Source organism: Folsomia candida, unplaced genomic scaffold (genome assembly GCF_002217175.1).
Source record: "Folsomia candida strain VU population unplaced genomic scaffold, ASM221717v1 Fcan01_Sc017, whole genome shotgun sequence".
Classification (NCBI taxonomy): Eukaryota; Metazoa; Arthropoda; class Collembola; order Entomobryomorpha; family Isotomidae; genus Folsomia; species Folsomia candida.
In genome coordinates, this window is record NW_019091209.1 from 2,128,680 (window position 1) to 2,378,904 (window position 250,225).

Genomic DNA, 250,225 nt, shown 5'->3' on the forward strand with positions numbered 1-250,225 from the left:
GTGTGCAGTTGTTAAATAAAAGTAATAATAATAAGACCGACCTTCTTGCAGACAGGGCATAATAATAATGTGAAGTTGAAGAAAGAGACGGAGTTTTAGACCGAGCTGAATCTCAGCAGTGTGTGCGTTTAATTGTTTAAAAATCAGTTTAGTCTGCCACGGGAGCATATTGAAGAAAGGGTTGTAGATATGTAGACAGTGGCCGCGGAAGTCGGGGAACATGGGGGGACGTTAACTTTGTAGGATGGGGTTTGTATAAGATGCGGACATCGAATAACCGTGGTGACATTGGCATTTCCGCGGCCACTGTACGTAGGGGACTACAATTGCCACTGCTGAATAATGTTGGTTGGTTGGCTGGTTGGCTGGCTGGTTAGTTGGTAGATTGGATGTTTAATAACCCTGCAATAAAATAAAACACTTCCTCGCCCCTGGGATATTATCTATCACTTCTTGTTCTCTCTCGGCATTATGGTTGGTCGTTGGTTGGTTGGTTGGTCCAACTTTTATATTTATTCGACGAGCCTCTACTACTTCGTCTTGGTTTAAGGATGCAATTTGAACGAGATGAGATAGCAGAAGAAGAACCATCTCTTCGAAGTGATTCCGGAGGAGTTGTGATCTGATTTTTTGATGTGTGGGTGGAGTGGAGACGCGATGTAGAGGTGCGCAGCAGGTCGAGATCTTTTCCTCGTGCATGTAATATCTGGAGAATCATGAAATGATGATGAGAGTGTTTTTCGGTATATATAAGGGCTCCAAAAATATTGTCATTGTGTCCTCCTCAGTCAGAGACCCTTCAAAATTGGATGGATGAATATGACTCACATCCACATCGTGGTTCGTTCAGAGAGAGGAAACCTCAGCAGGATATGGTTTTGGAGGGACTGTGAGACAGCAGGGATGCAGGATGATCCTTTCCTCCTTTAAGGACACAGTTTAAGCCTTAACTCAGATGGGAATAGGACCCTCGAACAACAACCTTTCTTCCAGAGAGAAACCTTCTTCTTCTTCTTAATGGGAAAGGAAGCGGGTGCATGATGACGATGACGACGGGATTTCTGGTGATTTTCCTTATTTTGAGCATTAGTGAGAAGACACAAAGGATATCATTAAAGAAAAAGAGAGGCAAGGCGAGCAAAACCTCAGCGGACGGAGACGATGACGACGACGGAGACCCGATTCATTGTTCTGTTCGGCTGCTGTCCTTCAAGAACTCTCTCAGACATTGATTTCCATATGCTCTCATTTCCGGTCTCTCTCTCTCTCTCTACACTTTGGTTGAGTGGAGTTCAATTGATTGTCTGTTATTCACTTGATCCCTTCATTCATAGTTTCATACCCAGCACGGCTAAAACTTGTAGTAATGCAAACATCACTACTCAAGCAAGCCCAGTTGGTGTGGAGAGAGAAGAATAATGATAATTTTAAAGGCTGGTGAAGGATGAATGCGTTATTATTATGGAGGATTAAATGGTACATTTTGGAGCTATGTATGTATGTCACTCAGAGAAAAAGGAGCAGACCAAATTTCATTCTTCACATCCTGCCGGACCAGCCAGATCTCGAAAAAGTATGCTTCGTTCGTTATTTAACAAATATGTACTGCAACACTTGCTAAAACTCTCGTTTCGTCTCGTATCAAGTGTCAGGAGGACAAGCGAGCAGTATTATCATCAGATAAGATAAGATTAGGTCGTCACTCTTCTCGGGCACACATGGCATGGCAATCCTTTAGACAAGTATATATAAATATACACTTCGTTATTATTGCAATGTTTGTTTATTGATGCTTATTTTCTTTCTACCAACATTGTACTTACATTTATTCAGACACGCAGCGTGTTGTACAATACATAGTATTATTTTTTTATATAAAAATTATACGGAGATAATTATAAATAAACATTTGTATTTAAATGCGTGCAAATAAATTTCTCACTGCATATTTACTACTGAGATAACTTGTATGTCGTGGTGACAGCGTCGTACATGTCTTTGACGTGTTCTTGGTCACTTTTGATAGTATTGACGAGATGCTTTACGCTGTTTTGTTGAACTGCCATGAAGTCTTTGACGGAGATGAGGGATCCAGAGTCAACATTGTAGCGGGGACTGGCTCTACTCTCGGCAGATTTATGGAGACGGATTTGAGACAGTAATTCATTTAGTCGACCTTTGTATTTTGTGGGAGAGTTGAGCTCGATGTCCATTTCTTCAAGGGTTCTTCTTAAAGTGTCTTCTTCCTGGCTAAGGCTAGTTCCCTGCTTTCTCATTAGTTCTTGGCGACAAATAACCTATGTAGAAATGAGATTATGCACAAAAAGGCTGAAAAATCAGAATAAATAGATTCTTCTGTGTACTATGCTTACGGAAATTAAGCGATGAGACAGTAGAATGTGCTTCCGTTTCATTTGCAGTAATTCGGCAGACAAATTGGCATGTCGATTCAAAAGGCTACCAACTTCTTCTCCAATAAAGTTCAGTCGGACGTGGTGTTGCAGGGTTTCTTTCTATGGGTGGTTTTAATAATATTTAAATTTTGTAGTAATCAAATTGCTGAAAAACGATAAAATTAGTTCTTTCGTTAATTTCTTGTTTACCTCTTGCCATTCAATCCTACTCTTTAACGCGTCCACTCCTACCAGAGGAATTGGAATCATTAAATTTGAATCTGGATTATCTTCCTGCGCTCTGCTCCAAACACGTGGATCAATTCCTTAAGAAAGATTTCAATATTATTATTATTTCGACTGATAGCAATTCAACTATGTATCTAAATCTTTGTATTAATACCATCCGGAGGATTTTCCAAGTATCGCTTCAACTGTTCCGGACTGGGTTTGACTTTCGGACTGACATTAGTAACTCCCAAATTTTCGAGCTGCGTTTTCAAGTGAGGTTGACACAGCGCGGCCGACATGTCGGTTGCAGGAACACGTCGCAGAGTATTTCTATCCTCCGCAAAAACAATCGCTACCGTGGCCTCTTCACTGACCGCTTTCGTCCCAGAGAATCGGATCAAAATATTGGGACGATTTAACAACTGCTGAATCGAGGTGATTATACTACTCTCCTCCGTCGTGACCTTATCTTGAGGTTTTTTAAAGTTGATAACCACCATCCCATCTTCATTACTGTCCGTATACATGAAAGCATACCCGACCGCTTTGTATCGATAGTACGGATTTTGCTGGGTGTACGGGACGGGGGGCTGTGTTTGCGAGTAGTACCCTTTCCCCGCCCCCATACATGCCTGCAAGTAGTTTAACGATGCTAACGTACAGTCCCTCTCATCCCCGAATTTATGACACTTAAAAACTGAGTCTTGAAAAGCTTGTGCTTCATCAATTTGCTGCTGTTGTTGTTGCTGCTGCTGCTGCAGTTGGACTGTTTGGGCTTGTCCTAACTGAAAAGTTGGGGGTGTTTGACCTAACGTAAAAGATGCCAGTTGTGGCTGCTGCTGTTGCGGGGGTTGTCCAAAAATCGAAGTGGTCGCCGGCTGACCTAAATTTTATTCAGAAAAAACAAACAAATTAAATAAGAATCGCGGTGCTACCAGCATAAATATTCGAATAATTCACACACTTGGCGTACTGAACGATGGGAATGTAAACGACGACGCGGCAGGTTTCGGTGTCGACCCGAAAACCGTATTTTGTAACGTCGGCAGTCCAAAAGTCGGCTGCGTGGTCGCCGCCGGGGTGGTGGTGCCAAACGTAAAGGCGGAAGGTTGTACGGGGGGAGTGCCAAAGATGGAGGGTGCCGGTGCCGCCATGATTTCAACAAGTCACACTTAATTACAAGTCTAATTAATTATCAATTAGTCAATTAATTAGTGTCAAAAATTAAATATTAAGGATAAAGAAAAACCACTATTTTAATCGTGAGTGAGCGAGTTTGAGAAATTCCCACTGCCGGATTTTGCGGGAAGATTTTCCATGCTGCTCGCTCTCTTCGTCTCGGCCAGCCAACTGGGATCTGTGTTTTTTCGTCGTCGTCACCACTTTTTAATTGTTTTCAAAATAATTAACTAGTTTTACTTAATTAATTATTTAATTAATTAAGTATTCTGTAGTCGTGGTGGTGGTGGTGGTGATGGGCCCAGTTGGACACGACTAATTTGTAATGTAATTTGTCGAGACAATAATAAATAAAGTATGTCCGTTTTAAGCCATTTGACACGACATATTGCTCGTTCGAGTAGTAGCAAAATACCATTTTTTGGAACGGGGAACAATGTCTTTGTCGTCCCTTCGAGAAGTCTGTTGTCCTTTGGTCAACCAACGTTGGAATCGCATGCAGAGTTTTTCGGGGGGCCGATGGAGGTTTGTGGAATTGATTTGTTTTGATTAGTTTGTGGTACAGTTGGTTGATTGATTTTTTACGTTTTGCAGATTATGCCTGGTTTGTATAGAGAAGAATTGAAGAATCGTAGGAATTCTTTGTGCAATATGATTCTGGATTGGTCGTCTAAAACGGAATCACGGTCTTCCGACTTGAGCCATCTGATTTTCATTCCAGCCTCGAGGAAGAAATATATGACTGAAAATATTCCCTATCCGTTTCGGCAGAATTCAAATTTCCTCTATCTGAGTGGAAGTTTTGATCCGGAAGCACTGATAATCCTTTGTGCCAATCGAACAGAGCAGATACACATGCTTTTCTTGGCGGATCCTGATCCAATGGTGAGAAATACGGCGAGATTGGAAAAATTATGAGGAGAGGTAATAATGATTTGGATGTTTTGTACAGGCGGAACTTTGGGACGGCCCGAAAACATCGGTGAAAGCAGCAGTTGACCATTATGGATTCGATAGGTAAGATAATAGGACAAGAAATTCATAAATATCGAGTAAACGAAAGTTTATTTCTGTAATTTGACCTCTTCAAGCAGTGAAATAATATATGCCACGTATTTTTATATTTTTATAATTTATTTTATCAAATACTTTGAACAGAGCCTTCCAAATGTCGGAATTTGATGGATTTGTTCGGGAATTTTCAAGGCTGACCAACAAAGTTAAAGTTTGGTGTGAAGAGAAAGAAATTGTGGAGAAATTACTTCATCCCACGTATGGATTTGAATTAAAAAACACGGAATCTCCAAAGGTGTGTGGATTTTTTTTGTCAATTTCTTATTCTAATTTCCTTATTTTGTAATGTAATCATAAACTAGTATTAGTTTTTAATTAATAATCACATTGTATTATCATTAACAGGCCATCTTGGACGCCATGCGTGTAATAAAATCACCCTCTGAAATCAGCCTGTTGCGTCAATCTTGCAAAATAGCATCTGAAGCATTTCAACAAACGATCAAATACTGTGCAGAAAAATGCTCACAAGGCGAGCCTCTTAGTGAACATCAAATCTGGGCAAAAATCGATTACGAAAGTCGAATTCATGGTGCAGATCGGCTCGCCTATCCTCCCGTTGTGGCCTCAGGCTCACGTGCAAATGTGATCCACTACGTTTTCAACAGCAACAAGTGCGACCCCAAGGAACTCGTATTAGTCGACGCCGGTTGCGAATTTTTCGGATACTGCAGTGACATTACTCGTACTTGGCCAGTCTCTGGAAAATTTGTTGACGACCGACACAAAAGTCTGTACGAAATGTTGCTCCAAGTGCAAATCGATCTGATCAAACAAGTCCGACCAGGAATTTCACTTGATCACCTCTTCCGAATAATGAGCAGTCACTTGGTCAAGGGTCTAGAAGAGTTGGGCATCATCAAGCCGGGTTTAGGAAGCAGGAGCAAGTCGGACATCGCCCTCCGTTTCTGCCCCCACCACGTCAGCCATCACCTCGGGATGGATGTACACGACACGCCATCAATCGAACGAAATGATCCCCTCCAACCCGGCATGATTGTTACCATCGAGCCAGGAATCTACATCCGGAATGTCCCCTCTCAACGCGAAATATTAACCCCGGCTGGAAAGGAATTTATCGGAATTGCTATGCGGATCGAAGATGACGTATTAGTCACGAATGACGGCCAAAACGTGTTGTCGGGAAGTTGTCCAAAACACATAGAAGATATCGAACGCTGGGGACACATCAACTTGGCCAAGAGTGCTAGCCGATTCTAGTAGTTTGTGTAGTCCACTTTTGTTGTTGTTATGTTTCTCCTACTTACACGCATAAAAAAGTATTTTAAAATGGTATGAAAAACCGAAAGTAAAAACAACTCGAACAAAAAAAAATTGGTTAAAATTACACCTGGATTTATTTAGCGAAAACAACATTCTTTCTCCGTCTTCTTTGAGTATACATATCGTAAGTTATCATTATTGTGATGATGCATGTTTATCGCTATCACTAAAAAATTACTTTGTATTCTTCCACGATGTGTGCAATAATGATAATACATACAAGACCATTAGCACATTAATATACATTTACGAGCAGGCCAAGGACAAAGTACGCGACACAATTAATTAGGTAAAACTACTTATTACAAGATTTCATATCTACTCTAACAATAATAATAACAAGATTCATGATGATCTGTCCTACTTAAAAGAATAATAGCTCTCTCGGCAAGAAAGGAGGAGGAGGACTTAAATTCCATAGTCAAGGAGAAGTGAGTATGATTACTAAATATTTTGCTATTAATTAATTGCTAATTCGGCGTGATCCAGTTTCAATTCGCGTCATCATCCTCCATCCAGACCAAGAATAACTAATCCTAAACTCAACAAACATGTTAAACAAATGATGTGCTGCTGGCTGGTGTGTTAAGAAGTTGAGAAAAGAAGCTGCTCTCTGAGCTCTGCCTGCCTGCTTACTCGTCTTATCAAGAGAGAGGATGGATAAGTTGGGTCATATACGTAGAGCTTCTTCTTGTCCTCAAGGTCTTTTACATGTCGTGCTGCTGGCATTACAATTATCTAAACTACTACTACGACAAGCACCAACCAACCAACTAAACTATGTACCCCGCAAAAGAGCAGTCACATTTCTTCATGTAAATATGGACTGTCAATATAAAATAGGCTGATTAAATAGTATTAACATTTGGATTGAAGTACAGTTTAGCTTCTTTTTACAGCTCCAATCTGATGACTCTTGGTGGTGGTGATGACCACTGGAATATAAATTACCACTCCAATTTCTCTGGGTATTGTCCAGACAAGCAGGCGACACAGTGGCCAATCTTTTTGGGGTCTTTCTCTCTGATGTTGTAGGTCACAGCACTTTTTAAACCCTCGATCGAGAGGTACACCAAGCTGTCGGCTCCTTTAATTCACGGACATAAAAAGCAAAATTAGTACAAGTCATTCAGTCATCACGTGCTGCATCGCATGTGAATAAGAATAAAATGCATATCACAAATTTCTTCCTCACCAACTGATGCCGCAAGTTGGGGAGCGTCCAACTTATTGGCGATAAGCTCTTCCCGTGTGGGAATGTTGATCCCCATGTAGCACGGATATTTTATTGGGGGCGAGGCAACCCTGATGTGAACCTGATGACGTGATTATTTATTAGTGTAAAGATTCCACGTTTTTTTAGCACGAACTAAACTTTGTTTTTATATACGTACCTCTTTGGCACCGGCATCTCGCAGCAATTTAATTATGGGGCCGATCGTATTGCCTCGAACGATGGAGTCGTCAATGAGAATGATCTTCTTTCCGTAGACGTTGTCCATCAAGGCGCCAAACTTCTTGGCCACGCCGAGCTGCCGGAGTCGGGTCGACGGTTGGATGAAAGTTCGTCCCACGTAGCGATTCTTGCATAAGACTTCGGCAAATGGGATGCCCGACTGGCGCGCGTACCCGTGCGCCGCGGCGGTTCCAGATTCTGGGACGGAACTCACAATGTCAGCGTCACACGGGGCTTCCTTCGCCAATTCTTTGCCGCACTGCATTCTCACCGTGTAAACGACTTGACCTAATTTAAAATATGGGGATTAATTATGATTTGAGAGTATTTTTTACAGAAAAAGTTGACTATTTACATACCTTCAAAAATTGAATCCGGTCTGGCAAAGTAAACGTATTCAAAGATGCAAAAAGCTGGCAGTTTATCGTCCGGTCTGTCCACATGTCCCAAACTTTTGACCCCGTTCCTCGTCAATTCTACAATCTCGCCAGGTTCAACTTCCCTCACGTAGCGCGCACCAATCGCCAAGAATCCCGACGATTCTGAAGAAATCACCCACCCTTCGACGTTGCTGTCCATTTTACCGTTCATGTTTTGATTAATGTCTTCATCCTGGTTGTAGTGGCGTTTTCCCGCGGCCGGTATGAGCTTGGCGATGCAGAGGGGACGATTCCCGTAGGGGTCGCGGACTCCGTAAATCCTGTCGCCGTACATGAGAACGAGTGCGTACGAGAGTGGGCTCAGTTTCATGACGTGTTTGATCCGGGCGACCCAGTTCGGACCGTCGGACTCTCCCTCGGGGGGATTGAGGCAGAGAGCTTGTGTGATCAGCTCGGAGTCGGACATCGTGGACAGGCCGGATCCTCGGTCAAGAACCTAGCCATTTATTCACACATTATTTGTAAATATTAACGTGACCCCGCAAGTATTTGCTAAAAAAATGTCACCTTTTTTCTGAGCGACTCTGCATTCACGAGTTCTCCATTATGCGCCACGGCCAAGGTTCCATGTTGCGTGTGGACGACGAAGGGTTGACAATTCTCCGCCTCGGAGGCAGCCGTCGTCGAGTAGCGGGTGTGACCCACGCCCAAATTCCCTTTCAGCTTTTTCATCGCGTTATCGTCAAATACTTGGGAGACGAGACCCATCCCTTTGTGGATGTTGAACCGCTTGGTGTCCTCTCCTTTCGAGGTTACGATCCCGGCGCTCTCCTGACCCCTGGAAAGCAAAGAATTCCTCTATTTATCGTGTCATCATAAAAAATACACAAAATTTCCAAAACTAATTCCCCCACCTGTGTTGCAACGCGACCAGGCCGAGACAAATGATTTGTGCGACATCAATCTGCGTTGGCCAATCGCCGGTTGCGATGCAGCCAAAAACGCCACAATTGTGTGTGATTCCAGCCTCATCCCCGCTCGGGCAGAGGGACAGAGATCCATCGTCGCCATTGGAAGGTGGAGAAGGGTCCTTGGAACAGGCCCCCTTGGAAGAGCAGCAAGGCTTGTCAGACTTGTCCATTCTCACTCAGGTTGGGTGTTGGCTCGTTGGGAACAATGGATGCTGTACGACTTCTACTCTCACTCTGTGGGGTCAAAGAAACTTGTCTTATCTTTATCCGTCAGAGGGAGGAGCAGGAGGAGGAGGAGAGGCGAAGGCAATAGAGAAAGAATATCTTATCCCAAAAGTGGAGCACACAGTTCAAAGCAATTGGACTGGCTCAGCAAGGAGTTAAATGAGAAATAAGACATCAAACTTTGAATCAATCAGTGAAGATGGAGATTTTTCATCCCTCAACATCGCATCCCCAATCTTGCTCGTATGTGTGACAGCCAGCCAGCCAGGAGAGGAGATGAATAGCTTATCATCATAGCGTCGCAGTCAGTGGTCATGTATCTAATTGTATGATGATGGCAGATCAAGTTATATTTGCATTGGTCAAAGTGGTAACACCAACGATGCTCTGAATTGCATGCATATGTAGATATGTACATATTTGTGTACATAGGACAAAATACATATGTCCAACTGTCTCCTCTCGTAGCTGACTAGCTCTTCTTTCGTGGTTTAAAGTCTTTGAGACGAACAAGTTGGACATGAACTTATTATCATCATCAACGCCACTGCACACCACTCGACAGGCCACCGTGTTGATGAGGACAGGACGAGATGACGACGATGAGACTGATTCTCTTTTTTGAGACAGGCAAATAATAAGCTGACTGACATCTTGTCCTGCTTCTACTACTATTGAATTGACACGCACACACACGCTGATTATTAGCAGACCAAGTGAAATCAAACCGCTCTGCTTAATAATAATGAGAAGAATTTATTTGTGCGAGGACCTCACACAAATGTGCAGAATTAATTGAAGAGAGAGATGATCATTTCCAGTTAAAAAGATTAACATGAAGAAGACCAGATTTTTCCGGATCGTTTTCGAGATAATAATGGTCCATCGAATGAGTACACGAAGAAGAAGTTTCGTCTTACGAAATCTCACCGCTTCTTTACAACAACTTATTGAATAGAATTTAAAAGCACAACAAACTAAGTAAGTAAGTACACAGATCCACTTGTTTTTTGGTGGTGGATTGGATGGATACATAGATAAGGAGTGGGCAGTGGCCGCGGAAGGTGTGGGGACATGTGGGGACATTAATATTGTAGGATAGGGGGAGGGTCGGGTTTGTATAGGATGATGCCGACATCGAACAACCGTGGGGGCATTGTCCCCTCAAGCCTCCGCGGCCACTGGCAGTGAGTGAGTGAGTTTAAAAACATTTTGATTAGGTTCAGAGGTCAAGTCATCACACTGCTTCTGGGGACGAAAAGTTGTTGAAACTCGATTCTTTTGTAACCAATATTTACATGTCCGGACTAGCTTTAATATTTATGTATGCCAGTAGTTGCGTCATTTATTTATCTTACTGATAATAATAATGTGTGTGTGTGGGTATAATTCTCATAATTAATTTGTTCCCATTCTTAATCTTAATTGGAATTTGGAGATTATTTATGTTGATATAGGGCAAGATTTTGGTTGAGAAGGAAATGGACTAACTTTATCCAGGCAAATATAGAATGACATATTTTCTAACTACGATAAGTTAATTGTCGGCTTTACGATTAATCCTTAATGCCTAATTAATCAGTTAATCCAACTGGATTAAATTGATATAGGGCAAGATTCTGATTTTAAGAAGGAAATGAAATAATTTTATCCAAGAAGTCGCTAAGACGGGTTATTTTCAATACAATTAATCCTTAATTAATCAGTTAATCCATTCGATTAAATTGATATAGGGCAAGATTTTTGTGGAGAAGGAAATGAAATAATTTGATCCATGCAAATCTAAAATGACGTTAATTGTTGGCTTTACGATTAATCCTTAATATTTAATTGATCAATTAATCCACTCTTCATGCGGATGCCTTTATTTCTTGGTGACTTGAGCCATGGTTAAATTTAAATTATTTATAACATTGGCGCAAGTTCCTACCTATTAAAGCATAATCGAACCTAATTGCTTCCTATTTACATTAATTTAATACATTAATTTACCCTTAATTTACTCAATTTCTGAATTGAGACTGATAAAAAAACGTGCGTCTCAATTTCTCTGCAGACAAGAGACAGGGCAAAAGTTGAGAAAGATGAGTCGACAAATTTGGCCAAACAGAATAATATTATTTACTTCGAGAAAACACTTCTTGTTAATTGTCCATGAGAACAAACTTATCATTGATAAGGACATACATGCTTTAACCCAGTCAGCACTTTCGTAGGTACGTATGTAAAAGTGTATTCACCAGAAAGAATCTGTTGTGGAGAAGAAAAAAATTGCGAAATGTTGGTCACTGAGTTCACCAGATAAGCCATCCTCGCTCGTGATCCGCCCCAGAAACTCTCCAATCGGACATAAGGGGTGTGGACAAGCATCATACTGACGCTCAGAAGTTGACTATTTTTTAACTGCCTCGAATAAATAAGTGAGAGGATAATATGTGCAAAAGAAGAGTGTGTGGCTGATAAACAGAGGACGAATATGTATCTTGAAAAATCGCTGAACAAATATGTATTTACGAAAAACGCCAAAATATTTACGAGACATGTACATAAAAATCAAAATTTTCCCAAAATTTGTATTTCTGAATATAATGCTCTGGAGTTTTTGTGGTAGAATTTCTTTCCGCAAAAAATTTCGTCCCGTCACGTATCGTTAAAATAATTACAAGCTTTACATATTTCTGGAAAAAAATCTAAAATATTTACATAATTTTCAAAATATAGCAGAAATATTTATAAATATGTCTGAAAACCTAGAAATATGTACCAATATTTAGAAATATTTTGCAATTTGTGTGAACCATACTAGTTTTCGAACACACTCGTAAAGTTTCACCGTCGGTCATCATCAAATGACAAAGTTTAAAATAAATACATATCCGCCCTCTGCTAATCACCAGTAAGTGAGACCCATGCAAGTTAAGAAATACACAAACAGATAAGAAGCAGAAGAAGAACAAGAAAGCAGTTGGGTTATCGCGTTTTGAAATATTCATACCTTGTGACTCTGGTGTTATCGTTGATGACGATGATGACCTCAACTTGTCTCACTTATCGGAAATAATCGGAATAATTCCACTCCTTCCCGTCTCACTTTCCTCTCCAGAAGTAGAAGAATCCGTCCGACTATTGAATGAACCCACCTCCTTCTTGACGAGGCGATTTAAACCAAATGGACCACCGCATGCATGCAGATAAATTTGCACTTGAATGACATTTACGAAAAAATAATTAATATTCGGCCGGCTTTAATCCTCAAACTCGAAAATCCTCTTTTTACTCTTACTGAAATTTGAGACACTTCCTTCTTATTTGTGGATGGACTATGTATGCACACTTGCACAAGTGGCAGACTCTCTGAAATAATTTGGCGATTATGACCACATTAATGGAACCAAATCAGGTTACGTTGGTGGACATTCGCCCAGCGAGTGATTGACAAGCCAGACGAGACAAATTTTTGCAATATTAATTACCTTCTTGCGTACGCCGACCGAATGGCACAATGGTTTTGGATGCGACTCTTGTAACGTGACACGGACGAAGATGAAATCTCGAGTTCCTTGAGCCTCGTACAATGCACGGCGAGACGAGATTTTTTTTCAGAAGAACGACTAATTTTCGTGTGACAAGAACATTAGAATTTATGATGATGGAGGGACCAGTCAACTTGGCGACGGCGAGGTCAAAGTTCACTCCGTCAGAGAATTTAACACTGACTGACTCTGAGGTTTCTTCTAACTTAATAATTATTTTCAGTCTGACTTTTGTTAAAAACGTGGACACAAGTTGACATTGTTTATGTACTTGTGCGTGGGAATGGACGATCGTTTTGTGTGTGTACGTGATGGGATGGGATTGACCTATTTGCTAAGTAAGATTATCTCAATTTCTGAGAGGCAGTAGGCTCCAGTAGCATTTTTGGGTTTAAATTAAACCTGCAGGATTAAGGGTTGTTTTTTTATGAAAAAACCTTATTTTTTCCCAGTGAGCTATTTCGGTGCATTGTTTAACGAACCTTTAAATAAGTTCTGAGAAACCGTGTCAAAATAGGTAGGCATGTTTTGAACAAGTTCGGTACTAAACATCACAAGTCGGCGAAAATGTTGAACAGTTCTAAATACAAAATATTTTGGGAAATGTGTCAAAATATTTCCACTCTTAAAAAAATACAGATAAACAAAATGCCATCACGAAAAAATATATTGTTTCCGTTAATTAATTTAATCAACTTTTCATCATGTTTCAGCCGACACACATACATATAAAGAAACACGGTGACATATTTATTTCCACATTTGGCTCGGCTGCGAATAAATAATGGATTAAGTTTATGACCATGTTTTTCATTTAATTGCATTCTGCTCTCGAGGAAGAAGTAGAAGAAGAAACTTGCTACAAAGATGTGATCCATTGAATGGAATCAGCCATCCATCCATCCATTCCATCCTCCTCGTCATAATCTCTCTTATCATCAACCACTAGACGAGGAGGATGTTTAGAAGATGAGCTTCGACTGAAAAACAAAGTTGTTTGTGAAATATGAAAGAAGAGTGAGGAGGATGATACATGAAACGAAATCTCGTCATGCGGCCAGGCCAGCAAGATTACGTAACAAGGATCACCATAATTTAAACCAAAGAACGAATCTCATCTCATCTCTGGGTGACCAAAAATTGGGAAAGAGCAGCAGTCGGCCTGTTTTCCAGGCAGTTTCACAATAAATATGTGACCGATCTGAGGCACGTGATTAGATGAAGAAAAATAGAGAAACTAACAATCTCATCTGGGCAGATTATCCCCTAATAAGCAACAAGTGACGATTTATGATATGTACATTTGCATCGTGATAATTTTGTAAAACGGAATCTCTCCTATCCTATAAAATAAAATCATCCTGGGTGGACTGGACTGGACTGGACTGGAGAAATAGTGGAGTTTACTTATCATGTCATTTATCACTAGTTAGGGGTCAAGGTTCTTCTCCTCCTGCTTGGGTGGATTGGATCTCATTTGCATATTTGTAACACAGTGACAAGTTTTACTGACTTAGATGCCATATAAAGATAGGCAGAGAACGCGTCTCTTCTGCCCACAAGCACCACCACCACCACCACGATTTTATACATATCCATCTTGTTTATCCACCTTCTTCTGCATAACTGGAATGATAATGAAATGAAATAAACAACGTATCATCACCATCCCATACCACCACTTGCTTGTTAACTTTATGACACGAGCAGGCCAGGCCAGGCGTAGAAATTGCAGCGTGAATATATTAAATATACAACTTAACCACGCCGTCCATTCACTTCCGTGACTTTCTCGAGCTACGTTGCCCGCAGACCCAGCCAGCAACAAATTGTACTTCGTTCCAAGTTTTGCAAGAATCATGGCAGGTGAGTAGTAGGTAGTAATTTCGTTTTTTGGGAACAATAACTGAATGTTTCCCATTTTTGCAGATCTGACCCCAGGAAAGTTGCTCATCGAGGGGAAGACGAAGCAGATTTTCGAACTGCCGAAACAACCCGGGGCATGTTTGGTCCAGTCGAAGGACCGAATTACGGCCGGCGATGGGGTGCGTGCCCACAATTTGACGGGCAAAGCGGAAATTTCAACGGCCACGACGTGCAAAGTTTTCGAACTTTTGAACACCGTCGGACTCAAGACGCATTACATCAAGAGGGCGTCGGAAACCGCGTTCGTTTCCAAGAAGTGTGACATGATCCCGATCGAGTGGGTTACCCGGCGCGTCGCTACGGGGTCATTTCTCAAGAGGAATATCGGCGTCAAGGAGGGTTATCGGTTCAATCCGCCAAAACTGGAAACTTTTTTCAAGGTGAGGATAACAAATATTGATGTTTTCATACATTTAGTGACGTTGTTTATTGTCTCTCTCCTTCTGCATGAAGAATTGCGTCAATTGCTCTTTATGCTGTAAAAATCCATTCATTTTAAGACACACACATGTAAATAATACTCAATAACAGTTCGGCATGTTGGGGATAGATAAGGATTTGACAAACAAACAACATCTTTTTAGCAGATGGACGAATAAGCACATGTGCATGCAAGATTTACGTATAATAAAGAAGATGAGAGCAAAAAATGGTAAATCTCACAGCGCGTGTTTGACCACACAATTAGCATATGCATAAAATTTCCAGGCAGAAGTTGATAGAGCGAGGATGGACGAATTATGTATAAATATTTGCAGTAAACAGCATCCAATTCTTGATTAAAAGCACTTTTTGTTGTTATTGAAGTTGGAGCGAATATGTAAATTATTGCCGATTGTTTAGGATGACGCCAATCACGACCCCCAATGGTCGGAAGAAGTTTTGATCGCGAATGAGTTGAAATGCGGCGGGATCACGATTGGGAAGGACGAAGTCGACTTTATGAACAGGACGAGCGTGGCAGTCTTCGAAGTTTTGGAGAAGGCTTGGGCCTCCATCGACTGTGCCTTGATCGACATGAAAATCGAGTTTGGCGTGGCTGACGGGGAGCTCATGGTGGCCGACGTGATTGACTCCGACTCCTGGCGACTCTGGCCATCCGGGGACAAGCGACTCATGAAGGACAAGCAGGTCTACCGAGACCTTCAAGTCGTCACGCAGGAGGCGTTGGATGAGGTCAAAGCCAACTTCAAATGGATCGCGGAACGACTCGATTTGCTTCTCCCGTCTCCAAAAGCATTGGTAAGTAGGAATCTTTATTCGTTTCTGAAAAATTTGGAAATTACGGAAATTTGAAATGTTTTTTTGAAATTGTTATTCACCAGGTCGTCGTCCTGATGGGCTCTCCTTCTGATGAAGACCACTGCAAAAAGATTGTAAAGACGTGTCGCGATATGGGGGTCCCTTGTCAAATGAGGGTGACCTCGGCCCACAAGGGTCCCGAGGAGACGCTCAGCATCATCGCGCAGTACGAGGGGACCGGAATCCCGACCATTTTCATTGCCGTGGCCGGTCGTTCGAACGGCTTGGGTCCGGTGACGAGTGGGAACACGGCGTACCCCGTGATCAACTGTCCCCCCGTCAAGTCTGACACGGCGATGAGGGATGTCTGGTCTTCCCTCGACGTTCCATCCGGCTTGGGCTGTGTCACGGTCATGTATCCCGAGGCGGCCGGGTTGGCTGCGGCGCAAATGTTGGGACTTACCAACCACGTCATTTGGGCACGTCTTCGTGTCAAGGCGTTGAATAATTATCTCTCCATTAAAGCTTCAGACAAAAAGATTAGGGAATTTTGAAGCAGGAAACTTTGTCTGAAATTTCTGAGTGGTCTCTTCATCCTGTCAAAATAATTAGGAACTTTTCTTCTCTTCTTTACTCCATTTTCTGGTTGTGGTATATTTCATCTATAAAATTGAATTGTATATGTACCGAATTGGAAACTGTAATAATAAACGATTACATACTATATACAAAATTTATAATAGCAAAAAATATGCATTTATTTATTTTACGCAACTACTATTCCTTTTTTGAATTATTATTTTTTAAGTATTATATAGTCATTGTTTGATGTATATAAAGGTACCGAGGCATATTTTGTCACCTGTCAGCATTTCATATCTCATATCATATTTATCATTGATGACAAGCAGACATGCAATTAAGTCTAAATTCCAAAATTATTTCTAGAACAGTAGGAGTACACATGAATAATAAACATTTATTATTGGGATCACAGTTTCAACTTAAATAAAAAATAAATAAAAATGATTAAAGCTACAAGTTAGTAATTCATTATACATGGTTTTGACGACGACGCTGTGAAAAATGGCGCTGGTGCAAGTGTGGAAATATGTAGTGGTTTGTTGGTTGTTGTTGTATCATATTGTAGGTAATAGTACTTTGTTTTAGGGCCAATTTTCATACAGTTTTGTTGTTGCGAACCCCATGCAGTTAGCAATGATAACACGTTGCCACCAGCACGTTATTCTGTAAAGATGATAGTAGTTGAAGTATTAAGAATTTGTACCATTTTCAGTTTTTGTAACCAACAAATTAACTTAGAATTTAAAAGTGTGAAAAAGTAAATGAAACCTTATCCAAACTTGTTAAAGCGATTTTTACACACTAATTTGTTTGTTTTTTTAGGCTACTGAATAATTTAGTTTCTTCATTGCACGACTTCCATGTTTGGATTTATAGTATAAGTAATGATAGTAATTTAGTAGTATGTCAATGCGACGACTGGATACAAAAACACAGCGCGATCGAATAACGACATTTTTGGACTAGTTTCAGAATAATGGGTTGCTATTACATAATATTCTGTATTTTATGTGGATGTATGTAGCTGGATGCGAGGTGTTTTAGGAGTGAGATTGAGATAAAGACAATGGCGATGTTAGACCCATTGCTTGGAAAATTTTAAAATTGAAGTCTGACGACTGATGATGCTCTTGACCCGAAGGCTCGTTCGTATCCTGTAAATTAAGATTAGTTGTTATTGGTTAGTGGGTTAAAGTAGTTTGTTATCGTTTGTATTAGTTGCATTATTTACCCCAAGCCAAGGATGTAGAAGAACTTCTTCTGCCGAGGGTCGCATATCAGTGTCTCGGTCAATCATTCGTTGTATGATATCTTTTGCTTGATGAGAAATGTGTTCCCAGGGATCATCAGGAAAATCGTATTCGCCTGCGAGAATTAATTCAAATAGATCTTCCTGTTTTCCAGTGGGACTGACGAATGGAGGATATCCGCATAACAGGACGTAGACGATGACACCAAGTGCCCAGATGTCCACTTTCAAACCATATCCTGACTCTTCCAATATTTCAGGGGCTACATAAGTAGGAGTCCCGCAAACGGTGTAAAGGGGCCCATCAGCAATTTTGGCCAGTCCAAAGTCACCCAGTTTAATTCTTCGTTGACCGTCGTTTTGGGTGTAAACCTGAAAGAGTGAGGTAAGCAATTAGAATTTTGCATAGTTAATACGTAGCAGAAGATGTGTATATAATGGATATTTACTCACCAGTAAATTTTCTGGTTTAATGTCCCGATGCACGATACGAAAAGAATGTAAAAATGCCAGAGCTGATGCCACATCTCGAGTCATGGAAGCACTTTCTTCTTCAGTAAATTTAGTTGCGGCAGCAATTGCATCAAAAAGATCACCACCCTGAAATAATTATAATATGATTTTAAGGTTAATTCCTAAGGTCCAATTAGATACTCGAAAATATTAATAAACTCAAAGATAATTTACATACCTCAATCAATTCTAAAACAATGTAGAGTTCATTGCTAAAGTCGAACTGCTCAAACATTTCGACAATGTTAGGGTGATAAACCATGCTCAGGATTTTCACTTCATGTTCTGGTGGAGCATCTCGTCCTTTACATTGTGCTTTGTCTATGACTTTGAGGGCATATCGTTGTTTAGTTTGGCGAGCAGTGCATTCGCGAACCACGGCAAAGTTTCCATCCCCAATTATATCTCCTACGTGATACTTGTCCAGAATTGCTGCAGGAAAGTGAGTGACAGGAATATATTTCGGGTGAGCCGGATACTGAGATGATGAGTGACCTTGAGAGTTTGAACAAGACTTTGGTCGTCGCTGATGAAGAGGGGAACGAGACGCTTCTAATCCTTCAAAACGAGCTTGCTTAAATGCGATAAATCCTTTGACATACGGTTGAATAGATTTACACTCTACACAGAAAAATATAAACTCAATTAGTCAACAAAGTTAGCTGTGTGTACTGTACTTCACAACTCCATGGAAAATATTTATTTACCTTCAAAGTCTAAATCAAAATCATTTGTGCCCAAACGATCATTTGGACATGCCAAGAAGATGTCATCCTCACCGAAAAAGTCTTCTAAGCAAGTAACCTATTGTAGAGAAGAGAAAGTAATTTCAAATATTAGATCACAATTCTAAACAGATTTTGGGTGTGATGATGAAACTGAGATTATGGTCACTTACTTCAGATCTGGAGATAGTGTAGACTTTTCGTACAGCCCCCCAAGCTGGTTTGATTGATTCCGTCAGCTCGTTCAGGACCTGGTCGTATGATCGAGCAGTCTTCTTATTAAGGAGAAAACGAACCGCTTTTCTTGGTTTCATTCCATGCCGAATGATTGTTACGAGTCGTGGTCGTATAAACTCATTTTTAGAAGAATCTTAAAGTAAAACAATAACAAAAACTTGAATTGGTTATCTGTTTACACACATTGCTACTCTTTTGCCAACATAATTATTAACATTTGTATCTACCTTGTCGTAAAGTTTCCGGTTTGTCGGTAATTCGCCTCGGTTTGATGACATTATTGGGAGAGTCTGAATTTTTCGACGTGGTTGTGGTGCCCGAATTATTATGAACACCTGTCGACCCTGCCAATGGAGTACTGACTCGTTTAGGTATGGGAATTCTTGAAGCTCCAAGTCCCAAAGTTTTTCTCTCTCCTGAAACCGTCATGTTGACATGATGATTATACGCGGACACTGGCCTTGGTCGTGGGGACGATTGCCGAGCTCTAACTCTGGAACATTTCTCCATCGCAGAAACATCTTGTTCCGACAAAGTCTTCAAAAGTGGATTAATTGTTACGAGACTGGGGGAATTCTCATTTTCTGCCATGCAAGTAGGTTCCACGATCACAGATTTTACCAGATTCCTCTTCTCCACTTTCTTCTCCTTTGTATGTACCAGACTATTTCGAGATTTCGTGATCACCGTGGCTGTGCTGTTGTTGCTACTGTTTGGCGAATCCTTGCCGTATGGTAACATTTTGAACCGTTCTGTCCCACAGACTACGACTTCTTGCAATTTCTGGACCTCAGTCCATGAAGAGATACGTTTTCCATGAATGGTGAACACTTTTTGGACTGGAACGCTCGCCGCTTGTTGCAACAATTCGAGAATTTCGCACCAGCTATGAGATTTATTTGGGTTAAGAAAAACAGGTCGACAAAGGTTTGAAATGTGGCCGTTTTGATAAATTCTGATAGACTTTGGAGATGACGATGTCGGTATAGAATGATTAGTTTCAAACGACATGGACAATTCATTTGAGGAGGATGAAGATTTCTCGGCCTTCTTTGATTTATTTTCCTGGCCCTCCACAAGAAATGCGTCCACCTGCGTCATCTTGTTCCTCCTACCTCATAAATCTATTCCAGCACACCTGCAAAACAAAAACATCAATATTTAATTAACCCCAAACTTCCACTAAATTCCACTAATTTGCGAATTTTTTTAGTCCAACACACTCGTGTTGGATCCCAAATTAATTACTCTAATGGATTTACATTGCAAAAACTATGAGAATGGGCAGTAAGTTAATTAGGTTCAAACTCTTAATTATATTACCCAATTACCAGAGATCCGTGATTAATGAAATTTTTTCTAGGATTAAGGATTAAGGATTAATGTTATTCCGGGATTAATTAAATAATTCAATTTGGTGGGATTAAGGATTAAGGATTAATTCAAAATTCTCTGAGATTCGGGATTAAGGATTAAGGATTAATTAATCCTGATTAATTCTTGATTAAGGATTAATATTATTATTATATTACTCCATTTAATGCAGTTTAATTGTTTATTGTAGCACATAGGAATATTGAAACGTCAAATACATACAAAACGGACAATGTATAGGACTTTTGCATGTAAAATGTGAAGTAAAATTTGATGTTGGCCTAATATTCACACCAATTATGGCACACATTATGCGCTTGGCTCTAGAAAGAGCCGCTCAATTTGTTCGACATCAAATAATCTGCCGGTGAAGATGAATGGCATATCTTTCAGGCATACTTTCCCACCACCATGTCAACCATGATTAACGACTGAATCAGTATTTTTACGGAAGCAACAATTTAAAGTTAAAGAATTCAACACATCTTAATTTCGCGAGAGGAAAGTTGAAAGAGTGGAAAAATATCATATGGTTGAGAATATGTAATGTAAGTGTTACTTCACTTCATTCGCAGTGATTATTCTCTTGCGAGACTTAATCCTAATCGTGATTAAGGATTAATAATTTGGATACGCTTTGTCGGGATTAAGGATTAATGATGTGGAAATATTTCGTCGGGATTAATGATTAAGGATTAATTGCATACAATTTTTTGTCGAGATTAAGCATTAAGGATTATTAATCCTTAATCCGTAAATCAAGATTAATTAATCATGGATCTCTGCCAATTACCTACTCTCAATTAGCTTCTATACGAGCAATAAAACCACATTTACATGTACCAACCACGACTAGAACTTTTTTTATTATCCCCGAGCAATATTATTTGTGTAGACGAAATTAGTCACAAATGACAAAACAAAACAGAGGGGTGGGTCACCGTGAAATTTGCAAAAGTACTTACTTATGGTCCACCACCACTTGCCGATAATATTTAACTAAAAAAAGAAGTAACAAAAACACGACTACTTTATTTTGGACAATTCGCAACATGAAAAAAAGTGCTAGGTTCCCAGTCAGTCATTGACATCTCTGACTATTTTCTTGTTTTTTTTACCGGTTGAAATGCAAATTTGCAATTCAAACTCCTAAACTAGGGTATATGACACCACTTATTTCCAATGTGCTGTACCTTAATTTGTGCAAATTTGCAAATTATATCGATTAACCAATTATTTTTTTTGCAAATATGTAAACTGAATATGAATTGACCTAATTAATTACGAATTGTACGGTATGTCTATTTTACTCTAGACGGAAATTAGTAAGGAAATCCACCATAAATTATGTTTACCCGTGTGGTAAATTACCACTATTATATATACGTAATTTTAATTGGTGACATTCATAAAGTGGACCATTATGTCTATAGGGTAAAAAATATGAAAAAAATCCTGACAACAAAGTGTGTATCGTTTTTAGTTATGCAATAATTTTAAGGTACCTACACTAAAATAGGCAATTAATACTAAATAAATAAATAAAATGAATCACTTACTTCCAAAATTTTGACTAGTTTACGGCTGCTGCTATATTATTATTGCTCCCGGTGGTCTGTTCTTCCAGCTTATTATTATTACGATCTTTTTCTATCCTCCATGGTGATGATGATGCTGACGATAATGACTCACACATTTTAATTTATTCTTGCTAAAACTGTGAACTGTTTTCTCTTTGTCATCTTCTTGTAAAAAATGGAGAATTATTGTTGAATCGATGATGTCGAATTGATTGATTTAATTGATCCAATCTTGCAGAAAGTTTGATTTCTTTCGTTGTTGGCGTCCCTGAGTCGGTTTGGCAAAGTACCGATATGTAATGTAGGTATTTCTTGTTTAATCAATACTTGCTAAATAGTAATACTGTCGCCACGCAGATATCTAATACATACATCCATCCAAGTAAAAAACAATCAAGGACAAAGAGTCAGGAGACGATTGATTCAATTTCTCTCTTTGTGTTTGGCCGATTCTTCCATTGATTATTGTTTGGATTGAAGAATGAAGCAGTGGTTAGTGGTTGGTGGGTGGGTAGTTCTGCACTAGACAATTATTATTAAACGGATGTATATTCTCCTTCTTATCGTTAAAAAAACCTCGCTTAATAATTTATAATACCTCAGCGGAACAAGAGCAAGTTTATTTTATAGGCAGCAATAAACTAAACAAACAGCCGACGAGTTATCTCTCTTCCCCTCAGCAGCAGATTGTTGCTGATTAATTGATAATGAAATGAATGTCGTCGTCAATTGATGAATGAAACCATTGTTTAAAGAGGAATAAATATGTTGAGCAGTTAGGTTTTTAGATTATTATAATACTTTTCAGTAGGGCAATATTGATGATGATGATGATGTTTAAACCACGTATAAAAATTTGTCAAGTCGAGTAGCTGCTTTCTTCTTCTTTAAAAGTCTTATTACTAAACTAATGGAATCAACACGACTGAGCTATTTAAATCTAAATCCAATCCTGTCGTATGTATGTACAACAAGTGCAGCACAATATTACAGATATTTTATAGCATCATCAGCAACACTATATAGCAGTTACTAGTAAAGGAAACATGGCCTGCAGGCATTCAAGAAGAAGAAGAAGAAGAATTGAAACTTTACAGTTTATGTTATGTTATGTATTATTACTTGGTTCAGACTTCTCTATCTACTACTTTATTATTGGAAGAAGGCCAGTGCACTGGTATAACATGCACAATAAAGAAACTTTTAGTAAAAGTTACGTAAAAAGAAGAAGAGACACCGACCGAGAGAGAGATATAAAACGAATCCCATTCAAGCCTCGAATTATGGGCTTTTTTACCCTCTTTCTCCACTGGATCGAAACAGTGACTTTGTGATGACAAAATTTGGCCAAGATTTTAAGAAAATATGAGATGTTGCTTAAAAATAATTTATTTATTTACCTGCTTAATGATGATTAGAATATGAAGTCTGTATGGTTTGGGTGGGTGGATAAGAATACTTATCTACTTTTCGATGAGGTTATCAGAATTTGCTAAAATTTTCCAGGTGGATTTTTATAGAGGAAGGAAAAAAATTCACAAAAATTATAGATGAGCCTTAGTTCTTCTTTCTCTGTTCTGTTTTTTTTGCGATACAATGTGAAACTACTCGAGTGTTTTCTGCTGTCATTATTTTATTCTATTCATCGAATCCATCCACCACTTATTTGCAACCTGCAACCCGTCAAATTCACACTTCACTTGTGGATGGATGGAATGATGATAACATAAAAAAATATTTGCACAACAGCACGAGAGTATCACGGACGGGTGGAGAAGATGTTGTACCGCCCACCATCTACCATCTACCCTATGCTACCGTACATCATCTACTTTTTTATCATCTACCTTTTTTTTATCATCTACCTTTTTTTATCATCTACCTTTCTAAAAATCTCAAATTCCCAAAAAATGTTAAAGTGCCCCAAAACTCCGGCATTTATAAATTCACCCCCGAAATTTTTATGGGGCAATGTGAGATACATTGGGGCAACGTGAGATTTTATTTCATATTGGGGTATCGTTCGTTTTTTAGCGAGCGAAGCGAGCAGGTTAGGTTAGATCTGCTAGGTAGGGAAAAGTGTGAAATGTTTAGTTAGCCAACCTAACTAGCTAGGATAGATACAACCTAGGTAGCTAGCTATCCCAGCGAGCTAGCTAGGCTAGATAGCTCTGCTAGCTAGGCTAGGTAGATGTGCTAGCTAGCTAGGCTAGGTAGATGTGCTAGCTAGCTAGGCTAGGTAGATGTGCTAGCTAGCTAGGCTAGGTAGATGTGCTAGCTAGCTAGGCTAGGTAGCTGTGCTAGCTAGGCTAGGTAACTCTGCTAGCTAGGCTAGGTAGCTAGGTTAGCTAGCTAAGCATTTCACACTTTCCCCTACCTAGCAGATCTAACCTAACCTGCTCGCTTCGCTCGCTAAAAAACGAACGATACCCCAATAGGAAATAAAATCTCACGTTGCCCCAATGTATCTCACATTGCCCCATAAAAATTTCGGGGGTGGATTTATAATTTATAAAACCCGGAGTTTTGGGGCCCTTTAACATTTTTGGAGAATTTGAGATTTTTAGAAAGGTAGATGATAAAAAAAGTAGCTGTTGAAAAAGTAGATGTTGAAAAAGTAGATGATGTACGGTAGCATAGGGTAGATGGTAGATGGTGGGCGATACAACATGTGGAGAAGAATGTTTTAGAAGGAGGAGAGGAGGAAATCATTCATGGTGATGATGAAGTATGTATAGGGGCTAAAATGTACGTAAGTCATGTACGTATAATATGTACAATGGGAAATGGCATTTTATGAGAACAATAAAAATACGCCTAATTTTATCTACTTACTTTGTGCAACCTGAGCTGAACCTAGTGATGCAGTGCAGAATACTATGAATGTCGTAAAATATCCTGGCAAAATAGGTGCTAGACATTGATCAGGCTTTGAAACTTTGGATTTGCAGTTATCCATCAGCTTCACCCGTTTTGTAGAGTATGTTTTTTTAAATATATATCGTGAGGAATGGTCTTGATGATTGGGATTATGTTTCAGACTGTCAAGTGCATGAAAATGGATATTTATGTAAACTGACTCGGGCTTCATGTATACATGCATTTATAAAAAATGTAGTGTAAAACTGTGGTTATTTCATGGATTTCGTTGAAATTTCCTTTATTTTACCGATTCGTGTATAGAAAAAATGTTTACCTAGGTAAGTAACACCATGTTCGTAAATATGTAGAGATGCAGGTAGAACTACTATCACCATATATAAATTATATACGCATGTGGGAACTCAACAATGATAATTTGATTGTGCTTATTACAAATCTCAATAAGTCGTGAGAGTACTATATTTAAAAAAACTGAATAAACAATAGGCTCGGCTATTTCTTTAAATAATTTGCACACGAATGACATTTGTACAAAGCTAACGATGGTGTGAATTCAATATAAGGAAAAGGTAACTATTAACCGAAATTTGTAATTATTATGTTGTGCTCAAACAAAACGTTAAAAAAACGCAATAGGAATTTTTAGGAAAGGCGTGCTTTCAAAATTGGTATTAAATCAGTTCGAGGAATTTCTTCTTCTTCTCGCGTCGCAACATTTCGAAGCTTGACGATACCTTTTTCTAGCTCTCCTTCTCCAATGACCACAGCCCATGGGATCTGCATCTCTTCACAATATTGGAGTTGCTGGAGTAGTTTTGGACTTGCCTTGTAGGAATGTTCAGCCTTGATTCCGGATCCCCACAGAGTAGATAAGATCTTAACTCTCTCCTCGACCAAACCCTTTTGAGCAGTTGCGACGTATACTTGAGTCTCGGTTGTTCTGATTTTTTTGTCGGATCGTTGTTCTATAATACTGAATACGCGCTCAACCCCGATGGAAACGCCGACACAAGGAACGTTACGTTTTTTGGGGTCAAACATCCCAACCAAGGTGTCGTAACGGCCGCCACCAGCGATGCTGCCAACACCGACGGCTGCTCCGCCTTTCCCTCTACCTGTTGAATGAATTTATACGTTTCAAACTATGGATAATTATTCATATCTATAAATGAAAATTGCTAATATGATGGCACTCACTAATTAAGACTGCCTCATAAATTACACCGGTGTAGTAATCCAGCCCACGGGCAAGGCTCAAGTCAAAACTGACGCTCGATTCTTCAACACCCATGAGTTGACAATATTTGAAGAGCAGTTCCATACTCTCGAGACCTTGTTTGGTGGTTGGATTGCTCATGAAATCCGTGTCGCTTTTCAACTGAGCTATCACATCGTTAGGTTTTCCAGAAACTTGGATCTTCTTTCCAATCTTGTCTGCAATTTCTGGACTTAAACCCTTCTCATTAATCATTTCATTTCGAACTTCTTCCCACGGGGATTTGTCCAACTTGTCGACCGAGGAACAGATTTCCCTAAACTTTTCCAATGGAACTCCACACAACTCGAAAACTCCATCCAATATTTGTCTGTGGTTGATTTTGATTTGAAACTCTCCGATTTGCAATGCGTTCAAAATCTCTTCAACCATCTTGATGCATTCGGCATCAGGAAGCATAGGATCGTAAGCGCCAGCAATATCAAAATCCTGTTAAAACCATTAAAATTTATTAAGATTTATAGAAAAATATGGGTTCACATACATTACATACAAATTTACAAATTAATTAGTTAATACTTTGTCAACTTACACATTGATAAAACTCTCGAAATCGTCCCCTCGTCATGGCTGGATTATCTCTCCGATAAACCTTGGCAATGTGGTATCGTTTAATCGAACTAATCTTACTCATAGCAAGATATCGGGCAAAAGGGACGGTAAGATCGTAGCGAAGACTCAAAATTTCACCACCTTGATCCTTCAAGTCATAAATAAGCTTCGAATCCTCGCCATATTTTCCGGTCAAGACATCCTTCAGTTCAAACACGGGAGTATCAATGTTCTCCGCTCCGTGCCGTTTAAAACATTGGATTATCGTTGCCAGTACACTTTCTCGAATGGCCATTTGTTGCGGGCTGTAATCACGAGTACCCTGCAAATAAGTATTTGAAAATTTTAGTATCCTGTTGTGTTATCAAACGATAATCATGTCACTGCTTTAAAAAACTTCAACTACTAATCGTCTTTCATAGTTTTTAATTGAACTCTCACCTTGGGCACTTTGAGTGCAGCTTTTCCACCACCGCCACTACTGCTAGGAGCGGCCGGAACGCCATCCCCGTCCTCTTTTTTAGCAGGACATTCCTTCTTCTGACCCTTATCAGAGGTGGTCAAGTTTTCCATTTTGTCGGCCACTTGGTCTCCCATAATCTGCAAGAGGGAGGACGACGTACTAATGTGATGAATACACGTATTGCGGTATTTGCGGTACAGAGTGGAAGACGAAGGATGAAGAAAGAGGCGAAATATGCGACATGACGACATCGACACGACCATTTTCGTCAGCAGGGGAAAGAAGAATAATACAAGACCAAAACGAATCAAAACAAGGAATTAATATTGCTTAAAGTATGTAACAATTTTAGTAGTTAACACCGAGCTAGAAATGAATGTAATCTGGGTCAATTGTGTCGTCATTTTCGTCACTCGACACATTCCACCCCCATCATAGCTCAACAACCAAGCCAGGTTTTGTTGGGGGGGAGGAGGGGATTAAAAATTAGGAAACTTTGAAACTTACGAGTATTATTCCTTCGTCTAAAAAGATAATGGGCTGAAAGAAAGCAGCAGATGTCGAGAGATGAAGGAACAGAAGCAGCGTGGAGATTGAGGAATCCCGGCAGAGGCAGCAGTCGCAATAAAACCAAGTCCATTTTTTTGCACAACACGCGATATGAATTGCACATCATATTTTTTTGCAAATTTGTCGCTATTTTTTGAGTGGAGAAGAATGCTAGATGCAACTTTTATTATGAACTAGGGACTGTGTATGTATATTTATGTGTATGTTGTACAATGGAAAATTATTGCAATAGACTCCGGTTTCGAAACATGGATTTGTGCAAAATGTCGTTATTTCAAGGATAAATTTATTGAGATTTTGTTTATTTTACCGATTCGTATGTAGAAAAATTATGATATTCATTATATACGAGTTCGCATTATATATTTATACAAGTTAAAAGTTAATAAAGTTATCTGCTGCACTCGTTTGTTTTTGTACTTACAAAAATGAGAAAAAGACGACTGCTTTGATGCATAAGAACTTCGGGACAGCTTCATGGGATGTAATTCGTCCTTGTTTGCACGGTAGAATAAAATTAAGCAATATATTGCAATTTCTTGTGACATATTAATATATTGATGACGATGGTATACGGAAATACACGTTGTCATTGAACTCGTCCTCATCATATGCATCAAATTGGTCGCAATTGCTGTAAAATCATACTAAATTTTAGAAGTATTTGGTTAAAAGACATTTAAGAAATGCAAGAACTTTCGCTCACAAAGAAATAAAGGTGGTGAGTGGTCGAAAGATTGTGTACTGCAAAATTCCATGTTTACATGCATTGTAGACGAGTGAGGACGAGGACAATAATGCTACCGATGATGGGTCGAAATCTGCTGACCCGAGAAAGCTGGACCACATTGAACCTGCCAGAATACAAAACAATGCCACACTTATCATCACAAACTCAAATTCAATCCAAACTTTAGATATTAAAGTAACAACTCGACTATATTTAATCTGAAACTTTGACTTACAGGAAATAAGAGTGTTGTAGTTGTTGAAATCGGCAAGACCCTGAAATTTATTCAGAGACGTTATCATTGTTCCCAAGCTCACTATCACTATCACTCATGTCTTCATAGACTCCTGCTACTATCTGATTTAATTGATTGTGGAATATCTGAAAGGCTCCACGGTCGTCTGAAGAACAACATCCATCAAAGTAGTAGATTGTGCAAATGTCAAGCTTATAACACCAAATTTCGAACTTAACACTTAATTCGTCGGGGGAAATGGGAAATATTGTTGGAGGGGACGTAGCAATCACGTGAGAACCCCTGACATTTTTCTTGATTTTAATTGAGGCAATAGAATCATGTTTTTCCCGTCTAATGTCTAAACAATAATTGTCGCTTTGAGTTTTTTCCAGCACAATTTTAATGGAATCCTCACTGCTCAAATAATTAGTGACGTTCACTCCAACTGCAACTTGAAGAGAATGTATCTTTAGACTGTCGGGAATCTTAAATGTCATGGCTGTAGCCATCTCGTTAAACCCCTTTCTCTTCCTATATCTTTCCAATTGTAACTGTCGAAATTCTTTAATTTTCTGCGTTAAGTCCATAATGTTTTATATTGCATTACAATTTAGCAGTACTCAGTAAACAGTTAAAGATGTTTTTTAATACAGCAGCAAAAGTTCAACCCGAATTAGGATCCCGGCGGAGGCGGATTGAGACAAACCATACCGCACCGTAGTAACGGTGATAATGGAGTGGACGAAGATGATTCCGTTAATTTGGGTTTTATAGGTGCGTAATCAAGGTAAGTCAAGTTCAGTCAAGGTAGCAGAAACATAATTAATTTGATAATTAAATCAAGTTATGAAATGGTTTTCAATGCATGCAGCTAAATAGCATTTTAAGAAAAAGGGATGTCTAGTCCGTAAATGAATTAGTCTATGCATAAAATTAGATATCGACATTGAATTTGAGATATTCAAAATTGAGACGAGGCCAGGCACGTTAACCTGGTGACAGTACAAATGAGGTTGTAGGTCAAAAAATGACAAAACGTCAAATTTTCTCATTATATCTGTCTGTAATGCTATTAGTATATTAATATTTCAGCTAAAAATATACTCAAATCTGATTTGAAGAAAGATTTACCCAAAAATATTTAACAAGTAATGTCTTGTTTAGCAAGGTATAAAATATTTAATGATGAAACTAAGTATACCAATGATACCTTACAAACTCGGGTGCATTTACATACATGTACATACATAAATACTTAATAACGTATAACTATGCAGATTCGGATTCCTGCATTGGATTTAATATCCAATATGAATTGCACATCATATTTTTTGCAAATTTGTCGCTATTTTTTGAGTGGAGAAGAATGCTAGATGCAACTTTTATTATGAACTAGGGAATATGTATGCATATTTATGTGTATGTTGTACAATGAAAAATTGTTTCAATGGACTCCGACTCTGGTTTCGAAACATTGATTTTTACAACATATACAAAGTTCCAAAATGTCGTTATTTCAAGGATTTTTAAGTTTACTTATATTTTGTTTGTTTAACCCATTCGTGGGTAGAAAAATAATGATATTTATTATATACGAGTTCGCATTATGCATATACTTATAAATACGTTAAGTTAAAGAATAAAGTTATAATAATACTGCTGCACTCGTTTGTTTTTGTTCTTGGAAAAATGAGAAAAGACGAGAACTTCGGGACAGGTTTCACAGGACGTAATTCATCCTTGTTAACACGGTAGGATAAATTTAAGCAGTACATTCCAATTGCTTGTGACATATTAAATATACTGATGGCGATGATATCCGGGAGTACACGTTGGCGTTCATCCTCATCATATGCACCAAATTGATAATATGCTGTAAAATCATACTAAATTTTAAAATTTTAAAGGTATTTGGTTAAAAACCATTTAAGAAATAGATGAACTTTTGCTCACAAAGCAATAAACGTGGTGAGTTGTCGAAAAATTGTGTACTGGAAAATTCCATGTTTGCAGTACAAGATCATCCATGCATTGTAGACGAGTGGGGACGACGACAATAGACAATCTGCGGACGACTTCGACTTAAAAAAAGTCACTACTGATTTGGTATTGAAGTGGACAGAGAAAAGCTCATGCGTAAATTGTCCTTGTTAATATTTTGTTTTGCTTAGTACTTTGCGACCATTATTCTGACGACGACGGACATTTGTCGAAATCTGCTGGACGACGATCAAACTGAACCTGCCAGAGTACAAAACAATGCCACATTTATCATCACAAACTCAAATTCAATCCAAACTTTAGATATTAAAGTAACAACTCGACTATATTTAATTTGAAACTTTGACTTACAGGAAATAAGAGTGTTGTAGTTGTTGAAATCGGAGGGAGATGCCAGGACTTTTACTGAATCACTTTGAAATGTTTAAAGGTTATATTAACCACTACTTTAGTTAATAGTGATTTTATTCCTATGCCATATGTATCGCAGCAAGACCCTGAAATTTATTCAGATACATCATTGGTATCACCGTCGTCATCACTTGTATCTTCATCGGCGCCTTCTACTATCTGATTGAACTGATTATAAAAGCTATCAAAGGCTCCCCGGTCGTCTGAAGAACAATGGCAAACGAATTTATAGATTGTGCAAATACCAAGTTTATAACACCAAATGTCAAACTCAAGACTTAATTGGTTGGGGGGTAAGGGCCATATTTTGGGAGGGGACACGTTAATTATTTGAGTACCCACTACATTCTTCTTTATTTCGATGGCCGCAAGAGAATCGTTATGATCTTGTCTTCTAATGTCGAAAGAATAATGGCCACTTTCAGTCTTTTCCAGCACGATTTTAATGTTATCTTCACTGCTGAGATACTCTGTGAATTTTACGCCAATGATAACTTTAACAGAAATTATCTTCAGACTGTCGGGAATCTTAAATCCGACATCGGGGGTGGGGGTGGTAACAACAATCCCCTTTCTTTTCCGATACCTTTGCAATTGTAATTGTCTAAATTCTTCAATTTTCTGCGCTAATGATAAATGATCCATTATGTTTAATCTTTCGTTGTTTATCACTCAAAACTAAGAGAATTTCTTATTTTACGATTGGCCTACAGCAGCAAATTAAAATTATTTTGGAAGAAAATAAAATTGACATTTGTTCAGTCCGTCGTCGTTCTACATTTGTGTCTCATTTTGATCATCCATCATCCCGGGAGGAGGCAGATTGAGACAACCGGAACCCTGATTAAATGGTTCCGTTAATTAGGGTTTTAATTAGGGTGGATTTATGGGTGGTCAAGGTAAGTCAAGTTCAGTTAAGGCATAACTAATTGGACAATTAAATTAAGTTATGAAACGATTCCCAATACATGCAGCTAAATAGTAGTGGAGGTCTAGTCAGTAAATGAATTAAAGGTCGAAGGTAAAAAACGTCAAAACGTCAAATTTTCGCATTTTATTTAATCCAGAATTTTTTACATTTCATTTCCGCCACGTCATTACACCCAATCCATAATGCTATTTCAGCCAAAAATATACTTAAGCCTGATTTGAAGAAAAATTTAACCAAAAATATTTAACAAGTTATGTCTTTTTTAGTAAGGTATAAAATATTTAATGATGAAACTAAGTATACCAATGATACCTTACAAACTCGGGTGCATTTACATAAATACTTAATAACGTGCAACTATGCAGATTCGAAAGTGCACCAGTAAACGAGCATGAAAATGTTTTAGGAAACAAAACACCATCTTTAACTGGGTGTGGATTCATCTCCCTCTTTTTCCTCCGAGCTCCTGTATGAAAATTCTTCATCTGTATGAAAAAAATATGTCGTCTTAGAATAAAAAATAAACGATAATAATAAAAAAATGCCCATGCGAAGGTGCACACTTTCACCGTTTCACTTTACGTACATGACACTTAATTTCATTTCCCAACTTCCACTTTTGTTCATTTTTTATTTTTATTTTATTTATTTTGGCCCAAGAACAAAAGGATATTCAACCAGAAAGACATTCAACATTTGCGACTTTGCGAGTTGGCAACAAGAAGAATGCATGCAAAACTAAATTGTGATGATTCGCAAAAAATTAAAAAATTGGGGGAGTCAGTCACTCGTTTTTTTATATATTTACTTCAAAAAAATATACTGCATACCGATAAATAATCAATATAACCTAGTTAATAAACAAATGAGATGAGATTCATGCGAAAACCACAATTTTTCTACCATGTCTGTCTACCGATAAGCACTTATACATGCTTTTATTATCTATATGAATTTATTTGTAAGGAAATCATTGCCAAACTTGTACAAAATTTTTTTACCTTAAACTTTCTCATCATCTTTTAATATTCGGATCCTAATCAGCTTCTCATGAAATGAGATGAGATCTCGATAAAATCATTCATTATTAAATATCTGTACATACAAATATAAAATAAGGCAAAACAAAATCAAAATTATAGGACGGCACTGATCTGAAACAGATTTCCTTTTGGAATAAGAACTCGGTCGATTTTTTTCAACTAATCAATTTAATCCCAATAAAATAAAAGTGTGTGGTTTTGGTTTTATTTAAGTAGATGTGCATTGTATTTTTATAATTGCACTTTTGATAAAAGGGTGCAATTATGATTCCTTAATAAGCAAATAAGTACCTAAAAAAACAAGAAGTCTTATAGTTTACGAAAAACCATTGGCCAACATTATCCCCGACTTGATAAGGTAAGTACAATATACACACGAGATTTTGAGGCGCTTGGTAAATACTACGTAACACTCACTAAAAGAATATTTATATCCCTTGTCAGAATCGAGTTTCAAAAAACAAATGTGCATCTCCGACCAAACGAAAACGAAGGATTGGTGGATACGCTGTGTGGGATTTGAAAGAGGTCAGTATCATGAAAAAGATATACCAAGTTTTAAAAGACCTACCAGCATTTTTATATTTATAGGTAAGCAGACAGACAGCAGAGAGCAAATCTTTTACAAAAATTACTTATGTTACGCTCTTGATGCACAAGAAGATTTAATGGATTTTCTATTTGTTTGAGTATTAAATCCAATGCAGTGATAGTGCTTAACACGAGCAGACCACAACCAATTCCTGGCACCGACGACCGACCGACCGACCTTTAATACGTATCAAGGGTCGTTCTTCTTGCCAGTGATAGTGTGGATGCATGTAGGATTTAAAACTATTTACGTACATACCTATGTACATATGATGCCTAGAAAAGCGTATCAAACCCATCGTAGCGTCAGTCACTCACTTTTTTGGCGTTTTCTTCCCTCAGTGTTCAATCGAACTCGCGTTTCGCACTACATTTTCTTCATCCTTCTCTGTCCGTTTAAAAGAGTTTCGACAGCTTTCAAAAATTTTTGAGGAGGAGGCCAGAGGATTTTGAAAAAAAAAATTCTTTGGAAAAATATAGTTTATAATTTCTGAAACTTTAATGATTTTAATGTGTCGCGTTGATATTGTAGAGTTGTCAGGCATGGTGTGATAAAGGGGGTGGAAGTGACGTGACGAGATAAGTGGACAAAAGTTTGTGTGACTTATCCACCCGGATAAAAGTCGATATGAAATCGGGCATAAATTTCCGGGTTGTGCCGGGTTTGTGTGTTTTGTTACTGGTGGCGTGTATCCCGGGGGCGAAAGCGTTCTCACTTTCGGAAAGTTATAACAGTTTTGTTAATGGAAATGGGCACTATCGTGGGCGTGCTTTGAGTGGAAATGGGCAATATGGTGGTGGTGGTGGGGGTGGGGGTGGTGGTCGTGCTATAATTGGAAACCCTGATTCTGCAGGTAATTTGTCTAGTTTATGATAAGTGCGTAGTCTCACCTCGGTTAAAACGAGATTGAAATTTGATAGTGTAAAAATATGCGTAATTGGGCATTTAAGAAGTGTGTTAATTTTATAGTGTTATAAATTTGGAGATTATTGCATAAAAAAGGGACGGTTTGTAAATTCAGAAACTGAAACTGATAAAGTAAAATTAATGATATTTATGTAACCTTTATAAAATTCTATTCTACTTTTAGATAAAAATTTCTAAAAAAAACTGCGAAATTTAATGTCACAAGTGCAAAATTATGATATGCAAATTTTGTACAATAATTGAACTGAAATTAGAAGTAGGACGGGACCAGATAATAATCCTGTGAAAAAAAAAGTTGGATGAAAAAGTAAACCAAATCATGTAGGTATCGACATATTTTTATGAAGTATTATCGAGCTCCAATTTTTTTCCGTTGGATTGGATTTATATAAGTAAAACGAGTATTTTAATGAAATTGTATCAGCGGTCTGCATCACTATTCTACTATTTAAAGCATTTACCATTTACGGAAATAATTGGGCTACAAAGTGCTTCTTGCAGCACGATGAAGATGAGCGATTCGAGAAAATGTGCATGTATCTACTCGTGGAGTGTGAAACATTAAAAAAACCCATAACAAACAAACAAAAAATAAGATAAGACACACCGACCGACTACTCGACTGATGATATCTTCCCCTTCATCTTCCCTGATGATATCGTCTTATCAAATTAAGATAAAACCTAATTTTCCGCAGGGGATAATTGGCTTAATTACCTATTCAAAGTGGCAACTTTTTTGTACTTGTTTTAGTAATTTTATGAATGAATTTCAGTTTTTGAAATTATTATTTTTTTAATAATGTGAGACATTTTGAGGATTTGGGGAATAAGTGAAAGTTAAGTGGTTAAATTATGTAGCTAGTGAAGAATATTTTTCAGGGATTTAAAATTCCATATCAATATTTTTAACAAAACTACGAAACTTATTATAAATGCACATGTTACTGATTATGATGAGAATATTTTTCAGGCATTTAAAATTCCATATCAATTTTTACGGGTTTTTAACAAGGTTAAAATTACGAAACTTATGGTAAATTCACATATTATTAATCATTATCATAAACATATCCACTTTAAAAACATTCAAAATCCATTCCCAACTTTTTCATATTTACTAAAATATCAATGCTTATTTTACTTTTGCCAAAAAATTAGTAGCATCAAATCTTTCAAATTTACTTTAAAAAATGGGATTCAATCCAAATTAGAGAAAAAACACACACACGTTAAAAATGGACCTCATCAGCATCACTTATCTATTTACATAGTTCATCCCCAATGCGCCGAGTTGTTGAAGGGAGCGAGCGATGAGATCACTGGGTTGAAACAACGCTGAGGCTGACCTTGTTTTTACCATTTCAAACAAACGCCTCACCCGAAGTAGAAATAAAATAATTATATTATTAAATGTTACAAAAGTGAGTTTAAAACTCAAAACGAAGAATTTTTGACGATGATGATATGATGACTTGTTAGACCAAAGGAGTGAGTGAAAGAGCTTCATAACAAAGGGAGCGGAACCAGGAGAACCACACCAACCAAGTTATTAACAAGAGATTATTACATGCGTGCGTGTCTGCGATTTGGTTATCGTATTACCCACAAATCATTTTTTTTACACAACAAACAACATTTTTTCTTGACCCTTAATAAGTAATGTGCATGCATGGTTAGGAAAATTAGGGGTGGTGGTCTGGTAACAAAGACGTAATAAATATATGGAAATAAAATTACTGCATGATTCAAAATTTTGAAATCTTGTAATGATTCTAAATTAATTTTTTGAACTTGCAGAATCCGGCAGTTACGAGGAATCGAATGAAGTCGAAATACGGCCAAGTCCGACGCAAAAAAGTACATATTTTGTAACCGCGACAAAATATGGGGACGAATTGTTATCAAATCCACCCGGATTGCGGAGTGGGTATAGAGAATTCGTCTCACCAGGTCCTCAAGAACTACCCCGGTACGGAAGTCCACTCCCCTCATTCGCCCCCATGCCGACGAGTACGCAGGAAACGGTCAGATCTTCACCTCGAGATCAAGGCGACACTGACGACGACATTGGCACCGACGACGACGACGACAGCCAACCCGACTTTTCCCCCGAAGAACTTGACGACACTGCACCTCCTCCTGTCCTGCCTGACCAGGAGGGGACAGTTGAACCCGTCCAAAGTACCGTCATCCCCCAGGAGCCTGACCTGACGAGTGCCCCTTCTGAAATCGTGCCCGAAGTTTACAACGGATTGGAACCATTCGACGAGGAAGATAAGCCCAACATGACGACTCCTCCGGTTCAATTGGACGAAGAAGAGAAGGCGGAACTCGTCATGGAACCAATCCCCACACCGATGGCGCTTATCTCCTCGAACGGAGAGGGAAGCAATCCCCCCTTGGAGGAAGAGTTTGCCGAAGCCTTTAAAAAATTTGGTCCGAATGGGCGACGTCGTCGCATCCGGCCGGGCGGTGGGGGGAAAAGGAGGGTGAGAATGCGGGTCAAAAAACTTAATCGGGCTCCTTCCTCTTCTCGGGAAATTATTAACCTGGAAAGTCCGACGATCTATGAAGATCCCGTCGTTTTGGAGGAACAACAGCAGCAACCAACACGGAGACCTCGTCGATACAGAAGCACGACGCCGAACACTCCACAAGATCAAGAAGACGTCAGCCCAACGATGCCCGAACCCACGGCTACCACCACCGTGATTAAGAATGGGCCTAAACCCATCATAATTTCAGACGTGCACTCCGGAAGCACCGGACTCACGGCGGTGTCCTCTTCACAGATTCCGCAATTAGAACGACCCGGTTTAGGGGGAGGATTTACGGAGCAGATAAGCACCTATTTCTTCACTCCGCCACCCCGAATTTCAACCACGGAGGAGCCCAAACTTCAAAATAATAATAATTCTGATGGAGGTTTCGAAGGTTTGAAGATGACTTCGGCTTCGATTGAAAACCAGCTTCATAGTTCGAGCTCGTTCGCCTTGCAGAATCATCCCTGGGACACGGCGGCGGACAAGAAGGATAAGGACGGAATAAATGATAAGCCAGATAAGCAGGAGAGGATCCGGATAAGAGGCGGGCACAAAGACAGCGTCACAATAGTTACACCCGTGCCGACAAAGAATGAGCCCGAAAAGAGCGAGAGCGTGGTCCGGAAGATGGTCCACACTCCGATGGAGGATAGAAACTATAACGTCCATAGCGGACAGCAGCAACAAGACGGGATGATGATGATGGACTTTGACGGGGGGAACAGAAATTTCGCTCATCATGACGACGAAGGGCAAAGAAATTCCTTCGGTTTTACGGGAATGGTGGGGAATCCCAGTGGCGAAAATACTGGGTTTTTCTCCCCCAACTCGGCAGGTTCGGAAGCTTCTGCTGCTGCTGCTCCATTCAGTAACTTTGAGTCGAACCCACCCTTCCCCCCACGTGGAAGAGGTAGCGGAGGCGGAGGAGATCGTGACCACCACCCAAGGTCGCACTACGACCGGACCAAAGATCCATTCTTCACGTCGAACCCCTTCTTCAAAAGTGGAAACCCATTCTCCTCACCACCGTCTTCCGCGTCTGGTGAAACCCATCAAGTCAAAGGGGCCTACGAGCATCACAGCATGGAGGGATCCCCCACCGGCCCGGAAAGTGACGCGAGTCAAATGCAATTACCACTTTTCGATAAGAATGGTGCCTACATGTCGTTGAGCACGATGTCCCCCATGGCGGCGGAACAGTTCTACGCCCCACCACACGACGACCTGCAAGGCGACTACGGAACCAGTACGCACTACGCACCCGTCGAATTTAAGAGCAGTCCGGCCGACCCACGCGACAAGAACAATAATCTTCGTGGAAGAGAGACTTTCACTCAACGGCAGCGCCCAGGCTTCCCCACGGAACCCGACTACAACTACGACCCTGGGAAAGGTAACCTCCCAAACCCGCAAGCGCAACATGGCTACCCGCCACCAGAGTTTTCTCCCAACGGGGACGGCGACGTCAACCCGGGCAGCAACCCGAACTATCCGGACGACCTGAGTGAAAACATGATTCACAGCGAGCACGATGTGCAGAGCGAGTACGGGAGTAAAAATCCGACCGCCCTTTCCCTCTCGCAAGCCACTGCGCCGACGGAACATCAGAAGGAATTTGCCAACCACAATTATCTTGGGACCCAGGACCTCGCCCCGCAGGAAGACGGGCAGATGTCCAACTACAGCGAGTACAACGAAATAATTTCGCATCACCATTCCCTCCCCCCGAATAACGGGCAGGAAGAAATGGCCGCGCAGATGTATGCACTCCCACCAAATCAAGGCGGTAGTGGGGACGGTACTGGATTCCAACAACAAGCCTACAACACCGACAACAATCGCCCCCTTCACCCCCACCACAACCATCGCCCTCCACCCCCTCACTTTTTCAGGAATAGTGTCCCCCCCATGATGCACCATCATCCCCACCACCACCCCAGATTCTCCCACCAACGTCTCCCCATGCCCAACACGCCACTCTACTCCGTCGCCCCAAGTCCATTCGGCGGCGGAGGAGGAGATGGGATTGGTCAACCACCTCCCGATTTCTCTATGTCGTCATCCCCCCATGTCAACATGCCGATGCCAGGACTGAACAATATTCCCCCACCACCATCGGAACAGGAGGCGTTAAGCCAGGTCCAGCCGAACCACCATTTTCCTCCTCACACGCACTCCATGTCGGACAGGCCGGACTACGAGCCGGCAAATCCTCCCTTGCCACCCGGGCATCCGATGGAGATAAACTACCCTCCTCCTTCATTCGGAGGGGAAGTGATGAGCAATCATATCGATGATACTCCGCCAGGTCAAGGAGGTTATCATCAACCCCACTTTGACGACCATCTCAACCCTTCCGGGGGAAATCATAATCATCAAAACCACAACTACAATGGTGGTGGTGGTGACAGACCGAATGGGAACAACGCTCCCGGGTATGATATCCTCTCCGCTTATTACGATAAGCCCCCACCCACCGTCGGGTCGCCGGATTACGATCGTCCCTCCACCAACAACAATGATAACCTCTTATCCAAAGTCCCATTCCAATATTCCAGCAGTGACGGGGGCGGTTTGGACAATAACAATGTCCCATTTACCGGAAAGCAAAAGGACACCGAGCCCCCCTCTGACACGACGAAGGAGAAAAGTCCCGAGGACAAAAACCTGACCGCGATGTACAGCGAAACCCCGTACGTCCTCATGTTCCCACAACTCGTCCCGGAAGCCGCGATGATTCCCCCGCCCCCAAAAATCCTCACCAAAGAAATCCCCGTTGTCCAAGCGAGCTCCTTGTCCACCATGCACTTCACCCCGGAAGGGAAACCCGTCCTTCCCCCGGGCATGAAGGCCGTCGCGGTCCACCCGAGACACCAGATGTACCAAGTTCTCGCTAAAGCCCACTACGACAAAGCCCTCCAGCAGTACATGGAAGCCAGGAAAAAACCCCCATCCGCCATTTACACCCCGTACGGCATTCTCGTCCCCATGGGACCGTCCGCCTCGGCTTCGACGAATCATGAAAAGTATGCCAAGCTAGAAAGTCACCAGGCCCGTCATGGCAAAACGGAGAAGCAAAACCACGCCAAGGACCCCCACGAGAGAACCCTGCTCCACTTACTGCTCGGGAAGAAGAGCCCCCTCGGACACTTTCACCTCCTCAAGTCCGCCTCCATCAAGAATGGGCGACTCAAGCAGCATTTCGACATAAAAGCAAACATCGACCCGGCACTGGACCTGCTCGCGGAAAAGCTGGCGCTAAAACTATCCGCGGCCAAGTATCTGCTCACCGCGCCGGCGAAATTTGGCGTGCACGCGTTTTCCAAGCCGAAACAGCACACCGCAAGCTATTCGGAACATAGCCCGCAAGTCGTGGAGTCTCCTTCCCTCGGAGGTGGACAGACTTCTGCTTACGCCAACTCGATATCCCTCGGGTCAGAGTTGAAGGACATTTTAGCCGCTAGTCAGTCCGCCTATGACCAGCAGCAGAAGCAAGTCAAGGGCGAAGTGGTGGACCCCGAGTTGAAAAATGAGCTTAAAAACATGTTAAAGGACCGTTTAAGAGAAATTCTAGAGGAGACTGATAACACGATGGAGATGGAGAAGGAACACTTGGCCTCACTCGCGAGCAATCTGGTCCACACGACGAAGGCACATCCTGCTGCCGGGAACCCGAAGTGGTCCGCCTATTTCCCCCCGACACCACCCAGCGGGGGTCTGATTGGCACGATTAAACGCCTCTTTTTCGGAAATCCTTCCTCCTCCGGGACTACCACACTACTTTCCGGAAACGAAAGGTCTGACACGATTCTTGACAACCCTGTCAGAAACGTGGGGGCGCACCCGTTCGGGTCGGGAAGCAGTTTAAATTTCCTAAATTCCGTGGGAAGGATGGGAATGTCGGAGGCTTCTTCCCTTCGGACGAAAGCGTTACTTGACCCGTTCGGACCGCCGTACGAGACATCCTCAGGTTCGGAAAAGAAGGTGAAAAAACAGCTCGAGAAATGGTTGGACATGGTCTTAAAATCGTCCCCTTCGACGTCTTCCTCCTCCTCCTCCGACATGGCGACGAGCGAGTCGAAACAACACCCCGTCTGGGTCTCGTCGCCCCCTCCGAGTCCAACCTCTTGGGGGAAGAATGACTCCATCTTTTCCCACTTTATTAAACCGGACACCCCCGTTAAAAAGTCATCCTTGGCCAGCTTATCACTTGCCGCAGCGGCCAACAGTTTAGGTCTGCCGGGGTCATTTAGTACCGGACAGAAATCGTCATCCACCACCAGTAATTTCTTAGCGTCAAATTGGACCCCCATGGTTTCCTCCGCATTTAGGTCAGTCTTTAACTATTCTCCACTCAAATCAAATAACCCCCAGCAGCAGCAGCAGAAAACAACGACGACAAGTTTTATGAAAACGACGTCCACCACGTGAACAAAATCGACAAATATTTGTGAATGTCTGCTCAAAAAAATTACGATATTGATGGTAGAAATTGTTAGTTATTGTTATTGTTATTACTATTAAGCCATAATATACATACCATTAGATAACGTTACGTACGTAGATAACCCACACTTTTCCGCCCATGCCTGCACATTTAAGTAATAAAAAATTTAATATTTTTCTGCAAGTCGAAACTTTCTCATGTTTTTGTTGGTCGAATTAATCTAATTTTTCATGCAAAATAACCTCTAATAATTTCATAGATATTATTTTTGCTTAGTTTACGCAGTTATTACGTAACTTATTTTTCATTTATGAATATGTAAAACGTGTGTGTATCATGTGACTGATTCAATAAAATCAACTGCTTGTACTAAATAACTTCTCACGGTATTATATTTTGTTTAATAGTTTTTATTAAAAGTCGCGGTGTAATCAAGAGGTACAAAGACAACAATTTTTTTAATGCTTCATAATAATTAAGTAAGTAGTAGAGTTATATTTAATAACTATAACTTTTTTGAAATTTCAAATAATCTAACTTTCTACGAGCTAGGTTTTTTCCACTTTAAATCGGCAAAATTTAAACAAAATACGAGACAGTAAATACAGATTTCATTAATATTTCTCTACGAAATTAATTATTAACAGCTTTAACAAAGTTATCCTTTAAATTTATCATTATATTTAATGCTTCATTTTAACAATTAACAATTATTTAATCTAAAAATTGATGAATAATATATAACCCCAAGAAAAAATATGCGTGCAACAATTTGGCCAACTTGCGTAAAATTATTTAGTACCACTTCTTGGTTAAATAATTAATTAATTAAATAATAAAAAAAGTGCTAAAATAATTGGATTATGAACACAATTATTGCACACTTGGTGAGAATACAATACATATAAATATAATTTACATATCTCTATTTAAATATGTACACAACGGACAAAATAATTAATTAATTAATGAGCTGAACGACACTTAACTATTTAACTACACACTTTAAATTCTTCGTCATTTAAATATCATCATCATGTTCGTAAAAAGAGAGAGTGGTCAATTGTGGAAAATTATCTTGCCTCGTAAAAAAATGAAAATTATAAATATTCTTAACTTTTTTAAGCGTCACGCCAATTCACCGCGGTAAGTAATTAGTTAGTCATTAATTAAAAGCTACGGTAAAACGGTCATCATTTATTTATTAATTATAGCAATTAATTAATTAGTAAATATTCTTATAAATAAGGAAATTAACTACGGTTTTTTCTTCTACATCTATTTATCTATTAGCAAGTGAGTGTGAATGAATGGATGCATTTTTTTTAGCGTAGAAGTAGAAATTTTTTACGTAATACAAGCGGAGGAACATATTTCTTATCTTTTTTTTACAAGTTTCCAGAACAAAGAACGACGCGACGCTATTTCAAAATTTCGCTTTATTTTTTTATACAATTAACACACTGTCATCTTTTCATATCAATCAATCAATCCATGAATGAATGAATAGTTATTTTTAATTTTAAGTTTTAGCCCGTAATCATGACCATCATTTCGTCTAAATTTTGTAGTTTAAAGAACCATTTTTTACTTGGTAAGAATGTATGCATCTTAGATTTTTACACGGAATTCAGAAAGGAGGTCTGAAAAATATCCGTAAAAAGTGTCCTCATCTAACTAATTTTAGTTACATTTTTTAATTAGGGTTTTAACATCACCACCGACGTATTTACTTCCTATGGATTTACATACTCTCACATTTTCTTCTTCTTCCATCCTCGACAGACTTACATATTCCGACTGAGCAAGCAATTTAATAAGTAGTGAAAAAGAAAATTATTATTTTGCAAATTATGTAAAGTAGATGGTTGGTTGGCAGAGTTTTTTTTAGTTTCATACATATTTTTGGATAGTTATAGTTTTTTCGTTGAAAATTGAATTTCAGAATGATGAGAATTTCCCGTTTTTGTTAAATTTCCGCTGTTTTGTTTCATTTTTTTGTATGTAGATTACATACATTGAAAGGGTTTGTACTTTTATTTGCTGTTTTTTCTTATCCAAAAAACTTTTTTCTTTGAGGAATTTTTGAACAAAGTTGCACAAGTTTCAATTATTTTGGCAAATGCTGTTAAACGATTTTGAGACTTTATTGGCCGAGCCGAGCTAGTAAATCATGAGGCAGTTTATATTTGCATAAAGGTATTAAAAGCAGTATCTCATTTTTTTGAGACGGGGAAAATGAGACCCTAAGTTTTTTTAAAAAATTTCTAAAAGACGTAAATACCGAACGGAAAGTTTCATTTTGTTGTATACTGCTCGAAAATTTTCGTTTTTTTGTACAATGATGACGACGCGATGAACATATTTTTATGAAGAAGAGAGCGTTTTTCTACTAAATATAGATGGAAAGTTTCGAAAGACATCTTATCATGATTATTGAGAGAAACACGTACACAAAGTCTGCATTTCGCTGTGTGTGGCATGGCAAGGACGTAAAATAGCCTTATCGTCATCGTTCATGTATGTACATATTTATGTATGTATGAGAGTACGAGTAGTGGGCTTATCATGATGGATAAGCTAGAAATAATTGTTTCTTTTAAAAAAAGATTCACAACTTTCGTTTTTTTCAAATATGTATATATCGATAGACCGATTAGTTGAATTATATAAGAAGACGGAAAATTATTGAATTTTGTTTTCCAAAATTTAACATGGGTCCGACCGAGTGTATAAAAAAGCATGCATACATACGTTAAAATTTCCTCTTTTTGAAATTCTGATGGTGACTGAATTTCCAAACATTTTAAAAAAACATACAACCTTTTTCACAGCCAACTTTGAAAAATTTGCAAATATTTCTACTCTGCTATACCTTGCATTAACATAAATAATATCAAATACGGGTAAAATATAATACTTGTCAAAGCAGAATTTACGTATTCTTCTTCTTATCTTCTCCTCATTCTAGACTAGATTTGACGGTTTGGTTTGCATCTCTCGTGGTAAAAAAAAACTTGTGGTGGTTCGTATTTATCATAGTGGTCGCAGATGAGTTATCTATTTTTTGGGGGGTTCACTCTGGGTATTTTCCCCTGGGGAAACTTTGATTTTGATTGATCTGCATGAGAGAATTGTGTATTTTGGGAATTGGTCAAGTATTTTGTGGTACGTTGATTTGATGATTTCCTAACATTTAAAAAGGGGATTGGCAGTGAGCTGGCTGATGACTTTGCTACGTACTAAATACATATCGTATATCGTGCACTTTCTTTTTTTTGGGGGGGAGGGGGGATTTTTTTCAGAAATTTCATCCTACCAAGTAGTCTACTAAAATGAATAAAGTGCTATCACAACTCAAGTCCAAGTGGTGAGTGAGTCACACGAGGTTTTTGAGAAAGAAATATTTTCACATTCGTTCTGATGTAACTTTTGTGTAATTTCTTCAAAATTTCTCGCTCAGGGAAAAAATGTCTCACGGTTTAAATTGGTTAGTAATATGTAAAAGTAAGTAGCTGAGCAGTAGCAGCAGCAAGGAAAGCATTTTCCCCACGCCTGACGCCACGCCATGACGCCACGCCACCCTATCTGGTCCTGCATGTCGCATACTATTTTAGTGCTTGAGGGTACACCTTACTACGAAATCCGACTGATGAGCATAATACGAAGCTGCTGGTTTACATGTTTTTATCTTATTTAGTGCCAAGAAAGAAACGAGGAGCTTATCGTGACCCGAGATGCTTTACGACTTTCTCTCCTACGTATGTACTTATCTTTGTACGTCTTTTTTTGAGGGGGTAAATAAGACGATTCTGATTTCTGTTCCTCTTTCCACCTCCACCACCAGGACCACCCCCACTACTACTCCTACTGACTCGTACGGGCTTTTTAGATTTGAGACCATTTATTTATGTACGTAAACTATTATATGCAACAACAACAACGGGAAGCAGCGCTACGTTTTGCTCTGGTATTTATGTATGTACTCACTCGCTACTAATTTAAATAGTGTTAGTTAATGAAGTCCTCCTCAACAATGTACAAGTTAAGTACGTACTCTAGCTTATCCTTCTTGTGGACATAACCTTCCTTCATTATTATCAACAACAATTATAAAGCTCTCTACTAAAGCAAGTCTAACTCTAACTCGTCGTCGTGTCTGAAATCTACGTGAGCATCTTTTTTGTTGGTTAGTTTTGGTTCTGATTTTTCAGGTGCTGCTCGTGTGTTTTGAAAAACGGACATGTTTTTCTTTGATTTCCTCTCTTGTAAATATGCAGAGGCCAATAATTTTTAGTTTTGCATGCACCATTTTCATTCGTTTTTAACATCATTCATTCCTCCTCCTCCTCTCGAAACCTCGTGAGACAAAGAAAAAAGAGTTTACGGGCCGGTGGCCACTGGGATGTATTTTAAAGTGTAGGAATTTTTCCAAATTTCTGCCAAGGTGACGGCGGAGAAGAATCTGTGAAAGAAAAAAATGTTTATATTATTATTATTTAGGAATATTTCACATGAAGTGGATATTTGCTAAGATCGTGGGGTCAGTGACCGACCATAACTCGTCAGACTTTTTCTCTTTTTCTCTCTTTTTCTCTCTTTCTCTCTCTCTCTGTTTAATATAAAAGTTTTGAATTAGAAATCTGGTGATTTTTAAAAGAATTATAATAACTAATTAATGTAAAAATAATTAAATTTAATTAAGAAATAATTAGTGATCATGGCGTGGGACAGAGTTTTGAAAATCTGTACACTGTGCCGAATTCCATGCAGCAAGAAAGGAAATTTTGATCGTCATTTTACAAAATATCATCATCCAAGTAATCCTGCAGAGTGTGTTGTCTCCGGTTGTGGTTGTCGTTTTAAATCGACCCAAGCTTTAAACCTCCATATGACAAAGGATCACCAGCTGCCAGATGCCCATGCAATTTTAGAAGATGGCCAAGTGCAAATCTGGGCAGAGAGGGTCAAGTTACAGCATAACAACGACCAGATTGGAATGTACGTTGGCAAATCCAAGTCGTACCACGCCTTCAGGGCAGCAAATTCACGCGACAATGAGGATTCTCAATGTGTTATAGTGTAAGTTTGGGTAATTTACATCATTAACTCCAGTTGTATGATAATTGAATTTGAATTGTTTATTGTTATGCAGGGACTTCGAATCTGAGGGCCTCTGCCAAGGGGACCATCGCAGCGCGAGAAAGCTGTTCCTTGTCGAAAGAGATGGACGTGAAGAGGGCGAGACTGATGAACAGCATAAAATGCGATTCAAGCTAAAAGTTTGGGCGCATAAAGTTTATGCGCGACAGCATTTCTTGAATCCGGTATACTCTGTAAGTATCTCTTATTAGTTTTATTAATTATTTGTAATAATATTTCAATATTTCATTGTTGTTTTAGAACTACCGATCGCAGTATAAGCTGAGTACAGAGCAGAAGGAAATGATTCATGATGCTATCCAAAAGTCAGACCTCAAGGACCAGTACTCAAAGATGCCACAACGATCCTTAATCTACCGTGAATGGAGAAAGTCAGGTTTGACTATTTCGATGTTCTGATGTATTATAATTTATGTACATTTGTTTCATGTTTTTAGCTGTTGGTCGGATTGCTAGAGAAAAGACAGCAGGATTTAAACCCTTGGCGAAATGGGAGGATGATGATGATGATAACGATGATAAGCAGCCACTCCGAGCAATTTTAGTGGAACTGGGCAAAACCCATAGCAGACTTGCAATCCGGGAACAGCTTGACAAACTTTCTCAAGTAAACACATAACCCTGTTTTTACTTCATTAAGAGGTTGGTATAATAGATTAATGAAAAGATTTTTGTGTCTAGGAGGAGAAGAATCGAGGTGCAGTTGGTTTGGGGGAAGTGGCACTCAAACGGGTTGGAAATAATTCCTGTGAAGATGACAATTTCATGCACACAAAGCGAAAGTCTGGCGGAGACAGCTCAGCTTCTTTTAACTAAAACTAAATTTTTTTAAAATTTCATCTGTTAACTTTTTCTTAATTAGTTAATTAGTTCATCAGGTAGATTTAGTGTGTTGCATACAAAATTCATAATTAAATGCAGAAATAAATGTAACGTATCATATTACAAATCAGTCCTACCTGTGAAAGATGTAGAGTGGGAGAGAAAACCTTTGGACTAGAATCCACGGAATGGTTCCAAAAAAGTAGAGTTGGATCGGGTCCTTTTCCACTTTTCGGATTTCAAGAGTCATAATCACCCACATTGTCAAGTTGGTTATCATCAAGAGCGTCACTATCTGGCGGCCTGGCTTGGTTCTGGAATGTTCGGGGAGGTTGATCCTTCGTCGCCCGACGTCAGAGATGAAGAGCATTTGCAAGATGATCTGGAGAATTGGGGGGTTGTTATTAAATACATTGGGCAGGGATAAGGTAAGTGGTTATCTTATCGAGTCGGTTACCTGCAGGAGAACGAGGCCCGATGTTCCAGCCACGAGGAGTGATGGGATGTCCAATGAGAGTCCGACAACAGTTCCAGAGATCAAGCTGAACAGGGCGTATGCAAACACGCCAAGGATGGAGACTCGGAGGAGCAAATCTCTCAATGGACTTCCATGATCGCCATGAAATCTGAGACGTCTCACTCTGAAAAACAGACAGGATTAATCAATTTACGGATTAATCAATCAATTTTAGCACGGATTTATGAGAATGAGTGAACTCTTACCTGATGAATCCAATTAGTGTCGCCAGAAATGAGAGGAGCAGGAGTCCCGCGTGAGAACAGTCGGCCAGATAGATGGCCAACCATTTCAACTGCTTTCCCTCGACGAGGACAAAGAACAAGATGAGACAAATGAGGGCCGTGACGAGGAGGAGGAGTCCACAGAAGAGACCTTTGCTCGCTCCGACACAGTCGACCGGTCCGGTGGGAGAAGTTCCTTCACCTCCGGCTGCATATCGGCTGTACGAATCTGCCCCTCCTTCCCATTCCTGTTGACCTTCGTCACCTTCTTCTCCATTGCTAAATAAATGTAAGTATGGACAAAAATCAGATAATCGTTACATAAGACGACTTATGTTTTTTTGGGGGTCCTATTTATTTAACTGATCATAATTTAATACTTTTTTCCCCCATAATTAATACTTTGTCCCGTAGACTTTCTCTTATAATGAAATCCGCGTTGACCATAACAGAGAAAAAATTTTGTCTTGAGAGAAACGCAAGTTTGGTTGACCAGCAAAAGATTCCAAGGCTAAGAATCGATACAATTTGTAAAAGTTTTTGAAGATTTTAAATTTTAAAGCGATCTTAACACTTCTGGCAAAATCGATTACTTATGGACAACGAAATACTTTATTAAGAAGTATTTCTGCAAAAAACAGTTATCATGGTCTGGACTAGTACCAAATTCTGATCACTTAACCATTCCCCTGTCTTTTTCTGCTCACGTTTTTGCCGGGATATTGCGCCCAATATTTCTCCACATGACAAACACGACAGCCGCAGCGATCAAACTGTACTCAATTACGACGGGGAAGAGGTATGGCGCCGCGTCGTCGACGACAGGCCCCATGTACATGGTCCTCTCGCAGGTCGTGTTGAGAGGGAGTGGCGTCGTCGTGGTCCCATTCGAGGTGAAAGATGGGAGCGGAGTTGGGAGTCGGGGCACATTTCCGTATCCGTAATTATTGTTGTATCCATTGTCGTATCCGTTGGGGTCTGGTGTCGTGGAGGAGGATTGATTCCAAATTCCTAGTCGGGCATACAACAGGCGGTTCCCCTCTGAGAAAAAACAAGCAAAATTAATACTCGTTTTCATTACGAGGACGATATTTTAAATCAGTGGCATCGGAAGCTTGAGAGGACAATGCCCCCACGGTTGTTCGATATCCGCATCATCTGCCCATCTTATATAAACCCATCCCTTCCCCCCCTATCCTACAATGTAAACGTCCCCACAGCTTCTTCCGCGGCCACTGATCAATCTAATTTCTGCCCGCACCTCGAATCATATAGTCCTGCGAGACGCCGCCGTAATGCTTCGTGATCTCCTTGAGACACTCTCGAACCAAAATCCTCAACCAGACGCAGAGATTCGTGGCGACAACGTGCATCAAGCCAAATCTCGCAATGATCTTGAACTTATGAATGCGTAGCTGAAAGATAGAAAAAAAGACATTTAGGTTAATAATTTTCACTCCAGTTTCACTTTCACTTTCCCAGCGACGAAACCATTAGAGGAGAAGGACAATATTCACTCTAAAAATTAGCATCGACCGAAAACGTCACGGGATCGGATCTTACCCTGGCATTAATGAAGATGAAGTACATTTGCATGAACGTGAAAATCAGTTGAAGGAGGGGATTCACTCCGCGGAGGATGTTGTAGCAAGAGGATCCCATCGGAATCTCAAAGAAGGAGCCGAGTTCCAGGCCAATGTAAATCATGGCACCGAGTCCGAATGCTGGAAGGAACATGATAAAAGCCATTAACTCAAAAAACTCTACGGTGAGTGAGGGGAACACCAAACTTTATGTTGCGTTAAATCGGTCACGTCCCTGCTCAATGAGACCAAAACTGTCGAACACAGTGGCAGAGTCGGACGGAGGCAGACTTGGGGAATTCAGAAGTTACAAACATTACCGTCGTCAGAGCAGATTTTCTCGAGAATAAGTCTTAACAACAATATTTAGTTGGGGATTTGCGCACAATTCGGGGAGAGTTCTAAAAGTGAAAAGGGCTCAGAATGGAGGTTGACGAGCGTATGCTCGCAGATTTTTGGGAAACAATCGATCACAAATTTAATTAGTAGAAAATTTGCGAAATGGGTACGTTTGGCAGAGATATTTGCATCCGAAGAGGAGAAAACGCGCTCTAAACTTCTCTACACTTTCTAAACTTACTGCACGCTTTCTCCTCTTCGGATGCAAATATCTCTGCCAAAAGTGCCCATTGGGAGATCCTGTCTTTCGCAAATTTCATCCTAATTAAATTTGTGACACTAATTTGCTCAAAATCGGAGAGCATATCATGGTCAACCTCTATTGTCAGTTTTCCAAAATTTCCCGAACATTTCTAAAATTCCATAAATTTTCCGCAATTGCCGAAAACAAACTAAACTTTCCCAACAATACATTAAGAAAATCCGGGTTTGCTAACGTTCTCAGCATGGAGTCATGATAAGAGAAAAGCAGACTTACCCAGAGTTCCCATCCTGAGGAAAAATGAGCCGTGAGCAGTATCGCTCTGACTGGTTTTGGGTTTACAAGAAGCACTCTTTGCCCCACAGGATGCAGCCGAGGAGGGTTCGGCTGTGGCTTTCTCTTGTCCTTGCGACGGTGCTGGGCCGCCCGCCTCGCCAGACCCGTCGTTCAAATTCACATCCTTCGACTCACTCCCCTTCCGGATCCCCTTCAACATCCCCTGCAAAATTAATCGCCAAAAAATTGTCAGATTTTCGCCAACATTTCCACCACCAAAATAATGATGATGATGACACGGTTAATTTGCACGACAAGTATTTAGTAGACAGAGATTAAACGACAATCAATCCCCCCATTAAAGACTATAGCAGAGTGTATTATTATTAGTAGCATATACATTTGCCTCGTGTTCTCTGGTAAGGTCTGCGACTTAATTCTTAACGGTAAGTGTAATTGTCCCGCTTCATTAAGGATTAGTTTAGACGCCTAATTCTCCCACTTTCTCCGAGTGGCGAATAAAAGTCGACAAGTTGTGAGAGTACTTCGCCCTCCTAATGGCGGTTCCAGGGTGCAATAACAATCTTCAAATTGAGCATATAAGGAAGTAAGTAGCTTAGGTCGACTATAGGCAGGCAGTGGCCGCGGAAGCACAGAGGGGACAATATCCCCATCTTATATAAACCCGTCCCTCCCCTATCCTAATGTCCCCACAGCTTCTTCCGCGGCCACTGCCGACACACATAAAACTTTTACATGGGTATACATATTATCAGACTCAGAGCGAGAGAGCGAGGTTAAAAGTCACACATTCCAAGTGGTGGTCTGGTCTGGTAATAAGTCGTCGCCGACTCGATAAGAAAAGTCGAGTCAAACCATGAACAAAGCAAAGTTTACTTTTGTCTCATTCCCGTCCATTAGTGGAACGAGTCGGAAAAGGACAAACTTGCCTCACTCAGTCTGATGAAGGATAAATATATCAAATTATTATTGAATTCTGACGACGGCGAGACACATCCTGCCAGAAAATTATTATTTTTCGGAGAAGAAAAGGTAAAAGAGAGAGAGAGAAGGAGAGATTTTAGTAAATAACTTTGAAGCGTGTAATAATCATGCAAAATAATAACACGAACAAAACAAAACTTTGGCACAAACCTCATTCTGGATATCAAGTCTTTCTCTCCCCGCTACGTCATACTTTGCCTTGTGACGACTCTCCTGTCAGGAGAAAAGGGAATTAAAATAAAAATAAAACATGACAAAAGAAAAGAATAGAGCAGTGTTAGGAGAGGAAATGGAAAATATTCTTAGAATAAATAGTTCCAAATAGACGTGACTGTCCAATGAATGTCCTTTAAAAATAAGCTGAAAAGTCAACACACAACAGAACTGAATATGGACACAAGATGAAGATTTACTTGTTTGTCCAGGCGTTTAGTAAATATTTTCAATGACACACTCATCCAGTGGCCGCAGAAGCGGGGAACAATGTCCCCACGGTTAATCAATGTCGGCATCATCTCCCCACCTTATACAAACCCGTCCCTCCCCCCATCCTGTAATGTTAATGTCCCCCCATGTCCCCACAGCTTCCGCGGCCACTGCTCTGTGCATATCTCACTCGCTGCGTATCACTGTGTATCTAAGGAGTGGGTCAGGTCGGGCTTAAATAAGTCCTCGAAAATTGTCCAGGATTAAATAATCCCCACGTTATAAATACTCTCAAGATTTGATTTAAAGAGGAAGGAAAGGAAGAAACCTATTGAAATTCTAGGCTGTCTGGATTTCAATATTTCACAAAATCCAGCCAACTCAGCCGAATCGTGAAATGTGGTCTGGTTTGGTCGTTGATGTGTGTGTGTAGAATAGAAGACAAATCTTGGACAATGGCCAACGGGGGATGAGATTGCCTTCATTACGAGAACAACCAGGACAATGGGTACGTTCGTCAGTATCAACCACGGCATAAAAAGTCCCTTAAGGGCTGCACCAGTGGCGTGAAAGAAAGAAAGAAAAAGTCAAGATTTTTCCTCCTACCTGCAAGAAAGATTGCTTTCTTTCGCCCGACTTGCTCGCGGACGCGTCTGCCGCCACCTCCTCATCCGTCCTCGCCTCCCGGGCACTCGCCGCCTCCTTGTTCTTCTGTCGCTTCTTTTGAGACGTGTCGTGCAGGAGGTAGCAGAACACGTAGAGGAAAAACAGAATGCTCCCGCTGTACAAGTAGGTGAAAATTGCCTGCGGACGAGAGAAAGAAAGAGAAAGTCACACATTTTAGAGGTGAATCTCCCCCCGGGGAAAAAAAGAGTTTCTACATACGTATTTATGCAAATTTCGAAATTTCTTACCTCAAAGAAGTGGAGGGGTACATTGAGAGTGATGACTTCCGAAAGTAGGAACGCCAAACATACCACGACCGCCAGTTTGCAGTACAGCGCACTCGTGATGATGAATAGAGATGTTCTGCAGAGAGAGAAGGCAAATTAATTACTTCCGTTGTTAGTATGATATTCTGTTGTTATTTACGCAGCCAAAACATAACACACGACGCAACGTTGCGTGTACAAAAAGTGAAAAAAGATGTTTCTGTGTCATTACATAATCATCATCAATGAATGTCGCCATGATACTTTTTCGGATGCAGAATTTCATGGACAGAATGTTAATGAGAAAAATGCACTCTTTTTCGTGTAATTTCCTCCATAATTGCGACAAATAATGAGCTTAACGTATGTATGTAAAGTAGACACACACGGTTGTAATTTTCACCGGATAAAGATCCAATCTTCTCCTGAACGAACATTACCATGCATGCATATGTTCCCGTTTGAGGGAACAAAGCCAGCCCGAAAACCGGGTGGTGTGTCTGAACCGAGACGAAAACCGACATTCAATTACATACCCACGCCATGGATGGCATGTTTTCCTATCCACGGAGGAATTCGAGCAACAACCACATCAAATATTATGACTAAACAGGAGAGAGAAAGAGAACTGGAAAAAGTCTGCCACAAAGTTTCGAAATTCCAGACAATTTAGTGAAATATTTAGTCCGTTCAATTTAACGTGTCCATTTCTTTCTTTCTTTTATCTGTGGCGCATTCTTTTCCGTGAACAATTCCGTGTTGTCTATTGTCCCGTAATATATAATTCCGGGTAGAAAAATTCTATGTAAATTATTATATATGTAAATATACCGATTATACTCTTTGGACGGGGAATCCATCGTCGTAAAATCGTCCCTCGGTGACAATAATGACGTTACAGAGGTACAAAAATGATACGTAAAAACATTTAAAATTCGGGAAATATTTATACCAACGAGAGCCACCAAGATCTATCTAATTACGTAAAAACATGGGGCTATTAAAAATATTTATGTATAACAACGAGAGAGATCTATCTAATGCACCCTGCTTGCTGTGACTGAACTGACTGGCTCATTTTTATCGTGAAAACTTGATATATTTTACTTATCCTGAGAGTTGGATGTATGCATCTCTAGCTCAATCTCTATCATCACCATCCTCATCCATCCATCCATCTCTAACTAGCCATCTCTTGTATAAGAGAGAGAGCCTAAGTCCAATAAAAAATTGGCCTGTTCTCTCGTCTCATCTCATGTCCAGGCAGTTAAGCGACCCGACCGAGCGTCGTATGTACCACTGACGAGCTCGCAGCTTAGGGAATAAGAAGACGAAGACGAAATGAAGGCAGCATTTTGAGATTGGATTGGATTTGTTGAAAAGCCTGCTGCTGGCGACGACGACGACGAAGAAGAAGCTGTCAGTAGAGCTTTATTTGGTGGTACTCGTACGTATGTATGCCACTGCTGCTGCTGTTTTGTTTCTGACCAGCTTTAAATAATGCCGAGCTGAACTGGGATACATTACATTACATTACAGAGGAGGTTTTGAATGCATGGACAATCAAAACATGAAATCCGGTGGCTAATGAACTCCATCCTATGATATCGTATAAGCGGTGGAGTTGTTTTGTGAGAGTGGTTTGGTTTCTGGTTTGTTGTGCTGTTTTGCCCTATGCACATAGTACTGGTTGTGGTTACACAATGTAAATAAATAGTGCAAAAGTAGTCGAGGCATGCATAGCATGCAATCGGTCTACTTGTTGGTGTGGTGGATTGGATGAATCGATGTACATACGTAAATATGTGGGGAGCAAGTTATTATTTATAAGCGCTGGGTTCTGTTCTGGTGGGTTGCGAAATGCGAAATGTTTTAGTGGACGGAATGCAGAAAAAGAAGAGGGTTGTTGCATAATGTGGACTTTTTCGTGGCTGTGTTTAAGTGCATAATGTGGACAAAGTCGTAGTGCGTAAGTAAGCGACACTAGAAAAATATGAAATCTAACGCCTGCCTGTTGGGGTAGGTAGATGACTGACAAGCTGAACTACGTATGTACATACAAGCTATTCTTGGAAACCGGTCCGTCCCCCTAATTACTCAAGATGGTACAAATTATGCAAATGAGAGGAGAGAATCGTCACCTATTGATGACGATAAGGTTGAGCAGCGTATCCTCTGGGGGAGGGAGTGGGAACTCTTCGGGCGCATTGCCCGGCCCCGTAGTCTCCACGACCGTGACGGTCTTGACCTTTTTCTCCTCTTTGGGCTTCTTCTCCTTGGACTTGCCCTTCTTTTCGGCGAGGGGGAGGGTGGCTGCCTCGGAGAGCTTTTTATTATACCCCTCGACCTCCGACTCCACCGTCGCCACGTGGACTTGCTGCCCACCACCCATGTTGCCCTCCGCCAACAATGAGGTGGGGTAGTACTCGTGGGAACTCAGCGCACTGGTGGGAACACTGGGGTTCGAAAAATGAGCAGTTTTTCCGACAGATTTCGAAACAGCGGAGCTTAACAACAGCAGTGGAACAACAGAGAGGAGAACTCGAAAGAACGAGAAGAGGTTTCCAGGGGCTAAACCCGAATACTGAAGAGACTGGAAAATGGCTTCAGAGTTGGTTTCCAAACAGAGAGCACTGCGTCGGTCGTTGCTCCAAAAGTAGAGAACACAGCCACCACAGAGAGAGAGAGAGTCGGTGTGGGGAAAGTGGTAGTGGTGGGTAATATCATAAGCAGTGGCAGTGGCAGTGGCGATGGTGGTGGTGGTAGTGGCAAGGAAAAGGGAGAGACTTCGATCTTTCGAGATGAGAAACCCGCAGACTCCAGTTGTCATGACGACTAAGGAGCTCCCTCCATCCACACCACGGGAGGAGGAGGGGATAGGGAAACACCCTCCGCCATAGCCCCGATTCCCACCGAAGGTTCAGTTCAAGCTACCCTCCACAATAACAACAACAATCCACCACCACCACCGCCGAGGTCCATGCACTCCTGCGCCCCACCAGACTTTCTCCAGCGTCGAACAATTAGACCAGTCAGTCAGCAATGTGAAGGGCTTCGGGATGTGTGGATGACCAGCGGGAGGTAGTCGATGGATGGATGGATGGATGGATGTCTGGCTGTGCGTGCGTGGACGTGGAGGCTCCTCCGCGTGGAGAAAGTTTTCATTCTCACTTTCACCCAGGCAGGAAAACATGCCCTGATTCGTGAAGAATGTTTTCTCACGGAAAACTCGACACCTGCTGACGCCTGGCCTGATCTAGTCCAACTTTTCTCCAACCAACCACTTCTTGTCCGGTCGAACCATTTCCGGACCATTACGCTCTCTGTCCAACTTGTCTCGAAAATTAGGAGGGAAAAAGATTACGATCCTTATTCCCACCATGAAGCAAGCAAGTAGCAATTACTCCAAGCCCAGAAGCAGCAAAAGGAGCGGTCTAACCATACATACATATGCATAGTAACAAGACCCAGCTGCTTATCTCTCAGTGAAATCAGGTAGTCGCGTCGACGACGACGTCCCACCATGCACCACGACCAGAGACACTCCCTCCCTCCCTCCTTACTTTCTAAATATGAATGCACACATATGCACGTCGAGGGTGCAGCAGAGAAGAAAGCCTCCCCGACATCCTTTTTGGCCGCTTTCCCAAATTATATATTAAATAAATGCGTCAAACCTTCCTCGTAATGATCCCTTGAAGCTGAAGAAAACCTTAAATTCAACTATTGTTGTACATACATAGCTTGTTTGAATTTGATTGAATTGCTCCCAGCCATCGCTCAACGACCCCACCACACCACCAACTTCCCTCCACGACGGAAGGAATTTTTGCGTCGTGTAGGGTTCCTGCTGCTCCTACTTTGGGAATAGGATCGATTTTCAACAACCAACAAGCATATGAGCACTTGAGTTGCGTGACTCTTGCCCAAGTAAACTTTCCCTTCGACGAGGACGAGGACGATTGAACCTCTTTACTCACCAGGCAAGCGACCATTGCATTGGGCTCATCTGCGCTTCGTGTTAGAAGGCTGATTATTGTTCAAATTCTATCCCCAACCAAATCGAGAGGAAGACAGAGCCAATTTTATCCGTGTGAGAGGAGGAGAAAGGAAGAAGAAGCAAAATCTGACGACGACGACGACAACCAAGCAGCTCACTCGCTCTAGCCGAAATGGATGGAAAGCTTCGAGGGGAAAGTATCCCAGTTCTGGTTGAAGCTCGGGCTCGAGAGCAACTCTGCTCGGAGGCTCTCTATTTTTCGACCAAAGTGAGACGATTCTCCCCTCCTTCCTTCCATAAAAGTCATAAAACGCACAGAAATACAATAAAATAAAACCGAGGTTTCCAATCCGATCATGCAATGATCAAACCCAATTGGATGTATGTGAATGGATGCGTGTCTTGGTCATATTGGTCTGTTGTGTTCCCGAATAATGCAATTGGATTATGCAATGTATGCAGAAAATGGTGATTTCCTTTCCTGCCTGCTTGCATGGGGAGGAGGCGGTGCGTTGGTGGGTCTCCCTCTTTTCTAAGCGGATACGGAACCTTCAGCAGGGCAGCGGCCACGTGTCCGTCACCGGAACATACATAAATATACTGGGACGATGATGATGGTGATGCATTCTAAACAGAGGGACAACCAGGGGCCGCGGAAGCGTGAGGGGACAGAGGGACCCACGGTTGTTCGATGTTGGAATCATGTCCCCATCTTATATAAACCCGGCCCTCCTCCCTTATCCTACAATGTTAATATCCCCAGATGTCCCCACGACTTCCGCGGCCACTGGGGGGGGGGCAACATTCATATGCAGCCCAGTGGCCGCGGAAGCTTAAGGGACAATGTCCCCACGGTTATTCGATGTCCGCATCATCTCCCCATCTTAAATATATAAACCCGGACCGCCCCCCCTTATCCTACAATGTTTATGCCCCCACACCTTCTTCCGCGGTCACTTCCGGGACACCATGCATGCATATGCAGCCTTTCTCCTCTATCTGAATAAATGCACGTCACTACTTTCCTTCAGCTTTTCTACCTCGGAAAATGTTTTTCATGCGAAAACGCATCCCTCCAAGTTTTCCTTCTCCCACGCGTGTTTCAGTCCGTCAGTCAGAAATGAAATATATTTTGGTGACACTTTTGCTGCTCAAATAATCAAGAAAAGTTAGTTTTGGGAATTTACTTTTCCAAGTTGTTATTACTTAACTTGAAAACTGCCCCTGCTGGCTGTCCTCCTCGTGTACATTGCATTACTTCCATTACACCATGCAGTGGAATTAATCGAGGAAATGGAAAATTGAATCAAAAGTTGAACGACTTCATTTTCTTTCACATTTTGTGAAAAAAGATTGCCGAATATATTTGTAAAAGTCAATTTCCAACTGGAAAGTAAATTGCTTTTCTATTCATACGAGGGAAAAGTAACTGTGTCGCGGAGATAAAGGAGGAAATTTAAGGAACAGCGGCAGCTTGTCCGTTCGTGCATAGCTCGCAAGTCAATCTACGTGTATACGAGTACATCTAAGGCCAGTGGCCGCGGAAGGAGAGAGGGACAATGTCCCCACGGTTGGTTATTCGAGGTCCCCAACATCACGTTGTCCGATTTCCCCAACGTTTGCCCATCTTATAGAAACCCGTCCCTACAATGTTAATGTCCCCACAGCTTCCGCGGCCCCGGATTTTATCCCGTCCGTACCACTGCGTGTTCCCTTTTATTAAAATCATCCAGTGAAAAGACCAGCATAAAGTTGTTGTTGGCGAAATGTGTGTACGTATAGGAATCCTTGCTGCTTGGCATGAAAAACGTATAAAAAATGCATTTTGAACGCTCTTTTACTTTACTTACACCGTGGGACTACTGACTGCGAGGAGGAGACGCACAAGAAGAAAGTAAATACGTGTACATAAGCCAAGTGGAAATGTACGTACGTACGTAAATACGAGGGGGTGAGGTGGGGTCGAAGTGGAATATTCCGAATTTATGCTAACGGCTCTGCTTTTCCTGACTGGTGAAAACTCTCGGCTGGGTCTCTTATAATAATTATGTATTAGTTGGTTCAAACCAGTTTTCCTTGCATTGCGAGTAAGTAAGTGAACATGAAGCAACTTTTTTTATCTCTAAAGAAGAAGAAAGAAAGAAAGAAACGAGGGTTGGTTGGTCCGCATTGGTGGCGGAACAGGGGGACATTATCCCCCCAGAAATTCAGCAATCCCACAATGTTAATGTCCCCCTCTGTCCCCCCCAACTTCTGATGCCACTGTTGGTCTGCTGCTGGGTTGGGGACTGACTCAAAAGAGGAGAGAAAGTGCACGAGGACAAGGAGAAGAAGAACACAAGGACACAATGTTTCCTGTCGGTTGGTGCGAGTCCATTAATCCAGTGGGAGAATTAATTCAGGAAATTTTCCTCATTTTACTGCCACGTTAACCGTTCATGTCTGTTTTGTTCGGTGTTTATATACCGACTTAACAAGCACCATTATTATGCAGCGAGGAAGGAGGATGTGAATACAGTTTAAAACTTGTGAATACATCTGAAATTATGGTGCTGGATGGATGAACTTATGCAAATCGGTGGGTTGACGATAATAATTGGACCAAGCTTGCTATGTTGTTAATATAAGCATGCATATCAAATAATTATCGATCCATCCCGATACACATCGCACGAAATGAAATGATTATAATTATATTTGGATGGATGGATTTTGGACTTTTTTTACATGCATGAAATCGTTCCACAGTTCGAAATTGGTATTTCAAAGAAGCATTTGTAATGGGTTACATTACAGATAAATATTATTGCCATCTAGCATTTTTATCGTTGTTGTCATCTAAATGTAGGAAAAAAAATTGTCCCAAGTTGTCCCAAAACTTGTTCTTTCAAGTAAATTCTCTCTTTTTTATGTAAATCCTGTCTTCTTCTTGAGAAGAAGAATGTGTCGCAGGATCATTGCGACGATGATGATGATGACGACGATTATGTTAACGACGACAGTTGTAAATAGTGCAACGCTTAGATATTTTTCGTGCCGACGTTTGTCATTCGGTACTTGGAAATTTATTGTGCGAGATATTTACTAATAGTGCGATGGTGTGAAGTGTAACCCTCCGATTAGGCTTAAATTTTAAAATTAGGTGGTCCAAGCCAATACAACTAACGTTTCTTCAGGCAGTTTGTGCGATGGTGAGAGTTACTCAAAATATTTGAGGTCAAAGTTCAAAAAACGGCCAACTTTTTTCAGGCGGAGTGAGAAAACTCCACTTCCAGTCTCTTCCCCTCGCTTTGATTTTCACTCCGAAAAATAATTCATTTCAACAATTTTAAATTTAATTTTTTTTGTAGAAAAATATTAATTATTCATTGTACATGTGACCGTATGATTATTTTCATAAAAGTCCACAAAACAATACGATAAACTGCACCAGCTGAATTTGATGAATGTGGGATTGCCACAATTCAGGTCGCAACTAATATTTTTTTTCTCTAAGACATACGTCGTTTACATTTTTAAACTCGGGCTTTTCTTCATCACCCCATAATCCGCTCGAGTACCAACAATATCGAATCATTGGAACAAACACAGGAGCACTTAAAATATAAATTAATTGGATATTAGAACCAACGCGTTCGAAATGGAAAGCAAGTTAAGTTTTTCCATGTTTATTTACCGTTGGCGAATTTATAAATTAACTTTTATGTAAATTTGTACTAGAAATAAGTAAAAATCGCACTTATTTAAGCATGAAGGCGTATGCGTGAGCGAGACACCTGCAAATCAAAGCGAGGGGAAGAGACTGGAAGTGGAGTTTTCTCACTCCGCCTGAAAAAAGTCGGCCGTTTTTTGAACTTTGACCTCAAATATATTGAGTAACTCTCACCATCGCACAAACTGCCTGAAGAAACGTTAGTTGTATTGGCTTGGACCACCTAATTTTAAAATTTAAGCCAAATCGGAGGGTTACACTTCACACCATCGCATTGTAAGTATAAGGTGGATGGATGTAATGACTTACTTGGCATTCTTTGGGAACTTGGTGAGAGCATAGTTGCAACACCACTTTCTGGTGGAGGGTTGCTGAATCCAGATGAACGAGTGGGGTCGATCTGCCGCCTCCGTGCGGTGAGACCCACTCCCATCCGGCTTTACCTAAAGTTTAGGAAAGAAAGTAAACATTAGATGATTAAATCTGATTATGAAATAACTTGGTCGTGCGGTTGGGGGGATGAGGATAGGAAGGATGCCTCCATTTCCCCCTTCTTAATGTGTTAATGGACTAAAATATGGGTGTATTTGGTGCAGTGGCTGCGCAAGGAGAGAGGGACAATGTCCCCACGGTTGTTCGATGTGGGCATCATCTGCCCATCTTATATAAACCCTGGCCTCCCCCCATCCTACAATGGTAATGTCCCCACGGCTTCCGCAGTCACTGGTCATTAGTTGTCTATGTATTCAGTGGCCGCGGAAGCGTGGGAACAGACAGACCATAGTTGTTCGATGTGCACATCATCTCCCCATTTTATATAAACCCCTCCCTCCCCTATCCTTCAAAGTTAATATCCTAAAATGTTCCGCGGCCACTGATTTTCCACGCAGGTTTGGGATATATCTTTTAAAAATGGTATAAACGCCCAATTTCAACCATTAAATAAAATCGGCCTCGTTTTGTTGCTCTCTCATCTCCAGCTGGGCTTTAGAATCCGTGAGTCATCTCTGCTGGACTCGACCGGATAATAAGATTGCATGTTAGTGAACGTACATATTTGCTCCTCCATCCGTGCCTTAAATGAGGCTAATCCCACGTGCAAATTTGATCTAGGTGTGTCCTGTCCTGCCAAAAGCAGTATGTGGCACTCCGCCAAGAAGACATGCTTCCCTTAACTTCACTTAACCGTGACTTTTTCGTTCCCATGTGTGTGACGAAGAGATGAGAGCCAATTTCCCGTCGCAATTCGGTTGATGCGAGGTGTAAAAGTGGTGATAAAATATGAAGAGGTCTCGCACTCACCAAATGGGATGAAATGAAACTGTGTGGAGAAAGGTGAGCGAAATATTTCTGACAAAACCAATTTGTCATAAAATGTGTGCCAGCCACAGCCACAGCCACGTATGGAATAATTCTGCTGTCACACGTTGTCGACAAGTTTGATTGCAAATGAATCGCATATATACAAACCTAAATTTAGGAAGAGATGGATGGAAATAGTAATGGATTCCACCATTTCACTACTCTGTTGCAGTGGCCGCGGAAGCTGTGGGGGCATCTGGGGTCATTAACATTGTAGGAGAGGGGTTTGTTAAGATGGTGAGATGATGGGGGCATCCATCGAACAACCGTGGGGACATTGTCCTCCCGCGGCCACTGTTTTTTTTGGTAAAACCTGCGTACGAGTGAAAGTGATGGCATGGATGGCGTGTGTCACCTATAAAAATAATTTCTGATTCTTTCACCCATCTCGTTGCGGATAATGGGCCGTCGGAGACGATATACGCAATCCCCACGGTCAGCTCAAATGGGTTTTACAAGTACCGATATTTTCTCCCTCAATGTAAACAAGGGAAAGATTTCTTCCTCGTGGCGGGACGTCGTTTGTGTGACCAAGCAGTGCGTGCTTTGTGTGTGTGTACTTTACTCATCTACTTTCTTTCACTCGCAAATGGTAGTTTTCTTCCCGGAAAGCTTTTTACTGGAGGGAAGGGAAGTATGTATGATGATGCAATTGCGTAATGGTTTTTTCAACTGGGAGAGAGAGTCCAGTGGAAAAAATGTGCGTTTCGAGAGCAATGGCCGCGGACAGGTCAAGGGACAATGTCCCCACGGTTATTCGATGTCCGCATCATCTCCCCATCTTACATAGGTAAACCCCTCCTTCCCCTATCCTACAATGTTAATGTTACTGTCCCCCTATGCCCCCACTGGTTCCGCGGCCACTGACTATTTCGAGCCACTCCTCCTCCTCCTCGTTGGTCGGAGTTCATTCAAATTAATGGCCAACAACAAACAACGACAGAGAGAGAGAGAAAAGTTGATATTTTGTTACTTTCTAGTCAGAAAATAATGCATTTCCTTTCACTTTGCACTCGCTGGAAACAAATAGGAGACGAATCTCGATGAAAAGAGGGCTCATCTTCTCTCCCATATTTCTGCCTGACGTTTTACACGGCATTGTCCTCCGTGACAATGAGGAGAACAGAGGAAGAGAGCAACCTGATATGAGGGACGAGGAGGTGAACTAAATCCGACAGTTATGAATGTCAAATCCGAGTGATTTACTGGGGATGCACCCCTTCCAGTCTCACGTAGAGCAAGCTGGCTATCTATCCATGCATTTCTTTCCGGGAGAGGATTTAAGGATCGGATTTGGTATGGCACAAATATCAATATCAATACCATGAGTCACGATTCAAATAGCAATTTCATATTTCAAAGGATGATAAATGAGTGAGAAATTGGTTCCTTGTACGACAAGGAAAGTCCTCTTTTTTTAATTCGGAACCTTCAATATGAGAAAAAAAGTGTATGATTTGACTCCTGGGTAGCGTTTGTAGTTCGGCGAATCTGTGTAATATTTTGCAATAAAAGTCGTCTTTTTATGATTCTGAATATTTAATAGATGAAATAAACAAGGTCCCTAAAAAGGGGAAATCTTAGTGAGGGAGTGCAATCACAACTAATAAATAAAATTAGATTGAAGAATTTTTGCACCACCGCTCTCGGTACCATTTTTACTGGATGCAGTATAAATTTTTCTTTGCATACGCATGAATTCTTAGTTTTATTGAATAAATTGAGGAAGGAATACATTTTTACTGTGTAGTGAACGAGAAGTGGGTTAAATTAACTGAGGTAGATATGTAAGATATGATGGCTAAATAATTATGAGCTACGTATTTGTTTAAAAAAATATACAAATTTTAATTTGATATATTAATTTGGCTACTCTATGCAAAATCATCGAACCTTTTGAGGGAGCAAGTGTTCTATTTAAACGATTAATGCTTCCAGTAAAAATGGTACCGAGAGCGGTGATGCAAAAATTCTCCAATCTAATTTTATTTATTAGTTGTGATTGCACTCCCTCACTAAGATTTCCCCTTTTTAGGGACCTTGTTTATTTATAACTTTTAATTGGGTGATTAGATTCTCCATTGGATGACTGCATTGCACTACCCCTTTTCAGTAGTTTGGCCCGGAATAATTTTATTGAATGCTGGGTGTTTAAAATTGAATAAATCCGTCATTTCTTAACCGATTTATATCATTTTGGTCAAAATGTCCGGCCTAGATTACTAAACACCAAAAGACCTGATCTGGAGGTGCAAAACCAACAACAACAATTTCACGCAGTTTACCAAGCATGTTACAGAAGCAACGATTAGTTGTGCTGTTTACAGTTTTGAATGCAATTTGTTTTCAATTTATTAGTCTTGCGTCGTTGTCAATGACAATGATTCGTAGCACGAGCAGGAATTTCTGAACTTCAAATTGGAATAACTAAGCCAATTCTTAACGGATTTTGATATATTTATACTTAAAATTTTCGGGATAAACTGCCCTACAATTCGTGGGTATCAAACTGTTGATAAAGTTTGCTAGTAACTAGCAATAATTACAAATGTGTTTCTAAGGCTACATTTTTGCCCATAATTCCGGTCAAGATCACGTAATCGCTTAGTCGGATCAGATCCCGTTTCTATATTATGTAACAATAATCGGTGCAAAATTTCATCAAAATCGGTTGAGAAATGACTGAGATATCGCAGATGGTCACTTTTTTGGGGTGGGTCAAATGCATACTTAGTAATTTTTTTCGTTGTTAGGTATTTGCCTCACTAAGAAAAATGTATGATTTGACTCGTGTGTATCTTTTTTAATTCGGGGAATCTGCGTAATATCGAATATTTTGGAACAAAATTCGTCTTTTTTAAAATTCTGAACCGTTAATATGAAAAAGGTATAAGATTTTTGATTCGACTCGTGTGTGTCGTTTTTAATTCAGTGAAAATCTGCACAATATCGGATATTTTGCAAAAAAAGTCCTATTTTTTAAAATTCCGAACTTTCAACATAAGAAAAAAGTATATAATTTGACTCTTGCATCGTTTTTTATCCACTGAATCGGCATAATATCTGATATTTTATCCCTTTACAAGAAAAGAATTGCTAATCCGATCACCAATCTGTCGTTTTTGAGTATTCATCCCTCCATTATTTCTATTATTCTGAAACACTTTACGAAATACAAGTGCAGAGGATGGGAAACTGAGAGGGTTTTAATTCCCCTCTGGGGATAACAATGCAACGTCATATGTACAATGAAGGATTCGAGTTTTATTGTATGTGCCATGGAAGGAACAAAAGTCATAAATCAGTCAATTTCGGTGGTGCAAGTGTGTGTATTGCTTGAAATGATGCCCATCCAGGCAAGCAAGGGAAAGACAATATTTTACCAAATACAGCACAGCACACACACTTTAACAACACAATAAAATTTTTCCACCAAACTAGACGAGAGACAAAGATTGAGAATGTGAGGGAATAGGGCGACGCACAATGCAATCTTTCCCATTACATGACAGATTTAATCATGCCTGGTTTCCTCATCAATGTCCAATTCTTCTACGACTAGCAATGCGATAGTGTCTAGTGTAAGACTCGGATTTGGTTGAAATTTTGAAATTATGCAGGACAAGTCAATAAAAAGCCATTTCTTGACGCAGTTTGTCCGATGGTTGGAATTTGTCAAAATATTTGAGGCCAAAGTTGAAAAGTTTGCGATTTTTGTGACTGAAAGTGGAGTTTGCTTGATAAAAATCGACAATTTGTCAACTTTGACCTAAAATATTTTGATGAATTCCAACCATCTCACAATCTGTGTCAAAAAACGTTAGTTATCCTGACTTGTCCTGCATAATTCCAAAATTTCCCCAAAATCTGAGTCTTACACTTGACACCATCGCATTCCAAGTAGGGTACGAATTGTGGTATACCGACCAACCGGCACCCTAAATATTTGGTGAAGTACATCCCACACTGGATAAAAATGAGATCCGTCTTCTTTTATCTTTTGCGTGGGGGCATGATTTTGTTTGTGAAAAAGTGCCACAGTATTTCGACTCCGGCTTCTGGAGTAAGTATTTGCCATAGCGGAAAACCGCCTCCGGACAACCTCTGCTACGCCATTACCTTGATTGGAGGGAGAGAGGGACAAACTGGAGAAAGTCACTCACCTTAACCACGAGCGGGACTGATGGAGGGGATGTCGACATCTGTGACACGGTCGGATTTGAGGGCAGCATGGGTGACGCCTCGTCCGGATCGTCGGGTTCAGGTTGGGCCAACCTGTGAGGTGGGAATTAAAAATTTCGAATCACTCAAAATTCCATTTAATACAAACTGTTCTTAATCACCTGGCAATCGTCGACTGCTTGTTTTTCGTCGTCATTGCGACACTTTTCAGTAAATCGTCCGTCCCTTCGTCGTCCGTTGCTTTCTTGTCGTTTCCGTTGTTCGTGCTGCGCGTCCAAAATCTCTCTCTCATCTCAGTCAAATATGGACAACGCTGCATTCCTGGAATCAAAAATCAAATCCAGCAGGTGTGGTGAGTGAGTGGTAATAAACAAGAATTCAATAAAATTTATAGAGACGCACATGCAGCGGATAAATCGAATTTGTAAGCTCGGGAGAAATTTATATGAATCAGACAGTGGCCGCGGAAGCCGTGGGGACATTAACAGGCGAGGGACGGGTTTATATAAGATGGGGAGATGATGCCAACATCGAATATCCGTGGGGACATTTTCCCTCACTTCCGCGGCCACTCGAATCAGACACGATTTACACATACAGATCGAAATCTTTTAAATTTTAAGGCAAGACTCGACCCACGAATAAAATAAAATGAAAAACTCGCCTAAATTGATTGGATATCAAAACAAGATGCGAGGGCGAACTGTTTAAGTGGAACGACATGACGATGACGATGCTACGCTTGCACATCGACCACGAGGACACACACAAGTCAGACAAAGCCATAATAATAACAATAATATGATTTTGCATTTATGGTCAAAGGATGACACCAACATTGCCATGTGCAGTAAACCATTGCAATTGTGCAGCAGCAGGTCGAGCTAAAGCACTAACGGTGCATGAAGACACATCTTTTTGACAATTGTGCAATGCACCAGTCCTTCAATGTAAAGTAATAATTACGATTGATTGACAAGTTGGAATTGATGTGAAGGGTGTCTCGGTTAGAAGTGAACGATTCAAAAAGTGCATTTATTTATTACTATCATTTTGTAAATAAATGGTAATAAAAATACAAATTCAGGAGTGGCTGAAAAGCAAACTGTGGGTTTTGATTTGAAGAGGCATTGAAATAAATGGGCTTTTTGCAATGTTTACCTACATCTAATGTATGTATGTACCGTTTATTCAGCTTTGCTTGCTTGAGGCAAAAAGTTGTGTTTTTCGAAGAAAACATGAAACAACGCATGTCCAGTGGTGTATGTATTTCCTCATAATTGATCCCATCATTTTATAAATAAAAGACAAAACAGGGTAATTTTGAGAAAATCCATTTCATGATATTTCGAGCAGTGGCCACGGAAGGTGGGGGGGCGACATTAACGTTGTAGGATTAAGGGGAGGGACGGGTTTGTATAAGATATGCGGACATCGAGCAACCGTGGGAACATTGTCCCTCTGTCCACACCCTTCGGCGGCCACTGATTCGGAGAACACACGGACAACGCTTTTAACTCTGACAAATTGTGCCTGTGAAGGAAGGGCATCAAATAATAACAATAACACTGACTGAAGAGTCGTTCCAATCGATTATTTCTTGTCCAATCTTCCACTTGACACCCGTTACGTTAGGTTACGAGACGATCTAAACGGCCAAGTTCTTCTAACTAACTAACTATACTTCCCAAAATGGTAATTGAACCCTCCATCCAAAGTCAATAGCCTGCTCGCACCTTGTAAATTTCTTCGTCATGATCAATTAGCAAGTCTTTAATTGCAAATATCGACTGAAAAGGAAGTAGCAGCAGCAGATGGAGGAAAGCCCAATTCTTATTCAATCCAGCAACCCCTTCCACTCGAAGTTTAGTACGTAATGAACGTTTAGTTTAATTTGCACTCGACTCAAACATCACTTTAAAGCTCAATTAAATTTGTGAAAAGTGTGTCAACATTTATATTTCATTAAGAACACACATTTCATGCGAGGAGGGGAAGATTGAGTGAGTGAATGGCGTGAATATTAAAGTTCAGTTCAGCTCGATTACGGAACGGGGTCGAGAATTTAAGAATGTCACGACGACGAGGAGGAAAAAGAGGATCAACAAATCTAAACTTTTCGTTTTCTCCGCTTTATTCCTTGGTCGATACAGTTTATCTGGGCTGGGCGAATTTCTACAATTTTCGCATACGCGTCGTCGTGGTCGTGGTCAGCTCCTTGCTGAATTTTGTGTTTGTATTGGATTTACTCAGGGGCCGCGGAAGCGTGTGGACAATGTCCCCACGGTTGTTCGGTGTCCCCATCTTATATAAACCCGGCCCTCCCCCATTCTCCAATGTTAATGTCCCCACAGCTTCCGCGGTCACTGTACTTATTTACTGCACACACAAAAACCCTGTTGAACGCATGTATGTATGCATGAGTCTGAACGGGGAATTTATGTGCAGAAATTTGTGTGCGGAATAGAACCTTTCTCACCCAGGGCGGATAACGACAACAATAACGACATGACAACAATGGGGAGTAACAATGCACGCAGAATAATATGTATACATGACAAATATTTGTATGCAAGCAAACATGCAAGCACAATAATACCTGCACTTCTGCAGACGCGCCGAGGAATTTATCGCTCGTCAAGTATTAATACCAAATTTGTTTGAAATTTGTCAACCCAGATTTCCATAACGAACACAATTTTGTAAAAAATTGTAGTATATAGGAAACTGAACCCGATTCCAGCACCACATAAGCACTACACACACGCAACACTCCACTCCTGTACTCGAAATTGAGACGACTTGTTCTCCCCTGTTGCACCAGCAGCAGGTTGTTGCAGCAGAAATAATGCAGAAATAGTGACCCACACGATCACCACACCACACCACCCACCCCACTACCTACTTGATTATCTTTTTTTTATCTCAATTAGTCAAACAGTACACCAACCAGCAGGAACGTCAGTCACTCACTCACTAACTCACTGCCCGTATTCGATTCTCGATTTCAAAACCATGCGAACAGCACAGCACAAATTGTCAAAAACAACGACTCCACTCCACTCCACTCCACAACCGACCTGGGCAAACAAAAGGGGGAAACTGACAAAGGTTGTTGTTGTGTCCATTTCTCAAATACGGTCTGCTCCCAGCCAACAACATACACAACATAGAGCCAATTCACCACCACCACTACTTCTCATAATAATACAGGTCGACAGAGTACCGTGGTAAAATGAATACTGCCACGAAAAACAGAAGCGTCCCTCCACACATACTGTCTGACATGACCACCAACCACCACTGCTTTTCCAACTATCTACTCCATCGCGTACGACCAGATCACGCAATGCAATACCGATTTCGATAGAAAAACCCAATTTGGTCGGGAGACGCATTTATTTGGTAGTGTCGTCTCCCTCCCTCCCGTAAATTTCATAAGAGAAAAGTGCTCTATGGTTAAATGGGGTCGACTAGGAAAGCGACGCAACCTGTCCAAGACATCCCCTCATTACGCGTCCGCTGCAATTCAATTACATATTCGTCTCGAAGGCGAGGCAGGTTTGGAGCAGTCTCGCCTTGGAGGATAAGTACGCGCTACGGAACCCGTGTAGGGTCGTGGGAGGGGTTCGGCGAAGTAAAAATGGTTCAAAACTTGGCTTCTTTTCAACCCATTGGGTACGGTGATGATGGGAGAAAAGCCTGGAATCGGGTAGAACGCGCTGGTTCGCTTGGGCCTCTCTTTGCTCATTATGTTACCGTCCCAGGTAAGTAATGCAATATTAATTCGGCGTGACTACTCAATTCCGCGCTTTCTCCGGCTTCTGCTTCGAGGGGTGCTTTCGTATCAATCAGAAACTCACAGGCACAAGTAAGTATTATTTAGAAACAAAGTTTGCTTTACAGTTCGTTCCCCTTTTCTCGGTTCGAATTTTCTGTCTGGAGGGAATTATAACATGGCGTGGCACTCGTCGAAATTAAATAAGGACAGAATTATATTTACTGTTTACTGCGTTTTCGCTCTTTCTCTTTCGTTATGACAAGTTTATAATGTCCTCCAGCTCACAAAATGAAGGCAACATTTCTGTATTTCGTTCTCAGGTAACCAGTTGTATTTAGTAGCGTTGGTTGGTCGAATAACAATAATACTTAGGAACTTAGGATCCTCTTAATAGTGCAGATTGGCCTTAAACTAAGCAGGTACTCGGATCAGAGAGTCAGGTACTACTGAAGGTACGTCAGTAAGTAAGTAAGGTACGATGTTGCTGCTGATAATTAAAGCCTGGAGAAGCAGCTTAATTTGAGACCTGAACGATCAGGGATGACGATGATTCCGTCGAGGTAGCTATTTTATAACTGCGCAACGTTTAGAAATTTCGCCCAAGGTTATACATCTTGGACTGGAGGTATTATGTATCATGAAAATCTCACCCTCCTGACAACCCACCTGCCAACGAAATGAATAGAATTCTGAGAGAGGAAATCCAACTTTAAAAATTGTACGGCTTCGAAATCGAAATTGAATTTCGTTGAATTTCCGCCTCAAAGTTTTGTTTACTTGGAATGAAATCCAATAATCTTTTGGAAATGATTAATTCCTGACATTCGACACCTTTTGGATCAAAGCGGCATTCAACTTGCGCCATAGTTGGCACTGTGGGCAGTGGCCGCGGAGGAAGGTGTGGGGGCATTAACATCGTAGGATAGGGGGGAAGGGCTGGGTTTATATAAGATGATGCCGACATCGAACAACCCTGGGGACATTGTCCCCTCACACTTCCGCGGCCACTGACTCCGAGTGAAGTATAACACGTCGTATAACACTGCTAATTAAGCTACTTAGTCGTTCATTTGTTCACAAGGTCTCCGTTCCGTGGGCTTAATGAAACTTCAAAGATAGATATTTTGCACTCTGATACGCACAGGCTTTTCATCTTTTCTTGGACTTTACTTGTTGCTACGTACGAACATCCAGCTTATTTCCCCATCCTGTCAAGAAACCTGTGGCGTCGTAGCCCCCACACGACCACCACCACCACCACCACCACCACCTATTCAGAAGGGATCAAAGACAAAAGTTCGGCACACATGAATGCCTGAAAGGATCGCCAACAATGACATCTCCAGCCACCAAATGAGAAACCAATTACATCCTCCTGTGTGCGCACATCGCTCTTTTCGTGGTCTGGTCGTACGTAATTAATAATCCTGAGAAAGTAGCAGAAGCATATTGGTTTTGTTACTTGTTTGTGTCACACGGGTACTAAATTATTTTCAGCTTTTACGCAATATCTCCCAATTTTCGGGTATATCAAAAAATGCAAAAAGATCTATGACTTCGATCTGTGTGATGACTTTGACACGAGAAATAGACAGCCATACCACGTTATTAAATATTATGTATGTCTTATTATTCTAGTTCAGTGGCCGCGGAAGCTGTGGGGACGTTAACATTGTAGGGACGGGTTTATATAAGATGGGGAGATGATGCGGACATCGAAAAACCGTGGGGACATTGTCCCTCTGTCCTTCCGCGGCCACTGCTTATCGGTCTGTACTGTGCCCACTCTCTCGTCTCGCCTGAATCCCAAGTAGCCTTTGGATTTGACAGAATGATGAAGTAATTTACCCCGTTGTTGGCAATATTATTAAATAAAACGCAGAACGGATTGTTACTGTGGAGCTTCGGGGGAAGAATTAAATTATAAAGTTCGTAGTACATAGCAGGTCATGCTTATTTCAAATTTGCTACGCATGCATGGACAAAAAATGTTTCACAATCATCCACCCTCAGCAGCGTTGTTATGATGTGATCATTAGACACGCAGTAAACGCACAGCATTTCACTTCATTTCTGGAAATAATGTAATTTGAAAGTGCGGAGGAAATGTGCGATTTTCGTGTTTCAAGGCTCCTCAGCCCAGCCTTTTCCTCATCAGCATTCTCCTCGTGGTCTCTCGCTGCCTTGCTCTCGAGCAGCAAAATCAGCATGAATCTGAAGGAAAAGGAACAAAACAATGCAATCGTATTTCAGAGAAGAAGTGAAGCATTTTTCTCGCCTCGCTTTTCTCATGCGAAGATCTGAACGCATATCTGATGCCATTGGCAGCGGAATTGAGGGGACATTGCCCCCCCACAGAAACTCGGCAAAATTAATATCCTGTCCACCTTGATAAGTGCCTATCCCACAATGCTAATGTCCAACAAAGAAATTAAGCAAAATTGTATCTTTGCCCATGTTAATAAGTCCCTATCTCATAATGCTTATGTCCCCCTATGCCCCCCCCCCAATTTCCGCGGCCACTGTTCCTGTATCTGGGTGCGAATGTGAAGAGAAATTTGGTAATGGAGGCAGATATTACACAGCCCAGTAAAAAGTTTTCCATTATGGAACGAGAACAACCAAAACCACGGAGTCCATTCAACTTTCCAAACTTCCCATGAAAATCGCCACAAAATTCGGGACTGAAATGAATACTGAGATGATGTCAAATTGGAAATATCTTTCTAACCCGCATGTCATCATCACGTATGTGGCGTCGCATCAAATTACATTGCACAGTGCACACGAGGACGAAATAAATACTTCATTTCATACCACACAATTCGTGACGTTGTGAAACTAATTTTTTTCACTTTGTCGGCTACCATCACGCCTGAAAATTGCATCGCGTCCTATCGCATTAAGACGGAAGGAGCTAGAGAATATTATAATTTGGTCGGGTTGATTTTATCTTTCACACTGTAATTGAAACAGCGGAATGTCAGAAAGCCTCATCATCGGGGTTATTATGTATGTACGTCCTGCAGTGGCCGCGGAAGAAGCTGTGGGGACAGTAACATTGTAGGATAGGGGGAGGGACGGGTTTGTATAAGATGGGGAGATGATGCCGACATCGAACAACCGTGGGGACATTGTCCCTCCGTCCTTCCGCGGCCACTGAGTCGTCCTGACTGATGAGGAACCCTTCGCCTCTCGCAGTTTTTGCAGATGTGAACATTTCCGACCAACTCGTAATAAATATTTGTATGTACTTCGAACTGGAAAATGCACTAATTTTGTACTCCTCGTATGTATTTTAACTGGCCAAACATATTTATTACCGCGTAGTGATGAATGCTTAATAATAAGGAACATACATACATTCATTCCCTCGTGCTTGGTGCTTTCTCAACCCAACAAATTACCAATTTCCTGTGCAATTACAACAATACGGGTGTAAAACAACGGATAAAGTTTACATACAAAATCACACTCATTTGTTTGTGCGTGAATGGGTGGATGCAGTCTGAATTTTACAGACATGTGCGTCTATCTGCATGCATGTAGACGGGTTATTATTACGTATTATTTGTGGTTTTTGGTGTTTAGGCGGACTGATTAATCAGACAAATGCAATTCAACAGGAGCAGGGGCAGGCTCATTATTATTGTTATTATTAATTTCGAAATCTGTAGAACAATGGTTGGGGATGAACATTAGAGGATGCGGAGGAGGAGGAGGAGAGGAAGCTTAAAGTTCACTTCACGCCTGGTCTGTCTGCTGGTCAACTCATATCCGGAAGTCCAGTGGGCATGGATGTGTTCATGTTCATGTTTAGCATGAAAAAAATTGGACTTTTTAAACAAAAGCGTACATATGTGTGCATTCGTGCAGTTTTGATGAATTAGGCGTTTTTTAATGTTCTCAAAGTGAGAAATATTTAGGAGCGATTTATTTCTGGTGGAAAGTTTTGAAATGATAAGGTATTGTTCAGATAAGGTAATGACTATGGTACTTTTGTGAACTTTTCGTCTTGAAATTGCTAAATACAAAGATGAACTGGAACCAGAACGAAAGATTGGAAAAAAATATTTTTTAATAAGCAAGCTATTTGCCCGGAATTTTATGTTAGGAAGTGGAGAAAATTTTTAATAACTGCTACCGAAATTTTGGAATTTTCTTGTCAAATTTTCCAAGTTATTTCGCAATTTTGAGAGTACGAACGAAGGGAGAGCATAATTTACTAATAATTTATACGATGAGATAAGAAGAACCCATCTGTAAATTATGAAGTGTTTCATCTTCAAGGAGAGCATTATTATGGCTGAAATAATATAATTGCTTTTATCCACTTGAATAATAAATGGCTGATTTATTACAACGAGAGAAGAATCTAAACAGCATAGCATGGGGCGGCTATGTATTTATGCAAAATCGAGAAAATATTTTATTAATATTCATGAGAAAAACGCCAAAATATCTTATCGACAAAATACAAAAATGCGAATTTTGAAGCATTTTTTCGCCAATCTTGAGATTCAAGTCAAAATTTTTTATATCCCAACTTTTTAACAAAAATTCTTCTGCCTAAAATTTACGAATTTGCAAAATTTATATATACACGTCACACGTATATCTATTTCTCGAAATGTTTCCATATTTTTCAAATAATTTTCAGAGAAATCTAGAAATATTTTTAGAAAAATTGTAAAATTTAAGTCTTTTATAAGAAGAATTGTGGATGGAACCGACAGACGCACAAAGTTTCCCAGTCGTCGTGGTGGGTCATCAAATCTCCCCTGAAATTGGAAATGACTAAATATCCGGCGTATGCTAATCACATAATGGCTCGCCTCAAATAAGTAAATAGACTAAAAGACAAAAGCATTGTCCCACTCACAATGGACGAGCCTCCTCTCATCCAAGTGGAGAGAGACAGATTGGAATTTCGCCCAGGATCGACTAATTAAATTATTGAAATTGCTCAATGCTCATACATCAATGAATGGGAGCGAGAGAGATTAAACAAATACAGCATAATCACCAGCTCTACAGGATTCGGTAGAAAGTCAAATATTCATTTTGCTACACGTTTCACGACCCATTATTTAAAAAAATTGTGAACGCATTTCAAAATCAGGTCGATCGACATGAGAGAGATTTGTTGGTTGGTGGTGCGTATTCTTCTAGTGCAGTGGCCGCGGAAGGTGTGGGGACATTAACATTGTGGGATTATAGGGGAGGGCCGGGTTTATATAATGATGCCGACATCGAACAACCGATTGTCTTCCGCGGCCCCTGTTCTAGTGCGAACATTAAATCGACTCCCACCCTGTAAAAGGCTGCCTGCAAGATAATAAATATCTGTACGATCCAGAGCAGCAGAGATCGCAAATGCATATCCAAGCCATAAAAGGAGGTCTCTAAAATGCTATTTAGTTTTGCTCCACGCCCGAAATTTAGGAACTGAAATTGCCTGAAATCTAGTCATAAAATGTAACAGTGATTACGAACGAAGGTAATAAAAAAGTAAATGAGTTTGTTCCACAGAAACGTCGACCAAACCAGCACTTTCCTAGGCACGATCTTTCCGCTAAATGACAACATTTGTTCTTTCTACTCCTTCGGTGAGAATAAGACGAAGAAGAAATCTGTTGACTCTGCTGCACTGCTTTCTCTCTGGCACGCACCCAGTGGCCGCGGAAGAAGGTGTGGGGACATTTGGGGACATTAAAATTGTAGGATAGGGAAGGGAGGGACGGCTTTATATAAGATGGGAGATGATGCGGACATCGAACAACCGTGGGGACATTGTCCCTCTGTTCCGCGGCCACTGTTTGTGTGTGTGCCATATTTGCATGACCTGCGGACTGGACATGAATGATGAATGAGAACAAGAGCGTGATGTTCCACACTGTTCTTGTTCCTGCGTTCTCTTCCGGTTCTGGTTTTTTACCAGGAGCACCAGCCACCCAGATATCTGGCCTGGCGTCTCACGACTTTTAAAGAATTTTCCTCTCCTACTTGTTTGTTTGTGCATGTTTGCATGAGACATTAAAACTCTGGGAAATGCTTTTCCTTCCTTCTTGTCATAAAATTTTGAGACACTGTTTTACCCGAGGACTCAACAGGCAAGTAAAAAAAACTGCATGTGTGTGCTGCGTCGGACTTGAGATTCTCGCAGGGCAGGAGCAGATGGTCAAAGTCTTGTAAGGCGACTGGATTATACATGAAATGAAGTAGACAATGCATTCACGAGAGTCTTCTTCTTTTGAATTATTTACCAGCTCGACTCTACCCACCAGCAACTCACTTCCGTAAATCTGTGGAGCAGAAGAAGTGTGCTACGGGCGGAGTAAGTAAAAGTCGCCGTGTTCATTTTCTAAGGAATTTTGCTTCTCATTATTGCAAAAGAAAGGAAAAAAGAAGACCAGGAGTTTTCTGGGAGAGAGTGCTCATAAATTTTGGTAGCGACAGGAAAATGCACACCCGTCGTTGCCACTGCTTGCAAGTCTAAAACAGTGGCCGCGGAAGGACAGAGGGACAATGTCCCCACGGTTGTTCGATGTCGGCATCATCTGCCCATCTTATATAAACCCGGCCCTCCCAATATTAATGTCTCCACAGCTTCCGCGGCCAATGGTGGCCCAGCCCTGAGAAAATTTGTGGACTATACTTGCTCTTTTTCTTTGTCAGTACCGGTACCGTGTGTGAAGAGCTTTTCTACTTGGGTGAAGCCAACCAATGATGATGATGGCAGAATTGATGGTCATCCGTGAACTTAGGATCGGACAAGGGGAGAAAAATGGCGATATTATGTGAAAAGGTTGCGAAAAAAAAGTCCCGCCGGACAGATAAAGAGTGGAAGGGTTGAAACTGATTGTACGCAATAAGTGTCACGTTTTGTACGTAGTTGAATAGAGCTACAATAATAATAAGCGTGTGTTCACGTGTAGGGGACATTTGTCTGTAGCGGCGGTTAGGTTCCTTAAAAATGGTGGATTTCTTCCGTTTCCTGAACAAGTGTCAGGTTTTTTTTTCTCTGGGAAAAAATGTATGCCAAACTTTCACCTCGCGTGGCGTGGGATGCTATGTATCTTGAGCCATTTGCGGCGGAAGCAGGGGGACATTGCCCCTAGAGATATTCAGCAAAATCGTGTCTTTAAGCCCGCTTTCCTCCGATGCCACAATACTAATGTCCCCCAAATTCCGCCGCCATTGCATGAAGCACATACATAAATACATCCAGAGCTCTCTGACTGTAATTGCAGCCTGGTCGTAATGAATGACCAATCTGCTGATGGAGTTTATGTATTATTACTAATTACCTTAAAAGCATGATAAACACGGTCACTCACTTTGATACGACAAGCGAAAAATTAGCAAAAGTTAAACAACCAAATTGCACACCGAATCTCAAAAGTAAAAGCTCAAACTAATTGGAAAACTATAAAGCTTACATACAAGATACTTACATCGTATGTCCACGATAGATATGTGTGTATGTCGTATATTTGTAGATGCCTGGAGAAACTCTCGTGTGTATAATTTGTGTATAATTTTGTTCAAAAAAGTTCAAAAAAAGTCCACGCACAATAACAAGAACAATGTTTACTACACACAAACACACAGATTACAATGTACAGTTTATTAAAAAGATTTTTTAGCGTTTTTTTAGCCACAAAAACAACAACACACAACACTACACAAGTTCAGTCAGTTAGTTTATTTTTTTTCACAAGAAGATTCCTGCTTCACACACACGGAATATTTTTTTTCCACGAAGAAATTCTAAAAACAAAACAAGAAAAGTTTTTTTACATCAGCATCAAAAGCAATTAGGCAAGTAGTCCAAAAGTTGGAAGGAATAGAAGAATGCCAAACAAACAAGGACATCATTTAGTAAGTCAAATGTGACGAAGGCGTGAGCTGACTCAAATTTCTCATCAAATCCCTTCCTTCCGATTTTGATTTGATGAGACTTTCACCAAATCGTTCATGCCATTTTGCAGCAGCACACAAACAATGCAAACAATGTCAGCCAAATCAGCCAGCTGCAGAGGAGAAGAGGGGGATATTATGGCAACATGACATTTAAAGCTGGAGATTGGATCTTCTTCTCTGCCCTGGTATGCAGTGGCCGCGGATGGAAGGGTGAGGGGACAGAGGGACAATGTCCCCACGGTTGTTCGATGTCCGCATCATCTGCCCATCTTATACAAACTTTTCGCCCCCTACATTCTAAAAGTCCCCACAGCTTCCGCGGCCACTGCTGAGAGATTACACTTTCTGCCTCAAAAGTCAGAAAGGTTCTGTTCCGTGGGCGGATGGATATCGCGATGTAGGGAGAAATGTAAAATAATTTGGATAATCTTGACACAGAATTATTCAAAACTTCAAACTTGATTAATTTTGAAGGAGCAATTACTCTACACGTTGTAAATAAATAAGTGAGTCATAAAAATAAAAATGTTTCAACGACTCATTTATATACGTTCTCGTAATTGGAGTAAAGTACGATTTAATTAATGCAGCAACAATTAAAATATCATCAACTCTACTTGATGGAAAATTAATTGAAAAAAAAGTAGTTGAGATTTTTTTGCTCCGTAATAAATCAGCCATTTTATTTTATGAGCATGACATTTCTCTCTCTCCAATTTCATTTTCATCTCTTCAATTGAACACGCATTATTCCAAGTCAGAAGAGAATCAATCAATGGATGGATGATGATAAATAGAGTGGATTGGATGCATGTCTTGCAGCCAAGAAGCCATAAAATATTTCTTTTTAAGCCGAGAACACAAGATTTTATCACAGCATAAATAAATAGTAAAGCCTTATAAATCGTAAAAAAAGAGAGAGATAACTACCAGCATTTGACGTACAGGTTCAGCTTAAACGGCTCCAGACGAAAGAAGAATTTGAACAAATTATTTCCTCCTTGTTATTTTTTTTTCGGAAAAAAGTTCCCTCGCCCGGTGAGAAGTTGTGCGATAAATTTCCACAAAGTTTATTTTTTTAATTTTGCGTATTTAGCAGAGGCAAAAAAGTAATGTACAATTCACGATAGAAGATTAAGATTATGCACGGTTTGGTCGTCTCGTCTCCTCTTCAAGGAATGTTTATCGTGTCGTGTTATCATAAATTTTGAGAAGCAGGCTGTATTTTTATCGTGAATGAGAAAATACTACAAGAAGATTACAGAATAATTTGATGGAGAGGAGAGGCGAGGAGAAGAAAATGGTTTAAGAGGAAAGGAGATAACGAACAGCGACACTAGTTGATTTAGTTCAATTAAAATTAAGTATTACATGAGTGAGGATGATGAGTTGATGAAGTTGAACTTCTTGGTTTTTTTGTATCCGTGATGTGGTCCGTAAAAGGAATTTGGTATATATCAAAATTAAAAGTTAATATTACGATAAGTACTTATCAGTCCACAGGGTGTATCGATATTCCGAATTTGTACGTTTGTTTTTGCTTGATGAGATGAAAAAAATGGTGTGATTAATTGATTGATTTTATAAGAAAACACTGTAAATATTTCGTTAAAAAAATTGGTGATATTTTTTCTTTTACTATTTCTTAAATGAGAATAGGGTACAATTTGGTTAAAGATACACACTCGAATTTCTTGGACCGCTCGGATTTGCACTCTTTTTTGATATGTTGTTCAACACTTTTGATGAATAATTGAATTTAACTTGGTATGTCACGGTGAAGACAAAAAGTCGTTTTAAAACTTATTCTTCTCTCTCTTTCTCAAAGCTTTTTGTACACAAACAAACGTCAACGACGATGATGATGATGATGTGCCAACAAGTTGACAATTGTTGTCCTTCTTTTCACACTTGTTCCTTGATACGTATGGGAAACATTTTTAGTTTTTCACTTATTCTTGTTCAGTTCATCATCTTCTTCCCAGGAAAGTAACAAACACAAGTGATTATTTTATGCAACAATGAACAACACCACTGCTGACTGTTACTGGCAATACGCGTAAAGAGATGATGATGATATTGTTGTTGTTGTTGTCATGTCCTTGGAATGGATTTTATAAGTAAGTAAGGATTTCAATCGTCTCCTTCGGTAGCAGAATGCTGTCTGTTGCTTCTTCTTTGTTTTTTTGTTTAAAGGGGAAAATGTTGCAAAGAGAGGATGAAGATATGCATGCTTCTAAAACTCGATCTACGGACTAAAAGTCGGCGTAGTGGTCCATCCAGCAGCTCCTGAAATCGGACTGATTGTCATTTTCCCTTCCTCTGCCACTTCATCCAAACCAAACCAACCAACTCTGCTCTACGCTCTTCTACGAGGGTTCAACAGATTCGAAAAGACGAAGCGTTCTCTCCTACACGGTTGGCGTTCGTTCGTAAAGTAAAGTGTGCATTCTCTCCCGTGTGCGTGGTTTGGTTTGGTTTTGGATACCAGACCAGAAAAGCGGAGGAAGTCAAGTTAGTCAGTCAGTTTCGCACTGCCTGGTAACTCACGTTAGGTTCGCAGCGTCGTTTTTACGTAGGCATGTCCCCCAATCCACAACATTATTGCATTTTCTTCCGAATTTTGTTCGAATTTCTGTTCTGTTTCGGAAAGATTACTTATTACTTGTTGGAAAAGGTGGGCAGGATTCTTCTGGTGGTGATGGTGATACGAGGACGCGGATTGCTGGAGGCACTCGTGGGGGAGAGAGCTCTTCTAAACATATGGATGGATGCCACAAAGGATGGATGGATAGCTACAGGGCCCAGATTAAAACTTGCAGGGTGGATTTGAAACAGGATAGGATAGGATAGGAAAAAAGGGTAAAGTTTGTTAGAGAAAAACCATCTCCACCACCACACTCCAGCACAAGTTAAGGCAAGTTTGTATGTATGTCCATGTACACACATATTCTTCGACGGCACGCATGTATGGCGTCGTCGTCGTCGTACTTCTTGTGCAGCGTAATGTTTAGACCAGAGTTCGTCGACTCCTCCGAAATTCGGTGGAGGATTAAGTAAGAAGGAGCGGTGGCGGGCTGCCGTTGCGCATTTTGGAAACGCACCCACACACAGCCAGGCCACGCAATTTGGTTACCATCCGAAAACCGAGGCAGCCAGGAGTACTAACCCCTGCCTGCTTGATGATTACCCTCAATCCGTATCCTAGCTCCGCGATACAATAACAAAAAGGTGAAGAAAATCGGGATGGATCGAAGATTAATAAAACCCCACGACGGCCCACGCCACGCCATGTGTCAAGATTATGGTTGGTGGCTGATTGTTGGCGTGGCGTCGTTATTTAGTTCTAAATACGACTCGTTATGGGTTGGTGGACCCGATGACAATGATGACAAGTTGGTGGTGATGTGTGTCCATCCATTATTATCGATTGTATTATATATATTTTGGTCACAAATATTCGTTGTCGTCTTAATGTGTGCATTTGTACGAGACGACGACACGCAGTATGGGCATGGCTACAGGATGGATGACAAGAGGATGAGGAGAGTGAAAGCGGCTGCGGATTGCATTATGCTTGAGAAGGAACTTTCTTCTTTCTTATTTATCTTTCCGTCTCCCACCCACTCAAGTTTACTTTGCTCTCCGTTTCGTCTCTCTGAGAGGGAGAGAGACATTGATGAACAATGATTGCAGAACATTTATCATAATTTGAATTCATTCTGGTTGCAATTCCTCCTGGGAAATCAGTAAGACTTTGGCTATTTATTTGTAATTATGTGTCTCTCTCTCGGCTATGATAGCCACATATACAGTTCTGTGCAGCAATTGGTCAGTGGCCGCGGAAGGTGTGGGGACATTAACATTGTAGGATAAAGGAAAGTGGGGTTTATTAAGATGGGGAGATGATGCGGACATCGAACAACCCTGGGGATATTGCCCCCTCTCAAGCTTCCGCGGCCACTGGAAACCTAAACTACTTATAAGGTTGGAGAAGTTAAACGAAAATTTGAGCTAAAGAGAAAGTTGTTGGATAGTTTGGTTGGTTGGTTGGTTATACACTTTGGGCAAGTTAAGTCTATGACATTCAGTTGATCGTCGTCGTTTCGTCGTCTCAAATTCCATCCGCGTAGTCCTTTTTGCTTCTTGAGACTTGTGTGCTGTGTTGTAAGTTGATTCAAACTTCAATAAAATTATTGTACTGAGGAAATAATTCGCTTGGGGAGTTTTAAACCTCCCCTCGCCAGGTGGTTAGTTCAATCCGTTAGTTGGTTTAGCAACATGGTGAAAGTCAGGCTCGTTTCAACTTTCACCATCATCGTACCCTCATGGATTGAATGTATGGAAAGGGAACGTATGAATGTATTTGATTTTATGCACCTCGGCGAAATGAAGTAGGTTATTTGAGTGGAATTTGCTTCACTTCGCAAATTGGATAATTCCCATTCTGTGCCTCATTAGGAGTGAAAGTCCTGCGGTGTGGAAGTAACATGCGACTCTAATAACTCTGGTGGATATAGGTATGCATGCATACGACGATGTTAAGCTGAATAGTGGTCGAGTTGGTGATGAAGAGTGGAATATTTTTCGCGTATACATTACTTAAAAGCAGGGGTGGGGAAAATACTGGGTCAAAATGCGTAGTATTTTGAGCTCAGTTCTGCCCAGGATTTAAATTTCCAGGGGTGTTACACCCACAAAAAGGGGAAAATCTACGTGGAGAAGATTACAGTCAGTAGAAAATACAGGATTTGCGGAGAAAGCAAAATATTGAATTTTCACGACTTTCTAAAAATAATATATTTTTACAGCGATAAAATTTAATTTCTCCACAAATCCTGCATCTTCGACTGTCTCCATGTAGGTTTTCGTCCTTTTGTGGGTGTAACACCTCCGGAAATCCCGAACTGAGCTCAAAATGTTCACAAAGTATTTTCCCCACCCCTGTCGAAAAGTATGTCTCATTCGTCACCATGAATTCTCAACTTTTCCTAAAAACAAATCTGCGACATAATTATCCTTCCTTTTTTCTGGAAAATCCTACCAGAATAATAAAGGCAGAAATTGCGATGGAGAAGCAAATTGGATTCTCGCTAGCGAAATCTCATTGAATGACAGACAATCACGTTACGACACGACGTCGACGGCCACCACCACCACCACCATCCTTACTGCTTGCTTGTCATGCTTTCTCCTCGACACGGCGGTGGTGTGTCCCTCGACTGTAGACATTAATTCCTCTCTCTGGAAGAGAGAGTGGAACTATCGGTCGTCTGATCTCAACTTACAAGTAGTTTGGTTAACCAAACCAAACCAAACCACCCACCCAGCATCATTATTTAGCAGGAGTAGTAAGTATTAACTACATAAGTACAAGAAGTTCGAGAGTCGTCGAGTTCGAGGAGCTTCGTTCGTGGTTTGTGGAAAGCTAGCTTGGCAACAGAATGTATTACAACAAAATAAGACGCCCGACGATGACAATTTCTTCCTTCCGATAACTAACTCATTTTAGTTGGATGAGATATATACGCGTCTAGATATGCAGTGGCCGCGGATAGTGTGGGGACATCTGGGGACATTAACATTGTAGGTTAAGGGGAGGGAGGGGTTTACAGATATATCTTTGAGATGGGCAGATGATGCGGTCATCGAATAACCCTGGGGACATTGTCCCTCTGTCCTTCCGCGGCCACTGTACCACACAATTCCTAAACTAAACTTGTCCTCTCTCTTCAGTTGCCGCGGAAGTTTGAGGGGACAATGTCTCCACAGTTGTTCGATGTCCCCATCATCTCCCCATCTTATACGTATAAACCCGTCCTTCCCCCCATCCTACAATGTTACTGTCCCCATGCACACCTTCCGCGGCCACTGTCTCTCTTATCATCCAAGCAGCGGAGACAAAGTGAGCCCACGACTGAGCGAACATTGCCTGTTGTTGTTAATTCAATAAAGTCGCTCCACATTTCCCATTTTCTCCGAGATAATGAACTTACCCGACTAATTGCTGCCAAGCGGGGAGGCATTACGTAAATATATACATTAACACAGAGTCCCCTTATTATTAGCGGGGAAGAAGAATGACGGTTCGTGGACAAAGAAATTATTACTTCCAAAGATATCATTATTGCGCAGTAACAACAAAACCAAAGGAAATCCAACAGGTAGAAAAGAGAGAAAGAGAAAGTCGAGAAAGTGCGAACCACTTTCTCTTAAAGAGCAGAAAAGAAAGCAGCAAAGACAATCCAATCCCTTCTCGTTACGGGGAAAGTGCTTTGCTTTACTTTACTTTAAAAATTAACGGAGGGTTCAAAAATCCTGGTTTGAAAGGGTTCACGGACTTATCTTCTTTTTCTGCTTAGCTTTCCTATCTTTCTTTCTCCCTTCAACCATAAACCAAACCAAATACAACAGTGGCCGCGGAGGAAGCTGTGGGGACATGTGGGGACGTTAACATTATATGATAAGATGGACAGATGATGAGAACATCATGTGGGGACATTAACCCTCTGCCCCTCCCCCCGCTTCCGTGGCCACTGTCGCACCAAGCCAAACCAAGCAAACGATGGGATCATTACGGAAACCACAACAGAACGATATGTGCTGTGCGGGCGTGCCCACGTACGAGATAAAAGTAGTCGCGGACTATTTATTTATACGGGAACTGGCACCCCTCGCATTGGCATCGAATCCGATGAAATCCAATCCATTTCAGGAAACTTTCCCCGAAAAAAAGAGGCGTGATTCATTAAAATTCTGAACGAGTCAGGGTAACTGTCATGACTTCACCTTCTCTCTTTTTAACTTTGTGGCAGCCTCAAAGGATGAATGTACACAGGGCTGCTATTTTCTCCTCTGAGATGGACTGACGCTGGATGGACGTTCAGATAAATTACTTGCTTTGAGTCGCTGACTTTTACAGTGAAATAAGAAGAAATGAGCGGAGAGAAAGAGGAGGAAATGCGAGTGCTTGTCGTATTTTCGTAAAGAGTGAGCCCTTCCTCCTCTCCACATTTTTGGCACGTTTCTTATTATGTTTTACTTATCCATTTACTTATTTTTTTAGGTGGAGAGAGAGAGAGGGAGAGACGTATGTAGGTATTTCACTCCTGGAGGAAGAGATCAGTGGTGGAGATGAAGAGAACGAAAGGAGACTTTTCACTTTCACTTTCACCAAGGTTTTACTTTAAATTTTAAGGTATGCAAGTCAGTCAAGTCAAGAATTGTAAGGAATTTGGAGCTCGAAAATGAACTAATTGTCAAGTTTGATTAGTATATGTGGATATTTAGGCTTTTATAAATTTGTGTTTTCTTCTGAGAAAAATAAAGAAATCGGGTAGAAATACATATGAGAAATAAATTGATTAATTATTGCATAATTAAATTTTTTAATACCTATCCATATTTAAATAATTGCATATTTGTAAGTAACATATTTTGACAGGAGTAAATTATTCTAAAGTTGAAATTGGGTTTTAATTTAAACTTGAATGAAGTAAAGTAATGCAAACGGCAAGAAAGAATCGCTTTAAGTGAAACAAATCCACAATTTATGCTATCGTAATCCGATTATTAGTACGATCATGTGGTTTGAGATCCATCAGAACTTGCTGGTCGAGCTGAGAAAATTCAAGAAGGAAAAGGAACCAAAATTGTATGCTTTTTTCAGAATTATAATATTTTGAACAAACTAGTAAAAATGAGAAATGTAAATAAGCTCAGTTTCCTACTTTTTATGAAAAATTAATACAAATGGTAAGTAAAGTGAATGAAAGAATATTACAAATTGAGACGAGTAAATAAATTTATAATTTTGTTTATTAAATTTTAGTATAAGGTGTATCGCAGAGTATGTGTGAAAAAAATATGTATCACAAAAAGTATCGAAAAATCTGACTACGCAGCAGTCGCACAAAAGAGGTCCCTAAACTTAAAAAAAACCACAGAAAATCGCAGAAAATGTCCGTAAAAAGGGGGGATTTATAATTTGGTTTTTACATTGTAAAAAAATATTTGGAACTAATTTAATTTTGACGTTAGTTCTTTTCCATTTTCTGTGTACAGTTTTTGGAAATGTAGACATTTTTTTACCTTCTAATAACAATGTGTCAAGGTAAAGTTTTTGTTAACTTTGGGGAATTTGAGATTTTTAAACTTGAAGTGTTCTACTAACTCTGACTCTGATGTTGTCACTATCACTGTATTTTGTGCCGTGCAAAGGCTTCCAGTTTATGTAAAGTTCAAGTAAATTTTAGTCATGTCAAAAAACCTTGTAATTTTGCAATGTTCCATAAATCAATTTAATTTAACTTCATAAATTTAGACTATTATTTGTTTCATCCAATTCTGTAGATGAAATGCAATTATTTTTCACTTCATTGTTCCCCTCTTTCCATCAACCCCGTAACACATACCCCCAGGATGAATATATTTGCGTGAAATCTTTTTAAAAAAATTTTTAGGCTCTACAGAAATAAGTTCCCCATCTTTCCTAGCTAATAATTAATTTATGCTGCAACTACAATTTCGCAACAAGCGAAAATCTCATTTTCCTCAAAAATCTCACTTTCTCCTTGACCACACCCCCTCAATGTTTCTGAACGATTTGAGCACATACTTATATACAAGCGAAAATCTCATTTTCCAAAAAAAAATCTCACTTTCTCTTTTTAATCACCCCCTCCCAAGAGGTATTGGAGCAAATTTGTGGGGGTGGCGCGGTAGATTTACCAAGTTCAGTAATTAAAATACATTTCTAACACCTATTTCGCACTTTATTCTAATTGCTAGTCCCAAATAATAAGGAACAAGTACCCTTTCCCCTGGGGTCCAGTAACCGGTGAGGAGAGCGTGGTTGGGATCCATCTATGGCACCTCTGCAAAGTTGACGATTTCCAAACCGGGAGTTAAACCGGTCATGCTCTTCTTTTGCCATCTGCTTTTGCATAAACAATGAAATCACTCATTCGCCAAAAAATATACGAAGGACTTGAATAATTACGTATTTTGAAGGGGTACATTGTGTTACTTTTGGTTGGTGTACAAAATTTTAACCATGTTGACAAAAAAGTTGTGGATTGACACGTTTATTTCACAATCACATCACAGACAAGTTAATGTTTCGATAATTTTCGGTTTGTTTATGATCTTGGCGACAATTGAGAACTAATAATTTGAATTTTAATTGGACACACGTCAAGCTGCTGACTTAAGGAATAAAGGAATCCTCATTTTACGAGAAAGTGAAAGGTAGGTAAATGTGAAATTTTAAAAAAAACATGTATAAGCATAAAGTATATTGAATCATTAACTAGTTACATATAATTAATTAATGTGCAATGTGGCATCAGAGGGGCTACTTAATTAATAGACAAATTGCCACTTATCCCTTTTGTATCATTAAGTAACTTAATTTAAGTTATTAATTAAATGTGCATTTTTTCATTGCTTTGTATAAAACCTTCAATTTTTTATCCTATAACAAGGAAAATAACAATGAGATAATGAAAGATGAATAAGATACATAAGGTTAACACTCAGGTGTTTTGATTAATTTAATCCAACAATTAATTCTTATACAACTTCTAATTCACAACTTTTTGTCCCCCATCGTGAAAAAAACAACCCGTGGACTGGACATCTCAATTTTAAGATAATTAGAAAAAATAATCAGTAAGACAAGTTTGTCCAGTTAAAAAAAGTGATGTATTACATAGATTTCCAAGCTATCACGTTTTCCAGCCTATTTTTCCATTACTTATTCCAAAAAACTAATTTATAGTCATCCATTCCTCGCCCACTTGAAACGAGTTTCTGGCTGGAAGAGTTGATTAATTGTTAATTGATCCCTATAGATTATAGAGTTATATCCCCGATGGACGGGATTCAGATTTGTTTTCGAGCATATGTGTAGCACAATTACTGCTGGTATTTTTATCCATCTTGGTTGGATTCACTTTGCACGGACGGGATTCGTATTTCGTATCAGACCATATAAATGGTAATTTAGTTAATTGAGCAGACAGCATGTTGCCAACCAGTGGCCGCGGAAGAAGCTGTGGGGACATTAACATAGGGGAGGTCCGGGTTTATATAAGATGGGCAGATGATTATGCGGACATCGAACAACCGTGGGGACATTGTCCTCCTCAACCTTCCGCGGTCACTGTTGCCAACATGTTATTGGGCAGGCAGCAGCATCACGGCACATCATCAATTCATAGCAGGTACACATTTAACTTCAGTATGGTCGAGAGATCCGTGATCGCTGCAAATATCGTTAGTGGAGTTTTATTTTATTTGGTTACACAACAAACCTCAGACCACAAAATACTTTAATTCCATCCGTTTTCTTCTTAGTGTTTCCTGCTCAATAAAAGGTGTTTTTTAGTGAAGTAATTAATTCAAAATTTAATACTGGAATGGAATTTTAAGTCCTTAATCTAAATCTTAAGAAGATCAGATAATATCATCATCAACTAACAGGTATTATATATTTATAGTAATTTTCCATACGCCAATGTCACCCATTTATTTACATATCATTAATCTCCTGATCTGAATAATATTTACAATTTGTGGGCTTACTGCATGCTGCGAAAATAATTTGCTATAGTGCGAAAATAAGAAAATCTAGGACAAATTAGTGCAGATATTTAATAGTTTAAGAATCTCAAATAAAAATAAGGAATAATGTGTCTGTGTCGTAAAGGTCATCGATTCGGTTCATGACATTACGATGTGTGCAAAAAACGAGCGAATTTCTATGCGAATATGTACAACATTAGGTTTATTATTCCCAACTATTTAAGAAAGCCTTTAAAGCTATAGAACATGAATGAGTAAACAATCATAGCGTGTAAAATCTTCCTGTAAAAATAGCCCGTCTCATTTTGCGAGACTCATCGGTCTCAATTCTCTCTCTCGGAATAACTTGCGAAAGAATTGCGAGACAGGAGGCAACTTGAGCAAACAAATAGAATAGCATGCAAAGAAGAAGGATCTCTGATTTAATTGTTTATTTCTTCACTCCGAATTAAACAGATTTTGGGAAAGGCTGGCTGATGACAGAAAGATTGAGGGATCGGTTAACAAAAAAAATGCTGATTTTAAATGGAAATGTCTAGCATACACATATGTAACAGTGGCCGCGGAAGCCGTGGGGACATTAACCTTGTAGGAGGGCCGGGTTTATATACGATGGGGAGATGATGCCGACATCAAACAACCCTGGGGACATTGTCCCTCTGTCCCCTCCGCGGCCACTGTATGTTCAAACATAGTTATTCTACACGTGTCTCTTAACTGTTGAGCAACCTTGTGTGTGTACTTTTCGTCTCAAAGTCTCAAAAAAATGTGTATAATGACCGTCTCACAAAAATACAAGGAGGGTGAGGAGCAAAAGTCAGTTGACTCATGAAATAATCTGCATATCATTGTATTGTACCATCATCCAGTTTATGGCAGTATTTGCAAAAATGTTGACATATTTTTTTATCCTCCTCGTATAATACAATTGCAAAATGTTTAAGCCTTTCTCTCTATCCAGCTCAGAGTTATTTGGGTCACGATACATGCAAAATAGTTCTTTTGACGGGGCAAAGTTTACTCGTGGTGGTGGTGATGGCAGAAATTGGTAAAAGTTGCCATGTGGGTCGCTTCTCGGTCGGATACATGCACAGAAAGAAAGAAAGAGCAGAAATATATTTATCTATACGGCGCATTTCAGTTTCGCAACGAATTTATATTTTTTTGCAAATCTTTTTGCAAAGTCGGGAGTCATCATATGTAAATATATTTTGGAGAAGGCCCAGCTTGTTTGCTTGCGTGCCTAATGATGGCCTCCAAGTTTGAGCCGTTGAATGAAATTTGGTGCAAATGTGAGTTGGTAAAAATTATGATAATGTTTTAACTAACTAACTGCACAATTAGGTAGAGTGCAGTTTTATGTACTTTGCAATTGTTGGAGGCGAAGCATAAACACGTTTAGAGACTCAGGTTGCCTAATTAGACGATTAATGGTCTCTAACAATGTGTGCTGGTTATATGTAAACACTTTATTGTTGATTGCCTCCTTTGTTGGTGGTTAAATACTTCCAAGAAATTTGTATTGTTAATTAATTACGTAATTGAGAAAGGGAGCAGAAGATTGAAGGATAATGTGTTTTGCTACGTATTAATTATGCTGAGGAGGAGGAAGATTTGGAATCGTAATGGAATCATCGGATGGAATAAATTCCTATCCTGCTTTACATTCAGGGCAACAAGTAGGCAAAATTTTTGTGAGCTATGGAAAAATAAGAGTATTATACTGTTTGGTAGATAAAGGTTCGTTTGCAGCAGTGGCAGCGGACGCTGTGGGGACAATGGCATGGGAGTGCCGGGTTTATATAAGATGGGGAGATGATGCGGACATTGAGCAACCGCGGGGACATTGTCCTCTGTCCTCACACTCTTCCGCTGCCACTGTTCGTTCGTTAATTACCTACCGCATCCCGCATCCATCAGCACAATACGAACATAGATGAGGACGATAATGACACGAGGAAACACTACAAATCACAAAAGAATTTAAAAAAAATGAAAACACACACCATTTTCCAGTCGAGAGTTGTTCAATAGTGTGTTCAAAGTAGGTAGATAAATAGGTAGAAAAAACGTGGTTGGTTTCAGCAGTGACCGCGGAAGGACAATGTCCCCACGGTTGTTCGATGTCGGCATCATCTCTCCATCTTATATAAACCCGGCCCTCCCCCATCCTACAATGTTAACGTCCCCACAGCACCTTCCGTGGCCACTGTGCTTCAGAGATAGGAAAATGTGCACGTTTAGCACTATTATGTATGCTTGACTTATTTATTTTTTGCATTTGCCATTATGTCATGGATCCTGTTTTCATTTGACGTATGCACAACAAACAACATCAACATCACCGATTGAAATACATACGGACCAGATTGCATGAATATGTATATGCAAATGAGAAACAATTATATAAATGGCTGCTTGCACTCAAACTAAGTAAATATGTACATACATACATGATACGACCACTGTACATGCAGGCATGCATAACTGAATAAGAACCCATGAATCGGATTCGGATGGGTCGGATTGATTCTGTATTAACTTCTTTTTTTTGCGAATGGATGGGCATACATCACAATGCTGTTTGTCTGTTTGTATGCAGAGCCGGCATATTTGATGAAGAAGCTTAATCACAAGCTGATAGATAAATGAACTCTGTAAATACATTGATATGCGCGGCATTGCAACGCTATATGTACAGGATTAAAGAACAACGTACATAAGTACATACATACTTTCAAGTATTTTCCATTTCCAATTGAACTTGGAGGAGGATAAGCAGCTTTAAATTCTTACTTGAGACGATACTCTTGACTTTTTGAGACCAGAACATATAGTGCTAAAGCCATCGTAATAGTGCATAAGTAATAAGTAAAAGTAGGTATAGAGATGGATCACCTCGTCGCCGTCGTCTTCTTCGTGGTCCAGTCTTTGATATAAAGGTATGATCTTCTACAGACGTACGTACATACGCTGTCTCATCTCATCTCATACATATGTATAATACGTAATATATGTCTCGCACCACGACCCATTCACACTTTGCTTTGCTTCCAGAAGTGCAGCAGCAGTGGGGCTATTTTATTATATGCCTAAAGAAAGGAGGAGGAGGAGGTGGTGGTGTGGTATTTAGCAGAACAACGTCTTCAAGATATATGTACGAAGATCGTGTATGGGGCAAATCTTATGTATGTACATAAAGCGTATAAAGTGCTGGTTCGCTTTTATTTGGCACAGATGAAGCGTTGCGGAGTCAGTTTTGCTCTAGGGACAGAGTGGTTAGTTAGTTAGTTGGTGAATATCAATGTAGTGTGGAGTCAAGTATCGATTATTTTCAAGTGTTTAAAGAAAAAACCATTCCAAATTACTGATTTTTAAACAATAAATTCGGGGCATTATTATCTGAATGAGTTTTCCTTGTTTTCCGAAACATGACATAATTTGGATAAGGATAAAAATTGTTAACACGACAGCAGCACTTAAAATTAGTAGACTTTCGACACATGACGGGAGAAATGAGGGAGTTGAGTGACGGGATAAAATGAAAATTACTATAATTATCGCGTAATAAGTTGTCTCAAATTGTCTCAACCCTTTTGGACCTAAGACTCTGAGTAAACATGTGGTGTGATTATTCTTACTTTTTTCTGGACAGGAGGCCAACTCCACTAGTGAACTGAACTGAAGATAAGACCTAAACTGTCCTCCACGCTGAAGAAATTGTCTCATTTGGCCGCCGTTTATGCTCGGCAACTTATTTTACCTCCAACTTTCACCTGCTTTCACACCAGTCTGAATCATCCGTCTCATCGGGACGAGGCAGGAGTGACAATGTCATGCAAACAGTTTGGAAATCGGAAATTTTACCAGATTCCAGACTCCGCATCCTCCCCTGAAATTTGCGGTGGTGGTGGGGATGAGTCATCTTCTACGACAATGAGTAACAACTCAAGTACGGTCAAGAATTCGAAAAAGTATCGCTCGAAAAATGCCCTATTTCGTGGAAGCACACGCGAACTGGTGGAAATGGTGGATCGGAATATAATCGGACGGGAAACCGTGTTCCAAGGACCATTTGGACCACGACGTAGTAAGTTTTCAAAGAAATTTGTATACCTTAATTAATGGCATTAGATAGACAGTTAGCAAGTAATCAAATTATATAATTAAATAAGTCATTCATTTAATTTACGATAAGTTATTTATGATAAGTAAGTTAAATCAGGATACATACACTTCACTCTACTTACGGTCAATCTTCTTCGCTGAATATTATTGGAATGTCGCATGTAAATTGATACGTTGCATAAGTGAGTATACAGTATTTATTTAGTTAGTGTGACTCTAATTTTAGTTAGTCAGCCCAACTCTCATCATGTTGGTTCGTACTTAATTGTAAAGGAGGTTAAATTAAATTTATGTGCTCTCATTATCTCAGCAATTTCGCATATTTTGTTTCACTCAGGCGAGATATTTATGGATGTATATTGGTCGTCGTTGTCGTAAATCTAAATCAAGAAAATGAATCCATAAGTGTATTTACTTATCTTTTAATTGTGAAAAGGAGTGAGTGATCAATAACAAGATTTACGAGCAAGGGGTGAATGTCATGCCAGTCAACGTGACATCATTTCATTTTGTGTGAGAACAGAATTGAGACGGAATTCGTACATAATAATGACGATGGACACATAATAATAAGTTTGTGTGTAGCACTTCCTTCGGGTAGTTTGTAAATATGGCTTCCTGCACAAAGAATTCAAAATATGACTTGTAACCGGAATCCGATGTAGATTACGTACGACACATCGTAAATAATTATTAGTCCAAGTACTTTGAGAACAATGGACCATTTTGCTGTCTCCTGTTTTCTTCCAATTACGCAAGCAGAGAAATTTTAGTGTGTACGTGCAATTGCGTATTAGAATCTCATGACATGACAAAGCTGAGGTCAGGTTTCATTCATTTCATTAATAATAATATCCGTCCGTTTGTTTTGTTTGGTTGAACTTGGTTGGTTGGTGGACAGAGATCTTCTCCAGTTACTCCAGAGTCCATTAGGCCACCAATAATTAAGTAGCGAGCGGATTCAATCCATTTCTTGGCGTGAGAATGAAAAATATGAGATGCGTGATTGATTTCGAGTAGTCTCACTCATGACTTTGGAATGTGTCCAATTCATATTCAAGAAGAAGCAGGATGTAAGGTTTCTCATGTGTCAGTCTGTAATGAAATCTGAAATTATCAGAAGAGACGCCAAGACTGGAACTATAATATCATGACATGATTTGATAACCACGTATCTGCGTAGTAATTTTTGTATTGATTGAAAAATACGATGAATATTTGAATAATGAGGCTTTATTTCTGGCCATGGTGGTGTTGTTGTTGTTTTTGTTTGGGTTCTCGTACATATGTCGCCCTTGAGACTTGGGAGTTTTATTATGAAATATCTGTATTGTATAATCCGCAGGCGTATATTTGGACCACACCGCATCCGGACAGCCACTCAGATGCATAGAGGACTTTGTTCGAGATGTTGTGCTTCCGTATTATGGAAATACGCACACCACCAGCACCATCACTTCGTCCCAGACGACCATGTTCAGGTGGGTGGAGAAGGAAGATTATCTTGTTTTTCATGAATCACGATTTCATTTCGGGAATCACACAAAATTCCGGAAGACTGAAATGCAACCGTTTTTTTCTTTTAATCTGTAATTGCTCTAATCTTCTGTTTATTAGGCAAGAAGCCAAAGACATTGTGCGAAATTCTGTGGGAGCTTCGGAGCACGACGTAGTTATCTTTTGCGGATTCGGGTGTACCGGAGCCGTCCATAAATTGGTGCAAGCTGTCATGGGGGAAAATAACAAGAAGAGACCACCACCGGTCGTGTTTGTGGGTCCGTTTGAGCATCACAGCAGTTTTATTCCGTGGAAGGATGCGGGTGCAAAGGTTGGTTATTTACTTGATTGTAATGGAATGAATGAATGGGTGCACGAACTTTACAGTTTTGGCAGGAAAACGAAAATTGCTGACGTGTCTTAATCAGAGTGATAATCAATTTCTGTTTGAGCAGGTCGTGTGCATTCCGGAGAGCACGAATGGAATCCTGGATGTTGACGTGCTTGAAGAGAAACTTCAAGAAGCGGTTGCGGAAAAGCTGGAAGGACGACTTTTGATCGGTATGAGATTAAATTCTGAAGTGAATTGTCTGGTGTCTTAAAAAAGGGAAATGCTAAATTTTTACAAATGTTAGGAAACTTTTCTGTGGCGTCCAATATTACCGGCTGTCTCACGGACGATGTTGCAGTTACCGTGCTAATGCATAAGTATGGAGGTTTGGCATTTTGGGACTACTCCGCAGCCGCCCCACACGTCAAGATTGCTATGAATCCTGTCGTCCTGGATCATAATAAGGAAGGCATGGGAAAGAAAGATGCCATTTTCTTTTCTGGGCATAAATTTATTGGAGGACCGCAGACACCGGGTAATTTCGGTTCTTATTCTGAAAATTGAGTTACTGTTGAGCTTGAGTTTTCCGGTTACTTGTTTAAACATGGGAAATAATTATTTTTTCTAAATTATGAATTAGGCGTCTTGGTGGCAAAAAAGAGCATTTTCGACAGTTCCCTTCCCAACGGGGGTGGTGGAGGGAGTGTCTTTTTTGTGACGCAGGATTCTCATCGATACTTACAGGTTCGGATATACATAATACACATATGCATTATTCGACGACTTGATGAAAACTGTGTGAAATTGGTATCATTATTTATGTTTACAGAATACTGAATATCGTGAAGAAGGTGGGACTCCAGCCATCGTTGAGTCAATCCGACTCGGTCTTGTCTTCCGTTTAAAGGATACGATTGGATCTCACAGTATTATTTATCGAGAAGCTGTCTTTACAAAGTATGGATTTTTATAGGAACAAGATTTTTAGACATCTCGCTAATCGCTTAATTTTGTTTTTGATTGTGTAGAAAAATCCTATCGGAGTGGGCCAAGTTTGAAGAGATTAAAATTCTAGGGAGCAAGACTGAACCTCGGCTGGGAATAATTTCCTTCCTCATTGAACATTTGGCCAGCGTAAGTATTTGTTTGTATTGTTATGCTCTATAAGTAGCTCGATTACTGATTTTTGTACCTATAGGGCTACTATTTGCACCACAACTTCGTGGTAGCATTGTTGAACGACTTGTTTGGAATCCAATCAAGAGGCGGATGTGCTTGTGCAGGACCGTATGGACAATCTCTTTTAGGCATTGATTCTACTTTGGCCCGAAAGTATGAAGACCTCCTTCTTGAAGACAGGTAACAATTTGCAAACGTTGCTTACAAACTATTCAACCACAATTGTGCATGTTAATAATTGTTGTTTCCTTTAATTTTTTAGCCGCCTTGATCGGGTGCATCTTCGTAGAGATCTTTACATGGAGGTATAAGTTTATAGTTTATTTAATAATTGAACACGGTTTTATCCTGAACAAATTGGATGGGTCTAAATTCTAATGTCGTTGACCTTTTATAGGGATCAAACTATGAAGTATTTCGACCTGGTTTTGTCCGCGTTTCTGTCCCATTCCATGCATCCACTCAAGACGTAGAATACCTGATTGAAGCCGTCCAACTTATTGCGCGACATGGTAAGTGTAAACATCCGCATGTTGTGTATTCTCAAGAAGAAAAATAACCTACTTAAAAAGAATTGTTTCTTAATTGCAGGATATAAACTTTTGCCATTGTATAATTGCAACCCGGAAACCGGGGAGTTTCACCATCATGCAAATCATGTAAGGATTCATCATCGGTCGGCAGTTGTCAATTCAAGTTATCAATTTTTGTTAATTTCTTTCTAGATTTTCCATCATCGCAAATGGTTGAGTTGGGGAACTTTTGATGCTGAAGGGATTCGTTACAAGGAGCGGACAAGGAACAATAGTGAGGACTATCCTAATTTCAAGGATTGTTTGCAGCAAGCCAAAACACTTTTTGACAATGCGTACGATGTATGTAGAACATAATAATAATTGATTACCTAAAGGATGTTTTGTCCTTATTACTATTCATGTCGTGTTGATAATATGCATTGTTCTATTGTATTTGCATAGTTGTGCAAACGGAGAAAGCTGGCCGACCAATCACTCCTCTACAACGAAACTAGTGCGGCGAACCTCCGGTGGTTCATACTGCCGTCGGAGGCTATGCCTATCGTGGATCCTTCGGGGGGAGGAGGAGGAACCAGTAACACACTAAAATCCCCGAAACCATTCACCCCAAAAGTTTACAAGGAGCGAGAAACGCGAGAAACTAACTACTTGGAGGGCTCAGTCCCCTCTCAAATAATGCAGTCGTCGTGGTACGATGAACAAATTAATCTCAACTCTTTGCCCCACGCGACCATCGACCTGGATTCTGCCGAGCTGGGGGACGGCACGACCAGCGTGAACAACCACTACCTGCCTAGCTCTGTAGATTATGAAGATTCCGAAGAGAACGAGCTACTCGTGTCTGCCGCTTATTTGGGAACGACAGTAACCGGTCCTTCAATCTGCTTTGCGATGGGGGAGTCCAAAACGGTGTACGAAAGCGATGTGAAGATAAGAAGGACAGCAACAAATCGTGCCGCAGCTCCCGAGATGGAAAGTCACGCGACACAGACACCTTCTTCAAGCTTGTGTGCAACACTGACTCAAACTGCGGAAGATGCGAATTGCTCGATACCACAAAGCCAGCAAATGATTTCCAGCATACCGATCAATGGTCAAGTGGTGGCAGGATCTGAGATTAATAACTATTACAACACGACACCGAATACGGCTCCACTTTCATACAACTCAATCGGACAACCGGACCCAACCGTGTTCTCATTTCCACACAATAATCAGGGGACAATCACCACATCGCCCTTAATGATTAACAACAACCATTTAATGTATGGCGACGGGATTAACAATTACCACGTGAATTCAAACACGAGCTATTCTCCAATTCCTCCAACGAGCATGACGCCCTTGCCGTATGACGCCCCCCAACAACAATTCGTGAATATGAATGGGAACGTCGTTGATTCAACAATTTATCACCAATCTCCAATCGTAGTGGGAAGTCCGATACCCCCTTCGAGTCTCCCCGTTCCCTGCAATAGCCCTTGTTTCCAGAATTTCCAATCTCAGCACAGCTTAGACAGTCAGTACAACTCGGCGCCGGAATGTTTCAGTAATAATAACATCTCAAGTCCAGCCATGTCCGCGAGTCCCATTCCATACCAGACGTGCACGGATTCACTCGGTGTCTACACTCCAGTAATGAGCCCGCAGCAAAACTACGGAAGTAATAATGGCACCCCACTATTTTCCCCGACTGTGGGGTCCATCATACCAATGAAACCACTTTCCGCAACCCCACCCTCCTCCGAGCCTTCCGTGAGTGAGCAGATCGTGCAAAATGCGATGCGCCGAGTTACAGATCAAATTGCTAGTGAATTGAAGTCGGAAATTCGTGGCCTCGTGTCGCAAGTGGAACAAGGAATCGAGAACGGGCTCAGAGAACGAGCAAACAGCTTTACGTTCAAGGATAGAAAAATCGAAAGTTTGAAACGACGAACGAGAACGTTGAGTGGTCAATCAATCAGTAATGCGCTGGACAAACAGCATGACCTGGAAGTGAAGAAGAAAGTTGACGTGGAGGAGAAAGTCGTCAACTCGGATTCCGGAGTGGAGGAAGAAGGAAAGTCTGATAAGAAGTCGTCAAGTAGCTGTGTAACTTGCAACCCGACTGCTCATGCAGCTTCAGAAGAGAAAATGGTCAAATCCATGGTGGAAGGGTCAAAATCATCTAAATGGCATTGTCCTCCGAAAAACGTTTTCAAGCCGGCTTTGGAGGTAAAATTATGATATAAATTACTAGCTAAACAATCGTCAATTAACTAATATTAATTGTATTCTTGTTTAAAATAGGCGTTCCGAGAATACTCCATGATCAAGAATGGCGACAAAGTACTAGTTTGCCTCAGCGGTGGGAAGGACTCGCTGTCACTGCTCCACTGCATGCGCCAAGCTCAGTACGTTCTGGCCAAGGAGGGCATCAAGTTCTCCTTCGGAGCTATCACCGTTGACCCCAAGCATCCCGGCTTCAACCCCAGACCACTCATTCCGTACTTGAAGTTGCTCGACGTTCCCTACTTTTACGAGGAGCAGGCCATCATGGACGCCGCCATGGATAAGGGCACCGTCTCTTCCATTTGTAGCTATTGCAGCCGAATGAAAAGAGGACGAATCTATGCCACGGCGCGTGCGAATGGGTACAATGTGCTGGCATTTGGTACGTATAAACAATCATTTTAAACAAGCAATTAAATTGAGTAATTATTTGTAACTTTCATTGTGTGCAGGTCAACACTTGGACGACCTGGCGGAAAGTTTTATGATGTCAGTATTCCACAATGGCCTCCTTCGAACAATGAAAGCCTCTTACACCAACAAGTAAATATTTACATACATAAATTAATATGCGTACGTCTAGAATATAATATAATAAAATCTAAATTATTCGCAGGGACGGAGACCTTCGAATCATCCGACCCTTCGTCTACGTTCGTGAAAAGAGCTTAAGAGAATTTGCTGAATCTCGTGGATTACCAATCATCCCGGAAAATTGTCCCGCATGTTTCGAAGCACCGACAGAGCGACACCGAATCAAACAACTTCTTGCCCATCAGGAGATTTTATTCCCGAAATTATTCCTCAGCCTCCGGACCGCGATTAAACCCCTCATGGCCATAAATCGGACTGGGGTGGAGTCAAAAGCGAAATCTACCAGTTATTTGGACAATGCTGAAAGTGGAAATGATGAGGATGTGTTTGGTCCATGTGGAACCGATGGAAATTGAGGGGAAGCTTTAAACAAACAATTTGTATGCTAATTGATACCAATATTTTGACGATTTGACTCTGTCGCTTATATAAATTATGAAAAATCCTATTATTTTTACTATATTAAACTTGATGAGATATGTACGATCTTAAAAAAATATGACGTGGATGCTATCAAACCAACCAACAAAGTCCACGACTATAAAAATAGTTCTAAGTAAATACGATGCGAAATCCGGCTTTATAATTATTATTAGAATGACTTACACACACATTTACATACATTGTTACCTATTTATGTATTGAACATAACTGATCAATAAATAATTATTGTTGTTGAAACCTTATCGTCACCATTATTGGCACTAAAAAAATACTAAAATATGAGAATCCGAGTTATCGAACGACATGATTGTTTTAATGCAGATATATTTATTCCAAATTTTCAATATCATCTTCAGCGAAAATTTTAGAAATCGAAAAAACAAAATAGATGTCACTAAAAAATGCATCACAAATTATTTTTGTTATTCAAAAACGATATCGTTTCTTAAAATTATTAATCTAAAAAAACATATTGCATGGAAAAATTGAGAATAATCTGACCCTGCCCCGAACCGTTTCTTCTTTGTCACTCCTTTATTCTCACATTGCATCGCTAAACTGACGACAAGAGGAGCATTATTATAATACGTGGAAATTCGCACATGTCGTAAAATGTGGTGTCTGCCCACTGTATGGGAACAACTTGTGTAAATAATGCATAAATAATTGAATGAACTCGCCGACCCGTTATTCTTATTATTAGCAAGTGAATAATAAATAAACAACAATACAGCACGTACACATCGACTTTCATGAAAGAAAACCAAGTCATAAAAACGGGGTCTCAGTCACTGTCATGTTTATGTTTTCTGTAATAAATAGAAACCAAAAGTGACACGACGGTGGTGGTCGTCGTGGTGAGATAAATATTATTATTATTATGCAATTCATTCTTCCTTTTATTTAACGGGCAAACTTTCTCTCCTACATTGCTAATAATATGCTAATTATTTATACATACACTACACGTGGTGGATAAGTAGCAAAATGTTGAGACATGTAAATTGTCATATTAAATTATGCACAAGATAATATTGACAAGAATGTCAAGAATGTCATTCATTTGATCGGACGAGATGAGATTCTTCGCCTCAACACGAGGAGCGAGGCTGAGGCTGAAGAATTTTTCTCAAAATGTAAAGTTTTTTCGTACACCTCCTCCTCCTTTCGTAACCTTCGTAATGATGGTGATGATGGATGTACTAAACTTTTAGTCGTCGCAGCAGTAACTGACACGTCTCCGCACGGAGAGGAGTCAGTTCGTCAGTCTTCCAGCCAGCGAGGAGGGAGGCCCCATCCAACCGGCGTTGTCGTTGTCGTCTTCGTCCTCCCTCCGGCTTCTTCATCCCCCCGGAAAACCGTCCCCCGTCGTCATCTTCTTCCTTCCCCCCTCCCTCCAGGTATTTCACTTTCCTCGCGCTTCTTGCTGCCTTCCGCCGCCGGGGGAGGAAGACGTCTCACTAAAAGTTACTTGATCTTACGTCTCTTGTGGTACGGAGGACCATGACATTGGTTTAGTTGGTGAATACCGAGTGTAGTCGTGCAGTAAGTGTGGACTTTTACAAAGGGACATGATTCTCGACCGCGGTGGGGTCCCAGTTCCCTCGGAGAAGGGAAGGTCATTGACCTCTGCCCCGCGAGAAGATTGAGGGGGCCCCTGTTCCCGGAGAATTTTGGGGATGAAGCCACCACACAATCTACGGAGGTTCCCTCAGGGGGCAAAGTTTCTCCTGGGGTGACGATCTCTCTCGTCACGACAGAATTTACACGATGCCCATGCCCCAAGCTGGGCATGCCTTGCGAGCTGAAGGGCGACGTGGCGCGGATAAGGTGGAGAAGGTGGAGGGAACCTGCCAACATGCCGATGCCATTGGCACGCACGCCGTGAGGGTGGCGTTTGCCGCGTTGTGATTGGGCTTCCCGTTCGGAGAAGCGAATAAGCAGGCGAGTTGCAACCAGGGGCCGATTCTGAACACCTGGCCAATCCCAACACTGGTTCCAAGCGAGGCTAAGAAAGAGTCTTTACATACGCCATTTTGGTTTTTTGGCCCGAAGTAGTCAGTCTAATTGTTGTGAGAATTTGCAAACGTTTTTTACAATATTTCTGGAAATTTTCGGGCCCGACGACCCTTACATTTTTGCCTAAAGTTGGTCTTAAGACGATAAGTGGGGCGAAAGTGGGCGCGGCTGTCCTCCCAGAAAGTTTTGTCTACATTTGTTTTCCCTTTCGTGGTTGTTTAAGTGGCAAATTCTTCTTTAACCAGAGAGTAAATAGCCTCTCTACCCCAACACTGTAGTAAATCCCAATCCGTATAAATGACACTGTAAAGAGAGTAAAACAAAAATAATAAAGTCCAAGTCATTTTATGAAGAGGGATGAAAAGTATAAAAAAAATTCTGGTACGACCTTATCCCACCAAGTTATCATGCCGATGAGGGGGAGGAGGAGCAGTAGGGAGGGAGAAAAATAATTTTCTTAAGTCGAGGTGTTCCTTAATAAAAAAAATAAGAGGGGAATAAGTTTTGGAAAAAGTATAGTTAACTTGTGAAAAATATAAGTGTTTTTTTAGTGGTTATCATCATTTTCTTATTTCCATTAGAGACCATGTGATCATGGTGCTAAATGGGAGATGAAAAACGTTTATGTTCTTCATACGTGGATAATTTCGACTTCGACCAAGTGTCCTGTAGCAGTTCGTCAGTTATTTATACTTGCAAAGTATTAAATAAATCGTCTTCACGGTGGGTGACGACAGGTCATGTGTTTTAAGTGAGAAATGGCTGATCCCATTGATGGGCCGCCTAACAAGCGGCCCAGGCTGAATGATACGTTAACGTCGCCAAATGATAACCCCGGCTCAGGTAAATAGATGATTCGCCCGCGGTGAAAGTTGTTTTCTGTGGAGAGAGTAAATTTTTTGGGTTAGATAAGCACATGTTTGGGGTCGGAAAATTGTGCAATGGACAATGTCACTTGAACCGGTGGCTTGATGTTGACAAGGTCAGCGTCAAGCGAGCCATGTGTGAAAAGGACAAGTGAATATGAAGCGATTGTTTCGAGCAGTTTAGAAAAATTGTTGCTTTTTTATAGTTTTCCGACACCGGTGTGTCGGAGTTTGTTTGATTGATTGTAATTCAGGGGAAGATTTTTTGTAAAAACGTTAAAATGACGTAAATATTTACACGTGATGTTTTTATGAATTCAAATTTTCAAATATAGTAACAAGTTTCGATTTAAAGTTAGTTTTGTGTTTGCAGCACGTCTTTTTCAAGCTTTATTAAGATTCGTTTAGATTTATAATGATAAATGAGAGATTTTTATGGTTTTGAAACTTTATGCCAAATTTCGCCACGATGTTTCATCCTTTGTGTTTCTTTTCTATCTTTGCAGACGTGTTCCGGACTGATTTCGACTTAGAGAAGCATCTTCCCGATGAATTGGATTTACTTCCGAATTCATGGCCAAACTTGGATACAAACATTGCTTCAAATCAAGCACAGGCACCCCAAGCTCCGCAGCAACAAAATATTATGATGGGGTCGTCGCAGAATGTACAAAATCCCCCACAGGCAAAGTTCCCCATGCAAAATGGAGAATCTCAGCCTCATCCGCCACAACATCAACTTATTCGGGTAAGTCTTGCCGTGATGATGATAATCCTATTTTTCGACAAGTTGAGAGATTATTGTGGAGGATTTGTGAATAACAAGCGAGTGTGCTAAATATGCTAATCTTTTCTATTTTTTTAGGGGATGATGATTCCTGGTCCTGGTGGAGCTAAGAATGTAATCCTTAATAAGCAACCAGCTATGAATAACAACATGATAATGGGGAAGATGGTTCCCAACGGTCCATTAATGCAACGAGGTATTAGGGCTCAAACCAATAATCTATCGCCGAACATGGGCCAACGTCACCAGGTAAGTTTTTCCTGTTTCTTTTACGAGTTTCTTTCTTGTACTAATTATTGCTCATGTCATGAAAATAAGAACGATCCTCTTTTTTAATTCTGTCCAGGCTCCCAACATGAATATGTCCTACAACTTTAGTGGTGGGGGCCAACAGGGAGCAATACAACGAATGTTGCAGCCACAGCCGGGAATGAACCAAGCTCCACCAATGCAGCCTCCTCCAAGATATCCTGTAGACGACTTTATCCCTAACCCACCCCCAAACGTGGTCGTCTCATCTGCAATGCCCCCTGGTCAGCAACCTTCTCAGTTAAGTGGTGGTGGTGGTGTCCCTTCTGGTATCCCGTCAATGGCTACAAACACCATGGTCAACACGACCCCCAGCGCTTCAATGACTCCAAACACCGTCAATAATGGTATTCCTATGATGCAAACTGGGGTCAACGCTCAGAACCAAGTCGTTCCACAACAGCCTATCAACAATGTTTTGCAACTACCAGTCAATAATAATCAACAACAAACTCTTCAGCAATCTCAACCGGCAAATGCAGATCCGGAAAAGCGAAAACTCATCCAACAACAACTTGTCCTGCTCCTGCATGCACACAAGTGTCAGAGACGGGAAAGTCAGGCTGCAAATGGTGAAACGAGACCAAAAGATGTAAGATGAATGATTTATTATTATTGCTTGCTATCTTTCTCCCCTTCTCCCTGTTTAACTAAAGAACCACCATTGCATTATGACCGTGTGAAGAAAAAAATGATCTTGCATGCATAAAAGTTTAATTTATGAGCCTAAAATGCACACAATACTAAAAAATGACCCTCAGTCGTTCCGTGCAGAAGCAAAGTTCTTATCTTTATATATTATTCGTTTGTATTGTCAAAAAAATATGAACTTACTGACCAAGTTGTTAATTTTCCAGTGTGCCCTTCCGCATTGCCGGACCATGAAGAATGTGTTGACGCACATGACTCACTGCCAGGCCGGAAGAGCTTGCACGGTCACTCACTGTTCATCCTCTCGTCAAATCATATCGCATTGGAAACATTGTACGCGATCCGACTGTCCTGTCTGCCTTCCGCTCAAACAAGCTGACCGCAATCGAGTCAATCCAAGTCAGCCTAATCAAGTACCCCAAGTATCAGGAGCACCACAACCTCAAAATAATCCTGCAGCAACGGCTGCTTCGGCACTCCCATCCTCAGAAGTGCGCCGGGCTTATGATGCACTGGGTAAGAGCTTGTCAATGTTCTTCTTATTATTTTCGCTTAGTTGATAGTAAACCACACCCACCATCCTCCTCCTCCTCCTGCCTATCAGTTTACAGTGACAGGTAGTGGTACCCTTTTGGTCAAGCTACCTGTCTCCCTACGAAGTCCAGCTTCTCTCGCTCCTTGCAACATCGATCCTCTTCTTGCTCGGCTGCCTTGCACGAGGCAAGCAGAAGCAGAAACCTCTACCTTCCGCCTCCCGCTAATACTTGGATTTAAAATGATGGGGTGTGATGGTACCATATCTGACTGGGTGAAATGACTATGTAGAAAAATATACAACTACAAGTACTTGTTTACAAAGTACATACACACTTCTTATCCAAGTAGCACATAAACTATTCCTAGTTTAGACTTGAGTTACATATATTCGTTTTTATCATAATGTCTCAATCCTCATGTCTCTTGGAACATTTCCATCATCAACCATTTCATTCCTCACTTATCCGTCTTGTTATTTTAGTGGTTTTGATATTTGATACTGATGATTAGTTAATTTCTGTCTCGGGTTTGCAGGGATCCCATGTCCACCAATTGGAAGTACTAATGTTGGTACAGCCCAACCACTTAGACCACCGCTTCGCCCTCAAGTACCCCCACAGCAACAACAACAGCAACAGCAGCAGCAACAACAACAGCAGCAGCAGCAACAACAGCAACAGCAACAACCCCCTCAACCCACCCCCGTGGCACAGTCAGCACCCTCGCCAAGACTTCCATCTGCTTCGCCTCAACCCCCAAGCGTTGGGGACTCCAGTGCAAACTCTCCATCGTTGTTTCCCCTCGGGGGTAACCCAAATGCTGTATTGGGACTGGACGGACAAGGCGTCCATCCAGCCACGAGTACTTCTGGTATCACTGCGGCCCCTGTCCAAGGAACAAAGGAGTGGCACCAGTCCATTAATCCGGATCTCAGGAATCACCTGGTTCATAAACTGTAAGGACGACTCATTTTCTCACTTGCTTAGTTTTTGCATATTGTAGAAAGTATTACGAATTCAAAGGATTGCATTGTTTACAAATTTTGTCTGGCCATTATTTTTTTAGGGTACAAGCAATATTTCCATCTCCCGACCCGGCTGCTATGCTCGACAGGCGAATGTGCAATCTGGTCGCTTACGCTAAGAAGGTTGAGGGTGACATGTACGAAATGGCGAGCTCAAGATCCGAATACTATCACTTCTTGGCAGAGAAAATCTACAAGATCCAGAAAGAGTTGGAAGAAAAGAGACAAAGGCGCAAAGAACTGCAAGCCGCTCAGGCGAGCCAACCACAGCAGCCAAACGTAAGACCGACCATCCCACCAGGCGGTCAGGCAATGTCACGTCCTCCGAACGTCCCTCCACAATCGGCGGCGATTCGAAATTCAAACCCAAATAATATAAACCGATTGCCCATGCCTACGCTACCATCTTCTCTGCCCATTCCAACGTCTGGAAATAATAACACCCTCTCGCAACCGCAACCTTCACCCAATAGTAATTTGATGTCTACCAATAACGGCCCCTCATCTACGCCCTTTTCCATGTTTCCACACCAGCAAAATCAGTCGCATGGAGTGTCGCAGCAGCAGCAACAAGGATCCCTGACGAGTGGTGGTGGTAGTGGTGGAGGTTTCGACATGCTGAAACAATCACCCAGCCAGCCTTCAACTCCGCAACAATCTCAGCGACAAGTCAATAGTAGCTTAACAATGAACGGGGACTTTGATGCGATGATGTCTGTGCCACAACCTCCCAGCTCGGTAGCAGATAGTAGTCAACTTGACAATGATGTGAAACCAGACATTCGAAACCTTCCGATATCTTTGAAAGAGGAGAGGTCGGAAGGGAAGCACGAGTCTAACGGAGAGATTTATCCGGCTGAGAGGTCTGAGAATGATGACTCTTCTTCCATGTCTGTGGATCATCCAATAGCCGTGAAAAGTAAGTAGCCCTATATATTTTCTTTATCTATATTACTAGTTACAAGCAGCCCTGTAAACTCAGCTGAAGGGACACCTGCCTACTTGGGCAGCTTATTCGTGATTGGTTGTTGGAATACATTCCGAGATACCTCACCACGCATCTCGAAGCGTGGTGATGATGATGCGTGGCGACAAGTGATTATCTGATTTTCAACTTGTATTTCATTATTTCAGAAGAGATCAAGGAAGAGACGTGTAGTCCGGTGTCTACGACGAGCACGGCTGAATCAATGGACACATCAATTGCTAAGGCTGAACCCCCCTCGACCCCTGCAACGTCAACAAATCCACTCCCATCACCCGCTCCTGTACCTTCAGTCAATTCCTCATCCGATAAGAAGAAGAAGTGCCGTAAGTTATTTATGCAAATTAATATGCAAGCAGTGCAATTTGTATTCAATATTAATGATTTTATATTTGACGCAGTGTTTGATCAAGTCCAGTTGAAAGAAGCGCTTTTGCCAAGTTTAGAAAAGCTTAATCGACAAGACCCTGAATCCTTGCCTTTCAAACAGCCAGTTGACCCTCAGGTAAGTTGATAAGGAGATTAACATGTGCTAATTTGAAGAAGTAGAACTAATAATTATTATTATTACCTTGACATCTCTAGGCTTTGGGTATTCCTGACTATTTTGACATAATAAAAAAACCAATGGATCTCTCAACCATCAGAAGAAAGCTGGAGAGTGGAAAGTACACTGACCCCTGGGAATACGTGGACGACGTTTGGCTAATGTTTGACAATGCGTGGCTCTACAATCGTAAAACCTCAAGAGTATATCGCTACTGTACAAAAGTAAGGATTTTGTTTAAAAAACAATTAAATATTTATTCCAGAAAGATAAAATAGATTTGTATTAATATTTTCATTTTATTCAACTTAACAGTTAGCTGAAGTCTTTGAGGCTGAAATCGACCCAGTCATGCAGAGTTTGGGATATTGTTGTGGCCATAAATATACCTTCAATCCTCAGACCTTGTGCTGTTATGGGAAGCAATTGTGTACGATTCCAAGAGACGCTAAGTACTATTCGTATCAAAACAGGTAAGCAGGAACATTTATTTTTATTTTTATGGGCATTGGGAGTTAATAGTTTATTTCAACTCTTTATATTCTGTAGGTACACCTATTGCCAGAAGTGTTTCAGTGAGATTCCAGGCGACACAGTTAATCTGGGCGATGATCCGACAGCGGCGCAAGCGTAAGTGTTTGATAATTTTGATACACAAATATTGTATGAAATATTAGACTTAAGGAAGAGGTCTAATTTTTATATTATGTGTTATCATCAGTTCTATCAAGAAGGAGCAGTTTGTTGAGATGAAGAACGACCATCTTGAGTTAGAGCCCTTTGTTGAATGTCAGGAGTGCGGTAGAAAATTACATCAAATATGCGTCTTGCATTTGGATTGTATATGGCCGCAAGGGTGAGTTGTTATTTGCTAACAATTAGAGTTTTCAAAAGCTAAGAAAATTTGGTTCTGTGAACTTATTGTAATTGTTTTGTGTGATGCGATTGCAGGTTTACTTGTGATAATTGTCTGAAAGCGAAAAATACGAAACGTAAAGATAACAAATTCACGGCCAAACGATTACCAACTACCAAATTAGGAACCTATATTGAAACAAGAGTGAACAACTTCTTGAAGAAAAAGGAAGCTGGAGCTGGCGAAGTTTGCATAAGAGTGGTCTCCTCGTCGGAAAAGATCGTCGAAGTGAAAGCTGGAATGAAGGGTCGCTTCGTAGAAATAGGAGAACTATGCGAAACGTTTCCCTACAAGTATGTCCTATCTCTCTATTTATAATTTTCAAAAGCATCTTTACACATTACTTGATCCTATAAAAATGCATGTGTTTTTTCTAAATTACAGAGCCAAGGCATTGTTCGCCTTTGAAGAGATTGATGGAACGGACGTGTGCTTCTTTGGAATGCATGTACAAGAATACGGCTCCGAATGTCCGACGCCCAACACGCGAAGAGTGTACATTGCTTATCTCGACTCGATTCACTTTTTTAGGCCTCGTCAATTCCGAACTGCGGTGTATCATGAAATATTACTAGGATATTTAGAATATGTCAAGCAATTGGGTTACACAATGGCTCATATTTGGGCATGTCCTCCATCCGAAGGCGATGACTACATATTCCATTGTCACCCTCCAGAACAGAAGATACCAAAGCCCAAGCGGTTACAAGAATGGTACAAAAAGATGTTGGACAAGGGAATTATTGAGAGGATTGTGTTGGACTATAAAGTAAGTTGCTCTCTCCAATATTCTGCTCTTGTTATTTTTGTTATGTATCTAATATATATTATTTAAATTTTCTCAGGACATTTTAAAACAAGCGATGGAGGATAACTTGGCCTCAGCAGCTGAACTACCTTACTTTGAGGGAGACTTTTGGCCCAACGTCTTAGAAGAATCAATCAAAGAGTTGGACCAAGAGGAAGAAGAAAAACGAAGACAGGCTGAAGCAGCCGAAGCCGCCGCCGCTGCAGCGGCCGCGACGAGTGTCAGCGTAAGTGTAAATGTCGCAATTTTTTATAATGATAATCATAGCCTCAATTATCACTAATCATTTCTTATTTTGATTTCAGGAGGAAGTTGAAGTTACTGCGGATGGCAAGAAGAAGGGACAGAAGAAGGCTAAAAAGTCAAACAAATCAAAAGCCAATCAGCGTAAGAACAACAAAAAGTCAAATGCACCTCAGACTGGGAACGATTTGTCCACCAAAATCTTTGCAACGATGGAAAAGCATAAGGAAGTATTCTTTGTCATACGACTTCATTCAGCTCAGTCTGCGGCTTCTCTTGGGGTAAGTCATTTACATTCTGATAAGCGTAAATGCAAATTGCACTATCTACATACTGTAAGTATAACACGCCTCTTACTGTCAGCGGGCTCCTTAATGTTAGTGACGCGTGGAATCCCACGAGAGAAAGACAAAGACAAGCACACGGCCAAGTAGAATTATCTTTCTTATTATCTTCCTAAAAGGGATTTTTAAGAATATTGAAATTTAAAATCAATTAACGCGTGGAATTCCACAAGAAAACAATTTTTATTTCTCTGAAAAGCAAGTACCCCAATTATATTCAAATTGATAATCTATTTCATTTACTTAAATTTTATCCTTGTAAATTGCACGTCTTTGCAACGAGTAGTTCACAATATAAGAGCTCAAAGTTAGTAACTATATTTTAATTCTAATAAATTTACGCCATTTAGTAAATCTCTCCATTTAATAATGTCACTCATGATCGTCAGAAATCGCCAGATCGGACATTTCTTATATTACCCTCAAGTAAAGTATTTAACTAATAATGTTAATTTCGTTTCGTTATTTTAGCCAATTCAAGATCCGGATCCATTTATCCAGTGTGACTTAATGGATGGTCGCGATGCCTTTTTAACCATGGCTCGTGATAAACATTACGAGTTCTCGTCTTTACGAAGAGCAAAGTATTCAAGCATGTCGATGTTGTACGAGCTTCACAACCAAGGACAAGACCGATTCGTGTATACTTGTAACAACTGCAAGAATCACGTGGAAACGAGGTACGCCGAAATGTCTGTTGAAAACGTTATATAATCACTTCTCCTGCATTAGCTGACTCGGTTTTTCGAATTTTCTAGATATCACTGTACCGTCTGTGACGATTTCGATCTCTGTGTTGGATGTTACCAGAAGGCTGGCCATCCTCACAAAATGGACAAACTTGGCTTGGACCTCGATGACGGTTCCAGTTCTTCTCCTGAAAACAAATCCAATCCACAAGAAGCCAGAAAGTTGTCCATTCAGCGATGTATCCAGAGTCTTGTTCATGCTTGTCAATGTCGAGATGCCAACTGTCGATTGCCATCGTGCCACAAAATGAAGCGAGTTGTTGCTCATGCCAAGGTAATTAAATCTTATACAAATTACTACACTATACTTACATATGCAATTATGTATTTGTGTGTATATGTTTGGGTAACAAAAATAATAAGCTTATTACATGACTCTCTTTCTCTTTTAGGTCTGTAAGCGAAAGACCAATGGAGGTTGTCCAATCTGCAAGCAGCTCATCGCACTCTGCTGCCTCCATGCGAAGCACTGTGTCGAGACCAAGTGCACCGTCCCCTTCTGCGCCAACATTAAGCACAAGTTGAAACAACAACAAGCTCATCAGCGACTCCAGCAAAATCAACTTTTGCGTCGCAGGATGCAAATGATGCAAATGATGGGAGGAGGAGGGTCAGCAGCACCTTCCACACCAACCCCTGCTGTAGCCGCACCTCCTCGGCCAGCTCCAACTGTACCTCAGGTACGACCTATTGTTATTCACGTTAATTAATTAAACATGTTTACTAATTATGCTGAATGAAAAAATTGTAGACGATGGGAAGCCCTATGACTCCTGGAATGCAATCAATGGGAGGAGGAAAGCCTGCGAGCGGAGCGCCTTTGGCAGCTTTACAAGTAAGTTAACAGAGTAATTGATGTCATACTCATAGTATAACTGAAATAAAATCCCGCTTATAATACATACATACTTATTACCTATCCTAATAACTTGATAAGTTATGGAATTATGCATAACAAACCATTGTTTATGTTTTTAAGGCGGCCAGACAAGTACAAGAAGAAGTAGCTCGACAGCACGCGCAAGCAATTGCCCCCACCGGAATTCCAGTCGTGCCTCCTACTCAGCCCAACCATCAAACGCCTCCTCATCAACAGCAACAGCACATGATGCCTTCTCCTGGAAACCAGGTTACAAACGTTGGGTTCCGAGGTCCTCAAAGACCGCCCAATGCGCCAGTCGGTCAACAACCACAAGTTCGGCACCCCGGTCTACCGGGAATAGACCAAATGCAAAACCGCTATCCGGGAATGTCTCCTGCCCGACCCATGAACAACTCTATGCAACCACAACAGGCCAATATGATGATGCAACAGCAACAACAGCAGCAGCAGCAACAACAACAACAGCAGCAGCAGCAAGGTCCACAGCAAAACTCGCCTCAACCTCCAAACCAAGCTCAACCTCAACAAGGTAAGCCAAATATAAATCTAGATTTAATAAATGAATGAAAATTTATGAACGAATGCAATTAATTTACTCATTGTCATTTTTTAGGTATGAGCATGGCCAATCAGCAAGTGAGACCAGTTGGACCACAGCAAGGAGGCCCAGTTAATCAAGGCGGTCAAGGTCAAGTGCTGTTACATCAACTTCTCCAAACTCTCCGATCTCCTGCCACGCCAGAGCAACAGCAACAAGTTTTACAAATACTCAAGTCAAACCCTCAACTAATGACTGCATTCATACGGCATCGTCAACAACAGCAACAACAGCAACAACAGCAGCAGCAGCAACAACAACAGCAACAGCAGCAGCAGCAACAACAACAGCAGAATGTGCAGCAAGGCCAAGCAGGTCAACCAATGATGTCCCCGGTGATGAATCAACAACAGCAACAGCCTCAACATAATTTAATTCAACACCCAGGTAAGTATGGTCTTATATGATTAATTTCAAAGTCAATTGGTTGACTTGGGTTATTTTGCATATCGTTTTTAAATACTAAATTCTCTTCTTTCCTTCTGTATAAAGGTGGTATGGGGACACAAAATGTTGCAATGGGTCATCAACATGGAATGCCACATCCTCAAATGCAACAACAACAGCATCCACAAATGATGGGTAATCCACAACAGCAGCAGCAACAACAACAACAACAACAGCAGCCTGCTTGGATGCGTCAACAACAGCAACAAATGTTGATGAGACAACAACAACAGCAGCAACAACAAGGTCCGCCGCAGCAATCGTTAGGAAACAATGGTGCTCAGCCCCAAGCTACTCAGCAGTTCCTCTACTCACAACCGAACCAACTTGGAGCTAATCAGATCGGTGGGAACCCGAACATGTCTCAGATGGCTGGTAATATGAATCCGACGATGCCGAATCAAATGGGGTCTCAACAGACTACTCTTCAGTCACAACTTCAATCTCAGATGTCACCAATGGCACAGATTGGGAATCCAAACGTTCAAATGGGAAACGCATCTCTGCAATCGCAACGATTTGGCGGAAGACCGGCGCCAGTCTCCTCTCCAATGGGTCCCCCCACCCCGGTTTCTGGGCCTAGCGCATCGCCTCGAGCAATGCCCACACCATCACCCAGACCGCACCCACCTACGTCGCAATCACCTCATCCTGTAGGTGGTGGGTCGGGGACGCCGCAATTGGACATCCTACATTCACCGCAGTTGGTACCGGACGACTCTGTTCTCACGCCGCAGGAACAGTTGTCCAAGTACGTGGATCAGTTGTGACACCCAGAGTGATGCTATAGAGTGTTACTGATCGAAGGCCAAAGACTTCCTTACAGATAACTTAACATAAGCATATAATTTAACTACTAGAAAATTATTGTGTGTACCTCACTAAGTTTCAGCCCAGTCTCATCATCTTGTTGTTGATGTTTGGGTCTGCTTGTTGCGGATTTTGTGATGTTTGAGTGGTTGTGTAGGGAGTTAGCTAAAAGAAATTAGTCATATAGTGTAGTGTATAATGAACTCACCACCTGAGCGGTCAGACGAAGAACCCTCGTGTGCGCCTTTGTGATCTCTGATGCAGTGGACAAAACTCAGTATTGTTGATAAAAAAAGAAGACGACATAAACCCGTTCAACACACTACTCTACCTATCTATACAAACATACATCTCGTCCTCCTCCTCCCCCTCTCATGATTCAAGAGGAGGAGGAGGCGGAGGGGAGACGACATTCCAGCCTCCAGACCGCCGTCAGTCGGTCGCCATCACAGCCAATACTTTATAAGCTGGGGGTAGGCTATACTTTTAATATGCACATTCATGTAATAAGCTAACCTATTCAAACATGTTGGTACACACATATTGCGATTATTACATAGGATTTTAAAATTTAGGAAATCAATTATCACACTCGAACTCATTGAAAAAAACAAAACGGCAAAAACTTTTTACTATCGATTATATAAGGAAAAAAGGCGTGTACGAACGAATATATAGCAGATCATGTGCAATATATATAAGCAAATTAAGTAATAATAGTAAATTTTTAATGATGATTATGGGATTATAATTAAAGTCTGAACTCTTCTACTACTACTACTACGATGATGAGATCATTATTATATTGTTATTATGATTATTTTGATTGTTATTTTTATCAATTATTATGCCGTATGCTACTACTACACATGGTCTGAGCATTATTATGAATTATTACGTTGTTTGTTAGTACCCCTGCCTGTCCTTTTTTAGACGAGTGTTTTATTTACCACTCTTTGTTATTTCTCGGACAAGATGAACTAATATGTCCGAATGATTCGAAGGTATTCTCTCTTTTTCTCTCTCTCTTGACACGCCTTCTGAAATAAATCAACTATTATTATTACAATTATTATGAATTATTAATTATAAATTTTTAGTCAACCTCATGGTGGTTGCTTGGCTAGTTGGTTGGTTTGTGGTGGTGGTAGGTTTTATTTTTTAGCCAGTCTCTCAACCAAACTACCCACTTTAAACTTTTTTTAATGTACAGCTACACCCACCCATCCATTAAATGCTACAGAACCCCAACCGTTTACTTACCTAACCTACCTATAATGTCCTTCTCAACGATGCCGTCGTGGCGTAGTTAGTACACAAGATGATGTTATTCTATTATAGCCTCTGATTAATTTTTCATTGTTATTTATCTTGTAAAATTAGTGCGAGTATGATGCGTAGTTGTTATTCTTACCATGTAATTAAGTCAGTTTCTCCTCCTCGTTCCTCGGTGCAGAGAGACTTGACTTGTCCTGAGACTTCCGTTATATGATTAATTATGCTATGCCCTCAACAAAACAACATGCCGACCCAGCGAGCAAAGCAAGCAAACACTAGTGAAATGAATTATTATTATGACTATACAACTAGTATATTATTATGATTATTATTTTGTTAATTATTGAATAATTAATTACTTACTTGTTATATTTATGGGTCTTGTATGTAAAAAAATGCTGCGTCGTTACCTCCACGGATCACAAGTGTGCAGGCTCGTCGCAGAGTATTTATTCAATAATAACGAGTTTGTTCTCATCAATTACATATTATTAGTATACTCCTTATTATTATTACGACACCAAACTACAGACTAAATAACTACTAACTAACTAACTAACTACTCCTGCACACTACCACCACTACATAATTACTACTGTATAGCCATAATACAGTCGTTTTATAATCATAATATCATTTGTGCATTATAATGTCCTGAAAAGTATTTATTTTACCAAGATAAGATATTAAATGATGTGGAATTGCATTTGAGTCATGAATGTGTTTAGAGCATTACTTTATTATGACGAGATCGGAGAGGGGAGGAAGGGAGCAAACGGGGACAAAATTTCTGAAAAGGAAGGATTTTTGCAACCCTGTCGCAAAACTGAGACTTCCTCTCCTGCCGGAAACCAAAACCAACCCCATAATAAATATTATTCGATAAGACACACCCACATGATAAGTACGGCGACATTATGTAGATAGATAAACCTCCCACCCACGAGCAATAAGGGAACCAATCTCATTATGACCCCCTTCCCCCCAAAATACACACAAAATAAAGCTGTCGGAAGAAAGTATTCATCAATTATTATTATTGCTCGTCTGATTATGAAGAAGAGAAAAAAGCCTATGTCACTCATTTAATGGATAAAAAAATCTATATTTAAGGCCAGCGACGCGATATATATATGAACTATATTGTACTATATTTAGTACCGATCGTCGTTAATTGATAAAAAAACTAACTACTTCTAACCTAAGTTATTGACAAAATATTGCGGAAAAAAACGAGGACAAGTTACTATACATTTAATCATCAATCCTTTTGTACGGAGGAGAGAAGAACGAGTCGATTAATTATATAAATAATGTTATACATAGATATTAACTATTTGTGTTAAAAGTAATGTGAATCCATCAACATAATAAACGTGTGCTGGAGCCGATATAAAGTATAAGAAGGATCATGTTTTATTTCAATCTTGTGCTCCTACAATTTACACATTTATCAATTTACAATAAAAATGATATTTTATTGAACAATGTAAAAATCTGGGTGGTGGTTATGATGCATTTATTTATTTAAATATTTAGTAAGTAAGTATATAAATATTGTTCTGCATGTAGAGTTGGCGTACGATTCAGTTCTTCTGCTGGCATTTTTTGTAGTTGATGGCGTGGGGGGGGGGGGATTGTAATTAGCTGGGAAAACCGTACCCGGCACGATCAACGACTACCTTGGCTGTAAAATAGAAAAGCATAAGAGTAAAAATTTATAGAAATAGTAAATTATTTTTTATTAAGGTTTCATTTGCACTTTATCATTCAAGTTTAGGGTAAATTTTTTGTTTAAAATGGAGAAAGAAATGTTCATGTCATAAATTTTCATGGGCAAATTGTCCCGAATTATGCACAATTATTATTTAGTTAAACTATTCTTGTGTAAATATGTTCTTGCTCAATGGTTTTAATAATTTTTGAAAACTCTTGTTCAGTAATTGTAATCTGCAATTCCAGAATTTATGAGATTTTATCAAATAGTGAAACCCTGTTTCACCATAATTGTGCATGTAGACATATTAATTGTCTCACTAATTTCAACAAGAAATCTTCGTCTCACTCGAGATTTTTGCTCATCGTTTACAAAAAACTTGTTTCATAAAAAATTTACATGGTTCTTCTCACTATTTTAAATTGCATCTTTTTTGTCATAAATATGAATTTGTATTAATTACCTGTTCGGAAGAGCACGACCAGCATAACAAATGCCGCAACGTGACTCTTAATTCTGTTACTTATCGATTGTTCATCTTCACCATCTAAAAAAGATTTTATTTTAACTTCATTCAGAAGCGTGAAATTTCTAATTACAAAAATAATTTGACATCACCTCCACCGGCATCACTTGGACGGAACATGGTAAAATTATGAGGAATCGTACGTAAGAAACTTTACTTTCCAATTAGAAATCTGCAAATGAAGAATTAACATATTAACATATTTATTAACATTTTTTATTGTATGACGTTAACGTCGATTTTATTTTTTTCCTCATTTTCTCCTTAAAACTGGTTTTAATTAAACCCCAAAGGATATAATGCGTATTGAAAATTTAAGTTTTTTATACATTACCACAATCTTTATATATTTTTACTGCGATAAATCTCGTTCCATTATAAGAAAAAATACAGATTGAGTATACATAAAATATCGGAAAGTTATGTAATGGCAGCAAATCTACGCAATCTATAAATCCAAAAAATATAAAATTTCAGATTTTTTCTTTAAAAAATTCCTAAAACTAACTATTGCGTCTTAGCAAAAAAACCGGAATTGTACCGGAAGTCGGACTTAAGAAGATGTCCTATCCCAAGATATGAAAATGATTATGCAAATTTTATCGTACTAAATACTCACTTATTAAAATCAGTTAATCGTTCCAACACTAAAGTCAATCATCACATGGACACTTTGGCTTTATTAAACTTTTACAAAAAGCGTGTGTAACAGCGTAAGTGAAATACGGGTAAAAAATGATCATCTTCAACTGCTTAATAACTGCTTATTAACCCTTTTTTCTGGGGGACGTTGAGATTGCTTTGTCTTTTTGTGAGCGTCGTGGGGCCCCATCTGGAGGGGGACCGGTGGTGGGGACATGCCCAATTGACAGTCCAGAGCCACTTTATATCAGTTGGCTGGCAAGGCAAATCTCACGTTTCTGCAGTGCAGGCAATCCTTCTTTTCTCTTCTCCATCTTGAGCAGGTAGGCCGGGCTAAATTCTCTTCTCCCAGATAACCACTCCACCAATTCCAGGTAAGCACACATTTTCTCGATAACCTTCTTCTTCCTCGGCTCGATAAGCTACCCCAGTCACGGTTATCGTTACAAATCTCCAGGGCCGACCGGCGTTTGTGGCCGTGTCGTTTTAAAGATTTTATTAAAGGGTTTAAAGTATTAATTTAATCTTGAGATAATCTTTGTTTAAGCCGAGGTTTATTAAAGGATTAGATATTTAGGGGCATGAGGGTTAAAGAAAGTAGCTAGAGAATTGCAAGATCCGTGTGAAAATAGCTGTTTTTTGGTAAAAATTTGCAATTTGTAGTTGTAAAAGTAAATGTACTTCTGATTTGCATCTGTAATAAGGTGTTAATTCATATATAGTTAATGAATGGTTGGTACGTCATATAGAAAAACCGGACGTCAATTGCTGTCGTCTAGCACGTGACTTAAAAACGTATGATAAAGGACACATGAGTTCATGTCCTACTTTCATTTGCATTTGTTTAGCGAGTAGAATAGCATAGACAAACCAATAACCAATCCATCGACAAATTAGCAATTGATTAAATACACGGCAGGGTTGTTGCTTTACGCAGATACATAGATTGCATAATCGAGAGTTGTTGAGCGGGTTGTTAGTTAAGTTTAATTGCATCATAGACCGTTCGAATGTCCATGATCGTGATCTCCACGTGACAAGGCGTGCCAATAACCGCTTCCTCCTCTCCTATGGATAAATATGACGAGATTTTTTAACTAAAGGCATTAGTACAGTACATTTGGTACATTCTGCTGCTACTGCTGTTCCCCACTAACCTATATCGTGTCGTAGTGGTGCTTCTGGTGGTGGTGCAAAATTGCATGTGAAAGTTCAGTTCCGAATGTCTCAAAATAGCTCCGGAATAAGAAACCCACACCACCAGTCTTATTACGCTAGAAGCATACTTGCCAACTGTACTTTGTGTGGTTAACTTTGTGATTTACGACAAAAAAATATTTTATTTTTCCAGTAAATTAGCAAGATGATTGAAAATTTATTTGACGCTGCCAAGCAGAACCCCTTCTTCAACCCGTTTCAAGTTGCCAAGTGCAGCAGCAGCAACAATGCCGAGCTGTCCTTGCCAAAATCGACGGTTATCCCATCGAGAAATATTGCTTTTGCTGCTGCAGCCACTGGTAAGGAGTTAAATATGAGCACAGTTTTATCCAGGATTTTTGATAGAGTTTGAATTAATTTTGTTTTGCAGAGCAATATTCTTGTGAGTATGGATCCATGAAGTACTATGCTCTGTGTGGTCTTGGGGGTGCTATTTCTTGCGGATTTACCCACACCGCCGTCGTACCGTTGGACTTGGTCAAGTGCCGGCTTCAAGTGAACCCTGACAAGTACAAGAACATTTTCAATGGATTCAGAGTATGTTTTGGATACGATTTTTTAATGATTGTATGAGTTTTTAGTGGTGAAAGTAATTCAAGTTTATTTTTTTCATTAAAGGTCACCGTGAAAGAGGATGGCGCTCGAGGCTTGGCCAAGGGATGGGCACCCACCTTCATTGGCTATTCAATGCAAGGATTGTGCAAATTTGGCTTTTATGAACTGTTTAAGGTCGTCTACTCTGGAATGCTGGGAGAGGAGAATTCATACTTGTGGAGAACATCGCTCTACTTGGCTGCATCTGCCTCGGCTGAATTTTTCGCTGACATTGCCCTGAGTCCAATGGAAGCCGTTAAAGTGAGTAAAAATACAGATTAGTTTCTGACAAGTTACTTAGCACGCTCCTTAGATCCAGTCTCCAAGCGGTGGGGAATGAATGAGTCATAAGTGTGCGAAAATACTTTGCTTCCCCTTCAAGAACTAACTCGAACTCACAGTTTCTGTGTAAGCAGAAAGCTTTTATTGAGGGAGAATTGTTCTTTTTGGGGACACTCGAACTACACGAGAATAATTTTACTAATAATTATTGTCACAGTTGAAATATTCCTCTCATTTTAATGTAAATTTTCATTATCATTGATACATAGGTCCGAATTCAAACGATGCCCGGATTTGTCAGCACTCTACGTGAAGGTGCTCCAATTATCTATCAACAAGAAGGATTGAACGGCTTCTACAAGTCACTTGTTCCTTTATGGATGCGACAAATTCCATACACAATGATGAAGTTTGCTTGCTTTGAGAGAACCGTCGAACTCTTATACAAGTAATTTCATATTAATAAAAAAATCAGTAATGAATTCAATTTTTACGATATAAGAAAAACTAACTTTTAAAATTATATATTTACAGGTATGCTGTACCAAAGCCTAGAGCAGAGTGCACAAAGGGCGAACAGCTCGTCGTAACCTTCACCGCCGGTTACATTGCTGGAGTTTTCTGCGCCATCGTCTCCCATCCCGCTGATACCGTGGTGTCTAAATTGAACCAGAAGAAGGGAGCTACCGCATCCTCAGTTGTGAAGGAGTTGGGATTCGCTGGTCTATGGAAGGGACTTACTGCTAGGATCATTATGATTGGTACCTTAACTGCCGCTCAGTGGTTCATCTATGATGCTGTGAAAGTTGGTTTCGGTGAGTGACGAAAACAATTTAATGCAAAAAATTTCGATAGAAAAGTATTAAAATGCATGTCTTTTTAATAGGTCTCCCACGACCCCCACCACCAGAAATGCCAGAATCCTTGAGGAAGAAATTAGAAAAGTCCCACTAATTTCAACACATTGATGCAGTCTGTGGTAGAAGAATTTAAGGAAATTTCAAACACGTAGACCTAATTTTATTTCGAAATATATCTTCTTCGGATTCTAATTCACCTATATAAACTCCGAATTGAGTTCAAGATCCAATAAACGGTCAGAGTATTAGTTAGATATTTGAAATAGTGTAAAATCATTGTCATATAAACCATGTGCAATCCCCTCATTGCAACCAAACATAACTGAATCTTGGGACATTTTGCCACCACTTTTTTTCTTTTTTCAAAAACTAACCAACATCTGTTTCCACAAACCCTTTGAGTTTGAAGGGAGGGGAAGGGTAAAGATAGTAATAAACTTCAAAGGACCTCTAAAATACGCTCCTTCCTATTTCCTAGTTCGTGCCACAAAAGCATCTTAGTTTACGAACCAGGGTTCTCACTGTTTCCTACGAGTATGCATTTCCATCAAATTATTGTAATAACCAACCACATTAGTCTCCTCATTTGCATATTAAAATTTAAATATGCATCTAGACCACTTAAGTACTGAACCAAATAATCTGCATACACAGTACACACACATCACACTTTCCATCACATTTCATCTCATCAAAGGTGAAGGTTATTGCATTATTCCAAAACTTGTATTATTGTCATTCGAACAATGATAGGAAATCGGTCTCAACCTCTTCTCAGCATAGATTAGAAAGGCCATCATAACAGGCAGGCAGGTGTCACAACCCAACCAACGGACCATTTCCACTACGTACAACTTGGTCCTCCTCCAGTTCTACAAACAGTAGCAGCAGCAGCAGCAGATGACTTAAAAGAGATCACTACGACTGTTAACGTCTTTTGAACCCAACGCACACACACCTTCTTCTTCTTCTTCAGACTTGGAAATGGAGCAGGGCTTCTGACTGACACACTTCAATAAACAATGAATGAAATGAAAGCAGCAGCAGCAGCATGCATTGTGGCCAAATGCAAAAAACCGGAAGCGGCTGCAGGGAGCAGAGAGCTATCTTCCCCATCCATCCACATCCAAATAAACAGGTCTATACTACGGATATAGATAAATAGCATCCCTCCCTACAAATAGATATCTTCTACCCAGCAACTTTTATTTTTTTCTCTCTCACTATTTGTATTGTTCTGACACACTCGAGAACAGTGGCCGCGGAAGGGCAATGTCCCCACGGTTGTTCGATGTCGACATCATCTCCCCATCTTATATAAACCCGGCCCTACAATGTTAATGTCCCCACGGCTTCCGCGGCCACTGCTCGACGAGCGAGAACAATTAATGTCCTTTTTTAAAACGGGGTCCTCATTTTCATGGTCATGATAATTTTACTCCTCGAATGCTGCATTGCACACGTGCTGCTGCTCCTGCTCACCTGAAAAGGAAAGTATGGAACAAAAAGTTTTTAAAAAGTTTTTTTTTCTTCTACAAGTTGCTCAATCTTTTGCTGAGAAGTAATAAATATAAAATTTGAGACGAGTGAATATTCTCATTTTCCGTGAGCTGCTTCTTCATTTTGGGAAACGAACGAAACTTGTTCAGCTTCGTCAACTTCTACTCAACTGTGAAAGCAATTTTTGACAGGATGTTGTCCAATGTTGGGTGGTTTTTAGTGATTCAAATTCACAGAGAGAGGGTTGCATTGCGTTGCATCATGTGAATCATGGGTTCATTTTTGGTTGTAAAAAAATCATGGATAGGCAGACATGCACAAATTTTAGGATGCTAATTTGAGCAGTGTTTACAACAAGTATGAATATTATCTCGGTTCTTATTGTTCTGCTGGAGAAGATGATTCGAATTTTGTGAAAATTCAAATTTTTAAGAAATTTCATACGAAGACATTCGTGTTTTGATTTCTGAGCTCCAGATCTTTGCAGTGTTTACAAGTATAAGTATTATATTTCTTTTGACTTATTCTGGTCGAGAAGGTGCTTGAGTATGCAAAATTTTGTGAAAATTCAAACTTTTTCGAAATTTTCCTACATAAGCATTCATGTTTTGAGTTTTTTATGATTTTTTAGCTCCAGATCTTCTTTCATGGAAGGAAACCAACTGCAAAAAGCACACATGGAGTTCAAGTCCGTTACGATTAAAAGACAAGAATACTCTCTTCACTGTTACCAACCAGTGACGAGAAAAATATAATGATTTGCCTCATTATCATCATCATCATCATCGTTTCATTTCATGTTGGGAAAGCAAGTTCCGTAACACGTTTCTTAATAGGAGTGAAGTGAATCCATCCTTCCTCCAGTCAGGATGGAAATGGATGTCGTTAAGAAAGACGATTTCCATCCTTCCACCAACCAACAAACGTAGTAAACTATCAACTTTTCTGATTGTGTAACTGAAAAGTCTTCACCAAGGCATACACACTTTCCTGACTCGGTTAGAATTGTTACGTAAAGAAAAAGAAAAGTGGTGAACTGAGGACAAGATATTATTGCAGTCGTCGTTGTGTTGTTTTTCTATTTTTTCTATCCACGTTCACTTGCTGGATGTGTATATGAAAGGTATAGTATGTCAGCAGACACTCCAATGTTAAATAAAAATGCTCGTGTGGCGAAACCTTACAAGATAGAAAGATAAGGTAAAAGAACTTTATGACCGTCTCCCAAATCTAGGTATAGGGCACGCATACCGTTTTTCGAAATTTTGAAACGTTTTTGAAATATGCACCAAAACGTTTTGTTTTACAAAATAACACTAAATACCACCGTAAATGATTTAGGCCAAAGATTAAAAAAAACCAGCGACAGGGTTATATCCACAGGTGGAATAGCTACAAATTTTAGTCGGAAATTTTTTTCATATCATGCCTCCTTTTGGCGCGAAAATTCAAAATGTCGATTTTCGGGTCGTGTCATTCTGACAAGGGTAGCATGAACAAGATTGACTTTTTGAAGATATTGCAACTAGATAATTATTCCTCAGAGCTATGTGGTATTTCCTCTCATAAACCATTTTTCGAAATGCAGCTTGTGTCTGGCGCTAAGTTCAAAGCTTTGAAAATTTTCGGAATTTCGGCTGCAAATTTCTTACCAATACTACAGCCAAGATGTTACATTCTAGCGACCGAAGCAAAGTGGGACCGTCTTTGGAATGGCCCACCTTAGATTTCTCCTATTTACAACTTATTCGAAATCGACCTGGTTTTTGAGCTATGGCGGGATATCCAAAATTCGACTTTTAATGGGCATAATCGTGGGATATAACGTACTTAGTGTTAAAAAATAGTTCTTTTCCGCGGTTTTACCGCATAACTTGTACTAAATGCAATTCCACCAACGACTAACTTGTTCTTTTAACAGGGTAGTAAGTCGTATATTTCTTGGTTTTATACGTCGGGGCAAAATAACTGGTTGGTTGGTGGTATAGCTTTGGATGGTGCTTCTCAGTCGCGTGTGCGGCTGACGATTCTGCAGTCAGTAGCCTGCCAGCGTCTCAACTGCGTGGTCACGGAAAGTTGGGGCTCGTTGTATTTCTATTTTTTTCAAGGGAAACCTTAGCTTAACTTAAGTTGAAAAGTGATATTCTACGTATTCTGCTTAGTGATTAGTGCAGGTGGTCATTTTGATTGAGACTGAAAACAATAGCTTGACCAGACCAGAGAGTGTTTTTGTGGCTGAATAATTAGTGAAGGACACTCTGCAAGATTCATCCATCACTCCGGAGTGGAAACTATTTAAGCAGGTGAGAGCCATAATTGGGTTGATTCGTGGCATAATTTGACCCTGGGGAAAAATTCGTTGGGTTGATTTTTTTGGTGAATTTTATTATTTTGAAAAGTTGAGATTATGTAATCTTGACTGGATAAAAGAGAGAGATATTTGAGAGATGAACTTATTCTGGGGAATTTCCGTTGGAAAATTGGGAAATCCTAGAATTGACAAACTTTTGGCCACACTTTCTTGAAAATTATTTATTTATCTTCACTTTTCCTACCTAAATGTAAGGCAAAACGGAACGGTTTTATAGTCTCATTTTAGTACGAGCTACACAATTATAGCGAAGAGATGAATATTATTCATGAAATCTCTTTGTATGCGTGGAGTGAGCGACTGAAGAAGATAAAAAAACCTGGAAAAAACGAGAGACGTTTGAATAAGACAAAGTTTTAAACTGCCTGCATTCGAGTCCATTTTTACATTTCCTTCCAGCCTGGTCATCATCATTTTAGCCTTAGAGTTACACCTGCATTTGGTTCCTTATTTTCTTCCTACTATTACTTCTTCTCGAGGTGCAATTTAGAGACGAGACGGAGACACAATTCTCGAAAAAAACGTAGCAATTGCCTCGCTGCTTGCCGGAGGACAATTACAAAAATCTTTCTCACTCTGGTCTGGCCTGGCATCCTGTAGAAAAACGCGTTCCTCAAAAAAGCAATAGTGCAGAACTTGTCCATATTTACGCCTCCTTTTCGGAAGAAGAACTAGCTAAGCTAGCTAATAATATAATTTTTTAAGGGATGTAAAAGTAAAATCGTGTCTGTGTGACGACGAGATGTTGAAATTAGGCGTCATGTGTTGGCGTTTTTGTTACCTGGCTGAACTGGACAACTAACTGCCACTTCGGAAGAAGAGCAGAAGGGAGTCGTTAGTCGTTGCTGGAGAAGAAAAATGGTGGTTTTATTATTAAACAACTGGCACTTTGAGGACGACTACTGTGTTCCGTAATTTGTATTGTATTTGAGAAAATATAATATCGTCCAAGAGACGATTTAACCCGTCATTAAAATCGCGGTAGTGCTCCTCCCTCAGTGGCCTCGGCAGAAGCTGTGGGGACATTGCTATCGTAGGATGGGGGGAAGGGACGGGTTTATATAAGATGGGCACATGCTGCGGACATCGAACAACCGTGGGGACATTGTCCCTGTCCGCGGCCACTGGTGGGCAGTAAATAAATAGTAGAAGTGGTGTTTTATTTTATTATTTTTGTCATTCCTTGTTAACGACATCGACCATTTTATTACTCTTGGATTACACATAATAATAAGTAAGTGCTGGATGGAATGGAGAATAATTGGGCAACGATTTATTTTTCGGGTGCACGTCCTCCTCGTTGTGGGGTCATATTGAAAATTATTATTCGTTAATGGGAGGATAGATTAAAAGTAAATCGGTCTCTGTACCTCGTATTATTTGTCAAATGGGAGGGAGGAGGTTAAAATGTCAAACCGAATAAGAGTCGAGTCGTTGAGCAGGAATATTTATTTGTGTGTTGCACCTGGATTATTTGGCTGTTCTTCTATTCTATCCTCTGCACGTGGGAATATGATAATGGTCCCCTGGCTGTTATCTCGGGTAGAGGGGAGGAAGTGACGATTTCCGACAATTAAGCAATACCAACCATACACATTTTCTTACCTAATCGTCATGGAGTTGGATCGCGAGTTGGAGTACGTAAATGATAATGATAAGTAGTTTATTAGTGGTTTGAGTGACAATGACGACGACGACAAGATGTGCAAATTTCCTCTCCTTTCCGTGTCAACATAGTAAAACCAAACCATCCATTGTAGAAAAAGAACCAAGTACATAATAATGACTGCCTCGTCCTTCCTCTCCTTCACAGTGGCCGCGGAACAGAACAAGGGACAATGTCCCCACGGTTGTTCGATGTCGGCATCATCTCCCCATCTTATATAAACCCGTCCCTTCCCCCCAATCCTGCAATGCTAATGTCCCCACACCTTCCGCGGCCACTGCTCTTTCATGAATGGAATATTATTACGAAGCTCGAGGAGTAGTCGTAGCCGTGTGTTGTGTACCTTTTTCCCAAAAATTCTCATGTCATGGTCAACGATTTCTTGGCAAATGTAGACCTGAATCAACTCCTTCCAGCCGGACTTTTAATGAATAAGCTCCACTCACTCCACTCCACAACCACCTGATAAAGTTCTTTCTTGCTTAATAAAACTTGGAAATCCCAACCTTGCGGTTTGTGTTGTTTCTTGGGAAAAAATTGCACACCGTCCGTGGAGTGGAAACAATTTAACAAGTTCAACAAGAAAAGAGCAATATTATATACTGCAAAAAGTGGAAATGAGATGAATCACTAGCTTCTGAGTCAACGGCATATAAAATATAATGTGTTCGTTCAGGTCCGCTTTTTACCCTCGGCTTGAGTGAAGAAGTTTAAGTAACTGGATAAATTGATTCAATGAAAATGATGAAGCGAGTCATGGACGGGTTCTCGGATTATTGAAATTAATTAAGCTCATCATGAACAAGCACGTTACGTGTTCATTAAGAGAACTTCTGGGCTGCCTTTTATGTGTCATCATCATCCATCAGAGAGTAGTAAAGTTCACTTCATAATCAGCTCGGACGACCCTTTTGAGCTACTCGTCCTCGTGCATTATACATTTATCAATTTGACTTTGGAAAGTGTTGAAAGATATTGAGGAAACAAGAAGAGGCCGATGAAATGAAAGTGAAGTGGATCGATTCCAGACTCGACAAGAACAATCGAGGAGCTGAATATTACAGTTTATGCGGAGGGGATATTAAGACGAATTTTAGCGTAGTTTGCTGTTCTTCTTGTTCTGATGGTCAGTCGCCGCGGAAGGGTGCGGACAGATGGACAATGTCCCATCATCTGCCCATCTTATTTAAACCACTCCCTCCCTTATCCTACAATGTTAATGTTCCCAGATGTCCCCACACCTTCCGCGGCCACTGCTATACTGCTGGTTATTATTGTGCACCGAGAGACAGGCCGGGTTCAGGCGAATTTATTGTATTTACATCGTAGTGGAACAGGACGAGGAAATATTTACAATAAGTGTCTCCTCATATTTATGACGAGAAAAGGGACAATCACTTGCTTACGTACATCACAGAGTTTTGGTACAAAAGGCAACGTGTAGGCGAGAGTTTGGTTGTTGAATTGAATTGGAGGTGTACCTATAAAAAATAGAAAAACGGGACAATACCACCGAACCACGGACGACCTGCATGGGGAAGGAAGAAGAAGAAGGCCGGAAGGAGGTTGACATTGCTTGCAGGTGACTATTGTTGGAACACAATGGTCTCTGTTTCTTCTTCCTCGGGCCTGTCATTCATTCATTCATTGATAATCATCGTTGGGGGAGACTTTTTATGAAACGTCACATTATGTGTCACATTATCGGTAGCTCGGGTGACGTAAAGGATGCCCTGTCAGAGATGGATAGATGGACAGTAGTAGTTGGACCCCCGCCGGTATTGTTGGGTATGGCCATGTATGTATGAAATACGTTATGACTCGTAAATAAGGTGGGTACACAAAAAGCAGTGTGGGTTGAAAAAGTACTCCGGAATCCATAAAAGTGCGAGTATTTATTGAATGAAAATAAGTTAATTGCTGATTACTTCCAGTCCAGCAAGTATATCCGTGTACCCTATACTCTCCTCTATTTAACCCTTCTGAGTAACAATTAGTGACGTTTTATTAGGATCGAATCTCACATTTGTGCTAGGCTTACCTTACCTGCACCAAAATGCACATAACACAACGAACTCTACCCTACCCACCAATTTTCCCTGCTCCACGTTATATTATACTCTTTTATGGATGGAAGTGGATTTGATGATGATGATGAAAGCATACAATTACTAATGGAAATTTGCAACAAAGTCGTAAAATTGAGGTTATTTGAGAACCTGCCATTCATTCTTAATGTTTCCACACACGATGCAATTCAATCTGTCAAGATTCCATCAAAAAAGTGGCCAAAATTCTCAGCCATGTATGTGCAAATGCCTACCTGGTCCACCCACCCGCTCACTTACTCACCCACCCACCCACCTAAACCTATTCCACTCTCTTTGGGAATGAATGTCCTCATTTTTATTTCGCTAACTGGTAGCTGTTGAAAATTGGTCGCAGTATCGGAACGTAGGGAAAAGTGCGATAAGAAAGTAATGGGAAGCTTGCGTGTTTGTGAGCTTGATTTTCAGATCCAAAACTAAAAACTTGCTAGCCTTATTTGCTTTACTTTACTTGGCTATGTGAACAATGTAGGTAAGTTGTAAGTGCTCATTTTTCCAGAACACGGACAGTGCCCGCGGAACGAAGCTTGAGGGGACAATGTCCCCACGATGTTCGCATCATCTCCCCATCTTATATAAACCCGGCCCTCCCTTGTTAATGTCCCCACGGCTTCCGCGGCGACTGTATCTACATAAAAGTATAGTTTTCCATTTTCAGACAATAATCTCGCACTCGGCCGAATTTATTTCGATGGCTCTTAAAAACACTTTGAATTTATGCTTAAATTATTCTCGGCACGATGACTCTTGATAGTCAGGCATACATTCATACATCGTAAGCAATTTGGTAAAGGCAGGCAACTACTATTTTAGTCACAAAAAGACCAGAATTTGTTTCACTTTTACAATTCATTCTTCATTCTTCGGACCCGGAGTTGGACCTGGACTGGAATTTCGCATGACTACTATTTTTGCCGATTGTGAGTGAATCCAGCTCAATCACTTACTTATTACTTTACAAATAATATAAGTACTTTTACGCATTGGATTTTTTTTAACCGATTAAAAGTAGTTTCTCAGAAGAACAATGGGCTGGCAGCAGTAGGTGTTTTGTTTTACCTGATTTCATTTAAATTCGTTGACTCGTACAAAAAAACGGTGAGTATTCAATGCATGCCCGTGCTCAATTCTGTTAAACTGTAAAAGTCAAATGTGGGACTTTTATTGTCTTCCATTTCTTTGCAATCTATTTAATTGGACGATCTTTTTAAACTTGAGGAGTCCTTTTTGTCTGTAAGTAAATTAGAATTTTTTCAAGTGTGAGATACCTTTGTAAGGATTTATTTGGAGGAGGATAGAATGAGCCATATGCTTAATTTAAGTATCTTAACGTACATTTTTTTTAGTCGTAATTATTTACTACACGTTGAAAAAGACAGTTCACTTCACATGGACAGCACCACCTCAATTAAATCAAAGAAGTCAGTCACTATTATTTCGTCTCCTCTCCTGTAACATGTTTCTCATCAGTTTGCTTTATTTGCTCTGTGTAAGTAAAAAAATAAGTACTACACAAATTACAAGTTGTAATTTACAACCTTCGTTCTTGGTTCTGTCATGATTATAAAGTTGTCTGTACGTATTGTCAACAATTGGCATCGTGTAGCTGATTGTATTCACACTCTTCTTGTTCTGACATTAATTCTCCGAAGTAACACCGTTTTGTGAAGAATGGACGGGGGCAAAAATAGTGAATTTTGCGCACCCTATGTTTGCATTTCACAGAGATTTTACTTATTTACAAAGTTGTATTAGCTTTGGGTGCCAAATTTTGCGTACTAATGAATAAAATTGATGTAGCTTCTTTTAATAAGTGTAAGTATCAATCGGTACCAGTGGCCGCGGAAGCCGTGGGGACATTAAAAGGGGACGGGTTTATATAAGATGGGCAGATGATGCCGACATCCAACAACCCTGGGGACATTGTCCCTCTGTCCTTCCGCGGCCACTGATCCGTACAAGAAGAACGGAAGGAAATGAGGCAAAGAGAGTGAATGAGTGAGAGAATAATACTGCATTTGATACTTAACTTTGACACTAATGCATGCACGTTGGTAAATAAATGTGATATTATTTTTCAACTTTCGGAACTATGTATTTCTCAGGAAGCGTCCTAATTAATATTCGCATGCATAATAACCAACACGTCTGCTATGCACATTAAAGTCGTCGATTCCTTGCATAATAATGACTAACACGATACATAATCCTTCTAAAAACCATGCACGTTTTCTTCTTCCAATGAAATTCATTCATAACTATTTGTTCGTATTATCACATCAAACCTTTCATGTTCAATTTATTAGAAAGCTATGTACGCTAAAACCTCTGTACTCGACTCAATCGCTAGCTTAGCTACGTTATCTTATCCATCGAAGTATGTACATATAAAACAGTTATCATAATACTGCTAGGTAAGAAGAGAGACGGAAAAAACACACGTATCGAATTTTCTCATCAGCAACACTGCAATATGTACGAAGAAACACGTATTTACGATTATAATCCTGCGTGAAGAACAAACTTGAAAACTAATGCCTACCTTTCCGCATGTGAAGTAACTACGAACGATAAGTGAACAACACTTATCTTTTGCTCGTTTACGCAGGTGAATAAGTTATGTATCGTTTTAGAGCGAATTACTGAAGAGATTCTATCGTCCTTGTGCCCCAGCTTGTGCGTTTATGCATGGAATATGTATGTACAAGAAGCTACATATCTAGCTGCACTTTTAAAAAATGGATCGTATTGCGTGATGCAAGATTCATTCACGCTAAAGTGGGTTACGATTCTCATGCGATTACTACATGTAAACTTTTCAGCAACTTTTACAACAATTTGTGCTTTGTGAGGGATGTAAATCAAGTCAGGTCTGTCGTGTGGGGCTATTCTAAGTTTTTTTGTTAAAAATACGAGGCCTTGTTTTATTTTTCTCAGTTTTTTTTGTGTCTTCATCTCATTTCATGCCGGGTTGTCGGATTTCGGAGCATGTATGTAATAAAGGGCTCACCCTTTATTAAATGGGAGGCTTTTGTCTCTGTGAAACTCTGATGAATGCACAATATTGCAGGTCAATACTTGATGGGTGGATGTGATTTTTTGTACAAAACATTGGCGTGGTACGTGCATACGTACGCACTACCCGCGGAGGGAGAAAAGAAGCAGAAGAGACAATAGATTGAAAGGAAAATATATAAAAAAATGGGAGTTTTTTTTATTCTGCTCGATTTTATTTAAGACATGTGGAGCGAGTGAAAGATGTCGAAAAGGGGAGCACAGCTGCTATCTGGTCCATATTTAGGAAAGGGGTAGAAAGAAATAATGTTGCCAAAACGAGGAGTATGCAGGAATTACATATGCACAAGTCAAGTCGGTAGTAAAATTATGACCGATAACGGAGTAAAACATGAAGAAGACGCAGAGTCTGTAAGTTTTTGAGGAGAGGCGAGACGAGACACTCTCCAGAGCTTGGACGGGGTTGAGGGAGGAGTAGCTTAAGCACTTTTGAAACAAGGTTCGAGTTCGAAAATAGATTTTGAAACGGTTTCAACCCATTTTTTCCTCAGAGTTTGGAGGGAAAATGACGTCGCATTAGAAGACTGACACCCACACCCCATGCACCATGCACCCTTCTGGAAAACTACTTATGTACGTTGCGTCTCACTCACTTGCTACACAAAAAAAGCGAGGATTGCACGCACATTTCTTTACATACACATTTCTTCGTCTGCGTGAGTGTGTCTAAAGGACAAGAAGATCTCGAAGGGTTGTTGGTTGGTTGCTTCGTACGACATGAAATTTGAGATCTTACGATGATGTATTTTCCTGGGTCACTCCAAAACCAGATGAGGATGACAGACACCAACCAGAAGTTGTTCTTTGCCTGGTGCCCTTCTCTCAATCTGCGCCACTCAACATGCCTTCAAACATGTAAATAGATGCAGGTTTTGGGGGACGATTTTAAATTCCAGTTCTTTTTAGGCAGTGAAATGAAATGAGGCTTAAACCTGACATCTGCTTAGAACCGTTAGACACCAGATTTTCTCTGACTTTCTCGGATAATTATGTGTACTCCTTTCTTCCTCATTTAAAAAATACACAATTTTAGTACAAACATTGCCAAGCGGTTGGGATTTTTATTGGGTAATAAAGTCGTCCTTAAAACAATAGGATTTGAGAACTGCATACTTATCAAAAGTCTGACTACTAAATGTTTCAAATAGGAAATAAAGTTCAAAAACTAGACAGTTCGTAATAAAAATGAAAAACATATGGATGGATGACATTGTGCATACTATTCGCTTTAAAATTTTACGACTTTCTGTCTCGGTTTATTATTTTTTGTCCATATTTTCCACACACATTGTTTCTTCACTCGGAAGGATTTACTCAGAGTCAGTTTTACTTTTGTTTATATATTCATGAATGCGCATTTCGAGTGTAAGCAGGCTTATATAATTTTTTCATGATCCTTAAAAGGACAAAATTGTATAAGGTTTAACGTCCAACTTTTTGACGCTTTGCAACATAAAAGATAAACATTTGCGTTTTAAAATTCTGACTACTACATATTTATTTTATCCCATTTCGTGACTGTTACGTAATGAAAATAGTTTTTAAAAAAGTGTTAAAAAACTTACTTTTTGGTGGGAAGAAAGTGTCAAGGGAATCGGAAATCACTTTCCATTTCGAGCACGAAAAGGCATGCATCAGTTTCACACGAGGCGGAGGAGCCACGCCATGGAACAGTATCTATCACTTATTTATTAAGTACTTATCATAAAAAGTGCAACTTATTATTATTCCTTTTGCCTTGAGGAGGAGATAAGTCTCACAAGAAATATGAAATCCTGGTTCACACACAATTTATTTACGGATGGATGCAGGCCAAGCCAGTCGTCGTAATGCACTTTTTTTATTTCCTAACCCTAATTAAATCCTGTAACAACGGCATGAAATGAAATAATTTTTTTGATGCGTCTTCTTCTTCGAGGTATGAACGGAAATCAGCATTTTATAATTATTGTAAAAATGAGTTTAAAGCGAGTCATGTTAGGCAAGGCGGGATGCAGTGGCCGCGGAAGGTGTGGGGACATTGAAATTGTAGGATGGGGGGAGGGACAGGTTTGTATAAGATGGGGAGATGATGCGGACATCGAACAATCGTGGGGGCATTGTCCCCTCAAGCTTCCGCGGCCACTGTGATCATGAAAAACCACGGCAAAGTAGTAAACTCTTGGAGTTATGGAATAGTTATTGCGGTGCAATTGTTAAAAGTATGCAAGTAACACGGCTGCTGTTTATTAGGCAAGTATAAGGAGGGTGTGACCGCACCCCTTCTCGGGGGAAAGTGAGATTTTATAGAAGATGGTCACACTTTCGATGCATTTCCGACGGTTTATTTATTAGATTCTGTCTGTGAGTTAACTCTTAGCAAATTATTTATTACTTGGAGGAGGAGGAGGAGGAAAGCCACACTTGATTTGATTCCTGCCAAATGGGACCTCTCTTTAACATCCAAGTTCCATAATTGCCTCGTTAATTTATAAGAGGTGGAAAACACAGATTTGATGACGACTACTACTTGCAGCGTTATTATTTGCAATAAAGATTTGGTTGTAAAATTGAGATTCATGTGTATACGCATCTACATAGATACACTTGCCATTTTCCATTTTATCGTGTGTGGCAAAAGCTTCTTCGAGTTGAATGGAAGAAATTGAGAATTTCATCATTATCGCAGAGTTACCTTGAGATAGCAGAAGAGAGTAATTTTTCCTTAATTTGATTTCGCAACTCGTATTGCTCATTGTAATTTTGTGGTGGGTTTGTTATTTATTTATTCATCTTCTTATTGCGTTTGGGTAATTTGAATGAATCTCGGTGAAGCAAGTGTGTGGTGCTAGTTGGGAAAAAATGTGTAAAATAATAATTTGTTATTTTATTCAAATAATGTATATGCACTTCTGGACAATGAAACAAGTCAAATAGTGCTTAATGCTCAGGATAAAATCCGTTTTTGGATTATTTTCTTCTTTCGTTCCCTGTGTTTTGTCGTGTCCTCCAAGTGAACCTGTCACGTTTGGTGAGTAAGTAAAGTACAAAAAAAGGTAAGCAAGACACGGTGAATGGAGGCATGATTTGACGGGTACTAAGGTACTGACAGTGGCCGCGGAAGCTGTGGGGACATTAACATTGTAGGATAGGGGAGGGCCGGGTTTAAGATGGGGAGATGATAAGGACATCGAATAACCGTGGGGACATTGTCCTCTCAAGCTTCCGCGGTCACTGACTAATAATATCCCCCCGTCCAGTCCAAACCATGACAGGAAGTAAGCTTGGGAATAAAAGAGGTTTCAGCTAATTCACTCTTGAATTTTATACGTTTCCATCCATCCCAATTTTGTGTGTTCAGTCAGTCAGACGACATAGGATTAGTTGAATAAACATCATCTAACCAAATGTTCAGTTCCCTTCGTCACATACTAATTTCACCCGGTCTACAATAGCACACAACTTTTCAATTGTTGTTGACTATAAATCAGACCTATGCATGTACAGATTTTTGAATTTTGACAGCTTTCATACTTCTTTTGGAGACTGACTGGAAAAAAGATGAGAATTATAAGACGTCAATGAATCAAGGGTTGATCTGGATCCCTTTTAATCGGTGCACCTGCGAAAGTATCCTTCAAATCAGGGTGACTATTATTATTCCAGAACAGTGACCGCGGAAGTGTGAAGGGACAGAGGGACAATGTCCCCAGGGTTGTTCGATGTCCGCATCATCTCCCCATCTTACATAAACCATCCTACAATCTTAATGTCCCCACATGTACCCCCGGCTTCCGCGGCCACTGCATGAGTGAGTGAGTGATCCTCTCCTCAGAAAAATTTGTCCACCTACTACCTACCAAATACAAACATATTACCGTAGATGCAAGGCTACTGCACTTTGAAATTTCAGACCAGGCCGAATAATTTGTACCGCTCTGTCAACCACACACTATAATTTATGACGTTGGTTAGTTATTATTTCTTCTCATGGGTTGAGTCAAAAGTCATAAAAAGTATTTGGGTTTATGTCGTCACATAAAATCCATAAAGCCATAAATGCCGTGGTTGCAGTAGGATTAAATAACCAATTTATTTTTTCCATCCATCCATCTATACTTCATCCCTCCGTCTTGTGGTCATGGTTGGGGTTATCTTATCGCTTTTTATCAAAAAGTTTTTTTTAAAGAAATGTCTACATGTTATTTTGGTCGCTTGGTCAAGTCGCCTCGCTGTCTCGCAATAATAGAGAAATATTATTGAGAAGATGAAATGAAATAAATGGTATTGTTGACTTTGACATGAATATCTATCTCTTCAAAAAATGAAGATAATAAATCTTACACATTTATTTCATCTTTGTGAAAAAAATGTGTGCCTTTGTTTGTTTAAAATCCACATCGGGGTGGAAAAAAGGACTCATCTTCTTGAGATACATGCGTTGATGTATTCACACTTTCAGTGGCCGCGGAAGGGTGAGGGGACAGAGGGACAATGTCCCCACGGTTGTTCGATGTCCCCATCATCTCCCCATCTTATACAAACCCCCCTCCCCCTAACTAACTTGTAATTTTAATTCCCCCAGATGTCCCCACAGCTTCCGCGGCCACTGCACACTTGCTTGCTCAACATCAATCATCATCGTCTACGTCTCCCCTAATCTAATCTTCACCCTTAATTTTTAATTCCTGTTTAGTAGAGTACACACAACTTTGCACCAAATTTAAGTAGAAATAAGATTGAAGCGTTGATTTAAAAAACAAGCTCGACACAAATTTTATCTTTGATAAGAAGAAGAAGAAAAAAAGGAATTTTTATAGGTGATTTACTTCAAGGATTCTCTCTACCACCCGGTGTTTCAGACAAAATAGAGGATAAAGTATCTAAAGTGACGTCTTCTTTACTATACTTCACTGTTTCCGAATGATGACAGGCTCAATTTCCTAGATAATTGTTACTCCTGTTTTCTTTAAAGTGGTGTTGCTGCTGCTTCTGTCCGTTTTCATTTTCATTTGATTTTCTACAAGATTTTTTTCCCTCTCCTTGTCGAGTCATCCATAACGGGCCCTTGAGTAAATAATAATATGCACCTTGCAGTCACCCCGGAGGAAGGCGGGGGGACATTAACATTGTAGGATATTGAGGACAAGGGACGGGTTTATATAAGATGATGCCGACATCGAACAACCGTGGGGACATTGTCCCTCTGCCTTCCGCGGCCACTGGCACCTTGGGACATAATTGGTTGTTGGTGCACGTTCAAGAAATTATAAAATGTCAAGTCTACCAAATTTCTAATTTCTTCTCCACTTTTGATGCCGCAATTATTCTTATGTGTATAATTACACGTCGGCATCGGCATCTTCATCTTCACTCGATGATAAGTAGCATAAATTCCGATAAGGGTGAATAACGATGAATAATAAGATATCTAGGTTAATATGGCGAGTGGGAACTAACTAAAATATGAATTTCCGTTTATTTCATTTCACCGATAAAAAAAAAGAACTAATTTCTTTCCACGTTTGCCACATTAAACTCATTTCTTTCTACCCGTTAGAAGGAGAAGAATATGTATGCATGCATTTTTGTGGTTACCTGCTTGCCATTGATCTGTAAATATTTCGAGAAGATGATGATGATGATACTACCGTGATGCCGTGACTAATTGGCACTCGTAATGTTTCTCTCTTTCACTCCTTCTTGTGGGAAAAAAATGGCATCGAAAATAATGCAATTAAGACTAGGAAACACTCCTCAGTCGACAATTTAGGCTGCATGCTTTGCGGGTACGTACGTGATTCGTGGGTAATCCTCGAAATTAGAGAATTATTTGACTCGAGTTTTTTTGATTTCCTAAAAAGAAGTTGTGGAAAGGAGGAAGAAGAAGAAGAACAATGTTCCGTAGTTTGATTGATGGAAGCCGATTATTGGTTTCGTATGTATTCGTCTTAATTAAGATTTTGTTTACCATGTGTGAAATTGCGGATGGATGGATGGATACGATGATAAATTGTGTAAAGCGTGATGTAATTAATTTCATAGTCTGTTTGTCTTTATGTAACGTACGTGTGGAGTAATTTGTTCCTTTGTGTTATGTTATGTGGGGAACAATCGGGGCTGAAAATAGCTGATACGTGTTAAAATAACGGAAAATTTGAAATGAAAACTCATCATGAGGAGAACAGTAGGTCGGGGAAGATTGTAGCTTGTAATTTCTCCTGTCAGAATAATAATTGTCAGTAACAAACAAGATTTTTTTAGAAATCAAGCTTGATATTAATAATTCAAAAAAAAATTTTAATCAACAACAAATTTTTAAAATATCAAAATTTTTGATTTGATTTAGATGTGACACTAAAAGGACACGATGACATTTTCACCATCCAAGTCCATGGTGGAATGGCCACCGGGAAGACGCGGCAGGAAAGTGGTCAGCATCCTGCTGCTCTTTGGTCTGCTGTGGGGCAACGTTTCGGCACATTTGCAAAGTGCAAAACTTGGTACGTACTTGAATCGGTGGCATGAATACCAAGTAATTACCACTAATTAACCGTGTTTTCAGGTGTCCTGGTGGATCTACACGAGCCGATCAGCGGGGATCGGAATGCAGACCGAAAATCGGTCTGTGGTCCATTAAATGTTCACTCGTACCAGAAACTCAGTGCGGTCCAGTGGGCGGTGGAAATCATTAATAACAACTCGTACCCAGGGGAATTTTCGTTGGGTAAGTTCTTATCGTAATAAATCCATGTTAACTTTAAATAAAACATGACTTTATTGTTATTGACTGCGCAATAAATCAATTTTAACTTAAAAAACCTGACTTATTTTGACTTTGACAGACCTTCTTGTCCATGACACTTGTGGAGAAAGTGGAATCGCATCCTCAGAAGCGGCACGACTTATCAAATGGTCCAAGGATAACCCTCAAACGCCGCTCATTGGTAATTATCTAGCTCGTAATTAGTTATCATGAATGGCAAAGTCAATCAATAATTTTAAGCCAAAATTTGCACGCTAATTTTATTTTCTTCTTAGGAGTAATCGTGATTGGGAGTTTGAACAATGAACGAATTATTGACAGTCCATTGGAAAACTTGAATAATGAAAATATTTCGGCAATCGTCACGTTTTCTAAGGCAGCCGGCTTAATGTTGACGAATCATTCGAACGTCTTCACCACGGCGCCCGACCTCTCCGGCGTTACTGAGGTATTTAAACTTATTTAATTACAATTATTTATGCGTGAGACAATTTAAAATAACGGGAGCGAAATTACTATAAATTTGCATTTATTTGCAGGGAATCGTGGCCCTGATCAACCAGTTGGGGGCACAAAACGTTGCAATTATTTCTTCAAGTGCACAAGCCATTAAGAAATTTCAACGGTTGGCGACTCCTCTCTCGATCAATGCGAAGAGTGCGTTTCTCATCCAGAAAGACAACCTCCCGACATTGATGGACATCGTAAAATTTCTCGAAGGACAAGCCGTACGTTTTTTGAAAAACTAATTACCATAATAATTGGCACGATATTTTTGCAAATATTCCTTCACAAATTATTTATTAGAGCACCGTTCAAAGCGTGATTATGCTGTTGGAGTCCACCGAGCTGGAAAGTTTGGTGGGAGACAGTGATGCCCAATCTGTGGAGCGATTTCAAAAGCTAGTCGGACAGAAATCATGGATTCTTGGATCTGTCGGAATGGATAATGATCTCGTAAAGGATTGGAGTTCCAAGTTTCAAGTTAATCTACTCACAATGCAACCAAGGACTTTGATCAATTCAGAATTCCACTCGTATTTCGTGGATAAGCTCATGGTATATAAAATCAAGTTGTTATTAAGCCTTGGCTAAATTGGTAGTGCTACTGAATTTAGCCATCATAGCAAAACTGCATAATAGGAAAATTGTTGAGCAGAATTAATCTAAATTGGAGTAATTCACAGGCCACAATGCCATCAAATGGGAACAAGGAAGCCGTCCAATATATGGAATCCATGTACCACTGTCAGGACTCGAAAACGAATAAGAAGCGTCTCAATAACCCATTGATTCCACAATGCAGCTCCCTCACGAGAACAATGTTGTTAAAGAAGCTGCACCCAGAATCAGACGTAAGTTTGTAGTAGTCATCATTCTTATCTTCTATTGTTGTATGGGACGACGTAGTGCGGTAGTCGCAACTCGTGACTTTCGATAATTGATAAAATGTAAAAACCTTGCTGTGAGTAGAACTTGAGGTAAAAGTGTTATGCAATTAGAAGAGGTTCACTTTTTCCCACGGTGTGAGTACACAATGTACAATAAGATCAGTGGCCGCGGAAGCTGTGGGGACTTTAACATTGTAGGATTATAAGGGAGGGCCGGGTTTATATAAGTTGGGGAGATGATGGGGACATCGAATAACCGTGGGGACATTGTCCCTCTGTCCTTCCGCGGCCACTGAATAATATATATGCTGTCTTATTATATGCTCAGTCAATCAGTAATAATGCTGATAAGGATCACTTTTTTATTACTCTTTTACATCAATAATTTAATAACTTTTGCATATTGATTGCATCGTGAAAAAAGTTGAGTATCTAGAATTTTCCACTTAATCGTACATATGTAATTTAGTATTTCTAATTTATTATGAAAATAATTTATTTGCTCGTTTCTATTAATTGCTTAATCTTCTGAATTGAATTATAGATTGGATTCATCGTGAACGCCGTGTCCGCCTACTCTGCCGCGTTGCGATTGGCTCAACTATCCTGTAATAATGCTACCAGCTCGAACAGCACGGATAACTCGGACCTGTCCGACGAAGTCCTCGCCGCTCTGAGGAGCTTGAACTTACCTGCGAAGGATGTCGAAGAACAGGACGCGTCAGACAGCACGACGGAGTCAACGGTTTCGAGCAGTCATGAAATTGAGGGGACGCAACGACGAATCAACTACTATGGAAAGTTGATCAGTAGGAAGTACGACTTGCTGTTGAGCAGGGCGAATGGGAAGTTATCAAAGGTAAATATAGCAAGTGATGACAGTGGCCGCGGAAGCTGTGGGGACATGTGGGGACATTAACATTGTAGGATAGGGGAGGGCGGGATATGTATAGCATGGGGAGATGATGGGGACATCGAATTATCTTGGGGACATCGAATAATCTTTGGGACATTGTCCCTCTGTCCTCACACACACTTCTGCGGCCACTGGATGTCTAATACGGGACTAATTTCATTTCTAATTAATTTCAGATTGGACAGTATACGCATGAAGATGGTCTAGTTTTGGACGTCATGGTCGGCGTCAAGCTTGAGGGTGGGACGAGCATGCAGGACGGCGTGGTCGAGGGGACCGAAGCGACGGTCAATGTTGAAAAGCCAGGGGCCACAAAGATCAGTATGCGACGCGGAAAAACAGCCAAGACTGGTGGTCAGGAGAAGCTTCTTGGCGAAGGGAGAACGACGGATATGGCTGCCGTGAACGTGCGGAGGATGATGTCCCCTCCGGAACTGTACATTTCTCGAATGTGGGCCATGATTGCGACCGCCGTGTCGATTACGGGCGTATTTATCTCGCTGTACATGCTGGTCTATGTCCTACAACGAATGTGTGACGGGACTCTGAGGTGCATAGAAGAAATATAATAAGCGGTCACTGATATCAACAACTTATCATCTCATATTTTCTTTCAGAGGGAATCAAATCTTAGGGATTTTACTCCTCCTCGGAATCATCATGATCTACTCGAGCGTCGTCCTCTTCGTCCTCCCACCTGGATCCGTGCTGTGCAATTTCAAAGTGTTTTTACCCTCAATCGCGACCGCCACCTGTTTTGGAATTCTGATGCTGAAAGCGATGCAACTTCGATCCCTGGTCTCGCTCGGGTTGGGGGGACGTGTCCCCGCCCTGAACCAGTTTGTCACACTCCTCTTCATCGTGGCCGTCCAGGTTGCGGTGAACGTCCAGTGGTTCTTTGGCCCACACGAGGAAACCTTTCCGACTAGGGTGGAAGTCATGTCGTCGGGATCGTATAAACAGCCGCTAATCCAGGAATGCTTTTACTCGCATCACTCCTTCCTCTATCTCCACTCCTACCTGGGCGTCCTTATTTCCGTCGTGTTTGTCTATGGTCTCTCTGTCCTCAAAATCCGAAGGAATTACAACGAAGCTAAATGGGCAAGTTATCAATATTTAATGTCTTGTGACTTGTCAGGATGTGCTGATGATCAGTGGCCGTGGAAGCCGTGGGGACATCTGGGGACGTTAACATAGGGGAGGGCCGGGTTTATATAAGATGGGGACATCGAACAACTGTGCGGACATTGTCTCCATCCACACTTCCGCGACCACTGCTCATGATTACAAGATGAGGATCATCTCCTACGTACATATGTATAATGTATGCTAATTTCCTCTAATTTGATCCCCCTACTCCGTTTACAGATTACTCTCGCGTCTTGTCTGAGCCTTCCTATCGCCGTAGCGTGGGCCATCGTGGTGCAGGTGGGGCCCGCAAATTTCCAAGAGCCTGCGGCCTGTGCAGCTTTCATCACAACAGCAACGGTGCTCCTCTTCTCAATCTTTATCCCGAAATTAAATACGATTAGTCAGCAGAGCAAAGTTGCAAAAAGGAAGCAGCAGCAGCAACAGACGCTTAAACCTGGCAGTGGTGGCGAAGGACCTCCACCGGGTTATGGTGGATCAATTTCTACAATATTTACTACTCTGTCGGATCGTGGCACGCTACAGAGTCAGTTTAGTCAAAAGAGAGGTTCCCCCCAAAAGCAGCAGCAGCATTTCCCTCCCCATCACAATATTCAGTATCCCCCCCATCAGAATGTCAACCACCACAACCTATACGTCCCCCCACCACCACTGCCGCCACTAATATCTTCATCGAACGGGAAGTCTGTCACTTATTCGCCCCGTCTCACAACCAACTTTTACCACTCTTCTTCAACGGCGACTTCATTAGCGAGAAGTGCATCCATGAAAACACCGTTTTTCGGTGATTCTGGCAGAACGGGTTACCCGTAATTTCATCAGCCCTCCCCCCAACACGTCACTCCCCACTATGTCAAAAATATCCAGTTCCATCCATCCATCCATCCATTAAAATTCTATTTACTGCATAATGTTATAACAGGATTTTTCCTCTACCAACCACCAGTGGCCGCGGAAGCTGTGGGGACATTAATATTGTAGGATAGAGGAGGGACGGGTTTATATAAGATGGGGAGATGAAGAACCATGGGGACATTGTCCCTCTGTCCCCTCACCCTTCCGCGGTCACTGTTTGCCACCACGACCACCTTCCTAGAACTCTCTTGTACATATTTAATATTCTGTTTCACTCACCTTTTACAAATTGTACAGCAGTTTATCTATGTAGCAGAGGGGTAATAGTGTTAAGGATGATTTTACATATTAAGGAAAAAATCTAGGCTAAAAAAGTACGTAGGCAATAAGTAAGTATCACTAACCTAACTATTTTAAAGATATACATATGTACATGATTTTGGTAAAATGAATGCAAATCTAAAAAGTTAAGGAGAACGGAAGAAGAGAACAAGAAAATAAAGCTGTCGACTTGAATGGTGTCTGTAATAGCATTAGCATTTCTTAGCATTTCTCCACGACGCATTTTTTTACTCGATCCTTTACTTTACTTTCCCCAATCTGGCATGTTCAAGAAGAAGAAGAAGCAGAACATGATGACGAGCCATGTTCAATTTATTTCATTAACGACGACGAGATGAATCCATTTGCTCATTTTAAGCTCAGCCTCTCTGTAAGGAAGGACGACCTCAACCTTAGGATTTCGTGGTGTATGTGTATGTACGTGATAAGCAGGGGCCGCGGAAGGACAAGGGGACAATGTCCCCATCTTATATAAACCCGGCCCTTCCCCTCTGTCCTACAATTTTACTTTCCCCACGAAATGGCTTCCGCGGCCACTGGTGATAAGTATCATGTTCTTATAGCCCTACGCAGCATGTTAATCCTTCATTGCATCTTGCCCGATTAATCTTAAGCAAGCTAAGTCCCAGCAGCAGTAAAGGAAAGGGCATTTGATCCTCCAAACTAGTCCCACTCTTCAAGCTGCGAATTGACGAGGGAGATTATTATATGGGAAACTTTGTCCAAGATTATATTTACGGGGGTAATTTATTATACGTAAAATACGTAATTAAGGGGGCATTGCATGCGGGGTCGGAGTTTAAATTTGTGAGTCTCAACTTTCCCTTCTTGGATGTATTCAAATGGCGATTTTAAAGCTTGTTCATAGCCATGTGGTTTTTAAAAAATAAAGATTGCATCCAAAAATCGATAATTTTTAGGTTTACGAAGTTAGGAGGTTAGAATTTTGATTTTTTTCTTCCATGTGAAAATAGAAAACAATAGTACGAAAAAAATCAAAATTCTACCCTTCTAACTTTGTAAACCTCGATTTTTAGATGAAATAAAATCTTATTTAAAAAAAACGCACGGAGATGAACACGTTTTAAAATCTTCATTTGAATTGGATAAGAAGGAAAAGTTGAGACAAAAATTGAAATTCAAATCCCTCATGCAATGGACCCTTAACTATGTACATACATACACACCAACCACGGCAGAATATCAGTGTACAGATAAGCTATGCATTTATGTAGGCATGAAACGAGTCATAAATCCAATGCACCTTTTTAAAATGAAAATTCCCATGATAAATCGGAATGAATATTCAGACAATGTATCACATTGTGTTTATTTCGCTCATCATCATCATCATAAATAAGAATTGTTGTTTTGGACGAGATATTCCATGTATAAATAAATCAAATTTGTGTATGTATGTATAGATCTCTCTTTCGCTCCCTTATCCAATTTTGAGTAGTCTGGCGTTTTAAAAATATTTCTGGAACAAAGGGTGCACCCTGAACCGGAGTGCACATGCAGAACAGTATGGGCCCGTAGTAAGTAGCGTAGTTTCTTTCAAATCACGGAGTCGAACACGCAAATGGAGCGAGTAATTGTTTCATCTTTGGTACAACTTACTAAAAATTCTTCCATGCTCACAACTCCGTCTCGGTTTTGGTCCATTTTCTGGAAGAGTCAGAGAAATGAGATAAAAAAGTTATGCAAGAAATAAAAAAAATGCGTATGTAAAGTAGGGTATCCAAAATCGGAAAAACAGATTTTCCGAAAACCGGTTTTACAAATTTCCAAACACCAGTTGGTTTTTACATAGTCGAAAACCAGGTGTCGATTTTTAATAAAACAAGCTTTTTTAGAGCTAATACTTAATGTTTCTTATTTTTGATTTAATTGTTCTGAAATTCCTTAATCCCAAGCTTATATTTACTCTTAATTTTGTATTAAGTTTTTGGTTATTATCTATATTTTCAAACTTTTGAAAATTTGCACTACAACCGATTTTAAAACCTGGTTTAAAATCGGTTTTGCGCAGAATGGAAGACCGGTTTCCTAACTCCGATTAATCGAAAACCAGTTTTACGAAAATTTGAAAAACTGGAAAAATCGAAAACCCCGTTTTTTAAAAAATCTTCCGATTTTGCACGCCCTAATGTAAACAAACTCACCATGAAAATTCGCTCGACTCGATCGTTGACGACACTTTCTTCGAAATTGGGTTCGGCACAGGAACCCATGAGTTCATACACCGCGGTGACGACGTCCCTCATCTCTTCCTTCGTGATGAAGCCGTCCCTGTTGATGTCATAGAGGTTAAAGGTCCAGCGCAGCTTTTCGTCCACCGTGCCTCGCGAAAGGACAGAGAGACCCATCACAAAGTCCTGCACCACAATTAAGCAAAACCGTCATGACTGAATTGAAAAGGGAATGTTTTATGTATCAAATGCGTGGGTTTGGGCCACAGTGACCGCGGAAGGACAGAGGAACAATGTCCCCAAAGTTGTTCGATGTACGCATCATGTCCTCATCTCATATCAACACGACCCTCCCCTATCCTACAATGTTAATGTCCCCACAGCTTCCGCGGTCACTGTTGGAGGAGAGTTGCGAAATATTAGCGATCTGCACCGCACGTGCTGCTTGGCAGGAAGGATACAAATGCAAAACCACAAAAGGGATGGCAGTAGATATTGGGAGAAAGTTATTTGTTGCATGCACCAACCAGCACCAACGGACGGACGATTACGGACTGGGAATGTATGCAACAAACAGTGGCCGCGGAAGCCGTGTGGACATTAACATTGTAGGATGATAGGGGAGGCCCGGGTTTGCATAAGATGGGGAGATGATGCCGACATCGAACAACCGTGGGGACATTGTCCTCCCTCTGTCCTTCCGCGGCCACTGGCACCGAACGAGGAAAGGACCATGTGTTGGACAATGAATGCCTTTAATTTTCAATTTTGACTGGTGACACAATCCACAGGAATTTATGGGCTGCACATTATTTTCGTGTGGTGAGATTGCAGAATTTCTCCAATTTGACGTTCACTCATCTCATATGTATTGGGACATGCTACATTTTGGGGAAAGTTCTATGTAGGAGACGTGATATGCTCACCTCAAAGTTTAAAAGCCCACTTCTTCCTTGGTCCAAAGTATTGAAAACGTAATGCGCGTAATGACTTGTGTTTGCTGTAAAATACAATTATGATAAGCTCAAATTTTTATAATCCGGAGAAAGTCCGACTCCTTTCACTCACCTCCTTGTGGGAAAAACTGGGCATAAATATCACGAAAAGTATCCTCTTGCACCACACCGGAAGGACATTCCGCCTTAAATCCGCGATATATCCGCTTAATCTCATTCTCCGAGAAGCGTGTAAGTTTGCAAAGCGCTTTGACACTTTCCGGCCTGTAGCGCGGCGGACTTTCGACGTCATCCAGGTCAGGATCTGTAAAGATAAGCCCATTGTCAATTTCATCCCCATCAAATTGTTAAGAAAATCGTATGAATGAATAGTAAAAAAGAAGTAAATTCATATTTTTTTCAGAGAAAAAAACTCTTGCAGCGCAATTATTGTAGTGTTCCCCTCGCTTTCTTCTGCTCGAGAGTAAACTTTTTTTTCTCTCTCTCTCGAGCAATCAAACTGTGTGAGTGCAAAGTCTAATTAGAAAAGACGGAGTTGAATGGGACCTATGGGTGAGTTTAGGAGGTTGGTGGAATCTCTGGGAAAACAAACAGCTTTCAGCGATCACTAACAAAAAGCTTGGGTCGAGAAATTTTGGACGACTCGCTGATTTCTCAATGGGAGTCTCGAGACTGGTTCGCTCATTGAAAATGGAACTGTCGAAGTTCCCTTTTTAGCCAGAAAGGGAACTTATCCTGAAAGTATTTTCCATGAAAAGAATCTGGGAGGCGGACGTATGTACGCACTCAACGTCAGTAATGATTCAAGTCTCTCTCGGAATTAAAGTACCTTAATTAAGTAAGTCGACATCATAATTACGTACGACCATTGAACGCACATGGACTGGACTGATTAGTCTGTGGGCTTATCTATCTTATTACGAGTCGATACTACAAGACGTGCGAGCATTATGAGACAACAAATCCATAAATCTTGAAAAGAGACAAGATTGGATTTATATAAAGTAAGATGGTGGTTTCCATTGCATGGCTTTCTCTCGACCAGTGGCCGCGGAAGCGTGGGTGGGGACAGAGGGTTGTCGAAATTGGAGAGGTTGTTCGATGTCCGCATCATCTGCCCATCTTATATAAACCCGGCCCTCCCCCCATCCTACAATGTTAATGTCCCCCGATGTCCCCACGGCTTCCGCGGCCACTTCCGCTGCTTTCTTCACCAGAGTGCTTGCTTATTTTATGACTTACCCAATGCAAACTTTACCCCAGTCCAGGCTTGTCTCATAAAACCTACGACGCGTCCATATATCGACTTGTGGCTTCTACTCCGACCCTCGCCGCCGTGTTGTTGTTGTTGCTGCTGCTGCTGCGGCTCCTTTCTGGGTCTCGGAGTGTGATCAGAACTGACCATTCCATACATTTCGTGGCATAAGAGGAGTCCCTCGAGCTGTGAAGGATACAAAAAATCCACGTTTTTTTTTATTTAAACTTGATTGAGGAGATGGTACTTTACGACTCTGTAAACTTTGTCGGTGGTGGAGTTACCCGGGTAGAAATAGGTAAAACTTTGTCATCATCATGGTCGCCAAAAGGTCACACATTTGTATTCGAAAGCAGTATTCAAAACGTTAACTTTAACTCAATCTAAATACTGCATTCCCCTCACTAACTTTCGCCAATCTTAGAATTTAACTATGGCGCAAGTTGCCAAGTACAAAGGCACCTTAAGGCTGAGCAATTCACGGTCGATTACGACGCCGTTGTTTTGCCCAAGTTTAAACCTTTATTGCATTTGGAGGAGTAGGTAAAAAGCGTAAAGTTGATTTGGGATGTTGATTTACTTCTCTGTCTGTACAGTGGCCGCGGAAGAGAGGGGACAGGGGGGCACTATCCCCCCAGAAATTCAGGGAAATCGTGTTAAGAAGTTTCTCCTTCTCCAATCCCACAATGGTAATGCCCCCCCCCTTCCGCGGCCACTGCTCTCTCCTACTTTCCGTGATTATGCCATGGATCGTTGGATGGGTGAGTGAAGTGACGCAGTAGTGGCGTGGAATGCAAATCCGTCGAATTCGATAAGTGACTCTAATTTTCTCCAGTTTCCGTCAGTTTCCGCCAGATAATTTAATTACCGCTCGCGCAATCTGTATGTTTAATCATTCGCCGGCTAACGTGTAAATTAAAGAAACCACAAACAAGTCATTATTAGTTCCGAGCCAGGCTAATTGTACGATGGAACTTTCCTCTCGCACAATGAGATGCAATCATCGCGTAATTTTCGCGACATAAAAATTATCCGAAAATTACTCTCTTTTGCGATAGAATATCAAGTACAATAAGTAACTGATGATTCACTTTGATGCTGAAAAATAAATAGGGAAAGAGACGTTAAACGAGGCAATTTTAACGATCGTGACGACAGTAAGTAAGTAAATATAAAGTTGTTTTCTTGTATGGCTTTTCTGCAATCAAAAGATCATTCATTGGATAATTGTGGTCTCGTTGGCACAAAAAAGCAGAGCTGGGTGATTATTGGTTTTTGAGGGTGGATTAAGGATTATGGATTAACCACAAAACAATATGGATTGTGATTAAATTATTTTCGTGAGATTAATTCATGTCAGGATTAATCCGGATTAACCCATAAATTCTGAAAATTTCGGGATTATGGATTATGGATTAATAATCCGGATTAATTTGGTGATTAATGATTTTTACACTATATCTAGCGCAAAGAATTTCAACTACGTGGTTTTACATAAAAATGACGCCAGTTTCAATTGATATATGTATGTAGCACAGGGCAGTGAGAACATGTTGATTCTTAAAATGGTAGCTGACAGAATAACATTGTGAGAACTTGAGACTTCTTCCTACACTGTGGGATGAATGGAACTATGGGAATTGAACTGACAATGAGGAGGTGTCAGGTGGTTATCGCCAATGTGGACCGGACTAATTTTAAATTGTTCAGGCCCAGAAATAAGCCCACCCGTATTTTTTCGTTTTCCTGAATGGGCATATTTACGCCCGTGGCGGAATTTTCAAAAAAAATTTCAGCCAAAATCCTGATTTTTAAAAACGCTGTAACTTTTCGAATTTTAGCCCGATTTCAAAAATTGAATACAATTTGTGTTCAGAATTACTTCCCTGCAAATATAAAAATTCATTTTCAAAATTTTTTTAAATTTAATATTTTCATGCCATTTCTGAGTTTTTAGAAATGAAAAAAACGATAATTTTTTGAAAATTAAAAATTTTTTGAAAATGAAGTTTTATATTTGCAGGGAAGTAATTCTGAACACAAATTGTATTCAATTTTTGAAATCGGGCTAAAATTCGAAAAGTTAAGCGTTTTTAAAAATCAGGATTTTGGCTGAAATTTTTTTTGAAAATTCCACCACGGGCGTAAATATGCCCATTCAGGAAAACGAAAAAATACGGGTGGGCTTATTTCTGGGCCTGAACAATTTAAAATTAGTCCAGTCCACATTGGCGATAACCACCTGACACCTCTCCATTGTGAGTAATCCAGATTGAGAATTAATCATGAATACGCAATCATGATTAGTAATAATGATTTGGATTAATCTGGATTAATAATCATGATTAGTAATCATGATTGGGATTAATCTGGATTAATAATCATGATTAGTAATCATGATTGGGATTAATCAGGATTAGTAATCCGTAATCACGATTATGGATTAATGAAATCAAATGGGATTATTCCCGGATTAATTCTAATTCCAGAAAAATCGGGATTATGGATTGGGATTAATCTACAAAAAACTCACATTGCCGGATTAGGGATTATGGATTAATAATCCATAATCCGGGATTAAAATCCATAATCCTTAATCAGGATTATCCCAGCTCTGCAAAAAAGGACGGGAAATTTCCAATTGGGATCATTTATTCTGTTTCATCTATGTCTTCTTCCTAAACAGTGGCCGCGGAAGGTGTGCGGGGACATTAACATTGTAGGGCCAGGTTTGTATAAGATGGGGAGATGATGCCGACACCGAACAACCGTGGGGACATTGTCCCTCTATCCTTCCGCTGCCACTGTTCCTGAACCGCACAAGAAAACAAAATAATTGGTGATCTACAGAAGCCATTATTCGCTCGTGTCATCATATGGTTAATTTTGGGAGACTTTTGTTAGTAGAAAAAATACCAATTTGATTCGACTGATTGACGCTACATGCGATCCTTCGTCGTCGTCGAGGACGACTAATTTCTAGATATTCCGGGATCCCTCCTCGTCGTCGCCAAATTTCTAGATGTTCCTCGAGTGCCACGAGCAGAAATATAATTTTGTTGCATATTTTTATTTTTCCAGGAAAGTTTCGACTTTCTATCCGTCCGTCTTTTTTGTTGATAGTTTGTTTGCACTCTATCCATCAAGTGAATAAACATGGATGGAGAAATAACAAATTGTGTAATAAGTCTAAAAAGTCCTACGGCATGAATAAGTAGGTTGTTGTGCAAATTTGCAACGCATCACGTCCCCTCCTCATCCCCGCCCGCAGTGAAAGTTAGTGACAACTTGAACTTGTTGGGTGATTGACAGGATGTAATGACGTCCATTCCGGGAAAAGTTTCCGGCTGTGTTGTGGATGCAAAAGTCCGGAGAAACTGCAGCACCAAAAAGAGCAGTGGCCGCGGAAGGAGGAAGCCGTGTGGGGGCATTAGCATTGTAGGATGGGGGAGGGGGGACGGGTTTGTATAAGATGGGCAGATGATGCGGACCGTGGGGACATTGTCCCTCTGTCCTTCCGCGGCCAAGTGCGATGATAGTAAATACAGAGAGAGGGGCGGACATCGCACAACCGTGGGGATATTGTCCCTCTGTCCCCACACTTACTTCCGCGGCCACTGTTGCGGCCAAGTGCGATGATAGCAAATACGGAGAGAGAGAGGGGCTTGTCTAATTTGAAAAGTAAAAAAAAAGTGTAAGCTGGAAGGAAAAACAAGTCCAAATCCATCAAGGCAATTATTTAACGAACCTTTTTTTTACGAGAGTTTTATTTAGTCAACCACTACTCGGAAAAGGAGGAAAAGTGTGAAAAATTTAATTGCATTTGCCAAACACCTGGAAAAAAGAGGACTTGCGAAACTTGAAAGTTGAGCGAAATTTCCTGGTAATCGGGGAAAATGTTGCAAATTAAAAAAAAGTCTCCGTAAAAGTCAATCAGTGCTGAAAAGCTTTGTTGTTTTGCTGTATAGGAAATATTATCTTTTGATTTTGTTTTTCGCACCGTGAGGCGCGTTTTTGGGGTTTTTTTATTTTTTTAAATTTTTTTTAGGCTTTTTTATTTTGCGGTATTTTTTTTATTTTTTTATTTTTTTTTTACTGTTATTGGGTAATAAGAGCTAGGAGGGTCTAAGACCATTGAGGAATAAATGATTTATTTCTGCAACTACCCTCCCCAGGCAGATGGACACAAACACTGGACAAGTTTTCAGTAATTCTCCCGCACCCGGGGATCATTTCGAGCGAACGTTTATTTTTATAGTGTTTACCAATTGACCGTGAAACAATTAGTGCATTAATTTTTCGTATAGGTTCGGAAACTGTGAAGATTTTGAGTGATTTCACTAAAAAGCTGAGTAACTAATACGAGTCATACGCACAAGTCGCTAAATCTTGAACTGCTCTCTCCTCACTCTCACTCCCACTCATCCGAAAAATGAGATTATGAAAAGTGAGACGGGGAAAAAATATTGTGCAACTTTTCCAAAAAAATCGTCACAATAAAAACTTTTGTATTGTGTTTGATATTTTAATAAGTTCCTCGAAATGGTTGTGATCAATTAGGGCAGATTTTTAGCAACACTTTTTTTCCTACAATTGCAGAAAACGAGGAGTGGGCGAAGGAGGAGATAAATGCAAAATAAAAATCAATGAATTCTGCGAATAAGTTTTTCATCTAATTAAACGTCGCATAAGAATGTCATATAAAACTTGATGCATTTCATCCTTGCGTAAAAATAGATTTTATTTCTAGATAAAAAAAGAAGAGATGAAATTGGTTCCTCCACGGTTTTGACTCACGAAGCATTTGATAAAACACCTATTTTTTGCCTGTTTAGAAATAAAAGTTGATGGTCAAAGTGCATTAGACTTTTGTGCACGGGAGTCGTCGTATGATCAAATAGTTAGGCTTCTCTGTCTATGGGGAAAGTCATGGCGTGTGTACACCTGCCGTGGAAGGACCCGTGGGGACATTAAAATTGTAGGATAAGGGGGGAAGGGCCGGGTTTATATGATGATGCGGACATCGAACAACCCTGAGGACATTGTCCCTCTGTCCGCGGTCACTGGTCATGGCGTGTGTACATGTGTACATATGTATATGGTAATAGCACCGTCTTTCCCCCACTTAACGTCGCTTGGACTCTTGTTAACTATACGTAAGCAAAAGAGGAGGAGGACGAACGAGTAGTATTATGAGCATCAAAGTGAAGCCACTCTACTTTTCCTCTCATCCATCGATTAACAAGAGATCATTTATATTTCAGTAGAAGTTTCAGAGAAAATGTAAACTTGACAGAGCGCTGTCTCTCTCTCTCTCTCTGCACTTTTTATGAGATAAAGAATGCAAATATTTGAAAAAGGGGCAGACTAGACGCGCAGTTATGTATCATCGCCTCCACCAATAACACAATGTTCATATTATTTATTTGTTTGACATCGCAGCCCGTCATGTCCTCGAGTCGTAATCGCAATCTCTTCTTCTTCTCCGTCGTCGTCGTCTGTTCTCATCCTTTAATCTGAACAGAGACGACTTACTGGGGCTGCTTTATTACTGGGACGCAGGGTTGTTGAGCCCTTTGTAAATTATTCATTGATACTGCTTAATGCTGGGAGCCGGACTCTTAAAAATCAGGAATCCGAGAGTCGTTCTGGTCGTTTTCATCTTTGAGTTATCGTGGTTAAGAAGACTACTTTCTTTCTTTTTCAATATATAATTCCCAGCCTGACTTTCTCTCTTCCCACAACAAAGTAGGTAAGCACAGTGGCCGCGGAAGGGTGTGGGGACGTTAACATTGTAGGATGGGGGGAGGGCTGGGTTTTTATAAGATAGGGAGATGATGCGGACATCGAACAACCGTGGGGACATTGTCCTCACGCTTCCGCGGCCACTGTATAAGCAAGTAGTTGACTAAGTGTAGTGGTAAATAATGGAAAGGACAATGCAACATTTGAGTATCATTAATATTTGAATTTTGTAAAAGTGCATACATCCGCAGGAAAGAAGGACAAATAGGATTGATTGGGATTAGGAAGTAGTTTAGATGATGACGACGACACATGTGACGACAGTTTGATAAGGTACGAATTTATGGCAATATGATGTAATAAGTAAGTCCTCCGTGTTAAAAAGAGTGCAACTTTTGGACAAAAGTACAACGTCAGCTTTGCCGAGAAATGCGTACACGTTGAGGAGGAAACTTTCCCTCACAGTGAGAATCCAATAAGCCAGGCATTTCTCAAGTTGGAGAGAAATCTTGAGCCTGTTTGGGTGGCAGAGATTTCCCTCGGCCACATAAATGTATACGTGCGTATGTATGTATGTATTTATAGTCCCTCTCTCATTCTAGGCAAAAATAGCACATGACTTATCCAACTTTAAAATGTGTACATCATTCCTCTCTCCCAACGATCGATTAGACTTGACGCAAATTAATAAAGAGTCGAAAGTCAGAGAAGTAGTGGGCTACTGGTATCAATACTGGTTTTTGTGGTGTGGTGGGGGCCTCTCAGAAGGGAGGTCGACCAGCGGATGCGATCCGATTTTGGGCAAACTAGTGGAAATCGAGGACAAATTTGATTAGGATGAAATTTGGGAAAGACACGATCTCCCAATGGGCACGTTTGGCAGAGATATTTGCATCCGAAGAGGAGAAACGCACCTTAAAGTCGACAAAGTTTACACTTTCTACATTTACTGTGGGGTTTCTCCTCTTCGGATGCAAATATCTCGGCCAAACGTGCCCATTGGGAGATCGTGCCATTCGAAAATTTCATACTAATTAAATTTGTGATCAATTGCCACTAATTTGGTCAAAATCCGCGTAGTAAATTTGGAAATAGTAAAATTTGTCGACTTTTCTGCGCATTTTCTCCTCTTCGGATGCAAACATCTCTGCCAAACGTGCCCATTGGGAGATCTCGTCTTTCCCAAATTTCATCCTAATTAAATTTCCCCTCGATTTCCACTACTTTCCCCAAAATCTGCCAGCATCCGCTCGTCGACCTCCATTCTTCCTCGAGGAGAAAGCATGCCTCCGAGTGCGGAAGAAGAAGGAGCGGGAGGGAGGCTGTCGGGCGGGCAGGGGGGTGATGGAAATATCGTTTGAGATAACAAAGTTGACAGATGGTATTGGGCCGAAACTGAGAAAAAGAGTGTGTCATGTCAGATTTATGTGGAGACTTTCACTCGCACATACTCACTGATTGAATTTCATCATGAAAGGCTACCCAACAGCTCGGCGGGCACGTTGATGTCTACAAACACTAATTTTCTAGTAATAAAACTCAATCGATCTCTTAACACAGGCGGAAGGAGAGGACTAAAAGTATATAAAAGCGGCTGCACTCCTCTCTTCTCTGGGTGCGATGGATGAAGATAATTTAGAGATTGAGACGTATCCTCCTAACGAATCTCGCAAATACAGAGAAAAAAAGGCCAATGCGATTCTCCATATAACTTTCTCTCATGTGGCGTGTGGTGGTTGGTTTGTTTGAACAAAGAGGAAAAATAGCACAGCGAGCCGGTCAGTGGCACCAACCAACTTTTTGACCAAACTAACGAGATGACCACACATTTATACACACAGCCGAGTTGTTCTTCCTTCTTTGTGATGATTGGTGTGTGTGTGATTGTAATTAACTGCATGTGTCTGTCTAGAGACAGTGGCCGCGGAATGAAGAGTGAGGTGACAGAGGGACAATGTCCCCACGGTTGTTCGATGTCGGCATCATGTGCCTATCTTATATAAACCCGTCCCTCTCCTGTGCTACAATATTAATGTCCCCAGATGTCCCCACGGCTTCCGCGGCCACTGTTTCCTGAGAAAGGGACATGTTACGACGTAAAGTCTAATCAACACGCGTCGAGGGAAAGTAGGTGTGCAAATTTAATGAAACATTCTGTCTTTCATTTTATTCTATGTAGGTCAAAATTTGACAGCATTATTTAAATTCTGAGATTGAGCTCAAGATTGGAAAAGTAAACTAGTTCTCTCTCGTCACTTTTAAAGGGCAGTAGCCGCGGAAGGGTGAGGGACAATGTCCCCACCGTTATTCGATGTCTGCATCATCTGCCCATCTTGTATATACCCGGCCCTCCCCTATCTCCCCTACAATGGAAATGTCCCCACATGTCCCCACAGCTTCCGCGGCCACTGTGCATACATGTTTTGTACGATACGTATCATATCGTCACGACGGTCGTGGTGGTGGTGGTTCCAGAAATGAGTTATTCGTCGAACAGGAAGTCAATTAAAACTCGGGCTTTGATAGCATTCTTATACGTCCAATATTCACTCTAATGAGAAGCAATTATGCATCCGACTCCGACACAAAGTCAGTTCTGCTTCTTCTTCTCATGTCAAAGTGGTCGTCGTCGTCATTAGTGCCGATTTTGCGCCAGATTCTTATCTTGGCGTGATAAAATAAAAGTATCAGTCGAGCCGAGTATCTACGTTGGTTGGTTCTCATCTTTCTCCCCTTTTTTGTCCTCTCCTTCAAGAACCACTCTTGAAACCTGTGACAATAATGTCTTACTTTTCTCTTCCTTTCCCCACGCCACGAAGCAACACCAACTTATTGCCAGGGCACAGTGGCCGCGGAAGGACAGAGGGACAATGTTCCCACGGTTGTTGGATGTCGGCATCATGTCCCCATCTTATACAAACCCGGGCCCCTCCCCTATCCTACAATGTTAATGTCCCCTCATGTCCCCACGGCTTGCGCGGCCACTGTCAGAGAAAACTCGAGCATGCAAAAAATCAAAGAAAGCTGAGATTCATTCTGGTCAGCTCTCATCATTATTTTCCTTTTTTTGGAAATATTAGACCTAAAACACAAGCACGGCGACGAGCATCTCGACTTTTTTCTTTTCTCCTGATAAAAATGACATTTCAAAATTACCTTGGCGGATTGAGAGGAATTTTGCTACTGGACCACGTGCTCACTGCAACGGGTGTGACGTTCCAAGTGGCAAATGATGAATGGGACGGATATGTTATAGAATTCAAAATGCAAGATTACCCTCGCCCTGACAAAGTGTGGTATGAAGTGTCACGAAGTCTGAGAAGAGAGGAGAAGGAAGGAAAGAATAAAACATTTCTAGTTTGTGAGATCTTTTGGATTGCTATTCAACACGTTTAACGGTGACACACAGCCGTCAAAACTCAACTGGTTTGTCTATCTCAGAAAATCGATGGGGACGCAAACCATGTTCAGCCCAGATTATTTTGAGATAATGTTGGTTTGAAAGAGCAACTCTTTAGGGACAAGATTTAGTACGGGATTTGCCGAGATGCGAAAAATTTGCAAGTTTTGGGCGCCACAAGGTTGCGAAAACGCTCAACTGCTCCCGCAAGGCTCAAATTCCGCTGGAAAATTAAACCCTTTCGCGAACTTGTGGCGCCCGAAACTTGCTAATTTTTTGCATCGTTCTCAAGTATCGTACTATATATTGTTTCTAAAGAGTTGCTCTTTCAAACTAACATGGTCCCAAAATAATCTGGGCTGAACACGGTTTGCGCCCCCATTATCAGTGAAATTCTGTAACGAAAGCATTATGTCGTTCACACACACACACAAATAATAATACCACCCGAATTTCTGCCTGGATTAATGCATGCGCCATGCACCGAATACTTACATACATCCCAACTCCCCGTCAATAATAATGCTGTTTGCTCACTTTCACTCAATCTGGCAGATATCTCACAATGAATAGAAATACATACGTACGTATTTACAAAGTTTCACTTTGGAATTAAATATTTTTAACGCCATTTTAAAACGACAGGAAATGTAAACAATGCAAAATGCTGGGTAAACATGCCAGCAGAGTGAGAAACATGCGGCTTGTACATAAATACATACATACACTTTTCCAACAAGTTGTTGTACTCTCGTATACATAGTTGTGCATATTTCCGGTGGTTATCACCATACGTACACACTCCACGCCACCAAAAACCAAGCCATGGACACAAGGAAAATTGTAGTGTGGGATGAAGTATGCCTGATTTGTGATGACCATGTATGTATGTACACAAGTGGCGATGATGATGATGACGACCAGTGGCCGCGGAAGACAGGGGGACAATTTTCCCACAGATATCCCCATGTTAAACATATAAACCCGACCCTTCCCCCTATCTATCCTACAATGTTAAAGTCCCCCCAACTTCTTCCGCGGCCACTGGTGATGATAACAACGACGATAATAACAATAATAATAATAACGCTAACATAACACGAACCCGTTCCTGTGTCCTCTTTCTTCTCTTCTCTCAAGAGCAAAGTGTCACATGCAGGTCGTGTTGCTGGGTACGTCTCACTTTCACTCGTAATAATCTCACTCACATCTCCGTTATCTTCAACACATCTCCAGCCTGATGTCTCATCTTCCCACTTTTTCTTTCCCAGTGTACAGTTTCACTCCTTTGTGTTTGTTCAACAAAATAGGATTCCTTCGGAATTTGCAAGTCGTCCTTTGTGCCCTACCTGGTTCTCAATCTCAAATAATTTGAGTCAAATTTGTCTCGCGTCGTTTGTTGTCGCTTTCTCTTTGTTTGAGAAGAAAACTGACTTTTGAAGAAGAAACACTTGAGCTTGTTAGAAGTACGGCGGAATGAGAAAAATATGTACTCGTGGGGCGCGATAAAGTATGTATGTATAACCTGATGGAATTAAGATTGCACTAATTTCTTACCCGAGTATATTTATTTAGCCGAGTTAACAGAGCGTGACGGGAGCTTAATAGAGATGAGATTTGGTCGGGGAGAAAGCGTTCTGCCGACTTTGAGAGGAGCGACGAGACTGCGACAGAAAAGGGAAAGCTGGTTGGTTTTCTGGGAGAAAGCAAGCTCTTCTTCCTGCTTGCTTTCACTACGACTCAGACTCCGTCGCGGTGTATCTCTACCACGTCCGGCAAGTGGTAAGTGTGTGTTTGTGTTGTGTTGCAAGAGGCAGTAGGCAGACTCAATTTTGAGATGAATTTTCTGACAGCAGCTTGAAACTTGTCACATGAAACCACCATCAAAAATAAGACGAGAGGGAGGAAGGGTGACGAGGTGAAGGAATAATAAGGGCGCCGTGTACTTTTCGTTTTATCACCACCACTCAAAACCTTAATGAGTAGTTAAGAAGAGCAGAATGACAACCAGGAACAGGGAGAGGGTCTCCTTATTAAGTAGCTGAAGCTTCTTTATGGGAAGAGTTGGTCCGTCGGTTTGTCTGTCCGTCTGTCGGCAGGATGATGGGAGAATAGATTGACATCATCGAAATCGGTTTGAGGCGTTGTACATATGACTTCAGGGGGAGGATGTATCAACTTTAGCTGTTTTATGGGAAGATTTTGTTCGTCTGTCTGTCCGTAGGATAACGGGAGAATAGATTGAGATCATCAAAATCGGTTTGCGATAGCATACATATGCCTTCAGGGGGAGGATCCTATCAACTTTAGGAGTCAATTGGACCACCCCCTAGGCGCCAGTGGGGGGTGTGGCTCCAGGGGGAAAATGAGATTTTCACTGAAATTGAATGTAGTAAAATACAGTTAAGTCAAGTGTTCCCCCCATGATGTGGGAGTGGTTTCGGGGTGAAGTGTGACTGAAGCTACTTATTTATGTGCGTTTGCAACGGTTTATTACTCATACAAGCGGCGTTATCCATCCGGATGCTTCGATTGATATGTATGTACATACAACAACTGTTGTTGTGATGAACTGGTGACATCGTGTCCTCCGAGATGATAGCTACATACGGGTTGACGATGTTGGTCGTAGATATGAGTGAGTAAATACTTGTCCATTAATGGTTTTAGTTGTTGGAGGAGGAGGAGGACGGGTAGGGGATAAAGGTGTCGGGGTGGAGAGAGGCGGCACATAAATTGTGTGCGAACGGAAATTAGCACTCTAATCGAGGGGAAAAGAATTGATGTATTTCATTGATACTGGTTTATAAATAGCCACTTAAGCCAATAAAGTATAACATTGGCGCAAGTTAGGAATGAGTGAAACTTAATTCTTGATCTGCAGGCTTATCAATGGGAAATAAATTGATACATTCTGCCACTGGTTTATATATACTTAAATGACAACTTGCGCCCATGTTATAGTTCAACATTGGCGCAAGTTACCCATGAATGAAGTTTGCTTCTTGACCCAAAGTTATAAATAGTCCATCATCCTTGTTGGCGTCCGATGGGTCATATTTATTTCCATTGTAGTTGATGAACGTCCCTCCTCCAGCTTTAGGGCCACGCGGCGCAGATAAATTTTCCTATTAACCCGGCGTATATTACCCCGACGGAGTGGATATTACCGTTTTGAGAGGTAAAATAATTATGGGAAATGTTCATATCGATTCAATTGTTCTGCTTATTCCCTCATCCACGCGGACGGGAAGCACACCGTTTATTTGTACACCTTGAGCACACACGAGTCATTTTATCTGTTTAACCTTGGGTGAAATACCCGGGTCACGATGTACTTAAATCTGGCCATTGTTCCACATCCAAGTCTGCCTGCCAAGTGAGCGAGCGAGCTGATTTCGTTTGTCGGTTGGTGAAAGTAAGTAGGAGAGAAAGAAGTCATTCTTGTCGGTGCTTCGTAATGAAGTGAGACGCAGCATATGTATGGGGGCACGCAGTGGCCGCGGAAGCTGTGGGGGGGACAGGGGGGGACGTCAACATTATGGGATAGGGGAGGGATGGGTTTATATAGCATGGGGGGATGATGGGGACATTGAATATCCCTGGGGACATTGTCCCTATGTCCCCACGCATCCTTCCGCGGCCACTGTGTACACAACAAGTAAGTGGTGGTCGTCGTCGTCCACATATTTAGATACACAACGCCTGATGGGATCGGATGGATGGATAGGTTTATACTCTGGTCATAAAGGAAGATAAGCACCCAGTGGTCTTTAATCTCAAGAAGACTCTGTGTCGTCCTCCTCCCGTTTAAGCAGTGCCATATGGGACGAAAGTGCATAATAATGGGTACTATTGCTCTCTTTGCGTTGATTATGCCATACGGCATTATTTTACCCAGTGGCCGCGTAAGAAGGTGTGGGGACATTAACATTGTAGGATGGGGGGAATGGCCGGGTTTATGTAACATGATGCGGACATCGAGCAACCGTGGGGACATATTGTCCCTCTGTTTCCGCAGCCACTGAATTTAGCCCCTCCTCCTCTTCAAGCTTATACATACACTCTGAATAATTTTATGCTACCGTCGGAGGTAATACTATGCAAATTATACCATGTGGTAACACTATAGTATATAATAAGTTGCTAAGAAATTGCCTCCAGTGTCGGTAATATCTTTATTACAAAAGCGTTGACATTGAGCAGGATTTATATATATGTTACCGTACGGTGTCAAATTATTACCGAATGGCACATACAGTACCTTCACCGGTAGCAATTGTATCATAAAATTATTGCGCCTGTATCAGGTCGTCACATCGGAGAGAGAAAGTCCTCGAGAGGAAGTGTCAAGTCCAATAAAGAAAAGATCACAAAACTAAAAATTTGACTGGTTCCTTCAACATCAAAGCAATCCGGTGAGCAAACATGGGACAAATTGGAAACAAACATTCGTCCTGCTTACTTATGTATAAGCTATGCTTTGTACCTCTCCTTTCCTCTCCTCCTTTCCTCCTTTTGGGAGAAAGCGGATTTTGATTATTCTCCTCTCGTCTGCCATTCAAATGCTTGCTTGTTTTAGTGCTGCAAATACGATTAAAAATTACAAGAGGTTTCTTCAAGTACCAAAATAGTACGGATGGGAAAACAATGCTGGGTCTGGGAGCAGTGGCCGCGGAAGCTGTGGGGACATGAGGGGACGGTAACATTGTAGGATTTGGGGGGAGGACCGGGTTTGTATAAGATGGGGAGATTATGGGGACATCGATAAACCGTGGGGACAGAGGGACAATGTCCCCTCAAGCTTCCGCGGCCACTGACTGAGATGAGGACGTGGGAGGGAAGGAAGGAAATGATGGTGAAAGGAGGCATATTTATTTTTCGGGGTACGTTTACAAATGAGGAAGGATTCTTGTGATGTGTTTTCTTTTGTTTGGAAAATACGGGAAACTTTACAAATTTGATTTTTATGTAATCGTTTAGAATGATAAACTTGTTTTACTAATTGTGAAAAGATGCTATTTATTTAAAAGCATAAATTTAGTGATAATTCTTTGAAAAGTCAGAGAAAAATTGTCTCATCGTGATATACTTTTACACACTTGGACCAATTCCTGAGACCAGAATGATGACGAAATATCACCAAAATTGGTTGACCTCTATTTCAGAAATCACCATCATTTCAACCTACGTAGAGGAGAAGGTCAAAGGTTAAAAGGTAGAATTTTTATGTTAAACATTAAATTAGCATATCGACAATATTGTAGCATATCCAATGCAGAATTTTTAGCACGTCGTTTTTTTAAATAACTATTTAGTCTTTTTTTACTTTGTCATAAAGCATCATTTCTATTTTGCTTTCCGGTTTGAGCAAAGTACTGATTTTGATTCATAGCATCTTACTTTCAATCTGAAACAAAAAAATCCTCATTCAACAAATATCTTTTATTCTCAACTTTCATGATCCATGTTCCTAAAAAAATCGTTAACTCTTTGTTCCGCGTCCACGCCATCCTTTCCCATTGCCAGAAATCTGGGGAGATGAAACGACTCAACATTTTACATTGAAGCCCAGAGCTGTCGCTTTCAATCTTTTCGTTCTTACACAGAGTCTCAATTTGCCTCATCGACTCTCATCCGTCTCAACTTCTCAACTACCTAGAACGTAAATCGTATCAGTTACCGTAACTGTTACCGTACTGCCCCCTTTCATCCATCCATCCATCCATCCACTTATTTAATTTATGTCCTTGTCCTTGTTAAGGTACACATACTCCAAATTTATGCCCTGACGTAGATAGCTGGGAAATTCTACCTGCATCAAAAAACCTGCGACCTCCTCCCTCTCGGTAGTACCTTCTGATTGGACTTGTTAAGGTACACACGCTCCTGCTGCTCTGCTCCCAAGTTACCATCGAAGATGATCAATAAGCAAATTAATTAACAGGACGCAAAGTCAAGGGATAGGAAAAATCGTGCCCTGCTGAAACACGTACGTACGTAAAGTCTTTGCATGTTGGATACGAAGACAAGACAAGAGGATCGATTCCTAGAATTATGATTTGCATGTTTTCTTCAGGACAATGAAGGCCTGTGGTCTGGTCTGTCAGCATTTTCAGCAGCTCGTCTCTCTCTCTCTCTCTCTTCAATTACTAAGTTTTGAATCGGTCGCAGGTTGGTTTGTGTTTGATTTTTTTTAATGAACAACATTACAAATGAACTCAAACCAACCACTCGTGAGAGGAGAGGATGAAACATGTCGAGGAAAAGATACCCACGAAGCAAGCAAGTAGTTTGTAAGACTCACTTATTGAATCAATTGTGCATTATTTCCTGACAAATTTAGAACATTTTCATGCAACCCTTGTCAAATTAGTCACATCAATTACTTTTCTGAATCTGATTAGTCGTTCTGTATTTTACGCGCGATTAGTGGCCGCGGAAGGTGTGAGGACATGTGAGGACATTAATATTGTAGGATAGGGGAGGGCCGGGTTTGTATAACATGGGGAGATGATGCCGACATCGAACAACCGTGGGGACAAGTTTGCGCGGCCACTGTAGATATTTACATATTCAACGCACTTGTGACAGTAATAAGTTTGCAGTTTGGGAAATTCTTTCCATTTATTTTTTTTTCTAAACTCTTTTACAATATTGTCTTGTAAAGGGTGACTTTTGTAATTTGCAGCAGAGCAGCATTTTATTTTATGTGGAAAGTGTGTATCTATTCATTCCGTTGTTGTTCAACTCTCCCAAAACGGAATCTCTGGCTGCGGAGTGACGAGTCCATTGGTGAGAATTATATTGCCGTATTTTGCAGTTTCTCTGAAAGAAGAAGAAGAAGAACTGAATGTGAATGACTATGTATGTCCGTAAAATTTAGAATTTGATCAATGCCGTATTGTACGTACCCCGTCTGAACAATGACGACTGCTCGTTTGGCCCGCTCGTAAAACTCGAACCGTTCCAAATAGGCGATGCCTACGTCTCCGTTGTGCCGCTGTTTCAAAATTTTCGAGTAAGTGTCCCATATGGGAACTTTTAACCCTTTGTCCTGCTCTGCCACGGCCATCACGGTTGCCTGTGCACATATTTAAGTAAAGTAAGTGATGTAACATAACAAGAGCGCAGGCAGTTACGTAATTAAGATGAATGAAAAACTTTAAGTGTACAACACTTGAGATGAGACTAGTTTTTTTTCTGGTATTATTTTCTTACCGGGTGGGTCACATAAGTGTCCAAATTGATAAGGCGCATGATGGACGAGAGCAGAATTGGGACGGGAATCCCATCCGCGCGAAGGACCGTGGCCCCCGAACTTTTCCCGATGGAATGGGCTGGAAAATGGGCGTCGGCCAAGACTGGAAATATAATTTAAATATGGAAATTTAGTAGGAATTGAGGGAAAATAAAGAATAATGAGGATGGACTTCACGTCAAGTTTGTAAACTTCGTTAGGTTTATAAGTTTATACGCGCTGGCTTGACTTTGGAAACATTTTCGTAAACAAAAAATTTGCTAAAAATTGTCTCGCAACCTTAATTTCGACTGAAAATTCAAATATAAAACAGTCGAATTGTTTACGAACTATAAAATTGCAGTTCGCAAATTTCGTACGCCAAATTTCCTTGAAATGTGTGTGCAAAAGTTCGTAAAAGTTTGTAAGCTTATACATAAACCTTCAGTTACATACGAAGGTTACAAACGGTGACGTGGTGAGTCCCTCGGTGACTCAATTAATTCGGATGTTTGCAACCCAGTAAAAATTTTACCGACTTTCCAAAGGAAATTACGTCATTACATATTTTGTCCCCGTTATATACATAATTTCATCATAAAATTATGAGCATGACGACATATGTACATACATAAATATTTGTTGCCGTTAATAAAACGATCACGTCATGGGTTTTCCACCAACCACTAAAAAAATTAACTTTATTTGTTTGTAATGTAACGTAACCCTGAAAATATGTAGCCTTTTGGTGAAAACCCGGTCGGTCAAGACCTTAATGGACGTGTTTACCAGACGTTTTTCATTTTTTATTAAACCGTTCGAGATGAAAAGATGAAAAGTGTCGTCGCGAGAAGAGAAAATCCACAGAGAGAGACGAGAGGCGTAAAATAATTGTTTTTGGTGAGATCAGTATCTCTGTTTCGGTGGTTGTGTTTTTTTTTGTGAAATATGACGAAAGAGAGAGGAACACAACACATTCACAAAACTATTTCCTCTTTCGTTGCCGGTCTCTTAGGTAAATTATAGGACTTTCGATTGCTTTGTTGGCGCACAGCGAGAGGTCAAGTGGATCCTGTAAATCGGTCCAATTTGAGGCAACTATTCAGTTAAGAAAGCACACTCTTTCCCTCCCTTCTCGCTCCCTCCGCCTTGTCGCATACCAACCGAGATGATGATGACCAAGCAGGCGCCGCGGAAGGGGTGGGGACATTAAGTTAAAATTGTAGGATCGGGGGGGAGGGCCGGGTTTATGTAAGATGTGGAGATGATGCCGACATCGAACAACCGGGGGGACATTGTCCCTCTGTCCTTCCGCGGCCACTGTGACCAAGTACACAAAAATTTAAGGTATGTTCGAGAAAGAGGCCGTAGTCGGATTGAAAGGGTAGCAGAAATCTCTACACATTTCTCACCCCTCTGGAGAAAAAAAATATTTTGCAACTCCACCCATTCAACAAGAGAAATTAGGGGTAAAGGTCTCCCAAAATTCATAAAAAACAAACATTTGTCAAAGAGTTTAAAATTTCATAAAAACAAACTTTAAGAAAACCTAAAACTCAACCAGGAAACTAAAGTTAACCACCCAGTCTGGTAATACCTAAAAACCTACGTAACGGTTATTTAATAATGAGAAGGTTATTGTTCGTAACAATCAATTGTTGGGAACGAATACATGCCAGAAACCAGGTCGACATCGACAGGTTGATTGCCCAAAGAAGAGAAAATTGATAACTCGTTTTTTTGTGGAATAAATCCTTTTATTTTTTTGTTTTATTGTGGTTCAAAGGGGTCCCTTGGCGAAGAAAGTGCCATCCGTAGTGTATTTTTTTCACGGAAAATGAATCTATCTAAATTGACACGTGTCTAATAAAACGGTGTCACTTCACTACCAGATTATTGCGTTTATTTGATCACCATTCACCGTTAGTTTCGTTATGTGTTTGACTTATTGTCAAAATTGCCGAAAAGATGATGAGAGGAAGATGACGTTCAACAAGTGACGACATTCTCCGCAGTAATTAATTGTCGGTCATTTCTCTCTGATGATAAGACAAATGGTGACAAAAACACTGCTTCCTGTCACCTGAGCACTTGGAACTTTTGCCTCCCACGACTCTCTCTCCAGCAGCAAAGCAACGCCCCACAGGGCAGCAAAGGTTCGGTACAATTTAACCCCTTTCACACTGACACAGGTGAGTGAGATGAGTGCAAAAAATCAACCTTTTCAAGTAGGAAAAGTCATAAAATTGGAGGAAAAGAGCATTAAAAGTGCAACGAAGAAACGCTCCTCTTCTTGATCAAACAAAATATCGGAAAGGCCGAGAAATACTTGAATCACCGTTTTTTTTCCTCTAAATTTCGAGAATTTACGACAGATTCTGAACGGACAGAAATGAAACATTGCATCGATTTATGAATCACTTCATGTCTCACCCACCACCACCATCAGCACACCTTTTCTACTGTAAAAAAAGGACAAAAAACAAAAAAACAGTGAAAAATTTCAAAGACCTCAATGTATGTATGTATGTATCATGATGATGGGCTACTTTATAACTCGAGTGGAAGTTTCGACTTGATTTTTCCACGTCTTTTCAACTAATAATTATCGAATCTAGCTCTCCTCGTGCTCAGAAACTTTGGGTACAATAATAATAATAATAAATACATGAAAAGAACGGGACTTCAAAACCACGGAGTACACTTCAAATTGTGTCATGATGACGTGATCTTCATGCTTTTTTTACTGCTGGCAAAGGGTAAAGGATCATATCCCATAATGCCCCATAATAATGAAATGATAATACATCAAACAAGTCTAAACAAGCAGATTGATAGTATTATATTGTGGCAATAAACGAATTCATTTGTACGGAAGGAAAGGGTGCATTTCACATAGAAAAAAATATACTCACAAAAAAAGTTGTACCGTTAATTGATGTCGCGATCGAGAACGTACATACTTCAAATGGATGAGCTCTAAAAACTTAAGCTTTCTCTGCGGAAAAACACGGTATTTTTCTACTCTGTCCTGCACTTGTCCTGAATTATTGAACAAGTTTGAGTAAAGGACACAAGCAAGCACAATAATTTTGTGTCATTTGTGTGGGTGGATAGGATTGGATGGGGGTCACCTTCACATATGTATCCATGCTTATGATGTATTGACGAAACTGTAACCTTCGAAAAAATTCGAAATTTGTCCATAATTTAGTAGCAACTCGGCTAATTATTCCTAGCAAAACATACGTATTAGCATCTCTCCCCACATAATTTGTAAGCTGTATCTTGATCGCAAAGAATTTGCGGAGCGGATGTCACTCAAAACTCGAGGAAAAGTACGTATGTACCCCAACAATGCTACAAAATCGTAAATACAATTGACCGAGCTGGAGATATCGGTTGGAAGTTGTAAAAAGTGGAAGTAGTTGTTATTTGTTATGTATGTACATGTGTATTAGATACGGGTTAAAAGTGAACGCTGAACGGAGTGGTATTTACTTATTTGTATGCGTTATTGTTGCCTGAAAATGGGACTGGCATTCATAAAGAGTGAATGAATTCTCAGACGAAGTTCCAAGAAATCCTCGGGGATGGTCTCCACTCCACCTTTCTTCTTTATCAGAGGATTCAAAATCAATAAAATTATCGAATAATCATCCACCCACCCAGAAAAGAAGGGCCGACTTTCAAAGTCCAGGATTGAAGAAGCATAATCTAATTTCCTTCCGCATAATGAACTCCTTGATGAAAATGATCTCCCGAGTGCAGATTTTGCGATTATTTATTTACAGTTCTTATCATCTGCATGAACTTTCTCATGAAAGGATCGATCAGGTGCAAAATTCAAGTATTTGACGAATAAAAAAAATTTGTGGATGTAAATTGTACAAAAAAAGGGTTGTGGACAGATGAGCGCAGTGGCCGCGGAAACGGGGGGACAGAGGGACAATGACATTTAATGCCCCACCATCTGCCCATCTTATATATTTATAAACCCGTCCCTCCCCTATCTATCCTACAATATTAATGTCCCCACATGTCCCCACGGCTTCCGCGGCCACTGGATAAGAGAGAGAGGCACCCAATTCACAGACAACAAGAGAGGTGTTGCATAACAGGAGTTGTAACAAGTTTTTGCGAATGATTGATGTGTGGTGTATGACAAATTTCTGAGAATTTGATCCCAAGAAGGTGGAAATAAATAATAATAATAATAATACGGCTTGCTTGCATTCTTCACTTTACACGTTATAGTAATAATGATGAGAACTGTTACTTTGTTTTCCCGTCAACAATGGGATTCAAATCAGAAACTGCATTGCACTCAAACTTTAAACGCAAGCAACGAAATGCGACTTGTTTCCCCATCAGAATAATCCAATTTTGCCTCAAGCAACTGACCGTTGATGATTAACAAGACAATTCTCTAATTAATTTTGGTAACAATCCTCCACATTTTTCTTACGTTACTTGTTCGTCTGTACACCCATGTCTCTGAGACCAAACTGGATTACAGGATTGGCTGGTTTAAACAAATGGTGAGGCGTGTCCTGCTTCAGCCCTCCTTTCTCTGTAAGATTTCGATTGTATGAGGGAATAAACCGGGGTGAAAGGGATGTAACAATGGGGTGAAACCAAGTGGGATATCGTTACGTTTTCTGAACTAACGTCTGAAACGCTAGAAATTAATAATTCGACCTTTTATAACTTTGACCCCGTTTACGTGGGGACGGGGTTATCATAATGATGACAATTTTTGAAATCCTCACCCCATAAATAAAACGGTTCAAACAAAAAATTTAACATTTTTGATAGCTGACCTCATCACCGTGACCTTATGAACTTCAAGGCTTATCTTAGAAATTGTCCGTACTTCAAAAAGTAGATTTCGATATCCGAAAACAGAATTTAAATGAGTTACTTCGTTCAAGACTTATCGTGCCTACAGACAGACAGACAGACGGACAGACGAAATCTTCCCATAAAATGGTTTCACCCTTTTATATGTATAGGCACGCAAATATTTTAAGACCCATTTTCAACCAAATTTTGCCCTAAAATATCTCGAAATCCGGCCAAATTTATATTTCCCGAAAAAACTTAATGCAACCCCCTAAAGCAAACAAGACATATATAACTCTGTCATTTTTGACACATGTAAAAATGGAGCAAGGCTCCGACAAACCAAGATTGTATCAACTGTGTCACCACCTCACCTGCAGTTGACATGCATGCGTACGCATACGTGTAACCCTGCCGTTGCAAATTGCAAAGTTATAAATGTTGGCATGCAAGAAAACCTAAAAGTGAGCCATCTTTTTCCTCTCAAAAAACCCATGTCTTGTCTCGGATGACGTGAGAATTAAGGGATATCAAGATGGGGAGGAGCCCTCCCTCATAAAATCGACATTCCATTCTCGAATTTCGCAAATGTTTCAACTTCTTTTCCAACCTGCCAATTTACTTACCAAAATTGCCAAGGATTTTTTAACCGATCGTCTTCCTTGGTCAAAACCTAACCCAAACCGACCGACCGAGAGTTCTTTTTTAAAATATATTCTTGCCGTTGTAAATGCAAGTTTGTAACAAAAGGATTTTCCCGTGGCCGTGGTCGCTCGATGGTCAATTAAACTTTTAGCGAGACAAGACCGTTATTACAGTTTTCAGCCAGGTTGTTATTTATGCAACAAGACCAACGAAACGACCAGTGGCCGCGGAAGGACAGAGGGACAATGTCCCCACGGGCGTTGTCAGATGAGATGTCCGCATCAATCTCCCCATATAACCCCCCCCCCTCTCCCCCATCCTACAATGTTAATGTCCCCACATGTCCCCACGGTCACTGCAAACGACAGAAGAACACGGAAAAGGAATATGTGTGCACCTATAATTCGACATTCAACTGAGCCGAACTACACATGTATGTACATACGCTTTGAAACTCTGCACATACTTTTCAAACCGGACTACTGGCTTGCCTGCTCGTATATACATAAATAGTTGTTGATTGGTATGGTGCATGTTGTGTGGTAAAAGTAAACCATGGACTTTCTCGTCCATTTTCGTCCATCCAATACTTAAGTGATTGTATCATCAGAGTAAATGCGTTGCAAAACCATACCTGACAATTTCTTAATGACAGATTTCTTTCTTTCGCCCGATAAATACGTATGCCTGCCTGCCTACTTTCCTTCCTTTCCTTGCGTGCCGTCAACGTCCTTATTCTTTCATCCAGTCATTTTTCCTCTCTTACAAAATAGCAATGTCAGTTCAGTTCAGTGCGAATAATAAGGACAAAGTTATTCAGCTTGTTTGTTTGTTTGTTTGTCGGCTATTGTGAGATCCGGATATTTGCCAACAACCCACCCACGGCTGGCGAAATAAATTCCGTTGGCTGGCTCCTAGAATTTGGAACATGTTCAATTTGCTGCTTTTTCGACCCAAATGAGTCAGTCGGTCGGGGAGGACTGTCTGTTAAATAGCAAAAGTGCAAAGTGCAGCTGAGGAGAAATTGTTTAATTTTCCTGTCCTAAAAAGACTAAAACGAGGCTATTATTCTAATTTTTGGGAGTGTGTCGTGCATATAGAAATTTGTAGGAGGTACATATTTACATATTTTTTATAATACGTATGCATTTTATTATTATGCGCAATATATGTGCGAAATTGTTCTCTTTTTTTGCATGAAACAGGTCGTCGCCTATAAAAGCGAGAGGTTAGCAAGGAGCACGTTGCAATTTGGAGTGGAATTTAAGGAGCACATTTGGTTGGAGTAGATTTCAAGGATCGAGAAGAACTAAGGTACGTGCGAAAATGTAGATTAAACACCTTTCAGAATTTTTGGGTTTGTTTAGACTTATTAAGCAAAAGCATGCATCATCATCATCAGACCAGTAAAAAAAGGTTGCTTTCACTGCAAATTCCTGAGATTGTAGTGTACGTCTCGGAATAAATGTGAAATTAAGACACGATTTAAAATCTTGGGAAACTCTTCTAAAAACATAATTATTAAATCTTCTGACCCATATTTCTACATTTCTCACGCTAAAATCCACAAAAAAACTTCAGGAAACTGTATTTGCAAAACTATTGCAAATTATTTGGCACGAAATATTTGCATTGCAGTAAACGGTGGATGAGACGATATGAAAAATATTCACAATTTTTTGATCCACATTGGGTTATGTTTCTCACGTCAAAATTCACAAAAAAACTCCAGGAAACTTATATTGCAAAACCCTTGCGAATTATTTAGCACGAAATATTTGCAGCAAACGGTGGATGAGAACAGAAATAATACAAATTGTTTCTCGTATCTCCTCACTTTTTTTCGTGTATTCTTGAGGTTAATACCACAAGGATGTGAGTGAAGATGGTGTGGTGTCTCTTTAGTAAGGCATTCATGTCAATCGCCAGGCAGCACATGTGAGGAGATCCTCGGATGAAATGAGTTATTGTCCAAGGATGACTGGGATCTAGTGTTTGAATGTTCCATTTCTGAGAATTAGAATGATGGTGAAAACTTGGTTACAATGCCGGACTTATTTTTTAATCCAACTCACTGCAAACGGAAGACAGCTCGAATCGCTATCTATTATCATTGTCGATACTTCTTGTACTTCCTCCTCCTCAAAAAGAAGAAGATGAGTTTGCACGACAATTAGTTACTGCTTTTTATCATGGCATCGATCTATGTATCTCGTGGAGACAGTGGCCGCGGAAGCGGACAGAGGGACAATGTCCCCACGGTTGTTCGATGTCCCCATCTAATATAAACCCGTCCCTCCCCCTATCCTACAATATTAATGTCCCCAGATGTCCCCACGGCTTCCGCGGCCACTGCCACCTCACCTTCTCCACCAACTAAACTACCAGCATTTCTAAACCCAACGGCAGGATGGATGGTCAAGATGAGACATGATTATCACAATTTCCAGTAACTGACCCTTCATCATTATTTATCCTCGTAAATAATTAATCTTTTTGGCGACAAAGACACTTGGCCTGATTATTCACATTTCCTTTGACGCATTGAACCATATTTTTTTCAATAAGTCATGATTTCAGAGGCAAAAAAAGGTTTCGAGAGGATGGACTAATATTAAAGAGCTAAAGCTATAAACACATGGCTTAAGTGGCAATAAGTCGAATTACTCACTACTTCATTGTCATGTAAATAATTGCATGAGACGGACGACAGGGTTGACCAAAAAGGAAATACTAATTGTCCTGAGGACATTTACTCAGAACACAAATTATTCACAAGTTTGTTCAAGAATTTGTCGCAGTTTCACCGGAAACCTGGAGAATTTGCTAAATTATTAGTCAGCCTGTTAGTTAGTTAACTGTGAAGCGTGTAGGAGGAAAAAACAAGAAAAAGATCAAGTGGACCATCACTCATGCCTCGTTAGATCATGATGACGACGATGTTGTCGATTAATTATTACGGCTGTGTAGACAAACAGAGATCAACAGGATATTCGAGGCTTAAAATACTTGGCGAGTCCCGTGCAGTGCATGGTAGGCCAGTGACGGCGGAAGTTGGGGGGACATGTGGGGACATTAACATTGAGGGGGAGAGGCTTATGAACAAGATTTTGTTGAATTTCTTGGGGGACAATGTCCCACCGTCCCCTTCCTTCCGCGGCCACTGTAGTTAGGCCCACACTCGTCTCAAGATCAATCAATTCACACCTCCAAGTCGAATCATCATCCTCTCATTAAGACATCCTCCGCGTGTCGTTGAGCAGAGGTGACGTCCCAACCAAGTGACATATGCTCATTCATAATTGACGACATTTTCCAACCCGACCAAACAAACTTTACTTAGGCTAAAAAAATAAGAAGCATCATTTCATAAGCCTCTTGATAACCCGAATTCCAATTTATATACCAACCATTAAGTGTCAATCTTCATTAAACATGAGAATTGGTCATCATCATCGTCCTCTCCTGCCCACCATTTTTTTCCAGACTTGCACACTGACCCAGCAGATTATTTTTGCAAGTCAATAGTCAATTACAAGTCATTCGTCATTTACAATTAAGTAAATATGCAAATGATTACATATTTCACTGGACTTAACTGTATTTTTGTGAATGGAAAAATGTCACCGGTATGACATTGCCAATAAGTCAAAGGTGGAAAAACCTACATAAATACGTATGCAAATTCATATTTTTAGCAGAAAAATGGTCCCGACAGGTGTAGCAAAAATGCAACCTACGTCACACCTTGCACTTATCGACTATTATTAACTGAATCGTTAACCAGATAAGTTTCGGGTAATCAGGGTTGCTGCGGAGGAGGAGGACGACATGTGTTGGTACATGTGTAAAATAAAAACTTGATAAGTAGGTAAACACGATATCGTCCCATTCACCCATTGGAATTCGGGGGTATCGTCGTTATTCGTCGTGACCACAGATAAGTGAGCGGAGGTTATCATCCTCCTCCATGAATGAGGAGGATATGTATGTACAGTTCAATTCCATGAAAAAATCTCATCTGTACAACAAAATAACAATGCAGACCCGTCCGATATTTACGTCATCGGCTGCACTATTCAATACCATCGCATCGCACCATTAATTATATACCCAGGCTTAAATAATACTTAATCGAATGCAGACACAATGACAACAAAATTCGCGGAATTGACCGATTCCTGATAAATATTTATAAGCATGCATGCCTGGCTTTAATTACACGAATTTTGAATGCAACGCACCAATAAATCGGATGATGATGAGTACAATCCGCATTCCACCAACGAGATGATGATAAAACTGACTTATCGAGATTTTTCGGTTAAGGACAATTTTACAACAGGATATTTGGTAGGTAAAACTACTGGATTATCGAACAACGTTTTGCTTAGGATATGGCGTAAGCGCAGATATCACGTTACATAGATTGACGTGCGTATGTAAATATGTACCCTACCAGTCACATCACTTTCGACGGACTGAATTTGTTTACCAACATTCCCATTTAAAACATCGGCACGGATTTGATAATCAAGTCCATGTTGGCTTCTTCTTCATCCGTCATTGATTAGTAATGATATGCAAAGTAGGAGGAGATCCGTGCAAAAAAATGAGTGTAATAATACGCACATGGATGGATTGGATCACCTCAAGATTATTTTTATCTTGTCGAGCCAGAGAAAAATTGCGAGTGCTTAAGTACATACTTTTTTTTACGTAATCATCACACCCGCCCGTGAAATAATTAGCTTATCTGCTGGAATCATTGCTCCCAATCATTCCACCAACCAGGTTGGTGATGTAATCGGGTGCAATTATCTATCCACTGTTTTTGCAAGTGTTGTTGCACTGGGATTTGCAATTTTTGCAATCAGAGGACATCTGTCAAAGAGATAGTTGATGTCGCGTTTTAACTTTTGGCATGATTTGTGGCCTCCTAAATTTGATGCTTAATGGGGATTTGAATTAGCATTTTTGCGGATAAACCGGAGGAAAAGAAGGTTGCAAAAAGAAAAGGAAAGTACCGGTGGCGAGTATCATTTAGCATAATATTTGCCCACATTATCATAGCAATATTAATTAGCACACCATACATACGACCGCATCGCATCATTGTTTGAACAGGATTGTCGTATGAAAGTGATGAATCTGATTCATCGTGTGGAAATAGCTGCCAATCCGAACCTCTGGAATGGGCCAACACCTCCAAAACAGGACAATTTCTGGGAACCCCACTTATCAACTTGGTCGAGATCACATCATTCCGTGCGCGTTTGGGATAAGCAGTGCAATTCTGAAATGTATAATTACTATTCCAATATTGTTATCTGGGAAGAGTTTTAGCGCATTGGTGAAGAAGTTTGCACCACGACAGGCTGCTTAGCTAATAATGCGAATGTGTCAGTTGCTAACCGCAGATTTCGAGTGGGCGAATTTTAATTTGTGAATGCCAAAAATAGGGAGGCCATATTTTTACAGTTTTCTTAATGCGCGAATTTGACAATGTATGAAAATGTATGTATGAAAATTTAAAATTTAAAATTTTTGATGAATCTTAGGATTTTTTAAAATGCAGAAAAAGGCATAAAATTCATAAAACCAAAAAATTATTAAAAAGCATTCTCGAAAATTCAATAACATAATTCTGAACATACATGTTTTTCAACTTTTTGAAATCGTGCTAAAGTTCTAAAAGATTATGAACATATTTATGTACATGTTTTCGATTTGCCAGAATTCTAAAAGTTCCAGCCTTTTGAAAACCAATGATTTGGACTGCAAATAATTTTAAAAATTCCCCCACACAGTCAAATTCGCACATTTCAAAAAATGAAAAAATATGTACACGTCTGCTTATTTCTGACACTAAACAAATTAAGAATTTAAGATTAGTCCCGTCCAAATCTGAGCTTAGCCACTGACACCTTCACCTCCTAACTATGTACACACGTTAGATAAGATTTGATGTATGTACATCTACATCATCTTCTTCTCAAGCAGGAATATGTAACAAGGTGATGAGATAATGGGGAATTACTTATCCTCCATGTCCGCAGTCCAGTCCATTAAATAGATGACAACATGTGTATATTTATGAGGAGAGTACTTTCCAAGTAAATCCATCAACTCTCTACGGTAGAGACTCTACCAGTGACCAGCGTCATAATAATAATGCATGCATGCCGGGTTTCCAACCTTCAGGGGCATTTTATTATTTTCGAAATAATAATGTTTACCCTAACAATTAAGGTTCACACGTATCATAAATCAATGACTTATTCAATTAGGAAGCACAACAACCTGTCAAAAGGACAATGTCGTCTCTCTATTTTTGGTTGGAAAAGTCAACACAAAATTGCATTTAATAAGTAATTTTGTCAAAATTTTTGACACCTTTTTTGATGCGGGTAAAATTGCTACAAATTTTTACCCCCTCCTTATGCCAAAGTTTTATTGATGTGGTCTTTATGATTTTAATGTTTTTTGAAAATAAATACTTGACTTTGGACTTAGTTAATCCCTTGAAAAATAAGTTTCTGGAGTTAAATAAAAGGTATCACCATCAACCACCACCCATCGGGCAATCTTAAAAAAGCGAGATTATGAAGGATTATTATTCCGTAGGGTTCGGTTTGACAGGATTAAAAAAAAGAAAAATGACAACAATAAATGTATCAATAACCTCCTAACGCGACGAAAATTCTACCCTTCTAGTTATCAATTCGTTTAATTTTTTTTTTACCAACCGCTGAAAATACCAATTAGCGCCACCATTAAGAAGAAAGAGGTGCCAACAAGTAAACCAAGTCATATTTAGAAAAATTAACGGCCATCAGCTCAACACGTAGTCATAAAACGAAGTGAAAAATACCATGTCATTTCCTCCCTACAGATTTTGAGATCATTGACGATTTGAGATTGTTTAGTATGTATTTTACCCGGTAATTGACGACAGACCGAATTATGAGGAAGCAACGGATCCAAAATACACAATATGTTAATTGTTTACCTACATAATGTTATGGACAATGGCATCGGTGTAGGTAATAAATGATGATGATGATGAAACAATGTTAAAAGATGATGATACATAAATGTCCATAAACTAAATGCGTATTGCTTCAACAAGTTCATGAGGCATTCAGTGGCCGCGGAAGCCGTGGGGACATCTGGGAACATTAACATTGTATGATAGGGGAGGGACGGGTTTATATAAGATGATGCCGACATTGTCCCCTCAAGCTTCCGCGGCCACTGCGTGTATGCAAAAACTGTTTGGTTTTAAGTTGTCGTCGTCGTTGTCGTCGTCATTCGTTATGTCAACATTAAGTAGTAGAATAGGAATTATGATTGCATAAAGTGTTTAGCAGGAGTTATTTAGACATGCAATTAAATGTGGGAAAGATTGCGGATGGATCTTGTTCCGTGAAGCCAATTAATTTCATTATTTGAATTAAATGAATAGGACAAAGCAAGTAAAAAAAAAGTAGGTATTGTGAAAGAATTATCTTCCGGAACTGGAGGAAGGGAAGATGCGTTGATTGATGGACAAACGCATTGTGGTTGAGATGAATTGATTGGATGATGATGATGATTAATTAAATTGTGGTCAATAATTCACGTAATTTTAAATGGCTAAAGTTTAACTGACTCACTCATCTCGGGCATTGCATTTATTTACTGACTCATCCGGACTTATGTATGTGAAATCGGACAGGCAGGAATTAATTGAATTTAGTTTGGTTTATCTTTTTTTGCAAATAATAATGCCGATAATTTAGAGGACCCAATTAACAAATAATTAATTAGGATTGTTATAATATTTAACTTCATTTATTATTCATGAATCACAGTTCATGATGAATTTTGCATACATTTTTTGTAAAGGGCTCGGCCACATGAATCGAAATTAAATAAATAACTGAACATTAATCTATTTGATGACTCAATGTGTACAGCAAACAGGGCACATTAGATGAAGAGATAAAATAATAGAGCATTACATTGCAATATTATTACTGTTATTATCTAAACAAGCGTGATTGCAAATTATGTATATCATGGAACTTAATAAATCATCCATTTGACTATTATTATTATAGTTGTCAAGTGGATGAGTAAACTTAACTACTGTCTGTTGTTCTTTTTAAATATGGACTGTTTTTGAAAATTGGGTTGGGGGGGTATTTAAATTACATTTACATCATTTAGTAGCAACCACATTTCCGAAATTTTTAAAAACAGTGCACATTTAAAAAAAGTAGTCCTACTTATCAATTCACATTATAAACCATGATACAACTAATATTTAACATTTAAACAACACTTAAAAAATAACAAAAAACAACATACCAATCTCGTCCCCATGACCCATCTTAGCCAGGGCGACTAAAAGATCAGGCGAAATGCAGGGAGGAACCCCTTTTAAAAACCCCATCTTAACGATAAGCACAAAAACTGTCGAAACAAAATACTAGTAATACTACACAAATAATATTATAAACTACTACAATTTAATTAATTAACAGCTGCAACTGAAAAACAAAGCAATACTTTTATTAAACTTTAAACTATACTTGAGAAATTAAGTCAAGTGGTTTATTTACTTAATACTTACGTGTCCCTCCCGATATTTACCGAATCAATATTTTTGCAATACTTTTTGCACACGATGCAAAAACCACCACCACCACGTAGAAACGGAAAGTTAACGAGAGAAGATTAGCGCGGAATTACGCCGGCCGGTCTCGTTCCACCTCGCACTTGTTGTCATTTGCATAAATATGAAAACACAACAATTTGCATATTATCATTACATAACAATGTCAATTAGATCATGTCATGATATAAATAAACATTACATATTTAATTAAATTCAAAAAAAGAAACCCCTTTGAAATGAATGGAAACGTTTTTTTCTCGCACTTTTGTTAAAATTAACCTTTGACACTGCATGGCCTCGATGCTGACGATGCTTGAGAAAGAAACCCTTCAATCAATCAGCGGTTGGTGGAAAAAAGGGACCACCTTTGTTGCTTCCCTAATTAACAGGTAGACAGACAGGTAGATTTTGCTCCGGGTATGTATTTTCATGTTGAGTTCAACCAGGTCGAATCCCGTCCTGACTTGAAAAAACCCAACTCGGGACGTTTCCCTGCCCATGCTTTTCAAAGATGACGATGACCTCTTCTTCTCCCCATTTTCCATCAATTGTCAAGTCTTAATTGCAATTAAAATAATTAAAATAATTAAAAAACCAACCCAACCCATCAAATTCATAGCGTGGATTGGATTCTGGATTTTTATATTTCCGAAAGATTGTCTCCCTGGACACGGTCGCAAAAAAAAGTTGCAGCTGGTCCTTCATTCATTTATTTGCCGTCAATTTCAAGTGGAGGTGGACAAATTCCAAGTTTATTAAATTCCCAAGTAAAATTAACACCCCAATTAAAATTTATTCGCGTGTCCACCCTCCATCCCTAAAAGAAAATTGTATTGCGTCCAGTTTTTGTTTTTTGAATAGTCTTCTGAATGTTGGGGACATTTTGGAGAAGTTGCCTCCAATTCAAAATTGTTTGTGTGAAGGATTTTGTACTCGTGTGGCGTAGCACGATATTAATTATAGTTAAGAAAGAAGAAGAACAAGGACAACTTCCGGACGCGAGGAAGAAGTATAAGAAGAAGAATCATCATCATTATTGAGAAAAGTTGTGAGTTTGTTTAACACACACCATCGTCCATGTTAAAGTGGTCTGCATTTCATGGTAATGTAAACTTTGATTTTGTTATTATTTATTTTGTTTTTAGTTAAGTTGTTATCTTGCGAAATGGAATGTGTATGTGGGAAGAGATTCATGATGTCGTCATTGTTGTCGCATCATCAAGGGTGTCTTATCATTATTGTTATCCTCAGTTTAAGGGTTATCCTGCGAAATGAAATGTGCACATGGAAAAAGATTCAGGAAGTCGTCATCGTTGTGTTATCATTATAGTTGCCTTCAGTTTAAGGGTTATCCTACGAAATGAAATATGTACTGCAAAAATAATTATGATGTCGTCATCGTTGCCTTATCATATTGTCGTCCTCAGTTTAAGGGTTATCCTGCGAAATGAATTGTGCACATGGAAAGAGATTTATGATCTTTATCTTATCATCATCGTTGTCTTCAGTTTAATTCGTGTTTTATGTTCAATATTTAAGTACGGCGTTTTCAAGTTCTGAGACATTTTCACAATTTTTAATTAAGTGTTATTAAGCGGTCTGGTCTATTTTGGTCCTGGTCTGGTCTGGTGGGTGGGTGGGTCACCACTGTGGTCTGGAATGTTTGTTATTAACACTCTTGATATTTATTTTGGGTATTTTTTTCTCTCTCTTGTGACGACAAAGACCAGACCAATAATCAACCAATATATATATTTTTATGACATGAAAAATGAGTGAAAACGAAGGTTGGTATTTTATTTTGACGGTTTGTCACATATGTACATTAACGAAACGAAAACCTTTTTTCCTCCGAGTTTTTTTTACCTGTTTTTAGATAAATACGTATTTTTAATTATCTCGCCTTTTCGTTTCGAGTGTTGTTATTCCATTCCATGAATTTTTATGAAAATATGTACCCGCTTCCTCCCTTTGATTCATTCATTCCAAGAATGTGGATATTATTATGCCTAAAAATAATGAATATTTTGGGTTTAGAAGGTAAAAATAAGTTCAACTTGGAATGTTCATAACCTTTCGTCATACATATTTTCTCACCTTTTCATCTCCGTCTATAATATCTCTGTGTTAGGTTATGTTATCCGATTTCTGGTTGAGTCATCATGGGTAAAACATGAAACAGAATCAGTTATTGAATACCTGTAACTAATTACGGATATAAATTGTATTATGCAAATTTGATATTTTATGCAAATTGGGCACATGTACCGTGATCTATGTACGTATGTAAGCACTGGTGCCATGCTGGTCGCCGGTGCAATTAGTGAATCTTAAAACTTTAAGCAATTTGTCACTCTTTCTGTCTGCATGCATACGTTTTCCTTGGTCGTTGTCATCATTTTCGACATATTTCTACATTCTTAACGCATTGTTGGCAGGTAGATATGAGGGGTAAGAAAGTAGCTGTTTTGTTAACATTAACCAAACCACACACGACACGTTAGAATGACTTGATTTGGTGGTGGCTTGGCTGGGAGCCGGTAATGGCATGCATGCACGTGCATATTGAGATTCATTCATTTACGTATGCATATGCATTTACAAAGACGAATCGTTCTCATTACTTGTAATACACTTCCTTTTTGGCGTTCTGTTCATTCATCTCAAGTGGTGGTGGTGGTGGTAGGCGAGGTAAAATAAAGGTAAAGGTGACTTAATAATACTGCTGAATGGATAGAATTCCTCGTGGCCGGACGTTCGTTTGTACGTTAAGAGGTCAATATCAAGTTCCTCTGTGCATGGGCTTTGACGTATGCGTTTTCCGTGTGTCTATGTACTAATTTAGGGCAAACAGAATACCGACGACTTGGAAGACGACGACGACCTTTAAACCTTGAATTATGCGGCAGTCAACGAACCGAACCGGTGATGGTTGTGTGGAATGGAATGGAATTTTACTTCTGATTGATTTTGAGGTAGATGTCCCATAATGATGAGCGTGTATGTATGTAAATGGGGAGACTTACAAATTAAGTAGTGCATGCGGCCAGCAGTGGCGGCGGAAGCGTGGCGACAGAGCGACAATGTCCTCATCATATCCCCATTTTATATAAACCCCTGCCTCCCCCATCCTACCGTGTTAATGTCTCCAGATGACCCCACGGCTTCCGCGGCCACTGGCGGCTAGTGGACGTGGACCACTCGGCGTCTAGACGGAGAGGAAAGCTACAGAGTCACTGGAATGATCCATGTGCTAGTCATCTTTGCATTTTTTTCCGTAAAAGGTCTCACATTAGGAGAGTCGTGGTCGTGATTTAAGTTGCACATGGATACGTTTGGTCATCTCATCTCTTCTTCCTCTGACTAGTTTGCATCATTTCTTTTGCCAGGAAATGTAGATTAAGGAATGATGAAAGAAATGAGCTTGGCGCCGCCGTTAGTTCGTTCGTATACTTTACGGATTATTTATTAAAGGTGTGCGTGGGACTTGGTCTTCAAGTTATCGATTCCTCGATGCCATTATTCATCGTCATCGACTATTTCGCACACAGTCATCATCATCGACCGCCTCCACATTAGGCAGGCATGCAGGCAGGCAAGGATCTTGTTATGTGTGTGTACGGCATGGCACGGAGGGAAAGGTCATGGTTCCCCCTTCAGAGTAACCTGTCTTCTTACTCATGCATAATATATACAGGCAGACAGACGACTCATGGCGTGATGTGAAGGTGTGAGCGGTTAATTGCGGATTACGATTGCGGACCAATTGCAATTTTTTGTAATGACAAAAATAAGCAGATTTTGCATTTTTTAAATTCGCGACTTTGATGGCTTGGTGGAATTTGCAAAATTATTAGAAACCATGGGGGTTTAAAAGGCGGTAACTTTACGAATTTTGGCATGATTTCGAAAAATGGAGAATAGAAGTATACGTTATTGAAATTTCTTTTTCAAATTTTTCTTATTTTTTAGCCTGTTTCTGAATTTTGAAAAATTCCAAGATTTAACAAGCATTTTAAAATTTGCATACACACATTTGCATACGCGTCAAATTTGCACATTAAGAAAAATACGAAAATACAAGTCTGCTTATTTTAACCACTGAACAAATTATAACTTAACAATTGGTCCTATCCAAATCTGCGGTTAACCGCTGACACCTTCTCCCCTCAGACATAACTTGCACTCCATAATTTCGCACAAGTAACCATCCTGTGTATAGTGGTGGCCTAGCCAAATTCGCATTTTGTGAATGAATGAATCAATGGATAGTAAGCGCGTGCCATTTTCAGTTTCGCCTATAACGTTTCCCAAACTGTGCCAAACCATTCATCCACACATTCTGCTGCTGCTGCCTTTCTGTTAATCCTGTTTCGCAGTATTTCGTTCCCACACGCAGAATTGTATACGTACTTCAACCACATTTGCATTACATTACTTATGTTAACCATGCACATGCACTCGCAAACTATTATTATTTATGCTACACTTTTGGCTGGCTGGCGTCCCCGTCATATTATCATCACTCACTAATGTATACACATGAATGTACGTATCCCGTATGCATATTTTGTTGCGATGAATCATGCACTTTTTGAACTTTACGCGAAAATCTTATTGTTTATATGTATGTATGATGAGCTGGCTGTTCGCACACACGTGAATGACGCGAAAAAAAAATTTGTGTGCAAAATATTGGCACGCCTTTGATGGAAGGTCGTGTGATTACGATTTCGAATAAAAATGCTTCTAAAAATACCGCTATTTGACGTATCTAAACACGTAATTTTGATCCAATACGTACAAGTGCACATTATAAAGTGTAATGATCTGAATAAATTTGTACCTGTCGTCGTGCACATGACGATTTATGGAACGAAAGGGAAATTGAGGTAGACTCAAATCCTGTTAAGATTGCAATTTAGAGATTGTATGTATGTACCGCATTTTATGAGGGATTCCCATCATCCATCCATTCATGTTCATTAGCAATTCTTTAGAAGACAATTATGTCCAACGAGTTATGAGAAAGATTATTAGTTGGCAGTAGGATTTGATTAAGTTGTGAGTATTGCAGAGCAGAGCAGAGCAGTCAATGCAAATATGTGGCGTGCGAATAATGAAGAATGCCGCCGAGCTGCTCGATTTTGCTAACGTAGTAAATGTTTCAGAGAATTTGATGATCTGCTTTCGTCATCAAAACGAGAACGCTATCTATCTCTCTAGATCCTGTGTGTTTATAGCTGTTCTTCGCAATATGCCTATTTTTTGCGTGTCTTTTTTTCCCCTGGTCAATTCTCTATCTAGCAAGAACTGCATGGCTGAATTATCCCTGTCTCACTCATCCGTATTCTGAAGAACTCTACTTTTTTGTCCTGCCAGTGGGTGGGTGAAATGCAGTATTATTATGTTGCATATGTCCTCAACAAGGTCTTCAATTTGCTAAATGAATGCAGTGGCCGCGGAAGGACAATGTCCCCACGGTTGTTCGATGTCGGCATCGTCTGCCCATCTTATATAAACCCGGCTCTTCCCCCCTATCCTACAATGTTAACGTCCCCCACGGCTTATTCCGCGGTCACTGTACATGAATGGATGACTAGCAGAGTTTGTATGTGTGTGAGGACGAGTTAACTCGATCAGTTAACTGTTATATTGTTCTTTAAGCTGTTGTAATCTGTTGCTGTTATGCTACTGCTGCTGCTGGTGAGTGAGATGAGATGAGATTTATGCATGTATTGTTATTATTATTATGATATGAGACTGATGACAAAGTGAGATCTACATGAATGAATCTTTGTGTGTGTGGTGGTGGTATGGTGGTCGTGTTTGACTTTGTGTGTGTGCATAGTTGCACTAAACTGAACTGTTACGTATGTATTGTACTTACTTATCTATTACTTGTTCCCACTACTGACTCTGATGCACATTAAGTCTTGAACTTGAATTTATTGTTTCTGCAATCCATTCATTCATTTATTCCTTTATTATTCGTAGTACTCTGGATGTGGTCTTGGCACAAATGTATTTTTTTCTGGTGGTTTCGTTTTTTTCCGTTCATTCATCTTTTGCCAGTCAGGTGGATGAATCATAAGTAATAAACTTTACGAAATTCCAGGGATTGATTTTGCACAGATTCATTTTTTACAAGGCCTTTTCTTTCACTCCTAAATACAACCGACACACAATTTTTTTTAACGTAACACAAAAAGGGTGACAAAGCCTGCCCGCAGCTTTTGTGTCTGTGTATCTGTCTGTGCCAATTTTTGATGATTCATTCGCCATGTTTTTAAAAAAGAGGAATCATCCTCGCCACACGATATGAACTGGATTGGGAAAGGTCGATGGTATGAAGGAGTCCGCTTGGCTGAAACGGTTATGTGATGTGAATCACCCGGTTTTTTTTACTGGAGTCCTTGCACAGTGATTATGTATGCATGCATCAATCTGAGTGGCTGAAGTTTACCTGGAAATGTGTATCTGCATGTATTTATGTTGAGGTGGATCATGATGATGATGATGATGCGGTGGTGGTGGTGGTGGAATGAGTGAGTGTGCAAAATTTGACACGAATCCATCATAAAAATGTATATATGCATTTGACTTCTAAAGCACATATTTTTATCGCTCTGAATAGAACAATACATAGATTTACAGATTTATTTAGTGAATTAAGCTCCCTCCTCAACGTTCATGAACTATGGATGAGTTTGCAAATATTGTGCAAGTTCATGATCGCTCATGACAAATCGAATATAGTTCAACGAGACTAGACCAAACCACGTGAGAAAGAAAAACGTAACGTAACGTAAAAAATTGGCTAGCGTTTTGTTATTGTATCGTGCAACTTTCGTCTCACTTGCAACACGGTGGATAGAAATGTATGGAAATTCTTTGACAGCGTGTGTAGTGTGCACATGGGCATACGAATAATATGTAGGCAAAGGTGAATCGAAGTGGTTTGGTGGTGAGTAATAACCCATTACTCTCGAATAAACGTATGCATGCCTCAAGATTAGGATTAATTATGTATGACTTGGGATATCCCACCGGCCAGGCCAACCTAAATACGGATGTTCATCTTAAGACTGTGATGAATTTGTGTTCTTTTACGTACACACTAATTCTTCCTTTGCTCTGAACTAGTAATTGCGTGCCGTGGGTGTTCACTTGCATATTGTGAGTCTGGTCTTTGGGTAGTAGTACATATGCATGTATTATACAGCAATTATGCCAACGTGCGTTGATTGAAGGTAATTATGTACCAAAAGCATGCACGGCCTAACAATTTGGAGGTCAGGGACCAGGATCACTGTACATAGCATCATCATCTTAACTCGTATGTCATCATGGTTCACACTGGAACATAAAGTTATTTCTCCAGGATGAGCTGACCCAACTAAAGGGCGTTCATTCCTTGGTTTGCTTGTATTTTTTGTTATCGGTAACTACTGCTGTAATTGACCTGTAATTTACTTATTACATTATTGGGCAGGGACCTTACTTTACGTTACTTCTCTTAACGGATAAATCGGACTGATAAATGTGTATTTAGGTTGAAGGTGTGCTGCTGTGCATGCAACTTTTGATTTCTGCACAAGGTGGACTGGACTAATAAGGGAATGAGTTTGATTTTTGCAGTCATCATCACCGCCGCCTTGTTAGCACGTCAAGTATAATGTTTTATGTAGATGATCTTTGTAATGAAGATTGCAGTTACATCATTCTTCTTCTGGTATGATTCATATCCTCTCCGCCAATACGACGGTTGGTTTAGGTCGTTGGTTGGTATTTTTGACGAAAATAGTAAATAAAATACCTCGCGATTGGTATGTATGGTGTCACCATAAAAATGTGGATTTTATGCAGTACCATTTTAGTGTGGAATTTTTTTTCTACCTGTCAAAATTCCCACGGAGTAAAAATGAAATGAATAAGGAGACACGGGCCAAGGCGAAAGGCGACAATGAATGAGTGGATAAAACCAATCTAAAAGTACTCATCAGGTATGTCGTTTTGTTGTGTCGGCTAAATTCAGGGATTGAATTGTCGAATGTAAATTTTAGGTACATCAACATCATCACATCATCTCAAAAAACTTGAGATTTGCTTTAGCCTTACTTAATAACAAATGTCATTCTTCCTTCTATTGTGGTACCCTACTCATCAAGAGCAAGCAGTAAGAACGAGCGATTGTGTGTGTGCAAACTGTTGGGGAAATCCCCCATGATATAACCTTGCCTCTATGAAATTAATATTGCATCCAACCAACATTGTAATAATAATGTTGTACTTTCGTCGTTGTGTTGTAGTGCATGGCCGTTGAAAGTATTAAAGGTTGAGACAGAAATGCATACCTGAGAGCCACACGAATGACTCAACCAACGTGAACTCCTACCGGCTAGACGATTTCTTAGAGTGTAAAGTAACTAACTCGTAAACTTGGTTCATTTTATGTACAACAATGTGTTTAAGCCAGAGCATCAGCATGGCATAGGACAAAGGCTATTTTTGGCACATCCGCGAAACGATTTCGAAGAAACTCCTTAGGAATTCCTTGTCGTCGTTTCGTTGCATATGACGCACCTCTGTTGTGTGACAGCATAGAATAGCATGCAGCACAGGTGTATTCATGTATTTATCTAACGTCACACCAACCAAACCTGAGCATGAATTTAATACTTCTTAATGAATGTTGAGCTAGGAATTTGCGATATCAAGGAATGAGAGCAGAATTCTATTATTTCCATGATTTTTACTTACTTACACGGATCACTGTACAACCGGGGCGGAAGTGGGGGCCGCCTGCGTGGGCCGGGCCCCTGATTGAAAATGAGATGAACCATAATTTCCGAACTAATTGAGACCTAACTATTTGGAGAGACGGAAGTCATTGGCAGGAGCAGGCAGAGACATTTATTGGCATGCTATTTTCCTCCCCGGTATAATCAGCATCTCGAGCATGGTCTTGAGTAGGGCGTGTGTGTGTAACATCAACCTTGACACCTACACAAATACACACACTTTTTTGACCGGACCTGCTAACAACCCAATTAACTAAATAACTGGATTGGTTGGAAAAGTCGAGAAACTATGATGAAATTATAAATAAAAGTTCTTCCACCTCCACCACCACCACCTCCTCTTTTTCATGACTAAAAAATGGTAACGATGTCTCATCCGTCTATAAATATTGGAAAAATCACTACAAAAAAAGTCTCGGAGATGGGTCATCCCCTTGTTAAAAAAACGGTAATGTAATGTCTCATCCGTCTATAAATATTGGAAAAATCAGTCCAAAAAAAAGTCGGATGGGTCATCCCCGCGTTTTTGCCCGATAAAATAAACACACACACATACAGACACAAAGATCTAAAAACACCACTACAAATTTTATGGGAACCACATTGTTTAAAGTGATTTGCACGTCATTGCCGTAGTACGGAGAAAATTATGAATGAAATTGATGTACGGTTGCATACATGAAGTCAGGATAGGAGTCATACTCGAGGTGATGTCATAACCGTTTAGAAGAAGGAGAAGGGTTAAGTCAGTCTTAACTGAGGAGTGAGTCGAGGAGAATCAAGTGGCATATGTAAAAAGCATGAGAAATCCCGATGTGCTCTGACATAGTAAAACGTAATGTATGCACTGGTTAAAAAGGAGCTTATTCTTATTATTATTATTGGTCGGGTTAGGATGTGGTATGGATGGATGGTTAGTGAGATTCAGGAGCTATTTAGCCAGCCACCACGGAAGAAGAGGAGAGACGACATATCATTGCAATACATACAATTTGGGTGGGTAAAAAGCGGCTAAAAAAGTGTATACAATGATGCATACGCGATACTCTTTTGTGGGTCTGGTCTACCTGGGCAGTGGGCAAAGCATGGATCATCATATACATACAATAATCCATCCATCCATAGGTGAGAAAGCCCATACCCATGAGTCCACACTCACCACTCTGCAACATGCTTTAGGAAATTGGCTCATTCATTTATAAACGATTCTCACCAGCTTTGTGTTATTAGTCGTCTTCTGACTTTCCAACTACAAGTGTCATAATAAAGTGGTCATCGTTCACTATTCACTAACAGACTCGCTACACATTTACATGGCAAAGTTCAATTGTCAAACTTCATAGAGTTTCATTTACTACGTACGTATGTACAAACACAGTCTCATCTCTCTGTCTCATCGTTGCTAAAAATCATATAAATACCACCTTACAATCCAGTCCGAGCACACACTTGTCATTTGGTCTCACTTGGGACGACACGTTGGATAAAATAAAGTATGATAAAAATCTGAGATATCGAAAAAAGTGACAAAATAAGAAGTGACATTACATTATTTTAGTGGAAAAAAGAAGTGTTTTGTGAGAGTTGTTAAGAAATAAATTTTCGGAATTTTTGTTTTTTGAAAAAATTGTTGATGCTACTTCTCGAAACGTTTCTAATTATTCAAACGTTACGAAAGAAGAAATTATCATGGAAATCTGTCCAAGTTGTAGAGGTTCGATTGAACTAGAAATGGATTACAGAGTTACACAGTCGAGAGTCAGTGGGGAGGTTGAAGGTGAAGGTGGGTGTGGTGGAAATTATTCCTCACCCACGACACAAACCACCACGTGTCACTGTCACGTGTCGAGTCCTTACAGCCGCACCACCCCCTCTCACTTATCCGACACCACCACCCCCTCTTGTCTCACAGTTCCCACGAGACATTCCATCAGTCGTCGGGTTCGATACACAAATTCGGGTTAGTAGTCTCATCATATAATTTGCTTTACAGGAAAACTGCCATGTTTGGTTGAGACAGGCGAGTAGGTACGGATGGATGACTAATAGGTCGAGATGAGACATACATAATTTGTGTCTATGTTTATGTGTGTGTGTGTGGGTTAAGCTAAAAGTTGTAGAGACATTGTTTATAAATGATGAGTTGTTATCTGCCACGTACAAATGTATAGTAGTTCCGGTTTTGCGAAAAGTCTCAATCTGCCCCCGCAACTTGCATGCGTTTTTCTGGGGTCAACCTGTTAATAAGCTTCTTGCGATAACGGAGGATTGGATACTCACTTATTCAAAGAAGTTTATTAACATGTTAACTTTGTACCCACACGTAAATATTTATCCCAAGTTCGTCCAGTCCAGTCCAGGTTTTTAGGTAGTGAGGACAAATAATGTTAGGATGTTTAACTAATTTTATTTGGGAGGACGGATGGAAATTTTAGAGATAAAACTGATCTGCATGCAGTTCTCTAGGATAATGACACATAATTAATATGTACGTTCAACGTTCATATGAAGTCATTCATGCCACGATACCCATAACGCAACCGTTTTTCTCAATTCATTTCAAGTAAACGAGTCTTTTCAAAAGTACAAAGTTTGAGGAAGGAACAATTAAAGGTATAAAATACATAAAAACTGGAAAATTTATAGATTTTTTGAAGAAATAGAAACTACCGTATCGTGCAAAAGGAGGTATTTTTTGCTGGTTTGATGATACAGAATCGTGCCATTTATTTTAGTGATAATTGTATTGATTATTTTGAGAAATTTTTAATAATTGGGGTGATTTTAATGACACTTTCTCCGTTTTTTTGTACAGGACCACAAACTGCGTTCAAATTATTTATCTGGATTTTATTGGTATTTCCCTTATCAATGTCAAACCCTGTACCCTTGCAAGATCAAGAAGCTGGACCCTCTGCCTCCTCGTCTGGTCATCACCACAAGTCAAAACGACCGCATGACCGTCCCGCCAAGTGGGTGAACCCGTGTAGGATAGGATCCGCTCTTCCAGCCTTCCCCGTCGGGATGGACATCGAAATCGTGACACAGTCCGATTCGGAAATTATTTCAAATATTATCACACAAGTCAACAAAGCTGAACTGCAGGCTCGTCGGTTCATCGAGCTTTATGTAAGTGGAAATAATTTGCATTTTTTACGATAGAATCATCACCGGAAGCATGTGCCAAATCCGAAATCGGTTTGTAAATCCGAAATCTGTTTGTAAATCCGAAATCCGTTTGTAAATCCGAAATCCGTACAATCCGGATTTATATGTTAAACTATACAAAACCGATTTCGGATTTGGCATCAGTAGCATCAACCCTACATTTTATACGACTTTTTTACGATTCACAATTAATTATGGGGAACTTGAGAAATTTTAAAAATTTCGGTTAGTTATCTAACTACTTACCGCAACAAGTGGTTACCGTTTCGTACGTACACCGAACTCACCTTTCCACGACTTTCATTCATAAATCGAACCAAGAAACCGGGTGCACCTGCACATTTTCCGGGATTCGGAGAGAGTTGGGAAATGCATGGCTCGTGGTTGGTCGTGGTCAGCAGAATCTGCTGCATTACTCATCGCGTGGTGAAGTCACTGCTTGGCGCAAGGTGTTTTCTCCTCTCTCTTCATGGAACCGTCATTCATTCATCCCGGCACGAAACGAACGCATATACCAAGAAGTAATCCTAATACATAAGCTACGTAGATATGCACATGATGATTGGATTTGCCCCGAAATTGTGCGTGCGTGCTAAAGTATAATTCGTTCGCACTTTGCGAAAAGTTTGCATGCATAGAATTTGCACAGGTAGAGAGATTTGCACATGTATAACACACAAGCAGATGAATCCATATCATATTTGGTAGTATGTAGTTTCACTATTACGTGTTTTTATTACGGTTCGATCATCCACCCACCCACTCACAAACATGCAAAAAGTTACCTGCTCGCACCTTTTCCCTTCTTCCTCGTTCGTTGCAACCAGTTCCAGTGAAAGGCCCAGCCCTAATAAGAAGTGAGAACTGAGCCAATTCCGCGCACCCAGTCTCGCCTGCATTCCGCATTTTGAGATTTATTCGCAAATTCTTGGAATTAATTTCCAGCTGCGTTCCCACAATTTAATAGGGACAGGAAGCCACTGGCTCCACAAATTTTTGTATAAATACTGACCTGTCAAACGCCTCGTATATAATTACACAGCGTGCAGACAAAGGATCGCTTTTATCGCATAAAACTTGAAAGTTTTTAAAGATTTGGTTTTTTGATCGGCGACGACGGAGTCGTCTTGTCGTCTCTCACGTGATGAATCATCGTCAATATCGTTGCAGCCGGTCAGAGAGTTTAATACTTTTTTTTGCAAAAAAACTTGCCGTGTGGCTTTCATCATCATGTTCATGTTGTTATTGCGGTAAGATTGTGTGCAGGCAACGTCTCAATTATTTGGACTTACTTACTGCTTGCACTCTGGTATTTCCCCCCCCATAAACAAAGGAGGATGGCGATTTTGTGCGGAAAAATGGTAGTCGTTTGTTGTCTCAGATTGAGAAAAAGGGTGGATGGATGGATGATGAAAAATTATCGGATATGTTTGAGGCCCAGTCTCCTCGTTACTTAGTTTAAGTAAGATCTCATTAGACAAAGAAAGAAAGAAGTTCAAGTAGCAGCAGCGTTTATCGAGTATGAATTGAACGAGTGGGTTTGAACGCATTTATATAGAGTTAGTTATTAGGCGCAGGTAGTCGTAAGCATCAAGGGTCCACGTCCACTTTGTCCGGTGTGGTTTGGTGTGAGGTCCTCGTGATGATTACGACCATTTCTTCAAAAGAGTCAAAAGTACCACCAGCAGAATTGCCATTACCATTTCCTAACTATTTAGAAGTGAAAACATTATTATTCTTCTTCTCCTTGTTGTTGGTCACTTGGCTTGAGCAAGTACCTCCACCTCAGTAGATAAATAAATACATACTCCGACACTGATTACAGACCAAGGAGATCAACTCTGAAACTGATTTCTGTCAAATTTCCTATATCTGTAATTTGCCCGGTGGACCGCGGTCCGTTTTGTGTATTTTCTATCATTGCGAACCGCCACACCACATCAATTTTCCTATTCCTTCGACACACACAACACATCCCCCGTGTTGGTTTGGGTTCGTTAATGTGTGCCCCATTTTACAAATAAATCAAAACCAACAGGATGCCCTAGATAGAGTAAAAAAAAAGTTGTTGGCTTGTTTACCAATTAAAGAATTGTTGGTTATAAGTTTGGTTCATGAAACGGTCTGTCTCATGAATGAGTGACTCATTTATTTTATTTTATTGTTTCCCTCACTGCCTATTTTTTGAACATTTATACAGGAATAATAATTTGGAGCAATTATTGACTTATTATGCGGTTTGGGAGGATGAGGATGACTAATAGATAGGGGAACATGATAAGTGGTGGTTGGTGGGGTCCAAATTTAGACGTGCAACTTGCGGTGGTGGTGGTTCAATTAGTAGTGTCTGGTCGTATTAGTATGCATGCTTATCATTATCTGTGGCCGCGGAAGAAGCTGTGGGGACATCTGGGGATGTTAACATTGTAGGATGGGGGACATTTGAGGACATTAACATTGTAGGATGGGGGGAGGGACGGGTTTATATAAGATGGGGAAATGATACCGACATCGAACAACCCTGGGGACATTGTCCCTCTGTTTACACCCTTCCGCGGCCACTGTCCCTCCCTCCACCCGCACCGCTGGAGGAATGATGGCATGCGGTTTCTTTCTCTCTCTCGCATTTTTCTGCGGTGGTGATTTGATTTTTTCTTGAAGGAAGTGGGTCTCGCTGTTTTACGAAAATATGTTTTGTCTCAATGTGAATTCCAATGAGTGATTGTGTTTGACCGTTTTTCTTAAAACTGGGATTTTTAATAAATCCAATTCGACCCAAAGAAGAAGAAGGAACATGCAAAGCAAAGGATCTGAAATATGGAGTTAATAAGATGGGAGGGGCACAAAATGAGGTATTGAAGAGCCGCAAAAAGGTTCGGACATTAACGCAGTATGAGGCAAAGTACTCGTTGAATGGCGAAGGCACAAAAGAAACTCCAACCTTTCGACAGTGTTTCTAACTTCTTCTTGGACTAATATCAAGAGAGAGAGGATTATTATTGGCTGTTTTTTTAGGAATGATTTTTCTTCTTGGACAATATGCAGTGTTCTTCTGGTGTTATTACCTGGGTCATTTTTTTGTACAATTTCACCTCAGAATGGATGTTATTACTTATTATTTGAGAAGGCGCATGCATCTCAAGGTTACGGTTGCCCTGCGACGACGACGACTTTGACACTTTTAACCGGCCTAATAGCAGGGCAACAGTAAAACTAAAGGGCTGCTGGTTATACAAATGATGATGATGAAATGAGCAGTGGAAACTTTTTCTCAAGGGTCGTAAATAAATAGGGTTGATGTACTGCAAAGCGGTATGTATGTATGTACGATATGTCAGCATTTTTGTATTTTTACCTCATCTCATAACATTCTTTTTCCCTTTACTTACAGTACAGAGAAACGTTTGACGAGGACTTGAGAGAAAGCGACAAGTTTGCAGCAGTCCATTACGATTTCCTCAACGAGATCAATGACAAGGTGAAGAAATCTCTGGGAGATAAATTGTCCAGGGATGCGTTGGAGGAGTTAAAGGTAAACAGACTTCTTTTCTATTATTATAATTATTAATTTGACTCGTTAAGAGTGTCCTTTTGACCATATTTCCGTCCGTCTTAATGTGTGTAGGATTGTTTGATTGGAGAAATTAATTGTGACATCCGGTCATGTCAATTATTTAGCTTGTTGTTTTCTCCAGTGTGATCTTTGCCCTTCGACACCCCCGTATTTTTTTGGTCCGAAATTTGAGCGAGTAGGTCACTAAGAGATGGATTAATTGATGATTTGATTGTTTCCAATTTTCAGATGGCTGAAACCCTTCGCTCAATGTACACAGGACTGCAGATGTTTGCAGGTGAGAGGATTTTTGATTGGAAACTTATGTTTTTTTCATATGGACAATATTTTCAATATGGTTTGACTTAATTTTGCTACAGTTGGACTAGAACAGATCGTCCTGGACCAGAGCGTTTATGGGGGATCGTTCCACAAGGACTTTCAGGAGACAGAGTACCAATTAAAATACGTACGTTTTTATCGATTTTAAATCTTCCTAAACTTTTCTGCAAATTCGTCCTATTTTTTGCACGCTTGCTAATCAATTTTTGCAACTCTAATCCTAAGTTGAGAAATCACCACCCAACTTACACCACACACACACGTACACAGTTGGCTAATTAATTATACGTACGGCTGCTTAATGTGCAAAATGATGCAGGATCATCATGTATGGCAAGAAAGCACTATAAAATTTCGATAATATGATACACACCAGCATCACAGCAAGTACTATTAAGCATCATTACGTATGTACATATGTATGTACCATTCTAAAATTGGACAAATTCAGTTTGATTGTTTCACCGAGACTCAGGTGGATGTAAGCGAGGCGAGGTAACAAACAATGTGTCAAGTACTTTTGTACGTGGTGAAAGGCAGGGGCACCACCAACCAAAAATCTCACCCTCTCCTCCACCGCACATGTTTTTCCCTTCTTGACTAAATAAATCGGCATCAAGATGATCAGAACAAGCCCCCAACAAGAACAGCATTCCTCACATCACATGCTTCTACTCAATAATGTGTACGTAGCTGTACTTGTACGAGTGAGATTTGCTGTTGGTGGGTCTCTGTTCTTTGATTCTTCTTATTGAATAGCTCATCATGCCGAGAAGTGTCCCGAAATTCTCAGAAATGGAATATGCCATTACAATTGCTGTACATGAAGTAATTGATGTTTGAAACTAAAGACTTTTGCCGTCACAGAATGTACACTTCACTTAATTATCTCCTGCTTTAGCCATTGTTGTCTCTTCTTCTTGAGGAGAGTCTCATCAAGCAAGAGTACATTTGGATTACTACCTAAATGTACAGAGTCAGATATTGCCCCATGTTATGCACGTGTAGGTAGCTACCTCTGCAATATTTTCAATTTACAAATTACATCCCTTGGTCGACTATCAGGCATCAATTATAGTCTTTTTTTTCTTACTTGATGTATGTGAAATCATGCCATGGTGCAATCGTTGAGAGGATTTTTAGCGAAACGGGTTTGGTTAGTCGAGTTAGTGTTTTAGACTTTTCTTTTAAGGCTGGATCTCAAAATTTCAAATTGCCCCAGATCGCATCTCTGATCTGATCTCATCTCGGTATCCCTGCATGGCAACAAAAGTGTAGTATACAGATTGATAAATAAATATGTAGGTACACAAGTTTCCCGTTGTTTTTCTTGGGTTGCTGAACTTTCCATTCCATTCATCTCTCTACCTCCAATTAGGGATGAGACGATGTATTTGTAGATGACGAATGCTTTGCTTTCCTTGCCTTTTTTTTACTGCTGAAGATGAACTTTTACTCGAATTTTGAATCCTGATAACTAATGTATCTTATCTCATTATGATTTCCAGGTCCTTTGTGAATTGCAAATCGCCATGCTAGAAAAGGGCATTCAGCACGAGGACGTGACCCGAGAAATTATGAGTGGTGACTACCGTGACATCGATTGCAAAACTATACGAAACATCAGGGACTGGGTCATCTTCCGAGACTACGTTAACACCTTGGAGTACATCCAACAGAGTTTTTCATACTTTCTAGCCACCGTGGATAGTAGTTAATAATCGTCGTCGTCTCAAAACCAGAAGAAGAAGAAGCAACCCACCCTTTAACAGTTTAATATCATTGTCACAAATTTTATGTTAACAAATCACCACACCACACCACCGATCAAGCCCAACCACCAACAGCCAATCAGCTTATCATATTTAAATATCTACTACAGCTAAAAGAAGAAGAAAAATAACGAATCCTGCCCAGAGACGAAGAAATGATAGTCCTTTTGATCGTCTCATTTTCACCAGGCTAAGCTACGACTACTCCAACTTGTTCCTCTCCTACTACTTCTCCTCTCAACATCGTACAAACAAAATTGATCCCAAAAGTGACTGGAAGAAGAGATGATGATTTTTTAACAATTATGATGATTACGTCTTCTTCGTCACCTCTCTCTCTCTCTGAATTATGTATGCATGATAGTCGTCCGTTGTATGTACCATCACGATTGATTGGCGTTAGCGTCGTCACAAATAACAACAAAACTCTCTTTCTTTATAATTATTATTAGTAATTATACCGCAATACCCAAGCTCCCTTGTTTTTATGTCAATTGTTGTCAAATAATGGAGAGAAGCTGAATCAAATTATAAACGATTTATTTTACATCAGATCAGAATGCGGGTATTTTATTTGAATATTCTGATTAAAATATGTGTCGTTGGACGGTACCATACATAAGTTTATCAATGTTCTCTTGGTGTTATCATATAGTTGTTCCTACATATTTATATGATAGTTGTAGTTTAGTGGTAGTTATAGATGATAGTTGAGCAAAATATGTCAAAATGTGAACGCATAGTCGGAATAGATGCTAGTGTGGGTGGATGGGACGACTGGAGATGAACCCAAAGATGCCTTTGCGAGAGTCACTAACTAAAAAAATTCACTTGTCCAAAAAAATATCCTATCCCCAAAAACTGTTTCTCTTTCTCTCTCAAAATTTTGTTTAGGGGAAGAGTTCGAGTAGATTTTAAGAGCGTGGAAGGCAAAGAAATTGTGAATTGCTATTAAGATAAGAAAATGTTACGAGTATGATTAAGGCGACGAGTTTAATGGGCATGGCGATGCATGAATTTGTGTGGGGGGTGGGGGGTGAAGTTGTTCTGTATTATTACGTTATTTATTTACACGGATATAGTTACGAGTTACGTATTGTTTTTAATTATTGAATGCAAATATTTTACTGTAGTTATGTTTCGTTAATTGTTCGATCATCAAAAATCTTCTCAGGTTTACGATCCATCCAATCCAGTAGTTGGATAAGATTAAATATGTAGAAGAACGCGCATGCACAAGATGATATATATTATTATTTATTGCATTTTATTTTTGTTGACTGTGATATGTTGCATAGTTTTGTCTTCATATAATGTTAAATTACGTACGAGTAGTAGGTCGAATAAATCGAAGCGTATTTTGTTTAGAAAAAAAGAATATTTGTGTTGTTCTGATTTCATAATGGATTTCAATTTTTAAAATTGAAATTGGATTTCAAAATTTCATCTCTGCATTTGCATCAATAAAATTGGGCTTGAACACTTTAATTTTAATTGAATGAGGTATCACAAGCGAATTTATTATTGATTTTTTTTCTTGATAATGTCAATAAACAAGTCACAAATGGGAAATTACAACTAATGTGGCATAAAAATAGGGAATTTTTTCATATAACCGTAACCGTAACCCGTATCGTACTGTACGATGTAGGAAAATGATACGTAAAAAAAGTTGAGAAACATTTGTACGGTTTGTACATTTTTTCTACTTTTTACGTTTCTTTTTCTTGCTTTGGTCTTTCTTCCAAGCGGATGAAGACGAGGCGGGGCTATCATCGGCAGTAGTTTGTCCTTTTGCACCAACCTTACTCGTCATGTCGCTGGAATAAAAATTTTGTTAGTTGAAAAGTTCAGAAATATATAAACTTGAAATAGTTGAACCACTTACTAAATGGCTGACGCCGTGGAATCTGCCCCTTGGGTTCCTTTACCCACATCGACTCTACCCTTTCTCGTCTTTTTTGGACGATATCCCGACCTTTCATATTTCGAGAGCCAACGTTCTGGATCCGGTTGTCTATCTGGGTCGAAATTAGCGGGGATTTTAGCCTTCTTCTTTTTAGATTTAGACTTTTTCGGCTTGTCTTTGCCATCCGTGGATAAATATTTTGCCGGTGTAGGGGCGGAATCCGGCTTAAGGCCTTTTCTAAACATTTTCACATGCGCGAGCCAATTCGGCGATTCTAACACTTGTCCGTCCACGTTCGAAGTGGCGATGGGTGGAAGCAGCTTACTTAAAGATTTAGCCTTTTCGACGTTAATCTAATGTAAGAGCACATAACATAATTATATGTAATATTACTGAAATAATTGAACACAGTTTAAAATGTGTACCTGAGAATAAGCAACAATTAATTGAGCAAGGACAAGCGGGTCGCTGTCATTTGTCGTTTTGCGCAATTCTTCCAAGCTTCTAGCCGCTCCTTCGTGATCCCCTTGCGCCATCATGAACGAGGCACTATGTCTCCATATAAGTTTCAGGTTAACATTATTGGCCTAATTATGTCAAATCAAAAATAATAAACATAACTACACACATTTAACAAGGACAGGATAGATTGGCAAATAACTTACCCCAGATTTCCTATGAAAATCAAGGGCTTCCTTTAAAACCTGGCCAGCTTTATCAAATTTCCCACGATGATGATACAGCGTGACGATGGCACTAACAATTCCAGGCCGATAGTAGTGGTCGCCAAGCTCCTTCATAAAGTTTATTGCGGGCTCCGTATAATCCTGGATTTTGTGAATTAAATAATTATTATTAATTGACGAGTACTACAAAGTTTGATGTTGAGAAGAAAAATAGGAAATCTTACATTTTCTAGCGCTATTTGAATTAATCCTAGACTAATCTTTAGCCAAGAATCGGAACCCTTCACTTGCTTAGCTATAAATTCTTTCCTCGCCACGATAATATTTTCCGTCCAAGTCTTCAAACAGCATCTTATCATTAACACGTCCTCAGCTAACTCTGGATACCTTGTCTCCACCAAGGCGCATAACCTTTCAGTTTCCGCCGCCTATTAATTCAGTCGAAAATTAGTTACCAAATCAAAAAAAAAATCAGGAAAAATGTTAAATCAATAACACATACATGATGAATATGTAGGTCAAAAAGACACTCATTTAGAAGCATGTCCCTCCTCTGCATGTTGTTCATTTTAAGGAGAACTTCGTCCATGGTCATCACCCGAAGTCGTTTTTTAGAATCAAAAATGCTGCAATCTTTGTTCCCACATAAGATGTTGTTGGAAATGACGGCCGTCAAACCGATGTCGGAGGGTTTGTCTTTCAATATTTTGGAATACATTCCCAACGCTTCCTTCACACGACCTAAGACCTGTATGCAGTAGGCGTGTTGACACCTGTAACAGCAAAAACCAAATGTAACGATACAAATCTTGCGACAAATTTCTCCTTTTTTCTACACATGTCTTGATAATAGCATTCGAAATATTGGCAAAATAAAGCAAAAGTTGTCCTCGTTTTTACACTAAACTTTGTGTAATCCAATTATTAAAACGTCACAATGTCGTTGCTGATTTTACGAAATAAATTATAAAATAATAGTGTAAAACCTACTCGATTAAGGCCAACTCATCCACCATATCTTCCTCGCTGGCACCTTCCTCTTGTAGCGTTTCTTTCGCCAAGTTTTCCGCTTGCTGAAGCAATTTTTCAGCCTCTACTATCTTTCCCTCTCCAATTAACCCGACTGCATGGTTGTACAACATTTCGTAGGAATCCCCTTGGATATCCTTGACCCGTCGGGACTGTTGTAAAACAAAAATTAGCATCACAATTCACCCAAATGTAAACATTTCAAAAGACAACTCACACTGCCCGCAAGTTTAAGCGAGGCCGCAATCGCGGACAGATTTGTCCTCCGTTCATCATCCATTTCATCATCGGACGTTTTGAGCAGATCGCTCAAAGAGTCGTAGGCACTCTCAAAGTTATCGAGCCGATAATGGATCTGGTACATGAGCTCGACTTTTTTAAAACTGTTGCTCTGCCACGAATCGAGGACACTTTTCGCCTCCTCCATTCGCTGAAGGCGGTACAAACAGTAGGCCTTTTCATATTGGACGGAACTGGAAGGATAAGAAGAATGCGCGATAAGTTCATCTTAATATCGATAAGTTCTCCAAGTATCCTTATTAAAATTTAAAACTTACCCAGATAGTTTAGACGTATCATTAATTAAACTCAACGCTTCCGCAAACATACCTCGATTGACGTGACACACAATCTTGGTTTTAAAGGCCACCTCGTCATTCGGGAAGAGATGAAGGACTAAAATGAGAAACAAAATAATAATTAGGAAAATGTTTAACTGATAACATAATTTAATACAACTCCCGATCATGATAAGTATTTTTTTTTTACAGAAATACTTATTTTACTCATAATAAAGTATTTCGTTGTCCATAAAAGTACTCAATTTTCGCAGAAATGATAATACGCGTTAAGATTTAAGATCTCTTCAAAATTTTCAAATTAAAAAAAACTTTACAAATTTTATACGGATTTCATCATGATGAGAGGTAGTATTCCGGAAAAAATATTAATTATGGTCACAAAAAGTATTAAATTATCATCCGTTAAATAGGATCCAAATAATTAAAAGCCCCAAAAAAATATTTAACAACTTATTTATTTAACTTTAACCATATTGTCACTCACTTTTACTCGCAACTTTAATCGCCCTTGTATCATCTTGACTTTGACAAAATTTTTGCAATTCGACATACAACGCTTGTTTTTCCTGCTCCTTTTTCTGCTGAGCAGCAGTGGGGGTGGTCATATTAAATTTATATTTAATAAATTTAATATGTTTGTTGTTTAAAAAAAACAGACTGGACGTGAATCTTATGCCAAGTGAGAGGAACGGGTTTTGAAGAGTTGGCACATATTTTTGCCCACCAGCCTGCCTCTTGCTTGATGTAGATGGTGCCTAACGCCACATCGACACCGTTGCGCCACACCACCACCAACTTTGTTAATATCTTATCATACCTCTGCATAACTGATAAGTTCGAAACCTTTTGTTAAAAAAGGTACGTACAAAAGTTGAGAATCGATTCGTTCCGGTTGAGCTGAAGAGAAAGTGCAAAGTTAAGGTAGGAAAAGTTACGGCTAATTTTTGCCCCTCGTCGTCATCATGATCATCATTTTCGTAAGAGAAACATATATAATCCCTGGCTTCGTTTTTTTGAAGTCTCGTTCAGAAATTTATGTACAAAGGAGTTCGTCCAGGAGGAGGAGGAGGATTGATGGGAAGAAAAGACAAAAAGCGGATTTGATCTTACCCAAGAGATTTGCATTTTTGAATCCTAGATGAATACTAATGTCGTGATGGTGCTGGTCTGGTGGTGGGGATGGGATGGTGTTTTGTATTCCTTAATTTGAACCCTTTATCTTTCAATGCATATGCAAAGTGGGATTTTGTAGCTTTTCTTCTTCCAACGGTAGCTAGCAGACGTCTTCAGGAGAAAATCTTGCACTTTCTCCAGTCCAGTGGCTGCGGAAGGAAGCTGTGGGGGCATTAACATTGTAGGGGAGGCCCGGATTTATATAAGATGGGGAGATGATGCCGACATCGAACAAGCGTGGGGACATTGTCCCGCGGCCGCTGACTTTCTCTCTCTCTCGCTTGACTTGACTTGGTAGAAGCGTGTTGTCAGTCAGAGAATCAGAGAAGACGAGGACGACGACGACGAAGAAGAAACGCGTCCTGGCAAATGTGTTGAATATTATGGATAAGAAGAAGAAGGCAGCTAAAAGCTACAATTTCTTTCCCACTTTCACCCAAACCGTGTGCTATAGGAGGTTGTGCTGTGCAGTGGCCGCGGAAGCCGTTTAGTGGGGACATTGCCATTGTAGGAACGGGTTTATATAAGATGGGGAGATGATGCCGACATCGAACAAGCGTGGGAACATTGTCCCTCTGTCCTTCCGCGACCACTGAGTGAGCCTCCTTGTAAATATGTAACCTCCTCCTCTCGATCAAGTCATCCATGCCACGAATCCATCGTAGCAGGTTGAAAACACTTTTCTTCTTCCCAAAGAAAGTGCTTCTTCTCGTCCTCTTCTTCCAAACTTTGTTGAAGGGAATCCGTTGTCAGCCACTTTTGGTTATCGAGTCAGGCTTATAATGTTTCTTTCTCTCCCACGAAAAAAAAATTCATTCAGTTCTGAACCCACCTGGGACAACATTTCCATAAAAGTTGATAACTCCTTTCGATAACTGGGACGACGACGACGACAGGGCTGACCTACTATGAGATGCATAAGTATTCATGGAAGGAATGATCCCCTCTCCTCTCTTGAAATGGGATACTTTTTATTTTTCACAAATATTTTACAGGACTTGAATGACTCAATAAGTCCTGCTCATACATACTTTGCGACAACTTTTTTGAGTCCCTGGGTAGCGCTCGGTGGAGAAACTTTCTCCTTTTTCTTCTTCCCAACTTTCTCCTTGCGACGAGGGTGTGGACAGTGGCCGCGGAAGGGTGAGGGGACAGAGGGACAATGTCCCCACGGTTGTTCGATGTCGGCATCATCTCCCCATCTTATACACACCCTATTTTGCAATTTAAATGTCCCCACATGTCCCCCACCGCTTCCGCGGCCACTGTGTGTGGATCCTATTCGATGACGGCAATACCGTGCATGCATAGTTTTGTTAGTTAGTTTAGTTTTACATGATGAATTATGCTACAGGAGGGACACCTTGGAGAACAGAAAGGTGGGTCTCTCCTTCCGGTTAAGATATTCGGTAACCTGGCTCTGGGAGAGGGCCTTTACATTATTTTTATACCTACAAGAAAGAGAGAGAGAGAGAAATGAGAAGAAGAAGCGGCACTTACTTCCGCCGGAAAAGTTGTGTCTCAAGGAAAAAGATGAAGATGAGCTTGGTCTGGTCTATGTATTCTCGCAAGAAGAGTATGCATGCATGCAGAGGAGTGAGATGAAGGAGGAGGAAGTGACACGGATAATGGAAACCATTACTAATACCATTAAGTCTCCCGTACATACGTACGTACACACGTTTCGAGCCTCTCCAAATTTTAGTCGGATGACGATATTGTGTTTCACTAATTGAAATGGTAGCAATTGAAACAAAAAGGAGAGGAGAGGAGAGGAAAAGTAACAAAAAACAGGGCATACAGTCGTGCTTAAATAAGGATGGTACTACATATCAGTGGCCGCGGAAGGTGTGGGGACATTAACATTGTGCAGGATGAGGGAGAAAGGGACGGGTTTATATAAGAGGCGGATATCGAACAACTGTGGGGACATTGTCCCTCTGTCTGCAGCCAGTTCTAAATACATATCACTGCGTAGATAGGATTCTGCATGTGTCCAGTGGCCGCGGAAGCTTGAGGGGACAAGCTCCCCCCGGGTATCATCATCTCCCCATCTTATATATACCCGTCCCTCCCCCCATCCTACAAAATTAATATCCCCCAGCTTCCGCGGCCACTGTGGTAGGAATGTGTGTCTCTATTTGTGTGCTGGGGGAGGAGGAGGGGGGACAATAACGTTGATGAATACGGTGGAACTCTCTTCCTCGATCGGTGGTGGTGGTGGTGCTTGAGCTTTTCTGCCGCCGCGTCTCTAGAGAAAGGAATCCCAAACGAAAACCGAAACTCAATTTTGGAGCTCCATTATTCGATATCGCCGCAGTTTGGTCGTCAATATAGTTTATCCGTCTTCTTGCACTCTGTGAAAAATCTTGGCCGTATATTTGGAATTTGATATTACCTTCTCAGCCAAAAGTTGCAAATCCAACCAACTGCCTCCAGATTATGGTCCTCCCTCCTGCCTTCTTCTCCCCTTTCAAAGCTGTCAATGTGCATTTTCTCCTCGCGATCCTGCTTTTTTCCTCGCCGGCAAGGCAAAGATTCACCAAATCGAACACAATCACAGTAAAACCCTTCGGCTTTCGGTCTTGTCTCGATATCATTCATTCATTCAGGCTCCATGTTAATATTTTCATCTTGTTGGAGCATCGTCGACTGGACGGGGAAAGCAAGAAGGGGAGGCAGGAAATTGGCAGGAGGATGCAGAGTGGCCGCGGAAGTGGTGGTGGGGGCATTGGGTAGCTGACGAAATACGAAATTATGAGGATATTAAACAGCTTAATATGCATATAAGTATATATGCATATCTGTGTACAGATACTGCATCCAATGCATATTTGTACAGGTCAACAGTGGCCGCGGAAGTGGTTGTGGGGACACGTGGGGACATTAAAATTGTAGGAAGGGGAGGGTTGATTTGTATAATATTTTATTTTCTGTTGACGATGAAATACACAAATTGCATAAATCAGCTTGACACCAAAATTTCTTTAAAAAAACGAGTATTTGTTTAGCATTTTGTGGAAAACTCGATGGTAAAAAGTAGATTTTTCTTCTGAAATTTTGGAGTCTTCTCTATATTATAAATTGGATTTTTCACGTTTTTCATCCAATAACTCTAAAATTAGAAGCTACTTGAAAAGTTTGATTGTTTAGTATCATTATGAAATCAACACGGAAAAATTTTATTAAAAAACCAGTACTCCTAAACATGTTAACATTATAGGATAGGGGAAGGCCGGGTTTACATAAGATGTAGAAATGATGCCGACATCGAACAACCCTGGGGACATTGTCCCTCTGTCCACACCCTTCCGCGGCACAACTCTGAAGAGGAAAAAGTCATCTTTACCTCCTTTCTCCTACACGTTACTCTTACATTTTTACTTTCGCATATGCAAATAAACATGGCGCAGAAGAAGAAGAATGACAGGAGAGGCTCGTTTAATAATGTCGTGTCCCATTTATTGGATACAGAAGGATTATTATGTTTCCGAAAGTGGAGTAAGCCATCAAGTCGAGAGAAACAGAAGGTGCATGAACCCTTGACAAGACGACTAATGAAGGAAAAACCCGTGTGCCTGGGTATCCAGTGGCCGCGGAAGGGTGAGGGGACAATGTCCCCACGGTTGCTCGATGTCCGCATCTTATATAAACACGGCCCTCCACTATCCTAATGTCCCCACACCTTCTTCCGCGGCCACTGCTTATAGGCGACATATTTCCCTTTTTTTCTTCTTGCCTTTCCCTATCCCAAAACTTTTATAATCTTTTAGTGTTTCTTATTAAAAGTGGAAAAGTTGCTGGTACATAAGTAGCGAACTAGTCATTTATTCGTCATAATTGAGTGAAAAGTTGGGCTGGAAAAGTTCATAATTAAAAACATGGTGGAAGAACAAAGTCAAAGTGAGCAGCGTGCTGGAAATCGATGGAAGACAGGTAATAAATAAATTGAACGAAATAATAACCTGAAAAAAATAATCAATCTTTCCCGTAGTTTTTTTTATATAGTTGTGATTTTTTTTAGGTGAAATTGACTTCACTTTCACTTAGCAAAAATGTTTCTGAGCAAGAAAATAGTGCAGATTTGCAGTAGTAATTTTTGCAAGAGAAATTGTTGAAAAATATGAAAATTGATAGTCAATAAATAAATTGGACGAAATAATAACCTAAAAAATCAATATTTCCCGAAGTTTTGATACAGTTGTAATTTTTTAATGTGAAATTGATTTCACTTTCACTCAGTGGCCGCGGAAGAAGCCGTGGGGACATAAACATTGTAGGATAGGGGAGGCCGGAGGGACGGGTTTGTATAAGATGGGCAGATGATGCCGACATCGAAAAACCGTGAGGACATTGTCCCTCTGTCCCCTCAAGCTTCCTCGGCCACTGCTTTCACTTAGCAAAAAAAACCTTCCCTGATAAGAAAATACTAAAATTTTTTCCCAAAGTAATTTTTCCCCGAGAAATTGTTTCCCCCTGAAAAATATGACCCTCATAACGAACCACTTAGGCTTTTGTTCTTTACATAAGGATGCTTCATGCCAGTAATATTTTTTTGTTTAGAATATCGGATCAGATGCACACTTTTTCCCACTCAAGGAGCGCCGACCACATCAAAGAGTTCCGTTTTCTTTGCTGAACTGAACTCCACGACGTATCTCCTTTCACCAGCCAGACAAATATAGACGAGGACCAGGAACACAGTGGCTGCGGAAGCTGTGGGGGCATCTGGGGACACTAACATTGTAGGGTAGGGGAGGGCCGGGTTTATATAATATGAGGAGATGATGCGGACAACCGTGGGGACATTGTCCCTCTTCCGTCCTTCCGCGGCCACTGCATCTTCATCATCTCAGATGGGCAAAAAATTGACTATATATGTTCATAATGAATGGCATAGTGGGACATAAATTTGCGGTATTTAGCCAGCACACATCAAGCCAAGTCATCCTTCTTAATGGACTTTGGTCTCGTATCATCCTCCTCCTTGCCGTTTAGTATTATGCAATTAGAGCTGAGGAGGAGGAAGGAGATGACGTAAGTAAACTGGGCAGTTAATTATGCAGCAGGACAGTGGCCGCGGAAGGACAGAGGGACAATGCCCCCATCATCTCCCCATCTTATATCAACCCGTCCCTTCTCCCCTATTAATCCTACAATATTAACGTCCCCACACCTTCCGCCGCCACTGCGCAACAGTATCTCCATACGCGACTCTAATTTCATCGTCTCCTCACCCCCCCGAAAAAACTAATTATCTTAAAATATATAACTATAATGGTTGGCATCAGATTCGGATGAGTCGGGTCAAATTAACCCTAATTTTTTTTCGGGGAGTCCAATTTAAACCGAAAATTCAAGAAATCGGATTACTTCCATGTCGAAACCATCTCTTTCGTAATGGGGAACGATGAGCCTCGTCAACTTTCTTTATTAGCTGGCCCGTCTCTGGAGACGTTTCACCTTTACATTAGGACTCATGTGTATAAATGACTTTCCTTCTTTCCCCTTGTGCAATCTTTGGCGAGACGGGCTGGATGGAATTGCATATTATTTAGCAAATGGTACGGAAGAGGAGGAGTGAAAGTGGTGGTGGTGGTGGTGGGCGCTGCGAAACTCTCCCTTGGCACTGGTGCAACTACATTTACATCATTTCTTCTTACCATGTAGCACGTTCGTATGGGCAAATGTACCAAAAAGATATTGCATTGTACGGTGTACCATCACCTTACAAGAGAAGACGACGTCTCCTGTCGACCACGTCTGGAGGATGTGTGTCGTTACAGAAGATATGCGGAACGTATGCACACAGTGGCCGCGGAAGGGTGAGGGTATAGAGGGTCAATGTTGGCATCATCATATAACCCAGACCTTCCCCTATCCTACAATGTTAACGTATCAGATGTCTTCACGGCTTCCGCGGCCACTGATCGTATCCCATGTGCAGGCAAATATGGCACAAACACAGTGGCCGCGGAAGCTGTGGGAACATTAACATTGTGGGGGAGGGACGGGTTTTTATAAGATGGGGAGATGATGCCGACATCGAACAACCGTGGGGACTTTGTCCCTCTGTCCATACGCTTCCGCGGCCACTGGACAATACAATCCTATCAATACTAGGAATCTAGGAATCAATATTAGTAGGAATTAATAATAGAAGTGGCCGCGGACAGAGGGACAATGTCCCCACGATGTCCACATCTTATATAAATCTGTCTCTCCTAACGTCCCCTCATGTCCCCACACCTTCCGCGGCCACTGTATGTCCCTGTACATACGGTCGTCTCCCATACATTGCGCCACTGTGTGACCCCAACTAGGAGGCTGTGCGAAGGAGGAAAATCCATCTATTTTTTTGCAGCAAGGAAAAGGAGAAGGAGAGAGAGAGAGAAGAATGAAATGTTGAGATAATGTGGAGCCTTGAGAGCTACAAAGCATTCAGGGAGTGAAAGCCTCCTCGCAATCTCATGTCCTCCCTTCCCGTCGGCTGTGTTGTTGCAAAATAACGTGTGATGATGATGATACTCTACATTCGTCGTTGCATGTTCTTGTTGATCAAGACGAGAGAGAAAGTGTAAGGTTCGAGGGACGGAGGGACGGTGAAAAATGTGTCTGTTGTCGAGCTATACAAACACACTGTTTACGGGGACATATGTACATTCAGGGGCCGCGGAAGGTGTGGGGGACATTAACATTGTAGGATAGGGGAGGGACAGGTTTATATAAGACGATGGGGACATCTGGGGACATTAACACTAGGGAGGGGTTTATAAAATGATGGGGACATTGCATTCTGTCACCACACTTCCGCGGCCATTGAATACATAGACAAACTAATAACCAGTGCCGCGGAGGTTGGGGGGACATTAACATTGTAGGACGAGTTTATTTAAAATGGGAGATGATAAGAAAATCGAACACCCGTGGGGACATTGTCCCCTCAAGCTTCCGCGGCCGCTGAATATATTTATTTATTTGCATATACCCGTGGGGACATTGTCCCTTTGTCCCCTCACCCTCCCTTCCGCGGCCACTGAATATATTTATTTATTTGCATTCCTGACTTTCACCATCATTCCGTTATTTACTTGCCCATGCACTTTTAAGTGTTCAAAGTTTCCTTCCCTGCCTGTTTTTCTTCTTTTTGAACCTTTTAGCAGCTTTCGTAACCCTCGGTTGGTCTCTTCTTGAAAGGTTCGAGTGTGACGACGAACGAGAGAAAATTTGGACTCAAATTTTGTGTGTAACTCAATTTTGAATTGGAATAATGTTTTTGTAAGGTTTCTCTCCGGACTCGTGGAAACTTGACGGGCTCCGAACTTTTGCAGCTTAACTGGGCAAATCCCGCTGTTTCCTATCAATTGGAAGCAGACGGAAAGTTTGTGAGTTTAGCATTCTCCTGAGCAGAGTTAAGTACCTTGTCAATATTTTAATTCCTCGAAATCATACCTCATTTACTGTATAGTCCGGCTCAATTTTAAAACCCTCGTCAGATAAGCGTTCGCTTTCTCTCGTTTGTTAAGCGAGTGGAGAGTGCTTAGTTGGTAAATGGGACCAGGCAACCATACATTTGTACATGGATACGTGCACTGTTAGAAATGTGGGATTGATTTTTAGGTATTAAAGTTGTTACCGCTTGGTATTAAATTATACCGAAATTTGCTACCAATTTGGTAAAACTTTAATACCGAGCTACCTATTGTTACACTTTGATAAAGTATGTACTGCTAGAAATCTGGTACTGATTTCTCGGTATTAAAGTTGCTACCGCGTGGTATTAAATTATCAATACCGGTCTGTAAAAATTTGCTACCAAACTGGTAAAACTTTAATACTGAGCTATTGCTATACTGTATTTACTTCTCAATACCACTTTAGCAGAGTCATATATGAATTAGCACCACTTGGTATTATTTTAATACCGGGTGATTTCTAAGAGTGTACTTATACATACACTTTAATAATAATGCCATCATAATTCTCCTAACTTTCCACGAATCTTGTTAGCATTCTTATCTCCATCTTATGTACAATATTGATAAGTGGAGCGACTTTTTACTCCATTTTTTCCATGAAAAGCTCGCTTCCCACACACAAAAGTGAAAGTGTGCAATCATTGAAAAGTTTAAGTCAAAGTCGTAATATTTTTTGTTGCTGGGGATGCTTTTCTCCCATTTAGACTTTCTTTTTTTCATTATTGTGATGAAAGTGGAGCAGCAGCAGCAACAGAAGAAGAAGAAGAAGTAGAAGAAGAGGAGTGTTTACAGTTCAGCGGATTCACTTTCACTTCCATTGCATGCATGCATAATCATTACTGCTACAGCGTCGTATATGTAGATATGCATATCAGTGTACGTACCTATTTAGTTGTGTACACAAAAATGGTGGTGGTGGGTGTCAGTGGCCGCGGAAGTGTAGGGACAATTTCTACACGGTTGTTTGAATTATCTGCCCATTTTATATAAACCTATCCCTTCCTTATCCTACAATGTTAAGTCCCTAGATGCCCCACGGCTTCCGCGGCCCCTGTCGCATAATAAATAGGACATAGTAGGCAGCTAACTAACAAAATACATCGCGTGGCCGCGGAAGCGTGGGGACAATTTCCCCACGGTTATTCGATATCCCCATCTTATATAAACCCGTCCCCACAATGTTAACGTCCCCCGATGTCCCCACCCCTTCCGCGGCCCCTGCTTCTCCTGCTCGTGGTGGTGGGTGACGAAAGGAGCGGATAGAGATACATACATCGCACGGAGAGAGCGAGAGATTTGTGAGACTTCTTAAAATATTAGGATGCATACTTTCACTGGAGAAAGTAAGAGGAAGAAGAAAACCCAAAAAAACCAGTCTGGGCTAGGAATTCTCTAAAAACCAAACTAATTCCTTCCTACACTGGGAGGAAAGTGTTAATAAATATTTTGCTCTCAAGCTAACACAAGGAGAAAGAATGAGACGGATAAATTAGGTCGACATGATTTGCAACCTTTTAAAGAATTTGTTACATATTTTCATACATGTATCTACATGTACATACATGTAATAGTCAGTCCTTTGTACGTGCGAGGATTACTCTCCTCTCGTGGCATGATTGATGGGCTAATACCGCTCTTCAAGATTACTCCGTGTCGTGATTCATCTATCTCTTATACAAATCTGGTTCGAAGTGAAAGTTGAAATGAGTGAAAGATTTGAAATGAGTCGTAGAAGGAATTTCTTCTCTGGCTGATCAAAATTATTACAAAAGCAGCAGCGAAAGCGTCAACAGGGTTGTAAATTATCCGCACATGGTCACCTTTCACCCATACAAGCTGTTGCTACGTACATGAATGTACACATCCCTTGGCGATGCGATGGTTTGTGTGTGGGGGAAATATATATGTTTATCACGAGACATGCCTCGATGAGCTCGTTTCAAAGATAAATGACTCCTGGCAATGTGTGAGCAAGTGAAAGTTGGGTAGTCGGGCGGGCAGGCAGGCAGGCAGGCGGGCTTCCTTTGGTGATGTTTATTATGGAAATATGTATTATACGAGGAGAAGGTTCTTATCTCCGGCGAGGTAGGTGAGGTGAGGGATACACATACACACCTTGAACCAACGAGGGGAACGCAGTGGCCGCGGAAGCTGTGGGGACGATAATATTGTACGGGGTTTATTTAAGATGGGCAGATGATGGGAACATTTAATAATCGTGGGGACATTGTACATACATCTGAGTAGCCAGAATTCTCCCAATGGCCGCGGAAGCTGTGGGGACCTTAAAATTGTAGGATAGGGGAAAAGGGCCTGGTTTATATAAGATGTCTAGATGGTCTAGATGGCCAGATGGCTAGAACAACCGTGGGGTCATTACCCCTCTGCCCCCTCACCCTTCCGCGGCCACTGACCACACGTATGTATGCACGTCTTGCATGTAATGTGAGACTTTCCTTGGTGAAAGTAGTAGCAGCAGCAGCAGGAGCACAATCTCCACTCCACCCGTGTTGTCAAACTCATCTCCATTTTCTTTTTTTTTTAAAAAAAGATAAGACTTACAATGCGATGGTGTGAAGTGTAACCCTCCGATTTGGCTTAAATTTTAAAATTAGGTGGTCCAAGCCAATACAACTAACGTTTCTTCAGGCAGTTTGTGCGATGGTGAGAGTTACTCAAAATATTTGAGGTCAAAGTTCAAAAAACGGCCGACTTTTTTCAGGCGGAGTGAGAAAACTCCACTTCCAGTCTCTTCCCCTCGCTTTGATTTTCACTCCGAAAAATAATTCATTTCAACAATTTTAAATTTAATTTTTTTTTGTAGAAAAATATTAATTATTCATTGTACATGTGACCATATGATTATTTTCATAAAAGTCCACAAAACAATACGATAAACTGCACCAGCTGAATTTGATGAATATGGGATTGCCACAATTCAGGTCGCAACTAATATTTTTTTCTCTAAAACAAACGTCGTTTACATTTTTAAACTCGGGCTTTTCGTCATCACCCCATAATCCGCTCGAGTACCAACAATATCGAATCATTGGAACAAACACAGGAGCACTTAAAATATAAATTAATTGAATATTAGAATAACCAACGCGTTCGAAATGGAAAGCAAGTTAAGTTTTTCCATGTTTATTTGCCGTTGGCGAATTTATAAATTAACTTTTATGTAAATTTGTACTAGAAATAAGTAAAAATCGCACTTATTTAATTATGAATTAAATTATGTATAATGCGTATTAATTGCTTTTTAAGCTGTAGTTAATAATGTTTATTTTTTATTATTTTGCATCAAAGCCTGTGCTTGTGCATGAAGGCGTATGCGTGAGCGAGACACCTGCAAATCAAAGCGAGGGGAAGAGACTGGAAGTGGAGTTTTCTCACTCCGCCTGAAAAAAGTCGGCCGTTTTTTGAACTTTGACCTCAAATATTTTGAGTAACTCTCACCATCGCACAAACTGCCTGAAGAAACGTTAGTTGTATTGGCTTGGACCACCTAATTTTAAAATTTAAGCCAAATCGGAGGGTTACACTTCACACCATCGCATTGTTAGTTTTGAGATCGGAACGGTGTGAATTTTCTGATTCTGTTTGATGTCAAGAATACAAATCAACTCTGTTCTTGTCGTTGTTGCTGCTGCTGGTCGGATGGAGAAGCGAAGTGGGAATGAGATTCATTAAAATTTTCATCACCTGCACTTTACCCGATTTGAGTTTCACGATATTCATTATGGAGTTTCGTTGTGGATGAGTTTGGATGAAATGAAATAAATTTTATGGGCTGATTTCTCTCTCTCTCTCGCTTTCAAATATATTTAATGTGACGGGTGCATTGTTCAATTGCGCCATAATTCTGGGTGAGGCAGGAGATAAAATCGTATTATAATTAGTGCGGCGGATTTTTACGACAAAATGAAAATGAAAACTATCTCCTGGCTTTGATTCGAAAAGGAAATGAGTAGTTTTACAGAGACGGAAATTATGGACTGGATTCGTTCTAGGTTTGAGATTGGGTGTGAGGTTAATATCCTCACAGTAGTTCTGATTGTGGTGGTGGAATTGGTATGAGTGCGGTCCAGAACTATGGGAAAGGCAGGCACCTCAGGGGGCATGGAAAGCGGGGGAACAATGGGGTAGGATTTGACAATGTCTGCACTACAACAATAGAGAATAAAGAAATAGGTGACACATGACCTTTTTGACGTAAATACGCAGTAGTGTCAGTCAAAAAGAGCAGGCTGAAAAATGATGAAACCTTAGTCGCCTACTTGCCGATTCATATCAAAAGTGAAATTATGAAAAAATTTGGAAAAAAACTGTTATTTAATAAGTTTCTGATCACGCGGAGATTTGCTTCTCGAGTTGCTTCTTGAGTGGAAAATAGAAATAAAATGCTTTATTGAAAGCGGAAAGTTCTTTGGCATCGTTCACCAACGCCAACACCACCCACACAACAAAGAAAAGTGCAATGGTGACAGGGTGACTGGATTTACATAATGTGAGATTCGACTAAAAAAAGTTCATACCTAACTGACGCTGATCGCTACAATGATGACACGCTTATCATTTTATGCAACTGCATTTATTTATGTATATACAGCAGTGCGAAGAAATGGCAAATTGCGAAAAGTAATTAGTGTAAAGCTATCAAATTTACTTAATTATTACCGATAACTGTTCCGAACTAGACATGAAATAAAAATTTGATTCCCATTTTCTAGGTTTGGAAAGCGCTTATCGCTACAATGATGACATACTTATCATTGTAGCGTTAAGTACCTTCATTTATTTATATCCAGAAAAAATGACACAACTATGAAAAGTAATTAGTGTAAAGTTATCAAATTTGCATAATCATTACCAACAATTATCCCAAGCTAAGCCAAAAATAAAAACTTGGATTTCCAATCTCGGAAATGGATAGGGAAAACGCTAATCACTACAATGATAACACACTTATCATTAAGGCGTCAAGTTACTGAATTTATTTATATCCAGAAAAAATGATACAATTACGAAGAGTAATTAGTGTAAAGTGATTAAATTTACTTAATAACAACCAACAATTATCCTGAACCAGGCAAAAAATAAAAAAAAAGATTTCCAGTTTCGGAAATGGACTCGGGAAAGATGACTTTCTCCAGGATCTCAACTTTCCCTTCCTTGAGACCACACCCACCCGGACTGGATCCATCCACCCAGCAGCAGCAGAGATGAAGAAGGACTCACCTAAATAGAGAGAGATGGGTGATGATGATAATAATAATGGCGGTGAGAGTGTGCGGATGGACGGAATAATGTGAACATGCATAAAGAGGAAGCGCGCGCGAGGTTATTAAGTAATTCATGCCTTTCCCGATTGTTATTGCATCGGAGAAAGGGGAGAAAGTGCATTATATCCAGGATGGCGTGGGAATGGATCGCTTCGCTACCACCACTGCCCATTAACACGGCTAAAGAAGTGCTTTAATCAACCTCGCAGGTTATTGCAAAAGCTTATGGTAATGAATGGAGAAGCTCCGCTCGACTATCCTTATTGGAGGACTGCCCATGTGTCGACTTTATCATCTCGAACGAATCAAAAGTAGTCAGTGTTTCGTTTCTGGGGGGTTTGCCACATTTCTTGCGGGGAAAAGGGAGAAATGCAAGAAATGCGAGGTGCAAGAAACTGGGAGAAAATGCAAGAAATATGCGCCATCTAGCCACGCGTCGTATGAACTATTTACGTCGGCGTAGGTTGTAGCGCCGTGCATTTCTTGTAGGTCAAAATACTGCAAAAACCGCTTTCTTACTTCTTTTTCTCGCAATTTTGGCTACTTTCACCTCAAAAACTTCCAAAACTACGAAACCCAATTCCGTACTAATTACGGGCACAATCCATCTCTCAATTTCATTAAGAACAATACAAACATATATGCAAATAAATGCATACCTAGCTTGGATCGAAACAAGGCAAAAAAAGACGCCACAACTTTGCGGCGACAGTGTTCCTCTCTCCCATGAAAACCCAGCCAAATGGTTAAATTGATTCGTTTCCCTTCTACCCGAGGTGAGCATCATTTCGATTGTTTGTTCTAAATCGAAACCAATTTGGAAGAAATTGGGAAACAAAAAAATTTTAACTTTGGATCAAAGGGATGAATTTTGTGAACTGGAATTCCATTTACGATACTCGAATTAGGCGGATGGATGGCTGGATGGGAGAAAGTATGTACGGATCTCTCGCGATGAGGAGAATATGGCAGGCGGGCACAGCCTTCAATAAAATAGTCAGTCTTTCCAATTAAGCTAACAATGCGGGACGGAATCTCCCTCCTGCACCGGATTTTCTCTCTCCTACCATCTCTTTTATTTAGCTGGGGAGCCGAGGCCTGTAATCTGCATATGCATGCACCCTCCACCAGTGGCCGCGGAAGGAAGCTGTGGGGACAAAGGGACAATGTTCCCCCGGTTGTTCGATGTCCGCATCATCTCCCCATCTTATATAAACCCGTCCCTCCCCTATCTCCACTGTTAATGGCTCCAGACGTCTCCACAGTTTCCGCGGACACTGTACCCTCCACCAGCGGAAGCTGCCCGGTCGGGTTTACATGCTTATTAAGTAGCATCATCAACATCGAGGGAGAAAGCTGCAGCATTTAAAATGCAGACCGACCGGATAATTAAGCAGGAGATGAAGTAAGTAGTGGAAAAATGTGTGTGTAATAATAATAATCATAAAAATTGGAGTGAAATTGGTCCACCACGAAGGAACAGGGGCCTCGGAAACTTGAGGGGACAAAGGGACAATGTCCCCATGGTTATTCGATGTCCCCATCATATATAAACCCGTCCCTCCCCTATCCTGCAATTTTAACGCCCCCTAATGTTCCCACAGCTTTCGCGGCCTCTGATCACGAACGAACGAGAGCTGAGAGGAAGACATTGATCCCTTCCGACGTGATCTAACTAACCCACTCAGTTTCATTGTTGAGGAAAAATTATGATGGCACTTTCACTCCTCGTGACAATGATGGATTTTGGCGGGTAATATTTTTATCTGGAGGTAATTTCTACCCTACCAAAGTCAAGGTTCAGTTCAACGTCGGGTTGGTTATTGTAGTAAATAATCCATGCATACTTCTTAACGTGCCAGAATCTCAAGGATCTAAATATGTTCCTGGTAATAATTTTTAAATTTTCATCATTTTTAAAAAATATTTTTGTCATTAATTTTGACAAAGGGTCGCCCAAATTATGTGCGACTGTCGGACGGACGGGACTTGCCTTATTTCAAAAGTCTCTCCATGATTTATTCATGTCGGGCTTTTAATTCATCATCTAATCTCCGTAGAGAAGAAGAAAGTGAGGCAAGAGAGAAAGTCAGTCGTCGTCACGCTTCACTTTCTCCTATGTCTGCGAGACCATGGGCGTGTATGCACTACTTTCTCTACCCGTTCTTGTCTGATTTATTTGCAACATAGGGCAGAAGAGATAGGTTTAAAAATACATATTTTTTCTCTCCCCGATTGAAAATCGTCTGCTGCATCACCACTAAATTTCGTATAATGTGTGTCTTTATCTCTAATCCGGACAAGTTATGCTACCCTCGAATCCAATAATGTTGATGGTTCCGCTCTGCTTGGGAAACAGCAAGCCAGCTCAACTCGCTCGACTCGTGGATGTACGTACCACTTACTTAAAGATGGGGAAAAAGGGGAATAATTCATTTAAGGAGATGACGAATGATTTTTCCTCGGATTATTTGCTTTAACCAGAGAGAAATCGGATTGATTCGAGAGGATGGATAATATTATCATCCATTACATCCGCGGATATCCAGGGGTGTACCGTTACCCTGTAACCGTATATTTACCCTGGGTACCCTGTTTTTAAAAGTGAATGAAACATACATCAAATTGAAGGTATTAGTGAGTAGATCATTTCTAGATAAAAAATTGTTTTCACTCTCAAAATTTTTCAGGAAAAATCAAAAAGTGGGGAACAAAATGTAATTTTTGTGCATATTTTGATTTTTCCTGAAAAATTTTGAGAGTGAAAGTTCGTAATTTATATGTAGAAGTTATCTCCTCATTAATACCTTCAATTTGATGTACTGGTCGACCCTACCTCATCCACCGGGTTTTAGGGTCCCATCCGGTACCTAGGTGCTTCCCGGGTACCAGTACACCCCTGCCAATACCATCGGATTTCATGGACGCACTCGCTCAGTTTTTTGATGATATGAAGAATATGAGTACACACATATGAGCTTGTTTGTACAAAAAAAAATGCATTCATCTCTTTCCCTCTCGTCAGAGAAGAGGGAAAGGGAAAGAAACGGGCTTAAAAAAAAGTGGTGCTGCAAATGGTTGTAAAAAGAGTATATCGATCCATTGGTTTGGTTTATTTTCTTTTCTGCTATCATTTGTTTGGTCTTCCATCACTGGAATGGAATGGAACTCTAGGACATGCTTTTTGCCGTGTATTTTTTTAATAATATATCCGTAAACACATGGAAATAACATGTACGTAGGAATTGAGCCCACTAAGCAATAAACTTTTCTCTGCTGAACACTACGTACGAGTCTGTCCACTTTTCTGGGCGGGCATACTTTCACTCGATGATGATTAGGATGACGACGACGACGACTTTCTCCGCGTCTGGATATTATTCTCGTCATCTCGCATTCTTCTCTGACGAACGGCAACAAGAACAAGAACAAAACTACAACTAGTACACAACTGTCTGTTGTCTTTGGTCCTCGATTTCTTCTTCTGACTTTCACCCACCCACCCACCAACTTTCCCCCCAAAAAACTTGCTCGTAAGAAGACGCACAAAACAAAACACACTTCTTGTTCTTCATCCAACTAAAGATCACTTTGCTCATTGCCTGCCACAGATCAACTATGGTTTCATTGTTTGTTGTTTTGCTTGTCAGTCAGTCATGATGATGCTGCTGTTGCTGTTCGTCCATAGAAGTCAGAGTCCCGTCGCCGTCAAACCTTTCTCTGGAGGAGGAGTGGTTGAGTTCATCTGGATAAAAGAAGAAGCAACACAAATCTGTTTACTACGAGTTTACTTAACAATGGATGGAAAGCTGGGGAAATGGATGGAATTAGGCTTCACACACAATTACAAAACTACATTAGGACTCGGTAGTGGTGGTGGTAGGCACTTGTGTGTCGGGCCTGTCACTAGTGTAGAGTTCACTTTCTGGATTGGGTACTATATATACCTCATTTTAGTTTAGGTAGGACTGACTTTGTTTGGTAAATTGCGATCCTGGTTAAATATTTGGGAGGAGGGAAGAAGAAGTGGGGTATACAGTGGCCGCGGAAGTGGTGGGGACATGTGAGGATACGTTACTACAGGTTTTACTTTGGAGATGGGCTACTATACCTCATTTAAGCAATTACGGACTTTGTTTGCTAAATTGCGATCCTGGTTAAATATTTGGGAGGAGGGAAGAAGAAGTGGGGTATACAGTGGCCGCGGAAGTGGTGGGGACATGTGAGGATACGTTACTACAGGTTTTACTTTGGAGATGGGCTACTATACCTCATTTAAGCAATTACGGACTTTGTTTGCTAAATTGCGATCCTGCTTAAATATTTGGGAGGGAAGAAGAAGTGGGGTAACAGTGGCTGCGGAAGCCGTGGGGACATTAACATTGTACGATAGGGGAGGGACGGGTTTATATAAAATGGGAAGATGATGGGAATTTTGTATAACCGTGGGGACATAGTCCCTCTGTGCACACGCTTCCGCGGGCACTGAATACATAGATAAACTAATAACCAGTGGCTGCGGAAGCCGTGGGGACATCTGGAGAGATTAACATTATAGGATAGTGGAGTCCCGGATTTATGCAAGATAGGCAGTTGATGCGGACATCGAACAACCATTATGGACTTGTCCCTCTATCCACACCCTTCCTTCCGCGGCCACTGCACGCGGTGTATAGTATTCTACGTGGTCGTATTAGTGGTGATAGTTAACTCGATTACCTTCGTTCATTGTCAAAGAATGAAGTTATAGTGATTCTGGGAAGTGATAAAGACTTAAATCTAAAATCGATACCGATAGCGATAAACTTTCTCTTGCTGATTCATTCCATGCATGCTTGCGGAGCGAGAGAAAGCTCAGGGTTTTCATAAATTTCATACTTTGGCTAAATTTTGATCCTTAAATCCAACCAACTTGTTAAAACCGTTGGTAAAATGGATCCGCGTGAAAATATTTGGGCTCAATTTTGCGGAAATGAGGAGGACGACGAGGAGAGCCCTCGGGTGGAAAGGATGATATCATCATCGTCATCATCATCATCACACGTCCTCCTCTTCCTTCATCCACTCGTCTCCCTGCCTGCCTGCCTGCCATATGCCAGCGAGAGCTTGAGTAATCTGGGAGGATGCACCTTATCTGTCCGATCGGGTGCAGAAGAAATTGAAAGAAGATCGATTTCAGTGTATCGCGGAGGGATTTTTTGGCTGGTGGGTGAGACTATACCCGAGAGATTGATGCCCGGTCCAGAAAAGTTTCTAATTGCTTAGACCCAGGACATTATCGGTCTTATTTTTGGTGCTGCGGGCGGATTTGCAGGCAGGATTACCAACCTACTTTCACTCACTTTGGAGAAAGTAGGATCGTGCCGAAAGGACTCGTAATTCTGATGATTTTATATCAGATTGTTGGCTCAACATCTTTATCCACCAAAGGAGAGGAGTAATTATTATATATGTGGCCACGTATTTATTTTGGGGCAGTGTTCTGCTTTCTCCGCGACTATGTTTTATGGTGATGAGTCGTCCTTGTTCCCCGATTTTGAAGCACCACCACCACCACGACTACGTCTCAATTCTGCCAAGTTGTTGTGCAGGACTTTGACCGTTGAGTAGGTTTTTTTGTGTGCTTTCTCTCTTACTCGATGGAAGAAAAAGAGACGGCGGCCCAAAAATGGGCGAGTACGACAGGGGAGTCAACTCCTGGATGGAACACGAGGAGGACAGAAGGGAATTTGATACTCTGCATAATGGGGAAAGAGCCAACTTTTGCTCGTTGTTGTGGTTAAAGTTGGAAGCATAATGGGGAAGAGAAAGTCAAGTCTTGTTCTTACCAATTGAGCTGGTGAAGTATGTAGCGGGATGGTAGTGGTGTAGTGGCAGATCATTATTATTGTGGTCCCCGACGAATTGTGGCTCGGGAGCCGGTAATTTCTGAATATTTTTTGTCTATAGGCACCCTTTAAGAAGAAAAATAAGGTCATATTAAATCACCAATCAGTGAAAAAATGTATCCAAATCAGTGGCCGCGGAAGCTTGAGGGGACAGATGGACAACGTTCCCAGGGTTATTCGATGTCCCCATCATCTCCCCATCTCATATAAACCCGGCCCTCCCCCCTACCCCACAATATTAATGCCCCCACACCTTCCGCGGCCACTGCTATCCAAACCCCTACCTGTCGTCATATAGGGAAGGAGCTTGTAGGATGATTCCAGCCGTCCCGACGAGCACGGCGAGGGTGAAAATCCACAAGAAAAGTCGGTCGAGCACCATCGCCACGTATTTCCAATCTTCTTTCACCTAAATAAATGTTGGATGAGGCATAATTACCCGGGTATGGTTTTGTAGTCCTTGTTTTATCTCGAGGGGAGGACAAAAGGGGACATAAATAATTTTCGGAAATTTAGGATAAATTATGTACCACCCACCTTGGTTGAGTCTTCTTGGAGCCGGGTGTGTCTCGCGATGAACCGAACTCCGGCGCAGGCACGTTGAACATGGACATCAGGAATACAGTTGCGATTGGAACAAGGGATGGATGGCTTGGACATGAGTGGCGACGGGAGTGGGAGGCCGTCATCAGGCAGCCAGCTAAAGCGGAAATTAGCACAGATTAGAAAGTGAGTCACTTCTACGCCAAAAATTCTATGGCTGGGTTCAGATTATGAGTGAGGCAAGAGATAAGCATGAAGCGACTATTTGTCATGAGTACAAATAGCATATTTGAGACGGTTCGAGGTCATTAGAAGAACGCTTAATCTGTGACCCTGAGGGAGAAATATGTATTTGCTACGTGATCACAGTTTCGGTATTAATTGGGGAAGAGAAAGTTGAGATTTTTTGTAGAAGGGATTTGTATACTTGGGTAAATCTGGTATTAAATCATTACTGACTGGAGTAGATATGTATATGAATCTACAGGAAGTGGTAATAACGGGAATTGCCGTTTGGTAATTAATTAATTGCATTATAATTAATTAATTAGGAATTGTGGTAATTAACAATTTAGAAACGAACTATTACCAATGTAGGAACTTATTAACAAACTGAGGGTAGTACACAAATGACTGTATAGGCATGGTATTACCGTTTAGTAATGTTCTGGTAATACAAATGTTACCACTCAGAAACAATCTACTACCAATCCGGTAAGAACTTATCACCAAATCAATACCAGACCACATTTTAGAATATTTCTCACCTCTCCGTGGACCCGTCATGGCTATATCCACCACCACTGCGCGGGTGGCTTCCTCCACCATGCCCGCCATGGACGCGACACCCCCCACTCGCATCCGTCATTCGGTAGGGAGGCATAAATCTGCAAAACAAAACCCAGTCAGTCAGCCTCACCCATGAATTTCTTGGTGGGGAGAAAGTGCAGAAATTGTTGCCACCCGGTAATAAATACATATGTGCTACTTGGGTGGGTGTGGTTTTTTAGGGTGGAGGTGGTTACACTAACCCTCGTAAACAGGCCTCCAGCGGTGACTGGGGTCGAGGGGGGATTTCAGTACTGGGACTGGTTTCCTCATGCCAGTAGCTCTCGGTTTGGTGGTGGAATGTCGCGTTGTTTCCAGCACGCATCATTAACATGCTTTCTTTCCATTTATGCCTGGAATAGAAGGGGAATCATCGCGGTGTTATAGCTTTCACTTTTCTTTGCTTTCTCTTCGTCATATTTGTATCACTTGGCTAAATATGTGTGTAATCTGGCAGTGTGGTGTATACTGGTAGTTAGGATGGTGGTGGTGTTGAAGTCATTTTGTGGGCAGGGGATGCACAACTGTGTGGGGACGATGGTATGGAGAGATGGGGAAAGGGGAGGAGTTTAGTAATGTTGGAAAGTTAGGGAAATCTAATTATTTTGTACCCAGTGTTTCGTTTTCGGACGTTCAAAACTATTTTGGCGTCCAAAACTGTACAGAATAATTTTGGACTTTCAAAATGTCCTACATGGGAAAATGGGGGAAACTGTTACAAGTTCTTTATTAACAGCTTTTTTTGCTCGTGTATGTACAGATATGGAAACTCCCAATAATTTTGAGCATTTTGATGTGTCTGTAATACCAAACCACGAAATTTGGGGAAAAAATTATTGTAAAATGTTTTACGAGAAATTAAAAAGTTTTCTAAACCATGTCGTATTACACGACAAAATTCTCAAAATTAACATATTCGTCAACGGATTATCGAAAGATTAAGAACTCGTAACATTTTCTATTTTGGACAATTTTGGACATGATCCAAAATTCTGTCTAAACCTGGTAACTGGTCAATACCCGTTTTGTTCCTCTTTCCTGGACAAAACCACACAGAAACCCTTGCTTGCCCCGATGTCTCTTTCCACCTTTCCGCCGCCCCTGCCTCCAGTCTGCAATGTGTTCCCCATACATATACATCCATTTATCTGACAGCCTACCCATAACCATCCCGAGCAAACGGAGACCCCCCTTTACGCCACAACTTCAATCATCTCTTCTTCCCCCGAAATTAATGACTTTGTCGAATCTTTGTTGTTTGTTAGAGTTGGTTGTTTGAAGGCGGTGTTGAATTGGATGGATGCATACACCGACACAACAAAAGCTGCTGCTGCTGCTGGTGCCGCTTATTGTTATGAAATGTGTGCCGAGAGGTGAACCGAACTTATGTAACTACCCAGTTTCCAAGTTTCTATTTTACATTTCGCACGATTTCAACCTGCCACGTACGTACTTTGTTCTCCTTTCGAGCAAATAGTTATTGTGCCGACTGTGAAATGGAGACGAGTGAGAGAGTGAAAGTTTGGAGAAAGTTTGCTCTTTAAGTTTTCCTATTTGCTGGGCAAGCCTCAATAAACTGTGACATTGACCGTAACTCCGTCCTCCTCCTCGTACTTTTTAACAAAAGGGACCCCGAAATGAAGGAGCAGTTGGCCGGCAGTATTATTGTCTTGGTCTTCCTCCTCTATCAGTGGCCGCGGAAGGAAGGGTGAGGGGACAGAGGGACAATGTCCCCACGGTTGTTGGATGTCGGCATCATCTCCCCATCTTCGGCCCTCCCCTACCCAAGAATTTTAATGTCCCCCGATGTACCCACGGCTTCCGCGGCCACTGGAGAAAGCGAGAGAGAGAGAGGGAGAAAAAAGAAAGAAGAAAAAGTTGGTTTAATGGATACTCCGCTATAATGGTGATTAATAGCTTCGATCTCTTGGAGGAAATCGTACCAAAAGACTGGACTTTCTCTCTCCCTCCTGGACAACAATGTACGTGGACGACGACGTCTGTATTTAGAAGGGGGATGAGGAGGGGTGGTGGTGGTGGTGGTGAAGGTGGTGCCCGGTGGTACGGCATCATGAGGTTGTTTTTTTCTTTTCAAGGAAGAGATAAACAGCTCAACTGGAGCAAATATAGCCAAAGTACCCCGTCTAATGTCCGTAGTGTCCCAGTGGGTCAAACTTCAGTTGTAAAATTTATCGTAATGGCGCTACGCCAGGTTACGCTAGAGCGACGACGAGCAGGCTACTCCGCGGATAAATATGTACCAATACACACAGGCACCAGACCAGACCTCACCGCCAACCAGTGAAGTTTACCAGTCGGCAAACGCGCTACACATCAAGCAGCAAAAGGTAGGTAGGTACGGACAGGTCGTGTGTGTATCTGTGTAGCCTGTGTTTAATCGCATATACACTAAAATCTCGAGAGAAACCTGCAGGTTCTTCTGCAGGACGTTGAAAAGATCGAGTTTCATCTCTCATTATGCGAGATTTACGAGTTCAAAAGTATTCGCACAGGCGGCTCGGCCTCCTTTCATCGCTTTCTCCCCCCAATCAAAGGATCGCCCGGGTGTAGGGCTGTCCTCGACTAACATCCGCTGAGAGAGAGAAAGTGGATGATGATGCCGCGTTGGCGGTGGCCATTGGCCGCGGAAGCTGTTCTGGGGACATTAAAATTGCAGGATAAGGGAGAAGGGCAAGGTTTATATAAGATGGAGAGATGATGCCAACCATGAGGACATTGTCCCTCTGTCCCTCCGCGGCCCCTGGAGTTCTACATACTACCGCCCGAAGCACTTATGTGTATGAACAGGAAGAAGTACAGCAGCAGCATCAAAAACCCTTCGTCTTCTTTCACTCCGAATGATGCATCAAGTCTGCCTGTCGGATGCTACAGACGCGTGTAGGATGCAAAGAATCTGTGTGTGTGTGAAGGTGAAAGTCTGCCCTTTTGACCTGTACGCAAGAAAGACGTGCATTCAGGGAGAGAAAGTCTATACACAGCACGTCCCGTGGATCACATAGTGCAGAATTTCTACTGTGTACCAAGAACGACCAGCACCAGCAGAGCAGCTCCCATTCGCAATTACTGAGCATCCACCCATGCGAAATTGAGACATAAGCCAGCTGCCCTGGGAGGAGGAGGAGGAGGAAGAACGAGTGCCTCCATGTGTCAAGGAAGTAGAGAGCATCAAGTCATTACCCGATATAATTAAAGCCAAGAACACGACTGTGAGGTAGAAACTAATGAGCTGAACTAATGAAAACGGAGCTTCTAGAGGGGGATATCCAGAAGTACGGAGAGTAGCTCTGATTTTGTGGCCGGTGAGGACACAACCAATTGTGCCGGGGTGGAAGAAGAAATTATTTGAAGTAGAACGGTAAAGGTACCCTCTTCGCTGATAAAATAAAGCAATGGGATGTGTATGTCCTACTATTGATAAGGGCCGTGGAAGCGGTGGGGACAGTAACATTGTACGTAGAGGAGAGGAGGGATTTGTGTCAGATGGGGAGATGATGGGGACATCGACTAACCAGGGGGGCATTGTCCCCACGCTTCCACGGCCGCGCTCTGTGCGATGTATTTTGTTCCTTACAATGAAGGTCTCCCAGCGGATGCTCTCCGATTTTGAAAAAAACTAGTGTCAATCGATCAAAATTTAATTAGTATGAAATTTGCGAAAGACACGATCTCCCATTGGCCCGAGATATTTGCATCCGAAGAGGAGAAAACGCCGAGTAAATTTGGAAAATGTATAATTTGTCAACATTAAGGCGCGTTTTCTCCACTTTGGATGCAAATATCTCTGCCAAACGTTCCCATTGGTCGACCATGTCTTTCCCAAATTTCATCCAAATTAAATATTCTCTTGATTGACACTAATTTGCCCAAAATCGGATCATATCTGCTGAGAAACCTCCACTGTAAGTTGCCTCTGTTATGTTATGTATGTATGTATCTATGTACCACTGGATGGTCCGTGGTGGATGTGTACATGGAATAAGGAAGTTCACAAGACGAGCCCGACTTACCGGTGAGTCTCCATCGTGTAATGGGGCCTTTTCATCATGAGCAACCTTGGCAGAATGTGAAGGAAGACGCGACGCACCCACCTGAATTAATGATACAAATCCATGACAAGAAGAAAGCCTCGAGTGAGGACATGAGTATTTTATGCGTTATCGTGCCACGACACTTACGGAGACATTGTGTGGGTCTGCGGGGAGCGGAAGTGAACGTTGAGCACAACCACGGTAACACATATACTGCATTCAAATTTCTCATTATTGCTCATCGATTTTATAATCTAGCCAAACTTTCTCCCTGCCCGAGAAGAGATCCGCATCCGCTGTATTGTGCACATCCTCCAACGTATTACGTAACGATCAGTGGCCGCGGAAGCTTGAGGGGACATTAACATTGTAGGATAGGGGGGAAAGGGCCGGGTTTATATAAGATTGGCAGATGATGCGGACATCCAACAATTTGTCCCCATGTCCCCTCAACCTTCCGCGGCCACTGGTTTTTTCGTGGGTGAGAGTGAAAATTCTCAAATTACGCCCCTCCATCACACGGGACGGGAAGCGACATATTAACGACGCAGAGGGCAAATTTGTACGTCTAATCAAGTCCAAGTGGAAGAGGAGAAAGCCATTCATGTGATGGCACCTTTCATGGACAAAATTACGAAAAAAGGCAGTTTTTTAAGACCCAAATTAAGTCCTTATCAAACTTCAATACTTAATGGGAACGCGTTGTAAATTAGTTTCTTCAATACTTGAGCACATACAACGGATGCGAGACACAGATTCCGCAATTAAGGGTAACTTTTAGGGGGAACGTCAATATATTATGGGATAAAAAAATGTCCATTTTTACATCACCCCTTCCTTATCTTACACATGTTAAGCTTATCACGATTAAGATAACCCAGCCAAAACCACCTTTTTGACCACGTAATATATGGACGTTCCCCATTATAGATTCACCGTGGAAGGGAGAAAGTCTTCAAATTTATTCAGAATGCGGAAAGAAAAAGGAGAAAAAAGAAGTCGTCTATACCTGATTGAGACCAGGATCATGGCAAAAATCAGGTATTTTCCTAAAAGTGGGACGACGAGGCTGGTGGGAGGAATAATCTCAACAACGAGGAGGAAGAACACATGGAGACTAATCAAGATTGAAATTGCCAGAGTCACCTGCACACAAAAAAATCGATTAGGATTTCATTACTCGTACTAAAAAATCCCCCGTCTCACTCACTCACTCACTCACATCCCACACGCGACATTATTACTTTGGTGCCCGCGTAATTTATGGCTGGCCAAACTTTTCTTCCAGGTGAAAGTATGTTACTTACGTGGAGAAAGAGAACGAATTTTGCGGTAATTTGAATCTCCTTCTTATCTATCTCATTCGTGGAAAAATATTCAATTGGGAAGTCGAAAATTTGAATAACTGAGGAGAAAGTTTGCTCCGCGTGAGAAAAGGAAACATGCAACTTTCTCCGAGATTATTTTCGATGGGAGGAGGTGGATTTTTTTTCTCGATCTGCTAACTAATAGTCTGACACGCATGCATACTTAGGGAACGTTCCTACCGTAAAAATTCGATTTATGTATGGGGGGACGCTCTAATGATTTGTGAAGCTAAGAATAATGGGGACGCAAACCATGTTCAACCCAGATTTTTTTGCGACCATGTTAGTTTGAATGAGCAACTCTTTAGTAACAACATTTACCTCGAGACTTGCACAGATGGGAATATTTTAGCAAGTTCTTGGCGCCGCAAGTTCGCGAAAACGCTAGTTTTACAGCGGAATATGTACCTTGCGGTAGCAGTTACGCGTTTTTGTGAACTTGCGGCGTCCAAAACTTGCTGAATTTTTCGCAAATTTGCAAATTCCGGACTAAATCCTGTATCTAAATGGTTGCTCTTTCAAACTAACATGATCACAAAATAATCTGGGTTGAACCTGGTTTGCGTCCCCATTTCAAGAATTAAACCATCGGTCGAGGAGGGTCGTAAATGGAAGTTTTACACTATTTCCTCTCTCAATGAAGAAGGCCACACACTTATCGAGTCGTGGAGAACGTGCCTACCGTAAAACCTCATTTTATGGCGGGACGCTCTAATTATTTGTAAGAATTAAACCGAGGGGAGGTCGTAAATGAGGTTTTACACTATTTCCTATCTCAATGAAGAAGAGCAATGATTTTTTATCTCCGTGTGCATGTGAGAGGGAGGAGGAGGAAATTGTGTCTTTTATTGGTAATACCTTCTCTCCAGAATCCGATGGCAGGTAGAAGGTTAAGACGGTGAGGAAGGAAATCCCCATGCAGGGAATGATAAGGTTTACTGTATAAAAGAGAGTTTTCCGCCGCATCGTGATGTTGAAAGTGATGTCCAAATAGGGCTCTGAAAAGGAAACATAATTCAAAATCGGTTCGAAAAATGGCGACGTATTCGAAATAACTCACCGTCACAACAAGTATAGAATTTTTCATTCCTGTAAAAAGAAAGCAATATTTTCTTAAAAAATCAAAATTTATGGGTAAATTCAGACCAGATTTTTATTTTTGGATTGAAATTCAACATTTTAACGAGTTCAATTCATAAGCATAGAATTATTAATTTCTAGAAAAAAACATGACCTATTATCTTTAAAAGCCAAGATTTCTGATTAAATTCGGACTAGATTTTTATTTTTGGCTTGAAATTCAAAACTATAGAATTTTTAGTCCCTACAAAAACAATTATTCTATTTTTTCAAGAGTCAAAATTTCTCTGTAAAAATTAGGACCAGATTTTTAAATTTTTGTCTTGGCTGTCATATGCACAACATTTTGAACAAATTCACTATTCACTCTGCTATCCACGAATGAAAAGAATTATACGAGTTCGTCTTCTCGTGAATCCATAAAAAAAGAGGTTTTTTATCACTCGTAGTAAAACATGCAGTAAAAATTGTGAGTCGATTTTTTGAGATTTTTTATATATTTTTTACTCATCCCTCGTAAAAAAAAGGTAACCAGATAGTGCTAAGGTTATGGATGTATGAATTTAGAGGAGGAATTGAAACGGAAAAACTACCCGATATTTATTGGACATTACGCATCAACAAGTTCACGTACGTACGTACACGGGCACTCTTAAAAACCCGGTGGCAATCGTCACCGAACGGTGATAAAGTTTTTCACCGTGTGGTAATACATCCTTTACGCATGGTGACAAATTGTCACTGGCTGAGAAACATTATCACCGCACGGTAAAATCACATACTCTGTTCTTACTTAGGCATGTCACCTCATTTGCATAAATCTCATTATGCCCAGTTTCAGCGATACATGTTGAATGAATGCGTCAAAATATGCAAATGAGATGACACCCACAAATAATTCCATTCGGTGACGATTAACACCGAATTTTTAAGAGTGTACTCCTCTCTTTCTGGAAATAAATAATTGTATTTGGAAATTTATTAATCTAGGAAATGAGACGAAATTAGGATTTTGCCCAGTTTGGCCGACGGTTCAGTGCGCGTGGGTTTGCTCCCGATTTAACAAGCTGTCTACCTCAGAAGGAGTCGAATTGATTTATCACTCATGCGTAAAGTAGTGTTTCCATCGCTGTGCAATAATCCGAGACACGGACGGTTTTCAATATCTGGTGGACAATCTATCTTCACGCATTACCTCACAATGGAGAGAAAATGAGATCTGACATGAGATAACTTTGCCCCCGCGACAGTGGAGGTCGCCCAGCGGATGCTCTCCGATTTTGGCAAAATTAGTGTGAATCGATTACAAATTTAATTAGGATTAAATTTAGGGAAGACACGATCTCCCAATGGGCACGTTTGGCCGAGATATTTGCATCCGAAGAGGAGAAAGCGAGCAGGTAGCGAAAAATTGGAAAGTGTAAAATTGGTGGACTTGCCTCGCGCTTTCTCCTCTTCGGATGCAAATATCTCGGCCAAGCGTGCCCATTGGGAGATCGTTTCTTTCGCAAATTTCATATTATGTTTTATATTTTATTATCAGACCTTATTCTGCACAAGAAATATATACGAAAAGGGTCTAATTTTAATGCACAGACCATAATTAAGCTTATAATCGATTCACACTGCTTTCCCCAATATCTGATCGCAACCACTAGTCAACCTCCCTTGTATTTACGACTATCCCACTTTTTTTCATTGTGGGGGCGATAATAGTATTGTTGCCGCCGCTGTTGCGACAAGAGGCTCAAGTTCTCAACCACCAACACTTTTTCCCATATCTCTTTTAGATCAAACGGGTAGTAACACAAAAAGCGGGGTGTAAAAAAAAATAGGAAATCATACCGAACGGCCGGCACGTCAAGGATGTCCCATTCAACGGAAAAGTAGAACGCTGTCAAGTCAACTCCAAGCTGAACAACGTTGGAGCCCTCAACTTCATCAAAGTGTCGGAGATCCACTTTGTAGCCGTCGTAGGTCCAGCTCCCAAATTTGAGGATGCATGTCTGCTCATCAAAGGGAAAGTACTCGACGTCTATTTCGCACGAGGATTTATAAATTGCGGGTGGCTTCCATTCCACGAGACCGTTATTGTAAAGGGTAGCTTTCGTGGCCAGAGTCACCTCAAAGTTCCCATCAGCACTGTCATTTACAGAGAAAATCATGCCAATGTTCAAGTACAATTCACACCGTTCGCCCGTCAAATGCATGCAGTCCGAGAGGGCATGGACGTGCCGCTGGAGCTGCTACATGACTAACCGGGTAACTAAACCACCCACACGAAGGGACAAAATGGGGACGTTCGACAGGACCAAGGTTTTTGCAAGAGGCTTTGGGGATTATAATTTGATGTTAATAAATACAGGGTGGATTAAATATTTCAGTACAATGGATAATTTTTTAATGGGGAAAATGAGTAGGTTTACATTGGTTTTTGCGAAGAAATTTGCAAATTTAAGTATTTTAGCATTATTTTCTATCAGGTTTGATATTAGAGTTGAACAATTAATAAAAATTTCAAAATTTCCAAACCTTTTAAGTTATGAAGGTTTATGTACAGGTTTATGTACAAGTTGTGTCATTTATTTCAATTTAAAAAATTAAAAATCTGGACTTGGAAAAATCGAGAAGTTGACTTTTTATTTTTAATTTGTAACTCTTTAAACGTTAACAAAATTTAAATTTCTCAAGTCTGGATTTTTAAATTTTATAAAGATTCGAACAAACTAACACTACCTGTATTACCATCGAATTAATCCCCAAGTGCAAAAACCTTGCAAAAGGTGCTTAAAATGTACACCACCACTCACTTGTTGTACAGGACAATATCCGGTCGCCAAATATGGTCGGAAGGGACATGGAGCATTTTGACACCTCCGTACTCATTCGGTTCCCAAGTTAGCTTGTAGTCGTACCAAAACTGGAAAAAGAAGACAAAAAAAAGAATCTAGTCAAAGCACAGTTAATCATTTTTTTCCCTTTGAAACACGACTTTATTCATTTCTTCGAAGGAAGAAGAAGAGAAAGCATGGATTTTCTGTCTCTCATTGTGTGACATTTGTAGCTTTGCCATTGTATCGTCCCTCGTATTTAGAATCCTTACATGATCCTCGCTTTTGTTCAATACGTAGAATATCCACCCATCCAGTGGCCGCGGAAGCCGTGGGGACATTAACAGGGGAGGGCCGGGTTTATATAAGATGTGCAGATGATGCCGACATCGAGCAACCCTGGGAACATTGCCCTTCTGTCCTTCCGCGGCCATTGTACCCACCACCCACCAAAAGAACATCTCCTCTCTTATAATGGATGGCTACATATTCTATAGCCGTGCAGCGTCCGGTGGGGAAAACAAGAAGGAAAGTTGAACTTGCTGAAAACAAATCGGGATCAGCCATCCGTTTCCTACAGTCGGTCGGTCCGCTAATCTCCCCAAACTCCTCGCCAACAGAAGAACAGCAGAAGAAGGAAAACAGCAGAGAAGAAGTAGGAAACAACTTTTAACTGTTTTTGTTAAGCGGCTATGTATCTACGTACGTTGGCCGTGCGGATGGACAGGATGGGTGGTGGTCCCAGTGGCCGCGGAGGGGTGAGGGGACAGAGGGACAATGTCCCCACTGTTGTTAGATGTCCGCATCATCTCCCTATTTTATACAAACTCGGCCCTCCCCCCTAACCTACAATGTTAACGTCCCCACATGTCCCCACCCTTCCGCGGCCACTGCGCTACTGCTGAATGCAGAAAGTCGAGAAAAAAAGGCAGCCAGAAAAAAAAACCTCTCGAGAAAGTGAGCAATGCATGTTTTGCAATGCAATGAAACTTCCCTAGCTAGGTTTCGCCCAGGAGGAGATTGACTCACCATGAATGATTCTACCACTGGAGAAAGGTTGGTGATCAATCCTGGTAGTTGTGACTGCTAAAGTGCCTCGCGTATTCATTTCAATAAAATGTTCTATTCAACTCTGCCCCCTGGAATATGTTTCTCCAAAAGAAAGAGAGGATTCCAACGGGTGAAATGGGAACGAGAGAGAAAGTGAAAGCTGCCTGGCTGTAATGCATTCAGTCGGAGAAAGCGAGAAGAGAACAACATGAATTTAAACAGGATACATTGCGATGAGATGTATATTATGGAAAAAGGGATGATTCTTCTCCTCCTCTCGAATAGCTGGCTTTTGTTTCGGGACGGGGCACTCCACTTTCTCGGTGAAAGCAAAGTGATGGTGGTGACAGGACAAAAGGGTGACCCTTCTAATAAGGGAACTTATTACGGAGGCCAATCTTCCCTCATGTAACGAGGGACTCGTTTGGAACTGGATTCGTTCCGAGAGTGAAAGTGAAAGTATTTAGGTGTGTGTGTGTCTAGTAATCAGAGATGGAGGAGAGGTCCGATTGGATGATTCGGTATCAGCCGTACATACGTGGTGGTGTTGAGATATTGACCCAGACTGCTCAGAGGGCACCTTTCATTCCATTCCAACCCGATTGGAACAAAAGGGCTGATGGAAGGAGGAAGGCTGTTTGGTGGTTTTGGTGAAAGCAGGTCGTCGTCGTTCCTTCCTTGCCACCGTCGTGAGAATGCTTTCTGCCCTGTCTTCTGGGTGTCAGGAGGGGCTAAGCAGCCGCTAAGCTGGCCCAGCCACAATCATATCAACAGAACAGCAGCGGGGAATAAGGTATGTCCATTACTGATGATTTATTCTCCTCATTCCTCCTCCTCCGGAGCCCTGCACACACATCCACGGCCGCAGTATGACTGATCGGGTCCCATATCGGAGGACCGTGTGTGCGTGCTGGCATGTAAGTCTTTGGACTGGATCTATTTGGAATTCAACCTACTCCCTCCGCGTCATTACTCGCCAGCAGAGTCACCGAGGGACAATATGCTGCCGTAATTGTAACAACCACACACACACACACACACCGGAGGAGGCTCAGTGACACTGTGGGTATACATATTATGCATTATAATAATGATAGTCGGTCGGTGTCTCATATCCGGCGGCGGTACAGGCGGATGATGGTAAGTCGGGGTTATCAAGCAGCTCAACTTTCTCCTGAACACATACACACTGGATAAATTAGTTATTCCCCTTTTGCGCGTGGTTTCCAATTCATCTCATTATAAAACCTGGTAGAAGGCTCGTCCAAACCACTATCACCACCAGTGGCGACGGAAGGAGGGGGACAGGGGGACATTTTCTTTAGAGAAAGTAGGCAAAATCGTATCTTGTCCATGTTAATAAGCCTCTAATCCCACAATGTTAATGTCCCCACGTGGAAATCGTATCTCGCCCATGCTAATAAGCTTCCCCCTATAATGCTAACGTCCCCATATGTCCCCCACCTTCCGCCGTCACTGTCAGCACCACCACTGTCATCCTACCATCATCGTCACCAGAAGAAGGAAGCTCTCCTGTTTGCCTGGGAGTTGGAGGAGTTTATGTCGCCATGCAATATTCATGACGGAGTTAAATCGATGTAGGCCCCCTGTCGCGGCGCTGCTGCTCCCTTGATAAGTTGTAAACATTGTTAAATAAGGTAATCCGGATGCTACATACGAGAAACGAGGAAGAGACGGATATAGGAAGAGGAAGACGACGATGCAGGCACGCGTCCCTGAGGGGGCCTACATCCCTCCTGCACACGACATAATTGAAGGTAACAACATGTTCCATAAAGAGACGAGTGTCGAGTGGCTTGAGCGAGAGTGGGATTCAGCGAGAGATTTGTGGCAGCAGGAGAAAGCACCAATCCACTCTTTGCTATCTATGAATCTTCGATCTTCCCCGGCCCACAAAAGGTCAGGAAGGGTCATGTCTACAACATATCTTCCGTGTCGGGGTGGAGGAAAGTGGAAAATACTTTGGTGATGGTATTTTTTTGAAACATTGGAGCTTTTCTAGCGGTTGCTCTCCGAGTTTGGGCAAAGTTGTGTCAATCGGGGGCAAATTTAATTAGGGTGGAATTTGCAAATGGCACTATCCCCTGGCACGTTTGGCGAAGATATTTGCATCCGGAGAAGAGAAAACGTGTCCTAAAGTCGAGAATTCTTACACTTTCCAAATTTACTGCGCGTTTTCTCTTTTTAGGATGCAAATATCTCGCCCAAACTTGCCCATTTTGAGATCGTGTCTTTCGCAAATTTCATCTTAATTAAATTTGCCCTCGATTGAGACTAGTTTGCCAAAAATCGGAGATCATCCCCTCGAACCCCTCCATTGTAAGTATGTAACCCCTTCGAGGTGATGATTGCCTTTTCCGTGTTGTGGTGCAAAATTCTTTCCCATTTTATTGAAAAAGAGGCACAAAAAATCGACAACTCACCTGCTCCACCCAAAGATTAGTCGTCATGATCTGGTTTTTGAGATTCTGTAAACACAAAGACACCACATCATAATGTATACAATCATCAACCTTTTGTAACCAGCAGCCTCCTTCTCCCGACATGACACATGCCGAGAGATAAAGTAGTACAGCGAGAGCAAATATAAATGAAGGAGGGCATCATCCATCAGTCAGTCAGCGTGGCGGTGGTGGTGGTGGTGAAGAGCTACATACACGCTGCTATCTATCTTTAGCTCTGCATGCGGGGTGAAAACCACTCTTCATTGACAGAACAAATTGGATCCTTACATTTTATAGGGGAAAATCAGGAATCACAGAAATTGAGTTACACAAACTTGCACGAAACCTGTGTACCCATCAAACACTGAGAGAAAGCGACAGAGACCACTACACACTCTGGGCTTCCTCTCTCTCCCATTAAAATGTAAGAAATGGGTTGAAAGCAACCGAGGAATGCGAGGTGAAAGCAGGCAAGTTTGTCCTAGGAGCAGCAGCAAAAAGTGGGAGAAAGCAGCAGTGAAAATTCGCCTCTCTTTTTTTCCCTCTATGTATATAGCCCACATCCTTATTTCTTATGTGCCCACACACACACACACGTGATGGATATGTGTACAGCAACCTTGGAGGACAAGATTGATCATTTTTTCGTACACTAAACCACCCTCTCGTTGAGAGAGAGAGGGAACGATAAAATAGCTCTTTCTGGCTGGCTTGCTGGTGGTGCTCCTCCTGTCTCAAAGAGAAAGTAGTGACTCTTGGCTGCCTCACATACTTATGGATGTGCATAGCTTCCTATTGGGGACAACTTTCTCTCTACCACTTGCCAATACCAGCTTCCGGCGGCTATATAATCAATACGTGTGGGGGGAGGGGGGAAAGCGAGAGACGGATACGATTTATTTTGGACATCATCAAGCAACAATGGATGATTTCGTCATGCCAATTTCTACTTGGTTGTTGTGGTGTGTCTTCAATTGCGGCGTGATTGCACCATGGAACGCCACGACTTCATCAAAACACCTTCATACTCAGACTCATTTCCGCCGCAATCTCTCCCCGGCCAGATTTCTGGACCACTTTCTTCTGGAGGAAAATTAGATTGATGTCAAACCCGTATTTACAACTGGCTGGCACACAAACCACGACATAACTTTCACCCAAAACAGCAACCACTACTGAGACTTTCTCCCCAATTTCCTTCGTCTTCTTGATAAGTACGTTCGTACATACCTTCTCTTCTCACCACAAACAACCCTGCGAACGACATGTGTCCATTGCAAACCACCGGCGGTGGGAGTAAGTAGTACATCTACATATAAAGTTGGTTATGGGTAAAAAGTGAAAGGCAACAACCCACATTTACTAGTTTTTTTCTTTGAAAAAACTTTTAACTTTCATTTGCAGAGACGCTGTCGCTTGTCTCCATATTTTCCTGGCAATAAATTTATTTGCTACTTGAACTTCTCCTGAGCGATGATGTAATGCAATGCTGGCGGGTGGTTGGTTTGGTTAGTCTATGATCTTTCTCTCTTCACCTGAGAAGAAGTGAACCGAACTTTGGCATTTATTACATTATTTTTCAACCAACCACAACGAGTCGGATTGGATTAACGTGATGGGAATAGCTTTCTCCAGCTGCACATATTACGAAGCACATGACCGCAACAAGCTGCTCTATTCGCAGACATGGATACCTACTTATCGGTCGGTATCTGCTGCGAGTTATGTAACTATTTGGTTATCGGAGACAGAGACGTATTAGGAGGAAATCTAATGTGGGGATTTGATTTTAAAATGAAATTCCTTCACTCTTACAAGCAGCTGTCTGTTTTGTGGTTCTCGTGTGAAAGAGCGGACTGTTTGTTGCCACCAAATTGCAAATTGTTGCCAAGCAAGCAAGCTTTCTATTCTTCTAAAAGTGGTGCGTTTGTCGAGGAGGAGCAAGGATTTGGAGGAAATGGCCCCATTAGTCTTTACCTTGCCTGGTGGAGAAAGTTGTTCTTTTCTCTCTCCCCAGTTATTTTTTGGCCAAGAAGATCTTGCCCTTTCGGCTTCGAGAGAGAAAGAGAAAGCGGCGAAAAAGAGAGAAAGAAAGCGACGACACACTTTTTATTTTTACATAAAAAGATTCAGGATGAGGAGTCGACTTGCAAATATTATTCCTTCTTCTTCGTCTGTCTACCCAGTGAAATATGACGGGGAGAAAGGAGAAGAAGAATGCTACATGAAATGGAGAATAAAGTTGTGAGGAGAAGAAGGGGACCAAAAATACGATTGGTAGGTGTGGTTGGTTGGTTTTTGGTAGTGATACTTTCTCCTCGTGTGGTCTCGAAGGAGCTGAGACAATTTTACAACGCGCCCCTCCACACAAAACATGGCAATAAAACGTAAAGTTGGCTTCCTTATTAAACTCTCGTGTCTGCTTGATACTGGAGAAAGCGTGTTTTTTCCTCGTCAAATATTGGGAAGTAAGCAGCAGCAGCAGAAATCCACTCAGTGGTTCGTGTGAGTGGTTTGTGGTGGAGAAATAAAAGTGAAAGCAGAGCCAAGCAGAAAAAAAAATAATTTTAAGATACCAGAGTACTTACCACATCGATAAGTTGCGACAGTCGTAATTTGATCCTCACTTTAAGAATGTCCGACGTATTCACTACAGGTCTCACTAATTTATTATAGTTCGACAGTAAATCATCATAGAGACGTTTCGCGTCCGGATTTCCGCAATAGACTAGCGGAACTCCGGCCAAAGTGACAAAAATGAACCATTGGACGAACATATCGCGGCAGAATGGGGGCGACGACGACGACAACACTACACAAACACTGCACGGCGACCCTTCTTCTTCTTCTCATCCAGCCACGGCGCGTGGGGGATAAGTGCTGATAAGCATGTTTGCCAATGGTTTATGGGATACGACGCCGAGGAGGCTGACAGGAGAAAGCTGACGACATGAGTGACGGTACATGGAGGATGATGAGCGTCCAACTCTCAGCACTTTGTCCCACTCGGCTCAAGTTGACTTTCCCCACTGGATCCTGATGTCTCGTCTCGTCTCGTCGTGGGGTAAACAAGCCAGAAGAGAGAGAGACCTGCTCTCACCTGATGCTCCCGCACGGCTGCATGCACAACCACACCACTTTCTCTCCCTGGGTGTATAAAGTATTAACAAAAAGCAGATTGGCGAAGTGGAGTGAGAAGATTATGAAAATTTGAACCGACTCAGTCACTCAGCGGAGAATGGAACTCTCAACGCGAGAGAGAGGAGCAATAGCGCAGCAATGAACCCAATTTCAGGACTGAGAAAGTGCACAGAGTGAAATCTTTTCACCGTCTGCATGCCTTTGTTCACGAGGGGAAAGACAAAACTGGGATCGATCTCTCCCTCCACCGGACTGCCTTCGCCTCTCGCTTTCTCTCTGTGTATGTGTTGGTTGTCTGTGCTGTGTGCACTTTCTCCTCGCTAAAAGTGAAAGTGACTGTGGTACTAGTGCTGGAACTGGATGGTGGAAGTGGAAGGAAGGAAGGAATAGTACTGCTCCTCGCCTCCTCTTTTGCTGAATACTGTGAGAGAGAAAGCGAACGAGCGAGAGAGAAGAGAGAAAGCTGCGTGCTTTCCGCGAGTGCAGACGAAGAAATGGCGAGAGAAAGTTGGCTCCCGGCCCGTTCCTGCTCTCTCTGAGATGGTCCCACTTTCTCCCTGCTTTCTCTCTCCCTCCCTTGCGAGACACAGGCCAGGCCAGGGAAAGGAAAGAAGTCGTGGTGGTGGTGATGGTAGTGAGCCTTCGTCTTCTTCACCTACTTTCACTCGAAAAGAGAAGAGTATGACAAGGACGACGGAGGGCGAGGGACTTGGCCAAACGAAGTAAAATCCCTGCCATTCGTGACAATCAAACCGGAGGGCATTCATCAAAACACTTTTGCCCTGAGACGATTCCAGAGTTGAGTATATGTAGCAATTCCAAGTTCCGGTGGGTCACTGGGAGTAGCATTATAGTGATACGAGTGAGTCGCCTTTCTCCCTCCTTTTGGACATGATGTTGTCTTTATTCAATTCACTAGAATTCGTTGATGGTGGCGGGGTCATAAAGACGGAATGGATGGTAAATCAGCGGCAACATCCCCAGTATTTTTTGTGTACGACTACTACTACCTCCTCGTCAAGCAGACGACATAATGCCCCGTAGCCCCGCTGATCTCTGCTTGGCTGGCAGTTTGTAATGAGATCTTCATGTGATGGAAATCTGTCACTTGAGGGGAATCTGGGTGAAAATATGAGCAGAATATATTTCCACGAGACGTAGGAAACGCACTCTCTCTTACTTTTCACATTTGTTCTTTTATCAGTTGGGGAATTCCTGGTGTGTGCCTGCTTTCTCTTCTTCTGTATCCATCTGTCTCTCTCTTTCTGAGTAGTTGGAGCGGTTTCGAGTTAAAATTTTGATGACATTTTTCAGCCTATTCAAATTCAAATCAGACTGTTCATTACGCCTTCTCAAAGAGAAACCTGCCAGTGTGATGTGAATGATTCATTTCTAATGGAAGGAGGAGGAGGAGGAGAGAGTTAAATGACAATAAAATGAGTTTCTTTCCCACAACTACGACGAAGCTTCTGCGGTGGGCTTAACATGTCCTGATTTCAACGTGTCAAGTTTAATTGGCAGTGGTAGTAAAATTTCCGTCTCCTCTTTTCCTGGCAGGTATTGAATTGATGTGCAGAATTTCTTGAAAACTTTTCAAACGAGATGATCCTCCTCCTTGCGGGGACAAATTTGGCTTTTTCTTTTCGAATGATATTTCAATTAGCACGTGCGTTTGGTTGGTTGGTGGAAATATTTGCGGGACGATAAGTTTGCTGATTTTCTCACCTGAATGGCCACGCTCACTCGAGCATTATTCTCTTTCTAGGAGAAAGAGAAAGGCATCTGCTTGGTTTGAATAAACCAGAACATTTCACTCTCTGTCATCTCTGTAGTTGAAGTCAAGAGAAGTGTAAAGTTGTTCTCGATCGTGTCTCTTTCTCTGTCGAAATAAGATATTCATCGTGGTTGTTCAGATTCAGAAATAGAATATTTCATGGTATGAATTTGTCCCTGGTTCAATCATCCCGGTAATAATTAGTATGATCCTCGGCTGACCTTTGATGGATGTGGATTGAATAAGTAATAACATTTGGAATGTATTTATTTGCGGTGGGGATAAATATTTGTCAATTTTGTTTATCTAGATTTTAGTCATGGATGGAGGACAAAGCGGAAAAGCAGTGAGGCTCTTGTCAAACCCGCCCGGGTGTAATTGCACAAAGTAAAATTTGAATTGCTTTCACCACGAAAATGTGTTCCCCTTTGTGTCCCTAATTCGGGGCGAGGTAATGAAATTAAAGAAGCTTTTGTCCAGGGCGGGTTTTCAGGGTTTTGTGGGGAGGATATATACTGGGTTAAAAATGGGGTAAATTTTTCGGAGGGATTGGATTTTGATGAGAGAAAGTTGGTATTTCTTTTAAATATGTTCGTAGTTATGAATACCCGTTAAAAAATGAGCGAAATTTGGAAGAATTGAATTTTGAGGAGAGAAAGTCATAATTTCTCTCAAATATGTTCGTAATTATGAAGACCCCTTAAAAAATGAGACAAATTTGAAGACCTGAATTTTGACGAAAGAAAGTCATCATTTCTCCCAAATACGTTCCTAATTATGAATACCCTTTCAAAAATCTGATAAATTCTGAACAATTGAATCCCGACGAGAGAAAGTCGTCATTCCTCTCTCAAATAAGTCACCTCTTCTCTTCCCTCAAGTAAATATTGCTCGAGTAAGCAAAACCACCCGGAATAAATGAACGTGTTGTTTGTCGGGCCTGTCACTCATTCACTTTGTGTGTGTGTGTGCTGGCAAATAATGATATATTCTCTGCTCCGCCACCACCACCACCACTTTCTCTCCACGGGGTTGGTTGAGATTAACTTTGTTGAGACGAGGAGAAGAATGTTTATTTTCTCAGCAAGCGAAATTAACTTTCTCTCGCCATAATTTCCCACAACTTGCACGCCCGCCTCCCTTTCTTCTCACCGAAGAAGGAGAAGAAGCGCGCTTTGCCACTTTCTCTCCTCTGCGAGGGAATTAGGGAGTCGGGGTCCTCCTCCTCTTGGCCATATCAGGCTGCAAACAAACAATGGAGTTTCCATTAGTCAATGTGATTCTGGCCGTGAACTCGACTTTATTTCTAAATTCTTATCTTCATCTGCTTCCTCAGTCAGTAGCGTATCCAGTGACCGCGGAAGCTGGGGGGACATGGGGGGACCACCAGGGGGAGGGACGGGTTTATAAGATGAGGGACATTGAGCGACAGTGGGGACAGGGGGACAATGTCCGCGGCGACTGGGTGGTGGTGGTGGGTGGGAGAGGAGAGATATGGATTGTGCATATTTCTCGGCTCACTTTAATCCCTTCTTTTCCCTCACGTCATGCACGGAGCGAGGAGGAGACTCATTAAGCCCAAAAAGTAACAAAAGCCTCTTTGCATTCATTTGTCAAGATGGAGTTAATGGAAGAGGTGGTGGTGGAGAACGAATTAAGGATTTTATAATGCCCGCCCTCATTTTCAGGGGACGGTTATTACATACATACGTGGGTATGTACACTCTTAGAAAGGTGGGGGTAAATTATTACTGACCATATAGTACTACCGGAACGGTAATAAGAGGCATTACCGTTTAGAAATGTGGTGGTAGTAAAAAAAATTACCAAACTACTACCAATCCGGTAGGAAGTTATTACCAAATCAGTACCAGCACGAATTTTGAATATGACTCGACCAGATTTTTAAAAGTATATCCAGCTATTGGCCGCGGAACCTTGAGGGGACAGAGTGACAATGTCCCCACCCTTATTCGAAGTCCCCATCTTATATAAACCCATCCATCCCCCATCCTACAATGTTAGCGTCCCCACATGTCCCCGCGGCCACTGCACACAACAAACCTACGAGGATATATATAACTTCACTCCAAGTATGCATACATGTCAGACTCGCTGACATAATACCTTTATTACAAAGGAGTAAAAGTGAGAGAGAGAGAGAAAGCATTAAATTGCGGTGAGGTCAACCCAATTTTCGGTCGGTGAAAACCTCAACATGAAGTTTTTGGTCAAGTTTTCAACAGTACTTTCTCCACCAGCGATGTCTTGACTTTAATGCGTAATGGGTGTGGTGGTGGTGGTCGTAGATGTGCCTTCTTCTTTTCCAGAGGAAGGACTTAATTGGCCCTGTAAATTAAAGTTGAAATTTAGCGAAATGTTAGTATTGTCACGAAACAAGTAATTTGGCAAATGTTCGTCTTTCTCTCCTTTGTTCGGCTCAAATCGCACGCATTATTCATTTCATAAAGGAAACGGAAATGTGAATTTTGTTGCCGGGTTTAAACTTAGAAAGGTCACATTTATTTAGTCGTCTCACTCTCAACATCACGTTCGTTCGTGATTGAGTTCTCTCTCTCTCTTTTGCTCTTAATCAATCAAAATTACTCAGCGGGGTGATTTTGGTTTCGAATTGTAAAGAAGAGGTTCGGAAGCACTAATTGGATTTCATTTCAAGATAGAGAACCAAAGATGATGGTGAGTTCAGCCAAGCCTAAAATTCAGTTTATGACATTAATTCGCTTACAGGGAGATTATATTGTGGCTCTTGGCACACGGAGGAGGACGACCAGTGGCCGCGCAAGGAAGGGGGGGACGGGGGACAATGTCGTCACAATCATGGGGGCATCATATGCCCATCCTATATAAACCCGGGTCTCCACGGTCCAACAATATTAATGTCCCCACGGCTTCCGCGGCCACTGGTTATTAGTTTGCCTACGTATTCAGTGGCCGCGGAAGCGTGGGGACAGAGGGATAATACCCCCACAGTTATTTGACGTCCCCATCATCTACCCATGTCATATAAACCCTTCCCCATATCCTACAATGTTAATGCCCCCGATGTCCCCACCTTTTCCGCGGCCACTGCCTCTCCGACGACTGTCTTCTCCTCCACCTCCTCCCCACTTTCTTATTTACTCACTCATCCACCACCGATATCGCAAAATGGATAGCACCACCAGGAAACAGCCAAATAGCTTTACACAAATTGAATCAACCGGCTGCAACACCACCACTTTTGATTCCGCTCAGCTCAACCCTCACTCCCTGGAATTTTGCCGGGTTTATTTAATGGTAACACTACTTCCCCCCTTGGAAAACTACTTGCCGTGAAATGGGCCACATTAAAATAAATGGAAAGAAATCATCGATTTGACATCTGTGGTAAACATTCCACCGGAGGAGCTCTGTTGTGTTGGGGAGGGAAAGCTGAACGGGTTGCAGGGAGGACGGGTGGCGTTTTATTCTTCTTAGCGTCAATTAGTGGGATTATTCCCATCCTTGTCGTTGTCTTGAGAGTGGGAGAGAGAGAAAGTGTGCCAGCCTCCGGGTGAAGAAAGCAGGGGCCGCGGAAGGGTGAGGGGACCAAGGGAAAGGTTGTTCGATGTGTGCATTATCTCCCCATCTTATATAAACCCGTGCCTCCTCCCCTATTTTATAGTGTTAACGTCTTCAGATGTCCCCACGCTTCATAGGCCACTGTTTGGACACAAATGACCCCACGAACAGTGGCCGCGGAAGCTTGAAGGGACAGAGGGAAAATCCCCCCCGCTTATTCGAAGTCCCCATCTTATACAAACCCGTCCCTCCCCTATCCTTCAATTTTTATATCCCCCGATATCCCCACCCCACCTTCCGCCGTCACTGTTAGCAATACCAATACCAATCCTACAATCCGCTCCTGAGAATCCGAGAAATTGGATGCAAAGTCGAACAAATCCAACCTAACGTGCAAAGATTAAGCTAAATTCTTCTCCCTCCGTCACTCCGTCAGTCAGTCATTCCGAGGCGAGAACAAGTTTAACTTCTTCTTTATCGTGGAAGGAAAAGAAAAAGAAGAAGTTTAATTTATCAACGAGTCGTCTTCGGAGTCGACTTTGAAATGGTTTGGCCCCTCTGCACCTTGGTTTTGTATCTCCTCGTGATGTGAGATTATTGAAGGAAAGGAATCCACTTTCGTGTTCTTTAACCAAGTCATTTGAGTCAAGTAGTCGTCCCGGAGTCGCATCACTATTCAGGGCAGAGAGAGAGCTGGAGAGATGCAATGCAACCCATTGGAGACAACGCTGCTGCTGGATCGATACGCCCTTCTACTTTCTTCTTCTTCTTCTTCTCCTTCGTTCCTTCACCAGTCAATGTCAGAGATTGTTGGATGGAGGGTCCGGGTGGATCGCATTAGCGTCGTGGGCACAACAAAATAACCTCATTATGAGTTGTTCCTCTCTCGAGAACACGACCGCTTACATGCTTAATCCACGTGGTGGGTGAAGGGTATGAGAGGAGAAGAGAAAGTCGGGAGGTTTCTTGCCATCAATTCTGAGAAGAATTGGGGATGAATTAGTGATAAATCAAAGATAAATTGTATTCATTCTTTTGTTCTGTTGCTTTTGCAAGGTGGAGTGGAGTGGGGAAAAGAGGGGAATGTGTGGGTATGTATGAGTACATGCTAAAATATGAAGGGGGAGAAAGTTGGTAATGGTTTGTTACCACGGAAGGGGTATTCAAATTTGTGATCTTGTTGGGGACGAGATGTGTAAGATTAGGATTTTGTGAAGGTAAATATTGGCAGAAGAACAACTTAGGTAGAAAGTGGTTTTACCGAGTTTTACCAAATTTTACCAAATTGAGTTAATAATTTGTTACCTAGAAAGGGGGAAGATAATATTGGAACAAAATTAATTTTGTGAAGATGCGTAAAATTTGGATTTAGTGAGCATAATTATTGCCAAAAGAACAAATTGTTACCAATGATTTTACCAAATCTTACCAAATCACTGATTTGTTACCATAAAAGGGGAAAAATATTTGTGGCACAAATTCAAAGATGTGCAACCTTTGAATTTTCCGAACATGGCATCCTTTCCTTAAAGAGCAAATCGTTACCAATGATTTTACCAAATCGTGTTACCACCACCTTTCCCCTCACACATCTTACAGAGTGTCTCCCCACTGTTGAAACTATGTGTACACATACATACGAGAACAATAAAGTTGATCGAGTTTGATTCCCTCCCTCAATTTCGTCTAGTTCTTTGAAACACCCCATTTACTCGGCCCCATCACAACAGCAAAGGTATTATATGCACCTATGCCGTCGTGATTGTCTGCTGCACATCAGTGGCCGCGAAAGAGTAGAAGAATGTCCCCACGGTTGTTCGATGTCCGCATCATCTCCCCATCTTATACAAACCCGTCCCTACCCCCCATGTCCTACAATTTTCATGTCCCATAGCTTCCGCCGCCACTGAATACACCGTCGTGATTGTCTGCTGTACATCAGTGGCCGCGGAAGCTTGAGGGGACAGAGGGACAATGTATCCACGCTTATTCCATGTCGCCATCATCTCCCCATCTTATATAAACCCGTCCCTTCTCCCCCATCCTATTATGTTCATGTTCCCACATGTCCCCTCACCTTCCGCGGCCACTGAATACAAACATACTTGTACTTCAACTAGCTGAGAGAACCAGCAGGTTAATGATAAATTGGAACGTATAGGGTTTGGAATAAAGTAGACCAACCAAACCCATCTCTCTGTGTCGGTTATGTTGCCCCATCGGCCGTCAAGTCAATTGTAAACGGGCAGTTATTGGGCCGTTTTCTCAAAGTTGCAAAATAAATAATGGTGGTCGAGTATAAAAGGTATGCCATAAAGCTCAAGTGCTGGTTGAACGACTGCAATGCTTTCACTCTGGGAGAAAGCACCTCTTTCTCTGCTTTCTCTCTGAGTTTTTGGACCTTGGGATCCCCGTCTAGGTGAGAAATGCTTTCTCCACGGACTGAATTGCCCCTTCCCGCAATCTCATCTCTTTCTCCTTCTCCTATCCCATTCCGAACAACTGATTTGACCAGAATAGATAATCAAAAATGTAGGGGAAAGTGTGATTGATGGTAAGAAATGGGCTGGCTGGGGTGTATGAATTAGTAAAACGGCGGGGAGGGTTGGGGAGCAGCCCGTATCCAATCAAAGTCTTGATTAAGAGAGTCCAATTAATCCCTTTGATCAAATCAGAGTGCTTATTCCAAATCGAAATTACCTTGCCATCCGGGCGGAGTGGAGGATCTAATCAATCCCACGTGCCGAATTTGGGAGAAAGCGAGGTAATAAATGTGCGTTATTATGTATGTATTCGAGCAATAAGAAGTCTAGCATAAAATAAGATCGCACGGTGGGACAGGGGCCGCGGAAGGTGTGGGGACATTAACATTTGAGGATGGGGGAGGGACGGGTTTATGTAAGATGGGGAGATGATACCGACATCGAACAACCGTGGGGATATTGTCCCCTCAAGTTTCCGCGGCCACTGCACCATGGAAGAATTGATGCGTGGAAGAGGTGACAAATTAAGTCTCCCGCTTAACTATCTACTTTCGTCTCTGTGTGTGTAATAACTGCTCCAATGGGAGGCTCATTTGTCACCTTTTTATCATAATTTGGTCCTTTTTCCTTTCTTTGAAAACTCATGTAAAGTAAAAAGTATCCCACTTTTAAACGGAGAAATGAGCGGAACTGAGACCTGATTTGGGACGAGAGCTGATGGAATCGGGGATAATTTTATCATACTTTTGCCAGAGAGAAAGTAGAAACCTTGTCTTGTCGGACGATCGTGTTACGCAATTCATGGGAATAAAAGTAAGTGAAGTAAGTAGGATGACGAGGAAAAAGAGCCCGTGCCGAACCAAAGTTGCGGTGGGAGTTTGAAGTGGAGTAATGGGAATGTGAATTGAATCATGAGATTGTTCGATCCCTTTCTTGCTTCACGACTCTTGACTTAATAACCAGCCAGCCAGCCAGGCTGGATGGGAGAGAGAGAGAGCCCTGAATATGCTCAATTTTGAAAATGACGCTAACTGAGGTGAAGTGAAAGCAGTGAAAGGTTCGTTTTCCCAATTTTATGCGTGGAACACATACATAAGAAAATAAGGAGGGCACAATCTCCCCCCGTGATGTGCGGCCAAGTGAGAAAAATGGTACTTATGTATGTACAGACATACAGTGGCCGCGGAAGGAAGGTGTGGGACGTTAATATTGTAGGATAGGGGGGAGGGGGACGGGTTTATATAAGATGGGGAGATGATAGACAACCGTGGGGACATTGTCCCCTCAAGTTTCCGTGGCCACCCGATGTACTTTGTTAGTTAGGTGCCTACATTATGTATGTATTCCTGCGCGACAGGGGCCGCGGAAGCCGTGGGGACATTAACATTATAAGGGAGTTCTCTCCAAGCTTCCTCTTGTGCACCACGTATCTCTCTCTCGCTCTGCATCTGGATCCTCTTCCATCTGGGTCGCGGGTGTGCCAGGGCAAGTAAAGTGTGTCCCAAGGCCTTTTCGCCATGTGAGCCTCGTCCACTCACACCCCCCACCTGCGTGCCTGGTAACACCCCCTGCCACACCCGTCCCAGCAACGACAAGCTAAGCCATCAGGCGAAGATGGATTCGCCGGACCAGTGCACAGGAGGATCTACGCTTTGGAGGGACTCCCCAAGTAGGTTTTGTTTTGGTATATCGGGGTGGTGACCGTGGGGAGTGGTTGTTTGAAGAGTGGGGGAGGGGGTCGTGCATGGCGGAGGGCAGCATAGTCTGGTCTACGGGGGTCCCATGACCTGGCTGTGTTGAGATGGGGGAAGGGGCAAGTGGGGGGGTCATCGGCCCCGGCTACGGCTTCCATGGGGGACGTGGGCAGATCCCACGGTCCGTGGATACCCCCCGCCCAACAACCCTCAACTGTCTGCTTCCGCATGCAGACGCCACCCTCATTTGGATATCACCAGCACCCCACGGAATCCTCCTATGTATCACTGCCATACATTTTCCTACCTGGTGTCCAGTTTGGGCCGAATGGTGTATTGGGCCACCTTCCCAATACATGTAGAGGTTTTCCGAACTATCGGTTTTCCTTCTACACCCTTGCTACTGCTGTTATATACATATTATCATTAGATTGTAGCCTAAAATATTATTATGGTGTGTGATTAGCCTTATTGGGATGCCGTGTGCTACTTGTGGATCATGCCCACAACTGAGCACACACGTTACTAATTCTTATTGTATTGTACATTATGAGATGAAACTATGTATGTAAGTAGTTTGAATGAGTTTGTATATGTAACGAATGAATGATTATGATTGTAAGAGCTTGCGCTATATCAATCTTGAATAAACCTACCTACCTACCTTATAGAATAAGGGAGAAGGCACGGGTTTATATGAGATGGGCAAATAATGTGGACAACCTGAATAATCCTGGGGACATTGTCCCTCTGTCCCCGCACCCTTCCGCGGCCACTGCCTACATACATACAACGGTAAGGTAAATGATTTCGTGGTTCATAACGTGCTTGCTGTTCACTTTCTCCCCGTTTGACTTTCTCTCCTCTCGCATGAAATATGACCACCACCGTCGGGATTCTTCTTCTTCTTGCCTGCTTATTAAAAACATCTTAGAAACTCGCAACCACATAAATTAACCACGTTGGCTCTGCTGCCTGGCTCCATTTAGGCTGCATTGTATTCCCTTGAAAGCAGTTTGGCTTCTCGGGCTACAAACCAACCACGGTGTGTACAAACCACGGGAAGTTGCTAGGTATATGTATCTACTAACTAACTATAAGCGGAACACCGTTTAACTCGGGGCAAATTTATATCCATGTTTATTGCCGGACTGGACCAGGGTACTTACGGGGAAGGTGGGGAATCATAGGGGAAGCAGTAAGTATTAACATAATTAGGACGGCAGGTACTTGGGACAGTGGCCCCAGAAGCTGTGGCGACATTAACATTGTTAGGATAGGGGAAGAGAGGGGTTTATACAGGGTGGTTAAAATGTCAAAATTAAAAGGTGAGAAAAATGCTTAAACTTCCATTAGTTACCGAAATTTGTCTCTGAAATTCAACATTTAAGACTTTTCACATCATTTTTTATGATAATTATAAAAATTTCAATCCCAAATCTTGTAAGTAATGGAGATTTAGGGGCTTTTCCCATTGAAAAATTTTCCATTGTAGCGTGACATTTAAGCCACCCTGTATAACATGATTGGGATATTGACCCTCTGTCATCTCAAGCTTCCGCGGCCACTGGGTATCGAAATTGATGAAATAAGCGAGTAGTGTAAGATGAAAGGTTCTTCACTCCTTCTAACTTGCGCCATAGTTAAACCAAATATAACATTGGTGCAAGTTAGCGACTCACGTATGCAAGGGCAGTGTACGAGAGAAAGTTGACGATTTATGTATTTAGTATTTACTGCATATTTATGAAATATATGACTACGTTACTGCATTACGTTCCACGGGGGACATCAGTTTACCAGATAACATGAACCATGAAGGCACAAATGCTTATCGGTAAATCTGTCCTACGTTTGGGCGGCTAATCATAATCGCATCGTACAATATTTGATATAGCCGCACTACGCAATGTATACAAAGTTGGGTGTTACATAATTGATAATTATGTACAATGAGCGTTACGTGAAATGGTGATTGTGCAACAGAAATTATGTAAAGTGGCCGAAGGACATCATAAATAACTTTGGAGTACCTATGGTTCTAGTATTTCTGTTCTAGCTAAATTTGATAAGTTACCTCAGATAAGGACATGTCACCAATGGCACGTGTTTTTCTGACTTGTATTGTCGTCAAGAAGAACAATAGCTTCAATTAAGATGTCTATTTCTAGAGAAATACAAGGATTTCTATCCCGATCAATACACAATTAATCATTGACTTTGTGATATTGGATTGTCAACGTTAAATACGTTGGGTCAGTGGCCGCGGAAACAGAGGGACAATGTCCCCACGGTTATTTGATGTCCCCATCATGTCTTCATCTTATATAAACCCGGCCCTCCCCCCATCCTACAATGTTAATGTCCCCAGATGTCCCCACCGCTTCCGCGGCCACTGTGGGCTGCTGATGAGCACGAGTAATAACACGGAATTCCTCCACTGTATGTACACACATACTTTATTATGTCACGTCATGAAGCAAGCGGGTTAGCTGCATTAAGGCGACATTTATTCTGCTGATTGGGGCAAAAATGTCGCTCCGCGTCTACATAAGAAGCATTGTGACACTCGTGAAAATATTGCTTGGGACGGGAGAGAGGCTTTTACAAAAATGAGATTTGTAAATTTGCTGGGATGACAAATGTGAATTTACAGGACGCAGCTGTCAAAGTGGGAAATGATTGCATCACAATAACCTCAAGGGGCTAGTTGATAAGATCGATAAGCAACCAAGTGGAGGAGTAACCTATGCGGGGAGAAAGTTACATACAAAAATAGATTGAAATCATTACCGTTGTGTAATCTGTGGAAGGGAAAAAATTTGTAAAGTAATAATGGGAATGCAAACCACGTTCAACCCAGATTATTTTGCGGCTATGTTAGTTTGGGGTTTACTCAAGCTCAAGGGTTGCCGCAAGGCAAAATTCTGCTGGGAAACCGAGCGTTTTCGTGAACTTGTGGCGCCAAGAACTAGCTTAATTTTTAATATCTGCTCAAGTTTCGCACTAAATGTTGTTTCTAAAAAGATGTTCTTTCGAACTAACATGGTCAAAAAATAATCTGGGCTGAACATGGTTTGCGTCCCAATTATCTATACTTTTCCCCTAAAAACTTTTCCCCTAAAAATCCGTAGAGAAAGTCACGCATATTTTGCACTCTGTTTTCCCCCCTATTTACTTGTCCATCCATTGACGAGACAAAAAAGGTCGATTCCTTTTCCCCTTCTCAAGAGAAAGTTAAAAAAGAGAGAGAGAAAGTCATGAAATATTGACAAAATTCTTATTGTTTTGGAGAAACATGGTTCTCCAAATTGCAGAGTCGATCAAACCGAGGACAGGACGAGAAAGCAAAGTTGTGTCGCTATTTTGCCCTCCTTTTTCCTACATATTCTTCTTTCCCCACGTTACGTGAGAGACAGTCACTTGTCAACGACTTGCTGCATCTCGACGGCTTTCTGCCTTCTGTCCATACGTATAATCGGGAAGGAAGGGTTATTGCAGTGCTGCGTGGGTGGCTTCAGTGGCCGCGGAAGCTGTGGTGGGGACATTAACATTGTAGGATACGGGGGAAGAGACGGGTTAATATAAGATGAGCAGATGATGCGAACATCGAACAACTGTGGGGACATTATCCCTCTGTCCCCTCCAACGCTTCCGCGGCCACTGCACAAGAGTGAGGACCCAACCACGTTACCCTGAGGACCAGTGGCCTCGGAAGCCGTGGGGACATTACCCTTTTTAGGATAGGGGTTTGTATAAGATGGGGAGATGATACCGACATCGAACAACCCTGGGGAAATTGTTCCTCCATCCGCGGCCACTGGGTGGGTTAGTAGGTGGGTGGGTTGGTTGTCGAGCAATATCTGGATTTCTGGCCTGGAATGTGCCCCAGATTGGACTCGACGGTTTGTCGCAGGCAATTATATTAGCGACTCGCTCTCGGCAAAATGATTGGTTGGGTGGGAGACAGTATAAGTTTTAATTAGCACAATGACTACTCTATTCGGGATAAAAGAGTACATGCAGCAAAATCCGGTTTATAATCGACAACCTCTTTTGTTTGCTCATAAACTGGACGAGATTTTAATTCCGTCCATTTTTCTTTGTCTTTTTAATAATCTCGTTTCCCATTTGGTTTCTGCACT

The 250,225-nt window shown here is 40.8% G+C and overlaps 17 protein-coding genes and 7 long non-coding RNA genes across 48 annotated transcripts; 9 read left to right on the top strand and 15 right to left on the bottom strand.

The window, feature by feature from the left end:
- Positions 1-1,764: 1,764 nt before the first annotated feature.
- Positions 1,765-3,913, bottom strand: LOC110856747 (nucleoporin p54). The gene is made up of 5 exons (XM_022105283.2): positions 3,589-3,913; positions 2,797-3,507; positions 2,604-2,719; positions 2,373-2,513; positions 1,765-2,297 (listed from the first exon to the last, which is right to left on the bottom strand). Exons 1-5 carry the CDS (start codon positions 3,776-3,778, stop codon positions 1,953-1,955), a joined length of 1,503 nt encoding a protein of 500 aa, XP_021960975.1. The 5' UTR covers positions 3,779-3,913; the 3' UTR covers positions 1,765-1,952.
- A 63-nt stretch (positions 3,914-3,976) lies between these two features.
- LOC110857025 (xaa-Pro aminopeptidase 3) lies at positions 3,977-6,225 on the top strand. The gene is made up of 5 exons (XM_022105634.2): positions 3,977-4,328; positions 4,398-4,688; positions 4,756-4,820; positions 4,962-5,112; positions 5,223-6,225. Exons 1-5 carry the CDS (start codon positions 4,161-4,163, stop codon positions 6,096-6,098), a joined length of 1,551 nt encoding a protein of 516 aa, XP_021961326.1. The 5' UTR covers positions 3,977-4,160; the 3' UTR covers positions 6,099-6,225.
- On the bottom strand, positions 6,213-13,013 carry LOC110857023 (amidophosphoribosyltransferase). Of its 2 annotated transcripts, XM_022105632.2 has the most exons (9): positions 12,667-13,013; positions 12,477-12,547; positions 12,189-12,395; positions 8,912-9,202; positions 8,565-8,835; positions 7,977-8,493; positions 7,556-7,905; positions 7,357-7,477; positions 6,213-7,248 (listed from the first exon to the last, which is right to left on the bottom strand). In XM_022105632.2, exons 4-9 carry the CDS (start codon positions 9,136-9,138, stop codon positions 7,109-7,111), a joined length of 1,626 nt encoding a protein of 541 aa, XP_021961324.1. In that variant the 5' UTR covers positions 9,139-9,202; positions 12,189-12,395; positions 12,477-12,547; positions 12,667-13,013; the 3' UTR covers positions 6,213-7,108. The 2 variants fall into 2 exon arrangements, with proteins under 2 accessions (XP_021961324.1, XP_021961325.1); XM_022105633.2 differs by lacking the exons at positions 12,189-12,395; positions 12,477-12,547; positions 12,667-13,013 and having other exon boundaries at positions 8,912-9,423.
- Positions 13,014-14,427: 1,414 nt separating this feature from the next.
- On the top strand, positions 14,428-16,627 carry LOC110857027 (multifunctional protein ADE2). The gene is made up of 4 exons (XM_022105638.2): positions 14,428-14,592; positions 14,656-15,032; positions 15,496-15,894; positions 15,978-16,627. Exons 1-4 carry the CDS (start codon positions 14,586-14,588, stop codon positions 16,446-16,448), a joined length of 1,254 nt encoding a protein of 417 aa, XP_021961330.1. The 5' UTR covers positions 14,428-14,585; the 3' UTR covers positions 16,449-16,627.
- A 226-nt stretch (positions 16,628-16,853) lies between these two features.
- On the bottom strand, positions 16,854-23,934 carry LOC110857022 (serine/threonine-protein kinase DCLK1). 5 transcript variants are annotated; one of them, XM_022105631.2, is made up of 9 exons: positions 23,558-23,934; positions 22,137-22,674; positions 19,431-20,341; positions 19,140-19,336; positions 18,949-19,045; positions 18,420-18,862; positions 18,182-18,328; positions 17,711-18,100; positions 16,854-17,633 (listed from the first exon to the last, which is right to left on the bottom strand). In XM_022105631.2, exons 3-9 carry the CDS (start codon positions 20,302-20,304, stop codon positions 17,520-17,522), a joined length of 2,262 nt encoding a protein of 753 aa, XP_021961323.1. In that variant the 5' UTR covers positions 20,305-20,341; positions 22,137-22,674; positions 23,558-23,934; the 3' UTR covers positions 16,854-17,519. The 5 variants fall into 5 exon arrangements, with proteins under 5 accessions (XP_021961323.1, XP_021961321.1, XP_021961322.1 ...); XM_022105629.2 differs by having other exon boundaries at positions 22,137-22,679; XM_022105630.2 differs by lacking the exon at positions 23,558-23,934 and adding an exon at positions 22,756-23,507.
- Positions 23,935-25,288: 1,354 nt separating this feature from the next.
- Positions 25,289-27,987, bottom strand: LOC110857026 (histidine--tRNA ligase, cytoplasmic). 3 transcript variants are annotated; one of them, XM_022105635.2, is made up of 5 exons: positions 27,839-27,987; positions 27,310-27,468; positions 26,849-27,190; positions 26,238-26,745; positions 25,289-26,155 (listed from the first exon to the last, which is right to left on the bottom strand). In XM_022105635.2, the coding sequence occupies exons 2-5, from the start codon at positions 27,463-27,465 to the stop codon at positions 25,683-25,685; spliced, it is 1,479 nt and encodes a 492-aa protein (XP_021961327.1). In that variant the 5' UTR covers positions 27,466-27,468; positions 27,839-27,987; the 3' UTR covers positions 25,289-25,682. The 3 variants fall into 3 exon arrangements, with proteins under 3 accessions (XP_021961327.1, XP_021961329.1, XP_035713295.1); XM_022105637.2 differs by having other exon boundaries at positions 27,310-27,490; positions 27,839-27,936; XM_035857402.1 differs by lacking the exon at positions 27,839-27,987 and having other exon boundaries at positions 27,310-27,804.
- Positions 27,988-30,410: 2,423 nt separating this feature from the next.
- LOC110856972 lies at positions 30,411-32,078 on the bottom strand. The gene is made up of 3 exons (XR_002548613.2): positions 31,222-32,078; positions 30,823-31,110; positions 30,411-30,742 (listed from the first exon to the last, which is right to left on the bottom strand). It is a non-coding gene; the product is annotated as an uncharacterized LOC110856972 (long non-coding RNA).
- Positions 32,079-34,474: 2,396 nt separating this feature from the next.
- Positions 34,475-42,307, top strand: LOC118437921. The gene is made up of 2 exons (XM_035857472.1): positions 34,475-34,700; positions 36,574-42,307. Exons 1-2 carry the CDS (start codon positions 34,475-34,477, stop codon positions 41,748-41,750), a joined length of 5,403 nt encoding a protein of 1,800 aa, XP_035713365.1. The 3' UTR covers positions 41,751-42,307.
- Positions 42,308-43,085: 778 nt separating this feature from the next.
- LOC110856957 (proton channel OtopLc) lies at positions 43,086-80,588 on the bottom strand. Of its 8 annotated transcripts, none has more exons than XM_035857266.1 (16): positions 79,650-80,588; positions 77,810-78,125; positions 66,733-66,892; positions 66,553-66,664; positions 61,337-61,470; positions 53,298-53,412; positions 52,990-53,187; positions 52,108-52,170; positions 50,953-51,175; positions 50,056-50,216; positions 49,754-49,907; positions 49,200-49,533; positions 48,475-48,771; positions 48,209-48,392; positions 47,889-48,133; positions 43,086-46,231 (listed from the first exon to the last, which is right to left on the bottom strand). In XM_035857266.1, exons 3-16 carry the CDS (start codon positions 66,888-66,890, stop codon positions 46,150-46,152), a joined length of 2,460 nt encoding a protein of 819 aa, XP_035713159.1. In that variant the 5' UTR covers positions 66,891-66,892; positions 77,810-78,125; positions 79,650-80,588; the 3' UTR covers positions 43,086-46,149. The 8 variants fall into 8 exon arrangements, with proteins under 8 accessions (XP_035713159.1, XP_035713156.1, XP_035713158.1 ...); XM_035857263.1 differs by having other exon boundaries at positions 79,209-80,588; XM_035857265.1 differs by lacking the exon at positions 77,810-78,125 and having other exon boundaries at positions 79,224-80,588.
- Positions 46,782-47,882, bottom strand: LOC118437871. The gene is made up of 2 exons (XR_004836437.1): positions 47,176-47,882; positions 46,782-47,100 (listed from the first exon to the last, which is right to left on the bottom strand). It is a non-coding gene; the product is annotated as an uncharacterized LOC118437871 (long non-coding RNA).
- Positions 80,589-83,957: 3,369 nt separating the features above from the next.
- On the top strand, positions 83,958-85,561 carry LOC118437931. Its single transcript, XR_004836486.1, has 3 exons — positions 83,958-85,048; positions 85,117-85,268; positions 85,345-85,561. It is a non-coding gene; the product is annotated as an uncharacterized LOC118437931 (long non-coding RNA).
- Positions 85,562-86,078: 517 nt separating this feature from the next.
- Positions 86,079-87,441, bottom strand: LOC118437885. Its single transcript, XR_004836455.1, has 2 exons — positions 87,307-87,441; positions 86,079-87,213 (listed from the first exon to the last, which is right to left on the bottom strand). It is a non-coding gene; the product is annotated as an uncharacterized LOC118437885 (long non-coding RNA).
- Positions 87,384-100,083, top strand: LOC110856746. Of its 5 annotated transcripts, none has more exons than XM_022105280.2 (18): positions 87,384-87,527; positions 92,521-92,955; positions 94,339-94,474; positions 94,611-94,821; positions 94,946-95,051; positions 95,126-95,356; positions 95,462-95,565; positions 95,651-95,778; positions 95,850-95,955; positions 96,020-96,180; positions 96,263-96,305; positions 96,398-96,512; positions 96,592-96,659; positions 96,726-96,875; positions 96,978-98,750; positions 98,826-99,189; positions 99,260-99,350; positions 99,424-100,082. In XM_022105280.2, exons 2-18 carry the CDS (start codon positions 92,697-92,699, stop codon positions 99,755-99,757), a joined length of 4,380 nt encoding a protein of 1,459 aa, XP_021960972.1. In that variant the 5' UTR covers positions 87,384-87,527; positions 92,521-92,696; the 3' UTR covers positions 99,758-100,082. The 5 variants fall into 5 exon arrangements, with proteins under 5 accessions (XP_021960972.1, XP_035713259.1, XP_021960973.1 ...); XM_035857366.1 differs by lacking the exon at positions 87,384-87,527 and adding an exon at positions 88,596-88,763 and having other exon boundaries at positions 99,424-100,083; XM_022105281.2 differs by lacking the exon at positions 87,384-87,527 and adding an exon at positions 91,662-91,807 and having other exon boundaries at positions 99,424-100,083.
- Positions 100,084-100,714: 631 nt separating this feature from the next.
- LOC118437936 lies at positions 100,715-101,511 on the bottom strand. Its single transcript, XR_004836491.1, has 2 exons — positions 101,375-101,511; positions 100,715-101,305 (listed from the first exon to the last, which is right to left on the bottom strand). It is a non-coding gene; the product is annotated as an uncharacterized LOC118437936 (long non-coding RNA).
- LOC110856754 (histone acetyltransferase p300) lies at positions 101,220-115,352 on the top strand. Of its 2 annotated transcripts, none has more exons than XM_035857494.1 (24): positions 101,220-102,707; positions 103,237-103,478; positions 103,596-103,766; positions 103,864-104,418; positions 104,684-104,993; positions 105,549-105,969; positions 106,080-106,957; positions 107,173-107,349; positions 107,425-107,528; positions 107,609-107,794; positions 107,886-108,043; positions 108,120-108,200; positions 108,292-108,426; positions 108,522-108,779; positions 108,871-109,255; positions 109,332-109,520; positions 109,600-109,818; positions 110,353-110,573; positions 110,640-110,904; positions 111,023-111,310; positions 111,382-111,465; positions 111,610-112,042; positions 112,127-112,498; positions 112,604-115,352. In XM_035857494.1, exons 1-24 carry the CDS (start codon positions 102,623-102,625, stop codon positions 113,326-113,328), a joined length of 6,942 nt encoding a protein of 2,313 aa, XP_035713387.1. In that variant the 5' UTR covers positions 101,220-102,622; the 3' UTR covers positions 113,329-115,352. The 2 variants fall into 2 exon arrangements, with proteins under 2 accessions (XP_035713387.1, XP_021960986.1); XM_022105294.2 differs by having other exon boundaries at positions 110,353-110,561.
- LOC118437935 lies at positions 110,046-110,789 on the bottom strand. The gene is made up of 2 exons (XR_004836490.1): positions 110,652-110,789; positions 110,046-110,575 (listed from the first exon to the last, which is right to left on the bottom strand). It is a non-coding gene; the product is annotated as an uncharacterized LOC118437935 (long non-coding RNA).
- A 687-nt stretch (positions 115,353-116,039) lies between the features above and the next one.
- Positions 116,040-117,655, bottom strand: LOC110856757. The gene is made up of 4 exons (XR_002548600.2): positions 117,509-117,655; positions 116,982-117,061; positions 116,827-116,910; positions 116,040-116,333 (listed from the first exon to the last, which is right to left on the bottom strand). It is a non-coding gene; the product is annotated as an uncharacterized LOC110856757 (long non-coding RNA).
- Positions 117,656-117,766: 111 nt separating this feature from the next.
- Positions 117,767-120,741, top strand: LOC110856755 (phosphate carrier protein, mitochondrial). The gene is made up of 7 exons (XM_022105295.2): positions 117,767-117,905; positions 118,883-119,048; positions 119,120-119,286; positions 119,368-119,604; positions 119,895-120,073; positions 120,160-120,440; positions 120,512-120,741. Exons 2-7 carry the CDS (start codon positions 118,895-118,897, stop codon positions 120,577-120,579), a joined length of 1,086 nt encoding a protein of 361 aa, XP_021960987.1. The 5' UTR covers positions 117,767-117,905; positions 118,883-118,894; the 3' UTR covers positions 120,580-120,741.
- Positions 120,742-124,015: 3,274 nt separating this feature from the next.
- LOC110856775 lies at positions 124,016-142,777 on the top strand. Its single transcript, XM_022105320.2, has 12 exons — positions 124,016-124,288; positions 137,534-137,687; positions 137,750-137,911; positions 138,030-138,131; positions 138,226-138,398; positions 138,490-138,678; positions 138,758-139,009; positions 139,138-139,305; positions 139,886-140,200; positions 140,434-140,807; positions 140,875-141,358; positions 141,626-142,777. The coding sequence occupies exons 2-12, from the start codon at positions 137,555-137,557 to the stop codon at positions 142,217-142,219; spliced, it is 2,946 nt and encodes a 981-aa protein (XP_021961012.2). The 5' UTR covers positions 124,016-124,288; positions 137,534-137,554; the 3' UTR covers positions 142,220-142,777.
- Positions 142,778-143,902: 1,125 nt separating this feature from the next.
- LOC110856959 (Kv channel-interacting protein 1) lies at positions 143,903-157,884 on the bottom strand. 2 transcript variants are annotated; one of them, XM_022105550.2, is made up of 6 exons: positions 157,257-157,884; positions 146,994-147,192; positions 145,864-146,055; positions 145,722-145,795; positions 144,769-144,981; positions 143,903-144,271 (listed from the first exon to the last, which is right to left on the bottom strand). In XM_022105550.2, exons 2-6 carry the CDS (start codon positions 147,163-147,165, stop codon positions 144,161-144,163), a joined length of 762 nt encoding a protein of 253 aa, XP_021961242.1. In that variant the 5' UTR covers positions 147,166-147,192; positions 157,257-157,884; the 3' UTR covers positions 143,903-144,160. The 2 variants fall into 2 exon arrangements, with proteins under 2 accessions (XP_021961242.1, XP_035713432.1); XM_035857539.1 differs by lacking the exon at positions 157,257-157,884 and adding an exon at positions 147,291-148,229.
- A 4,864-nt stretch (positions 157,885-162,748) lies between these two features.
- Positions 162,749-177,647, bottom strand: LOC110856649 (fucose mutarotase). 2 transcript variants are annotated; one of them, XM_022105141.2, is made up of 5 exons: positions 177,502-177,647; positions 177,237-177,418; positions 163,373-163,515; positions 163,066-163,235; positions 162,749-162,979 (listed from the first exon to the last, which is right to left on the bottom strand). In XM_022105141.2, exons 2-5 carry the CDS (start codon positions 177,319-177,321, stop codon positions 162,898-162,900), a joined length of 480 nt encoding a protein of 159 aa, XP_021960833.1. In that variant the 5' UTR covers positions 177,322-177,418; positions 177,502-177,647; the 3' UTR covers positions 162,749-162,897. The 2 variants fall into 2 exon arrangements, with proteins under 2 accessions (XP_021960833.1, XP_021960832.1); XM_022105140.2 differs by lacking the exon at positions 177,502-177,647 and having other exon boundaries at positions 177,237-177,482.
- On the top strand, positions 169,839-196,560 carry LOC110856648. Of its 4 annotated transcripts, XM_022105139.2 has the most exons (7): positions 169,839-169,994; positions 170,087-170,195; positions 189,166-189,479; positions 192,910-193,050; positions 193,321-193,369; positions 193,452-193,540; positions 194,922-196,560. In XM_022105139.2, the coding sequence occupies exons 3-7, from the start codon at positions 189,222-189,224 to the stop codon at positions 195,129-195,131; spliced, it is 747 nt and encodes a 248-aa protein (XP_021960831.1). In that variant the 5' UTR covers positions 169,839-169,994; positions 170,087-170,195; positions 189,166-189,221; the 3' UTR covers positions 195,132-196,560. The 4 variants fall into 4 exon arrangements, with proteins under 4 accessions (XP_021960831.1, XP_021960828.1, XP_021960830.1 ...); XM_022105136.2 differs by lacking the exons at positions 169,839-169,994; positions 170,087-170,195 and adding an exon at positions 187,568-188,310; XM_022105138.2 differs by lacking the exons at positions 169,839-169,994; positions 170,087-170,195 and adding an exon at positions 188,724-189,038.
- A 113-nt stretch (positions 196,561-196,673) lies between these two features.
- On the bottom strand, positions 196,674-200,081 carry LOC110856646 (signal recognition particle subunit SRP72). Its single transcript, XM_022105133.2, has 10 exons — positions 199,875-200,081; positions 199,367-199,484; positions 199,027-199,282; positions 198,771-198,961; positions 198,283-198,553; positions 198,005-198,208; positions 197,760-197,921; positions 197,520-197,681; positions 197,074-197,447; positions 196,674-197,005 (listed from the first exon to the last, which is right to left on the bottom strand). Exons 1-10 carry the CDS (start codon positions 199,993-199,995, stop codon positions 196,891-196,893), a joined length of 1,974 nt encoding a protein of 657 aa, XP_021960825.1. The 5' UTR covers positions 199,996-200,081; the 3' UTR covers positions 196,674-196,890.
- Positions 200,082-216,401: 16,320 nt separating this feature from the next.
- On the bottom strand, positions 216,402-237,061 carry LOC110856961 (acetylcholine receptor subunit alpha-like). The gene is made up of 15 exons (XM_035857457.1): positions 236,016-237,061; positions 233,407-233,451; positions 229,892-230,001; positions 228,927-229,223; positions 227,062-227,090; positions 226,860-226,999; positions 225,644-225,780; positions 224,782-224,847; positions 224,614-224,694; positions 220,789-220,938; positions 220,525-220,644; positions 219,752-219,914; positions 219,499-219,623; positions 219,155-219,280; positions 216,402-217,071 (listed from the first exon to the last, which is right to left on the bottom strand). The coding sequence occupies exons 1-14, from the start codon at positions 236,202-236,204 to the stop codon at positions 219,211-219,213; spliced, it is 1,722 nt and encodes a 573-aa protein (XP_035713350.1). The 5' UTR covers positions 236,205-237,061; the 3' UTR covers positions 216,402-217,071; positions 219,155-219,210.
- Between the last annotated feature and the right edge of the window lie 13,164 nt (positions 237,062-250,225).

What these genes read in the sequence shown, in the direction of transcription:
- LOC110856755 (XM_022105295.2), top strand. Translation starts at nt 118,895, where the DNA reads ATGATTGAAAATTTATTTGACGCTGCCAAGCAGAACCCCTTCTTCAAC. An exon ending in GTCCAATGGAAGCCGTTAAA is followed by an intron (nt 119,605 to 119,894) that starts GTGAGTAAAAAT and finishes ATTGATACATAG; the next exon opens with GTCCGAATTCAAACGATGCC. An exon ending in ACCGTCGAACTCTTATACAA is followed by an intron (nt 120,074 to 120,159) that starts GTAATTTCATAT and finishes ATATATTTACAG; the next exon opens with GTATGCTGTACCAAAGCCTA.
- LOC110857022 (XM_022105631.2), bottom strand. Translation starts at nt 20,304, where the DNA reads ATGACGCAGGTGGACGCATTTCTTGTGGAGGGCCAGGAAAATAAATCA. An exon ending in ACACTATCTCCAGATCTGAA is followed by an intron (nt 19,046 to 19,139) that starts GTAAGTGACCAT and finishes TCTCTACAATAG; the next exon opens with GTTACTTGCTTAGAAGACTT. An exon ending in TTTTGATTTAGACTTTGAAG is followed by an intron (nt 18,863 to 18,948) that starts GTAAATAAATAT and finishes TTTTCTGTGTAG; the next exon opens with AGTGTAAATCTATTCAACCG.
- LOC110856648 (XM_022105136.2), top strand. Translation starts at nt 188,040, where the DNA reads ATGGAAATCTGTCCAAGTTGTAGAGGTTCGATTGAACTAGAAATGGAT. An exon ending in GTCGGTTCATCGAGCTTTAT is followed by an intron (nt 189,480 to 192,909) that starts GTAAGTGGAAAT and finishes CTTTACTTACAG; the next exon opens with TACAGAGAAACGTTTGACGA. An exon ending in AGGACTGCAGATGTTTGCAG is followed by an intron (nt 193,370 to 193,451) that starts GTGAGAGGATTT and finishes ATTTTGCTACAG; the next exon opens with TTGGACTAGAACAGATCGTC.
- LOC110856646 (XM_022105133.2), bottom strand. Translation starts at nt 199,995, where the DNA reads ATGACCACCCCCACTGCTGCTCAGCAGAAAAAGGAGCAGGAAAAACAA. An exon ending in TTGACCTACATATTCATCAT is followed by an intron (nt 198,209 to 198,282) that starts GTATGTGTTATT and finishes CTGAATTAATAG; the next exon opens with GCGGCGGAAACTGAAAGGTT. An exon ending in TAATTGTTGCTTATTCTCAG is followed by an intron (nt 197,448 to 197,519) that starts GTACACATTTTA and finishes CTCTTACATTAG; the next exon opens with ATTAACGTCGAAAAGGCTAA.
- LOC110857025 (XM_022105634.2), top strand. Translation starts at nt 4,161, where the DNA reads ATGTCCGTTTTAAGCCATTTGACACGACATATTGCTCGTTCGAGTAGT. An exon ending in TTTTCGGGGGGCCGATGGAG is followed by an intron (nt 4,329 to 4,397) that starts GTTTGTGGAATT and finishes TACGTTTTGCAG; the next exon opens with ATTATGCCTGGTTTGTATAG. An exon ending in GACCATTATGGATTCGATAG is followed by an intron (nt 4,821 to 4,961) that starts GTAAGATAATAG and finishes TACTTTGAACAG; the next exon opens with AGCCTTCCAAATGTCGGAAT.
- LOC118437921 (XM_035857472.1), top strand. Translation starts at nt 34,475, where the DNA reads ATGAAATCGGGCATAAATTTCCGGGTTGTGCCGGGTTTGTGTGTTTTG. An exon ending in TGGAAACCCTGATTCTGCAG is followed by an intron (nt 34,701 to 36,573) that starts GTAATTTGTCTA and finishes TTGAACTTGCAG; the next exon opens with AATCCGGCAGTTACGAGGAA.
- LOC110856746 (XM_022105280.2), top strand. Translation starts at nt 92,697, where the DNA reads ATGTCATGCAAACAGTTTGGAAATCGGAAATTTTACCAGATTCCAGAC. An exon ending in TCCCAGACGACCATGTTCAG is followed by an intron (nt 94,475 to 94,610) that starts GTGGGTGGAGAA and finishes TCTGTTTATTAG; the next exon opens with GCAAGAAGCCAAAGACATTG. An exon ending in GGAAGGACGACTTTTGATCG is followed by an intron (nt 95,052 to 95,125) that starts GTATGAGATTAA and finishes TACAAATGTTAG; the next exon opens with GAAACTTTTCTGTGGCGTCC.
- LOC110856754 (XM_035857494.1), top strand. Translation starts at nt 102,623, where the DNA reads ATGGCTGATCCCATTGATGGGCCGCCTAACAAGCGGCCCAGGCTGAAT. An exon ending in CCGGGCTTATGATGCACTGG is followed by an intron (nt 104,994 to 105,548) that starts GTAAGAGCTTGT and finishes TCGGGTTTGCAG; the next exon opens with GGATCCCATGTCCACCAATT. An exon ending in TACTATTCGTATCAAAACAG is followed by an intron (nt 108,044 to 108,119) that starts GTAAGCAGGAAC and finishes TATATTCTGTAG; the next exon opens with GTACACCTATTGCCAGAAGT.
- LOC110856959 (XM_022105550.2), bottom strand. Translation starts at nt 147,165, where the DNA reads ATGTATGGAATGGTCAGTTCTGATCACACTCCGAGACCCAGAAAGGAG. An exon ending in TGGGGTAAAGTTTGCATTGG is followed by an intron (nt 146,056 to 146,993) that starts GTAAGTCATAAA and finishes TTATCTTTACAG; the next exon opens with ATCCTGACCTGGATGACGTC. An exon ending in GAGTCGAGCGAATTTTCATG is followed by an intron (nt 144,272 to 144,768) that starts GTGAGTTTGTTT and finishes TGACTCTTCCAG; the next exon opens with AAAATGGACCAAAACCGAGA.
- LOC110856961 (XM_035857457.1), bottom strand. Translation starts at nt 236,204, where the DNA reads ATGTTCGTCCAATGGTTCATTTTTGTCACTTTGGCCGGAGTTCCGCTA. An exon ending in ATTCTATACTTGTTGTGACG is followed by an intron (nt 227,000 to 227,061) that starts GTGAGTTATTTC and finishes TTTCCTTTTCAG; the next exon opens with AGCCCTATTTGGACATCACT. An exon ending in TACACGATGGAGACTCACCG is followed by an intron (nt 220,939 to 224,613) that starts GTAAGTCGGGCT and finishes CTTCTATTCCAG; the next exon opens with GCATAAATGGAAAGAAAGCA.
- LOC110857023 (XM_022105632.2), bottom strand. Translation starts at nt 9,138, where the DNA reads ATGGACAAGTCTGACAAGCCTTGCTGCTCTTCCAAGGGGGCCTGTTCC. An exon ending in ACCGGATTCAATTTTTGAAG is followed by an intron (nt 7,906 to 7,976) that starts GTATGTAAATAG and finishes ATTTTAAATTAG; the next exon opens with GTCAAGTCGTTTACACGGTG. An exon ending in GAGATGCCGGTGCCAAAGAG is followed by an intron (nt 7,478 to 7,555) that starts GTACGTATATAA and finishes TCACGTCATCAG; the next exon opens with GTTCACATCAGGGTTGCCTC.
- LOC110857027 (XM_022105638.2), top strand. An exon ending in AACTGGAAACTTTTTTCAAG is followed by an intron (nt 15,033 to 15,495) that starts GTGAGGATAACA and finishes CCGATTGTTTAG; the next exon opens with GATGACGCCAATCACGACCC. An exon ending in TCCCGTCTCCAAAAGCATTG is followed by an intron (nt 15,895 to 15,977) that starts GTAAGTAGGAAT and finishes GTTATTCACCAG; the next exon opens with GTCGTCGTCCTGATGGGCTC.
- LOC110856747 (XM_022105283.2), bottom strand. Translation starts at nt 3,778, where the DNA reads ATGGCGGCACCGGCACCCTCCATCTTTGGCACTCCCCCCGTACAACCT. An exon ending in CCCATCGTTCAGTACGCCAA is followed by an intron (nt 3,508 to 3,588) that starts GTGTGTGAATTA and finishes AATAAAATTTAG; the next exon opens with GTCAGCCGGCGACCACTTCG. An exon ending in TGTCTCATCGCTTAATTTCC is followed by an intron (nt 2,298 to 2,372) that starts GTAAGCATAGTA and finishes ATTTCTACATAG; the next exon opens with GTTATTTGTCGCCAAGAACT.
- LOC110856649 (XM_022105141.2), bottom strand. Translation starts at nt 177,321, where the DNA reads ATGGGGTTTTTAAAAGGGGTTCCTCCCTGCATTTCGCCTGATCTTTTA. An exon ending in GGGTCATGGGGACGAGATTG is followed by an intron (nt 163,516 to 177,236) that starts GTATGTTGTTTT and finishes TTATATTTCCAG; the next exon opens with TCTTGGCCGACGCCCATTTT. An exon ending in ACACTTATGTGACCCACCCG is followed by an intron (nt 163,236 to 163,372) that starts GTAAGAAAATAA and finishes ATATGTGCACAG; the next exon opens with GCAACCGTGATGGCCGTGGC.
- LOC110856775 (XM_022105320.2), top strand. Translation starts at nt 137,555, where the DNA reads ATGACATTTTCACCATCCAAGTCCATGGTGGAATGGCCACCGGGAAGA. An exon ending in CCCTCAAACGCCGCTCATTG is followed by an intron (nt 138,132 to 138,225) that starts GTAATTATCTAG and finishes TTTTCTTCTTAG; the next exon opens with GAGTAATCGTGATTGGGAGT. An exon ending in ACCTCTCCGGCGTTACTGAG is followed by an intron (nt 138,399 to 138,489) that starts GTATTTAAACTT and finishes ATTTATTTGCAG; the next exon opens with GGAATCGTGGCCCTGATCAA.
- LOC110856957 (XM_035857261.1), bottom strand. Translation starts at nt 56,145, where the DNA reads ATGACAACTGGAGTCTGCGGGTTTCTCATCTCGAAAGATCGAAGTCTC. An exon ending in GAAAGCAATCTTTCTTGCAG is followed by an intron (nt 52,171 to 52,989) that starts GTAGGAGGAAAA and finishes TTCTCCTGACAG; the next exon opens with GAGAGTCGTCACAAGGCAAA. An exon ending in GCAGGACTATATGATTCGAG is followed by an intron (nt 49,534 to 49,753) that starts GTGCGGGCAGAA and finishes GTTTTTTCTCAG; the next exon opens with AGGGGAACCGCCTGTTGTAT.
- LOC110857026 (XM_035857402.1), bottom strand. Translation starts at nt 27,594, where the DNA reads ATGGTCGTGTCGATGTCGTCATGTCGCATATTTCGCCTCTTTCTTCAT. An exon ending in CTGCACTCAAAGTGCCCAAG is followed by an intron (nt 27,191 to 27,309) that starts GTGAGAGTTCAA and finishes ACTTATTTGCAG; the next exon opens with GGTACTCGTGATTACAGCCC. An exon ending in TTATGAGGCAGTCTTAATTA is followed by an intron (nt 26,156 to 26,237) that starts GTGAGTGCCATC and finishes TTCATTCAACAG; the next exon opens with GTAGAGGGAAAGGCGGAGCA.